The sequence below is a fragment of the Canis lupus genome, chromosome 23 (genome assembly GCF_011100685.1).
Source record: "Canis lupus familiaris isolate Mischka breed German Shepherd chromosome 23, alternate assembly UU_Cfam_GSD_1.0, whole genome shotgun sequence".
In the NCBI taxonomy this organism is placed as follows: Eukaryota; Metazoa; Chordata; class Mammalia; order Carnivora; family Canidae; genus Canis; species Canis lupus.
The window spans coordinates 7095592-7342898 of NC_049244.1; the positions used below are offsets into that span (position 1 = coordinate 7095592).

At 40.2% G+C, this 247307-nt stretch overlaps 3 protein-coding genes and 1 non-coding gene across 34 annotated transcripts; 2 read left to right on the forward strand and 2 right to left on the reverse strand.

Annotated features, from left to right (window-relative positions):
* Positions 1 to 23016: 23016 nt before the first annotated feature.
* On the reverse strand, positions 23017 to 31404 carry EPM2AIP1 (EPM2A interacting protein 1). The gene is made up of 2 exons (XM_038570402.1): positions 28146 to 31404; positions 23017 to 24844 (listed from the first exon to the last, which is right to left on the reverse strand). The coding sequence occupies exon 1, from the start codon at positions 30732 to 30734 to the stop codon at positions 28908 to 28910; it is 1827 nt and encodes a 608-aa protein (XP_038426330.1). The 5' UTR covers positions 30735 to 31404; the 3' UTR covers positions 23017 to 24844; positions 28146 to 28907.
* MLH1 (mutL homolog 1) lies at positions 31137 to 80174 on the forward strand. Of its 5 annotated transcripts, none has more exons than XM_038570370.1 (19): positions 31137 to 31309; positions 33217 to 33307; positions 35760 to 35858; positions 39173 to 39246; positions 40803 to 40875; positions 42211 to 42302; positions 43952 to 43994; positions 44132 to 44220; positions 46207 to 46319; positions 48526 to 48619; positions 49528 to 49681; positions 56177 to 56550; positions 58202 to 58350; positions 65455 to 65563; positions 67721 to 67784; positions 77980 to 78144; positions 78902 to 78994; positions 79300 to 79413; positions 79852 to 80174. In XM_038570370.1, exons 1-19 carry the CDS (start codon positions 31194 to 31196, stop codon positions 80017 to 80019), a joined length of 2274 nt encoding a protein of 757 aa, XP_038426298.1. In that variant the 5' UTR covers positions 31137 to 31193; the 3' UTR covers positions 80020 to 80174. The 5 variants fall into 5 exon arrangements, with proteins under 5 accessions (XP_038426298.1, XP_038426300.1, XP_038426302.1 ...); XM_038570372.1 differs by having other exon boundaries at positions 31161 to 31309; positions 33222 to 33307; positions 35760 to 35942; XM_038570374.1 differs by having other exon boundaries at positions 31161 to 31309; positions 33222 to 33307.
* Positions 80175 to 81782: 1608 nt separating this feature from the next.
* LRRFIP2 (LRR binding FLII interacting protein 2) lies at positions 81783 to 190107 on the reverse strand. Of its 27 annotated transcripts, none has more exons than XM_038570377.1 (29): positions 189943 to 190107; positions 165864 to 166007; positions 146953 to 147039; positions 145684 to 145734; positions 140037 to 140093; positions 139893 to 139937; positions 136969 to 137037; positions 135200 to 135241; positions 133705 to 133770; positions 132094 to 132168; positions 130614 to 130664; positions 130488 to 130532; positions 129626 to 129673; positions 129128 to 129184; positions 127897 to 127965; positions 125600 to 125689; positions 119630 to 119674; positions 118167 to 118283; positions 115369 to 115440; positions 109259 to 109429; positions 102275 to 102367; positions 99731 to 99823; positions 93267 to 93368; positions 92859 to 92991; positions 91272 to 91321; positions 86188 to 86308; positions 83591 to 83670; positions 82871 to 82975; positions 81783 to 82486 (listed from the first exon to the last, which is right to left on the reverse strand). In XM_038570377.1, exons 2-29 carry the CDS (start codon positions 165951 to 165953, stop codon positions 82376 to 82378), a joined length of 2235 nt encoding a protein of 744 aa, XP_038426305.1. In that variant the 5' UTR covers positions 165954 to 166007; positions 189943 to 190107; the 3' UTR covers positions 81783 to 82375. The 27 variants fall into 27 exon arrangements, with proteins under 27 accessions (XP_038426305.1, XP_038426306.1, XP_038426303.1 ...); XM_038570378.1 differs by lacking the exon at positions 189943 to 190107 and adding an exon at positions 189075 to 189143 and having other exon boundaries at positions 130614 to 130661; XM_038570375.1 differs by lacking the exon at positions 189943 to 190107 and adding an exon at positions 189075 to 189143.
* A 9444-nt stretch (positions 190108 to 199551) lies between these two features.
* On the forward strand, positions 199552 to 228654 carry LOC102151663. The gene is made up of 4 exons (XR_005376844.1): positions 199552 to 199821; positions 213315 to 213411; positions 225121 to 225228; positions 228390 to 228654. It is a non-coding gene; the product is annotated as an uncharacterized LOC102151663 (transcript).
* The last annotated feature ends 18653 nt before the right edge of the window (positions 228655 to 247307 follow it).

The following is a 247307-nucleotide window of genomic DNA, read 5'->3' on the forward strand; positions in this document are numbered from 1 at the left end:
AGGATAGAAATGCTGCTAAACATCCTACAATGAACAGGTCAATCCCCCACAGCTAAGAATTACCCAGCCCAAAATGTCAATAGTGACAATATTGGCCAAATATGCCTTTGAGGATGCAGTGAACAATTGTCCTGACCTTAACAATTTGCCAATAAATCACCTTAGGCTGTTTTCTCCATGGTAAACAGCCATGGTTTATATCATAAGACCCAAACCCTGGCCACAGCTACTTGGACCAGGATAGGCAGGCATCTACCGAAGGACAGACAGTGCAGGCTGGCCAGTTCTCACTGAGGCAAACTGATGAGAAAGCTGTTCTAAAAAGGACTACTGTGATTTTCTGAACCAGAATTTTCCAGATTCAGCAACTTAAACTGGAGATTAGAGTCAGGACAACTGGTAGCAGAAGAGAAAAATGAAAAATATTGAGAGAGAAGAGCGATATGGATCATAAAATCCAGAGTTGACCAAAGGCATCAGGAGAAAAAGAGATGTGCAAAGAGAAAGCCATTGGTTGGCAATGCAGCAGGAGTACTGGAAGCAGATGCACAACTTCCACAAACCTGTGTCTTCCCTCCCTTGTCATTTGCCTGTGACCCAATGATCAATCCTGTTGTGGGTTGAATTGTAACACTGCCTCCCCCAACAAATGTTCAAGTGTTCACTCCCAGAAGCTCAGGATGTGACCTTAGCTGGAAACAGGGTGGTTGCAGATGCAATCGGTTAAGCTGAGGCCACATGGGAGTCAGGTGGTCCCTAACCCAATAGGACCAGTGTCCTTATGAGAAGACAGCCATATGAAAACAGATGGGGAGAATGCCATGTGAAGGTGAAGGCAAAGATAAGCATGATGAGGGTCAAGCCAACGATTGTCAGTTGTCAGCAGAAGCTAGAGAGAAGCATGGGACAGATTTTCCCTCAGAGCCCTCAGAAGGAAGCAACTGACTATGTTGAGGCCAGCCACCTAATTTGTGGCACTTTGTTACAGCAGACGCAGCACATGAATATAGTCTTTGTTACCTAAGGTACCCCAAGTTCATCTCTGGCCTTAACACTTCACGCTGGCCGAGGGCTTTAGGACACTCCAGGATTCAGGCTCTCCTCTGACCATGCCCCTCCCTAGGGTCCTCAGAGGAGTCCACTGGCCCAGAGCGATGTGCCCTTCCCAGGGCCCACAATTTCCTTCTAGATGGTGATCTGGGCCATAATTCCTGGCCCAAATGGCTCCAAGCCTGCTTGCAGGGACTACCCAGGCCTGGCTCTTGAGTCTATCCTTCTGAGAGTGCACCAAGCTTCCAGTGGCCACCCAAAGGGTGGCCAAGGAATGGCTGTTTGCCAGGAGCACAGAGAGCAGCCACAGAACTTAGCTTGTGGGAAGGGATGTCCACACACTTGTGCACTTCATCCTGTGCGGCAGAGATGAAAATAGGAGGAGGAAGAGAGCAGGCTCTGGGCTATGGATCTCCATTTGTACCATTGCCCTGCCCCCCACAATAGTTGGGGTGGACCCATGGCTCTCACAACCTCAGGCCAGGCATAACGCCCAAAGAATGGGCACGTTTCTTCATCATTGTCTGTGTTTCTTACATAAGTCCTGGCCACAGGATTGGACTGCCACCTTATTCTTCCTTCTTTGCTCTGACTCACCCCTCTGCAGAGGGTGTGACCTCTGGGTGAGATCCTCTATATAAGTAATCTCAGTGGCTGAGTCATCTCCTGCTCCTCTCCCTCCCTCCTTTTCCTCACCACCCTGAGGAAGGGGATCTGCACCAGGCGTTTTAAGAACCTTGGCCCACACCTGTAGCCAGACAGGAGGTCAAAGCAGAGGTCCTAACTCTGGCTGCCTATAGGGACCGGGCAAGTATCACAAGTGAGGGTGTGTGGCCAGGTGTAAGTACCAAGGGGAGGTAAGGTTTGCAACAAACCAGGACAGCCAGGCTCCTTCTAAAGTGGCTTCAGCTGGTTATTGCCATAGAGAAGGTGGGCTTGATGTGAAAAATCTTTTGATCTTGGGGGGAAACCAGGAATAATGATTTTATTACTTGAAGGAGTTCCCACTAAAGAAAAAACTCAACCACAGATAAGCCAGATTGGACAACCAAGCCTATTGCCACTAATAAAATAATTGTTACTAGTACACCAATACCAGATCCAGTTGTCAGATGGAGGCTAGCTGGGAGTTACATCACTTGTGGTTTGCCCTGACCTCACTGAACTCTGGATGGTCTGAGGAACTAATGATGTTTTCACGTGTTGTTTTTTTGGCAGCCCGATCCAGCCTTTGCATCTACCCTCTTCCATCTGGTAAGCCCCCAAATTTCCTATATGACTCATCTTTGTCATCACCTCCCATGTAAATGTCTGGACTGACCCATCCACCCAGCTGGGCCTCTCCATTTTCAGCACTTCCTACTTCCTGCTCCTTACTCATGTCTCAGTTTCAGCCCATACCACATTGCTCTGTAACTGTTGACTCGTCATCTACCACTAGACCGTAAGCACCTCTACATCTACGGTTTTATCTTGCTTATTCTGTGTTCCCGGTGCCCTGGCACTCAGCTGTCAATGCTTGAAGAGTGAGTGAATAAACAATACATATCAGTAATGAGAGCAATGTCATGAAGCCGCTGTGTATATGGTCAACCCTTGAACAACACTATTTGAACTATGTAGGTCCATGTTTATGCAGATTATTATAAATAAAGTACAATGCTATAAATATATTTTCTCTTATGATTTTCTTTTTTAAAGATTTTATTTATTTATTCATGAGAGACACAGAGGGAGAGAGGCAGAGTCATAGGCAGACAGAGAAGCAGGCTCCCTGCCGGGAGCCCTTTGGGGAACTGGATCCCAGGACCCTGGGATCATGACCTGAGCCAAGGGCAGATGCTCAACCACTGAGCCACTCAGGCGTCCCTCTTTATGATTTTCTTAGCAGTATTTTCTTTCCTCTAGCTTACTTTGCTGCAGGAACAAAGTGCAACGAACAAACATATTTGTGGATTTGATGTTATCAGGAAGGCTTCTGGTCCGTAGTAAGCTATCAATAGTTTAAGTTTGTGGGAGTCAAAAGTTATAGGTGGATGTTTAACTGGGTAAAGTGACTTCCCCTAACCCCTGCATTGTTCAAGGGCCGACAGCAGTTCCAAACTGGTATTTGTGACAATGGGCTCATCACCGTCATCAGAGCTTAGGAGTGGGCAAAATAATGTTCAGCAGAATGACGGAGGACTGGGAAACTGATTTTCTTTGAATAGGAAGAGGAGGGGCAGCAATCAAAAAAAGAACAATTCTGGAATCAAACTAAAGATTCAAAGGGCAGAAAAGTCTAGTGGACTCATGGTGAGGATGTAGGAACAGAGTAAGGCAACGAGCCAAGTGAAGCAGTTGTCATGTCATGGTGGGGTCTGAAAAGGGAAATGTAGGGCGCAGGGGCAAATGAGGGGATGGGGGGTAAGACGGAGAAAGTGCTTCCAGCACCCTTCCGACAGCCCTTGAGCGGTGGCACCCTTCCCAAGGGATTGGTTCCCTCTGGGGACAGGCTCCTAGCTGATCCTTTGCCGCAGCTTCCTTCCTGGGGCTCCTTTCATTCCTGTGTGCCGCCCCCGTGCGGCAGGAGCGTGCAGCTACACCACCAGGCGGCGGGCTGCGGCGGCGCCTCCAGCAGGTGGAACCTGACTCCTCCAGCCCCGCACGTTTATAGATCCAATAATTTCAATGACATTTAAATATCATACAGATTTCTCTTTACCTCCGTCGAGGGCAAGTAAAAGGAAGGCCGCACATACTCATTTCACAATCAATCATACCCCTTTCTGATGCTTATTCCTTGTCTTGAGTTTGCCTCCCAACCAGTCAGTCCCAAAGGCTTATTCATCTTTGCCTCCCCACAGAGCCTTACACATTGCAGTGTTAAAAAAAAAAAAAAAAAAAAATTTAAGGATGCCTGGGTGACTCGGTGGTTGAGCGTCTGCCTTCCGCTCAGGGCGTGATCCCTGGGTCCTGGGATCGAGTCCTGCATCAGGCTCCCCACAGGGAGCCTGCTCTTCCCTCTGCCTATGTCTCTGCCTCTGTGACTCGCATGAATGAATAAATAAAAAATCATTTAAAAACTTAAAATTAAAAAAAGTTAAAAAAATCTCTGCTTAGTGAATTTATATGTAGATGATATCTGTAGTTGATGTAACATGTTTGTTTGAAGCTCCAAAAACAAGTGAACTAAGCAAGACACCAAAGGACAAATATTGTATGATTCAACTTATGGAGACACCGGGATCCCTGGGTGGCGCAGCGGTTTGGCGCCTGCCTTTGGCCCAGGGCGCGATCCTGGAGACTCGGGATCGAATCCCACATCGGGCTCCCGGTGCATGGAGCCTGCTTCTCCCTCTGCCTGTGTCTCTGCCTCTCTCTCTCTCTCTCTCTCTGTGACTATCATAAATAAATAAAAATTAAAAAAAAAAAAAAAAACTTATGGAGACACCTAGAAGACTCAAATTCATCAGGACAGAACGTACAATACTGACTAAAAGGGGCTGGGGGGGAGAGGGAGGGGTAGTTGTTCTTTAATAGGTCTAGAATTTCTGTTTGAAATGATGAAAAAGTTCTGGGATAAGATAGTGGTAATTGTGAATGTACTTTATGCCACTGAATTGTACATTTAAAAATGGCTAAAATGGAAAATGCTGTATATGCGTAATTTACCACAATAAAGAAATAAAATAAAGCTCATCCAGTTCTATTAATTCAAGCAAAACAGAGTTCAGATCAAAAAAGCATTAGAGAGGGCCACTTCATTTTGACAAAAGAATCAAGTCATTGGGACAAATTAACAATATCAAATGTGTATGTACCAAATAACAGCCTTCATATGTGTAAAATGAGAGCTCTCAGAACCACAAAGAGAAATTCATAGTGCCAGAGGGAGATTTTAACCATGCTACATCACTAGCTGGTTGATGTAGTCAAAAACAAGCAGTCAAAAATTCTCCTACATGTAAGCTCCAAAAGACATATATATAGGAATGTTTATAGCAGCATTATTCACAAGAGCCACAAACTGGAAACAACCTAACTATCCATTATTAGTAGAATTGTGTTGAATTCATCCAATGGAATACTACACAGCAACATAAATGAATGAACTATCACTACATGCAACAACCTGGATGAATTTAAAAATATATGTTCAGTATATGAGGTCAGGTATAAAATAATACATACTGTAGTATTCTGTTTAGGTAAAGCTCAAAAATAAGCAAAACTAGACTATGTGTTTAAGGATGTATACCTATGTAATAACATTATTTTTTAAAAGCAAGTATTCCATAAAAGTCAGAATTGTGGGTATCTCTAAGAGGAAAGGGCAGCACTGTAATTGAAGAAGGGCATAGGAGTTGAGGGTGGAGGTGTTGGTGTAGACCTTTAGGGTTTTGACAAATGACAATTTGTCATTTGTGGCCTGGATGGTGATTTATGAGTATTTACTTTATAATAATTCATTAAGATATATATTTGTGTCTATGCACCTTTCTGTATATGGGTTCTATTTCAAAAATTTTAAAGGTTTTAGTGAGTTAGTGAAACACACCTTCAAAGTACTATGGAAAAATAATTTTGTACCTAGAAATCTGTATCTAGCCACATTAACTATCAAGATTGAGAACTCGGGCCATCTAGGTGGCTTAGTCGATTAAGCATCTGACTCTAGGTTTCAGGTCAGGTCATGATCTCAGGGTCATGAGATTGAACCCACAGCAGATTTCATGCTCAGTGGGGAGTCGGCTTGAGATTCTGTCCCTCTCCTTCTGCCCCCCCCACCCCACTCGCTCATGCATGTGCTCTCTCTCTCAAATAAATAAATAAATCTTCTAAAAATGATTGAAAACTGAAGCCATTTTTATAACTCTAAAGATTCCGAGAGAAAATATTTTGTCACTATTTAGCCTTCGTGAAGGAGATAACTGGCCAAGAAAAGGTTGGCCAAGAAATCAAGTGTAAGCTGTATGTAGAAAACAAGAAACAATAAAACTAACCTTGCTAATCTAATGAAAAGAAATCCCAGGATGATACCTTGCAGCAAGTTTTGAAACAAATCTGTCCAAATTAAAACAGGAGGTCAATCATCTCCAAAGAGTTGTCCTTAAGAAGAATTCTATAATAGCCTTGCACTATTTAGAATGAAAAAAAAAAAAAAAAACTATCAGTGCTATGATGAAAAACTTTCTTTACCTCTCCCAGAGAGGGAGAAGGGCAACAGAAAAGTCCAAGAAGACAGGAAAGTTATGATCCATATTCTAAGCAAATTAAAATGTGATATGAGTTTGAGTAACCATAGCAATTTAAGAAAAGAGAATCCTGGGCAGCCCCAGTGGCTTAGCGGTTTAGTGCCGCCTTCAGCCCAGGGCATGATCCTGGAGGCCCCAGAATGGAGTCCCAAGTCAGGCTCCCTGCATGGAGCCTGTGTCTCTGCCTCTCTCTCTCTCTCTCTCTCTCTCTCTCTGTCTCTAATAAATAAATAAAATCTTTAATAAAAAAAAAAAAGAAAAGAGAATCTTTTGATGATTTGCTAGGAGCATTGTCCTTTGAGGGGCCCAGGGCTGTGACATTATAAGTATAGGAGAAAATGTAACTAATCATATGTCATAGCAATTGATTATTTACTAATTTAAAGCTTGTATCATCACCTAGGGACCAGGCATGGGAAATAGTTCTGATTTCTAAACAGAATGTAAAACGTTTCAACCTTGACCATGTAAATACAAAAGTGGGGTCCCCTAATTGTAACCCAGGTTGGGTGACCAGAAGCACTAGGAGGTAGAGGTAGGAGGAGGGATGGAGGCTCAGATGGGGCAGAGCCAAGAGAAGCTGGTGAAAATTGACAGAGGAAAAACAAATAGTTTTTTTTTTTAATTTTTTATTATTTATTTATTTATTTATTTATTTATTTATTTATTTATTTTTAGGGTTTTTTTTTTGTTTTTTTAATTAAATTAGCCAACATATAGTACACACTTAGTTTCACATGTAGTGTTCAATAATTTATCAGTTGTGTATAAAACCCAGTGCTCATCACATCACATGCCCTCCTTAATGCCCATCACCAAATTACCCCATCCCCTCACCTACCTCCCCTCTAGCACCCCTCAGTTTGTTTCCTATAGTTAAGAGTCTTTCATGGTTTTTTCTCCCTCTCTGTTGACTTCCCATTCAGTTTTCCCTCCCTTTACCCTATGATCCTCTGCACTGCTTCTTATATTCCACATATAAGTGAAACCGTATGATAATTGTCTTTCTCTGATTGATTTATTTTGCTCAGCATAATACCCTCCAGTTCCATCTATGTTGATGTAAATGATAAGTATTCATCCTTTCTGATGGCTGAGTAATATTCCTATATAAGTATATATATCCCACATCTTTTTTATCCATTCATCTGTTGATGGACATAGCTATTTCCACAGTTTGGCTATTGTGGACATTGCTGCTAACGTGGGAGCAGCCAATTATATAAATCAATTAATAACCAAATTAAAGAAATACATTGATAATAATACAATAGTAGTAGAGGACTTTAATACGCCACTCACAGCAATGGACAGATCATCTAAGAAGAAGATCAACAAGGAAACAAGAGCTTTGAATGACACACTGAACCAGATGAACTTCACAGATCTATCAGAGCTTTCCATCCTAAAGGAGCAGAATACATGTTCTTCTCGAATGCACATGGAACATTCTCCAGAATAGAGCACATACTGAGTCACAAATCATGTCTCAACTGATATCAAAAGACTGGGATTATTCCCTAGGTATTTTCAGACCACAATGCTTTGAAACTTGAACTCAGTCCTAAGAAAAAGTTGGAAGGATCACAACATTTGGAGGTTAAAGAGCATCGTGTTAAAGCATGAATGAGTCAACCAGGAAATTAAAGAATTTTAAAAATTCATGGAAATTAATGAAAATGAGAACACAACTGTTCAAAACTTTTGGGATATGGTCCCAAGAGGTGATCCTAAGAGGGAAGTACATTGCAACACGAGCAAAAAATTAGAAAAAATCTCAAATATACAAGCTAACCTCCTTTAAGGAGCTGGAGAAAAAAACAGCAAATAAAGCCTAAACCTAGCAGGAGAAGAGAAATAATAAAGATAAGAGTAGAAATCAATGAAATAGAAAGCAGAAGAATAGTAGAACAGATCAATGAAACTAGAAGTTGGTTCATCAAAAGAATTAATAAGATCAATAAACCCCTAGGCAGACTTATCAAAAAGAAAAGAGAAAGAACACAAATTAATAAAATCATGAATGAAAGAGGAGAGATTGTATCAACCAATTGATACAACCAATATCAATTGGTTTTACAATTGGAAATACAATTTTAAGAACATATTATAAGCAACTACAGGCCAACAAATTAGGCAATATGGAAAAAATGGATACACTCCTGGATACTTATAAACTACCAAAACTGAAACAGGAAGAAATAGAAAATCTGAACAGGCCAATAACCAGCAAGGAAATTGAAACAGTCATCAAAAACCTCCCAACAAACAGGAGCTCAGGGCCAGATGGCTTCCCAGAGGAATTCTACCAAACATTGAAAGAAGAAATAATACCTATTCTTCTGAAGCTGTTTAAAAAAATAGAAATGGAAGGAAAACTTCCAAACTTGTTCTATGAGGCCACATTACCTTGATCCCAACACAAAGACTCCACCAAAAAGGAGAATTACAGACTAATATCCCTAATGAACATGGATGCCAAAATTCTCACCAAGATACTAGCCAATGGGATCTAACAGTACATTAAGAGGATTACTCACCACAACCAAGTAGGATTTATTCCTGGGTTGCAAGTGTAGATCAACATCCACAAATCAATCAATGTGATACATCACAATAATAAAAGAAAGGACAAGAAACATATGATCCTCTCAATAAATGCAGAAAAAGCATTTGACAGTATGGCATCCTTTCTTGATAAAAACTCTCCCTAGTGTAGGGATAGAGGGAATATACCTCAAAAGCCGTCTATGAAAAGCCCACAGCGAATATCATCCTCAATGGGGAAAAACTCAGTTTCTCCCCTAAGGTCAAGACCATGACAGGGATGCCAACTCTCACCACTGCTATTCAACATAGTACTAGAAGTCCTAGCTTCAGCAATCAGACAACAAAAATAATAAAAGGCATTCAAATTGGCAAAGAAGAAGTCATACTCTCACCCTTCACAGATGACATGATATTTTATGTGGAAAACCCAAAAAGAAAACAAATAGTTTTAGAATAGTATCTGAATTTGCAAGAGTAACCACTGGAAGAAAAACCAATGATACAAGGGAAAATGTGACAGAAGAGGAAAGAAAGAAGAAATGGGATGGTATGGATTCTCTAAGTCCTTATTTATTGTAATAGGCAATAAAAAGACCATTTCAACAGTGGATCAGTTGTGTTCATGATATATAGAGATTCAATGAAATCAAACCACCTGGGCACCTGGGTGTGGCTCAGTGGTTGAGCATCTCCTTTGGCTCAGGTCATGATCCCTGAGTCCTGGAATCAAGCACCAAGTTGGGCTCCCTACAAGGAGCCTACTTATCCCTCTGCCTATGCCTCTGCCTCTCTCTGTGTGTCTCTCATGAATAAATGCATAAAATCTTTAAAAAAATACAAGAGAAAGCTATAACTGGTTATTACTAGAGCGTAGCAGTGAGGAGGGAAGATAAGTGGGTGGGGGCACCAAAGCTTTTTATCATGCTTTTTGACATTTTCTGATTTGTTCTTAATCATCACTAGAGCTGAGTATGCAGAGTAAAAGTGAATATTTGGTGAGGAGGCGTTCTCTCTCGTTGTAGCTTGCTACAGAGGTGTTCATGCCTGCTGCCCAGCACCACTCATTAGGTAGGCCCCTGTTGCCAGGGAAACCAGCTTTTCTCTGATACCAAAGATAATGCTGAAGCCTGCTATTCATCAAGCAATCTTCCTCTTGAGCCATGCCACCATCCTGGACTATCCCTTGCCCCAATGTGATGCTGTCCAGCTTTAGGAAGCTCACACCTGCTCTCTCTCACTTCCTTCTTTGTGGCCTTCAACCCTGACTCCCCCAGTTGGCATGCCCTACTGCCTTTATTTTGTTAGCTAATTTGCTCATTGGAAATGAGTAGAGATTGTTTTTTAAATGATATACATCAAATCACAGAGAATGGTGTAAAAGCCACATTGTTTTTTTTCAGCCTTGCTTCACTGACCCCAAGGGCAGTGGGGGAGAGCAGAGGGAGGACATTTTTCTAACACTAATTATGTCGAGGCATAAATAACATATAGTAACACACAGATCTTAAGTATATAGTTTTATTAGTTTGATAAATACATACAGTTGTAAAACCACGACCCCAGGGCAGCTGGCGTGGCTCAGCTGTTTAGCGCCGCCTTGGGCCCAAGGCCTGATCCTGGAGACCTGGGATGGAGTCCCATGTCAGCCTCCCTGCGTGGAGCCTGCTTCTCCCTCTGCCTGTGTCTCTGTCTCTGTCTCTCTCTCTCTCTCTCTCTCTGTCTCTCATTAATAAATAAATAAAATCTTTAAAAAACAATAAAAATAAATAAATACATACATACATACCACCCCAGTCAAGACGTAGGATACCTCCATCAGCCCAGTAAATTCTTTCTTGATCTTTTTAGTCAGTAACACACACACACACACACACACACACACACACACACACCCCTTACTTCCACCTCCTACCCTCTCTGTATCCCATCCCCCTACCAATGCTATGATTTCTGTCACCATAGTATCACCATCATTTGGATTCTTCTGTTCTTAAGCTTCATATAAACAGTTATGTTTCCAGGTGCCTGGGTGGCTCATTTGGTTAAGCATCTGTCTTCAGGTCAGGTCATGATCCCAGGGTCCTGGGATTGAGCCCTGCATTGGGCTCCCTGCTCAGCGGGGTCCCTGCATCTCCCTCTGCCCCTCCTCCTGCTTGTATTGGCTTTCTCTCAAATAAATCAATAAAATCTTTTTTAAAAAATGCTTCCCTTGGCATCTGGTTTCTTTTGCTCAGAATATTGTTTTAGACATTCATCCATGTTGTTATGTGTATGGATATTTGTTCAAGATTAGTATTTCATTGTATGAGTAGAAGACATTTTGTTTGTCCATTTCCTATTAATGAACATTTGGCTTATTGCCAAATTTTGGTTACTGTGACTCAAACTACAATGAATATTCCTTACAATGAACATCTTTGTCACATATGCTTTCATATCTCTCGAGTAAATACCTAGGAGTAAAATTGCTGAGTCATGGGATAAGTTTATGTTTAATTTTATAGAGTACTTAAACTGGATTCTTTTTTTAAATTGTGGTAAAATTTTAAAATAACACAAAAATTATCATCTTAACCATTTTTAAGGATGCAGTTCAGTGATATTAAGCATATTCACATTGTTGTTCAACCATCACCACTGTCCATCTCCAGAACTCCTTTCATGTTGCAAAACTGAAACTCGTACCCATTAAATATCCTCCCAGCCTCTGGCAACCATTTTTCTACTTCCTATCTCTATGAAATTTGACACTCTAGTGGAATCGAATTTGTTCTTTCCAATTGTATTCGTTCTTTCACGATTCACTTATTTCACTTACATAATGTCCTTAAGGTTCATTCATGTTAAAGTGTATGCCAGAATTTTCTTCCTTTTTAAAACTGAATAGTGGGATGCCTGGGTGGCTCAGTGGTTGTGCGGCTGCCCTAGGTTCAGGCTGTGATCCCAGAAGGTGGGATCGAGTCCCACATTGGGCTCCTGCGAAGAGCCTGCTTCTCCCTCTGCCTATGTCTCTGCCTCTCTCTCTCTCTCTGTGACCCTCATGAATAAATAAATAAAAATCTTTAAAAAAAAAAAAAGAGTAACATTCCACTGTATGTATGTGCCACATTTTGCTCATGAATTCATCTGTGGGCTGTTGTGAATAATGCTGTTATGAACTTGAGCACACATCTATCTCAAGTCCCAGTTTTTGCTTCTTTGGAGCATATACTCAGAAGTGGAATTGCTGGATCATATAATATTTCTATTTTTAATTTTCTGAAGGACTGCCATACTGTTTTTTATAGTGACCCCATCATTTTACATTCTCACCAAAACTGTACAAGAGTTCAAATTTCTCCACATCTTTGCCAACACTTATTTTCTGCTTCTTTTTATTAGCCATCCCAATGGCTAATAAATTTTTAAAAGATTAAAAATATTTTTATTATGGAATTTTCAAACACACACAAAAGATGAGAGATCTCCAGGTGCCCACCCACAAGCTTTAACAAGTATTGATATTTGCTAACAGGCACAGGAGAACATACATTCTCTAAAACAGCTATGAGAGCAGAGGCAAACAAAATCTATTTGGAACCGCTAACTAAGGACAGTGTTTTGCAGGCTGCCTGACTAATAAAGACAGGATAGCTAGTGTCTCATCTCTCTGCCTGTGTTCAAGAGATGGGGTAACAGTAAAGCATACTTGGTAAAGGAAGAAAAGAGAACGGTTATGGTCAAGGGGCCATAAAGAAGCCCTCACCATCATTCTTCTATTCCAACTAATGAATGATTTCCCTTTTATAGGAGGAGACCCAGGCTCTGATTTGTCTTGGTGACCATGTCATCCACCAGGGGAGACTAAACCAGACGCTGTAGATATCTGGTAATCTGACAGCCATTTGTGGGCTGATGGGCTTGCCTAGAAACTTGAGGAATCCAAGCCAAGCACAAAAGCCAGAACTGAATTCTCCATCAAGCCACTGGTTTGCCCTTGATTGACACATTCATGCTGAAGAAAGAGCCAGTATACTTTTGAATAGGAAACTCCTGAAATGAGTCCCTTGAATAAGAATAAGTCAGTATCCCCGAGCTGGGATTTGCCTTTTTCCTGCCAGAAAATTATGGGATCAGGAATGGCAGTTACTATCATATTAACTGTATTTTTTCATTTTCTGTTTTCCTGATGTCCTGGCATCTAGGTCCTTCTTGACTCAGGAGAGTGCCCCTCCCAGGGCTAGCTAATTTCCAGACATAGCAAACTACTTCCCTTTGAGCATGTCTGTCATGTGTAAATCAACTAATCCAGAGCCTATACTCTGGGCCACCATCTTGTGCTTACACTTCAAGAGGCAATATTTTTCTGTCCTAATCATCCCATAGTCAGGTACTGGACAACTAGAGAAAGCCCCTATGTCCCATAACCAGCTGAAATTACTCAAACTAGCCAATCCTAAGCATGCTTACCCTGCCTTGCTTTATCTTTCCCATGGAAACCATGGAAGTGTCCCCTCTTCTTGGGAACTCTGAGTAATAAATTATCTTTTCAGTGGCAGTCATCTCCTGATCTGTTGGTCTCATCATGTCTGAATAATAGCAAAACTTCCATTTTAAAATATCCCTTCTTCACTCCTAACTTCCCACCCAAAAGGCCAATGAACTGGACAAATAGTTCATTGCAATTTAACTCCTCCATAGGAAAAAAAAAAAAGTCTGTGAAAAGACCCATACCTAAATAAGTCATAAAACATGTTGTGAAGTATAGATTTTGAAATGTAGAGTTAAAAAAACTATACTTTTAGAAAAAGTCACTTGAGGATTTAGCCCAAATGAGAGAAAAACAAATGGAAGATTTTCCATTTTTAATATTTCAACAATAATTTATAGCTTCCAAAACGTAAATTTTGTACTACTTTTGCTATATTTATCCCTAAATATTTTGCTCTTTTTAATGCTATTATAAGAGGAATTGTTTTCTTAATTTCACTTTTGGTTTTCTCTATGTTACTATATAGAAATAAAATTAATTTCTATATAGTGATCTTGTATCCTGAAACAATTCTGCATTTGTCTATTAGTTGGAATTATATTTAGTGGATTTCTTAGGATTTTCTATATATGAAATTATATTATCTTAGAATTACAAATAATTTTATTTCTTCCTTTTTGACATTACTTGTATTTCTTTTTCTTGCCCAATTGCTCTGGATAGAACCACCAGTATATTTAATAGAAGTGATGAGAGTGAACAACCTTACCTAGCTCCTGATGTTAGGGGGAAAGCATCCAATAAGTTTCACCACTAAGTATGATGCTAGTTGTGGGTTCTTTCATAGATGCCCTTTATTATGCTGACAAAGTTTGCTGAATCTTTTTGTTATGAAAGGGTGTTGGATTTTGTCAAATGCTTTTTCTGCATTTTCTGCATGTGGTCTTTGTTTTTTACCTTATTAACATGGTATGTTAATTGGTTTTTAAATGGTAAACCAACCTTGCATTCCTGAGACAAACCTCATTTGTTCATAGTGGAAAATTTTTTTCATATGTTGCTGGATTCAGTTTGATAGTATTTAGTTGAGGATTTTTGCATCTATATTCATAAGAAATATTTGTCTATGATTTTTTTTGTGATGTCTCTGATTTTGGCATCAGGGTAATATTGACCTCACAAAATGACTTGGGAAGTATTTCCTTTTCTTCTACTTTCTGGAAGAGTTTCTGAAAAATTGGTATTAATTCTTCTTTAAATGCTTGGTAAAATTCAGTAGCGAAGCCATCTGGGCCTGAGCTTTTCTTTGAGGGTAATGTTTTGGTTATAATTTCAATCTCTTTGTTATTGGTCTAGTCAGATTGTCTATTTATTCTGAAGTCAACTTTGGTACTTTGTGTCTTTCTAGAAGTCTATCCATTTCATCTAAGTTATTTAGTTCATTGGCATACAGTTGTTATAGTGTTTCTTTACAATGCTTTTTATTTCTGTGAGTGATGTCCCCTTCTTTCATTCCTGATTTTAGTAACTTCAGTCTTCTCTTGTTTCATTAGTCAATCTAGTTAGAGGTTATAAAAAAAAAAATCAACTTTCCCATAAGAAAAAAACATGTGATCAGGAAAAAAATTATATACTGGGCAAATATCTGTAACTTATATCACAAAGGGCTAATATCCCTAATATATAAGTATCTCCTAAAATTTGTAAATGGCCCAATGGAAAAACAGGCAAAAGGGATGCCTGTGTGGCTCAGCGGTTAAGCATCTGCCTTTGGCTCAGGTCATGATCCTGGGGTCCAGCGATCGGGCCCCACATCGGGCTCCCTGAGAGAAGCCTGTTCCTCCCTAAGTCTGTGTCTCTGCCTCTCTCTCTGCATCTCTCATGAATAAATAAATACAATCTTAAAAAAAAAGGAAGGAAGGAAGGAAGGAAGGAAGGAAGGAAGGAAGGAAGGAAAAGGAAAACAGACAAAAGATTTGAACAGATGGTTTACACACAAAAAAATACAAATAATCTTTAAATATATTTTTTAAAATTGCATTCATTCATAAGAGAAACATAAAGTAAAGCTACAATGAAATACCATTTCTTAACCAACAGATTGGAAAATATCTAAAAGTTTCACAACTTTTGTTTTTGGTAAGACTGTGAGGAAACAGATACACATACATTGCTGGTGAAGATGCAAAATGAAGCAACCACAAAGGAGGAAAATATGGTAGCATCTAGGAAAATAATGAATGCATTTATACTTTAACTTCAAAATTCTAGTTCTGGAAATTTATCCCAAAGATTCACTGACAAAACTATGAAACGGCCTTTGCATAAAGTTAAGTCAGGAGCACATTATTTGTAAAAATGGAAGACTGGAAACGATCCATAGGAGTAGTTGAATAAACCAGGTACATTCATACAAAGGAATACTATGTAGCATTAAAAAGAATGAGGAAGATCTCTTTGTATCAATTTAAAGTAATCTCCAAGGTAATGGTGTTTGCATTGTTCATTTTAAAAGCGCCAAATAGGGACACCTGGATGGCTCAGTGGTTTAGCATCTGCCTTTGGCTCAGGTCGTGATCCTGGGGTCCTGGAATCAAGTCCCATATCAGGTTCCCCACAGAGAGCCTGCTTCTCTCTCTGCCTATGTCTCTGCCTCTCTCTGTGTCTCTCATGAGTAAATAAATAATATATATATATTTTAAAAAGTGCCAAAGAAAGTTTATATAACGCAAGAAAGTTTATGTCTGGTCCCTTTGGGGTTGCCATATTTTGTACAAGGAGTTAAGATGAAGTCTATGCCTTCACAGAGCATAGGTAAGGAATTGGCTTATCAGGGGAAAACTCACAAGACCAGAGTCAGCAAAATATATACAATCACCCAGTTCTCCATAATCCCAAGGGCAGACAGGTCTACCATGGCCAGGGCATCTGCTGGACACAGTGTGTGTTCAATTCCATCAAAGGAACTCCTCCCTACTGTGAGAGAAATGGTAAAGTGATCTTATCAGTGGGAGAGTAATCAGGCTGTTTTTTATGCCAGGCAATCTGGGACTGGAGGTGCCAGTTATTCACAGGGGTCATCGGGGAAAGTCACTTATCCTGTACCTAGGATAGACCTTGAAGCCTGTGGGATTTTACAAATCCTTTATGCAGGAGGGAAGCTACTGATACCACGAGAAGCTGAACTTAGGTGTGATGCAGTACTGTGTTAATTATATCTTAACTTAAAATTCTTTTACCTTACCCAAAAGGAGATCTAGTCTTTGCCCTTGGCCTCCGGGAAGTGATCTGTAAACACTTGGAATACTATGCCTAAGAGAAGTGTCTTTGTTTAGCTGCGGGCCTTTGGTCATCCCCAGTAGTCCAACAACGTGATTTAGGTCATGGGCTTTGAATCACACCCAGAGTGACTGGACACTGGAGTGAGATCAGCCACATGGACGGTCAGTCATGCATATGTAATGAAGCCCAGTAAAAACCCTGGACATTGAGGCTCAGGTGAGCTTCCTGGGCGACCATACTCTATGCCTTTAGTCACACATCAACACCAGGAAAGTAATGCATCCTGACTCATGGGATGAGGACAAAGGAAGCTCTATGTCTGATAGTTTGCTGGATTCTGCCCCATACGCTTCTTCCTTTGGCTGATTTGTATATGTATCCTCTCCCCATAATAAACTATAATTACGAGTACAACAGTTTCCAGTGAGTTCTGAGTCCTTCTAGTGTGCTATTATTGAACCCAAGAGCGAGTTTTGGAAGCTCCTCTGAACTTGCTTTTGTCTCAGAAGTAACAGCAGTCTTGTTTGGACGGTATCCCTCTAATTCTGTAGTTAGCCCTGACTCTTCACAGATAGTATCATCCCATCACAGAAAAGGATGAGAACCTAGCTAGTTCATTTTCTAGACAATCCATGGTGAGAACACAGGGCTAATTTCAAGCAGCCTTACCCCCTGTGTAACAAGGAAAAGGGTGGAAATGAGACATCATACAGTTTTAACCTCAGAAGCAATATTCCTTTTATATATAAAACATAAAACTAAATAAAAAATTAAAATTAACCTGAAACTTGTCCCAAACTGAAACAAATAAACTTGAATGAATATCAACTTGATGACATAACCATATACACAAAAAATAATGACTTAAATTAACTTTACAGCACAGTCTTTTGACTGTACATTCTTAATGGAATATATTTTAAAGACAAATGTAAAGACAACTAGAACTGTACAGAAATATCTACTTCATTTGGTAATCTTATTATTATTAATATTACTAAATTATTTAAAATGTCACTTTGAAAGTAATTTCTTATGTGTATGTAAGTAAAGCAAATAAGTTACCATGCCAATGTTTTAGAAACAAATATTTTCAGCATAAAAGAAATATTAGGACAAAATCAAAAAAGTTAGATAAAAACTCTGCAATGTTAAGTTTAAATTGGAAATACTAATATGGCCATAAACTATGTATTTCTTAGCTCTGTGCACTGGAAAGTCCTAGTAGCAATGACAGCTAATGAATGAGCAACATCAACACCCTAAAGCGTCCTCTACTTTGTGGAACTGGGGCTCCCACCCAACTATGGATAGGAATATAGAGAATAGCCTGGAACATCTGATGCAGAAAAGCATGGAAGCTACCAAAGACTAATGGGATTGTGGCAAAGGATATGCAAGCCAACTCAAGAAGCTGCCAGTGGTCAAAGATGAGGCAACAAGAGCATGAAAGAACAATAGTGACTGAAAACTGATAGAAACAGTTAAAAAATAAAAGTTTCACATTTATAAATCAAAGTTTTTATTGAAATGTAGAGAGTCCATAAGAAAAACAAACAAACACGGAGACACCAACTCTTAACTCTGAAAATTAGTAATTAAGGGGGAATAATTGCACATTGATTTTCCCTTCAACAATGGTGTAGTGGAGGCCTACTAGTGCCAGGCACTGGCCACGGGGTACTGAAGATTCCTCAGCAAAGCAAAATAAATATCTACCCTCGTGGATCTCCTCTGTGACGGCTTAGCACATACCTATATTTCAAGGTAACTAAATAGTTCTCGTTATTAAGGGAAAGTTCTACTTTACAGAAGAATTCAGCTCACAAGTGTAGAAGAATTGATAGAGTTAGAAAGACAACTGTATTGTAAATCCTAATGAAAGAATGGATCCAGGAGACAGTGACCAGTGGATCAAAGCCATCAGCTAAGAGACTGAGAGGGAAGCTAACGAGGCAGGATGGGACTGCAACCCCCAACCCCTGATCAATCCTAGCATTACTAGAAATTAGCAGACCAGAGTCTGTGATCCTGTTGTGAGGCAGCAGAAAACTCACAGTACCATATTTCCAGCATTCTAGCCACAACAGTCCATCCTGAATTAAATCAAGCCTTTTGCATGAACTTCAAGACTAAATAAAATATAGGGGATAGAAGAACAAATTAAATACAACAAGGGAGAAAACAGATCAATCTAGCATGTAAGACAGTCCGAACAACAGCAGACCTGGCTTCTTCAACAAAACATTGGCATGAGGAAATATGGAGCTGGCACAGGCTCCTCTGGATCAAAGGAGATTTAAAAGAAGCAACAACCAAATACAGTGTGGACTTTGCTTGGATCCTGAGTTGAAGAAACTATCTGTAAAAAGTCCATTTTGAGAACAATTGGGGGAAATTGAACGTGGACTAGATGTTAGTTTTTGTTAAAAAGAAGAAAATTCACTACAATGATAGCATCATAATTATATATGAAAATGTTCTTGGTTTTTAAGATTTTATTTATTTAGGGATGCCTGGGTGGCTCAGTGGCTTAGCGCCTGCCTTCAGCCCAGGGCATGATCCTGGTGTCCCGGGATTGAGTCCCACATCCGGCTCCCTGCATGGAGCCTGCTTCTCCCTCTGTGTCTCTGCCTCTCTCTGTGTTTCTCATGAATAAATAATTAAATATTTAACAAAAAAAGATGTTATTTATGTATTTATTTGAGAAAGAGAGCACGAGCATGAGCTGGGGGAATAGCAGAGGGAGAAGGAGACTCCCTGCTGAGCAGGGAGCCAGATGCGGGGCTGATCCCAGAGTCCTGGGGTCATGACCTGAGCTGAAGGCAGATGCTTAACCAACTGAACCACCTAGGTGCCCCATGTTGTTGGTTTTTAGAGATGAAATAAGAACCTCAGTGCTAACTGAGGCTATTTCAGTGGCATGGTACATCATCCACATCAGTCAAATAAGAATTTGAGTCAATAAAAGGCATAATAGAGGTCTTAAAATTTTATTTTGTATTGGTAATAGGTTTGATGTACAATTGGTAATAGGTTAGCTATTAAAGTGTGAAATATTCAACTCAAGGATATGGAAAAAATAATTGAAGGGGAAAAGAGTAAGAAAATAGGAAGAATGGATTAAAGAAAATAAAAGCAGAAATCAATGAATTAGAAAATAGAATTATTTTATAGAATACTTAATAGAATAGCACTCATATAACACAAGGGCAAATTCATTGAAAAGGACAAGAAAATAAAAATCTGTAATGAGGCTAATTAAGAAAAGGAGAAAGCCCAAATATTAGGAATGAGACAAGAAATATAGCCAGAAGTATAGAGGAGATAAAATCAAAATATTATGAACAACACAATAGATTTAAAACTCTTGTTAGTGAAAAAATTCCCAAGAAAATCCCCCCAAAAAGAAATTAATTCAATATGCAAGAGATGTAAGAAATAGAAAAATTATCAAAAAAAATCTACCTAAATGGCTATTTACGCAAAGGATATGAACATAATGATTCAAAGGGGTACCTGCACCCCAATGTTTATAGCAGCAATGTCCACATTAGTCAAACTATGGAAAGAGCCCAGAAGTCCACTGATAGATGAATGGATGAATGGATAAAGAAGGTGATTATATATATATATATATAAAAAATATCATATCATATCACAGAATATTACTCAGCCATCAAAAAGTATGAAATCTTGCCATTTGCAACTACGCGGATTGAACTAGAGGGTATTATGCTAAGCAAAATAAGTCAATAAGAGACAAATACCATTTGATTTCACGGATACAAGGAACTTAAGAAACAAAACAGATAAACATAGGTGAAGGGGAGGAAAAATAAAATGAAAATAGAGAGGAAGGCAAACCATAAGAGATACTGAACTCTAGGAAACAAACTGAGGGTTGCTGGAGGGGAGGTAGGTGGAGGGTTGGAGTTAACTGGGTGATGGGCACTAAGAAGGGCACTTGACGTAATGATCACTGGGTGTTATATGCAACTGATGAATCACTAAATTCTACCCCTGAAATTTGAATTCAAATAAAGATTAGAAAAAAAAAAAAAAAAAACTACCTAACTGGCACCAGTCTCATTCTTTTCAGATTTTTTCAAAACCTCTAGAAACAGGTATATGTACGCTACATAAACCGTTTGAGAATACACATCAAGGTATGAAAATGTTATTAATTTTATATTGTATAGTTAATGTAATCTCAAAGAATTATAGATTCTCAGAGGATTTCTGTGTAAGCACTAAGATGATACTCTGACTGTCTCAGCCATTGCTAGCCAATGCCAAAAAGCAAGACTGTGAGGACTCTGGGGTTCTCCACTTGGCAAACAGGTAATTCCTTGAAAGGAATGGAGGCAAGGAACCAATCTGGCAATGATAGAATGGCAGAGTGGGAAAAGCACTGAAACAGGAAATAGGTTTCACCTGCAGGACTCAGAATAACCTTAGCCACCTCTCTGGGACTCATTTTCTCCACCTGTAGAGGAGTTGGAGTAAATGATCTTCCTATGGACTCTTAAGTATTCAGTTCTATAAATTCTCATTCAGAAGGGTCAATGAGAACGCTGGTAACAGGAGGCAATAAACTCATTGGAATGACTTTAAATATCAGTGGTTCCTAACCACTGAGAGATGTGATGGGCAACTTTTGGTGCCTGCCCAGCCTAAATCCTCCTAGAGGCTCCCTCTTCCATCTACCTCAACTACAGGACTGGTCCAATTGCTGCATGTTATAGATCCCTTTAGAGAAAAACATCCCTCCAATCACAACAACCATATTCCATTAAAAAGATTTATACACACACACACACACACACACACACACATACATGTACATGCAGTGGAAGTAGATGTGCGAGGAGGGCACAGACAAGACCCATGAAGGTAGGAAATTTATTTGGCTTAGGAGTCTTGAGTCTCTTGTGCCCAGACCAGTGCCTGGCTTTCACTAAGTGATTGTCCAATGACCCTTGAATTCCCTGCTTGGTTTCCATGGAATACTCATGTATTTCTCTAATCATTCTTGTTTCCCATTAAGCTAGTACAAGTTGGTTTCTTACAACCAGAAAACCCCACCAAATATATTAGGGGCCCTTCCCTTCGTAGTCATTACTCACTTCACTTCAGGTATACACAAACATCTGGCCTCAGGAACACATCACCAGACTGCATTGTCACAAGTCCTGCCCAAGAATGTGGAATTGGTGTATTAGGAGGCTGGGTCAATGGTCAGTGGCGCTGGAGTGTGGTGGTGAGAGGCAGGGAGATGCACAAAGACTGGCTGGCAAAATTGATTAAAAAGTTCAGAGAAGGAAATCGACAATAGTGGCTTTGTGAGAACTTGATATTCTTTCAATAAAGTCCTTTTTCCCCACCTCCACTTAAATTGTAGTATATTTCCCTTCCCATTAGTCAAAACCAAACGGCAAACTTTGTGAGATGATGAAACATTCATTATTTTGATGGTGGTTTCATGCATATGTCTAAATCACGTTTTATACTTTGAACTGTGCAGCTTATTGTACTTCAATTATATATCAATAAAGTAAAAAATGTGGAAAGAGCTTATGTCTAAATCTTTGTTATTTTACAATACTCAACAACGTGTCAATAATGGTACAATGTTTAAGGAGGCCCTTTGTCATGAGGTGCTATTTTGGAACACGCTTAATATTAGCACTTCTTTATTTATTCCAATGCTTCTCACCCCTACCCCCAGCCCCCTCCTATCCCTCAAGGAAGTCAACATGTAATAAGAAATAGTAAGTTGTGAGAGTAGTCAAGTTGGTGAACTCTAATTCACGATCAGCAGAACTAAAATGCAAGACCTTACACATTTTTTTAATTTATCAGGGAGATCTTACATTTTAATCTTATTCTCTAAACCCCTCCCAGGGATTGCAATTTACTTTACACTTTTATAATTGTAAATTATTTTACCCTAATTAATCATAGGGCAAATTTGGCTTATTCCTTACAGAAGTAGTAACTGATTTAACACAAACCAGTGTCATGGCTTGTTAAAATTATCTATGTACATAACAAACACTTTAGGGACAGGGTCAATAATTTATCTTGATTTTCCAAATCACAGTGTCCAGTAAGAGTGACTAAGGATAGGGAAAGGGACTGAAGGCTACAACGGAAGACAGAGGAGAAAGAAAAAAGGGTTACTTTGGGGTGCAGATCATTCAGGATTTTGTAGACCACAATAAAGACATTGGATTTTATTCTAATTATAATACTAAGCCATTGGAAGATTTTGAGCAGAGGATTGGCGTGGTCTGATTTATATTTTACAACAGGGATCACTCTGGTTGCTGTATGAATAATTACAGGATAGTGTGGGAGTTGGGTATATACCAGAGTATAACAAGAGAAGTGTGTGCACATATTCACTGAAAGACAGATACGAAAATGTTTATAGCAACTTTATTCATAATAATCACAAACTGGAAACAATCAAAATTTTCATCAACAGTAGAATGGATTTATAAATTGCAGTACAGTCCTACAATGGAATACTGCACAGAAGTAAAAAATGCTGCTGCTACATGCAACATGGATGAGTCACATAGTATTGAACAAAAGACACAAGAGCACATATAATTATTACATTTACATGAAGCTTTGAAAAGACAAAAGCAAACTATGGTGATAAAGGTCAGAATAGAGTTTCTGTGTGCAAGAGGGACATGAGGGCATCTGCTGGGGTGCTAGAAATGTTTGGTGTCTTGATCTGGGTGATGGGTTCAAGGGTGTATATAAAAATCCACTGAAGCATACATTTAATATTTACACTTTAGTGAATATACCTCAATAAAAAAATATTTTTAAAGAAATTATATAAATGGAGAGATATAACCATGTGTTAATCTAGTGCTGTCTTCCAAATATTTCTGGTTTTCTTCTGAGGCACATGGAAGGATTACACTCTTCCTTGAACTTTGGTGTGACCATGGGATTTGTTTTGGTCAGTGAAAGTGCTTTAAGAGCCTATAAGGGATTTGCTGTATTGTTTTCATTTCCCAAAATGAGCAGCCACATCCTACATGCTATCTGCTTGGTTAACCTGAGTCCCAGAATGAGGACAACTTAGAGCAGGGATCGGTGAGCATTTTCTGTGGGGTCACATAGTAAATATTTTAGACTCTGTGAGGCATGCATTCTTTGTCACAGCTATTTCAATTCTGCCATCATAGAACAAAAGCAGCCATAGCCATAAATAAGTGGGAAAGGCTGTCTTCCAATAAAACTTTATTTACAGACACAGGCAACAGGATGGAAATTGTCTGTGGACTGCAGTTTGGTGACCCTTGACCTCGAGCAAAGTCCCTAGCCAAGTTGTAAGAGAAAAGTTATGGAGATTTTGTGGTTGTTATTCTACAACAACTTTGTCCATCTTGATACAGAAATTGGCACCACTTAAATAAAAAACTTAAACATACCACACATTGGCTTAGTTGGTAGGCATTCAGGAAACTGTTACCAGAGGATGGAAGAAATAACTTATGGGGCAAATCATGTTATGGAGTGTGAAACTGTCTCCTGGGAAAGCCTGGAAGGCACAGAATCTATCCTTTACTAACGGGGCGGGAAGGAAAACAAAATGTTTTATGGTTGCTATTGGCTGCATTTGACAAAATGTATAGAAAAGAGATGACCTCAGAATTCATCAATTTGCAAGCAGAAATGAAAGGGGGCAGAGTTCACAAATTTGAGTACTTACTAGATAGGATGAGGCCACTTCTCAATTATGAAAAGATTAAAGAGAAATTCTTTAATTCAAAGAATTAAAGAAACCCACTGAAATTCAGTTTTGCAGCAAAGATCACTGGATGACTATCACACCTACTGTTAAGATTTCTGGATGAGCTAATGTGCCTCAGACTCAAAGTCCAACTAAGTGTAACACTGGTTAATCCCTTAAATTGGACAAAATGGCTCAAGGAGAAAAAAGACTATGGGTATAGTTCTTCCACAACACCCCAAAAGCCCCAGTTACCCAGATATTAAGTTCAGAGGCACGTGAACAAGAAAGCAAAGAAATACAGCAAATCTAAGACATACACTTTGACTACATGTTACTTTTGGGTCATCATCCTTGGAGAATTGATGAGGACATTCTATAGGCAAGAAAGCAAGAGAACTGGGTATCTAGGGACACCAGGAAGACAGAGTCATTCCTCTAATACTTTATCAAATTTACTTACTTTTAAATCCCAGAAGAGCCAGAAATCATCTGTAAAGGAAAGTAGCAAGTAAATAGTATGCCATTTTCTTCTAGGATTGATACTTTACAAAAGGAAAATGAATATTTTAAACAGCATTATCTTTTTCTAATGCTGAGTGTAACTTTTTAATTACTGAAGTATTTATTGTTTTAGTTCACTAAATAGCTGTCCACCTTTTTCATCTACATTCCTTTGGAACTCTACCTTTGAAAATTAGAGAAAAAGAAAAAGAAACGAAACTAAGACTTCTTAACATTCCATAGAGTTATGTAAGTATACCTGGGTTTGAATCCTGGCTTTACTACTTACATTTACTAGGGCAAATTGCAATCTAAGATTGTTTCCTCAACAACACTCACATAATAAATAATTGAGCCACATGCCAAGCACTGAGCTAAATTCTGGGAATACAATTCTCTAGTCACAAAGAACTTAGTTTCATTTCCTAATTCGTAATACGTGAATAATAATGACCCAACAAACAAACTAAGGCAGGAAGACCTCAGTGAAGGTCAAATGAGACTGTGAAAGAGCTTCAAAGATCAGAAAACACTACACGCATATTTATTCATCCAAGCTTTTATTGGAATGCCAGACATTGTGCTAAGCACTACAGACAGAACAGCTAGCAAGGCACGGTCCCTGCCCTCGGAAAGCTTACAGTCTAACAGTGATCAATAAAGACGTAGCAACAAAATGTGCCAAGTGTGAGGCTGGGAAAAGAAAAGGGTATTTAGAGAGAGTGCGCAGTGGGAGCACCTGGTCTAGAGGGCATCAGTGAAGACTTCCTAGAGGAGGTGGTATTTAAACTGAGACCTCAAAGATGAACAGAAATTGTATCTTACCCTATGCAGTGGTGAAAGCAGTGGAGAGATATGACCAGGTAGGTCTTTTGGAACAATCTGGCTACAGCGTTAAAAAGGATCAAAACCAGAGAAAAAGAGACTAACATGGATGCTGTTGCTATAATTTAGGTAGCCTGATGGCCTGAATTGGCATGGTAGCACTGGAGAAGTGAGAAAAACCTTAGACAGTAGACTTAACACAAAGGTTTTTGTGAGCAGATGTGATGAAGAGTCATGGATAGATCAGTTTTTGGCTTGGGCTAGGGCAACTGGTAGCAGTAGTGCCATCCACTGAAAGAGGGAACAGAAGAGGAGCAGGTTGGGGGCAAGATCAATGGCATGCTGTGGTGTCCATGAGACAGCAGAGTGATTTGAGTTAGCAATTAGATAGATATGTGAATTAGGAAAGGCCTAGAAAGCAGATATGAATTTGGGGGTCATTTGCTTATAGATGGTAACTGACCACGGACAGAGATGAGAGCAGCTAAGATGATGTAGAAAGTAGCTCTGAAGCAAAATTTTAAAATCACAAGAACACAAACATGTAAGGGAAAGAAGTGCTTACGAAGCTGACTGAGAAAGCATACCTGCAGATAGTAGCTACCCCTGAAGCCAACATATACAAGTACTTCAAGGAAAAGTAGTCAGTGGTGTCAAAGAGGGTAAGAACGCTGACAAGGATCTAGCTGGGTAGAGTAGTTTGAGCGGCACTGACAGACTGGGAATACAGACAAAGCTTTTCAGAAAACTAGTAGGAGTGGGAGATATAGGGACAAAAGTTTTTTTTTTTTTTTTAAATAATACTTATTTTAACTATATTCACTGATACAACAGGACCAGTAACAACTATTTTGTAAAAACAAAACAAAATTTAAAAGACTGCCATGCAGTTACAGAATTACTTAATACAGAAAACAGTAATATACACACATTTTTTTTTTTTTTTTTTTACAAACAAGACTAGTTTATAGCAAATTCTCTATTATTTAGGGTCAATTTTAAATCCTTAGCTTGTATCTCCACCCCAACTCAGTGACTACATGATGCAAACTAGTTTTATTACCTTAAGCAAAATATATAGTGGAACTTCACAAAATGTACAAGACTTCAATATTTTAGGAACTAGAGTAGGAAAGCAGAAGCAGGTCCTCCAAACACTTTCAGTAAAGCAAATGCCATTAAAGAGAATGCTCCAAACTACTGGCAAATTACCGGTAGATTGGGGTGTGGGTGGGGGTGTGGGTAGAGGGGGTTGGTTGGTTTTTCACTGTTTTCCCAGATATTTAAGCTTACTGCCTGTTAACCAAAAATATCAACTTGACCATTCTCGATTACTAGCTTGTTAAATAATTGCTTTTCTGCTCTAATTACGTTTAACAGAATAGAGCGCTTTAGTCTGGTTCAATATAAAACTGACTTATAAATGCTACTCTGAGCTACCAGAATCTATCACAGCCTTTACCTCACCTTATCAGCCAAACCTGGAATGCTGGAATTAGTTTCCCCTACAAGTAGTGTCAGCTTGCCTGACCTGCCTTTCTCATCCTGCTTCTACTGGTAATTTGCCCTGTCCCTCAAATTAAAATAATCTACAACGGGGAATCTACTGGCACTTTGGGAAGCAGAATTCTCCATTGTGCCTGGCTGTCCTATGTACTGCAGGGGCGCTGGGTGGGGTAGGGTGGGGGGTCCTTCATGCTTAAATGCCAGCAAAATCCCCCCAGATCAGTCTGACAACAACAAAAAAAAACCCCTCCATTTTCCAACAACCTCCGGAAACAGGACTTACTGCTTCTGGTTGAGAACCACTGACACAATCTTGGTTCCTGAGCTCTATGACATCTATTTTGATTACTCAGGCAATTCCTTCTAAATTGTTGGTTGCATCCTGGTTCCATGAATTTGCTGGATCAGTGACCACAGAATAGCGTGTTACAATAGTGAAGACAGGACTTCAGCACAAGTTTGCAAATTGTACTTGAAAGGACCTCTAAGTTGGGTCCTGCTTTTAACTCATTTTACATATTTAGCTTACCGTAAGATTTCCTTTTTATGGTTAACAGAAGTTTGAAAATTACTGTTTTAGCATAAAGCAGATGTCTCACTAGAAATATGGATTTGCTACAACCTGTTAATAAAACTGCTTGAGAGTCAAATATTTCTACCTGTGCACTACCTTAAATACAAAATGTGTGGGGCAGTTTTAAGTTCTATAATAAATCCACTTCCAGCAGCTAACACAATCTGACGTCATATCACTTTAAAATAAAGAGTTTCCTTTAAACAGGATTTCTTTATAAAGCAGTAACACCCATGCATAAAGCTAAAATATCTCACACCTCCTGATCCTGGAGAGCAATAATCTTAATAATCTTATTGTCATCCTTTTTTGATAGGGCCAAACTTGTCTGGAGTAGAATAAAGAATTACTACTAATGGGCAACCATTAAGATTCTATACTTACCGTAGTCCTTTAATAGGCAAGCTGATAAAACAGCACCCAAGTGTGAAAAATTCAGGGGAGACCCCCAATAACTGGATAGTCTGATTTCCAAAATGCAGGAAGCCTCCTAAACCAGCAATTTAAAAATAATTCTTACTCCTCTAACTAAAATTTTGTATGATTATTTTCTTCTACTGGTAATATTATCGATAGGGCAGGAGGGGGCGGGGGTGAGAGGAATCTGTATTTACTTCAGACTCAGAAAAATGTTTAAAAAAAATAGTCTCAAACATTTTGATAATTAGACAAAATACCTCCACTGTATGTACGTTCTTCCTTTTCAGAAACTTCTGAACTTGCTATGTGAGTTTCTGCAAACTGGCTCAAACATATATTTAAGGAGTTGATTACTTCAGACCATATGCATCAGAATTTTAACACTTTGTTAAAATAAGAGCTAAAATTTCTTCAAAACATACTTCTAATTCAACTCACATCAATAATGAACTTCTTTAAAAACAATTATATCACAAAAGCAAAAGACAATGACTTTGTCATTAAATTAAATTTTTAAAAAAGGTGTTTGCATGTCTCAGTCCCATGCTGCCTCTTGAGATGAAAAAAAAAAAAAAAACATGTCAGAAGAATCTGAATCGTGATCAAGTTGGATGAATAAACTTGGTGCCTTGCCACAATCCAAATTAGTTAACTCGAATAATCAGACAAATGTTTGCTCTTAGAATAAGAATCTCTTTGAGTGTCTCAGTGTTGTACTACCAAGGCTTATGGATTGGATTCATTTCTTCCTCTCACAAGGTCATCCCAATGCGGCTCTATTTCAGTTGTGGCAATCCTAAACAGGGCGTGGAGATGCTCGTCTGTCAATGGCTGGCTCAAAGTGTGTTGGTTTCGAGTCAAATACGAAAAAGCCTTTTCGCAGATTTCATTACTATCAAACAAGGATGCCACCTTACAGGCAACCCCTTTGATAATAGGGTAAGATTCAGCAGACAATCCAGCATAGAACTGCCCCAAGTCTTTGACTCTGTATTCATTCCAAAGGTTAGTATTCGCCTGAAGTTTTGTTAGCTCCACCCTTACCGAAATAGGTGCATATTCAGGTTTAAAGTTAAAAGGATTTGCAAACAGTTCTAAGTCCTTTTTAATGAATCTGAGGTCCTTGAAATGTCTCTCAAATTCTTTCTGTAGACGACAGATCACCACTTGATACCTATCAGGATCAAATATTTTTTGATCTTCTTTAAGATGCTGTTTAAGCTCATCAACAACTTCTCTGAAGGCTGCAAAGTGTGTTAGATTTTTTTCCTCAATATGTCTCTGCAGTAAATTCAGCTTCACTTCAAAGGTACAGATATGGTCAAAGGCAGCAGCAGCAAAGACCTTACTGACTCTCAGTAGCTCACTGAGCTCTCGAAGGTGGTCCATAATATCCACCAAGAAGCCGAAGTCACAAAGCCACTGCTTGTCTGTGAAATGGACTGTCGTTGCCCCTATTGACACCAAGAATGCTTCTATCTCTTTCCGCAGGGAAAATATTAGTTTTAGAGTTTTCCCCCTTCTAAGCCAATTGTTCAGGCATCGTCCATTAACCCTTTCGCCATGCTCCGATTCAGATTCAGTCAGTAAAGCCTGAAATTCGGGGCGCCTAACACCTCTGGTCTTAATCAAAACTATCCATTCTGAGATAGTATTTATGATCTGATTTACGTCTACATCGTAGGAGCTCAGCAGTTCCAAGTGCAGGAATCCTGAATAATGGATAACATTCCAACAGTTGGGGCTTACAGCCTTCTCCCTCATGTACGACACCAGTCCCGAGTTCTCACCGATCATCCTCAGAGTGTGGGTCGTGGTCAGTCCAACCATTCGCTGCAAGCTAAGCCCTGCGGTCTGCAGGGCCTCAAGGATGGCCGCCATGAGGGCACCAACGCTGAAGTGGCGAGTCAGGTTGATGATGGTCAGAAGCTCCTCTTGCACCTCCAAGTCCTGGCCCACGCCGCGGACAAAGACCAGCAGGTAGTTCTCGTAGGCCACAAAGGCCTGGTCGTCCAAGGCAAGGGAATAGGCCTTGAAGTCCTTGGCTCTGTCGAAGAGCTGGCTGCGTAGGTTCTTGTTAATGTTCAGGACCCTCTGCCGCGTGACCTCCGGAGATAAGTCCACACCATCCAGGACGCCTACGTGATCGGGCAGGACATCCCTCAGCATCACTTCCATGCACTGGTACACGAAGTCCCCTTCGCCCCAGCCGCGACCCTTCAAGGCCAGGAGGCGGGCGAGCCCGAGGCCTGCGCGGGCAGCCCTCTCCTCGGGGGTGAGCGGGGCGACCACCGGCAAGTCGCCCTGCCGCAGACGCTCCACCAGCGCCGCGCGCTCGCCCTCCGCCACATACCGCTCGTAGTAGTCGTGCTCGGCCTCGTAGTGGCGCCGGACGTCGCGCTCGCGGGTGGCCACGACCAGGCGGCGGCAGACCAGGCACAGGGCCCCCTCCCCCTCCGGGGGCTCCACCACCAAGTAGCGCTGGGTCCACTCGGCTCGGAAAACGCGAGATTCGTCGACTTCCATCTTGCTCCTCTTGGGCGTCATCCACATTTTACTGCAGGCCACGAGAATAGGGCCGACCTCCGAGAGGCCGCAAGGAGAGGGGAGGAGCGGGCGCGGGCGCGGGCGCGGGAGCAGGCGCCTCCTCCGCTCTGCGCCAAATCACCCCAGCAGGGGGACACCAACCTCCGTCTGCGGCCCCCGCCTTCCTATTGGCTGCAGATTTCGTCTGCCTTAGCCCAGGAGCGAGCCAATGGGGAGAGCCGACAGAGCGCAGGCGCACACGCTTGTAGCCGGCGGCCCGAAGCCGTGCGCTAGGACTGGACACTTGACTGGCAGGCGGCTGCCCAATCAAGAGCTCCCGTGCTCCGCAGCGACTGCCGAGGGGAGGTGGGACAAGACCGCGTAAACAAAGTGGGTGGAAAGACGTGAGCACGAAACCCTGAGGTGATTGGTTGAAGTCACTTCCGGTGAGCGTCTCGACGGGACTTGGGCTCCTCTGGCGCCAAAATGTCGCTCGTAGCGGGGGTTATTCGGCGGTTGGACGAGACAGTGGTGAACCGCATCGCGGCAGGGGAAGTTATCCAGCGGCCGGCTAATGCCATCAAGGAGATGATTGAGAACTGGTACGGAGGGAGTGGAGCCGGGCTTCCTGGTCAGCTACGACTTAACAGGCCCCTCTTCAGGATGGAGTGCGGACACGCCTCCCTGCCCCGGGCGGAGGCGCCTACGGGCATGCGCACGGCGCCAGTTGCCGCGGGATCCTGCCTCCTGGCTTCCCGCGTAACGCGAGTTCCTGGGCGCTCTCGCGAGAGGGCTGTGGGCCCCGCCGGTGGGGGCTACCTAGTACTGTTGTAATGGCGCCGTCAGTTACCGGAGCTGCCTTTAAACTTGTATGTGCGGAAGGGGCGAAATTTTAAATGCATACACATTTTCGTTGGGGGGGGGGGTCTCTTCATGCTTCGGAGGGTACCGTGTTATGCATATTAACGTTCCTTGTTTATTCCAAAAATAATCCGTTCAATTCATTTTCTTTTTATTCCAAGTAAATTGTCGAGGATTTAGGACAGGCCAACGGACTAAGGATTTAATTTGTGATTTTCCCTATTGCCAAATTAGTGACCCAACTTAGTGTTTTCCTCCCTTTCCTTTCTTCGTGTTTTTTGGGGGTTGGGGGGGCACATCGAAGATTCCTGATTTTAGGGAGTTTCCCGTGGATTCTTAAGTTTAGCCGTGTCACTGGAAGGAAGAGGTTAAGAACCTGGAGAGAAAGGCGGGTGTCAACCATAAACTTCAAAAAAGACGTGCTCATGATGTACCTAAGCGTCACCTTCGTGCTGAAATCAATTGATGCTAATAAAATAAATAACGGTGAAAGAACAAAATGGCCCACGAAGACTGGTGGGTGCGTAGGGAGGTCTGTTGTGAAAACATAAACCAGCGCTCGGGGAACGGGACTGAAGGGACGGGGCAGCAAGGGCCTCTGAGGGAAGGGAAGGGGCGGGAGCGGCCGGCGCCTGTCCCTTCATCTCCCGTAGAGGCAGCGGGTTCCACCCACGCCGGGGCTCCCCGACGCGGCGATTCGCTGCCGCTCCACGCACAGCCAAACCAGCATAACAGCTGAGGGGCCTGTCACTGGTTCCGCGTGGAGTCCAGTTATGCTCTTTTTAATATGCAAATCAAGAGTTCAATTCATGGGCTTCTGAGGAAGGTCTTTAACATTTAAGTAACTTACTATCTTTTTTTTTTTTTTTAAAGATTTTGTGTATTTATGAGAGACAGAAGCGGAAGGAATAGCAGGCTCCCTGCGGGGAGCCCAATGGGGACTAGATCTCGGGCTCCCCGGGCCCCTCCCCCAGACCTGAGCCTAAGGCAGATGCTCAACCACTGAGCCACCCAGCTGCCCCTTACTGCCTTATTTTAGAAGAAAGACTTTTCTGCTTGAGGAGCAGATTACTTTTCTTTCTCTTGCAGCCACAGACTGAATTTGTTTTCCGTAGTCTGTGCTCTCTGTGATTGTTGGCTACTCTTTGAAAGTACAAAAGATTTATTGGCTTCTCAACTCTCTGCATTGCCATTTTTCTCTCTGTCCCCCACAAAATGAATTTTCTTAAAAGGGAATAAATAGAAAAATACAAATGGTTTTTTGAAATGGCATCTTATTAGGGTCACTTGGGAACCTGAGGCTGAATAAAATTGAAGTAATAAATGACAAAATTAATTGAGAAGAAGGTAAGAAGTAGGCACATGGTAAAATGATCCTACTTTTAACTTCACTTACTTTCCCAGAGGAACAGAAATGATGTTGAATGTCTTATTGGAAATGCCTCCTCATGCCTCTCTCTTCCCCCTCTCTCACACAGCATGTAAACTCATTACAGTGTAGTCACAGAGTCTGTGAAAAATGGAGGAAAAACACATTAATCAGTCTTCTATTTATTGGGAATTTGTTCTTACAGTTTGGCTCATATTAAGATACGTACGTTAGAATAGTTGGAGAATAATACTTTTTTTTCTCTGTTTGATTTGCCAGTTTAGATGCAAAATCCACCAGTATCCAAGTGGTTGTTAAAGAGGGAGGCCTCAAGTTGATTCAGATCCAAGACAATGGCACTGGGATTAGGGTAAGTAGAACCTCAGAGGAGCAGGCTGTTTGTGTGCTCTGTGGGATACATCTACAGGAAGTGACTGAGAGCCCTTCTCTGTTCTGTTTCTCTGTTCTGTTTCTGGGAAACTGGGCTTTTGTGGATGGGATTTTTTTTAAACTGAAATATTCAATACTAGTGATAAATATATATTGAGTACCAAGTCAAAGCTGGACACTTACTCAGGAAAGTAAGGCCAAGGATAGAGTCATGAGGCTGCTTAAAGGATGAATGTTCTGGGCAGAGAGAACATGCAAAGACCATGAAATGGAAGTACACTTGACTTGTTTAAGGACCAGCAAGGAGGCCAGAGTGAGGCTTCTAACAGGGTGAAGAAATGGAGAAATAGTAGGAGATGAGTAAGCTGGTCATAATGGACCCCATGGGCCCTTGTAAAATCTTTAACTTTTAGTCTAAATAAGGTGGGATACTGTGAGGGTTTTGAGCAAAGAGGTGACATGGCTTGGTGAGTTTTATAAGAACCCTTTGTTTAGAACGTAGAAGATAGTCTATAGCAGGCCAGGACAAAGGCAGTGAGAAAAGGACTCTTGGAGGATCCAAGAGAGGGGTGACTGTGCCTTGGACCAATTTGGTTGCAGTAGAGAGGCAAGAAGCATTGAGATCCTGCAATGATTATGAAGACAAAGCTCTCAGAATATGCTGATGCATGGTGTAGGAGAAAGAGGAGTCGAGAATGATTTCAAGGTTTTGGCCTGTGCAAATGGAAAAAAAGAGTTGCCATTTACTGATGAGAAAGCCTATGGAAGAAACACATTTGAGGCAGATCAGAAATTCATTTGGGTGCATGTTAAACTTGAGATGGCTCTTAGTTGAGTAACTGTGTGAATCTGGAGGGCAGAGTAGAGGTTTGGACTGTAGATAAAAATTTAGTGTGTTGCATTTTAATGGCATTAAAAACCATGAGACTCCAGTGGAAAGGTGCTGAACGTTACAAGTCGTTAGGGAAATACGAGTAAAAGTAGCTATGACATACTATTTGACACCTGTTAGCATGGCAATTATAAAAACAATATAATAACAAGTATTTTAAAGGATATAGAGAAATTAGAACTTTTGTGCATTTGTTAGTGGGAATGTAAAATAGTGTAGCCACTATGGAAAATAGCCTGCTGATCCCTGAAAAAAATTAAGAAAGATTTACCATGTGATTCAGTAGATCTGGTAAGTATATAGTCCAAAGAATTAAAAGCAAGGTCTTGAAGAGGTTTGTACACCCCACCCAGTTCATAGCAGCATATTCACAATAGCCGAAAGCTGGAAGCAACCCAGGTTTACATAGATGAGGGGATTTAAAAATGTGATATATATATATTGAAATATTATTCAGCCTTATAGAGAATTCAAACTCAGACACATGCTGCAACACGCATGAACCCTGAAGATATTATGTGAAGTGAAATAAGCCAGTCACGAAAGGACAAATACTATATGATTTGTCTTCTAGGAGGTTCCTAGAGTAGTCCCATTCATAGAAGGTAGAATGGTGGTTGCAAGGGGGCTTGGCAAGGGGAAGATGGAGAGTTATCGTTTAACAGGGACAGAGTTTCAGTTTGGGAGGATGAAAGGGTTCTGGAGGTGGATGATGGTGATGATTGGACTATAGTGCAAATACACTTAAGGCCACAGAACTGTACACTTAAAAGTGGTTAGGGCAGCCCGGGTGGCTCAGCGGTTTAGTGCCGCCTTCAGCCCAGGGCCTGATCCTGGAGACTTGGGATCAAGTCCCACGTCCAGCCTGCTTCTCCCTCTGCCTGTGTCTCTGTGTCTCTCATGAATAAATAAATAAAATCTTAAAAAATGGTTACAATGGTGAAGTTTTTTAATGTATATTTTACTGTAATTAAATGCCTTTGTAGATTTTTAATAAAAAGGTTTTCTAATAATAATGATTTCTATAAAATCCATGTGGCTGGGAAAACTCATCAAGAGAGTGAGTGTAGGGGATCCCTGGGTGGCGCAGCGGTTTGGCGCCTGCCTTTGGCCCAGGGTGTGATCCTGGAGTCCCAGGATCGAGTCCCACGTCAGGCTCCCTGCATGGGGCCTGCTTCTCCCTCTACCTGTGTCTCTGCCTCTCTCTCTCTGTGTCTTTCATGAATAAATAAATAAAATATTTAAAAAAAAAAAAAAAGAGAGTGAGTGTAGACAGCAAAGAGGTCCAAGGCTGGAGTCCTGGGTTACTCCAAAGTCGAAGATGAGATGGAACCAGCAAATGCAAATGAGAGATGTGACTAGTGAGAGAGAAGGGACATCGGGACAGTGTGTGGCATTCTGGATGCCAAGTGAGGAAGTTACTGCTGATAACTCTTTTTTTTAAGAGGGATTTCTTCTTGGATTCAGTCAAGAAAAGGGGAATTCAAGATTTGGAAAAATGAATACCATAATTATTTACTTGTTTTTTGGTATCTTCTAGAAAGAAGATCTGGATATTGTGTGTGAGAGATTCACTACAAGTAAACTGCAGTCCTTTGAGGATTTAGCTAGTATTTCTACCTATGGCTTTCGAGGTGAGGTAAGCTGAAGATTAAAGAAATGTGTAGAATATCCTCCTGTGATGACATTTCTGCCATTGGTCAACATATGTTTCTCAACAGAGGTAAATAAGATATGATGCTTTTTACATGTTAAATATATGCAAATTGAACAAACTTAATTACATTTTATTTCCCAAAACCAAGGATTGTTCATAAGTACTTTAACACACTGAAAACTATCTTATCTACAGATACAGCTCCCCCTTCCCTCCTTCCAAGATGTTAGGTGTATTTTAATAGAGAATGCAGCACCATCTACAAAGGTTTTTTGTTTGTTTGTTTGTTTGTTTGTTTTTTGTCAAATTATCAAATGTGAATCTGATTAGTACTTCCTGAATGCCAGTACTGGGAAAATATAGGAAGCAAGGGAGCATGGTAAATGATACAGAAGTTAGGAAACTACATGATAAAAGTCTTGTTTGTTTCCTTCAACAAATAAACTACAATGAAGAAAAGCGGAGGAGCAAGCAAAAACCTGTAGATTAAAAGAGGCTTGGAGCACCTGAGTGGCTCAGTTGGTTAAGCCTCAGACTCTTGATTTCAGCTCAGGTTATGATCTCAGGTTCATGAGGTCGAGCCTCACCTTGGGCTGTACACTGGGTGTAGAGTCTGCATTCGAGTCCCTCTCTTCTCCCTCTGCCCCATCCCACCCCTGTCTTGAGCCCTTTTGCTTACTCTGTAAAGGAAAAAAAAAAAAAAAGAGGCTTAAGAAGCATATGAACCAGCTCCAATGCATACATCTTACTTGGATCCTGATTTGAGCAAACTGTAAAAAGAAAAATTTTGAGACAGATATTTGAACATATTTGTTATTTGACAGTTTTAGGAAGAAGTTGTTGGGGCACCTGGGTGGCTCAGTAGGTTAAGTGGCTATCTTCAGCTCAGGTCATGATCTAGAGCCCCAAGTTGGGCTCTCTGCTCTTTGGGTGTCCTCCTCCCTCTCTACTGCTTGTGCTCTCTCATGCTCATGCTCTCTCTCTCTCAAATAAATAAATAGAATCTTTAAAAAAAAAAAAAAAGAGGAAGAAATTGTTGATTTTCTTAGAATAGAAAAATGATATTTTTTGGAGGAATTCTTATAAGATATATATGGGAATATTTGTGAATAAAATTATGTGATGCATCAGGAATATACAATATAAAGAGTAGATAAAAACATTTTAAGACTAAAATAGGATCTTATAATTTTATGACATACTCTTGGTATTTTTTCATTCAGCATATAGTTCTATGTAATTTTTAATAGTTATGTTTTAACCTATTTTATTATTGTACTATGGTTTATTTAAATTATTTCCTGTTGGGAACCCTGGGTGGCGCAGCGGTTTGGCGCCTGCCTTTGGCCCAGGGCGCGATCCTGGAGACCGGGGATCGAGTCCCACGTCCGGCTCCCGGTGCATGGAGCCTGCTTCTCCCTCTGCCTGTGTCTCTGTCTCTCTCTCTCTCTGTGTGACTATCATAAATAAATAAAAATTAAAAAAAAAATTATTTCCTGTTGAACATTTATGTTTTTGCCATTTTCTTGGTGAATTTTCATATATTCATATACAATGTTTTGTTCAATTACTAATTGGGGTAAATTTATAGAAATAACATCTGTAGGGCACTGGGTGGCTCAGCCTATTAAGCATCTGACTTGGTTAAACATGATCTCAGGGTTCTGGGATGGAGTATGTACTGTATATATTTATTTTATTTTATTATTTATTTTTTGTTTTTTTTATATACTGTATATATTTAATGTCCTTCTCACCCAGGTCTCAAAATCATTTACATTTTTAATGATGAAAATTAGCTCAGTCACATTAACTAGGGAAATCCAGCTAGGACCTGGTACTCTCTGAGCCTAAGCCATGCTCCTTATTAATGAACTGAATCTGCCACAGGCTGTGTTCACTGTCTTTTGAGTTGCTGTCACACATACCCCATCACAGTGCCTGGTTGCATTTTTATATTCTGTAATGTCCTTCTTGTGAAAGGAGGAACAGATTCCAGTGGGCTAGGAAACCAGTCTTGGTTACACGGGGGGGAAATGGTCATTTTTAAAAATTTGTTTTGTCTTAATTAGATAATTTTAAATTGGGGATCCCTGGGTGGCTCAGCGGTTTAGCGCCTGCCTACGGCCCAGGGCGTGATCCTGGAGTCCCAGGATCAAGTCCCGCGTTCGGCTCCCTGCATGGAGCCTGCTTCTCCCTCTGCCTGTGTCTCTGCCTCTCTCTCTCTGTCTCTTATGAATGAATGAATAAAATCTTTAGAAAATAAAAAAAAAAAATTTAAATTTACATTTCTAAACCTCTAAGTGCTTGCAGAAAACCGTTTTGTGTAATAGTGTGCAACATTATGTATTTGGAGTGCCCCCATTTCTGAAGGCAAGTTTCCAAACTCTTGGAAGGCAAATCATTCAAAATAATATTAAGCATGCCTATAATTCTGCTGCTTGAACACACTTGATGCTAACACATTTATAGTCTGGTGCATTTCTTTGCAATGACACGGATAGAGCTAGAGTGTATTATGCTAAGTGAAATAAGTCAAAGAAAGACACATACTATATGATTTCACTCATATGTGGAATTTAAGAGATAAACCAACAGCTGACTCTTAACCATAGAAAACAAACTGATAGTTACCAGAGGGGAGGGGTGGGGGTGATGGTGAAATAGGTGAGGAGGCTTAAGAGTACACTTCTTGTGATGAGCACTGAGTAACTTACAGAATTGAATCACTGAATTACACATCTGAAATTAATGTAATAGTGTATGTTAACTATACTGGATTTATTTTTTTTTCTTTTTTTAAGATTTATTTATTCATTTATCTTTGAGAGATAGAGCATGTGTACGCATGCACATGGGAACAGAGGGAGAAGGAGAGGGAAAGAATCCTTAAGCAGACTCTGCACAGAGCCCAATGTGGGGCTCGATCTCACAAGGTCAAGATCATGAGACCATGACCAGAACCAATATCAAGAGTTGGATACTTAACCAACTGAGCCACCCAGAAACCCCAATTATACTGGATTTAAAATAAATTTTTAAAATGCGCTGGTGTTTCTTTTTACACTTTTTCTAATATGTATTTTCCCCTTGTTCTGGTAATATGCTACAAATTCAATTTGATATCCTTTTTTTTTTTTTAAATATCATGAAAGTAAGTGAGCAAAATACCCATTATTGCCATTTGTTAATACAAAATGGAAGGGGTAATTTAGATCACCCTTCTCTTTAATGAGGTGACAGTGGGTGACCCAGCAGTGAGTTTTTCTTTAATTCCAATTTTCTTTTCCTCCTAGGCTTTGGCTAGCATCAGCCATGTGGCGCATGTTACTATTACAACCAAAACAGCTGAGGCAAAATGTGCATACAGGTATGGTGCAGTCTGCTTTCATTCATGTATTCATCCTGAAACATGCTTTATGCCTAAATTTCAAAACCTTTCTAACCTTTTCTAAACACCAGTGTCATCTATTTTGACCAAGATCTTGGATAAGTTTTCTTTCTCTATGGACCAGTTGATAATGCACAGGGGTGATTATTAGATAATAATCTTACTCATGGATTCTTAACAGATAAGATGTGACATATAAGTGTTTATAAGCTCTATTACCCAGATGTATTCTAAGTAGGTGGTAAATGCGGATGTGATTCTGCCCTTGTGTGCTGTAATAGTGTATCACTTTGTCTGATTACAGGATTGTTGGTGGGGTGATAGAGGCTCATGGTACCTTAGCTAGCCTGTGAGCCCCTGGCTCCCTGCCACACGTGTGTGCCTGTGCTGGCTTCCCCTCCCATGGGTGGCCACTGGCACAGCTTTCAAAGGCTGACAGCCTTGGAACAGAACAAAAACAGGATTTGAGGAATCATAGTTACACCTTGGTTTTTATAAGCACTGGCCATTTACTAGTGGAGGACAGGTAGGAGTACCTAATTTAGGAGTACCTTAAAATAATTTTTTAATCATACAGATTGTTCATAAATTAATATAGAAAATAGCTCCAAATACCTAATGGAAAAGGGAGCATTCTAGAGTATACAGCACTGTTGCTGGAGGAGTTTGACTCTATGAATTATACTTGCCCTAGGATCTGGATGTGCTGATATGATCAGAATTCCTTTTCACAAAACAGGGAGATACTTGAGGATTAATGTCTTCCTAAATAGCCTGGGACACAAATTCTGTTTCTTTACTACTGGGATTATATGATGCTCCTGCTTGGGAGCTCCAGGGGCTTCCCTTCCATGGTGATATGAAATCCAGAGTCAACCCTAAATAGCACACTCCCACTGTGCTCTGTCCACCTTTCTAGCCTCTGCTCTCCACAAATTCCCAGCTGCCAGGTGTTCCAAAGCTTCTGTGCTTCTATGTTTTCTTTTCCTAGATGGTCTCTGAAACTCTTCCTCCCTAAAGCCCAGATGAATTGTCATCTGTTCTGTGATGCTTTCACCCCTTTCACCGCCCCCAGGCTGAATAGTTGCTTCTCTAGATCACTTAGCACAGTGTTTTGCACTTTAGGGAAAAGTGATTAAGATTAAGAGTTCTCTAAGGCCTTTGTTTATTACCAGGGCCTCTGCCGGCCTGTCAAGTGGTAGCCCCACCAGAGGGTTACAGAATTATTGAAAAAATTTTACCATCACCTTAGGCAGTGTCAAAACTATTTCTTTGTAGCTCAAAACTCAGGAACTAAAAAAACAACATCTACTAGAAGTATAGGGGTTTTTTTTTTTTGTTTTTTTTTGGTTTTTTTTTTTTTGGTATCCAATTGGAATGATAATGGAAATAATAGAAAAAGAAGAAAACGGCAATTAAGACAGTAGATAGCATGGCTATACTTTAATCTATTGTTGTTATAATTCACTTTTTACTCTTTGGATAGATATTCCACTTCTATTGGATGCTAATAATCTCTTATATTTTCTGTTAAGAGCAACTTATTCGGATGGAAAGCTGAAAGCTCCTCCTAAACCGTGTGCAGGCAATCAGGGGACCCAGATCACGGTAAGAATGGTACAGGGGAGTATAAGTTTTTGGAAAGAGCTTTGTGTGAATATTGAAATGAAGAATAAAATTGTCTCTGAGTTTTCAAAGTAATAATAAAATGAATTTTTGTTAGTTAATAGAAACAGCAAGATACTGCTCTCCAAACAGGAGGACTGATAATTGGCTTTTGTGACATGGTAGCCTGTGTGCTCCCTCCATCTGTTTTGACAGACTGGGAGATTATTTTATTGGAATGGCAGAAATCAGTGGCAAAGTAGTTGGCATTGAAGGAACCTTAAACTTGGCTCCAGAAGACATGAGTTAGAGTCTCAGCCTTGCCACTCAGTGGTTGTGTGTCCAGAGGCAAGTTGTTTACTGGCCCTTAACCTCACTTTTCCCATCTCTCAAGTAGAATAAAGAATATTCGCCTCTCTGAGGGTGTTTGAGTAATATGATTGTATCATTAATCAGAGAGAGTCTAGTGTGGTGCCACATTCCGTCTTTTCTTGTTGTGTAATCCCCTAAAGTACCCCACTATCATCTTTTGTGTCCCACCACTCCACCTCCAACCCTAGCTCACAGACATTTCCCTGAAGGCTCTAAGCCCTAACCTTGGTAAGTAAGGCAGGCAGGAGGCAGAAATGAAAGTATGCTTCTAAATGCATGTTAAGACAGATCATGTATATAGGGTGATCACAGTGTGATTTCCAAAAAGCCCAAATGAGCTCAAATTTTCTAATTATTCTTAGTTTGAAAAATATGTTTAAGGGCATCTGGGTGGCTTTGTAGGTTAAGCATCTGCCTTCAACTTAGGGCATGATCCCAGGTCTTGGGATCGAGCTCCACGTCAGACTCCCTGCTTAGCTGGGAGCCTGCTTCTCTCTCCTCCTGCCTCCCACCTCCCCACTACTGCTGGTGCTCCTTTGGGCATGTGTGCTCTCTCTTTCTCATGCTCATTCTCTCAAATAAAATCTTTTAAAAAGTATGTTTGGATGCCATGTGATAGTGTAATTATTTGAAAATTTGCGTTTGCCCCATTGAATCATTCACTATCCTGGGTAAGGCTGTGCTTTATTTGTCTTTGTATTCTCAGCACAAAGAGCCTGACCCAGAGATAGCCCCCAGTACCTATTTGAGGAATCAATGAATGAATATGGAAGCAGAAAAAATATACTTTATTTCCTTTGTTTGTTAAAGCTGACTTATCTCTTGCCCCTTCCCCTAATCAGTGCTTAGAACTATACCATTGGTAAGTATAGTTGGATTCTCTGCTAGCCAGCTTTAGGTAGACAGCTTGAGTCTTTATTTCCATGCATTTCTGTGAATTTACAAGAAAAAAATCTATATTTTCAGGTGGAGGACCTTTTTTACAACATATCCACGAGGAGGAAAGCTTTAAAAAATCCAAGTGAAGAGTATGGGAAAATTTTGGAAGTTGTTGGCAGGTACAGTCCAAAATCTGGGAGTCATTTTTTGAGATCTCTCACTGAAGGAACGTGTGCCGGTGCTTATAAATTGAGAACAGTTGGGCAACCCAGGTGGCTTAGTGGTTTAGTGCTGCCTTCAGCCCAGGGCTTGATCCTGGAAACCTGGGATCGAGTCCCAAGTAGGGCTCCCTGCATGGAGCCTGCTTCTCCCTCTGCCTGTGTCTCTGCCTCTCTTTCTCTCTCTCTCTCTCTCTCTCTCTGTGTGTGTGTGTCTCTAATGAATGAATAAATAAAATCTTAAAAAAAAAATTGAGAACAGTTGGTGAGCTAGGTGGAAAATAGTACATTGTGTTCTAGCCTACAGATGGTTTCTGGTCAAGATTTAGTCACTGGTTCTGGGCTTTGATCTCTCCAGGAAGGAGCATGGTCTCTTCATTGAGGGTTCTTTGGTAGAAAGCAAAACAGATGGACTCTAGCCAACTTGAGTCCAAAAGAAATTTATTGGAAGGCTAAGAGTGACTCACCAAGTGGCAAGAAGTGTTAGTAGCTGGTTTCTGGGGAGGATGAAAACCAGGCTGGCTTCGGGGATTTGATAGTGGCCCTGGTACAGTTGTTTTCATTCTTTTCTGACTACTCAAGGGTCTGTTTCCTGGGAGAGTACATCAGATTGGCATGGCTTGGGTCCCCTCGTCAAGTGCCCCGTCTATGGGGAGATTCCTTGGTTGGCAGTCTAAGAGTACATCAGGTGGAATGGGGATGAGGTCGTTTCCCAAAGAAAGACTGGGGGCTGTTAAAAGAAGAAGGAGAAAGGGTTCAGGGCAGGTGAAAATAATGTCTACCGTAGACTGACTTCACCTGCTGGTGTTGGTGGATCTGACATGGGTTCTCTAAGCCTGCACATCCTTGAATTGTAGCAGAAATCTGTTAACCTTTTTTCGGTATTTCTGATAACTCCAAAATGAGTACAACAATGAGTCCAAATGAGTATTTGCTCCTAATAAAATGGAACAGACTTATACATCAAATTTCTTTGCTTTTCCCTGGAGTTGTATAAATCAGCATCAATGTTAATTATCTCCTGTAAATAAAGGAGTTCTAGTTGACTGTTTTGGATCTAGGTGTGGTCAAGTGAATTCTTTATTGTCAGCTGCATGAATGCATTTTGCAAGACACAGTCCTTCAGTTCATGGGGCTTATGGAGGGAGGAGTAATCAATAAATAATAGGCAACAGAAAAGACTGGAAGATGCTGGAACAGCCTGGGACTGAGGAAGAAGCGGGTGAGGGGAGGGGTTATCTTGAGGGGCTCTGGGAGAGAAGGAAAGAGTTCAGGAGTTGTAAAGGCAAGGTTCTCAAGATGCAACGTGGACCTGAAGGGTTTGTGAAAGTAAAACTGTGGGCAAGGAGGAGATTATATTGAAATATCCTTGAGTGTAGTCAGAACCCTATTAAAGGAAAAAAAAAACTGTTTTTTGTTTGATTCTGCCACATTTAGCATTGTTATCTCCATGAAGTCTGTGGGTAAAATATATATGGAGATATTCTTGAGTGTATGTATCTCCGTTTAAATCACTTAACCCTACGGATTTATTTAACCGGTAGGGAAATCTGCCTTATATTGTGCATTTGGCCACTCTGCTGACGATTTTCTTGTCTTTTCTTTGCCAGGTATTCAATACACAATTCAGGCATTAGTTTCTCAGTTAAAAAAGTAAGTGGTTGGTTTATAAGGGATGGTTATATATTAGAAAAAGGGATTTTTTTTTAATACTTCACCTGAAGAACTAAGTTGAGGATGTTTCCTTCACAACTGAGACAGTAAGTTGTATTTTCTGCTCTGTTCATCAGCAAGGCGAGACCGTAGCCGATGTTAGGACACTGCCCAATGCCACAACGGTGGACAATATTCGCTCCATCTTTGGAAATGCTGTCAGCCGGTATGTTGATAATTGATATTTTGAAAAATCTGCATTCCATGTCTTGGTTTATCATTTATCACATTATTTTGGAATCTGCCAAGGTAGCACCTGCCTTAAGAGTTTGCTTTAGTGAGATATACGGGCTTATTTCTGTGCTTCGGATTTGTTCATGGAGTCCTGTTTTCAGGGAACCCACACTTCCTGGATGCATGTTATCTCCCAAATGCTCTGGCTGTAAAACAGTGTGTTCTCTCTAGTCTCTGATTCAAAATATTGACAGTGTAGTAGGATTCTTTCATCTTCCAGTGCTTCCTCTTTTCCTGATATTTCCCTTATCAGCACATTGGGATTTCACTTGTTATTGTTTGGCATTTATTCACTGCCTCCCATACCTGGCTTTGTGCCAGAAGTTAAGGATGCAAAGACAAATAAACTATTCCTGCCCTTAAGGACTTCCCATCTGGTGGCAAGTTGTTACCAAATCTTCATCATCAAGGAAAACATTGGGGAACTTGCAGTATAGACTCCTGACAGCACTCCTCATGCAAGCAAAAGCCACAATTTCTACCACCGAACAGTGGCTCAATCTCAGGACTCCGCAGAGCCCAAAGTGCCCCTGTCATAATCTGAAGGGGAAAATACTAAGGGCTCTCCGTGTGCCAGGCATGGCATGATGGTGTGGATGTAGGGTACATGCAGATGGAGAAGGCAGCCCCTGGCTTCACTTTTCCCAAAAATCTTAGAAGCAGCAGTAGTCCTAGAGCCCAGTTTTGTACTTCAGAGGGTAATTTACTCATTTCTTTGAGCAGAACCAAATTCCTGACTAGGGAACAGTCTATTTGCTTTTAGTTACCCTTTTCTTTATTAATTGTTAATGAAGTTTTTCAAAATGTGTTCCCAGAGCAGGGAGAGCACACTATTGTACAAGGAAAACTGTACGAGCTTTCTTTATTCTTTAAAGACTCAGAACTAGTCGTTATGAAATTCCTAGGGACAATAAGAGATTAGAAATTGCCCAGAGCAGCAGTTCCCAAAGGATATTTCCAGAACACCAGCCTCTTGAGACAGTTTTGGGAAGAAAGGCTTTGCTGGTGTATTGTGTGTGAGAAACACCGCAAGCTGTATTTTCTTCTCAGAGACTCAGAGTACACATTATTACTTGACAGCTTTTACTGTACATTCAGCAAATGCTTCATGAATGACTACTGTTTATTAGGTGCTGTGCTGAGAAATATAGTAGGGCATAAAGCAGAAATGCTTCTTGCCCTCAGAGGACTCATATCCAGTTGGAAAGACACATGAAGTAATTATTATGCCATTCATTAGTGATTGTGCTAGGTGTCTCAAAGGAAAAATATAAGGCACAACGGGAGAATCTCTCAGGGTCAGGGAGAAGGGATAGTCAGAGAAAGTTCTTTGAAGGAGTAAGCCCAGACATAGGAGGGATAAGGAGGAATTAACTAGCTATCAGTAGGAGCTTTCCAGGCAGAGGGACAGCACTTGTGAAGATCCTCAGGCAGAGGTGAGTGTGGCTTATATGAGGACTACCTTTCATCCATTAACCTCACCTCCCCATAAGCACAGCCCTGAGGACACCACACTAGAGCCCCAGTGTGGTGCTGTTCATATAGTAAGGGATTCAGTAGAAATGAGCCCTTCTGGAATTTCATCTTTGGGGTTTACTAAGATCCATAAAGGTCTCAGCAAAATAAGGTCTCAGAGCTTGGACTTGTCATTATGTCCCAGTAGTCAGAGCAGTGCTTGGCACAGAACGGAAGTACTTGAGAACAGTGATGAGGTGAGTAGGTGGGTAGATGGAGGGACAGACAGATGGATGGATGGATAGGTGGGTGGGCCCAGAGGACTCAACAAAGCCAGTCTCGGGAGTCCTTATTTGGCACTATTAGTTTATGAAGGAACCCTGATTTTTCCAACTTTCATTCTTTATGCTGTTTGAATTTTCCATTATTTTCAAGACCTTCAAAATTTTTCTTTTTCAACCAGAGAACTGATAGAAGTTGGGTGTGAGGATAAAACCCTAGCCTTCAAAATGAATGGCTACATATCCAATGCAAATTACTCAGTGAAGAAGTGCATCTTCTTACTCTTCATCAACCGTAAGTGAAAAATAACCATATGTGGAAGTGTGTCCACAGGAAATTTTATGGGCCTGTGGAAAAATTCCGAATCCATAGGTTTGATTACATGCAGGAAACCCTCATGCTGAAGTGTAGCTTGGTTAGGAAGCATTTATAATTTCTAGCCTAAATCTACTCAGCCCTCTGATTTGTGCTCATTGCTGGCTGACTATTGCAGTGTGTGGTTGTTGCCTCTGGAAGAGAGCATCTCTGAGCCTGACCAGCTTCCTCCCCTGCTGGCATCAGAGCCTTACAGCAGGCCAGGCTTTGAACTGCACAGCAGGACACAGGGAGGGGGTACCTTGGGTTTAGGCACTGTCATCAGTAAAGAAACGGAATGTTAACCCCTTGGGAATTTTTCTTTTTAAAAAATGGGTTATTTATGGTATAATGAGTGGTACTGGAAATCAGGGAGGAAATTAACTAAATGGATTTGAATTTTTGTCAGATTCCTCTCCAGTCTTTATCTCTCTGTGGGCATATTGTTTACATGATTGCTACTTGTTGAGTAAATACTATTTTGCATTCTGTTTCTTTTTACTTAATTGCATATTATATGGTTTTGAGAGACTGTGACGGGGAGCCACAAATGGATCTGATTCAGTTTTTAATTTCCCAGCCAGAAATGCATCCTGTATCTTACCGTTTGTTCAGTGCTTACATTTTTATCATATATATCCTTTACCTTTATTGTTCAAAACAACTCATTGTATAGTTTTGTTTGCTTACTGTTGAAAATGGTGTATTCCCCTGTTCCATTTATAATAATAACCATCTAGAAGTGTCCCAGATTATACATGTTTTACAGCAGTTTTCAAAGCCATATAGAAACAGGGAAGAGGGAGTCAATATAGACACATTCTGTTAAACTGGTCTATATTAGTATGGTTTTTTCCTACTTCATTAAGAAAGACTTTAGCCTAATCTATAATAAAGCTTGCTTTAATCAAGGCTTAGAAATGTTTTTCATTTGTTTTTCTAACCATGAAGAACACTGCTTTGTGACACATCTGTTGGCTACAGAATAGACAAGCAGAAATCGGTGTAAGTGCCATGTGGGGGGCCCATGTCCATGCTGCTGGTGAGTCCTGCATCAGCGTTAGCTAGTCTGGTCACCATACGAAGTTCCCTATAGCAGAGAGGTCAGACTCTTAGAGCACATGCCATGTGCTCTCACTCAGGCAGTGGAAAAAGGAACATTGTTTCGGCATGTCTCCAGTCCAGAAATCACAGCAGAAGGGCTCTGGCCATCCCCTTGTCAGGTGCCCACATCTGCTCAAGGCCTGTGTGCTCAGGGCATGTGTTACCACATATAGCAACTTTGTTGAGGGGCTGTGGAGTCGGTGAGGACTCAGAAAATAATGGTCTCCTCATTGATAAGATCACAGCCTCTCTTCCTATTGGAAATAAAACCATGGGACATATCCTTGGCTACACCATCCCAGGAGAATAGATCACCAGCAGGTCATCTGTCTGGGGAGAAAGGAGGACTATGTTTTCAGAAAATACATTTTCCTCTGATTTTTTTTGTCTTACCTCTCCCAGCTTTTAGTGTTTTCCATCCCCTTCAACTCTGTGTCATTTCCTAAATCACCTTAAACATACATTCAGATATTTGTACTGCCTTTCAGTACTGCCTAGAAAACTGTTTCTTACATCATAACTCAGTTGGGATACCCCACTGTTGGACCCCACCCCACCTGCCCTGGGCAGAGTTGGTTGCCTCATCCCCCCATTACTTAGCACACATCTCTCGTGTGGTTTACCACTTGGAACTGGAGTTCATGTAGTCACCAATGTATTGTCTCCCAGCCCGTGGCATATGTGCTAGGCAGCCAGTACATATGTGCAGCAGGAAAAGTTTGAGAGCTGATGGATGCTGCCTGCTGTGCCCAACAAGGGCAAAGGTAGTCCTCCCAGGCAGATTGAGGGAAGGGCAGCCGGGAGGTAGAACTTAACTGTCTTCCCTTGTTTCTGTGACTTGACTGAGAGGAGACAGCTCGAAGACCGGGGTGAGATGCTGATGAGTAGCAACACATGGAAGGCCTCTTTTCCCTGGGGTCTGCTGCAGATGTCACTCTAGAAGTGTTTTTCCTGAGTGATTTCATGGCATGGTATGAATGTGTACCTCGTACCTCTCCTGTCAGGACAGTTTTGAGCTGGTTACTCACCTTTTATTTTCTAGATCGTCTGGTAGAGTCAACTTCCTTAAGAAAAGCCATTGAAACAGTATATGCAGCATATTTGCCCAAGAACACACACCCTTTCCTGTACCTCAGGTAATGCAGCGCCCGGCTCCTCACCCGAGACTCACAAGGAGTAAATTCTGTCCAGCTGCCCTCTTTGAAAGAGATGGGCTTGCTAATAGCTCCATCAGAGTGAATCCCATCCACCATTGGCAAAAGGATGTTCTGTACTTTCTCACAGGTGAAGGGAACAGTTTTCCTTCATTTACTGATGCAGGAGAGTCTGACTGAAGGCCTCCCATGTGCCAGCCACCGTGTTAGTGAAGCAAAGGTGAATAATGGATCTTGTCCCTGAACCAATCAGAAACTTCACCCTACCTGGCAGAGAAACTCCTTCCTCCTCCACAGGCCCTCTAGTGCCTTGTACTGACAGGGATTCACATTGTGGGCACAGAGCAAGCAATGAAAGATGGATATGGAGCTGAGGCAATAAGGTGATAGCTGGCACGGCCTCTAAACTGACTTTTTTTTATTACATTTTGATGATAGAGCATTCTCTCACATGCATTCTTGCTTTGATCCTCAATACTGACAAGTAAGTAATGGACAAGTTCATGGTTACAGATGAGAAAACCCATCCAGAGGTGTTAAGTGACTTGCCCCAGGTCACATAGTAAGAAATACCATGAGTTCTGGAATGATGGTAACAACTGATGTACAATGTACCAAGTATCTGCAGAGTGCTCTGTGTGAATTTCAGCCCCACCATTTGTTATGTCCCCTTTATAGACAAGGAGACTGGGGCAAAAAGGGGTGCTGTCACTGCCTCAAGGCTGCACAGCTTCAGAATCCAGGTCGCTCAGACTTGACCCTGAGGTTCGACCACTGTGTTGTCTCGCTTTCCCAAGCCTGCTGGTCACCGTGTATATCGTATGAGAGTTGTCTTCCCCATTCCCCACCACCGGATGTAAGACGTAATTGCTTACTTTTATCCCTGCCAGTTTAGAGATCAGCCCCCAGAACGTGGACGTCAATGTACATCCCACGAAGCACGAAGTTCACTTCCTGCACGAGGACAGCATCCTGGAGCGGGTGCAGCAGCACATCGAGAGCAAGCTCTTGGGCTCCAACTCCTCCAGGATGTACTTCACCCAGGTGAGGGCGCTCTTTGTCCAGCTCTTGTTCTGGTGCTTTCACCCACTGCCTGAAAATGAGGCCCATCTGACATGAGAGCCCAGATTTTGGCTTGTTGCTTTAGGACTGTCTTTCCAAGGATTACCAGGATAGTTTTTCTTTAGTAACATTTCCTTTTTTGAACCTGACTGTGAAAGTATTATGTTATCCCTGGGCCTGGTCATGATTCAGTCTCTGTCTAGAACCTTAGGCTGACTTCTCAGAAAAGCAAGCTGTCTGAAACAGCATAGGGCACCTCTCCCATGTACTCTTTTTCCCTGAGAGTATTCAGGAGGAGGCTGATCCCACACTTACAGGGCAGAGTGGAGGGGGCCAGGTCCATGAGAGGTAGGGGGACAGTGGGAGGAGCAGGACCTTTAGTTTCAGACAGGCCTGGGTTAGTGCCATGTGACTATTAACCTTCCCTGGTCTCCCTCAGTGAGGACCAAACTGGTCACCCTCACATCTGAATGTGGTTATAAGCAGTAGGTGAAGTGTCTAATGCAGGGCCTGGCACCATTTACCTTATTAGAATTCCCCAGGTTCTAAGTGCTTATGATTCTGAGCTACTACTCCCAGCTCTCTGGGGCCTCAGTTTTCCCATCTATAAAATAGATGTGTGGATAATATGATCTCCAGTGTCCCATCCCAGTTCTGACATGATGGGATTCTAGGCCGCACAGGGTGAGGGTGTGTTCAGAAGCACCACAAACCCCAGAACTACAGAAACGGAAACATTCCCACCTGCCCCCCTCCCAAAAAGAGGGAGAAGTAATGCGCCTGAGTGGCTTGGTCAGTTAAGCATCTGACTGGATTTCAGCTAAGGTCATGATCTCAGGGTTGTGGGATTGAGCCCCATGTCAGGCTCTACACTGGGTGGGGAGCCTGTTGAAGATTCTGTCTCTCTCTCTCTCTCTGTGCCCCTCCCCGCCTTTCTCTTCTACTCTTAAAAAAAAAGAAAAACAGAAACATTTCCCCATTAGTTGCACCAGGTCCTGCAAGCAGAGAGAATGGGCTTCTGTGAGCCTGCTTTGATTTACCAAGCCAGTGAATGCTTCCCTTAGGAAACTTCACAGAACACACCTACCTGGGAGGTGGCATGGGCAGTAAGCAGTGAGAGTAAATGCAGTTAGAGCAGCTCCACCACTGCTGGAGCCCAAGCAGAGGATTGGGCAATGAGTACACTCACGCTGCTACTGATGCCATCTGAAGGGCATATGTGGCAGGTGGGCAGAAGGAAGTTCTCCCTGGGCACAGGGTGGTGGGCCCCTGATGCCACATGAGCCCTATGTCTTGTATAGGTAATAGGTATGCACATCCTTTAGTGCTGTTGTTGAAATGAGGACACATGCGCTGTAGGGGAGCTGGACCTGACACGGTGGGTACAGCTCTCAGCAATGTGTGATACATAGAGAGTGCTCAGTCACTGGTAGTTGGTTTATACTTGTTGCTGCATCTCATCTTCTGTCTCCCTTGTAAACATGCACTGAGAGTCCTGTGTGGGCAAGCGGCTCTTGACTGCCTGGGAACCCACCACTGCTGGTTCCTGCCTTCATGGAGGCCCTCCTGGTCTCCTGGAGAATATATCCCATGAGAGAGAGGAAAAGAGGGACTCTGGGGACTCCTGGGTGGCTCAGTTGGTTGAGCATCTGCCTTTGGCTCAGTTCATGATCCCAGGGTCCTGGCATGGAGCCCCGCATCGGACTCCTCCACTCAGTGGGGAAACTGCTTCTCTCCCCTCCTTCTGCCTGCCACTCCCCCTGCATGTGCTCTTGCTTACTACCAAATAGATAAATAAAATCTTAAAAAGAAAAAGAAAAAGAAAAAGAAAAGAGGGACTTGGGAGGGTGTAAGAGTAATCAGGGAAGGGAGGGAAGGGACGCAGAGGCTGGGACCCCAGGGCTGGGTAGAAATGAGATGGACAAAGGGGACGAGGCATGGAAACAGGATTTGTGGCTGAGGTATTGGTGAGGAAAATGCCTGAGGGGTTGGGGGAGGTCAGAGGACGTGTGCATGAGGGTCTGAAAGTTCCACGTGGTGGATCCAATATCACCCTGGCTGCCATCAGAATTCCCTGGGAAATAGCACTCTTGCCTGGGCCTTCTCCAGACCAAGAAGTCAGTCTCAGGTGGGGCATAAGAGGGAGTACCAGTAGTTTTACAATTTTCCCAGGTGTTGTCATGTGCAGCCAGGGGGAGATCTGAGTGTGGGCCTGCTGGGGAGCTGGCCCTGGAGAGAGGAGGCTGTAGAGGTCCCTGGTGGTAGACGTTTTGGTCAGTATGTTAAAGAGTTTCTGCTTTGGCTCAATGGGAATTGACGAGATCCAGTGTGCATTTTCTGAAAAATCCTGTGGTTGCAAAGGGAGAGGATTGCAGAGGGGCACAGTGGAGGCCTGCAGTTATTTGGGAGAAGCAATGAGGGGCCTGGGCAGAGGAAGTAGCTCCACTCACAGACGGTGGAAGATCTGGAATTGCCAGGACCTGGAAAGGGTTTGGCTGGCAGGGAGCAGAAGACAGGCTCAAAGAATGAGATGAAAATGAAGAGCATGTTGTCTGGGCCCGAGTGGTTGTCCCTTGCTCTGTCCTAGCTGAGGTCAAAAGAAAGACATTTGCCAGAGGTCCTGGCTACACTGGGGAAAGAACATCTTGTCTTCCTCCTTGTCTTATTTTGCATGAGTCAGATTCATTTAGTTAGCTTGAATAAATAGTAGTCTTTTCCTATAGAATTCTGCATATTACTGACCAGTGTGTCTTCAGAAGGAAAGTGGATTTCTGGATCTGACAGCCTGCCTGTGTTGGTGAAGCAGCAAAAACCTTGGCACATTGTTGTGGGTAGTGGGGTCCACATTCCTCTGGGGGCATCAGAATACCTTCTCTCCCACTCTCCAGCTACACCTTGCACAGCATTGCCCAGGGTGTACAGCATAGCCCTGGTTTGTAGTGAAACTATTTGGTATGGAAATTAGGAAGCCTGGGAGCTCTTGGGTTTTGTTGCATCTCCATCATATTGGACAAAATGTTTCACTTTTTGCACTTTAAAATTACTGCAAGTAGTTATGTTAATTTCTGCTGGTTTGGCCATTGCATAGCCAAATGAAACAAAACAGTTGACTCTTTAACAGCATGGGGGTTGGAGCTCTGACCCCTGGGCAGTCAAAAATCTGACTCTTCAAAAAGTTTAATTCCTGTTAACCCACTGTTGACCAGAAGCTTTTTTGACAACATAAACAGTCGATTAATGCATATTTTGCATGTGTTATATAAAGTATTTTTACAATAAGTAAGGTAGAAAAATGTTATTAAGAAAATCATAAGGAAAAGAAAATACATTTACAGTCCTGTACTATAAAAAAATCAGCATGTAGGTGGACCCACAGTGTTCAGATCTGCTTTGTTCTAAGGTCAACTATATTCACTTCATTTGCCTATGTATGCTACAAGGGTGTTTATGTTGTCTATGAAGGAAGGTTTTTCCTTTTTGAGCAGAGTTGCTACCTTATTTAACTTGTTATTACTTAGCTCATTATTGAATATTCCTAAGTACACATAAGAGTAGATATTACACAAATAATCCATGTACCTGTCACTCAGCTTCAACAACCATCCTCGTTTTGCCATATTTGTTTTCTCTTTCCCTTTCTCATTTGGTGGTGGGGGAAAGAGTATTTTTTTAAAATATTTATTTATTTTAGAGAGAGTGAGAGAGCACACACAGAAGAAGCAGGGAGAGGGAGAGAGTCTTTAAGTGGACTCTGCACTGAGCATGGAACCTGATGTGGGGCTCAATCTCACAACCCTGAGATCATGACCTGAGCTGAAACCAAGAGTCAGATGCTTAACCAATTGTGCCACCCAGGTGCCCCAAGGGAAAAGAATATTTTAAAGCACATTTCAGGGATTTACTCTTTTCCCTAGTATTTTATTATGTGTTTTTAAATATTGTTTCCTGGGGCACCTGGGTGGCTCAGTGGTAGAGCATCTGCCTTTGGCTCAGGTCATGATCCTGGGGTCCTGGGATCAAGTCCCACATCGGACTCCCTGCAGGGAGCCTGCTTCTCCCTCTGCCTGGTCTGTCTCTCTCTCTCTCTGTATCTCTCACGAATAAGTACATAAGACTTTTTTAAAAATAAATTATTAAAATATTTTCCCTTATATAATCACAATGTCCTTTTTTATACATAATAAAACTCATAGTAATATTTAATTTCTAGTCCATATTCAAATGTCCCCATTGTCCAAAAATGATCCTTTTATAAAGTAATTTTATTCAAATCCATATCCAGTTAAGTTCCACTCTTATAATTTATTGTTGTCTTTTAAATCTCTCTTAAGTCTCTTTGAAACCAGAGAAGTCCCTGTACATTTTTGTTGTTGTTCCTATTGGCTTATTCTGAAGGCTTTCTGTAGAATAATGCACATCTCTGTTTGATTACTTATCATTAGTGTCATTGAACTTGTTCTAATCCTCCACATTTCCTGTAAACTAGGAATTCCTATAAACCGGCATGATTACATTCAGATTTAAAAAATAATTTCTGTATGAGAATTCTTGATAGATGATGTCTTGTATTTTCTGCCACACCCCAGCAGGAGGCGCATCCTGACTTGTTATGTCATTTTGGTGATAAGACTCCTCAGTGGGTTCAACTGGTGACCGCCTGTTTCTTCTTCCTCAAGTTCCCCAGGAATATTTAGTTTAATGATTTCACCATTCATTGATGACCATTACCTGAATCACTTATTTCACGAGGATTTCAAGATTATGATTTTCTGATTTTATTTTCTGTGTTTTAACTAACTGTAATTCTTCTGTATACAATAACTTTCCCTCATTTGTTAGAGCTTTTTAGTTATCCTGAAACACAGTTCATAGTAGAAAGTAAGAGTAAATGCTGAGTTCTGCCCCTTTAATTATCAGTTTGCAAAGGAATGAATTCATGTCCTGATGATCTCCAGTGATTTTTTTTTGAAGATTTTATTTATTTATTTATTTATTTATTTATTTATTTATTTATTCATTCATTCATTCATTCATTCATTCATTCATTCATTCATGAGAGACACAGAGAGAGAGGCGGAGGCATAGGCAGAGGGAGAAGCAGTCTCCCTGTGGGGAGCCCAATGTGGGACTCAGTCCCAGGACCCCAGGATCACAACCTGAGCCCAAGGCAGACGCTCAACCACTGAGCCACCCAGGTGCCCCTCCAATGATGTTTAATGACTTTGTCCTCTTTCTTTCTCTTTGCCTCTCCCTATTTTTTTCTTTTCCCTTGATATTTTAACATAGCTGTTAACAAAGCAATATCGTTTAATTTTATAGTCATTTTTCTTTTGGATCCTCAAATCACCCCATCTCAGACCAACAAAATCCCCTTCAAACTGGTGCTCTTGTCCTTTTGACCCAATTCTATTAGTCTTTGATGGTTTCTTTATTTCTGACAAGAAAAGATATTGTATGCTCACTCTGTACTTTCCCATTCCCAAGTCCTGGAATTGGCCATTTCTCCAAGGAACTCTGGTTTGTTTTAGTGGGGATGATGTTTAGAGACTATAGTTATGGATCAGAGGGTCCTTATTGCTGCTGGATGGTCATTGGCTTTCGGCCTTTCCAGTGGACAGAGCTAGGAAATATGTATCTTTAAAAAGAGACAAAAGAGTAGCCGCCAGGAGCTGGTAGGGAGGGAGAATGGTGAGTTACTGTTTCATGGGTACAAAGTTTCAGGCTGTGAGGGTGAAAACTAGAGTTAGATGGTGGTGATGGTCACACAATGATGTAATGTACTTAATGCCACAGAGTTGTACACTTAAAAATGGTTAAATAATAAATTGAATGTATATTTTACTATAATAAAAAAACGAAAATCTCTCCAGACAAAAATATGAGAACTTCACATTAATATTCCCTATTTCAAATGAATTTTAAAAATTATGAGCATTTTGCTGAATTTTTATATTTTTACTGGTGTATCTTTTAAAACTTCAAGTTTTGGTCTGAATTGCTTCTATAATAATATTTCTATAATGATTATACCTGCTTCTAGCTCTCTAGTTCTGCTTCACTTTGGGACCTGGACGTCTTTCTTCTCTCTTTTTTTTTTTTTTTTTTAAATTTTATTTTTTTTAACCCAACTCTACACGCAACTTGGGGCTCGAACTTAAAACCCCAGATCAAGAGTTGCATGCTCTACTGACTGAGCCAGCCAGGTAACCCTGGAACCTAGACATATTTACTTCATATTCTGAATCATGCCACTGTCTCCTTTTTTGTGTGTGTGGGTGTTTTGTTTTGTTTTGTTTTGTTTTTTTCAGATTGACTCTACTTCATTGAAATGTATAGGACAGAATGTAGAAAGGGTTCAATATCAAACATAAATGAGTCATATGTTACATAAATGCCATTGAGCTTGAAAAATCACAGCGGCTAGAAAACATTTACTTAAAAAAGTTTTTTAACCTACTACCTTCTTTTTTGACACAGACTTTACTACCAGGTCTTGCTGGCCCCTCTGGAGAGGTGGTTAAATCCACAACGGGTGCGACCCCCTCATCTACTGGAAGTGGCGACAAGGTCTATGCCCACCAGATGGTCCGCACAGATTCACGAGAACAGAAGCTCGATGCCTTTCTGCAGCCCATGAGCAAGGCTCTGTCCAGTCAGCTGCAGGCTGTTGTCCCAGAAGACAGGACCGATGTTTCCAGTGGCAGGACTGGGCAGCAAGATGAGGAAATGTTTGAACTCCCAGAGCCTGATCAAGTGGCTGCCACAAATCAGGGCATGGAGGAGGAGACAACAGAGGGGACTTCGGAAACATCAGAGAAGAAAGGGCCCCCTTCCAGCCCAGGCAACCCCAGGTATGGACTTCGGGAGGAGTGCAGCTTGTCTCTGCTATTTCTTCCTGAAACCACCTTCTGGCTTGACTGGGCATGAACCACCTGCAGCTTCTCTCTGCCTGACCCACTCTCTGCCTCCAATGAGATATTCTTTGCCTTTGATCATGGCTTGAGCAGCCCCCACTCAGTGGCTTTTGAGATATCTTAAATGTCCATGGCTCCAAGCATGAATTAAACACACACCAGAAAAAAGAATAAGATTTATCCTTTATTTTTAGTTCCTGGATTTTGATAAAGTCTCAATAGCAGAGGTGGCTAGAAAGAACCCTAAAATATCCAGAAGATTCTCCCTTATTCCACTCAAAACTGCTTCAACTCCTCTCAGGAAAAATGCATTTTCTCAGTTCAAATTATGAAGACCCCGAAGCCCACGGGCTGGTGGTAAGAGTGGGAAAAGGGCGGATGGCAATAGTGGCTGTCCTTCACCTGTGCTCCCAGGACGTGCTTCACATGCTCCTCAGACTCCTTGGGCACATCGCCGAGCCCAGGCCCCAGGCAGACGCTCCATCCCCAGCAGGCTCAGGATGAAGACGCCTGCTGTAGGCGAGCATCTGTGTAGCGGCCTGCCACTGAAACCCTGGTGCTGAGTGGCTGCTGGAATTCGGAGGAGTGGGACGAGTTACTTGACTCCAGTTTCCTCGTTGCCAAGCCAGTCTAGCAAGACGACTTGTTGGGATGTTTCCAGGGAGTAAGAAAGGGTGCTGCCACTTGTGGGTAACCCACGACGTGCTGGATACTTTACATACATTATCCCATTTCATGCTCTTAGCCACTCTGCAGGGCAGGGTTATGTGTCTCTCTGTCACCAGGGGAAGTAACACCACCAGCTCTTTACCACACAGCAGTCAAAAGAAATCTCTGCAACCAGAAATGAGAATGTATCACTCCTTAGCTGAAAACCAATGCTTCCCCTTGCGTTTATTAGGGTGCACCCACCCTTCCTCCCATTTGGTTCCTCTCCCGAGGCCCACTCTGGCCACACTGTTTTGTGGCTGACGCCAACTGCCTGAGCTTCCCTCCTTTGCTGTCCCTGTGCTCTGGGTCTAGGAAGACTCTGCCTTCTTGTTGCTCAGGCCTCCACTCAGTGTCGCCTCTTACCAGAGGCCCTCTCACTGCCCCATCATCCTGTTACTTTGTTTACTTTTCTTCTTAGCTTTTTCTTCCACTTCAAATGATCTTTTTCTGTGGCTGTCTGACTCCCCAGCTAGAAAGTGAGCATGGTGAGGACCATCACCTTGTCTGTCTGGTGCATGGCTGCCTGGAGCTGGTGCTGTCACAGTCTGAGGGGGGTACTGAACGGGTGAGACTCAGCAAGGTAGGCACATATGCCCAAGGCCCTGCAGCTCCACAGGCGAGTGACTCTGGTGTCCTGCTGTGCACAGTGGCTGGCTGCAGCCGGGGGGACTCAGGATCCTCTGCTATGCAGTGTGCCAGAGAACAGATTGATCTTGCTAGTCTACTGCCTGCACAAGGACCCCCGCCCCAAACGTGCAGAGTCAGCATGAGAAGCTCTTCCCTGTTCAAAATGCAACATACAAAATTTGGATGACTTAAAAAAAAAAACAATTTTAAAGGGTAGTCATGATCTGTGGGCTCCTTATCTTCATTGCAGAAAGAGGCCTCGGGAAAGCTCTGATGTAGAAATGGTGGAAGATGATTCCCGAAAGGACATGACAGCAGCATGTACCCCTCGACGGAGGATCATCAACCTCACCAGTGTTCTGAGCCTCCAGGAAGAAATTAACGAGCGGGGACATGAGAGTATGTAAATGCTGTGCTCTGTCAGGGCCCCAGAGGACTGGACTGCTAATATGGAGTTTTAGGATAATGCAGGAAATGTAGATGGTAGGGTGGCCACTGCAGCGTGCTGAGCACACCTCCCTCTTCTCACCTACAGCAGCAGCAACAGCAACCAAAAGGCGGTTTTCAACTAGGAAGGGAAAAAGTAGTCTCTGGTTTTAATTATAATTAATCAGTATTCTCACTAAATCCTAGTTAGCTGGAGTAAAGCATTCATTTAAATAATCTTCAGTTTGTTTTTTATCTTAAAGCAGTGTGATGTCCCACAAGATTCTGATTTGTGGCCTGAGTGGGGTGTGCTCTTTCGAGAGCACACAGGCTTTGGAGGGCCTCGAGTGGATTATCCTGGCACTACCATTTCCGCTGTGCGACCTTAAACTTGTAACAACATTGCTGTGCCTCGGTTTTTCCTCATCTGTAAAATGGGATTAGTTTTACCCTTGAAGATGATTATGCTGGTTAGAGGTAAAATATAAGTGAAACAGCTATTACAGCATAAGAAGTCAGTAGATATTTTTATATCCCAAAGTCAAAGTCATAAATCAGGATCACCTTCCTCAGAAATAGCTTTTTAGAATACTGAAGTAGAGCTGCGTTTTGGTCCCTGTTACTTCAAAACTCGCTAAGAACGTGGTTTTAGGAATTAAATGGGGCCAGTCGTGTCCCAGGCACAAACTGAGCAGGGATTGAGGAGTAGAACAGCAACTTGGCCCAAGAACCATCTGCCCCAAGTGAGTCCAGGAGTCATGCTCCAGGTGTAGACGGCACTACTCCAGGCTCCAGATAGCCGCTCTGCGTGTGTCTACACAGCTTAGTCATGGCCTTGCTGTGTTTCACCTGTAGCACATTTCCTTAGTAAAATAGTTGTGTTTTAATGCTGTGTCTTAAAATATGACGATCTGGATTAGCTTATAAAGTCTCGAGTGGCCAGGAGCAGGGTAGCACTTTTCACACTAATCCTCCACCCTCTGAAGCACTGCCGTGGCTCAGTGGCACCTTACATTTTTCTCTGTACCATCTCCCCTTGTTTGGATGAGTTCATTCAGCAAGGCCTCAGTTTGCCTTTCCTTGTTTGTTTTCTCTTCTCTCAGCACTCCGGACCTTTCTTTGTCTGCATGTGGGCAGAGCTGTAGGTGTCTGCATGTGGGCAGAATAAAAGCTTCCTGTGACCAGGGTCTTGCCAGTTGTTGAAGGAGCTGCCCAGTGGCCTCTGATTTTTGTTTCCATGAAGATTTGCTCCGGTTGCTCTTCTGTTTATTGGCTTTCAAGCTGGGAGCTTTTAAAACCATTTTAAATAATGCAAGAGAAGTGGGCTGGCTGTTCCTTGATTTATTTAGCAGGCTCACTCACAGTAGATTCAATTGATAGCTTCCCTCAGCTTTGGCATTTACTGAGTCCTCCTTAAGGGTTTGTATCCCTTATGTAAAGCAGGCTATTTAAAGTTAGCATTTTGAAAAATTTCTGACTAGTTGCACAGTTTTCAGTGCAGTGTAAAGCTAATCTGTGTCAAGTTTGATAAGGTTTGGAGCCCATTGCTGAGGCTCAGATAATCTAAATGTTCCCAAATTGTGTATTTGTACACATTGTTTCATGTAATTCTAGAATCATCTTGTGAGAGAGGCAGAGCAGCTGCTGTTACCTGTTTTGAAGGTGAGGACATGGAATGGAAAATGGAGAGGACAAAAGAGGACAGATGAGTTGGAATATCCAAACAATCAGAAACTGACCTGGGGACACACCTCATTGAGGGCGGGTGGTAACTGGCAAGGCCTGCACACGAGGTGGCAGGCCCAGGATTCAGATGCTAAGCAAACCAGCTGCCTGTGTGGGCGGGTGCACCTTGCGATTTGATCATGCCAACTGAAGCCAGTGTTTCAGATGTGCCAGTGTAGGGTCTCACAGAAGGAGCACTGTCTGTCACATGCAAATGGAGTGAGCTGGAAGGGCTCTGTGGGAGCTCCTGCCAGCTGCACCATTCCCTAGCCTGTCGGAAATTCATTCACCTTTTTGGGGCATTATTTTCCTGCCCTCCCACATGACAGCACTGCTATAGCCTCTACTGGGCCCTTGTGATAAGCACCTGAATTACCATGTGTGTGCTTCATAAGGTCAGACCTCCGTCCCAGGTTGGGGGACCTCTACCTTGGGTCCTGCCCGCTGGTGTGTGATTTACACCCAGGGCCCCTGGTCCTCGAGGGGAATGCAGTATAGGGATTTCCCTGGAGCTCAGATATGGTGAAGTAGGCCACTTGCCTTAACAGACCAACGATGCAGCTGCTCCCCCACAGGAGGTCAGGGACGCTCTCCTTGTGCCAGAATTCTTGGTTGTGCTTCTTTGTGTGATGATTTGATCATGTATTGTCTGTGCGGGGATCGTGTCTGTCACGCCCACCATTTCACCCCTGGCATCCACAGAGGGCCTGGCAGGTGCACGCAGAACGTATGTCCTGAGGCAGTGTGTAAATGGTTGAGAGGAGGAGCATGGGAGGTGAATCTTTGTTCTGAAGGATGTCAGAGTTGAACACTAAGACAGTCTCTGGAGTCTGCTGGATCTCCCCATCCCCAGTGGTCACTTTCAGTCAACCAGTGAGGTTAATTTTTGCCCAGTACCCCAGTTGTTCATGGAATTAGGCTCATCTCAAATTAGTAATGACTGAATCTACTTGCTAGTTCCATAGTTTTGATCTATTAATTAATGAGGACAAGGACTGTTGTAATGTGTTTTTGCTGTCATTTGAATGTGAATGTGTTTAATATTTCACCCAACAATTCTATTTCCTTGGTCTTTGGAGAACGGTCCTGGGTCTCAGTGTTCATACTTTTGTATGAACTTGTATGTTGTATGAACTTGTATGGCTTGTCCCCAGATGATCATTTCTTTTGGCACGTGAAATCAGCTTGGCAAACATTTGTCAAGTATGTTCTCTGAACAAAAGGCACGGTGCAAGCCCTGAGGCAGAAAGTGAGGTGAATGAGCCTTGACCCCTGCCGTATGGGATAGCACAGTGTTGTGGGGAGTGTTTAGTAAGTAACTGGCTGCCCACATAAGGTAAAATGAAAGATATTCTGTAACAGAGGTGGAAGGCCGCTTCAGCAGAGCCCAGGGTGAGACATGCCTGGGAGGGCTTCTGGATCCTGTGAGACAACAGCCAGAGGCTATGCACATGGGACTTCTGTAAGGCGGTCCACCAGGGTGCTGAGCTTCTGCTCTGCACATGGTATTAAGAACTCAGGGACTGGTTGTGCTTCCTTCGGGTTTGGCTTTACTTGCCAGTTCTTAGAAAAACAGGCTGAGACCCAGGGCCTCCACTGAGAACTCAAGATGTGTGGTTTGGCTTTCAAGCATGGAAGGATCTTGTTCCATTTTGCTGCTGGCACAATGGCAGGGAAATGCCCACAGACTTCTAATGCTGTGAAGATATTTAGAGGAGGAATGAAATAGAGGTCCTTGAGGTCCTGATAAGAGATCGTGAAGAGGCCCAAGTAGCCTCATGAAGCCGAGGGAAGAAAAGTCCTGCCTGAATGAAAGAGCAACTCTGGAAGCCTTACGCAGGGCCAGCAGATGCCTCATTCCTTCCCTGCCCAGGCTGGCAAAGCTGCACCTTGGTAGCTAGGATGCGTCAGAGGGTTCCATGAAAAATCTGTATGGAAAACTCTCTGACCCTTTTTTTAGTGGATTACACTGCTTTCTCTTTTCTCCAGTGCCTCATTATTCAAGATTATTTGATGTTCTCCAGCTTTTAAAATAATCATTTTCCGCCTACACAGTACATCCTGTAGAGACATTGAGTTTCCAGTGGGAACAGAGGGGAACACTTCATTCTAAAAATGAAGAAAATAAGCCTCTTTTTATTGGGGGTTGGGGGGACAGAGTGTTAGAGAACTAATGTAACAATATAAGAATTCATTTGTTGTGGCCAAGCTAAAAAAAGGTATAGTGAAAATGTGGTGCATACCACATTGCTTATGCTTATTGCTGTCCCCAGACTCTTCCCTGTGGTCTCCAAACCCTCTTCCCCTACCCCTCTTTATGGTGGTGGTATTTTTAATTACATACATATGTACACACAATGTATTGGTAAATAAAAAATCAAATTTATAGAATATATACATAGGATCCACATGAGAAAAAACATGAACACTTGTTTAAGAGATAGAGCATTGTAGGTTTCATCACCTTTGAAGCTCTTGGGTACTCTTCCCTAACCTGTACCCTTCCTTCTCCCTTAGAGGTAACCACTATCTTAAATTTGTCATTATTATTTCTTTTCTTTTTAATACATTTTAGCACCCATATTGTAGCCCTAGAAAATGTGTTTAGTTTGCAAGTTTTAAATTTTACATAAAGGAATCATACTGTATGGGCTTTTTTTGATATTATAGATATATATAGATATATAGATAAATAGATATCACACACATTATTATGTTCCTAGGATCCATCCATCTTATTGTATACAGCTCTGGTTTGCTTTTTCTGTGTAATCAATTCCGTTTGGTGACAGTGACTGCATGTTTGTTCATTCTGCTGTTGAAGGATGTTTGGGCTCATGCTGCCTCATCCCCACCCCCTCATGCCCTGGCCTGCTCCTGGCCCTGAGGGAGTGAGAGTCTGGTGTATATTGGGAAGCTTGGCTGTAGGCATATACTCCGGAGAGCTGCTACTGGGTTGGTCATACAATGATAAACTGGTTTTCAAAGGGGTCAGATAAATGTACACACATTGTTGGTCCCACCAACAGGATACAGAAGTTGCATTTGTTCTCCTTCCTCTCTAGGGTTTGATCTTGACAGATTCTTTTTTACCAGTTTAATGTTTGTGACATGGTAACTGATGGTGGTTTTATTTGCTTCTCCCTGGTTACTATAAATTTAAGGATATTTCTCCTTCTGTTAAGTGTCTCTTCTAGTTTTTTGCCAATTTTTCTGTTGGGTTTTTGGTCTTTTCAAACTGATTTGAGGAGTTCTTCATATATTCCAGATATGTTCCATATTAGTTACATGAAAACATCTTCCCCCAGTTTAGGACTTACCCATTTTCTTCTTTTTTTAAACAAATACTCATTTCATGAACAGAAATTCTTAGATTTAACATAGGCAGATTTTATGAATTGTTCTTTACAGATTGGCTTTTTAAATCTTATTTACGAGATGCTTTCTAATTCTGGGATAATTAAAGGCACATTCTTATATTGTCTCCTAAAATGCTTATATGTAAATCCCTAGTCTTCTTGGAATTCATCTTTGGTGTAGGGTGTTAGATTCATGTAATTTTCATGTGGGTATCAAATAGTTCCATAAAACATTGTTACTTTCAGTTTGTTTGGACGTAGCAAATATTATTAGCTCGTAATTCTTTCCTTTAGATCTTTCATGGTCTGCCTGAAGCACATCCTGTAGTGGGGCCTTGGGTGGCCAACTGACTTGTTTTGTCTAATTCATCTTCATTTTGAAAAGTGTTTTTTTGCTGGGTTTAAAATTCCAGATTGACAGTCACTTTTTCTTAACACATCGAAGTTGGTGTTCTATCATTTTTCGCTTCCACTGTTGCTGCTGAAAATCCAGCTGTCAGCTTTATATTTTATTCTTTGTGGGGAATCCCTCTTTTGTCTCAGAGTGCTTTTAAGATCTCTTTAGTGTCATGCAGTATTTCTGTGTGCCAGGTGTGGGTTTTGTTGGGCTTCCTGGAACTGAGGCTTGGTGTCTTTCATCACTTCTCAGATACTATCAGATATTTTTGTCTTCAACATCTCCCCCTGCCCTTTTTCTGTTCTGGAACTTGATTTATATATTTATTATCCTCCACATTGCATAAGCTGTTTCTGTAGTTTTCCTGTTTCTCTGTCCTGATTTCCTCTCTTTATCTTTTTTTTTTTTTTTTTAAGATTTTATTTATTCATTCATGAGAGAAACAGAGAGAGGCAGAGACACAGGCAGAGGGAGAAGCAGGCTCCAGGCAGGGATCCTGATGTGGTGGGACTCAATCCCAGGACTCCAGGACCATGCCCTGGGCCAAAGGCAGACACTAAACCGCTGAGCTATCCAGGGATCCGATCCCTCTTTATCTAGATTTTTAATTTCAACTGTTATATTTTTAATTTTTAGAAATTCAGCTTCTTTTGGAGATCTTCATCATTTGTTAGTCTTCTGCTACTTATTCATTGCTTAATCCCTCTTAAGCATACTAAACATGCTTATTTTTCTCTTCCTTGCTGGTATTTCCAGTCTCTGAACCTTTGCAGAGGTTGTGTGGTTTCTTCTGGATTCTAATTCTTCGTGCATTCTTTGTGTGTTTTGTAATTTTTTTACTGCTAGCTCCTGGTATTTTATCTGTGGGGGATAATTTGAAGCCTGGATTGACACTGAATTTCTCCACAGAGAATTTGCATTTCATTCTGTTACGGACCTGGAGGAACAGTCAGTCCTGAATCACATTAAACTAAAATCTCCCCACGAGGTTTTAGGCAACACACTTAGCGTGAATCCTGGCTGTGAGGCCTAGCTCATGGTTACAGATTCTCAGGGCTGTGATGTTTTTTATGCTTTACTCCCAGGATCCAGGCTTGAGGTGGGTGGGCAGTTTGGCTCACTGCCCTGGGGCCTGGGACATAGCAGTAGTTCTTCTTTTTTGCCTGAGGGTAACAGCCGCTAGCATTTCAGCTTCCTGTGCTGGGGAAATGGTCTCCTGTTAGACTTCTCATTTCAAACCATTTTTGTTTTTCTTTCTCCACACCTCAGAGCCTACAAAAAGTAGTGTTCATGATTCCTGAGGTCCCTCTGGTACCTTTGAGTAAAGCTGGCTGCGGAGCTTGCAGCACTTTTCTGGCTTCCTGCTTTGCCCTAGGTGGTGATCTTTAAGTAGTCCTTTATCTTTGGGCAGTTTTTTGTGGTATTTTGAAAGATCTGTTATAATTTATTCCTCATTTGTATTTGTTTTCAGCAAGAGGTACATTTCAGGCATGCACATTGTGGCCTGTTTGTTGTCTTGAGCTCTGGGGCTTGGTGTTTTGGGCTGCAGAGAGGTGTTGGTGGGATGCCATGACTTACCTGCTTTTCATTTTCCAGCACTCCGAGAGATGCTGCATAACCACTCCTTTGTGGGCTGCGTGAATCCTCAGTGGGCCCTGGCTCAGCATCAGACGAAGTTATACCTTCTCAACACCACCAAATTGAGGTAAATGAGTGAGTCATGACAGAAGCAGGCCTGCTAGAAGAATGGTTCTCAAAGCACAGGCACCAAAAGCTAGGAACAGCGTTATGAGGTGTTTGGAAAGGTCCCAGACTTGGGGGACAGAGGGTTTCAAATCCAGGCTCAGGCATTTACCATTTATGTCATTATGGACAATGTACTTTCTTGAACTATGTCTCAGATTTCCCATCTACAAGATTTAGAAATTACTACTTAGCTTGCAGGGTTTTGTGAGGGTAGAAAATGACAGGGAAGCCTAATGTTTGGTAGGTTCTTGGTCCTTACTAAACATTGACGACTGTGGTTGAACCAGGTGTTGACGGGCTTAGTGCCAGTAGAGAATTCTAGCATCTGCTATGTGCAGCACGGTACTGTGGGATGCAAGAGAAAGAGGACCTAAGGCCCCCTTTCTTCCTTAGGGAATGTAGCCAAGGCTTACTCTCACCTTGAGTAAGGCGAGAGTTACCACATGAGCCAGAAGGGCTGACAACCATGGGAGGGGTGATCTCAGTGGTGCTCTTTGCCCAGCCCATAGCCAGCAACCTTTCTATTGATTGTTTCCAGAGACCTTGGTGGATGAGCTCCTAGTGAGTCTAGAACCTGTATTAAATATGTTCTCAGGGATACCTGGGTGACTCATGGTTGAGCATCTGCCTTTGGCTCTCAGGTCATGATCCCAGAGTCCTGGGATCAAGTCCCACATCAGGATCCCTGCATGGAGCCTACTTGTCTGCCTATGTCTCTGCCTCTCTCTGTCTCTCATGAATAAATAAATAAAATCATAAATAAATAAATAAATAAATAAATAAATAAATAAATAAATAAATAAAATCTTAAAAAAAAATGTTCTCAAATAGGTGGCACAGATGGGACATGTATTAGACATCACCTGTCCTCTGTGGGACCCTTTCCCATCAGCCCTGTTGTTGCCTCAGTGCTTTCTTGAGCCAGTGAGCAAGGGAGCTGCCTTATGTTGCTTGGGGGTGGCACACAAGATAAAAACCAATTTGATGTCCCTCACCTAGAAACTGCCCTGGTCCAGAGCTGACTGTTGGCACACATGCATCTTTGCATCCCAGGACTCACCCTTTTTAGCCCTTTGGTGCAGCTCTGTTCAAGGTCTATCATCTTTGAGAATCCTTTGGCTTATGCACTGGGCTCTCTTATTAATATGTTGGCAATTCAGCTATCTTTGTTCTTTCTTTTCCAGCATATAAGTACATTTCTAGACTACAAATCCCATTGTGTTCAGATTATTTCATTTTACAAACAATGCCAGGCCAGTCCCAGAATTTCAGTTTTTAATAAATGTGAGTGATTTCCCAGTGAGAAAGTAAAAGAAACAGATGGAGAACCAAGATCAGAGTGCAGTACCTGGATTCAGCTCTTCCCTTTTCAACCTTATTAACTCTGACCTGGGACAAGTCAGGTACTCACTGGGTACCTCAGTTTCCCCACTATAGTGCCAGTGTAGCAGATGCCTTGTCTACTTTGATTGATAATGAGAACAAGTTTTTAAATAGACCACTGTGGTCCGTATTGCCTAAAAACTAGAAAGTACCATTTATTTCAGCACTATGTTGTATAAGGAGGTCAGTGTGTTGCATACTTCACAGCTGCTTCTGGAATGTTGCCAGCTAGTGCTTCATCGTACACTGTACACCGGGGTGGTCTAATTCTGCCTTGGGTGTCCTGGTGATTATTTAGTAAGTCTCCTGCCTTCCCTATACACACCGTACCATTTTTAATGGTAATTGTAAAGAAAAAGAAAAAAAGGTGATTTATAGGATTCTTTGTAAGTGGGGGGAAAAGATAAGCAAACAAAACTCTTAAATTTCACCTACGGGGTGCGTTCAACAGCTTTTAACCGCCAGTGGGTGGGACAGAGCATGGGTGACTTAGAGACTTAGATCTAGTGCTCTGAGCCCTGGCTGGAGGCCGCCAGCTGAAGCCCTGGCTGGAGCTTGCTGTGGGGCCCAGTTCCTGAGAGCCTACAGCCTGTCAGGAAGCCTCCACAGCAGGCAGAACCGTCCCTTTCTCCCATTCATGTTTCAGGGGTTATTTCTCCTATTTGCAATGACTGCTTGGATCTCAGGCATGGATTGAGCATTTCCTTAAAGTCACTTCATTTTTATTTTTCAGTGAAGAACTGTTCTATCAGATACTCATTTATGATTTTGCCAATTTTGGTGTTCTGAGGCTCTCGGTAAGTGTATTTCCCGCTTCTCACTGCTGAAACTTCCAACGCCTGGTCATTTCTGAAAATAATCGCTCTATCCTAATATCTGATTTGTAGTATATTAGATTTTCTTAAATATGTTTAGGATAGTTTCTGTATTGCACGATTTGCATTTGGAAGTATCTTTAGTTGTAACACAGGTTTATACAAAGCAGAATAGTCATTTGGTAGCCAGCTTTTTTTTTTTTTTTTTTTTAAGATTTGTTTATTCATGAGAGAGAGGCAGAGACATAGGCAGAGGGAGAAGCAGGCTCCTTGTGGCGAGCCCAATGCAGGACTCAGTCCCAGGACCCCAGGATCACGCCCTGAGCCAAAGGCAGTTGCTCAACCACTGAACTACCCAAGGGCCCCTGGTAGCCAGCTTAAACAAATGTGTATTATTATGTAGGTTAATATATATCTACTTAAGAAAACTTGTAAAGTGATAAAAGTAGAAATAAACATCCTCTAAACCCTGTAACCCAAAAACAGCCAACCCCAGTTGACAGTATTAGGGCATTTCTTCCAAGACCTTTTCATGTTTAATTTTAATTTAAAATTAAAATCAGACTGCTTATCTATATAGTTTCATACTATCTTTGTTACAGCTAACATACTCTACAAAAAAGACTTCTGGGATTTTTATTGGGATTGTCATGAATCTCCAGATCAATTTGGGGAGGAAATCTTTTGTTAGATTTATCCCTTAGTATCTCACTTTTTTTGTTGTTGTTGTTGCTATTATGCATGGCATTATTTATTTATTTATTTATTTATTTATTTATTTAGATTTTATTTATTCACGAGGAACACAGAGAGGCAGACATAGGTAGAGGGAGAAGCAGGGTCCCTGTGGGGAGCCCGATGTGGGACTTGATCCCCAGACCTGGGATCACGCCCTGAGCTGAAGGCAGACACTTATCCACTGAGCCACCCAGGCGTCCCTATACGTGTCATTTTAAAAATTGTCCAGTTGTTTGTTGTTAGTATATAGAAACACAAGTGTTTGTGTATATTAATCTTGTACCTTGCAGCTTTGCCAAACTCACTTAGTAATTCTCATAGCTTTCTTATAGATTCCATCAGTATCTACATAGATGATCATGGTCTCTGTGAATAAAGACAGTTTTATTTTCCCTGTCCAACCTGGATCGCTTTTTTTCTCTCTTGCCTGGTTACACTGGCTAGACCAATGTTGAATAGAAGTGGTAAGGGGGCACCTGGGTGGCTCAGTGGTTGAGCGTCTGCCTTCAGCTCAGGGTGTGATCCCGCAGTCCTGGGATCGAGTGCCACATTGGGCTCCCCACAGGGAGCCTGCTTCTCCCTCTGCTCTCTCTGTGTCTCTCATGAATAAATAAGTAAAATATTTTAAAAAGTGGTAAGGATGGAAATTGTTCTCTTGTTCCTGATCATAGGGGAAAACACATTCAGTCTTTCAAAATTAAGTATGCTTTCCGCCGTAGGTAGAGAGGAGATGGCCTTCATGAAGTTGCGGAAGTTCCCTGTTTCTTGTTTGCTTAGAGTTGTTTTTATTTGGGAATGGATATTGGGTTTTTTCAAATGCTTTTTTTGCATCTCTGTTAAGATAATTGCATGGTGTTCTTTTTCAATTTGTCAATATATTACATCTTCATGTTAAAAACCAATCTTGCATTCCTGGATGAACCCTGCTTGTATGTGATATATCACCCTTTGTATAAATTATTGAAATTGACTTGCTAGAATTTTGTATACACTTGCTACATTTATGTTTGTGAAGGATACTCCTTTTTTTTCCTTGTAGTCTTTGTCTGGTTTTGGTATTAGCGTAATGCTGGCTTCATAGAATGAGTTGGGAGGTATCCTCTACTCTTCCATCTTCTGAAAGAGTTTGTGTAGAACTAGTGTTTATTTCCTAAATGTCTGGTAGAATTCATCAGTGAATGAAGCCATCGGGGCCTGGAGATTTCCTATGAGAAGGTTTTTAATTACAAATTCAGTTTCTTTCACAAATAACTAATTCAGGTTATCTTTTTCCTCTCGATAGAGCTTTGGTTTGGTTTCTTTCAAGGAATTTGTCCATTAAAGTTTTCACATTTATTGGCATGAAATTGTTCATAATATTTTTCATAATTCTTTTAATGTTTAGATTCTCTCTCATTCCTAATATTGGCAATGTGTATCCTCTCATTTTAACCTAATCAGTCTGGCTAGACGTTTACCAGTTTTATTGATCTCAAAAGAACCGACTTTTGGTTTCATAGATTTCTCTCTATTCTTTTTCTGTTTTTTATCTCATTGATATTTACTCTGATCTTTATTACTTCTTTTCTATTTATTTTGGGTTTAATTTACTCTTTTGTTTCAAATTTCTTAAGGTGGAAGCTGAGATCACCTTTTGACATTTTTCTTCTTTTCTTTTTTTTTTAATAAATTTATTTTTTATTGGTGTTCAATTTGCCAACATACAGAATAACAGCCAGTGCTCATCCTGTCAAGTGCCCCCCTCAGTGCCTGCCACCCAGTCACCGCCACCCCCCGCCCTCCTCCCCTTCCACCACCCCTAGTTCATTTCCCAGAGTTAGGAGTCTTCATGTTCTGTCTCCTTTTCTGATATTTCCTATCCATTTCTTCTCCCTTCCCTTCTATTCCCTTTCACCATTATTTATATTCCCCAAATGAATGAGAACATATAATGTTTGTCCTTCTCCAATTGACTTACTTCACTCAGCATAATACCCTCCAGTTCCATCCACGTTGAAGCAAATGGTGGGGATTTGTCATTTCTAATGGCTGAGGAATATTCCATTGTATACATAGACCACATCTTTTTTATCCATTCATCTTCCGATGGACACCGTTTGGCTATTGTGGACATTGCTGCTAGAAACATTGGGGTGCAGGTGTCCCGGCATTTCATTGCATCTGTATCTTTGGGGTAAATCCCCAACAGTGCAATTGCTGGGTCGTAGGGCAGGTCTATTTTTAACTGTTTGAGGAACCTCCACACAGTTTTCCAGAGTGGCTGCACCAGTTCACATTCCCACCAACAGTGTATGAGGGTTCCCTTTTCTCCACATCCTCTCCAACATTTGTGGTTTCCTGCCTTGTTAATTTGCCCCATTCTCACTGGGGTGAGGTGGGATCTCATTGTGGTTTTGATTTGTATTTCCCTGATGGCAAGTGATGCAGAGCATTTTCTCATGTGCATGTTGGCCATGTCTATGTCTTCCTCTGTGAGATTTCTGTTCATGTCTTTTGCTCATTTCATGATTGGATTGTTTGTTTCTTTGGTGTTGAGTTTAAGAAGTTCTTTATAGATCTTGGAAACTAGCCCTTTATCTGATACGTCATTTGCAAATAGCTTCTCCCATTCTGTAGGTTGTCTTTTAGCTTTGTTGACTGTATCCTTTGCTGTGCAAAAGCTTCTTATCTTGATGAAGTCGCAATAGTTCAGTTTTGCTTTTGTTTCTTTTGCCTTCGTGGATGTATCTTGCAAGAAGTTACTGTGGCTGAGTTCAAAAAGGGTGTTGCCTGTGTTCTCCTCTAGGATTTTGATGGAATCTTGTCTCACATTTAGATCTTTCATCCATTTTGAGTTTATCTTTGTGTATGGTGAAAGAGAGTGGTCTAGTTTCATTCTTCTGCACGTGGATGTCCCTTTTCCCAGCACCATTTATTGAAGAGACTGTCTTTCTTCCAGTGGATAGTCTTTCCTCCTTTATCGAATATTAGTTGACCATAAAGTTGAGGGTCCACTTCTGGGTTCTCTGTTCTGTTCCATTAATCTATGTGTCTGTTTTTGTGCCAGTACCACACTGTCTTGATGACCACAGCTTTGTAGTACAACCTGAAATCTGGCATTGTGATGCCCCCAGATACGGTTTTTTTTTTTTTTTAAATTCCCCTGGCTATTCGGGGTCTTTTCTGATTGCACACAAATCTTAAAATAATTTGTTCTAACTCTCTGAAGAAAGTCCATGGTATTTTGATAGGGATTGCATTAAACGTGTAAATTGCCCTGGGTAACATTGACATTTTCACAGTATTAATTCTGCCAATCCATGAGCATGGAATATTTTTCCATCTCTTTGTGTCTTCCTCAATTTCTTTCAGAAGTGTTCTATAGTTTTTAGGGTATAGATCCTTTACCTCTTTGGTTAGGTTTATTCCTAGGTATCTTATGCTTTTGGGTGCAATTGCAAATGGGATTGACTCCTTAATTTTTCTTTCTTCAGTCTCATTGTTAGTGTATAGAAATGCCACTGACATCTGGTCATTGATTTTGTATCCTGCTACACTGCCAAATTACTGTATGAGTTCTAGCAATCTGGGGGTGGAGGCTTTTGGGTTTTCTATGTACAGTATCATGTCATCGGCGAAGAGGGAGAGTTTGACTTCTTCTTTGCCAATTTGAATGCCTTTAATGTCTTTTTGTTGTCTGATTGCTGAGGCTAGGACTTCCAGTACTATGTTGAATAGCAGTGGTGAGAGTGGACATCCCTGTCTTGTTCCTGATCTTAGGGGAAAGGCTCCCAGTGCTTCCCCATTGAGAATGATATTTGCTGTGGGCTTTTCATAGATGGCTTTTAAGATGTCGAGGAATGTTCCCTCTATCCCTACACTCTGAAGAGTTTTGATCAGGAATGGATGCTGTATTTTGTCAAATGCTTTCTCTGCATCCAATGGGAGGATCATATGGTTCTTGGTTTTTCTCTTGCTGATATGATGAATCACATTGATTGTTTTACGAGTGTTGAACCAGCCTTGCACCCCGGGGATAAATCCTACTTGGTCATGGTGAATAATTTTCTTAATGTATTGTTGGATCCTATTGGCTAGTATCTTGTTGAGAATTTTTGCATCCATGTTCATCAGGATATTGGTCTGTAATTCTCCTTTTTGGTGGGGTCTTTGTCTGGTTTTGGAATTAAGGTGATGCTGGCCTCATAGAACGAATTTGGAAGTACTCCATCTCTTTCTATCTTTCCAAACAGCTTTAGTAGAATAGGTATGGTTTCTTCTTTAAATGTTTGATAGAATTCCCCAGGGAAGCCATCTGGCCCTGGACTCTTGTGTCTTGGGAGGTTTTTGATGACTGCTTCAATTTCCTCCCTGGTTGTTGGCCTGTTTAGGTTTTTCTATTTATTCCTGTTCCAGTTTTGGTAGTTTGTGGCTTCCCAGGAATGCGTCCATTCCTTCTAGATTGCCTAATTTATTGGCGTATAGCTGTTCATAATATGTTTTAAAATCGTTTGTATTTCCTTGGTGTTGGTAGTGATCTCTCCTTTCTCATTCATGATTTTATTAATTTGAGTCTCCTCTCTCTTCTTTTTAATAAGGCTGGCTAATGGTTTATCTATCTCATTAATTCTTTCAAAGAACCAACTCCTGGTTCTGTTGATCTGTTCCACAGTTCTTCTGGTCTCGATTTCGTTGAGTTCTGCTCGAATCTTTATTAACTCTCTTCTTCTCCTGGGCGTAGGGTCCATCTGCTGTTTTTTCTCTAGCTCCTTTATGTGTAAGGTTAGCTTTTGTATTTGAGTTCTTTCCAGTTTTTGAATGGATGCTTGTATTGCGATGTATACATCGGACTCCGGACTGCTTTTGCTGCATCCCAAAGATTTTGAACGGTTGTATCTTCATTCTCATTAGTTTCCATGAATCCTTTTAATTCTTCCTTAATTTCCTGGTTGACCCTTTCATCTTTTAGCAGGATGGTCCTTAACCTCCACGTGTTTGAGGTCCTTCCAAACTTCTTGTTGTGATTTAGTTATAATTTCAAGGCATTATGGTCTGAGAATATGCAGGGGACCATCCCAATCTTTTGGTATCGGTTAAGACCTGATTTGTGACTCAGTATATGGTCTATTCTGGAGAAAGTTCCATGTGCACTTGAGAAGAATGTGTATTCAGTTGAGTTTGGATGTAAAGTTCTGTAGATATCTGTGAAATCCCATCTGGTCCAGGGTATCATTTAAAGCTCTCATTTCTTTGGAGATGTTGTGCTTAGAAGACCTATCGAGTGTAGAAAGCGCTAGATTGAAGTCACCAAGTATAAGTGTATTATTATTTAAGTATGTCTTAACTTTGGTTATTAATTGATTGATATATTTGGCAGCTCCCACATTCGGGGCATATATATTGAGGATTGTTAAGGCCTCTTGTTGGATAGATCCTTTAAGTATGAGATAGTGTCCCTCTTCATCTCTCACTACAGTCTTCAGGGTAAATTTTAGTTTATTTGATATAAGGATGGCTACCCCTGCTTTCTTTTGAGGACCATTTGAATGGTAAATGGTTCTCCAACCTTTTATTTTCAGGCTGTAGGTGTCCTTGTGTCTAAAACGAGTCTCTTGTAGACAGCAAATAGATGGGTCCTGCTTTTTTATCCAGTCTGAAACCCTGTGCCTTTGATGGGGTCATTAAGCTGTTCACGTTCAGAGTTACTATTGAAAGGTATGAGTTTAGTGTCATCATGAACTGAAGTTCCTGTTTTTGTGGATTGTTCCACTGAACTTCTTCTTAAAGGGGAATTTTGAGAGTCCCCCTTAAAATTTCTTGCAGAGCTGGTTTGGAGGTCACATATTCTTCCAGTTCCTGCCTGTGTTGGAAGCTCTTTATCTCTCCTTCCATTTTGAATGAGAGCCTTGCTGGATAAAGTATTCTTGGTTGCATGTTCTTCTCCTTTAGGACCCTGAATATATCCTGCCAGCCCTTTCTGGCCTGCCAGGTCTCTGTGGAGAGGTCTGCTGTTACCCTAATACTCCTCCCCATAAAAGTCAGGGATTTCTTGTCTCTTGCTGCTTTAAGGATCTTCTCTTTATTTTGGGATTTGCAAGCTTCACTATTAAATGTCGAGGTGTTGAAAGGTTTGTATTGATTTTAGGGTGGATCTCTCTATTTCCTGGATCTGAATGCCTGTTTCCCTTCCCAGATTAGGAAAGTTTTCAGCTATGATTTGTTCAAATACATATTCTGGCCCTCTGGCCCTTTCGGCACCCTCGGGAACCCCAATTAAACGTAGGTTTTTCTTCCTCAGGCTGTCATTTATTTCCCTTAATCTATCCTCATGGTCTTTTAATTGTCTCTTTTTTCCTCAGTTTCCCTCTTTGCCATCAACTTGTCTTCTATGTCACTCACTCGTTCTTCCACCTCGTTAACCCTCGTCATTAGGACTTCTAGTTTGGATTGCATCTCATTCAGTTGATTTTTAATTTCTGCCTGATTAGCTCTAAATTCTGCAATCATGAAGTCTCTTGAGTCCTTTATGCTTTTTTCTAGAGCCACCAGTAGCTTTATAATAGTGCTTCTGAATTGGCTTTCTGACATTGAATTGTAATCCAGATTTTGTAACTCTGTGGGAGAGAGGACTGTTTCTGATTCTTTCTTTTGAGGTGAGGTTTTCCTTCTAGTCATTTTGCTCAGTGCAGAGTGGCCAAAAACAAGTTGTATTGGGAAAAGGAGAAAAAGAGAGGAGAGAAAGAAGGAAAGAAAAGAGAAAAAAGGAAGAAAAAAAAAGAGAGAAGAAAAAGAAAGAGAGGGAAAAAAAGGTGGGGGAAGCAAACAGAAATCAAAAAGCAAAAAAAAGAAAAAAAACAGCACGGGGGAGTACCTTCTGATTCTGTATACTTTAAGTCCCTTGGCTTCCCCTGGAACTTGTCCGTCTAGCTGGTCTTCTGGGGGAGGGGCCCGTTGTGCTGATTTTCAGGTGTTAGCAGTTGGGGGAGCTGCTCAGCCCCTGCCTGGTGCTCAGTGGGGGTTGTTTACCCCTTAAGGCCCCAGGAGGAACAACCCCAGTGGCTGCCTCAGCTCTGGAAACCTGGATTCAGCCCCTGCAGTAACTCCAGAGCTCTCAGCCTGCAGGGCCTGGAGGCTCCAGGCAGCGCGCTGATCTGCTCAGCTCGGGGCAGGAGCGTCCTTGCTGTCCTGGGCCCTCCTGGCCTCTGCGTGTCCCAGGGGGAGGCCGGATCCTGGGCTGTGTCCCCGGCGCCCTGTGCTCTGGGGCCTGCGCTCCTGGCCAGGCAGCCCCTTCTCTGCGGAGCTGCCGCCCGAGCCCCTCGGAGCTGCTCCCGGGGGGCCGCGTAGCCCCCTCCGCGTGGAGCCTCTTCCTCTGCTGGAGCTACCTCCGTTCTGCTCCCAGGGCTGCGCAGCCCCCTCTCCGTGGAGCCACCACCCGAGCCTTTCCAAGCTGCTCCCGGGTCGAGTCCTTAGGGAGCTCGGCGCACTCTCCCCAGGGCGCAGGCGTCTGTTAGTGTCCCAGGGAGCCTAAGGGCATCCCCACCCTCCTGGGGTCCTGCTCCAACTCCCTGCGAGCCCCTTTCCGCCCGGGAAGGTCGGTGCAGCTCCTGCTTCTCCGGGACGGGGCTCTCCTGTCCTGGGGACACTCGCCCCGGCCTTAGCCCTGCTCCTCGCCGGGCCCCTCCCTCTTGGAGGCCTTTGTTTCTTTATTCCCCCCCCCCCCCCCCCCCCCCCCCCCGGTCTTCCTACCTTGATAGAAGCGTGAACTCTTTTCACTGTAGCGTTTCAGCTGTTCTCTCTTTAAATCTCAGGCCGAATTCGTAGATTTTCAGGATGATCTGAAGGCTGTCTAGGTAATTTGGTTGGGACAGGAGATTTGGGGACCCGACTCTTCCGCCATCTTGCCCCTCCCTCCTCTTTCTCCTTTTCTAATACAGGTGCTTAGTGCTAATAAATTTCTGCTGAGTCTTGTCTTAGCAGCTCCCCACAAATTTTGATAAGTTTTCGTTTTCATCCAGTTCAAAATATTTTATATCCTTCTTTATTTCTTCTTTGCTCTACAGGTTATTGAGAGGTATATTGTTTCCAGTTACTTGGGAGATCTTCTGGATATCTGCTATTGATTTCTAATTAAATTCCATTTTGATCAGAGAATATACTTAAATCCTTTAACGTTACTGAGATTGTCTTATGGCCTAGAGCATGGTTTGTGCTGGTAAAGAATCCATGCACACTTGAAATGAATTTGTGTTCTGGTCTGGTTAAGTGGAGTATTCTTTGAGTGGCAAGTACAGTAAGTTAACAGTGATGCTCTGATCTTCTGTACCTTGATTTTCTCCTTGGTCCAGTGTATTTTTTTGAAAGGATGGTATTGAAACCTCGGACTATAATTGTGAATTTGTCTTTTTCTCTTTGCCAGGTCCACTGGTTTGATCCTTCATAGATTTAAAAGCTCTAGTACGGAGTGCACAAACATTTAAATTGTCGGGTCTTTTCATGGACTCCTCTCTTATTATGAAAAAATAGTAACAGTGTTCTGTGTGTTTATAACATGTGTAAAAGTAAACTGTATGACCACAGCAACATCAGAAGGGGAGAAATGGAAGAAAATTTAGGCATCTTATTTTTAACTATATATTTCAGTCTTCTTCCTTATCAGATGGTTTACCTGAAATGACATTTATTCTCCCTTCCCCTTGCTTTAGTTATCAGTGAGGCAGTAGAAATATGAAAGTAAGTGGAGTCCTTAGAGCCGCACAGAGGGGAAATGCCTCCACACAGCCTCGTGCTTCCCACCCATTCAGCAGGCTGTCACATCCTCTCTATTGAAATGGTGACCAATGAGAGGAGGAAAAGGTTTTTTTTGTGGATTTTCAGGGTTTTTCTTTATGGGAGATGGGGATTGAGTGTTAGATTTGGGGTTTCTCACTTACTGTCATGATCATGGTTTTGTGGTTATTCACTTCATTGTACTTCACAGACATCGCATTTTTACAAATTCAAGGTGTGTGGTAACCCTACACCTAGGTAGGGTTGGCACCATTTTCCCAACAGCATTTGTTCAATTCATGTTTCTGTGTCATAATTTTGGTAATTCTGGCAATAGTTCAGTCCTTTTTATTATTGCATTTGTGTATAATACAAACTGTGATCAGTGATTATAATTCACTGGAAGCTCAAATGTTAGCATTTTTTTCACAATATTTTTTTTTTAGTTAAGGTTTTTTTCAGATTTAATGCTATTATACACTAACTAGACTTTAGTATGTATTTGTGTGTAAACCTAACTTTTATGTGCACTAGGAAACCAAAAAATTCATTTGACTCCCTATATTGTGATGCCCCCTTTACTATGGTCGTCTAGAACCAGACCCACAGTACCTTCGAGGTGTACCTGTGGTGGTTTTATGGGCAGGAATTCAGGCATCACTTGGATGCACTGTTATCACTTCCTGTGTTCTAGGAGCCTGCACCGCTGTTTGAGCTGGCCATGCTCGCCCTGGACAGTCCCGAGAGCGGCTGGACGGAGGAGGATGGTCCCAAAGAAGGACTTGCTGAGTACATTGTTGAGTTTCTGAAGAAGAAGGCTGAGATGCTCGCAGATTATTTCTCTCTGGAAATTGATGAGGTGTGTGACAGCCATTCTTAGGCCTTTGTTTTATTCTTCAGATAGGAGTCAAGTTCTAAGATAATCCAAGATCAGGGCAAGAAGGCTGTTGTTCGCTCCAGTTAGAAGCAGCACGTGACATCCATTCACGTCTTCACTCCCTATTTGCATTTCTCGGTTACACAAATATTTTCATATCCATTCATGCCCATTCCTGTGCCTGGGGTGAAGGACTCGGGAGAGTGGAGTCCATAGTGCCTACAGGCCACAGCAAATGAGATGATGCCAAGCCACTTGATTTCCTTGTTTCTTCCTTTTATCCCTTAATCTTTGGGGCTTTTCATCTCGATGTATTCTTTAGTTGGTGAACATAGCGAAAGAACAAGTTGTTTTGCCTCATGTCAATACAAAAAGCTTTTTTTTTTTTTTTTTTTTTTTTATTAAGATTTTATTTGAGAGAGAGAGAACATGAGCAGGGAAGATGGGGAGAAGTAAACTCCCACTGAGCAGGGAGCCCGACATGAGGCTTGATCCCAGGACCCTGGGATCACAACCTGAGCTGACGGCAGGTGTTTAACCAACTGAGCCACCCAAGTGCCCCAAAAAAGCTCTTTAAGTGCCCTGCTCTCCTGCCCCCAGTGCACTGCTCAGGTACCAACTCACCCAGAGTGCCCGGTATGAGGACAAGACCTGGAGGAAGCCCTGGGGAAAGGGAACTGGATTCAACTCTAACATTGTATTTCTGATTTCCCTGTCCTGGCCTTTTCTCCACAAACAGGAAGGGAACCTGATTGGATTACCCCTGCTGATTGACAACTATGTGCCCCCTTTAGAGGGTCTGCCTATCTTCATTCTTCGACTAGCCACGGAGGCAAGTGGTCAAGCCATCCCTAAGTGTGTGGGTGCATGTGTGTGGGCTGGAGGGCAAGGGCACAGGGCTGTACCTTCACGTCGAATGAGGAAGATGAAAAGGATGAAAGAGCAGAAGGCCCCACCCCCACCCCACCTCTCCCAGCAGTATTCAGCAGTTCCAGGTTACAAATTGAATGCCTAAACAGTTAACATTTAAAAAGTTAACTGAGCTGGCCATGTTGGAATGGCCACTCCACTTGGAATGAAATGTGTTTATTAAAGCAAGTACCTATGTTGAGGTATTAAATTCTCTCCTTGGACCAGGTGAACTGGGATGAAGAGAAGGAATGTTTTGAAAGCCTCAGTAAAGAATGTGCTATGTTTTACTCCATTCGGAAGCAGTATATATCTGAGGAGTCGACCCTCTCGGGCCAGCAGGTACTGCGGTGATGCACATTAACACCCGGAACTGGAATGAACCCTCACACAACCTTTAGGAAGTTAAATTCGCTGTCTCTGAATTCCTGTGATTAGCTAGCTGTACACAAAAAGGGCCTGAGTGAATGCACTTCCTACTACTGCCAGTGAACATCATAGTCAGGATCAGACACTGTTAGATCCTGCTACAGTCAACACTTCCTCCCGAATGGAAACCAAGTTTCCACGGGAGAAAGTCAGCCTTCTTTTCCCCTTATCTCCTCTCCCACAGTCAGGCCTGTAGGATCCCTAAGAGGATGTTTCAACCGCAGTAGGTAAAACAACCCATTGTAACCAGCAGGACTTCAGGCCTAGTACACGTCAGTCAGGAAACCATGAACACTGGGGTGTGAGAGGGGTAAACGGGGAGGCTTGTGACATCTCACATGTCTTTTCCAGAGTGAAGTATGCGGCTCCTCTGCAAACCCCTGGAAGTGGACTGTGGAACACATTGTCTATAAAGCCTTCCGCTCACACCTTCTGCCTCCCAAACATTTCACAGAAGATGGAAATATCCTACAGCTTGCTAACCTGCCCGATCTGTACAAAGTCTTCGAGAGGTGTTAAACACAGTCACTTGTGGACTCTGGGATATGCAGTTCCTGCACTGTGTCCTGACAAGGATAGGTCTTACGGTTGAAAACTCCCGTTTGCCTTCTCACTAGAAGCACTCTTTCACAGTTGATGGACTAATCAGAAATAAATTGTCCAAGGCGTCCTGACATGATTCCTTATTTAATTTCATCACACTTGAAAGGTGTTCTAGATCCATTTTCCGCTACAGTATACCTCATTATGGTGAAGAATCCAGTAGTTTGAAAGCCCTTTGGGCATCTGATAAGAATTCTAAAAAGGACTTGAGATTCTATAGATCTTGCTTTGGTTTGATTCTTTGTGTATTCTGGTACATTTCTAATATCAGGTGATACAAATTATGCTGATTCACATGCCTTTGAAAAGAGATCCTGGACATACAAGAGGCTCTGGTGACAAAGAGTATGGAGAAAGCTGAATTGATAATCTGTTACTACCTTAAGTAACCAAAGCTAATTAATTTATTTGTAATGAAAAACTTGGAAGAAGACAAAATCCTATCAAGTCTGTAACTAGTGTGCACTTTAACTCAGCCCCCTTTTTAATGGCTGTGAATACTACCAGCTTAAGATAAAGTTGTAGTTATTCTTGTCTGAAGAATGACCATGACATAAAAACACAAACGTAAGCTGTAGGTGCCATTACAATGAGCTGCCTTAACGCTAGCATGCGTTAACAGAAATGTGCAGTGAGCACGAGGAGGAACGCCTACAGTTACTGAGGTAAAATCCAGATTGTGAAGAAGGTTCCATAGAAAAGAATGGGGAACTCTACCTAATGAACACATGGAGCCATTCTGTTTGGAGACTGGAACAGAAGAGACAAATTTGTTGTACCACAAAAGGGGCAAGTCAGGTTCTAGTCAGGTTCTACCACAGAGAACTTCCAAAAGAACTTCCAAGAGGCTCCGTGAGCCCAGCGGGGCATAGGCTGAGCGGCCGGGCCAGGAGGGGGTCTCCATGGTGTGCTGGCTCACAGGACCACATCCTCAGCCTCTCCCACAGCTCCTGCTTGGCTGACTGCTGCTACGACTAGAGAGAATTTATAGGAAATCTCTTCCATTCAGGACAGTGGTTTTCATATTTTTTAAAAGGCTAAATGTTCCGAAGAAGGGGGTATTTTGTAGAGCTCTTCTTCATATTCAGATTAGCTTTAGCATCTGGTTTCAAGTCTAATGTATCTATCTAAGGAGACATTAATTCACTAGACTTTCCCCAGCATTTGTTCTGAAGCCACAACCACCATCTCCATAAAACCACCTTGATTCTGAGGGCAAAAGAGAATAACACATCCTGCAAAGTGGCCATGCTGGATGATGAAAGCCTCTTGAATTGGGTGCCTTTAAAGATGAAACCAAAGTTCTTAAAACGCTGTATATTGCAGATCCTTCTCCTTGCAGGGGAGAGAAAATAAGAGGGGTGGGTGTGGCTGCCTTGATTTGTCTTGAAGCCTTCTCTAACAAAAATGAATGTGTCAGTAGCCAGCTGTGGTCAGCAACAGGGTGCATTTAATAGAGTCTTCAGGCCGACCTCCCCCCACTTCCTGCCCGCCCCCCTCCCCACCGGGCTCGTCTGAGGTTTCATTCCACAGATCAGCAGCAGATGAGATACTTTACATGAGACACAGCACGGCTGATGTTGAAGACGAAGGGGCCCTACTCTTACTTTAAGAGTGTAAGGCTTTGGACTTCCCCGGCCACATGCAATAAAGCAAGTTTTATATACACTCCCCATAAATCTTTTTCTAACATTTTCTTATATAAATTTAAATATTTTACAAAAAAAGGCTTTTCCTCCAAACATAGAAATTTGAGTGAAACATATATTCCCTACCTGTGAACTTGTTTCTTCACTAAAATATAAAGGCTATCTGATATTAAGGGTAAGTGTCTTTTGACTGCTGGAGATGACTGAAGTCTGAATTGCACCGTGGAGAAGGCACTTATGTTTTCCGAGGTCTCCAGTCACGTTATCGCATTGGGCACTCACAGAGTTGCTGTCCTCCAGAACCTGTACCAAGGCCTCCGAGTGCCCAGTCACTGAGGCAGCTGGGGAAAAATGGTGAGTAAACTTGATTCTAAAATTATGGCATAAAAAATAAAAACAGCACGGACCAGTTCTCAGTCTAGAATCAAACTACAAACGAAATCCAGAGTGTTCATTCATGAAGATTCAAACCTGTTTCATTCTCTCATAAATTATAAAATACAAAGGTGGCTATTTTAATGACAAATCTCAAACAGTACTGAAGGGGGTCGGTGTCATTGGACAAAGAGTCAGTCTGTCCGGATGGGACCTGAGGGGCAGCACCCGAGCTGAAGGGCAGCCTCCTACTGCTGTGCCAGAAGTGCAGTCCTGTTGGCCTTCATCTTCTCCAGCCGCTTGGCCAGGTGGCTGTTGGTCATCTCCATCTCCTCAATCTTGTCCAGTGCTGTTCGTAACTGCAGATAGGGAGAGCCTAGTCACCTCACATGGTCACACCCAAAACCCAGTGTCACTTCAGCCGCCCCCACCCCCAAGAAAAGGAAACAGAAGCGCTGGGCCACCCCATGGCCTTGTTTCTCTTCCAGTGAGACTCAACAGGGACACTGAGCAAACACAGGTCAGACTGCAGATGGAAAAACAGACCGGCTCTAAAACACAAGGGAGATTATCCTTTTTCTTAGTCTCATAAAAGTAAATGGCAAGTCATTGCACAGGTGAGAAACTGACACAGAAGAGTAAGAGACTCCACTGCAGCTCCCCTAAGATGGGACCCAAGATTCAATTTCCCAGGCCACAAAGAATCTTTTCTTTCAGGAATGTGAGGCTGCAAAAGCAGGTACCTCCCGCTGGAGCTTCCTCTTTTCAGCCTTCAGTTCGTCCTCCACTTTCTCGGCATTCTCGGCAGCCGTCTTATACCTCAGCACCTGGCCCTCGAGCCGGCTGATCTGTCAACAAGAGAACGTGGGCCTCTGCTAATGGGCACTGGAGCCCCTTTCTCGCAGCCACGATGGAAACACCGCGTCATTACAGATCCCGAGTCATCCCCTCACAGTGAGTCATAGGGCCTCTCAGAACCCGACAGCTATTTATAGATCCAGAAATGTCCCCAGAGAGGATTACAGCTGGAGAGTCATTATGGGGCCAATTTCCCATGTTAAGTTTATGATGAACATATTAAGTGCCAAAGTAACACTGCAGGATGAGACTAAATGGAAAAGCTTTTAGACCTTCTGAAATGTACAATAAGGAATTTTCAAACTACTGTCTTCCTGAAATCTCTTGAATTATCTGGAAAAAACAGAATTACAGCCACAGCCTTCTACGTTTTGACAGCCAACAGAAGGCTAAAGTGCCCTGCTAGGTTTTTCCTGCTGCCTTCTCCACTTTAATACAGAGCTTTTCTAGAGACCCCAGCCCCACCCCCCCACCCCCCCACCCCCGCCCCGCGGAGGCAGCCCAGAGAAACCTAGGTACTCCTGGAGTTAGCCACTCAGATGCAGGAAACAGACATGTTTCAAAGGGGGCATAAATCACTTGGTAGTGCACTGAGAAGTACTTACATTCTGTTCCAATGTGGTTATATCCTGTTCTGCTTTTGAAAGCTTAAATTTGTATTCACTAATTTGTCTATTGGCATCTCCTGGAAGAGAAGAGAACCTGTGTCAGTGCAGGGGTGCCCTAAGGCAGTGACCACCTCTGCTGCCCAGGAGGGGGCTGTGCAGCGGAAGCAGACAAAATCCAAAGGCCTTGGCACTTCCCACAGCGTGGGCCCTACAGCGGCTCTCCTGCAAGAAGCTCTAGTACCCGATATAAGCATCCTTTGGACCAGGGGGTTTGGAAGAAATTTTACTCTCCAGTCCAGCGGCCCCCACCCAGCTCTCGTGCTGCACGCCGCACCCCCCCCCCCCCCCCCCCCCCCCGCGCCTCTGGTTGTCCTCGCCATCCTACTTCCCGGGCTCCCTTCGGCAGCTACACACCAAAGGCCCTACTCTCCCTGCCTCCGTCAGGGCTCTCCTCAGTCTGGTGAACTCCTCCTTCCATGTTGCAGTTTACTTACACTGTCTTTTCTAACACTGATCGTGCTTTCTAAACACTGTACATGTGTGGGGGACGAGCCAGCTCTGCCTTCTTCAGCTACCTTGATCTTGCCAAGGGCTTTTTGCATGTGCTTGATAAACGTTAGCCGAAAGATGCTTTTCAGTAATGTGATTCTGTGATGGGTGGACTTCTAAATCATTAGTTGTACTTCTAACCTAAGAAGTCAGTCATTTAAAATGAGAAGTCGAGGGGTGCCTGGGTGGTTTAGTTGGTTAAGTGTCTGCCTTCGACTCAGGTCATGATCTCAGGGTCCCGGGATCAAGCCCCACATAGGGCTCTCTACTCAGTGGGGAGTCTGCTGCTCCCTCTCCCTCTCCTGTGTGCATTCTCTCTGTCTCTCTCAAAATCTTTAAAAAAAATAAAATGAGAAATTTAAAAGTTCCCTCCAGCAAATCATATTTAACAAAAATCACTCTGAAATCATTATAGGGTAGAATCATAAGGCCTATAGGAGATAAACCAAATCTAACCTATCTAACTTAACCTTTCTGCTTTTCCACATCACTGAGATTACAACTACTTATATAATCTTCAGCGAGAGGATCTTCTCAAGAGTAGTTATGGTCACCTGAAAAGTAATGGGGCTATAAAACTCCTGCTCCCAAGGCCTTTCTGGCAGTGATAGATAAGAGTTCCTACTGCTGAGCTCTAAAACAGAAGGTTCAGGATCTGGGTTTTTTGTTTTGTTTTGTTTTGTTTTTTAATTCTCCATCCCAACCATTTACCAATTATGACAATGTGCTGCTTCCTTCTCATGGCAAACCATCCTTTCCTTCCTGTTTTCAAGAGTGTAAGTCCTTCATCTCTGCCATTTGGTGCTTGCCATGAAATTCCATTCTACAACACGATGCTTACGTCCCCAGGGTTCATTTGCCAGCCAGGCCCAGTCTACCAGGTCCTGCTGGGCCCACCTCATTCTACAGCTGACTCTGGGTCCTTTCCAGATACCAGCTCTGTAACGCTCACCTGCCATAGGAGCATTCACACAGATGGCATGCCCGACCCCCTCAGTGTGGCTCCTTTTGAATTTGCTGCTTTAAACCAGTCTCTTTCAAATCTACCCCTGCCCTCTCTCTAAGACTGCTCACAGCCACTGTGCTGGTCCAGCTGATCATAGCCTCCCAACTGGTCAGCCTGTCTTCATCACACCCGTCTTCATCTATCCTCCATGCCAAAATATTTCTAAAACAAAATACTCAACAGGAAGTATCATGAGGGTCTCAACTGATACCTAATAAAGGACATGACACTAACCTCAAAAGCCAGTATTAAGAGTATTAATAAGCCTTAAACCAAGAAGCCTTTTCTGTTTAGCCTAATGCAAATTATTTAGATGAAAAGGCCATGGAATAACCAATATTTAAAAATAAGTTATCAGAAAAGCCACAATTTAAATTGAAAAAAAAGTCTCCCCTTTCCATGAATGACACATTATCTAATTATATATGAATGGCTGCTGACCTTCCCCTCCCCCCCCCACCATGGAGATTACTGTGAACGCAGCAGGCATTTTAAAACAACATGGGGTCAAAAGAAAGGGAGAAGGACTGTATGAGGTAAACTGAATAGGCTTACTTTGTGGCCTGGTTTTAAATTACATCTATAAAGATTAATGGTTAATAAGAAAAACTTCTGGCAAACTTCTGAAACAATTCAACATTCGTGTGAGTTCCAAACATACCCCTCCACTATCCAAGAGAGTTTTTGCAAGAAAAATGTCACTAGGAAGGGGACCGTATGGGAGCTCAAAGGTGACCCAGCTGTGGAAGAGGACAGTGCCAGGAGGACGCGGATTCCAAAACATCTCTAGAAATCATGGCAAGGAGGGGGAAGAGGACTAATCCAGGTTCTTAATCCAGCCCCTGAAGCACAGAGGCTCCTAGAAGCCTCAGCCTGGCCGCACCACCTATCAGGAATCCATTCTGGGCCGCTGAGGACTAAGCAGTCTTCGTAACTGCTCCCCTCGAGAAACAGGCATCCCGACCCTGGCAACCCCCAAGCCGTTGCGTCCCTGGAACAAAGCCTCCCTCCCGGGCGGCACTGCCCACCGGGCACCTACTCTGCATCTCGATGAACTGCAGGTCCGAGCCGTTGTGCAGCCCCGCCAGGTCCGCAGCTGCGTTCTCGCTCCGGGAGCACTTCTGCCGCTCTTCCTCGAGCTGCAGCTTCAGCCTCCGGATCTGAAACAGAAAGAGAGGTCTGTCACGAAATCCACAGGGCTGGTCCTCGGCCACCCAAAACTGGAGCGCCCACCATGGGGCCAAGGCCAGGTGCGCTAGCCACAAACTGAGTGACGTCAGAAGAAGCGAGCTCCAGGACCACGTGTCCCCATCAAAGCCGCCCTGTTTTATGTAGGCTGGTGGAACAGCAGGTCTGTTCAGCGTTTTTCACTGCTCTTATTAAATTCACTTTTTAATAAAATTCCATGTGCAGTTAGATGGTTTTCTCTTAGAATTAGGGTAAATATTCTAGGTTAAATATTTAGGAAATGAATACCAAAACTTGAAGTCAATTAAAATATTAAATGTTAAATTAGTATTAAATATTAACACATATATTAGGTGAAATATTTAGAAAACCCTGTGTATGCAGAAATAATGTATCAAACACAGTTGATCTACCTTACTTTATCCAAAATAAAGGATGTTCATAGTAGCTTATTCATAATAGCTCCAAACTGGAAATAATCCAAATGTCTGTCAACAGGAGCATAAACTGTGGCACATCTGTACAGTAGAATTACTACCCACCAAAAAAGGGAAAAGCATACTACTGATATGTGCAATGATAAGTATGCCACACGGAAGATGCCAAACAAAAGAGGAGGACATACTGTGTAATTCCAATTATTTAAAACTACAAAATAATATAAAAAAAAAAAAATAAAAAAAAATAAAACTACAAAATACAAACACTAATCCACAGTGACAGAAGAAAGCCAGTCAGCAGCTGCCTGGAGAGGGGGAGAGGAGGCTCAGGAAGGAAGGCTTACTAAGGGACACCAAAACTGGAGAGTTATGAATACTTTCACCATTTTGACTATGGTCATGGTTTCATTAGTATTGTTATGGCTTGAGTTGTATCCTTACGTAATTCATATGTTGAAGTTCTAACTCCCAGTACCTCAGGATGTGAACTTACTTGGAAATAGAGCTACTGAAAATGCATTTAGTTGAGATGGAACAGGATGGGCCCCAATCCAACATGACTGGTGTCCTTATAAAAAGAGCCATATCAAGAGAGACAAACACGTACAGAGGAAAGATGATGTGAAGACATGCAGAATGCTATCTACAGGTCAAGGAATGCCAAAGACTACCAGCAAACCACCAGGAGCAAGAGAAGTATGGAACAGATTTCCCTTCACAAGCCTCAGAATGAACACTGCTGGGCTACCCGGTGGCTCAGGGGTTTAGCGCAGCCTTCAGCCCAGGGTGTGGTCCTGGAGACCCGGGATCGAGTCCCGCATCGGGCTCCTTGCATGGAGCCTGCTTCTCCCTCTGCCTGTGTCTCTGCCTCATTCTCTCTCTCTCTCTCTGTATCTCTCACAAATAAGTAAATTTTAAAAATCTTAAAAAAAAAGAATGAACACTGCTGCCACCTGACTGCAGGCATTTGCTAATCTCCAAAACTGTCCAGACAGAAAATTTCTGTTGCTCTAAGCCACCCAGTTTGTGGCAATTTGCTATGGCAGCCCTCAGACAGTAATACAGTAGGTACATTTGTTTGTACACTTTACGTATGAGTGGCTTATTCTACACCAGTTATACCTTAGTGAAGCTGTGGGGTTTATTTATTTTGCAAACTGAAGAAACTAAAACTGAATCAAATGAAAAGGAACTCTGGGTTGAAAAAAGACAAGGCCCAGTGGACACAAGAGCCCCCCCCCACACAGAGAACAAGGAGATTGGTGAACAGACATATACTGCATGCTGAGGCCCCCAGTCTGGCCTCAGTTCCCAGAATGCTCCCAGCAAGACTGCTCCCTGCACTGAGCACAGGGGGGATGGCTCCGTGCAGACCATCCATCTAGTCTAAAGTAAAGACCAACATTCTCATGTCAAAATTTCCCAACAAAACACCCAGCCACATCAGCCTTACAAAGATAGGGACATCTGCTCAGAGGTGCCCATCAGCATTTTAATTCTGCCCCACCCCACAAAACTTAGGGCCAAGTAAATATACATCAGAGAGCATCAGTTAGGAAATAAACTATGCCAATGGAAGGAAACAGCAAAGAACAGTGACAAACTATCAATATCCTCCGAGATAAGTGAAAATATCTGCATCCTGGAAATGACTGCAGAAACACAAGCCCAATGGAAGTATTCAAAGCTAAAGCTGAAACAATCTTTCAAAAGTAAAGCAAAAGAGATAAAGGGATGGACAAATAGAAGAGAAACAAAAAAGTCAAAGCATTGGTCCCAGAGGTCTACTGCCCCCTCCTTCAGAAATCAGAGCTGTGTTTTCCTAAATGCCTACAGGTCTTCCCAGCATAGATTTGGGGAGCACTACAGCTCAGAACTCCAAGGGGGACAGAGCCTCCCCAGGCCTCCTTTGCCTTTCATCATCAAGGGTCATCAAGGGTCAGTGTGATACTCAGGGTTAAAGGGGCTTCCCTAGCTGGGACCCTGTCACCACTGGTCAAGGGGAAGCCTGGACATTAAGACCAAGTGTGCCACACCCCCAGTGGGGGAAAGGGCAAGCCCTGTGCTAGGAGGAAACCCATGCTCCCCAGATACCCCTAGCCTTTCAACATCTGCCCTGCATGAACCAGGACTAGTTTTTCATTAACCCCATCATAATTATGTCCATCTCAAAGCACTCATCCTCCTGCACTCTCCTCGCAGGGCTCTCTCTACACAGCCACCTTCCACCTCTGCATCTCTCCTAACCCTGCCCAATGCCTGAAACTCAGCCTCTGAATGGTCCCCTCACCTAGTGCATTAGCAGAAACCCACTCTCCCCTGAGAAGCCTGTTCCCTCTGCAGCCTGCTGACCTTCTGGCAAGTTCTCCCACAGCCCTCCTACCACTGAGCCTGAGAATGGAACACATGACCTGCTTTCTGTGCTGTTGCCCAACTTATTCTCCCTCGGTACTCCCTAAAATTCCTGCTTCCAGACCTCCTCCCCTCCAATTCCACATACCAACCACCCCTCATCACGGCTATCACCCTACTCCTCTTCACCATTCAGTTCCTGACCCACACTCCCTCTCAAGTAAAGCCTGGGTACTTTCAAGATTCGTCTAGGTAGAGGCTTTCCCTATGACTGATGGCAGTATCTGGAACACGTCCTCTCCAAGGATCTGATCTTGCCATCTATCTCCTTTTGCCCTCACTACTCTCCCCAGGCACACACTAGAGCTCCCACTAGGCAAGTGCAATCCCTGCATGAGTCAGTCCCATTATCCTCTCTCTAACCTTTATATTCCTGGTCTTTCCAGCTCCCCTCAGGACCCCAAATCCCCAAATCCTTCAATCCCACTGATATTTCCCATCTTCTTTCCCCTGGGTCTTGACATCTTCCTGGATTACCCATTTGCCTCCTAACTCACGTAATCTCTGGGGCCATCATTATCAATATTCTTGTGCACACGTCCTCACCTCCTCTGCCCAGTTACACTCCTGGGTGTACACACCTGCACCTATGTCCACTAAATGTGGCTAGAGAAATGCATAGACTAAGTGTGTTCACACAAACCTCTAGCATACCATCTAACTTACATATTCATTACATCTATTGTTTATTGTCTGGTCTCCTCCCACTAAAATGTAAGGTCTATTACTGCAGGGATTATTTAACTGATTTGTTCACAGAAATATGCCAAATGCCTGGAATAGAGCCTGCTAAGTGGTGGAATCTCATTCAACATTCAAACAACTGAAAAGGAGTTTCAAAAAGAGATAACAGAATATGAGAGGAGAAAACCAGTCAAGAAATTTTCCCAGGATTGAAGATAGGAATTCCTAGAATTGACAACTCCAAATCACATCACTGTGAAACTTCCAAACACTAAGGAGAAAGTATGATAATAAGCTGCTACAGAGAGGAAGGAATCACATACAAAAGATGAAAAATCTGAATGCCCTTGAAATCCTCAACATACTGGCTTCCGTGGAAGCCAGAAGACAATGAAGCAATTTCTTTAAAAAAAAAAAAAAGATGAAGGAAAATGATTCCAATGAAGAAAAATTCTATACACAAACTGTTAATCAAGTAATAGGGTAAAATGAAGACATTTTCAGGCCTCCAAAGTTAAGAAAAATGTATAGCCAATGTACCCTTTTCTCAGGAAGTTACTGGGGGATGTATCAAGGAACGAATAAAAAAGGAGGAAGTAATAGGGCATTACAAAAAGGGAATCCAACCTGCACCACAGGCAGAGGAAATCCCAGGTGGCAAGGACAGGCAGGCCATTATGTTCCCACGGGGCCAGGTCTGACGCTCCAAGAATCAACAAGCAGAACTGAGATAATATTTGGCACATGTGAAAACATTAAGACAAGATTTAACTACTGCTGCAGACATGGCAGCTAAACTGGTAATAAATACACAGGAAACCAAGCAGAGGCAAAAAAAAAAAAAAAAAAAAAGCCACAGTATTAACTCTGGGGGAGTTGGAGCTGTAAAGAGAGAAGGTTGCAGGGCTCCATGGCAAGTGGCGCTTACAAGTCCTGATAACATGCACAGACCGGATGCACACTATGCCTTCACTAGGAGGACGGGATGACAGAGGCTAGATGGTCATCTTCCAGAGGGGTGTCAACAGACCGTGCCCCAAAAAGAACCATCAAGAAACAACGTCAACCTATGAGATAGAAATACACCAGAATGGTACACATGGAAATTTGCTAAACCAATAGGAATGGTCGGGGTGAAGGTGAGGAGGCAGGGCACAGAATTCTCCTCTTCACAACAAGCTTCAAAGAACTATTTAACTCCTTAAACTCCAAATACAATCAATTTTTTTAAAAGAACAGGAAACAACAAATATGAGTTATCTTTTTGTCCTTCAAATCTTGAGTACTGATGTTTGAAAGAAGCACATTTCTTTCTTGTGTACATCTTCATTCGCTAACATTTTGCCATTATTTAGTCCGTTAAATCAACAAGACCTTCCAGTGAGAAGAATGCCTTTACCTGTGATAGTAGCTCTTCCTTTTCTCCAGCAAGTTTTCGTAGCCTGACATCTAAAACAAATGGAAAATAAACTAAATTTGTGATGATACAGTGCCGAAACAATTATTCTTGAAATTAAAAAACTGCAAACATTATCTGATAAACAACTTATAGCTCTCAATATCAAGAGAAATGAAGGCTTAAGTTAATGGTGCAAAGGAAATGTAGTTAGTTATTTAGTGGTTGTGTATTTGTACACAACTGTTAGCTATCAAGGCACTAAATACAACATTTGCTCCCAAGGGCAGTGATTTTCCATTTAAGACAAACCAAAGTACAAAGATCACTTCCTTGTTTAAAAAATGTGCAAGCTTTCACCAGCAGACAGACAACTCAAATACCGGGGTGCTCTCACAGGCTTAATTAAGCCTCACAGGAGCAAACAAAATCTGGGAGAAAAGACAGGCAGGGTAAGAAGGGGCCCAGGTGGAGAGGCTGGAAGAGAGAAAATAGGAACACAATGCTGAAGGAGCACAGACCCACACAGGCTAGTGGGGGAAGTGGAGACCAACTGTGAGCCACAGGCAGGCAGTCAGTAGAGGACTGATCTGGGGTGTGGCTGCAGGATTGCTAGGGCTCACTCCCAAGCAGGCCTTAAAACAAGCTCCTTACACTGAGGGGGACCATAGATGAGTAAAAGCAGCAGCTGACACTGAGCCAGCGCCTCCCACAACCAACTAAGGTTACGACCAAACATAAGAGCTGGTTCCCCCAGTACCTTCCAAATAAGCAGAGGAAGCCCTGGACTGCCCCCAGCCACACACTCAGTGCCTTTTCCCCCTGCCTCGCCTGCATCCTCTGCTGTATCAAAGTGTTCCACTATGTGTTTACTAACTCTGAAAAAGTCCCACTCCTCTAGGAAACCCATACAGAATGAAAACAAAAGAAAAAATATCTTTTTTAAATTAAAAAAAAAAAGTGAGCTGGTGGTTGAGTATCCATGCAATTTTCCTTCCTCTAGAGCAGAATTCTTAGTGGAGCCAATGAGTAGGCATCTGTGTGGCTTCCTGGGAGAGGTGTTATTAAAGTCTCAAAAGCTTAAATTTAAGAGGCTTAGATTTTAAGAGGTTCAGAAACTCTGCTCTAGAAACACTCCTCTAAGATCTGACTTCTTGGTCATCTGTTTCTTGCCTTAAGAAGTGCGGTGGCCAAGAGCTACAGAACCCTGGGATAAGTAGCAGAGCATAAAACCAGATTCTCCAGGAAAAAGAAACTTAAAACATACTTGGGAAGTCCCCTACCAGCCTGCTGGTTCCCTGGGACACATGTGCTGGATCATGTCTTCTGGGAAGGTTTGTATCTAAGTACAAAAGCAATGTGTATACACCAACAGTGCTTCTATCCAGGACCCTTACAATGACCCAGATGCTGGTTTCCCAAGATCAAGGATGGCTAAAGACAAGGTGCCCAGATTTCTTCCTGCTAAGAATTTAGATAAACCTCAGATGGCCCTTGTGTTATTTTTGTTATCCAAGATGGGATATGAGTAAGCCAGAAGTCTAATAGGACAGTGAATCCAAGTCAACATAGCAGCAGGCAGCATCTTACCTAGTGGACCTTCTCCTGCGGACTCCAAGACCTGAGCAGCCTCCTGAGACACCACAGTGATGGCTCCGACCACTGGTTCATGATTGACATCACCATTGGGAGTGCCATCAGGGATTATAACTAAGCCATGTTTCTGTGGAGAAGGAAAAAACCCACCGTCACAAAACATGGCCCACGTGGAAGCAGTATGCTCTGTCGGGCAACTCTGTGACCATAGTTTTGCCACAGGTAACATCCGGTTAGAACTAGTGACATAGAATATAGCTCCGTAGAAGAAATGACCGAAACCTACCAAATCTGCATTGAGGAATGAACGCTGGTTTGTCTTCGGGCTGGGAAAGATAACAGGATGAAAGGAAGAAAGAATAAAGCAGTGAGGGATTGAACTCCAGGCTAAAGCTAACATACCTCTCCTGTCTTCACTGTCTCCTTCAGGTCAGCCAGCTCCTCTCTGAGCGTATCTCGCTCATTCCTAAGGCAGGCAATGTATTCTTTCTGTTTCTCTAGGGCCTGGTTTTAGACAGGGTAGCAAAGGAAAGAATGGCACAGAAAAAGAGCAAGTGAAAGAGGTAGCAGAGAGAACCTAATTCAAATAAACAAAGATAAGGGCATAAAAGACAAGGGAGTAATAAAAGCTTAGAAACTGGCAGTTAGATATGGGAGGAAATACAAGGTCATATGGACACACATCTCCACAGGAGACTTTTAACAGAAACTGGTTAATCGTGCATCAATTCGCCAAAACATGCTCATCACATCAGGCAGGAGAACTGATCTTTCTTTTCCAGTTGATGAAAAAAAACAGGAAAAGGAAGATGAAGACAGCAGTAATATTAAAGTTTTCCTTACTATATTTTCATATGGTGACCAAAACAAACAAACAAATACACTTCATGTTTAACTAAAATTGTTCATTCAAGAAGACAGTGAAAATTCTTAATTACAAAATTAATTTTAAAATGTTTTAATTTAAAAAAAAGTGTTTTAATTTAAAAAAATTTTAATGGCCCTGGAAGAAAAAAATAACCAGTATGCACAAGCTATCTTACTTAAATATTGGCTGTAGTGATTGTTCTTCAAGCAGTATGGCAAAATATTCCTCAAAAACCACTTACTTCAAAATAGCTATCTCCAAAGTGATTCCCAAGGACCTGTTTGTTGCTGTTGTTAATTTAATTAAATACAATTAAAAACCATCTGGTTTCTGGTATACCCTTCTAAATGGGAAAAACAAAATTAAAACACTGACAAAATAAATGCAGCCCACCTATGGAGTGCAGGAGAGTATGGGTTTGGGGATCAGGCTTTTGAGTCCTGGCACGTACTAACTTAACCTATGCCTCAGATTTCTCATCGGAAAAACATAAGGAACAACAGTAGTACTGCCCACGTACATAGTGCGAGCACTGCTGCAGTGGGAGAGTCCCAGGGAAGGCTCAGGGAAAGCCCACCACTTTTTTCTTTCTTTCTTTTTTTTTTGGGGGGGGAGGGAATATTTATTTTATTTTGTTATTATTTTTTAAATTTTCCATAACTATTATCTTTTTTCTTATAAATTTATTTTTTATTGGTGTTCAATTTGCCAACCTATATAATAACACCCACTGCTCATCCCATCAAGTGCCCCCCTCAGTACCCATCACCCAGTCACCCCCACCCCCCCGCCCACCACCCCTAGTTCATTTCCCAGAGTTAGGAGTCTCTCATGTTCTGTCTCCCTCTCTGACATTTCCTACTCATTTTTTTCTCCTTTCCCCTTTATTCCCTTTCACTATTTTTTATATTCCCCACCACTTTTTTTTTACTTGGATCTCCCTTGCCACTGCCTGAATCACAACTGTCAGAGCTGAGACCAACAGTGCAGAAGTAGGCACATGCTTTGGTCATCACTGAAAAATCAGATCTGTTCTATGTAATGAAATAACCCAGAATTCAAAACATACCCCAGGCAAGCAGTCTATGCAGACACCTGACAGCCAGACTATTTTGAAAAAGCCTTTCTCTACACAAGTGTTCATATATTTAATATTTTCTGCCAACAGCCCCGTTAGGCCAAGAAGTTAAACTACAACAGGTAACTTTCCTCTCAGTTTACAGGGTTAGAAACCAAGCCAACTGCTTCATTACTGATTAAATCATTACAGTCTTACTGTGCACCCAAACTGGCAATAAGTAAATAAGGGATGCTAGCAACCACCATCCATGTAGCTCCAACTATATCGTATGCAGTGCTACAAAGACACGTAATTTTGCCCTAATAAATTTACAATTTCTCCCTTATACATCCTGCACTTGTTTTATCTCCATTTCACAGATCAGAAAACTGAAGCTCAAAGAGGTGTTTATATGAATATAATTTTTCCCTCTCAAAGTTGCAGTAAGTGGCAAAGCCAGAAAGTGAATCCATTTCTTTTTGGTTCCAGTTCAGTTTGGTTCCAAAACCTTTGCATACTTTTCTATGTCACAGTCCCAAGAAGGCCACGATTATGTTTCCTTACTGTCATCCCAGATGTTTCTGGAAAAGTAGTCTGTAAGGGCAAGCCCAACCCATACTCACCCAAACTGCAACACCACTATCTGATTTCCTTTCAGCAATTTACATTCACACCATATGGCATGTCTTGCCTTTATATTAATAATTTGAGTTTCTGGCATCATGAGGCATTTACCCTAACACTGCAAGCTAATATTACCACTCTATTACATTAATAACAAATGTTAATATCAGGACAAAAAAGCACAAAGCAATACTTTCCCATCTGTTGACAGACACTTTAACTTCTGTGGGTTAGATATTTGTGGGTTATTGGTAGCTGCGTGCATAGTTATGCCATGCATCACCACATATAACCGGTCAGTGATCATTGCCACAACATGCTCTACATAAACAACACCACTAAATAAATAACAAGATCTCTTAGGAACAGACCAATTTGAAACTAGAAATTCTAGCAAATGCCAGAACGTGCCATTTGCCCCCCTTCCTACATCTTATAGCAATGGATTTTATCTCTACTTTCGAACTTTTTGATTTCATCTTCCCAGAATTATGGACGGGAAAATAAACTACATCCCATAAGTTCTCCCCTTTCACCACAAAGTTTGGAGGCTACCAAAATATCTTATAATTGGAGCAAATGTATTCACATTGGCTCTGAAGTCCTCTGTAGGACCTGACCATAAAACCACTACCCTGTGCTTGCATTTAATAATAGCTCTTACAGTAGATTCCACCAACACCCCCCCCCCTCCCCGCTAGGATAAAAACTACATGCTTGTGGGATCTAAGTAATTCTTTACCCTTGACCTAACCTCAAATTCTAGTGTCAAGAAGCCTGAAAGTTATGTATAACAGGCTGAACTTAGGGGGCAACAGGTTATTTTTCCATGTAATTGCACGGGGCCAGAAATATCTTTAGTCAGAATGGGAGTGAGTCTCATACTGGGCTATCCAGTCCTTTCTATGTACTTATTCAACACATCACCACTTGGAACTTGGAACTGCCTTAGGGCTACAAGCATGACTACAAGGATTGATGAAGGAGAACCAAAGAAAACCAAACTCTAACATGAGAATAATGGCCATGTTCCTTTACCAACTTACTAACTTTAAATCTTGAAAATGAAGCTAGAGACAAGTGATATATTAGGTAGTTAAAGTCACTGACTATACTGAAAATGTGTCTTATGTAAGTCATGGGAAGACCACATCAGGATGGCTACCAGAAAAAAACAGAAAACAGAAAAAAAAAAAAAAAATGGAACCCTTATGCAGCGTTGATGAGAATGTAATATGGTATAGTTGTTGTGGAATACAGTCTGACTATTCCTCAAAAAACTTAAACATATCATTGTCATATTATGCAGCAATTCCACTCCGTGTTATGTATAAACCCAAAGAAATGAAAGCAGGGTCACAAAGAGGTATTTGCAAACTCATATTCACAGCAGCATTATCCACAATAGCCATAAGGTGGAAGCAAACCAAGTGTCTGTCCACCAACAGATGAATGGATAAACATGGTACGTACGGACAATGAAATATTATTTGTCCTTAAAAAGGAAAGACATTCTGACACGTGTCCCAAGGCAGATAAACCTTGCGGACATTATGCTAAGTGAAGTAAGCCAGTCACAAAAAGACAAAGACTCTAGGATTCCACTTAAATGAGGTACCTAGAATAGTAAATCCATAGAGACAGAAAGTAGAATGATGGCTGCCAGGGGCTACTGGGAGAAGGAAATGGGGAGCTGTTTAATGGGCACTGTTTTGTTCTGAAAGATGAAAGAGCTCTGGAGGTGGATGGTGGTGATGGTAGCACAAGAGAGTGAATGTACTTAATACCACCAAACTCTACACTGAAAAATGGTTAAAGTGGTAAACTTTACATTATTATTATTATTATTATATTATTTATATTTGTATTTTACCACAATTTAGAAAGTTTCCTAAAAAGTCAAAGGAAGAACCAACTATCGATACATGCAACTTGGATAAATCTCAAGGGATTTATGCTGAGTGAAAAACATAACCCCAAAGGGTTAAATACTGTATGATTCTATTTATATAATAGTCTTATAATGGCAAAATTACAGAAATGAGAAAGATTAGTGGTTGCCAGGATTTGGGGAGGAGTAGGGGAGGTAGTAGATAAGGCTATAAAAGGGCAACGGAAGAGATCCTTTGCGGTGAAAATGTTCTGTATTTTGCCTATAGCAAGGTCAATATCCTGGCTGTGATACTGTATTACAGTTTTTTTTTTTTTAAGATTTTATTTATTCATGAGAGATACACACACAGAGAGAGAGAGAGAGAGACAGCCAGAGACATAGGCAGAGAGAGAAGCAGGCTCCATGCAGGGAGCCCGATGTGGGACTCGATCCCGGGTCTCCAGGATCATGCCCTGGACCGAAGGCAGATGCTTAACCACTGAGCCACCCAGGCATCCCTGTATTACAGTTTTTGCAAACTGTTACATCTCGGGAAAACTGGGTTAAGAGCATACAGGACCTCTCTGTATTACTTCTTACAATTGCATGTGAATCTACAATTACCTCAAAAAAATTTTTTTTAAGTTAAACTTTTAAAAATAGCCAAAGGATCACATTATTATATATCATACAGAAAGAAGATAGCCACTTATTCATTCAATAATGCCACAGATACTTAAAAATCAAATAATTTCTCTTAACTATGAGCACATCTTTTTGGTAGGAAAAAAACATCTTTTTTGTTTTATTTTGAACAGCTATTTTATTAGAATGAGTGTTTTGGGGTTTTCCTATGGCTGATCCAAAATAATCAGTTTAAATACTAAGATAATTATACAAAATAGAAATCATGGACATACAGATCCATGCTAAAGAAAATTATGTTAAGGTCCTAAACGAAAACCATTCTAGATAGTGACCAGACACTAATGAACCCTTACAAATTACCTGCTTTGTGCCATACATTTTTTTCACATCTCACTTTAAATTCCCCAAATAAAAATGTAAATAAAATCAGCAGTTCATAGTCAAAATCTCACAACTCTTAACAGTCATTATTTTTTATTCCAGAAGGCTCTTCTGGCTTTGGGTGGATTTTTAGACACTCTGTATTTAAATAGTGGAAACTCTTAAAAAGTAAAAAACAACAACAATAAAAAACGCTCTTAAGATGTAATTTTGTTTTCCATATACTTATTAATAATAAGAGGATAGGGAGGCACCTGTGTGGTTCAGTTGGTTAAGTGTCTGCCTTGGGTTCAGATCATGATCTTGGGGATCCTGGGATTGATCAACTGATTGGCCCCCTCTGGGAATCCTTGCTCAGCAGGGAATCTGCCTCGCCCTCTCCCTCTGCCCCTCCCCCCTGCTCCTGTGCTCACACTCGGGCTCTCTCAAGTAAGTAAATAAAATCTTTAAAGAATAATAATAGTAAGAGGATAGGTCCTTGGAGATATGAAAAGAACTGGATACAAGAACCCTCCCCACAATGAAGGGTATGACCCAGAGACATCCAGGCATGTCTATCACAGGTGTTCTGGGGGATCTTTGCCAACTTTTCCCTATGCCACCTAACCTCAAGCAGAACAAATCTTTCTATGTTCTCAGGACAAGGGTTTCCTCTCTCTGCTTCCTCCACCATAGCCCCTCTCTGACAAGGTAAGCCTCTGGCAGCTATGGCTGTGTGGTACCAGTGCAGAACAGAGAGCTTATTAAGCCATGAGATGGGGTACGCGTCAAAGGGTGACACAGGATGAACTGGTGGGAATTTTTCCAGCCTCCTGTGCACTTGGAATCTACCTAAAGTGCTTAGCAAAAGAAGCACTGAAGACTTTCCTTATCTGGGCCCCTGCTCTGGGGAATCATGGGGTTATAATTAGAGATGACGTCATGGTTTGGCAAATCCAACAAATCTTACATTCCTATTCACTTCCGTAACTAAATTGATGTTAATCTCTTCCCATTTTATTCACCAAGGATTTATGGGATGGTAATTACTTGTCCTCCACCCCCCACTCACTGTTCTCTTGCTTCTCATCCAAACTTCTTGCAATGTAAGGATATCAAGTTACCCACAGAGTTTGAATTAAACGCCTGTGGCTGCTTCTGGATAAGAATCCTGGGGAAATAAACTTCCCTAGAAATTTCCTAGTTTGTAGGTTTCACAAACCCAGAGTCTACTAGAAAGAAGAGTTCTTTCCAGGCATAATATTGAGTTTGCCCTGGGAGGTTTTTTTTCTGTCTCCTGCTTATTCACATTTCAGTGTATAAAATGCTCAAAAATAACAGAAAGGACAGATTCTTATGAATCTCTAAGTTAAATTATATTGGTCTATTCCTTATCAATGGGCTTCAGACCAAAGCCCAATTTCATTTCATACCCTAATGTTTTTATCTTTCCAAAGAAGTGTCTCCTGAAGGTCAAACACCTCTTTTGTCATGGTGTCTATTTTCTGCTGCATTCGTTGATTCTCCTGCAGAGGAAAGGGGGAGAGAATAAAAGAGCAGAAAGAAAAAACGGTCGGGGTCCGAGGGAGGAAAACAGTATAAAAAATAAAGCTGATAAAGAAATTTAACAAAGGGAGAAAGTAAGTCTGTGTGATGAACAAGAGAGGCAAGAGTTGCTCACTAAAGGGAAAGATGACATCCAGTGTCTTGGCCACAGGCCTCCCGCTGGCTTGCCCCAGGGGAAGTGAGAAGAGCTGCTGCAAACACAGCTCTGAGGCAGCAAGCCAGCTAGGGTTTCTGTGTACATGCAGCTCCATGTGTGTACTCTTCCTCTGATTACTGCCTTTTCTCCAAACATGGAACAACTTCTAGAGAAGGAAATTCAGATTTGCTTAGGAACACATGATCCTTATCACAGAGAACAAGCAGTAGTTTTAAACTTTTTTTTAAGCAGAACTAAAAATACAAGACATATCTCAGTTTAATCATTTTGAATTTGTTAGCAGAACCTACAACAGCAAGAATATCATGAATTCGAATGAACAGTCATATTTTTAGTTTAGTTTTTTAGAAAAACTAGAATTTAGCATGTAGCAATTCTTAAAATAACAGTTCTCCTTAGGCAACAAGCCTCAATTTATACCCTTTACTGTTTAACAGGTTTTCTTTTAAGAATTATTAGTAAATGATCATCTCCCATTTTCCCTACTTACACATTTCTTATATACTTTAAAATGAAAGACCAAAAGGCATTATTTTGTCATATCCAAGGTTTTCGGTTATACATAGACATAGGTATTAACATCTAAGAAATGTTAATTCTAAACATAAAAACTCCTAAAACTAAGGTCTTTAAAGTTTGTATATCCAGCACCCTTGGCTTTTAAAGAAACCAGTGACAAGTTATGGGAATCAAGCATTATACAATTCCTCTTTTTTTTTTTTTTTAATTTTTATTTATTTATGATAGAGAGAGAGAGAGAGAGAGAGAGAGAGGCAGAGACATAGGCAGAGGGAGAGGCAGGCTCCATGCACCGGGAGCCCGATGTGGGATTCGATCCTGGGTCTCCAGGATCGCGCCCTGGGCCAAAGGCAGGCGCCAAACCGCTGCGCCACCCAGGGATCCCTATACAATTCCTCTTAAGCATAATCATCAAATTAACTTACCCAATTCTGACTTAAGCTACTGAATTTGAGAAGCAGCTGCCAAAGTAGTTTTATTATTCGTTTGAAATCAAAAGTGGGGGAAAGTATATATCTTAATTAGAAAAAGAAATAATAAGTGGCTGGCATATTGACACACAAAAAAGAACACAAAAAGCCAAAAGAGAGGAATACACATTATTTTTAAATACCAGCAGGATACAAAATTTAAATAATATGCTTCATGCCAAAAATGGAAAAACTAGGAGAACTAACTTCAGATGTAATCTGATTTCAAAGGGTTATGTGTCTGCCTTTAGAATTCACAAACTCTACCTGCTTTCAGCCAGCTACATTCAATCATTCTCAAGAATGAAGAAAAGTAACACAAATCCACATACAGAAAAGTAGTCATTTGTTTTCCTCTATTAAGGTTTTTGCAAGTCATTTACAGGGTGAGAGATTAGTGGGGCAGGTCCATTGAAGGAAGAAAGAAAGAGGGAGCAGAACAATGTGGGGGCAGGGCAAGTCCTGAGCAGCAGGAATATGGATGAGTAGGAGTGTGGTGCAGGAGGCATTTCCCAGGGATCATTAGGAGCTGGCCTTCCTGAAATCACTCTCATGTCATCAACATTAAGTTAACATAAGACACCTTTGATAACCACACCAAGCCAGTGGGCAGGATCCTGTCCCAGCATACTTATAAAACATGAGGAAAAACCACATTTAAAAAAAAAAAAAAAAACAGATGCTCACAAGGTAGCAGGAACAAAAGGATAATAAAGGCTTTTCAAAGATTTCTTGGTGGACCCTACTGGTTTGCATTCCTGGGATGCTGCCAACACCATGGCACTTGGGGTTCCTCCAGCAGCACAACCTGCCAACCTTCACCTTTTTGTATGTAAGGTGTCTATCTTGAGTAGTCCTTTCCTTTAGCCGCCTCAGAAATAGATCTACCTCAGTCAAGATCAAATGTCTCACTCCCCAAGAATCCTGTCCCAGCAGACAGCATTCACTACATTCCAAAGATTAATGGTACTTGTAATTTTGCCTTTTGCCCATTTTCTAAGATAGCTTTAGGAAAGAATATGCTTAGGAATAAAAGATAATTACAAAAGCTTTTGCTATTGCAAGGGGGAATGTTTATAAGGTTGGTAGCATTAATTTTTTAAGCCTGACTCTATGTTTCATGTGTGTGAAAATTTAGGGTACAGCCAAGATGAAGAGACAAGGAAACTGTGGCATTTTAACTCCCTTCCCTCCCAACATACACTCCCTTGTCACATTCAGTGTATTTTGTTCAAAATTAAGTATTTCACAGTTCATGCACATACCTCAATAAGCTCATCTCTCTGTCGAAGGCCTTCTTTAAGTTCATCCATCTTATGCTGCAGCACACTACACATATGTTTCTGCCTTTCTAACTCCTGTTAAGAAACAAATGATACAACTGACACAGATAATGGCACATGACAAACTGGAACATCTACAATATAGTAATACAGAGGTTAAGTATGACCTCCAGAAACACACTTGGACTTCCCATGCCTGATAACTTAGAAAAATTCTGAAAAAAAGAAAAGAAAAGAAAAGAAAAATTCTGTATTCTATGGAAAGATTCAGAAAATTAACATTTTTCATCTCCTAGGACCATACATCTAGAAAATCCAGACTAATGGGTGGCAAAATTACTAAGAACAATGAGATGACTTAATAAAGTAACAGGTTATAAAATTAATATGTAAAAGTCAATAATCTGGGCACCGGAGTGGCTCAGATGGTTAAGCGTCTGCCTTTGGCTCAGGTTGTGATCTTGGGGTGCTGGGATTGAGCCCCAAGTCAGGCTCCCAGCTCAGTGGGGAGTCTGCTTCTCCTACTCTCTCCCCCCTCTCTCTGCGTCCCTCTGTCTCAAATAATAAATAAAATCTTTAAAAATAAATAAATCAAACTCAATAACCTTTATAAGTATAAAAATCTAGAGAGAAAACATAATAAATGCAATATCAAAGAATAAAATTTTTTAAATGCATGTGTAAACTTATAAGAAATACTCAAAATCAGTACGAGGAAAATCATATAAAATATTCCTGAGGGACAGAGAAGAACCAAACAAATAGAAAAGCACACCATCTTCTTGGATTAAAAAAACCTCAGTATCATAAAAATGCCAGTTCTCCCTCAAATTAATCTACACATTTAATGAAGTCCAAATAAAAATACCATTAGGCTTTTTTTCTCATCAGAGATTGATAAATTGATTATAAAGTTTATTTGGAAGAAAAATATAAGAAAAAACAGCCAGAAAAAAATACTAATAATGAAGAAAGCTAGCCTTACTAGATATAAGGCCTATATAATTAAAACATTGTTTGTAAGGCCTTATGAATACAGACAAAAGTAGAATAGAAAATCCAGAAATACACCCAGTTACATGTGCAAATATATTAAGCAACAACAAAACAAAATGGGCATCCCAAATCAATAAGAAAAGATAAGAGTTCTATGTTAGTGAGGCTGATATCCAAATGGAAAAAGAAAATTAGAACCACACATTGCACTACAAACCCGGACAAATTTCAAATGGGTTGGAAGTTTATGAAAGGAAGAGACAGAAGGAAAGGATATAGTTACTTGAGAAAAAAAATGAGTGAATTCCTATAACTCTAGTAGAATAATGTCATTAAAAAAGTGACCTAAAAATCCACAAGCAAGAAAGGGAAATGGATAATAAGTTAGACTACATAAAAACTTTTGAATGGCAAAAGAAACTCTAAGCAAAGTAAAAACACAAATGATAAACTATGGAAAAAAATTACACCTTATATCAGAAACAAAAGGTACTGTCTCTCTGTAAACCCACTTTGATGACTCCCCAGCCATCCCTGCAAAAATGCAAGATTTATGTAGTACATCATTTTTGCAGGACTAGTTTTAACAGCAAAAGACTGCAAATAACTCAAATGTCCATTAATAGGGAACTGATAGAATAAACTATACTGCAGTGCACACCATGGAATAACTATGTAGTAATACCAAAGAATGAGGAATACCCACAATCATAAGATAATAAAGAACAAGGTGGGAGTAGTATTTATAGTATGCTACCATTTTTTTAAGAAACGGAGGATAAAAACATACATATTTGTATATATTTTTTCAAATAGCAAAATATATTTACCCTTTTAAGCTAAAAAATGGAAGGATGAAGCATTTATGATTTTAAAAATCCCCTCAAGAAATAGGGATGAACAGAAATAGACAAGTGGCTTCTTTGAATATATTTTCTTTGCTGATTTGACTTCAGATATAAATATCTTATGTAACTGTAAAACGAAATTAAAGTGAAAGAGCAATTCCTGATGAAAGCCACCCAAGTGTCCACAGACAGATGAATGGATAAACAAAATGTGGTACATACATACAATGGAATATTAGGAAGGAAATTCTGACACATGCCACAACACAACGTGCATAAACCTTGAAGGCATTATATGAAGGATAATAAGCCAGTCATAAAAAGTCAAATACTGTATGATTTCACTTTTATGAGGTACCTAGAGTAGCTAAACTCAGAGAGAGAGAGAAAGAAGAACAGTGGTTGCCAGGAGCTGATTGGGGGTGGGGAGTGGGGGGGGGGGGGGGAGGAGGGTAGATAGTTATTGTTTAATGGATTCTGAGTTTCAGTTCTACAAGATGAAAAAGTTCCCATTGCACCACAATGTGAATATACTTGATATTACTGAACTGTCTGAACTCTAACACTTTAAAAAGGTTAAGATGGTCAATTTGTTATATTTTTTTTACCGCAATTAAAAGCAAAAATAATTTAAAGATAAAAATTTTAAAGCAATTTCTAAGTATAGAAAATAAAATGCAGTGAGCCTAATTATATAACCAGTTAGCAGCATAAGTACAGAGAAAGAAACTATTTCAAGTAACTTTTCAAAACAATGGCTGGACTATAAGTAGTATAGCAGCAAAATAACAACCAACCAAAACAAAACAAAAAAACTTTTAACTATTTTCAGTAATTATGTCATTTGTGGCAACATTGGTATTGCTATTCTGAGCACTGTGGGATAGAGCAAAGAGAAGAGATTATAATGTAATTACTATCACCCTCAGTGACTTTGAGAACTGGCAGTGGGAAAACAGAGATATACATATGTAAAACAGAGGGTAAGGAAAAATGCTGGAATCCTAAACACGAACTAGAACTACCAGCATAAATTTATAATATATTTTGACTTTAAAACAAAAAAGTACCCCACATAAATATTTCCCCGATACATCCACTAAAGAGCCTTTATAAACAGTGATCATCTTAGTGGCAAGAGCTCTCTAGCACCCATACTGCTCCACTAAAGGAACGAAGGCTCCTTGGACAAACAGCTAATTCCAGATCTGGAGCAAGAAGTGTACCAGATGAGCCTGGAACACTTTCTTGTGCTAGATACCAAACAATTTATCAAAAAAAAAAAAAAAAATTAGATTCATGTCGAAATCATTCAGAAATCAACCTGAAAACATTCATATTAAAGTTTGAACAATTTGAAAATCAAGAATAATAAAAGCTACAATGAATTCAAAATCATCAAATACTTGAATTCTTGACTTCATAATGATTTTTAAAAATTTTTTTTTTGGGGATCCCTGGGTGGCGCAGCGGTTTGGCGCCTGCCTTTGGCCCGGGGCGCGATCCTGGAGACCCGGGATCGAATCCCACATCGGGCTCCCAGCGTGGAGCCTGCTTCTCCCTCTGCCTGTGTCTCTGCCTCTCTGTCTCTCTCTGTGTGACTATCATGAATAAATAAATAAAATCTTTAAAAAAAAAAAAAAAAAAAATTTTTTTTTTGTTTAAAGATTTTATTTATTTATGAGAGACACACACAGAGAGAAGCAGAGACACAGGCAGGGGGAAAAGCAGGTTTCATGCAGGGGCCCAATGTGAGACTTGATCCTGGGACTCCAGGGTCACCCCGGGCCAAAGGCAGACGCTCAACCACTGAGCCACCCAAGGCGTTCCCATAATGATATTTTAAAATATTTTTAAGTTGTATCTGATAAGTAACTTTTATCTAGAATATATAAACTCTTTACAACTCAATAATAAAAAGACAATCCAATTTAAAAAGAGGGGCACCTGAGTAGTTAGGTAGGTTAAGTGTCTGCCTTCCACTCAGGTCATGATCTCAGGGTCCTGGGATCCAGCCCCACATCAGGCTCCCTACTCACTCAGTGAGAAATCTGCTTCTCCCTTTCCCTCTGCCCCTCCCTCGCTTGTGCTCTCTCTCTCTCTCTCTCTCTAATAAATAAATAAAATCTTAAAAAAAAAAAATAGGCAAATAAAAAAATAGGAAAAAGATCTGAATAGCTATTTCTCCAAGGAATATATGAAGCATATGAAAATCTACTGAAAATCATTAGTCATCAGGAAAATACAAATCAAAACCACAGCTGCTAGGAAGGCTGTAAAAAAAAAAAAAAAAAAAAAAAGTCAGACAATGACAAGTGTTGGTGAGGCTATGGTGAAATCAGAACTCACATACACTGCTGGTAGGAATGTGAAACGATGTAACCACTGTGGAAGATGGTCTGGCATTCCTCAAATGGTTCAACATAGAGTTGCCATATGACCCAGGAACCCCCTCCCAGGTACACACTTAACAGAAAAGACAACATACACAGACTTGTACACAAATGTTTACAGCAGCAGCATTCATCATAGCATGTGTATCATGTGTATCAACACACAAATGAACAAAATGTGGTATACCCATACAAAGGGATAGTACTAGACCATAAAAGATAGTGAAGTATCAACCCATACTACAATACGGATGAATGTCAAAAGTATTTAAGCTAGGGGTGCCTGGGTGGCTCAGTGGTTGAGCATCTGCATTTGGCTCAGGTCGTGATCTCAGGGTCCTGGGATCAAGTCCCACATCAGGCTCTCCACAGGGAGCCTGCTTCTCTCTCTGCCTACGTTTCTGCCTCAATCTCTCTGTGTCTCTCATGAATAAATAAAATATTAAAAAAAAACTAAGCTAAAATAAAAGAAGCAGGTCATCATATTGGTCATGATCTTGGGGTCCTGAGATCAATCAAGCCCCGAGTTGGGCTCCACACTCAGCATGGAGTCTGCTTATACCTCCCCCACTCTCTGCCCCTGCTCTTGCTCAGCCTCCTGCACTCCTGCATGTTCTCTCTCTCCCATAAATAAATAAACAAACAAACAAATGAATACATGAATAAATGAAATCTTTAAGAAAAAGAAAAAAGAAGAAGAGCTCAAAGAGAAGGTATACTAGAGAGACACTATTACAAGGTCTTCACCATTACGGTACCTGAAGTAGATTTACAAAGCATTTAAAAAGCTTATGATTCTTTAAGAAAAGCATAATTTTTTTTTAAGCATAATTTTTTTACATAAAAATTAAAAACCAGGGGCCCCTGGGTGGCTCAGTTGGTTAAGTTGAACCAGGTTGTGGGCTCAAGCCCTGCATTAGGCTTCCTGCTTAGCAGGGGGTCTTCTTCTTTCTCTTCCTTCCCCCAATCATGCGCACACGCGCGCTCTCTCTCTCTCTCTCTCTGCTCTCAAATAAATAAAATCTTTAAAAAAAAAGTAAAAACCATAGCTCTATGTATACTAAGATATCTCTAGATATCAAAAGATGATAGAAGGAAAAAATAAAGTTGCCTAGTAAGTTAATCATAGAGATCTGCTTTTTTTTATTCTAAAAATGCTCAAGGGCATTTGAGAAGATAGAAAGATAACTCATTTTAGTACTGAACATTAAATACTTACCATGAGATTTTCTTCTAATCTACAAGAAACAAAGAGCCAGAAGTAGATATGAAAAATGCATGGAAAGGCAAAAAAGGAGTCCAAGGACTCTACATAAAGTATGACAGTTCAGAACTCAGAAACTGACCCTTGAGAAACAAGAAAAATCAGAGGAAACCACCTATGCCAACAAATCATAGCTTCAATGAGCCCTGTCATACAGTATGAAAATATCCAGAGGTCTCTTTTTCATTTATATAGACACAAGTCTTCTTATCCTAACATTTTTTTTAACAGACTTTATTTTTTAGAGCACTTTTAGGTTCATGCAGTTGAGTGGAAGTACAGAGTTCCTATAGACCCCTGCCCCCACATAGATAGAGCCTCTCCTACCTACTATCAACATCCTGCATCAGAGGGGTACATTTGTTACAAATGCTGAGCCTGCACTGACATATCACAATCACCCAAAGTCAATAGCTTACATTAGGGTTCCCTCTTGGTGTTGTATATTCTATGGGTTTTGACAAATGTATAATGTAACCACCAATATAGTATCATACAGAACAGTATCACTACCCTAAAAATTCTCTATATCTGCCTATTCATCATCCTTCTTTCCCCCCAAACTCATCAAACATTTCCAAGCACTTTTTAAACAAGACCAAAACAGACTGGAATGAGTATTTTCAGTCCTCAAGGGAAAAAAATTCCCATTAAAGTCTATAGTATTAATGCCAGTCCCTTTGAGATTAGATTAACAGCTTCTCTCCCTTCATGTTACTGATGTTTCTAACAACTTACCAATGCACATTTCCTAAGTTATTTTCTGGGCTTTTTACTTTTGCAATGTAGTCACAACTCATTTTTTTGACAGTATCCTTTTGTCCTCTGCTTAGACTGACATCAACACTTTAAAAGTCCAAATCCAATAAGAGAACCCAATTTGTTCTCTGAAGTTGTCAAAGGGCAAATCTGACCTTGGACAGTGGCTTTTATTTTCCATCTGCTCATTTTAACAATATAGCTTACAAACCTCTAAAGAAAACATCTGTTGACGTCTAATGCATGTCTCCATCCTGCTATTTTTAAATAACTGGTTAAAAACTTCTCTTCAATCTTTTAGAAAACAGATTATTTTGAAAAATGATAGAAAAGAAAACAATGAACTGTCTCACTCAAAGTCTTTGGAGCTTTGTAGCATTCCAACCCATTAAAACAGGAAGAAATTAGTAATTCACTATAATTGTTCCAATTAAGAGATAGAAAATAAAGATAAAACTTGAGTTGCATTCTAGCTTCAAAAAATGAAAGAGGTCATAAGATTTTCTTTAGGAAAATTAGATTTTATAAAAATGTAAAGAGGAAAATATTTTAAGACCTGACATCTCATATTGTGTCAACTTCTTTGGACCAGTTTCGACTGAAGCTTCAGTCCCAGGTATGCTGCACTCTTCCATCAAGCACTTCTGAAAGATCAGGTTCTAATTTTCTGAACCAGGGAAAGGGATGATACAAGATGCACAATTACCTTTGATTTTTCTTCATTTTCTCTATAAAATTCTGCCATCTGTTCTTCCTGTTCTTCAATAACATCCTTGAGGGTGTCTACCTGGTAGATCAAATTATTCTTCTCATTGTCTAACTGTGCGTTGGAAACCATGGCTTTCTTGTATTTTTCTTCCACTTCGGACAAAGACTCCTAAATGAAAGTCACAGCCATCAGCCTAATATCTAAAATATGTTCACTGCTTATATGCAATATAACAGGAAATGTAGCACTGGCACAAACACATGAAGATGCACTTTTGCAAAATACAAGCAGTTGGGGAAACTCCTTGTTTAGTAACATGCACATGAAACAGAAGGATGGTAATAAGCCAATTATGCCACGATAAGAATTTTATATGCTCTCTGCTATCCAAGAAAACAAAATTAAGCACCAGTGTAGCCTCTAAAAGATGTGGTGGTATATAGACCACATCTATTAGTCATAAAATGAAGCATCATCAGTGTTTTCAGAAATGTTACTCTTGTTTTCAATAAACTGGTATTCAGAATGAATTGATACAACATAATATAGCCTCTCTTTACATAAGAAAACTCAATATTCATTTGAATTTTGCTACTTTCCAGACATCTGTTTTCAGTATTTTCCTGTTGTGCATAATAATGCTAATGTAAATGCATAAACATTTTTATAACAATTATTCAAATTATGGTCATTCTTAAATACATAAACAATACAAAAATTATTATAAAAAAAAGCAAAAAAAAAGCAAAATACCTAAAATTTTATAGAATTCAAAGTTTTCTGCTTAAAACAGCTTACAAGTCTATTTTTTAATATCAAATTTGGTAGATTATTACTATCTAGTAACAATTTTTAAGGTTAAAAAGAATATTTTACATAGAAAAAGTCATCACTTCTAGAAATAAATTTTAAAAATACTAATGTAAATGTTCAACAAACCAAGATCGAAGACACAAAACTGACAGTCCAGAACCCTTACATTTGTGATTAACTGACTTTTGATAAAGGTACTCTGACAACTCAATGGGAAAAGAATACTTTTTTCAACAAATGGCGCTGGGATAACAGGATATCCACATGCAAAAGAATAAAGTTGAACTCCTACATCACACCATACACGAAAATTAACTCAAAATGAATCAGAGACCTAAGTGTAAGAGCTAAAATTATAAAATTCTTCAAAGAAAACAGCACTAAATCTTCATTACCTTGGAGTAGACAGGAGTAGGTTTCCTAGATACAATACCAAAAGCACTATCAATGAAAGAAAAGACTTCATCAAAATGAAAAACTTCTGTGCTGGGCAGCCCGGGTGGCTCAGCGGTTTAGCGCCATCTTCAGCCCAGGGCGTAATCTGGAGACCGGGGATCCAGTCCCATGTCAGGCTGCATGGAGCCTGCTTCTCCCTCTGCCTTTGTCTCTGCCTCTCTCTCTCTCTCTCTCTCTTTCTGTGTGTGTATGTCTCATGAATAAATAAATATCTTTAAAAAAAAAAAAGACTTCTATGCTACAAACAATACCATCAAGAAAGTACCAAAAAAAAGATAGCCCATACAATGGGAGAGAATATTGGTAAATCTTATATCTGATTAGGTACCTGTATCCAAAACATATAAAGAACTCTTATAAGACCATAATAAAAAGACACATAATTCAATTTAAAAATGGGTAAGGATTTGATTAGATATTTCTCCAAATAGGATATGAAAATGGACAAGAAGCACAGGAAAATAGGCTTAACATCACTAGTAATTAGGGAAATGCACATCAAAACCACAATGAGGGGCACATGGGTGGTACAAACTGTTAAACTTCTGCCTTCGGTTCAGGTCCTGGGATCCAGCAAACTCCATGTTGGGCTCCCTGCTCAGCGGGGAGTCTGCTTCTCCCTCTCCCTCCCTCCTTCTCCCTCTCTCCCTGCTTGTGCTCTCTTTCTCAAATAAATAAAATATTAAAAACACCACCACAATGAGATACCACTTCAGACCTACTATAATGGCTATAATTTAAAAAAGAAAACCAGAAACCAGATTAACAAGTGTTGGTGAGGATGTGGAAAAACTAGAAGCCTCATACATTGCTGGGGAGAATGTAAAATAATGCATCTGCTTTGGAAAACAGTTTGATAATTCCTCAAAGTGTTTAAACATACTGTTACCATATGACCCAACAATTCTATTCCTTGGGAGCTATCTACGAGAAATAAAAAGGTATGTCCATACAAAAACTTGTACACAAATGTTCAGAGGAGTATTATTCATAACAGCCAAAAACTGGAAACAGTCCAAATGTCCATCAACTGACACATAAACAAAATGTGGGAAATCCATACACTGCAATATCACCAGTCGTGATAGATAGATAGATAGACAGATGATAGTTAAGGATGTTACAATATAGATAAATCTTGAAAACATTATACTAAATGAAAAGTCAATCACAAAAGCCTACATATTATATGATTCCATTTGTATGAAATGTCCAGAAAAGGCAAATCCACAGAGGCAGAGGCAGATTAGTGGTTACACAGGGCTGGGTGTGGAAGAGGAAGAGGAAGGGTGAGGAATGACTGCTAATTAGTACAGGGTTTCTTTCTGGGGTAATGAAAGCATTCTAAAATTGGGTTGTGGTGTTGGTTGTGCAACTCTGTGACTATGCTAAAAACCACTTGAATTGTGTACACTTTAAATGGGTAAATTTTTACAGTATGTGAGGTATACCTCAATAAGGATACATACACCGACACACGATAGCAATGCTTCACAAACGAGGGCTGTATAATATTTATACCAGGTTTGGGAACAAATATAACCCAAATAAAAAATATAAGCAAAATCAATTGTATAATGGTTTAAATATAGTAGGATCCTAATATAATACAGAGTTTAGAATGATTCTTAGAGGCTAATAGCATTAAAAAAAAAGTCTTCCTCACAGCTCAGTCCCACTGAAAATGGGGCATAACTAACTGCATGAACATCAGAATCCAAGATAGTTTAGCAATAGATGCAAAAATTCCATATTTAACAATAAATTTGACATAATAAAAAAAATTGACATAACATTTATGGCATGTACTCTTCCTTTAAACAACAGACCATGGAAGACAGTTTTAAATTTGCGTTAAGGTAGTTTTAATTATTTCAATCTAGCTATTAGGAAATAGTTTTACTTAAATGTGTCTAAGGCAGTGATTTTGCAAGTGTAGATTCTATACTACTAGCAACAGCTTTAGCTGGAAACTGGATAAACATGCAAATTTTCAACCCCATCCCAGACCCACTGAATGAGTAAATCTGGAAGTAGAGTCTAGCAATCTGTAACTTAACAAAACTCAAGTGGTTCTGCATGGAGGCTACAATGAGAAAAAGCACCTCCAAAGGCCAATGTCTCAGTATTCTTTTTTTTTTTTTTTTTTAAGATTTTATTTATTTGAGAGAGAACCACAAGCAAGGGGAGTGGCAGAGGAAGAGGACAAACAGTGTAGAAAGCTCGCCACAGGGCTCCATCTCAGGACCCCAGGATCATGACCTGAGCCAAAGGCAGACATTTAACCAGCTGAGCCACACAGGAGTCCCCTAGTAACCTTTTTTAATAGGATACGGATACATTCACACAACCATGATTGATCCCCAGACTATTTTCTTAAATTATTTTTCTCTCACTTAAAAAAGTCACTCCAAGGATATATATAAATATAACTCAATTATATGCTTATATATAAATATAAGCTCAATTATATGCTGACCATGAATTAAGAAAAGAAAGGTGGAGGGATGCCTAGGTGGCTCAGCAGGAAAGCGTCTGCCTTAGTCTGCCTTCGGCTCAGGGCATAATCCAGGTACAGGGATAGAGTCCCGCATCCGGCTCCCTGCAAGGAGCCTGCTTCTCCCTCTGTGTCTCTGCCTCTCTCTCTCTCTCTGTGTCGTTCATGAATAAATAAATAAGAGAGAGAGAGAGAGAGAAAGGGGAAGGAAGGAAGGAAGGAAGGAAGGAAGGAAGGAAGGAAGGAAGGAAGGAAGGACGGACGAGAGAGAGAGAGAGAGAGAGAGAGAGAGAAAGAAAGAAAGAAAGAAAGAAAGAAAGAAAGAAAGAAAGAAAGAAAGAAAGAAAGAAAGAAAAAGAAAGAGAAAAAGAAAGGGAAAGGGAAAGGGAAAGGAAAGGAAAAAGGTGTGTAAGGGGTGGGAGAGAAGGATGGATGAAATAGATAAGGAGATCAAGAGTACACATATCATGATGAGCACTGAGTAATGTATAGAATTGTTGTATTATTATGTTGTGCGCCGAAAACTGATAGAGTATTGTATTTATACTTCAATAAAATAAATAAAATAGGTCTCTTCTAAATGAAAAAAATAAACTGGGTACACTACGGTATATCACAAAGTGATTTTTCTATTACTCTGGATATGCTTAAAACTGTTGTACTGAACATGGAGGGGCGCCTGGGTAGCTCAGTCAGTTAAGTGGTTGCTTTGGCTCCAGTTGTGATCTCAGGGTCCTGGGATGGAGCTGGCATGGGGCTCCTCCTCACCAAGGAGCCTGCTTCTCCCTCTGCCTCTGCTTCTCCCCTTGCTCGTGCTCTCTTTCTCTCTCTCAAATTAATAAATAAAATCTTAAAAAAAAAGAAAAAACTGTTGTACTTAACATGGATATATTTAATGTATTTCTTACAGGTTTTCTTAGCATGGTATCATTTATGCAAGGAACATTAAGTTTTGCTTTTTTCTCTTAAAAGGGATCTTGTAGTTGTTCAGTCTCAAATTTAATCTGTTCTCCTACATACTTCAAAGACTATAATAAATGGTAGATCTAAGATGTAAGAAAAAAAATTTTTTTAACATTTTAAATAAAATAAAAGGCAAGGAAGAATGCCTCTGAATCACTTGCTTTCCTGATAGATTATATTATATATGAGACTTCAATGAGTGTATTTATTTAATACATTGGATTTTTTTCCCTTGATCCAAGATATTTCCAAAAGTCTTATCTCTAAAATCTTAAAAGGGAATTAAATCCTGAAGATTAGAGCCATTAAGATTAACTGAGCACATCTGCATACTACCTTTGTAATTCTCCTATTGTTTACTGATAGCCACACACTGTCATCTCAGTGGCCTCACTTTGCAGGACTTCCTACACCCTTTTTGGTCCTGAGTCAGTAAGGGACAATAATCATCCACATGAAGTTTTTGACTGGTAACTGAGCTACCTACCTCACATCACACCAGGGAAGATGATGAAAGCCCTGCCCCATCAGGCCTATGGGCATATCCTGAGTCACTTTTCTGAATGGCTTATGATTTTAGAGGCCTGATGTGTATTTTCTATTTGAAATAGGGACATGTACGTGTTCAGAGAAACTTTAAGTTTCCTCATATTAGATTTGAACTTCATAATAAAACACGGGGAAGAGCAAGCACCAATGACAACCAAAAAGTCTGCCTCACATGGACACTTATATTGAAAACTGGTAGCAATCCTCACTTGGAAAAGATTTAGGCCCATCTAAATTTACCTCCCAAATTCTTTAAAGCACTGAATCTGTGTAATCCTTTTTGAGCTATAGTTTAAAAAAGAAAAGAAGAAGAAACAAAACAAAAACATAGGCGTCCTACCTCAGGGTCCTTCCTCTAAAAGGAATATTTATAATAATGCATTCTTAGATATCTTTCTCTTGCCTTTAATATTGACTGAATTTGGTAACAGAAATAGGCAATATTCTCTCATTTAGCATGGAAGAATGTTAAGGTCAAATTTTCAATTTAAAAAAATATATATTTATTTGCAGAGTACTTTTTAAGAGTTTGCCCAATTTGATTTTGTATGGCTAAGACACAAGGGACATGCAAGTATTTTACAAAGTTTAAAAACTCTCAGGTGTAATATCTTTTACTGAATATTCCAAAAACTCTACCAAACATTTAGACATAAGCAGATACTGGAAGTTCACCTTTCCTACACATTGCAGGTTAAGCACATGCTTGAAAGACAAACACTGTTAGTAAAGCTATGTGCACTGGGGTTAACAGAACTTGTGAAACCACTGTTACCCAACCCTTCTGCGTACAGACAGCATGCTTGGGCTGCAGAATGGGCCCTGATACCTTTAGTTCTTTAAGCCCTTGCATGTATCTCCCTTCTACATCCTGTATCTGGTCCTTAAGGTCATAGATATCCTGCAGGACATAGGAATGAACCATTGCATAAAACCATGCACAAACATATCTTAAGTCTCAAAGAATTCAGATGAAAATGTGAATTATTTTTGTATATTCCAGACTAAAAGCAGAAAAATCAAAGTACACAGCATAACTGCCACTCTAAACCACAGAACAGGGCAAACAGGTCAGGTGATAGTGGGGCTGGAGAAGGTCTAGAGTAATCAATCTAAAAGTGTTAAATATTTCCTTAGTATTAAGGAGTTTTGAAACAGCATTAGCAAAGGGGGGTGTGGGACTGTATATGGAAAAAACTATATAAATTATAACAGTCTTAACATATAATTTTTAAAATTTTATAAACATTTAAATAATTTTTAACATAATGCTTCACCTAGAACTAGTAAAATATGTAGCAAATTAATTATAAGCAGCATATTATACTGACTCATGCAGTTTTAAAAACTATAATAAATGGATATGAACAAAGTTGTCTTTCAATGACTTGCTTACCAACCACAATTAATTTGGGAGAAAGAAAATACAGGGAAGGAAGTTAAACACCTACATTTTAAACATTATGTCAAATGAGAAAGTCTATGCTGAGGATGCCATTTAAATGATGAGAAAAGAGCATCTGCTCCAAATGTTACCATAATCCTTAAAAGTAAAGCAGGTCAAATTTTAAATGGAAAATACAGTTTCCCTTATACCTGACCCTGTTATATACAATCTGTTCAGAATGCCTGATTTAGGGGGAAATGACTGCCACGGTTATTTTCCCTAAGTACAATTCTGCAATACAGGCAGGATCAATTCTCAAAGGCCAGTCACACACACACTTGCTGTATTATACTTCCCCTGCCCTCTTCATCCCTCCTTAGTAGGTCTGTCTGCTGGTTGATTCATTCAACAGGCACACACTGAAGGGCTACTAGGAGAAGGTGTGGATACAAAACTCTCATTTCCTTCAAGGAAGTCATTCTCTTAAAGAAGCAATACAAGGAAATGGCAAGCACAAGCTAAGTTGTGAGGCTGGAGAGCTTTGTCCTCCTGTGTCCTGTCCCCCTGAAGACGAGTTGATCTCATTCAATGCTGCACCCCCAGCACCTATGCCTGGTACATAGTAAGAGCTTGATAAATACTGATACTCTCAAAGTCATACCATGTCAGCCTGGCTCAGCTCTCCTTCTCGACTGCCACTGTCACTGCTGCAAATCTCTCCGCCCTCTACCCCCCAGCCCACTTATACAGGCTGCCCATTTCTAAGCTAGACTCCTGCACCTACCCACCTACAATCTGACTCAGGACCCCAGTCCCCACCTCCTCCTCACTGTGTCAGCAGCCCAGGACCTCCACATTTGGCGCCCCCCCCTCCAGCCGCACCCTGGCACCCACACAAGGCACCTGCTCCTCAGTCACCCTCTCCTTCCTCTGCCTTCCTGTTCCCTCTCTACTGGTTCAAGTCAAGGAATGAAAATAATAATCAAGCCAGCCTAAGAAAGAAAACAAAAGCCTTCTCTAAACCTCCTATCTCTATTGACCAATCAACTCCAGTATTCTCTTCAGAGCAAGTTTCTTGCATCTTTTTCCATCACAGTTTTGACTTCACACTATTCAACCACAGGGGACTGTTCCTTTCATCTCCAGTGCTTCCTCCAATCTGGAGTCACTCTTTAAGAGCACAAATCAGATACTCTTTTTAATATCCCACAGTTACCAGGAGAAAATAAAATGCCTTCTAGGCTACCATAAATGATGCTTTGTGGTCTGGCCCATGACTACTTCCCAGATCTGCCCCCTCACCTCCCTCTCCTCCTTACTTCTCATCCTACCCTCAGGCAATTGTGCTATACAAACAACCTTCTGGTTCTCTGAAGTTCTGAGAAAGCCTTTGCCTGATTCATTTGTTTTCGTCCTTCATACGTTAGCTCAGAGTACAACTCCTTTGGAAAGCCTTTTGTTACCTCTTCTTCTAGTCCAACACAGCTGACACTTCTCTGAATTCCCTTAATAACCCTGTTCTGGCTACTACATAGTATCACACAATGTGGTTGTACTGGTTTCTATCAGTTTGTCTTCCCTATGAAACAGTGAACTCCTGAAGTTCACGATGTGGTACATTGCCTAAATCTCTGGGGTCAAGGGCTCAATAAATGTTGAATCAATTAATGAATGCAATTTTTATTATTACCCTTCCCCCACTGCTCACAACAGACATTCAAATACATTTTCAAAGTCCTCATCTTTTAATAAAAAGGTTAATAAGAAGAATGAGGACTCAACCCTGGTACTTCTGTTATCCCCGGTATTACTACATCTATAATGAAAAATTGAGAGATAACCATATTCAAGTAGCCAGATAATACCATAATGGCTCAAAAGACTGACAATTCCTAGAGTCTGGTTCCTTGTATATCCACATTTTTTCCATTTAAAATATGGCCAATTATATCTGAATTACTTTTACATACATTAACAAGTTTTTTTTGGCATCTGTAAATTAGCAGAACTCATTCCAATATCATCAAATATTCAGGAAAGAGAACAGAAAAAAAGAATTAACTAATCTCCTTCTTTAAGATGAGTCACATTCCTGAACTGTCTTTAACAATTTTTTTTTTAAAGAACTCATACTCCTTTTCTTTCTACTAAGTCACATTAAATGTTAATAGTCCCAGTATTCCGTATACAAAGAAGCCAAAAAAAGGTTTTTAAAAAGCAAACCAAAGACTGCGGTTTACCCGCAATTCACTTAATGAGGTGTCTGGATCTACTAAGCTGCTGGTGTCTCCGCTCCCTCGTCTGGATGAATTTCCACTCAGAGGGGTTGTTGCTGAGGCAGAATTCCGAGATGAAGGCTAGAGAAAGAGGAAGAAGACACATCTAAGTCTTGTTTCTTTCCAAATACATTCACTGTGGAAATTAAAACTGGGCTTGGGGTGGGGGTGTGAGGGAGACCTGTGTATGAGAAGGTGTGGACAGAGCAGACTGCTATGGGAAGGGGGGTATGCAGAGAAGGGCCCAGACATACTAAGCATAACTCTCTTTACTCCAATACTTTATTGGAATCTAGAATCCATAATAACAAAGGAAATAGTTTGTGTGCAAGTTGTTTCCTAAGTTTATCTTTGCTGTATCTTAAACAACACTGGGGTGAGCACATCAGATTAATCCAAAACAGTTCAGAACTTATAACTGGTATGCTAATTAGCAGTCCTTCTACTGAGTTCCCGAAGCTGCTTTAGAATCTTTTCTTTTCCTACTACTTTGATAGAGTTGGAAACAAAATCTGCAGCTCAAGCAAATTGTATCACTATGAATTTAGACTGCTATTCCCAGAGTTACTTTAAATGTTAGATTATGCTACTGGATTAACAAATGACACAGATCTATGCTGTTCGATATAGTAGCCATTAGCTACATGGGGCTACTGAGCATTTGACATATGGCTAGTCCAAACTGAGATTTTTTTTTTAATTGTAAAATACAAACCAGATTTCAAAGGTTTACTATGGAAAAAAGAATGTAAAATATCTCATTAATAATTTTTCGCATTGATTACATTGAAATACTCTGGATATGAGTTAAATGAAATATATTATTTAAGTAAACTTTACCTGTTTCTTTTTACTGTTTTAATGAGGTTACTAGAAAATTTAAACTTACATATGCGGGGTACATTTGTGGCTTATACTGTATCTCTACTGGACAGAACTGATATATCTTTTTTGGGTACCTCATGAAATTAATTCTGATAATTTCCCAAAGATGACTTTCTAAAAATATGTATAGAAGTTAGAGACTTTAACACAAAATAACTCCTAGAAAGGAGTTATTTTTAAAAAAAAATTTTTTTTAAGGGGGGAAAAAACCCTCAGAGTTTGTCTCCACCATTCCTAAAGACACTTAATTTTCAGTGTTTAATGGCTTCTTCTCAGGATCAAATTCTAGGGAATGAAAATCAAAAGAGCAGCCAAAAGTTTAAGAAGTGACATTCAAGGAAATAAAAATGCAGTGTCTTTTCTCTTCCCAATGCTTCACATGATTCAAGCTCAGAGGAATTTGGGGGGTCAAGAACAGGAAATAGATGAAGAAAGGAAGAGTAGCTCCACCAGTTCAAATGTAGTAAAATAATGAAATAGCAGTAGAAATTCAGTTTAATTGACCTTGAGAAACTAATTCCCTTAGGAATTTATATACTCACCCTTGTGTAATTTTCAGCATACTGTTTGTCAGATTTTTCATCCAACTAGAAAAGAACAGAGATAAAAATCAGGAAAAGATGCTTAGCATGCTGGGGTTTTTTTCAGAGGAAAAAAGAAGTGACCTCATTTTGAGTTCTCCAAGTTCAACCGATGTTTGGAACCTAAAAGTAAACATACTGAAAATGAAATACAAGTTGAGACACATAAGACAAAATGTCAAGAACTTTAATTCTTATCCTAAGGATGACATGCAGTAAGTAAGCTGTCCTTATGCAGAAGTTTAGAACTTAAAGATTTTCTTTTCATGGTATTTGAAACATGTTAAAGAAAATTTTATGTAAACTCGAGTTTTGGCATTGCAAAAGTTAACACACAAAAAAAATTTGTACGCATCAAAAGGAGAAGACTGATAAAACCAAAGGCCAAAACTTTATTATCTAAACATTATTAGGACAGGGACACATAGATAAGACCGGTACACTTAGCCAAAAAACTTCAGATTGGATTAAAGCATGTTAAATATATCATCAAGAAAGATTTCTACCACAGCTCTTAAGGATCCAGTTCTTTGGGTTTTTTGGTTTTTGCTTTTTTAAGCAATACACGCACACATGTCAAAAAGAAAAGAAAACAAACAAACAGCACAAAAGGGTACAACGAGGTAATAAGCCTCTCTTCCTACTATTTGACAACCAAACCTTCCAATTCTCAATCCAAGGGCAACCAGCCCCCGAGTCTTTAACAAATTCTAAACTAATGTCCCAAATATATTCTATATCCTCTTTTTCTCCTTACCAAGATTCAGGAATTAAAGAAATGACCTCATTTTTCTTCATGGCATTTATGACTCTCTGACTTCATGTTAATTTATTTATTGTCTGATTTCTTTCTCCGTAAGGTAAACTCTAGGTCTATATGTTCATTTCTGTATCCCTAACATCAAAAAGAACACCTGGCATGTAGAAGGACTTGAACTTGGTTGGACAAATGAGTCAATGAGTCATGCTCTACCATTTGTACTTATAAACTTTCTTCATTCACTTTAAGGGTAGCATCATGTCCTGTCATCTGGACACGCCATAACTGAGTTACCCTATCTTCTGCAGATAGGATTAGTGTTCCTTTCATAAAGAGTACCTTATAGGTCTAATCCCAAATTCTGACTTTATGGCTGAGGAAAGAGAAATTCAGAGGTGAAAGATTTTCCTGAAAGTAGAACAACTACTAAATGTCAGGGTTGGGTCCATCATCTCTCAGTTTTGTGAATCTTAAACCCTGTATTCATATAACTTATATACTGTGTTCATATAATGTATATACTGGTCCAGTTACCATTAGAGGGAAAAAGTCACAGAGAGATTTAACTAAAGGAAAATATACCCAGACTCCAACTCCTAGACCAGCCCTCCTAGCCCAATCTAGGGGAAAAAATTTTGAAAACTTTCCTCGGTTAATTATTAAAACACAAAATGCCATTATTTCTGGCTCTATTCAGATCACTTCACTCTAACTTCCTCATATTTGAAAATTTTTCTGTTCTTTCATTGCCCACATTTATCATGTTCATTCTTCCCTCACAGTATTTATCCAATAAACAGTTTACAATTAAAGGTGTTTACTTTATCAGAAGTACTATATCAGTAATATAAATACTATCTTAGACTTTGATCTCTTTTTGCTACCTTTTACTGTAATAGTCATAAAAAGGAATTGATTTTAGTTAACTTCGATTTTTTTAATCACATATAAAATGTGTGAAAACAAACAAGCAATTGCAATAGTTTTTAATATTGGAAATTATTGTCGCAAAAAGGGATAAACTTCCACCACAGTTATACTAGTAAAACACATTGCCTGATATTTAAAGTGTTATTCTTCAGAATCAAAGAAATACCATATCTGAATAAAAATGCTGTATTTTCCCCCAGCTCTCTTTTTATTAGTTAAAGAGAAAAACAAGAAACCTTCAGAAACACTCTTCTAGGTCAATCTGAATATCTGAAATCCTGGCTTATATTCCCCTCTCAAAAAATGATCCCCCCCAAACCCACCCCTTTTTTTTAACAGTCACCTTGGAATGATCTTACATTTCGGAGGCTGCATCACTGAACTAGTCCATCGCAATGTTGATTCTATCTATTGGTTTCACTGTCTTCTGACAGATCCCAACTGTCGCAACCCAAACTGATCAAGTGCCAAACCTCAGGGATTGTTAAGGCAGCAGAAAATGCCAAGAGCAGCCATGCCGCAGTCCAGTCATTTGGGCTGCAGTGACTTGGCCAGAGACTCCAGGTCTGGCTTCTCAGATTGTGCTATATTATGTGCTGTCTTCCATTTAGACAAAAAGCTACTTGAAAACTGGTGTTCTAAAATAAAAGCCCCAATGCTTTCTCTAGCATCCCAGGAGGTCTACTATACAACTGCTCTGTAATGACAAGTTAATGTTCATAATGATGACCCAGAGACTGCTGGATACTAAAAGGCTTTTAAATGGAATAAAATTTAATCATGTTTAATATATTAAGGCACAAAATACAGAAAGATTGGCAAAAAGATGTATGCTTTCAACTGTAAGATGAATAAAGATGATCTAATGCAAAACATGGTAACCACAGCTAATTAAAAAAACCTGTGTATAAAAAACAATGGAAAAAATGAATATGTACTAATATATAAAACATTTATAAGATTAGTGAGTGAGAAATCAGAAAACAAAGGCTGTATAAACTATATTGTAACAATTCTATAAAACATGCAAATTAAACTGACAGAAAAATACCAGAGGTAAATCAAATTATTAAAAAAGAAAGTTGCTAATAAAAAAGTAGATTAAAAAAAAAAACCCAAAACAAAAAAACATTAAGCAAAGCTTTTTTTTCTTCCCCCCCCCAAATATAGTCCTTGGGAGTTGGTCATTAATGTTAACTATAGCCTACTAGTCCCAAAAATTTCAAGTAAATATTATGTCATTGTATCCTTAAATAATTAAACAGGTAATTTTCCAATCAGGAAAAGGGTTTCTTTGATAGGTGGAACTTGGAAGTCAGCTAACAAGCTTGCAATATTTCATATTAGTATTAATGTGAAAAGGAGAGCATGGGCACCTGGGTGGCTCAGTGGGTTAAGCATTAGATTCTTACTTTTGGCTCAGGTCATGATCTCAGGGTTCTGAGATGGAGCCCCACTTCTGGCTCCCTGGCTCAGTGGGGAGTCTGCTGCAGATTCTCTCTCCCTCTCCCTCTCCCCACCCCACCAACCCCTGCTCAAGCATGCACTCTCTCTCAAATATATAAATCTTAAAAAAAAAAAAAAAAGGGAAAAAAGAAAAGCATGGTGGTAGACTTCATATTCCAGTTTGAATGCTTAACAATTCAAAAGTAGCATTTACTTAAAGAATTTCAAATTATCAACCAGTAAACAAAATCTTAAATATAATCTTTCCCACATTTCAGTGATAAATGCCTTTGCCTTATTTATGTCTAGGTCTGAAAATACTTTGCTTTTGACATTAGAGACTATGGATTCTCTTTAAATCTAAACTCCTTGAGTATTTGTTGAAATGAGCACATGTGAGAAATATTTCTTAGAATACATATCTTGTCAAATGCTTTAAGCTCCTTATTTCTTTGTAAAAGAAAGATGTTTATTCTCGGATTAAAAGACCCTTTGGAAAAAAAAAAAAAAGACCCTTTGAACCTCATTTCAGTATATGGCTACTTAGTTTGACAGATGATTTTACCTTACTAAAATGGTAAAATACAACTGAACCTTTTTGAATAGAAATAGAGCATTTTAGTTGTGAATACATTCTGATACTGTCATCTAAAAGTTGTTTAGAGAGGCACCTCTATGGCTCAGTCAGTTAAGCATTTGACTCTTGATTTCGGCTCAGGTCACGATCTCAGAATCATGAGATCAAGCCTCAGGTCAGGCCCTGTGCTAAATGAGAAGTCTGCTTAGAATCCTCTGTCTCGGGATCTCTGGGTGGCGCAGTGGCTTGGCGCCTGCCTTTGGCCCAGGGCGCGATCCTGGATATCTGGGATCGAATCCCACGTCGGGCTCCCGGTGCATGGAGCCTGCTTCTCCCTCTGCCTCTCTCTCTCTCTCTCTCTCTCTGTGACTATCCTAAATAAATAAAAATTTAAAAAAAATTTAAAAAAAGAATCCTCTCTCTCTCTCTCCCTCTATTCCCTCCCCTTGCACATGCATACAAACTCTCTCTCAAAAGAAAAAATAAAGATTTTTTTTAAAGTTTGTTTAGAAATAAAAACTTGTATCTTGTTCTATTTTTTTTTCTTAAACAATGCAGAAAGGGGCACCTGGGTGGCTTAGTGGTTGAGCATCTGCCTTTGGCTTGGGTCGTGATCCCGGGGTCTGGAATCGAGTCCAGCATCAGGCTCCCCACAGAGAGCCTGCTTCTCCCTCTGCTTATGTCTCTGCCTCTCTCTGTGTCTCTCATGAATAAATAAATCAAATCTTTTTTAAAAATATAAATAAATTTTAAAAAATTAAAAAACAATGCAGAAAAAAAGACCAGAGGCTAGAGCAATCATAAATAGTATTGCCAAATAAGGGCCTGATACACTTTTTCAGCACTCCTAGCTCAGAAGTTATAAATGGAGCAGACTGTACACATATATTTGATCCACAATGGGGAAGCCTGAAAGTTTCTTTTAAAATTGTGAATTCATTGTCAGCATTTTAAAATCAGGATCTTTCACATAAAAATGCAGATTTCCTAGATTATCATTTCAAAAGGTAGGAGGGATCTTATCAATATCAAGTCTACTTTTCATTGGTCTACAATGAGCTATATAGTTATCCTCTAAAAGAAATAGTATTAGGGATCCCTGAGTGGCTCAGTGGTTTGACGCCCGCCTTCGACCCAGGGCGTGATCCTGGAGTCCCAGGATCGAGTCCCACATCAGGCTCCCTGCATGGAGCCTGCTTCTCCCTCTGCCTGTGTCTCTGCCTCTCTCTCTCTCTCTCTCCCTCTCATGAATAGATAAATAAAATCTTAAAAATAAAAAAAAAAAAGAGGTGTCAAAGAGAAAACCAGGGGATTAGATCAGGCAGGGAAGTATCTGCTGGTTAGAGCTCTTTCATTAAGACAAATGCCTCGAGATGTCTCTACTGGACAATATTTCCTAAATTTAGTTCCCAATGATTGTAAAAGCAATGGACAAGCATTTCTTCAAAATAATGCCATAGTCTAAATGTTTAAAATTTATTCAGATTCTTCCCAGTTACCGAAAATCAGTGATACTTTACTAAATAATATCTTTTATTGTTCAACTTTCAAAGTCTGTCCAGGACTTTACAGATCCACCAAAATAAAAAGGAAAGAAAAAATTTAAGACTGATCAGGAATATCTAAATATGAGCTAGGCATCAGATGGTTTTAAGGAATTATTTTTAATTTTATTAGATATGATAATAGTGGGGTGAATATGAAAAAGAAATTCTCAATTAGAGATGCATACTGAACTAGTAGGAAATGACAATTTGATTTAAAATAATTCAGAAGAAAATAAATAAATAAATAAATAATTCAGAAGACTGGGTGACAGGCATTGAAGAGGGCACTTGACTGGATGAGCACTGGGTGTTATGCTATATGTTGGCAAATTGAACTCCAATAAAAAAAATATCAAAAAAATAAAAAATAAAATAATTCAGAAAAACAAAAGAGGGAGAGGGGAAGACATAAAGCAAAATTGGCAAAATACTGGCAACTGTTGAAGCTGCTAATGGGTTCTACAGGGGAAAATTTTCACAGAAAAGTTTTTTAAAAATCAGAGCAGATCAATATATACATTCCAAAATAAAACAAGTAACTGTATTTTATGTTACAGCAGTACAAGAAAAATTAAGGCAGTAAATTATGTTCCTACTTTTCAAATAGCTAATGTATTAGCCGTTAGTCACAAGCCTGAGGCACCACAACCACCCCCATGCAATTCACTCACGCTGGTCAAATCGGGGATACTGATGTCATCCACCTCAGAGACTACGCTCCCCCTACGATTGGAGCGACTAAAATAATCGGCGGTAGAAACCTTTCAACCAGAAAAAATGAAATGCTTTAAAGGTTAAGAAAAGACAGATGAAAGGAGTAAGAACATTGGCACATGAGAGAAAAAAAAATTTTTTTGGTGCCTGATAAAGTGTCATGCAATGAAGAAACAGCTGCAATTAACCTACTCAAAAAAGTAGAAATGTAAAGGGGTTCCGAAAGGAAATCATAGCTCTGCAAAACAAATTTTTACGCACTTTAACTTGAGTTGTATATCATTTACTGCTGAGGGCCAGCAAAGGGCTCCTGTGTTTAGCACATGTATCATCTTCACTAGGATAGTATTTACCTAAAGCCTCTACCATATTTCAAAAATTTATAGTTCATTATAGTTATCAGCTCTGTTAAGCACATATGTGCTCAATGCATTATTCTTTGCAGGGTTTTTACTACACCTTTTACCCAATTTCTACACTTCCCTCTTTCTCATATTCCTCAAGACCAGGAACTGTGGAACAAAATAAGGGAAGAACTACACTGGCTCCTTTCTGGTTCCCCAAACTCCATCTTTTCCCACCTGAGACTTTGTCACTGGCCAAGAGAGCTCTTCTCTCATTCTTCAGGCAGGTGGCTCCTCCCATTTCAAGTCGCAGCTCAAAAGTCACTTCCATTGGGGAAGCCTTCTCTGACCATCCCATCCAAAGGGATGGATACACACACACATGCATCTCTCAATATTCCTGTCCCATCACTTATTTTTCCCTTCACAAGCCGTGGGGTTACTTTTCGTCCTTTCTTGTTTATTTTCTATTTCTTTCACTAGGATATAAGCTCCATGAAGTCAAATCTGGTCTGTCTAGCTGACCACATTATTCTCAGTACTTAATACACTGCCTCCCATATAATAAGTACTCCATAAACTTTTGTTGAATAATAAATGAGTACTTTTTACCTCACTCATCAGCCTTACCTCAGCTCTGATTACCTTGCTTAAGAACTTTTCCCTTAAAAAAAAGAACTCTTCCCTTCCAGGAAGGGAATTTTGAAATCCATCCACAGAGACAAAGAAGGCTTACAAGTGTGAAGTTTTGCTAAGGGCTAATGCAGTGGAGCAACAGTTTTTTTATTCACAGTTATAGTATACAACTTAGATTTACATATACCTAATATTTTACTGGTTCCTACTGTCTCAGAATTTTGGTATTCTCCATATAGTAAGTAATTCATTTAATGCACATATTAAGCAGACCTACAAAGATAGTTATTAACATCCCCATTATAAATAAATTGCCATTAATACAACTAACAGGTTGTAGCTCAAACCCAGGCATTATTACTTTAAAGTTCCTGCCTGCTCCTTCTACTCCATCACGTTCCAAGCCACTTTCAGGGGTCCTGGCTTGTTTTTTGTCCTTCAGCTGTATGAACATTAACTGGCTTGCCAATGGACCACAATTGCCTTAATTAGATCATTGCATTTTTGGCAACAAATCTCACAAATATTCGGTGTTCTCCTTTTCTATGAAAGCTTCAGATTTATAATCTTTCACAAAACATGGCTCTCTTTTCTAGCTCTAAGCTGACATATCACCCTTACCAATGTAATTTTCAAATCAATTCTTAAATATAGCAAAAATGTCATCAGCTCCCTGAAAAACTTCCAGCATCACCAAAAGAATAATCTGAAATCACATAATTTGTATTTTAACCTAGCTATTTGTTGCCTCTACAATTATTATGCTAGTTGAATTTTTAACCGAAAATTTTAAATTTTGCCATCAACGACTCTTAACAAAGTTCACAGGTCTTAAAAGATGTATAAACAAACTATAAACAATACACCTTAAATACACAGCAAAGAAAGCAACTGATGGCAACATGATATGTAATCCATAGTTACAAATTTTACACAAAGCATTGATTTTGCTGGAGAAGCTTTTTTGTTTCTGGTGAATGTTGTGCATAAATGCACATGCATAAAACAACGAAAAATAAAAAGTAAAAATCAAATACACAAAGACTAGCAACTAAGAGGTGTAAAGAGGCAAATTAATGATGACAGCTTCCACAGCCCACAGAGAATACATATTCACAGGAAGACATTTTTAAAGGCAAATTACTCATATAAGCTAAATTTGAGCAAAATGTTCATTTTCATCAAATGCAAATTTCACTTTCCAGTAGATTTCATAGGATCACACATTGGTGCAATTTTAAAATTTATTGTGTTTGCATGCAAGCCACGCTCACCACACTGTCCCTTCGCCCATGACTGGCATGACCAGAAGACGCAATGCTTGCAGTGTCATCATCAGCAAACTACAGGTATTAAAAGCAGATAATGAAAAAGATGTGATTTCACTACAGGTCTTACAGGACTGTAAGCACATTAGGTAAAATTTGGGGAAGCATGCAAATACTCTACATGAGCATATAATTGGCATCATTTATTGTGTACCATCAAACAGAAAAGTGGCTTTAAAGTATAAGAAACAATCACTGAACACTAAAAGATATTTCAAAAAAAGCACACAGAATAAAATACTACTCTATCTTTTATTTAAGTTACAGGAAAAAGGACAGGATTGGAGGGCTAGGGCATAAACAGACCAACCAAAACCAGCTAGGGATTTCATGCTTTTTAAACCACTAGGCCTTTTGGGATCCCAACAAGGGGTCAAAAACTATACTTAATGCTTTAGTTTGGGAGAGAAAATATAAGAACATCTTCAAGTGAAATAAGTCAAAGACAGAATTTCCTACCAGCCAGGACACTGAAATGATGATTCTTATTTTCCTTTATTCATTTCTATGCAATGGGTGGGAGATAGTTCTAAATCACCCTACAGTTTTCTTCCTATTTCACGAGCAGTAGAACGTTTATCTTCCATGTGTATAGGTTACCTCCATTCTGACATCACTGAGGAGTCATTCTGGCATCACTAAGATAATAATTCTGAATACAACTTGCAAATGAAATAACATGTAGCCAGCACACAAGGACAAGGTTCTACACTTGACTGAAAATATATTACCACAATTTTGTTTGCAAGGGGTCATCATATTGGTACATTAAAAATGCCACCAGGCCCAAGAATTGCCAAGTGGAATTTTATTATGGAGAAAGGTGAAATGTAAACTTACTACTTGTTTCAAAAAGCCTTTATCTCCTTTTAAGGAGATAAATGTTTACATTCCTGTGTAGATTTTTGTTAGGTATAGGAGTGGAATTCTTGAGAGTTTTAAAACTTCTAATGGCACTGGTTCCAGACTCATTTCAAAAATGATGTGCTAAGTCACAGTCACACGCAAACCACGGATTAGGACAAATTAGTATACCTGAGTTTGTGTACTGAAGAAGAATGATAATCCATGCACAAAGAGTGAAAAACACACATCCTCAATATTCTGGACTGTGAGTACAGATTAAGGAAACAACCCAAAGTATCTAGAAAGCATGCAAAGAGACGAGACGGCTCACCACAGGACTGCTTCGGGCTGAACTTATTCTTGATGAGTAATAACTGTATTCAGACGGCTATAAAGTTTCCAAGAAGAAAGGTTTTACAATACTGGTCAGCTTCTTTCTCTGCTGGGGGCTACATTAATGACCCTAGACCTAAGCGGTCACAGGCTCCCAGGTCTGGATCCTGACCTCCCTCCGAACCTTCCAGACACAGTAGCCCTTAGCTGGAGGGTGAGGAGGGGAAGGGGTGCCCTGAAGAGTACTGCTTCCATCCTCTTCCTCAGAGACTAATAACGAGGAAGAGAGGCTTCTCCACCTATACATCCCCTTCATACTGTAAGCCCAATTTCCAGCAAGCAGTTCCTCACAGCTTGAGGGAGAGTAACAACTGGCTAGCTCATGGGTCACAGCTTAGAGAGCAACTGCAGGTCAGATTAAATGACTTTTTCTTTGTAAGTCAACTGTGCCCACCTCCACAACACCCTCCTCACTGCCTCCCTCCAGCTGACTTACAGTTCGAGACCCATACGGGTTATATAATCCACCGTCACACAATGACACCTAAAGGACAGAGGAAACACCACTCTGTTTATTCAGGTAGCAAAGCTGTTTTTAAAATGTCACAATTTCTTCGCAATACTCAGTTCCAAAAAGTGTTGTAGAAGGGCGTGTCAGGTGAGAACACTCGCTGATGTGTAAAGTCCTACATCAGTCCCAAAACTTCAAACTCACACTTCATTTAAAAAGCATCATTACAGTATTTCCTTTCATCATCATGTCATGAAACTAGGAGAAGGAACATTTATGAATTTATTCTCTCAAAGGAGGGAACAAGACAGAAAAGGAAGACAAGGGACGCAAAGCATTTTGCCCACTGGCACAATAAAATGAAACTACAAAGCCTCAAGTTGCCAGTCTACTAGAACAGGCCACAGCACAACAAAGCAACAGCCTGAAAGCAACCAGCTCACAACTTGCACGTTAAACAGAGCTTAGCTTTTGCTTTCTAGTCAGCTTGCTTTATTAGAGCCTAGTATTAACGTGGCCAAGGCCACAGTTATCCCAAAGAAACTGTGTATGGGCAATCATCTCACAAAAATATACAAATTTAGTGGGCCCATGGAAGTTTGTCTTCTCTACAGGAAACCAATTCTAAGCAAGGGCCTACCAATAGCCAGTAATATCTGGAAAATAAGGGCTTTTTTCTTACTACCCTAAAGTTTTGCATTTTAAGCACTGGCAGCACATTCTGCAGTACACATAGCATTAAAGCCATGTGTCCTTGACTATTTTGGAGGAAAGCTGTCAAGCCAGAGTCAGCACCATGAGAGCAGCTTCACCAGGAGTACACACATTGGAAGAGAAAAATACAAACCAGACTGGTACTTTTCAGCAGACAAGAGTTTGCAGTAAAGGAGGCCTATGAAAAAAGTACATGATTTAACCCAAAGAAAAGCAACTGGTAGCTCTGAAGGCAACACACTTCTCAGAAAGTACTAACCCTGGTACTCTTTGATGTCGCCAGAGGGTCACTACACAGGGAAGAAGACTGCTAAGAAACAAAAACAGAATAAGATAATTAAGCAAAACCAAAGGAGAACTGGTTTCTCCATCATGAGAACAGAAGCTGTGTTTATTCTACACTCCAAAATTCATTAGCAATTCCTGAGTGCTTAAAGTAGTTAGGTAACGCATAAAGTGAGAAAAACTTAGCTTAGAATAGTTTTCTATAAATGTGTGTAAGTCCTATTGGGCTTTCAATAATAATGTTAGAAGGTAGGGTGGTAACCTAAGAAAACACTCAAGAAAAGAGGGCCATGGCACAGGCAGTGTGGAGGACAATGGCCACACCTAGGTCACCAGCAACTGCTGGGAAATTTTCTGAGATCTCACAGGAGACTCCTGATGGACCTGATTGCTGAGGAACCAGGTAAATGAGCTCTGAGTTATCATTACAACTACTCTCTTCTAAATAGATTAGAAAGCCTGTATTTTCAAAACAAGCCATGGACAAAGTGTCTTAGTTGAGGCACATAAAATGTACTGGTCACAATGAATCCAAGGCACTAACAAGGCAGAGCACATTTAAAAATGAAACTAAACCTGGCGCACCTGGGTGGCTCAGTGGTTGTGTGTCTGCCTTTGGCTCAGGGTGTGATCCCAGGGTCCTGGGATAGAGTGGTGCATCAGGTTCCCCATAGGGAGCCTGCTTCTCCCTCTGCCTATGTCTCTGCCTCTCTCTGTGTCTCTCATGAATAATAAAAACTTTAATAAAAAAAAAAAAGGAACTAAGTCTTTCTTTTTCTGATGTCATCTGACAATATAATTTTCAATTCTTTTTGCTAAGCCCATCAAATAGAGCAAATAATATCTAAGTTGTGTGTGCAGGCTATGACAACTGAATTATTTTATATGTACTATGTGCCATATATTTGTGTTTCCAATATACAATGTGCCACATATCTTGAAAAAATAAGGATTCTCACATTAAATAATTATATTCTTCTCATCCCATTTACAGTTTAAATTTTTACATGTAAGCTTTTATTACAAGGCCATCCAATATGATGCATACTGATGCCTACAGCTTATTCTGAACTATAACCCCCCCACAAAAAAAGATGGATCATTGGATTGATAGATGGGCAGACAGACAATAATATGATAAAGGAAATATAGTAAAATATTAATTGTAGAATCTAAGAAGTAGGCATGTGGGTGGTTACTATATAATTCTTTAAACATTTCTGTGTTAAACATTTTTTATTTTAAAAAACTGGAAAAAAGTAGACTCATTTACAGTTATGGTGGTTCAATAGTTCACATGTAAAGATACAGAAATTCTATGAATTCAGTTACCACAAACTAGTGTACATACAGCCACTCACAGATTAGTTCTAACTAGTCAAAATGCAAAACCGGGAGTTAGAAAGTTGTTAAAGTTGGATAAGACACACAAAGCCAAAAAGCTTGAGACAAACCCGACTGTAGTAGGCAGAGGTAGGTTTGCTATGTCTAAGACTGCTATAGTTTCTCTGGTCAAAGTAGAGGCCACTCTGCAAAAAGTAAAATTAAACACATTTTTCTTAGGTTAAACATTGTTGACAACACACAAAGGCAAACTCTGATATTACCAATCCCTTCTCCTCCAAAACAATGACTTTAAAACACTGAATCGCATTAAGTAAAACTCAAAATAATAGTTATCTCAAATCTCAAAAGAAAGACTAATATTAAAGGTTAACTGTTTTCAAACCAAGTTATGACATTTTTTTACTTTAAAAACATGAGCACAAACCCTCAGTCAAAATGGAATGGAAATAATAAGTGATTTATTCTCATGTCATACTTAGTAACATCCTTGAAAAATCCAGGACAACTGAGTAATTACCACTTTTATAATCCATTTGGCAATGCCACAGAAAATCGTAAAGTCTTTTTCTTCAAACTTTTCTTAGTCCCATTATTTGTCAAAATACTCTGATGGATTTAAGTTACCAAAGACATAGTGCAATTGTGTACTAAATAGGTTTGGCCTAAAACATCTATGGAAGTTCATACACAGCACAAAACAAGTGATTATACAGATTGTGGTTACCTGACAAAAAGAAAGTCATGTGTAACATTCCCTTTCTAACTTGTCCAGCCATCTTTTTCCCTCAAAGTTAAGGAAATGTACGTAATCCCTTGACTGCAAGACTCTGCCTGCACTGCTGGCACTGCCAATTGGGGGCACCCCTACTCCCACTGACCCCCCGCCACTCCTGGCCTTGCCTCCCCACACCACACCCTCAAAAAGGTACCAGGGCTCATCTCGCCCCAGAGCTCACAATGCTTCACCCTCCAGTCTCTCACTAATGTCCTCTCCATTATATTCCCTCTTACTTGCCAACCCCTACCAAGCCTGTCCCACACCCCACCAAAGGTCAGAGCCCTTCCACAGCAACCAGTTAACAGGGAACTCGGGACAGATTCTCCTGCCAGTACTGCGGCAGCCTAATTCGAACAGCTGTTCCTAATGCCCCAAATGGGCATTCTAGATACATTTTCCCCCCGACAGAAATGTTTAGCAAGGTGGCTGGAGTGGAGCACTATTAGTTCTGCAGTCTAATGGCATTCTAGGTTAAAGAGTTTTCTGCAAGACAACATGGGAACTCTGCTAAAACATACCTCATTGTTACTACCAGAAAATTCATTCCACATTCCCAAAATTTAACCTATGAACTCTCAGAATGAAACCTATTTGTGAGTTTGGTACTGCCTATAATATCATAATTAAATCAACTCAAATTTCTAAAATAAGGATAAAAAAATCTCACTAAAACTATTCTTGAAGTATATTTCAGAGGACAGTTCATAAATGAAAATAGACAATTAAGAATTCCTTGTATTAACTTGATATTAAATCCTGTAAGTGAAAACAAAATTACTTTTAATTAACATTCTGATAAATCATGTTTTAGCATGTTATCAAATTTCAATAATGCCTAAGGCATACACCAAAGCAGTCATAATTCTTAAGTTCCCTAAAAGTAATTAGTGAATTTTACAGCAGCATAAGACAGTGGGACATGAGACAGAACACAACTAACCAGTGGGTCTTTATGAGAACCAGAAGATCTCTTCTTCATTCCATAAGAGTGACTATAAGAATGATCCTGGAAGTAAACATTTGAAGTTAACCTTCATGATCACATAGTGAAGTTTAAAAATTAACTTAATAAAATGTCTTAAAATTATACACAGAAAGATGTATATGTGATACAGAGTAGTCTCCATTAAATCTATTTCTCTGTTGTCAGTAAAAGATATATGGCACTTAACTGACTAGCTAAGGTATATAGCACCTTAACACATCTGCATTCCCCCTCATTTTCTCCTGTGACATCCATCTCCATGTAGAGCCAGCTAAAAAGACGTAATTAGGACACAGAGCCAGGCAGGGCATTTGTGAGTTTACCCCACACTTTGAGTCCTTCTATCTTCTTTATAAAGGTGTGAGTGACAAGAGGGTCCACCTCCTTCTAGGTCTTCCTTAGCTAAAGGCCAAAAAGCAATCCTTTGGGATCAACAAAAACAAAATGGAGAGAGAAACAACATGACATTGCTTTGTCCAAGAAAATACTCTGGACCCAAGTTAGTGGTCCCCCAGCACATGCTGCTCAGGAAGAAAACAGCCAAGATGGTATGGATTGCCCCTTGTAGCAACAGCATTATCAGACAATGACTTTACACGAAGATCCTCTGAAGACAGCACTGTCTCAATACGTTAACTTCTCCCAGGAGCACCAAGCCAAGTGTATATGAGGGAATAAAGGACAGAAATACTACTATGCAGGTCATTAAGTAGACAAGAAACCCAATCTAGGTATGTACTGCTCACCTAAAATGAGGAAGTGCAGGTAGAAGTGTCTTACCTATCAATAGTCTGCTCTAGGCAAATTATCTGACATAGGCACAGCTAGATGCAGAATTCATCCTCTCATTTTTCTTTTTTGAATATATGTATCATATGACTATATAGCCTAGAAACTCAGGCAATCTGACATAGTATTAACCCAACGAATACATGCTATAACTAAACTTCTGTGGCTAAACTTACATAAAAAAAAAAAAAAAAACAAATCAAACAAAAATCAGCAGACATAACTGATGTTTCAAGTATGACCTGTCACTGCTGGCTACTTCCTGTTTAGCAGCTTCACACCTGCTGGCTTGTGATACATAACAAGAAACACAGCAGGGTCTGTAGGTCAGTGGATATCAAACACTGGCAAAGACATGTCTTCAGGCAATGCATATGTCAGCTGGGTAGCTCATCACTAGAAAAGATATTTCTATACCAATTTTAGTCCTGAATAAGGAAGTAAATCATTTTTATCTGATCCTGAAATTCTAAAAGAAAAAATTATTTAAATGTTCAATTATACCACAATTGCAGAACAATGATTTTTGCATTGGTGGCCACATGCTTTCCCCAAAACAAAATAACAAACCTGTGAAAGTTAGTCATAATCTCATAATGATTAGCATGATCAGGCACTTATAAAGTAAAACTACATTAAACACAAGTCATGCACTACATACTAATGATGAAAGTCTTGACGATCGATCCTTGAGAGGGTCATACTGGATTTCAGAAAAAGTTGAAAGTTGGTTGTATTTCCAAAATCAGAAATATAAAGAGGAAAAAAAGCATTTGCAAAGTTATTAAAAATCCAAACTAACTGGAATTTAAGTTAAAAATTTTTAATCCAGCACTACTTTAAAAGTGCAAAATTAATATTCTTACCCACACCCACACTTTCCTAGAATAAATTATTGCACATAAATAATATAATCGGGCTTACAAAAAAAGCGATTGCAGCATCAAAATCTGGAAGTTCCCTTGGATCTGCCTGTGGATACAGAGCTGAAAAACTTCCTTTCTCAAGAACTTTCCCTATTCAAAACACTGTACAAGGGGGCACCTGGATGGCTCAGCAGTTGAGTGACTACCTTTGGCTCAGGTTGTGATCCTGGGGCCCTGGGATCCAGTCCCACATCAGACTCCTCGTGGGGAGTCTGCTTCTCCCTCCACCTATGTCTCTGCCCCTCTCTCTGCGTCTCTCATGAATAAATAAATAAAATCTTTAAAAAAAAAGTACAACACTGGAAACAGTCCACGCAAAGTATGGAATATGCAGAGTATACATACAAGCGTGACATTAAGTATCAGTCAAAGAAAAATACATAAAATTTATGGTAAGACCAGAAAAAACATTTCAGGTAGTGTCCTTAAGGAAATAATAGGCATAACACCACATTTCAGAGCCAAGAAATTGAATTAAATAGTAACAACTTAGATTTATGATTTCCTAATTTTGTTCTTTAAGCATTCTAGCTTATACATTTTAAGCAATCTTATCCAGAAATGGCAAGCAATAAAAAGTGTTATTACATGTGTAAATAAATCTTGTTTATCTAAAATTTTCTAAAATGCCTAAAGGTGTGCATTTGGTAAATTATGTGCAAAGGTAAAATGTCATTTATGGTGAGTGACATTTCCCTGAAAGGAAAGTTCCTTCTTTATAAAAATTTCACTTAGGCCTTTTCTCCATTAACAAAATATCTTTTTTGTTAGGGGATCCCTGGGTGGCGCAGCAGTTTGGCGCCTGCCTTTGGCCCAGGGCGCGATCCTGGAGACCTGGGATTGAATCCCACATCGGGCTCCTGGTGCATGGAGCCTGCTTCTCCCTCTGCCTATGTCTCTGCCAATCTCTCTCTCTCTCTCTCTCTCTGTGACTATCATAAATAAATAAAAATTAAAAAAATATATATATACATCTTCTTTGTTAAAAAAAAAAAATCACTAAAACATGTATTACTCAAGCCACACATTCTTGCATATAAACTATTCCACCCTCCCAACCAGATAAGTTCACCGAAGAAAACAGTCATGTCTTATGTTCTCTGATCCTCTTTGTAGCACCAATGGCATTTTACAAAGGCACAGAATTTAACAAGTGAATTGAAATTGCCCTATTTCAATTTTCCCTTTCTAAAATATAATGCAAAGTTCAGCTGATTTTTTAAAAATTGCTGAATCTACCTGGTAAGAAATCCATACCTTGGACACTCCAACTGCTACTAGAACAACTGGGTAAATGAAAAGAATCCCCCTAATACATGACAACTGGAATTTATGCTACTTAAAAACAAATAGTTCATCAAAGGAAATAGAGCAAACAAGTTGTGGAAACTACATTCAGCAAATGTCTATTACCATTAGAATATATCTATTACTCAAGCCCGCAGAACTCTGAGAACAACAGTGAATGCATTATTAACACTGAACATTTTTCTAAACTACACACCATGATGTCTTTCCTTTTAGGTGTACTGGCTCTGCTCCAGTGTGTCCCAATTATGTCCTTCGATGGGTTCTTCCATGGAATTAAACAGCGTAGTAGTAAATGGCAAAACAAAAATTGTAAGCATATTAAAATTAAATTCATTAAAATTTAATTTAAGGATGTTGATAATTAAAGAGGGACTAATACATACAAGAGTAAAAATCTGTACCAATAAGAAACTGCAATGTATCCCAACCACTCTGGTTCAAGATCATCTCAATTTTCTAACTTTGGATCTCTACCTTACAGTCTTCTTGTATTTCAATATAAAAAGCAATGACCAAGCATTTGTAAGATGCTTTTTAAAGGCAGATTGTTTTTTAAATAACCAAACTGCTTAAATTCTAAGTTCAGGGCTTTGATTTCATCCTCTTTTCCCCAAACCTACCATTCACAGTTCTAAACTATCTTTGCTCTTTTTATTTTTTTACAGAATGTCTATAGCATGGACACCATTTTCAACCCAACTACCATCTGGCAAGAAAGTATTAACTGAAATTAAGTGGACAAAATGAAAGATCAAAGTCCTAAGAACATGGCAGAAAACCTTAACTACATCTGCCTCACATCCAGGTACTGCTAGTGTTCAGATGTCAAAATGTCAGACCTTCTTAGTATACAGCTCGTGAGTTCTAAAGAAATATCCAAACTCCTAATTTATATATCAAATCCCAATAAAGTTTAGGTCAGTGTTTTAGGCCATCACATTTGTTTTTAGAAGAGAACAAAAGCTGTCTACATATTCAGCTTAATGTATGTGGTAAAGTTATATTTTAAAACACTAAATAATCTGGGGGCACCTAACTGGCTCAGTCAGTAGAGCATGCAACTCTTGTGAGCTGAAGCCCCACACTGGGTATAGAGATTATTTAAAAATAAAATCTTGGGATCCCTGGGTGGCGCAGCGGTTTGGCGCCTGCCTTTGGCCCAGGGCGCGATCCTGGAGACCCGGGATCGAATCCCACTTCGGGCTCCCAGTGCATGGAGCCTGCTTCTCCCTCTGCCTGTGTCTCTGCGCCTCTCTCTCTCTCTCCGTGACTATCATAAATAAATAAAAATTAAAAAAAAAATTAAAAAAAAATAAAATCTTAAAAAAAATGTAAATAATCTGATGAAAACTTATAACTCCCAATATTACCTCATTAAAAGAAAAAAAATTATCTCAATTGTATTTCTTTTAAGCAATGTTATTAGTGAGCTTTCAGACTTATCTTCAGGAAATTTAACTATTTAAAATGTGTTACATACACAATAACATACTACAATCCCCCTAGGGTATAAAAATTTTATTAATCTTCATGCTCAGATTTAAAATACTGGGAGCTTTACTCTTTATCATAGTAGAAATTTTCATAGCTACACAGGGAAATAAAATACTATGCCAGTTTTAGTTTTATCTTAAATTTATTTAATTATATAATTTCCATAAAAAGAAAATCATCATCATTACTTTACAGACACTCACGGTAACCAATTCATTCATGGTAAACCAAATGCAGGTTTAATTTCTCTTGTGCTTATTTGTAGATTTGTTTTAAAGGTTCCTAAATTAAGTCAAACTTGGATGGTTTTATTGAGCAGTTAAACTAATACAACTAATATATAATCAAGTTTCCCCGAAGCTACTTAGAAATTTATAAATAACCAGTTTGATGATAACTGTGTGAAATTTCACACTATGAACATTTTAATGGAAAGCAAAGGAAAAAAAACCATACATTATATTTTTTAATGGGGAACCCTCAACACTCAACTTTTAAGTTTTTGTTGACTAACTCCCTGTATGAGTGTTCTTAAAGTGTTTAAAGAGGAAAAATAAAAATCTCCAGGGAGAAACAGGATGAATTTATCATCTTAAAAAATGTTTCTCCTATAAAATCATTCTTAAATTGCTGATTAGATTGCTGTGAAGGCTTGCTGATATTCTTATAGATCTAAACTTTTGCAATTAACTAAAATATTTATGATTCAAAACCAAGTATATTCATTTACTGCAAAAAGACAGATTACATTCACCAGTAAGAAATATGACCAGTGTAAAGGACTAAGTTAATAATACAAACACATCAGTAACTAGGTATACCAGAACACAATTGGTTTATCAACAGAGTACTTTTATATTTTACACAAGACAGGAAGAAAACTAGACTCCGGGAAAGTTAATCAATATAGACTTCAACATGAAAGATCATTTTACTGATAAAAAAATCTAGATATATATATATCAATATTATCAATGCATAAATAAAAGTGTTACTTTCAAGTTTAAAGCACAATTCTTTACAAAGAGATCAGTGTCTTGGCACAATATACAAGTCTTTAATGGATGAACTCTCATTTACTTTATAGCAATGTATGCTAAAAAGCTAAGGCATACTACAAAATGTTCATCAAAATGTTGAAATATGGTAAGTACTATAAACATGATAGCAGGGAATTTTTCAAATCAGTAGCTTAATTTTTCAATGTAATAAAACCATAGTCAACCAAGCCCCAAAGCTATTACCCATTTAATAGTTATTTTAAAATATGTAAAGTAGGAAAATATGAAAGTTGAACCACAGAGAGGTCATTCTATAAAAATCAATCCTATTATTTTGTGAAAATTTTAGAAAATCAAAGGTCCTTTTATAGAAAAATAGTAAATACATGTTAATAGATTAAAACATCCATGATTTTAGAGTTGATTTATATTAATTATAACAATAATTTAAGAGAAAGATTACTTCCCAATGAAAGGACTTTGCCAATATTTTCTTTTTTACTTTTTTTTTTTTTAAAGGCAAAAGAATATGAACACTGTCAGATTGTTCAGGCAATAATGCTGCAGAAAGTTCATACATAAAAGCTTTGCTATCATGGTGCAAACAACTTAAAATACCAACCCTGTGACTGCCAAGACTTCGAATGGACAATGCATCCTCAACTCCCTGATAAGAACAAAAACAAACATAGCACAAGTTTGTGGGTGACTGCATTAAGTTAATGAGGGGCAAGTATTAGGGGTAAGTTTATTGGTTATTACAAACCAGATAAGGTCGACGATGACTAGATCGGTGGGAATACCTGGCCCTTTCTGAATCTTCCTGGGAAAGGAGAAAGTACATGGAGAGTTAATCACTAAACAGAGGGTTGTCTATCAGAACTGCTCAAACAACAATCAGTTAGGAGCACAGCAGCATCTTCCTTATAGCAAACAGGTGTGGACAACTCAGCTTCAAAAGCTGGGCTAGGGGAAGCCACATGCTTGAGGTGGAAAGAAAATAGTAATAATAATAATCTTGTGTATGTACGTCTGGCCACTTGTAGAATGTAATCTATATATGACCAACAAAGCTCAAAACACCAAGATAAAAATAAGCAAGTATACTTAACAAAGAGAAATTGAGTCAACATTAAAAGTAGACTATGATCTTTTCATTATGAATGTTCATTTATGCAAGGCAGGAAGAAATGTTTATTACAGAGATAGTTTAAGGGCTTAAAAAAACTGGGGTAATAATTTTGTGCTCACTGCAAAAGAACTTTTTTGTTTTCTTGCACCACTCTACCTGGAAAAGAAAAAATAAAATAGCCCCATGTGTTGTTAATAGGAAAAACTACTTATAATTAGAAGAAACTACATAAATATTTTAGAGTTGGTAAAGTTATTTCAAGAGTTATACCTCATAAAGATGGTAAAAAAAAAAAAAAAAAAAACATTACCACAACCTAACAGTTGACTAAAATTAAATGCAATTCTAAACTTTTCCATAGTCAGCTATTAGCATTGGAGCATTAAGTCCTGTCTGCGAGATCAAATGACTAGTTCCTAGAGTCTAATCAACTGCAACAGTAAGAAACTTATGGTCTTTCAGAATTTCAAAGTCCAAAGTGGTAAAGTAATTTGCATTGACTAAGAATCTACACACAACTGTCCGGTTGGGTTCATAGCTAATCAATGCTATCTTTTCCAAAATGGATCAATACCTCAAGCAAGATCATTACACGGGTGGAAATAGATGTGGCTATGTCTGATCATTCATTTCAAATATAAAAACATTCATTCAACAGAAACACCACAACTTAATGCCTTATTTTTTTCATAATCTTTCAGTGTCCTTCAAAAAAACTCCTGGTTGTCGTCTGCTGTGCACACTGATGCATGTGACCAAATCCGTTCAGAAGTCTATTTATAAGCGCCAATATGATTCAATGATACAATATCCAACAGAGTGTTAACTTTAGGAGTTCATCATTGATTCACATTTTTGTTATACAATAGACACATGTAATCTGCAAGAAGTCAAGCAAATTTCTTCCTTTTCTGTGACTATCAGGTTATATACCACAAAAGTTTTGGGAGTATGTGTATAAAGCCAGCTGGGTAAGATAGTTTATTAAGTGGTAACCAGTTCTAGGCTAGTTAGCTTAACAAACCTTGCGCTATTCAGACAAGTGATTCTTTATGCCCCTTCCCAGTCTTATTTGGGGTACTAGGGCAACATACATAGTTTAATGTTCAATCTTTACCTTTTTTTTTTTATTCCACCTACCGCACAAGAGCACTTTTTTAAAACCGACCTCTAAAAACCACAGTCCATTAAAGATGCAGGAGACAGATTAATTCATATTTATTTTCAATTATGCTACTATAAAAATAATTCTTAATAAAAAATACCTTAAATGGTTTTTTTTAGCCCCATTTGAAAAAAATAGCCAAAAAAGACCTTAGAAGATTACAGAATAAAACGTAAACCCCATACAGCCCAGTTAACGTGAACTGTGAGAATACAGTTCTCAAACCAACACTGTCCACCAGAACCTTCTGTGAAAAAGTGGAAATGTTCTCTTTGTACTAATACGATAGCCACTAGCCACATGTGGCTAGGGACTATCCGAAATGCTAGAAATACAACTGAGGACCTAGATTTTTTATTTTAATCTATTTAAATCTAAATATAATTACCCACATATGGCTAGTGGTTACTGTAAAAACAAGTAAGGCAAACTCAAAGCAAATTTTCATTATACCAAAAAAAAAACACAAAGCACCTATTTCATTAAAAGGCTGCTATGTAGCCCTCTCATATAAAAAGGCAGGCACTGAGGTACTTGTGAGTTACTGCCCCTACCTTGAATGCTTCTGCACAGGACAAATATGAGGGAAAGAGAAGGAAACTCTTATATAAAAGAAAAGCAGGACGCTTGGGTGGCTCAGTGGTTGAGCATCTGCCTTCGGCTCAGGGTGTGATCCGGGAGTTCTGGGATCACACCCCACATCAGGCTCCCTGTGAGGAGCCTGCTTCTCCCTCTGCCTATGTCTCTGCCTTCTCTTTGTGTCTCTCATGAATAAATAAAATCTTTTTTAAAAATTTAAATTTAAATTTTAAAAATTAAAAAAAAAAGAGAAAAGATCCTAGCACCAACCTAAGAATTTTTTTAAGAGCTAGAAAGATCCTTAGAGATCATACAGTCTGATCCCTTCGTTCTAAGTCAAGAAAATCGCACCACAAAAAGATTAAGTAGGAATCCACAAAGACATAAAGCTGGGACCAGCATTCAAGTCTTTAACTGATGAGACCACCAAACCATAAAGAGAACATCCTATACTGGCTAAATCTACACTGACTACATAACAAGAGCATGAAGAAAATGGCCAGATAGCCTGGGTTTTACTCAAAGATTTCTCCTTCTCTAGCAGAACAACCAACTTCATTTTCCAGGTATTGTAGAATAGTATTTTAAACTGCCAGTTGGCTTTTCCTGAATTAATAGCACCAGGGGCCAAGAGAAAAAATTTCGGCAACTGTGTTGGTAGGTCAACTACAAGGCTGACTATCCTTCTCTTCCACAGTCTAGGAAACAATCTATTTTCATTGTCCTGGAAGTCGATAGTAGTATATAGGATCCAAGGCAGAAAAAAAAATAGGACAATGACTTAAAAAGATGGATGTATATTTGTTTAAGGCTTTCTGGAAAATTGTTTCGATACATTTAAGTTAATGGAAACAAACTGCAGTCTGCTTTTAAACATGAAGTGATTTTATTCAAAGAAAGAGGACCACAGCCCACTGAAGACACCTAGCCCGGTTCTTTGTCAACAAGTAATATTTAAGTCAAGTCTAGAGCCATTCCCTCAGTTTCAAATTAGGAAACCTCAGAAATTGCACATTCTCTTCCAGGTCACCGACATGCTGCTCCTAGAGACACTCAGTTTAAAACAGGAACGCTTGTGGTACTATCTGGAGGCCTACAAAGACTGAGGCCCTTTCACCTTGGTCCTTTCACTTTCCAACCCACTAGCAGGCGTGGTGCCCTCTCCGACCTTTGAATTCTGGCTCTGCCAATGACTGAGCAAGTTGTTGACTTCACCAGTCCTTCATCACCTTATCTGTAAGAGATGGTGGCAACTATTTTATCGTGTAAAAGATACACGATGGATTATCTTTGGAGACACATGTAAAAAAGCACTAGCACAGTGCTGGCATACAGAGCGTGCTCATTGTTAGCTTCATTCCTGAGCCTCATGCCCTGGCTTTTCCTGTTCACATTACAGCAACCCACCCTTACACCCAGAAAGAGTGAAAATTAGGAGAAATTTTTAACACAGGGAGATTTCTCCTTCTAATAACTAACAATCCTATTATTTGTATATCCGTTGTTTCTTTTATTATAAATTTATTATTCTTTATATTTTATTGTGACTATCATATGACAACTTCTACTATGGGCTCATAGACAGAATGCAGCCAGAGAGACAATATGCTGAGAAGTGAAAGGAAAAATTAGTTTGAATAGAATAAAAAGCAAGCTCCAAAGGGGTTAAGTGATAATTATTCCCATTTGAAACTAAACCCAGGACACCTGGGTGGCTCAGCGGTTGAGCTTCTGCCTTTGGCTCAGGGCATGATCCCAGAGTCCCAAGATCGAGATCGAGGCCCACCATCAGGCTCCCAGCATGGAGCCTGCTTCTCCCTCTGCCCTTGTCTCTCCCTCTCTTCTCTGTACCTATCATAAATAAATAAATAAAATCTTAAAAAAATAAAAATAAAAGAAACTAAACCCCATTCATGTTCTCTGTGAGTCCAAGCTATTGCTCAGGACTGCATTCTAAGCCTCTAAACCCAAAATGTTCTCCCTTCCATGAAAATCTAGCACTCTCATTGCCTGAACTGCACACATTTCACAGAGGTAAAAAATATATTTTTCTTCATGGCCTCTGAATACAAGAATCAAATATAAGACTTTTAATACAGGCTTTTCTTCTTATTGAACGTTTTGGTCTGCCTTCAAATAATAAAATCTCAGGCAATTTAATTTTAGAACTACAATACATCATTTTAAACTAATATTTCCGGGGCACCTGTGTGGCTCAAGGGTTGACCATCTGTCTTCAGCTCAGGTTGTGATCCCAGGGTCCTGGGATCAAGTCCCATATCGGGCTCCCTGCAGGAAGGAAGCCTGCTTCTCCCTCTGCCTATGTCTCTGCCCCTCTCTGTGTGTCTCTCTCATGAATAAACAAACATATCTTTGAAAAACAATAAACTAATATTTCAATGGAAAATTTGCAAGCAAAAGTGATTTTATTCACACAAAATGTTCTTAATGCATCAACAGTAAGATAACCCAGTTTCATGCAGAAGACACTTTAAATAAAACCAATTAGGATAGCTTTAGTAATAAGAAAGGGCAGATTCTACTCCGAAGTAACAAACACATTAGTGAGGAATCACTTCATTATAAGTAACCAAACATCATCTTTCTCTCCTTTCTAAAATATCACAATGAGAAGTATGATAAAATTTTAAATCTGTAGGTTGAAACAGCCATAAGTAATTTTTTTACAATCATGAATATTTTAATTCTGGTTGTACTTCAAAATGCTGCTACAGAAGGCATTTGCTTATAAAAATTTGTTTAACAGCAATTAGTGGCTTCTAAACCCTTAGGGATCAAAGACTCTCTTAATAATCTGGTGTTCATAACACCTGTGGGGCCTTTCACTTAAAAATATTCAAAAGTCTGCATGAGATTTTAGGGCTTCCTGCTCCATCTCCCAAGCCTATTCACATGGGTAAAGAACCTCTGCAATAAGAGACAGCTAGGGAAATTACCAACATTGAAAAAAGTTCAAATTTAGGAATGATATACAATAACTAATATTTTACTGGTTCACAATCTGCTCTTGTAGCTAAAAATCTGGGAGTGGTGGTAGAAGACTCAAAAAGGAATTGAGAGAACTGAAAACATAAGAATAATTTTCATAGAAAATTAAAGAATGGCTTGGGTCATCTCTCACTGAGGACACTTCTGTCTAGTATTTTTTAAAAAGAGAGAAAGGAAAAGAGGGAGATGGAAGGACAGAAGAGAGGAGGGAGTGAAGGAGAGAGGGAAAAGAGAGAGGGACAAATATGAAGGAGACAAGAACAAACTCAGAGAAAAAAACATCCATCTACTCAATCTTTCTTGGTCAAAAGTATTCATGACACAAATGTAAAGCTATAGACTACAATAGAAAATAGATGGACTCCAAGTACACATTTAGTCCACTACATGCACAAGAGACACTCTCTGACCTTTAGGTTCAAACATGCCAAACACGCCTACTTGACAAACTATTAGTCAATGTTTTACTTCAAGATTGCATATTTCAGCAATTGATCACAACATGCAGGGCAGGCAATCCTGGCCTACCAGCCACTTATGAATCTGTCCCCATTTCCGATCAAAGGAATAGTGAGAGTGCTACAAATGCAAAAGTTTCATCAACTGAAGTTTCCAACATACTGCACAATCTGAAAAGTCTTAAATTAATCCTATACATTTGCCCTGAAGAGCAGTGATTGTCAGCTTAACGTAAGTTACACATTAAAAATACAGAAAATTACTGCGCTAAATACATTCAATAATGAAGAAATACATGACTCTCTGCAGTATAGAAGAAATGGAACTTATAGTTAGTAACAATCTACTTATAATTTACTATAATTTTAGGAGTATAAAAGACAAATGCATTGCAACATTTTCATTTTAAGCCAAGACTTGCATTCAATATTTGAAAATACATATGAGGCCAAAAAAAGCAACATATGTATCAACTGTTTTTTAGTTTAGATTTGAGCTGTGAATAAAACCTATATACTTCTCTTTCACCCAAAGTACCCACCAACATCAAAATAAAGTGTTTAACACTATCCTGTAGATTTTTTTCCCCTTCACATCAATATGGAATCAGAAATATTTTTATGTGAATTTTCAGGGTCAGATCAATGTCAGAAGGAAGGTATTCATTTCATTTTAAAGCAGCTTAATTTCTATATGCCTATGTTTATTTTTTGCTATTCTTTCTGATGATAAAAGTATATTGAAATTTATGAACTATAGGATAGCATTAAGAAGAAAACAAAACCAGCCAAATACACCACTGACACACTAAAGTATTTATAGTAATGACTTCTAAGTAGTTTTCGACCCTATATATGATAGGTTGATATATATGAGCCAATCCCGTCTTACAATTGGTTTGTGTTTGTTTTTTTTTTTAATTTACTTGCATGAATATTTTCCTCCGTTATTAAATATGCTTAAAAACTGTAAGGTTGAATGACTTCATAGTGTTTTATTATGTAGATATCATAATATAATTAACCTAAATTCTAATAAGACAGGACTATAGTAAATAACTTTGTCATCTCTAAGCTGACTTTAGCTAATAAAAGTACTTATCACACCATAACAACTTGCTACAATGTACATTATAAAGGCTGTATATGTGTTTGCTATTATTATTTAAAGCATATATTGCATTTAATTTGCTGACACAGAATGGCTTGTTAAAATATATACATCAGGTTATACTATTTCCAGTGTTTCAACAGGAATCAGACTTATTTCAGAAGGAAACTAGCCAAGTATTATCTTAATAGAGACTAGCACAAAATTAGGACCATTCCCCTAAATTACCTCTTTTTGTTGTCGCTCCAGTTCTCTCATGCGTATATCTCTTGCTTCCGCCCGGGCAGCCCGTTTTGCTGCCAGCCTTGCCTCTGCCTGAAAAGTAATATAAAGATTCAGCTTTATTTATGAACAACAACAACAACAACAACAACCTGACCTGCACACCAGCTGTGAAGATAAGGAGCAGATGGGACATAACTATCCATAGCAGGTGGGCAGACAAGCTGCCCTCTCTCTCAGCTGTGTGTGTGTCTGACTGCCTCAGTCAGCTACCATACACTCATGTCTTTGTTCTAGCCCAGAGTCTCTCCTGAAATCTGGGCCTTTATTTTTAACTGCTTGCCTTGATTCCATGTTCAAAACACTTCACACAATTCATTATATGTCTCTATAAACTTGTCTTTTCCAAAATGTCTTTCCCTGTCAATTCAATCATACACATCAGAAACTTCAGAACCTGCCTCTATTTCATTTTGGACATTGCCAACATCCAGTCTCCAAGTACTGCCAATTCTCTACTGCTGAGTTTCTCTCACCCCCAGTCAGTAGTTATGCTTTTTCTGACTGTTTCGGGAACTCTTCAAATCTTTCTCCTTTTAAACTGGTATGCAATTCACATTAGCACCACATTCACCCCTTACAACTATACAGTTCAGTGGTTTTCAGTACTATAGTCACAAGATTGCACAACTACCACAACCATCTAATTCCAGGATGTGTTCCTCACCCTAAAAAGAAAGCCCATGCCCATTAGTAGGCACCCTTCATTACCCTGCCCCCTAGCTCCTGGAAACCATTAATCCTACCTTCTGTCTGTATAAATTTGCCTATTCTGAAAATTTGATATCAGTGAAATTATACAAGAGGAACTCTTCATCTCTTGCTTGAACACTGCAAATGCAACTGCCTTCAAATCCACCTACCTCCAGAATGTGCCCTATAATTCGCTTCTACAATGTTACAGGATCACCAATCTGCCTTTCAAAACATGTTCTGATCATGTCATTACGCTGTGAAAAACCCTCCACTGGCTCCCCATCACTTATGGTTAAAGCAAAACTTCACAGACTAGCACAAAGACAAGAGAAAAGAAAAGCAGACTTGTTCCACATACACCAGCTACAGGCCACCTACCTCCATCTGGGACTTTACTGTGTTCCATTAAGCCTGTCTTCAGCTCAGGTCATGATCTCAGGGTCGTGAGATCAAGCCCTGCATTAGGCTCCATGCTCTCACAGAGAGAATCTGCTTAAGATTCTCTCTCTCCCTATCCCCCTGGCCCTCCCTGCCCCCACTCACACACATGCACTCTCTCTCTAAAAAAATATTAAGATATACAAAACAAAATTACATGCTTCTGTCACCCCTACAATTTCCATGTCTTGATTGATGTCTGCTAAATAAACAAAAGAATTTCAGGTCATGGACCAAAGCATAGAGGAAGTGAGACAAGGAAACAGCTTGATGTACCACATGAAACTAAAAATCTCCTCAGTGATTTCTGTCTTGCAGTGGTTTCCTCTGTTCTCGGCCACATCCTAACTCTGATTCAGATCACCTTCTGATAACTACAGTAGCTGCTTCTCCTGTGGTGTTACATTTGTGCCCAAGTCTCACATTAAGAGACTCAGCCAATGTTTAAGAGTCTACTGTCCGGAAGCAATTATGTTTGGTATGCTGAAAATACAGGGTAAGATGTGACATCTTTGCCCCAAAGAAGTCCTCAACCCAGGTAAAGCACATGGAAACACACCCCTAAGTGAAGAAGCATGCAGGAAAGAGCATTTAGTTTCCCTGGTAAGGTCCGTGTAGGCTTCCAAGAAGAGGAGGCAGCCTAAGAGTTAACACTCAACTACCCCAATTTTGGCACTTTCCCTGTCTGCTTAACTGGCCTTTTAGTAGCAAAAACCCTCAACTGTAATCTGCCAACCTAAAGCTCTAAACAACAATATGACCAGAGCAATTATCTTCTCACATGAGGAGTACCTGGGTGGCTCAGCTGGTTAAGTGTCTGCCTTCCGCTCGGGCCATGATCTCCAGGGTCCTGGGATGGAACCTGGCATCAGGCTCTCAGCCTGCTTCTCCCTTTCCCTCTGCTGTTCCCACTTCTTATATGCTTGTGCACTCTCTCTCTAATAATTAAATAAAATCTTAAAAAACAAAACAAAACAAAAATCTTCTCACAGGAATTTTTCACTGGTCTCTTATTCCTACCTTCTTTACCCCTCTGACTACACGTAGACACCACTTTCTTTCTACAGTTTGTATTTTATAGAAAAATACTTCAAGGCTAAGTTCAGTGATAGCAAATACATTTTTAAATTACAAAGTATCTTTTTTCTGGGAAAAGTTTTCAAACCCTCATTTTGTTTTTGTTTTTGTTTTTTTTTTTTTCAATTTCAACAAAGCCATAGCAATGTGTAGGGATTGTCACTTCCATGTTAGTAGCTTTATACTTGTAAGCCTTCTTTAGAAATTTATCGAGAATGCCCATTTCATCTTTCCAAGATCAAGATGGCCAATTCTGTACATTCTATACTAAAATGGTTCACCAGTTTTCTCTCACCAAACCAACTGAAATCTCTCTGATAAGATTTCATTCACAACAAAAGGAAAGGGCACCTGGCGGCTGTGTAACAAAAGGAACCCGGGCTCCAGAGCCACAAAAACACCCTTCCCTTTGTTGCCTAGCTGACTTTTATCCAACTCAGATATGCCTCCCTTGGGGAACTGAAAAGTAGAAACAACCCAATGTCCATCAGTGGATGAATAAATAAAAATAAAAAAATAAGCTGAAAAAAGGTAAACAGGATTTAAAAGTATTTATCTCAGTATTTTCCTACACATTACTACCAGATGCCTGAAACAGTACTGATAGTAGGAGCAGCAAGAAAGAAGCAAAAGATGATTCCAATCCAGTAGGTAAAACACGCACTCTATATTCGTATCAATATGTTTTTAAATAGATAAATTACAGGTACACAAAGCATACTTCTAGGTAGTAACACTGGCATTTTCCCCTCAGAATACAACTGCATGATTTGTACACATTCGTTTTAACACATACTCATAGATATAAATAAATGGGATATAAGAATAAAGGATCACAAAAAATTAATTTGTGGCACCTGCGTGGCTCAGTTGGTTGAGTGTCTGCCTTTGGCTGAGGGCATGATCCCAGGGTCCTGGGATTGAATCCCACATCAGGCTCCCTGCAGGGAGCTTGCTTCTCCCTCTGCCTATGTCTCTGCTGTCTCTCATGAATAAATATTTAAAATCTTTACACAAAAATTAAGCTTAAAGTAAGGTTGGTAAGAAAAAAAAAGTTAAACACAGAATCACCATTTGATCTGATAATTCCATTTCTGGGTATATACCTGAAAGAACTGAAAGCAAAGACTCAAAACATATCTATCTGTATGCCAATGTTCAAAGCAGCCTTATCCATAATAGCCAAAAAGTAGAAACAACCCAATGTCCATCAGTGGATGAATAAATAAAATGTGTTATATCCACATAGTGGAATATGATTCCAGGAAGGAAATTCTGGCGCATGCTAAAACACAGATGAATCTTGAAAACATGTTAAGGGAAAAAAGCCAGATGCAAAAGTACAAATATTTTATGATTCTATGTATTTGAGGTACCTAGAATAATCAAATGGCATGGGCACAGAAAGTTGAACAGTGGTTCCAAGGGGCTGGAGGGAAGAGAGAAATGCAAAATTTTTATTTAATGGGTACGCAGTTTCAGTATAGGATAGTGGCAAAGTTCTGAAGATGGATAATAGTGCTGGCTGTGCAACAATATAAATGTACTCAATGCCACTAATTGTATACTTAAAGATGATGAAAATGGTAAATTATGTATTTTACCACACACACAAAAAAAAGTTGCATAAGACATGAAATCAGAATTACTCAGGAGCCTAAATCATGTAAATACTTACAGAGTCGTTAAGTTGATATGACTCAAACTTTTAAAATAAAGTTAACAGAAAAATTTAGGGACTGGAAATTCAGGTTCAGAAGTTACCTGTGAAATCAGATAGGTCAGTGGACTCAATTTCTAAAAATTTTTCTCAACATTATGCTTTCAAATATTAGGCACATCAAGACTGATTAAAGGAAATACACAATCACTTATAGAAACGTATTCATCCTAGAACAGTGAAAATGATAGCACAAAAAGTAAAAATATATTTGAATAGAATTAAATTCATTTCCCACTAAATGCTTGGGATAAATGGAAAAATAAAATGCAAGAATCATGGGACTTGATCAGCCCTGGAACAAACTGCTTTAGTTTGTATCAATTCAGAAACCTTCTAAATTTGTAGGCTATTCACTTTAACACTCAATTAATAATTAGGAATCCTACAATGATCACTAAGAAAGAACTTCAAAGGGCACCTGGGTGGCTCAATCAGTTGGGTGTCAATCTCTTGGTTTCAGCTCAGGTTATGATCTCAGGGTCCTGGGATCAAGCTACCCCGCCCCCCAATCAGGCTCTCCACTCAGAGTGGAGTCTGCTTGAAGAGTCTGTCCCTCTGACCCTTCCTCCAGTTGTGCGCAGGAGTGTGCGCACACACTCACTCTCTTCTTCTCTTTCTCAAATAATCTTTTTTTAAAAAGGGAAGGAAGAAAGAAAGGAAAGGAGGGAGAGAGGAAGGAAGGGAATGAGGGAGGGAAGGGAAAGAAGGAAGGGTGGGAGGGAAGGGAGGGAGGGAGAGAGAGGAGAGAGAGAGAAATGAAAGAACAAACTTCTAAGGGGGGCACCTGGATGGCAGTTGGTTAAGCATCCACTCTTGATTTCAACTAAGATCATGATCTCAGGGTCATGAGACCAAGCACCACAACTAGCTCCACACTGAGCATGGATGGAGCCTATCTTACTCTCCTCCCCTCTCTCTGCCCCTTGAAAGCACAGGCATAAGCTCTCTCTCAAATAAAAAAATAATTTTAAAAATTCTCTAGAAAGAACTTCTTTCTGTAGTTTGAGTACTTCTCCATTAAGGACTTTTCCTTTACCATCAGGATTTTGGATTATGCTCTTCTGGAATTTAAAACAAAGTGGGTTTGCAAACTAAGATAGTAGCATATGGACTCTATGTGACTCTTGCCTCATCCCTAGAACACAACTGGATAACTACCAAATCATTCTGAAACCCATAAAATGAACCTGATGACTGACAGAACAAACTGCATTAACTAGATGGAGAGAAGCTGGAATTTAAATTAATTTTTTTTAAAGATTTTTATTTATTTATTCATGAGACGGGGAGTGGTGGTGGGGGGGCGCGGGAACAGAGACCCAGGCAGAGGGAGAAGCAGGCTCCATGCAGGGAGCCCGACATGGGACTCAATTCCGGGTCTCCAGGATCAGGCCCTGGGCCAAAGGCGGCGCTAAACCGCTGCGCCACCCAGGCTGCCCGGGAATGTAAATTAAACATGGGGAAAAAAGGAAAAGAAAGTAGTAAGATGCAATAAAAAAAATATATATATATATATATATATATATCTTCATTTTAAAATAGGAAAAGGATTTGAATAGGTTTTTTTTTTTAAGATTTTTTATTTATTTATTCATGAGAGACACAGAGAGAGAGGTAGAGACACAGGCAGAGGGAGAAGCAGGCTCCATGCAAGGAGCCTAATGTGGAACTCGATCCCGGGACTCCAGGATCACACCCTGGGCCGAAGGCAGGCGCTAAACTGCTGAGCCACCCAGGGATCCCCTGAATAGATATTTCTGTAATGAAGATGTACAAATGGCCAATAAGCACAAAGATACTCAACATCATTAGCCATTAGGGAAAGACAAATCAAAACGATACTGACATACTTCACACCGATTACGATTACGATAGCTCTAATAAAAAAAATTTTTTTTTACACAGAAAATAACTAGTGTTGACCCTTATACACTATTCCAAACAGATCTGCAGTTCTTTAAAACATCAAACAAAGACCGTAGAGGCCCCATCTTCCAGGGAACAGGCTCTGCTTCCCTATTTTCCAATCTCCAGAAATGGAAACCTTGTCACACTTGCTTGAGACCCAAGGTCTCCGGGCCTTGTACTTCCTAACCAAGTCTTCCTTTACAATATCCCTTGATTCTCCATTTCCAACCACCTTTGATCTCCATTCCAATAGACTCCCCCTCTTAAGCAAGCTCTCACCACTTTCCGCTGCAATACTTCATTTCCTAATTCTAACTTCACTTTCTCCATTCCCACTCTCCTCCTACCCTTGCCATTCCATACTATACACTGTTGAATTACTCTGCCTGAAACACCAAGGAACAAGTGAGATAAAACATCCCAAAATAAATATGATTAGTTATCATGTATTTTGTGGTGTCCAATGCCCAAAAGCATCTTTACACAAATTTGAATTGTTACTCCTTTGGTAAAATAAACACAGAACAGGCTAAAATAAACTCACTGTGGCTCCCACTAGCATTCCAAAGAAGAAACTCAACTGAAACCAATCCTATTATAAATCTTCCATCTGTCGAGTAGGTCTACAAGGAAGGCAGGATCCATACAATCCATTACACAGTGCTCACTGTTTCCTTGGAATATAATTCACAAGTCAAATTTCACTCAGGGGGCAGCCCGGGTGGCTCAGTGGTTTAGCGCTGCCTTCGGCCCAGGGCCTGATCCTGGGGACCCAGGATCAAGTCCCGCATCGGGCTTCCTGCATGGAGCTTGCTTCTCCCTCTGCCTGTGTCTCTGCCTCTCTCTCTCTCTCTCTCTCTCTCTTTCTGTGTGTCTCTCATGAATAAATTAATAAAATCTTTTTTTTTTTTAATTAATAAAATCTTAAAAAAAAAATTTCACTTAGGACTATTGGTTGAAGGTGGGGGGAAGGTTAGGGGTGCCTGGGTGACTCAGTCAGTTAAGCATCCAAGTCTTGATCTCAATTCAGGTCTTGATCTCAGGGTTGTTGAGTTCAAACCACATGCTGGCTTAAAAAAGAAAAAAAGTTTGAATCCATCATCCTAAGATCCAAAGGCAAGAGGTTAATTATAAGCCACATAACTTAATATAAATATAAAACTATATATGTTTATATATAATATATCCCTCCTGAGACACACATGCACACTCCATACTATGATGTGAAATCTACCTTCCCCAGGGATCTTGTCTCAACTATGTGATCTTTTTTTTTTTTTTTAAGATTTTTTTAAATTTATTTATTCATAGAGACACAGCTAGAGAGAGAGAGGCAGAGACACAACAGAGGCAAAGGGAGAAGCAGGCTCCATGCAGGGAGCCTGACGTGGGACTGGATCCCAGGTCTCCAAGATCACGCCCCAGGCTGCAGGCGGCGCTAAACCGCTGCGCCACCGGGGCTGCCCTCAACTATATGATCTTGATCTCTCTTCTCTATCTTCACTCTCTTCCCTATTGGCTTTTCTTCTCATTAAATAGGTTCAAACTCCCTCTCATCTTTCAAAAATGAATAAAAACAAACAATCCTATCTTGATTCAATTCTGCCTTGCCTTCTCTTCACAGCCAACTTTCCTCACACCTCCTTCCTTGCTTCCCACTCTCTCCACATGACTGCATTCTGGTTTCTGCCCAAATGATTTTACTGAAATTACTCCTGAAAGTCACTAATGACCTCTAACTACCAAACCCAATAGGATTTTTCTGTTCTTATCTCACTTGTCCTTTCAGGACTTCCAACATCCCTGACCACTCACTTTTCTGCTTAAAATGTTCATCTCTTGGCTTTCTGCAATACTAATCTCCCAGTTTTACCCCTGACTCTGACCTCTCTTCCTCAGAATTTATCATGTGCTCATTTTTCTCTGCTAGCCCCTTAAATTTTAAGGAGCTTCCAGGCTTGATCTCTATGCTCCATCCCCACACCCCACCTCCACCATGATACTGATTATCTGCAAATCTTTATGTCCAGCTCAGACTTTTCTCCCACAGTCCTGATCCAACTGGCTATTAACCACTGAGGCTGTCCCACTGGAACCTCAGACTCAGTGTATCACAAACTGAATTTATATTCTTTCAACTTCCTCTTCCTCTTTATATTCCTTGGTAGCTGCCCAGTTATCCAAAAACTAAGATGAAGAATCATCATAAGCCTCCTCCTTCTTTTTTACCCTCTTCCACCACCACCTTCAGTCACCAAACCTCAACTACATAGCTCCCAACAACATTCTATATCTCTTTACTATTCCTTCCATCGAACTTTCCTCTCCATTCCCACTATTACTGTCTTAATTCAGGCTCTTGGCATCTCTTGCCAAGATGACTACAGCAGCTTCCCAGCTAGTTTTCTGCCTTATATTAGTCATTCTTCATATGGTGGCTAAAGCAATTATGTTACAAATCAAATCTGAAAAAATCTTTTACTCTTCAATGGCTCCTCTACAGCTTCCAAAATCAAATTTAAACTCCTCAGCACACAAATCTCTTCATGATTGGCCCTACTGTCTCTCCAGCATCATTTCCTCCCATTCCCCAACCTCTCTCCAGCTATATGAGCTATTATGCTGGCAGCTTCCCACATGGTTCTACTTGTTTCTCACCCCCATGCCTATTGAGCACTTAGAAGACAATACCCAAAAACCCATAAAACAATACTGTTTATGGAGAAATGTATTTGAACTTTTAGAACTTTCAGGAAGGAAATCTTATGATTTTATTACAGTAGTTCCCTGTTGGGTGAAGTGGGGGTAGGAAGAGAGGCCTAAGAAATGAAACAAATGGCCCTAAACTTCATTTATAAGGTCTTCTTTCTCCCTTCCTTATTTTTTTAATCTGAAGTAATCATCACAAAACAGTGATATCAGTTAATGTTTGGTGGTAGACTCATAGGTATTTATACTATTATCAAAACCTTCCTGCATTTAATATTTTCAAAGAGAAGTACATGAAAACACACACCCAAATGTCTTTAAAATAAAGGAAACCTCTAGCTTTTTTTCAAGGAAGGCAAATAAATATTTCATAATTTGAGGGGTGCCTGGGTGGTTCGTTGTCACTGACTCTTGATTTAGTCTCAGGTCATGATCTCAGGGTCCTGGAATCAAGCCCCACATCAGCTCCTCGCTCAGTGGAGAGTCTACTTGAGGATTTCTCTCCCTCCCCCTCAGTCCCTCCCCCCTCCGCATGCACTCTTCCTCTAGCTAAAATAAATAAATAAATATTAAAAAATATATTTTTAAAAATTTCATTATTTGACAGAAATGCACTTAACCAAGCCAAGTGCAGGGCTGCCAGCTTGCATATATACCCATAAGATAAAACCCATGCAACTGGCAAGAGTAAGGAATAAAAAAAATAATCTGTATCTTTACAGACCATGCTTTAATTTCAAGAAACGTGAAGTACAAAATGTTTCAAAAAGTGAAACATTCAAGGAAAATGACTAATTCAGGTAGCTAAGACTCAGAGTTTACTGTGTTTAATTTAGTTTATTTTTCCATGACACTCATGCCAAAAGAACACTGAAAGACAAATTAAGAGACATAATATTTATTGTGTTGCTATGGTTTCCAGACTAACAAATAAAAGTCATTACTCAATTTCTTACCAATCTCCCTTTAGTAGAAAAATCTCAGGTACCATTTTTCTTAACTAGATCTTACAATGTAATCATGGCTAACTACTTTTTTAAAAACTTTGGCTAGTTGAAAACCAACTACATTAAGTTTTTCTGAGTATAAACATCTATATGTATTAGATAAAAACCTAGGGATTTTAAGCCATTTTCTTCTGATGTCACACAACTATATGTTCCTTTTACTCTAAGACCTTTTGATAGCAAAATATTCATTTGGAATGAGAGAGGAAATTTAAGATTATAGACTCTATTACTCAGGTCTAAATACAACCTAATAAATAGACAGCTCAGAAAAATTGAAATTTTGGATTTACAGTGACATATCTAACCAAAGGGGAAAATGTGAGAATCATAGTTCTAGTAGAAATACTTTGAGGGGGAAGAAAAAGGCTGTTGCCAATAATGTCTTCACATTTAGGTTACTGATATTGTGCTCTTTGAAATTTTTTCTCCAAATTCCTCTAAGTCACAGGAATAGTGAAGATTATGACAATGAATGCTATACCAAATATTCTTCAATCACACAGACACAAAACTCAGTCTTGTTAATTCTGGTTAGAGGAACAAATCAAAAGCGAGATTATGCAGAGTGACACTGGCCATCACAGAGCCAGAGCTCTGACTTAGTTCTAGAGGTGAATGGGAAAAAAAAAATGGGAGAGATCTGCACTCAGTGGGAATTGGCTGAATTCATGCATTAATGCCACTGGAAGGAATTCTAGATGACTGAAAACAACTTATATTTGCTCTTTCAAAGGATTTGTCTAATAAAGACAGCACAAAGAAGGAGCATTTTTTTTTAAACCAGAGAGAAATAAAAAAGTCACTCTTCATAACTCTAAAAGATTAATTCACATTTCATAATCTTATCAAAAATATAAATCTTTGTGTACCACCACTGAGAACACTCAAAAGCATTTTAAATTTTTTTTTTTTAATTTATTTATGATAGGCACACAGTGAGAGAGAGAGAGGCAGAGACACAGGCAGAGGGAGAAGCAGGCTCCATGCACCGGGAGCCCGATGCGGGATTCGATCCCGGGTCTCCAGGATCGCGCCCTGGGCCAAAGGCAGGCGCCAAACCGCTGCGCCACCCAGGGATCCCCTCAAAAGCATTTTAAATAAGAGTAATTATGCCTCCTGTGGAGTCAGCTTTCCAGACAAATCCGATTTGCACAGAATCTGAACCAAGCACAAAAGGATGATCAAAGAAGTGTCAGAATTAAGAAAGTCTCAAAACTTGATCTTGAAATCCTGGAGTGCTTAGGACTCAGCCTAAGTCTACACTTCTTCCCTGGACAAATTTCATCCATATCACGATTTCAATCACCTACATGCTCACAGGTCTTGACTACAGCCCAGACCTCTCCTTGTAGTTCTAGATCCATTTCCACAAACTGCCCCTTCACAGTCCCCACTTATATACCTCACCGACACTTTAAATACAACATAAGTCCGTAGTCCACCCTCTCCAAGACTCCTCTCCATGTGAATGTTCCCTACCACCACCCAGGGGCACAATCCAAACGTTCCCCTAACAGCCACTCACTACTGAGCATGGACTACTTACTTCTCTGACCTCTGTCCCAACCATCTCTCACCATCCCCACTGTCATCCTCTGAGCCAGGCCCCCATTGCCTCTGCAAGTCTCACAATGCATCTGCCCGCATCCACTAGTGTCCTTTCTGATATAATCTCCAACCTGCACTAATGTCATCCTTTTAAGGCACAGATCCGATTATGTCATATCCTTATACAAAATCCTTCAATGTTTTCCATCGTTCTTAGGACACAGACTCAAATCCTAAATACAGTCTATAAGAACCTGTAATAGGGTTCTCAATGTCCCTATTGACTTTTGGGACAGATAATTCTTTGTTGTAGGTGGCTGTCCTGTGCACTGTAGGATGTGTATGAGCATCCCTGGTCCCTATCCACAAACACCAGTGGTACATCCCTCCTCCAGTTATGACAGACAAAAATATCCACACACTGCCAAATGTCCCTTGAGAGACAAAATCACCCTCGGTTGAGAACCACTGGCTTATATGATCTGGCTCCTGCCTACCTCTCTGGATACTCTCCTCCTTGCTGTGCATATTAGTGTAAACAGTGATCTCATAGGGGACACAACCTTAGGAGCCTAAGTGCAGATTTCAGCCTTACTTTTCTAGCTGTATGACCCTGGGCAAGTTACTTCACTTCTCCAAGCCCTGCATTCATAACCGATAAAATAAAGAACTTGGGACAGTGACTGTACGTAATACAAGCTCAGTAATCAGTACATGTTAGCTGTTATTATTAATCCTTGAATTCTCCATACTCTTAAAGGCTTAAAAGCTTGTCACACATTCTTTGCTTTGACTGGAAAGCTCTTTCCCACATATGACAACTCTTTTTCCCCTCAATAATTCCACACATCCTTCAAAACTCAGTTGAAAGGGCACTTCCTCAGGAAAGCCTTCCCAAAGTCCCCAAACATGTCAAGTTCCTCATCACACACTTTTTAATAAAACCATTGACTGTCCACTCAAAGCACTTAACACAGCTGTAAATAAATAGATTACTGTATTTCCTCAATTCTAAGAATGCCACTGTGACATACACTGACAATCATGGCTTTCAAGATAGAAATTACCATGTTAAATGTAGACATTTCGAAGAAAAAAGGAAACTGAAAATTGAACTAGTCCATCCCGCAATTCTTTGTTTAATGTCTGTTTTCCCCCATAGAATCTAAGCTCCCTGAGGGCAATGACTATGTTAGACCTGTCCACTCCATAACCCTCATACATGACACAGCACCAGCAGAGAACAGATGCTCAAAAACCATTTACTCAATGAATTACATTCAAAATGTGTGCAGTTTTATGGGATGCCTGGGTGGCTCAGCAGTTGAGCGTCTACTTTTGACTTAGGGCGTGATCCTGGAGTGGAGTCCCAGGATCGAGTTCTGCATCAGGCTCCCCCTGCATGGAACCTGCTTCTCCCTCTGCCTGTGTCTCTGCCCCTGTCTCTGTCTCTCATGAATAAATAAATTAATTAAATTTGTGCAGTTTTTGAAAACTCTCTTCTTTTTTTTTCTTTTTTTTTTGTGGGGGATGGGGGGGGGGAGCGGGGCTCCATCATGATCCTGAGATCAAGACCTGAGCTGAGATCACCAGTTGAATGCTAAACCAACTGAGCAACCCAGGTGCCTCTTTAAACTCTACTCTTAAATGAAAGATGGTATTAACACCCATAAATAATGTGATTATGGTAATTCTTTGCATTTTCAAAAGCTGCTATCCTTGGCAAGTTTTTAATCCTTAATTGCCATGCCCTAAAAATAAATAAATTACTCAAGTAAAATAGTGAGAAACTATGAGATCATTAGTTCTACCAAGCAATCATGGTTATCATTCCATAAAACAATAACCCTGGGCAGTATCTTAAGCACAATTCTTGTCTTTGTATCCTTCTGTTCAGGCCGCTAATATATAAACAAAACCTGCAGATTTCTGGTTCTCACTACTAGATGCCTGAGATGCCTGTGACTTCCATAGCCAGCAAAATGAAATTCAACCAAGCATCCATCAATAGATAAATGGATAGACAAAATGTATTATATAAATATAGTGGAAAATTACTCAGCCTTAAAAAAGGAATGGAAGTTATTTGAAGGTGGGGAGAGGGAAGGAATGAAGTTCTTATTCATGCTACAACATGGATGAATCTTGAAGTCATTACAATAAGAGAAAAAAGCGAGATACAAAAGGAAAAAAACTGTAAATTCCACTTAATGAAATATTCAGAATTAGATAAATTAATACAGACATAAAGTAGATTAAAGGTTACCAGGTTCCAGAGGAGGGGGAAATGGGGAGGTATTACTTAATGGTTACAGACTTTCTGTCTGGGATGATGAAAAGGTTTTAGAAAGGGAAAGTGGTGATGGTTTATACAACACTGTAAATGCAATGAATGCCACTGAATTATAGTCTGAAAATAGTTAAAATGGAAAATTTTATTATGCACATTATAATCACAACTTCTAAAAAATTAATATGGTAAAATACCAAAAACCACTGAATTGTACATTTCAAATAGATGAATTATATCTCAATAAAACTATTTTGAAAAATGAAATCTGGAAGCACCTGGGTGGTTCAGTTAAGTGTACAACTCTTGATTTTGGCTCAGGTCATGGTATCAGGCTCCATGATATCCACCTGCTTGAGGATTCTCTCACTCTCCCTCTCCTCTGCCCCTCCCCCTGCTCATGTGCTCACTCTCTCAATAAACTTTTTTTTTTAATCTTTTTTCTAAAAAATGAAATCTAAAAGCCCTAGCAGCCACAAATGTCAAAAAGTCAGAAAATTTTCCCTTCTTCCTTATTATAAGTAGGTGTATGCACCCAATATGTCTACATGTACATTCTGCTCAACAACAAAAGTCTCTGAAAACTCCATTTGCTAAATTCCCCAACTCCTTTAAAATTTTATCAATTTCTATGTTTGTCATTGATCTTTTAGATTTAAGAGAACTATACATTATGAGCATGAATCTCTGTGGGTTCTGGATCTCAAGAGAACTCACAGAATTTTAGAGCTAGAGGGACTCTCAGATCATAAAGTCCAAAAATAAGCAACATTCTGATTAACTTTCATTTGGAGAAATATGCATAGAACATGTTTTCTTCATATCTGCAGCTCTAAAACGAGGAGCTCAGTAATATTCTAGGCTTCTGTGATGCCTTAAAAAGACTGTTTGCTATCCCTTCAAAAGGCTTAATTTCTTTTCCTGGGAACACTCACCGTAACATTTGCCAAACTAACCACAGTAAGGCAGCATACATGGCTTCCATGCTACCCTCATTCTCCTTTGGAGAGTGAGCTGTCCAAGGGTTCCCAATTTGATACACTCTGTGCTTTCAGGTAATTTTCACTTAAAGTCAACCCTCCAGATGCATTTCCCCCAAACCTGTGGAACAATCAAAGCCAAGCGAGCAAGAAAAAAAGTATGCGGACTGGCCCTCTGACACCATAGAGAACTTGCTGGTGACCCCTTCTGACACTGCTCTCCTGAGCTCTTCCAAAGCTGTGGCAGCCCATGTTTCCCTCACAGAACAGCAACATACCTACTACAGACAGGATGGGACTTCTAAATCCATCCACATTCCTGACTTCACAGAGCAGTCTTCAAACATCTAAACATCTTTTTACAGTGTACACAGGTCTTACATTTTGATTACAAATCAAAATGAAGATTTCTCTAGATGGGTGGATAATGGTTCCACAACAATGTAAATGTACGTAAGGCCACAAAACCCTACACTTTAAAAATGGCTAATATGGTAAGTTTTATGTTATGTGTGTTTTACCACAATGTACTCAGTTCCATATTTTAACATGCAAATTATCCAGTTTACAGAATATTTATGCCTTTTGTTTCTGTTTTTAAAGATTTATTTTTTTTTTTTTTAGATTTTATTTATTTATTCATGAGAGATACAGAGAGAGGCAGAGACGTAGGCAGAGGGAGAAGCAGGCTCCATGCAGGGAGCCTCATATGGGACTCGATCTGGGGACTCCAGGATCATGCCCTGGGCCTAAGGCAGATGCTAAACCACTGAGCCACCCAGGCATCCCTGCCTTCTGTTTCTTTTCCTCCTCATTTCCTCCAGTTCCCTGACTTGGGGCCAACTGAGGAGCAAAAAAACCTGAGCAAATAGTAAGCAGGAGGACAAAGAGGTTATTTTTCTTTATTTACGGCATCCCTGATCTACCTCAAAAAACAATTTGAAGTGAGAAAACACAAATTAACAAATTGAGATTTAACAATTTAAAGGAGGATTAAGCTATTTGTCCTTTTTAATCATTATGGGAGTTCTGTTCATTATTGCTGTTTGTTCCTAACTTCAGGCATGAGTTTTTTTTGTTTTTATTTTTGTTTTTTGGCTTTATGAAAGGGATGATCATATGGGAGAAAATAAGGATTAGGGATCAGCTGCAAAAGTCAACCATGTAATATATGAATGCACAATTAAGAATTGGCTATGAAAACTTTAAAGGAAAGAAAAAGAATTACAAGAAATGTATGAAGGAATTATTAAAACTGCTAAATCTATTTCCTCTTAGCTTTTCGAACTACTACATCACATACTAGGCACTCATGCAAATAAAAATCTTGAAACTTAATAAAAACTGGCCTTTTCATATGGACGGTTAAGCTGAGCCTTTTGACCAGGTTAGTAAGAACTGGCATACTCATATTCAGAATGCTGAAAATAGAATAGAAAATATTCTATTAGAAATTAGAAAATAGAAAAACTAAAAATACTGGCCTTCTAAATCCTTTTAGAATAATGCTTATTATTATACTATAACTTGTAATTTAATAACTGGATTAAGCTAAATTATGTATAGCAAAATAATAATGTACAGGGAGGAAAACCACTTGCAGGTATAAAAAACTGACTATCCAGGATAGGATCTTCTGTATATTTTAGTTTATGGTTCCCAAATCCGACTGGCCAGCAAGATCCCAGGAACAGGGGATCCCTGGGTGGCTCAGCAGTTTAGCACCTGCCTTTGGTCTGGAGTGTGATCCTGGAGTCTCAGGATCAAGTCCCATGTCAGGCTTCCTGCATGGAGCCTGCTTCTCCCTCTGCCTGTGTCTCTGCCTCTCTTTATCTCTGTGTCTCTGCCTCTATCTCTGTGTCTCTCATGAATAAATAAATAAAATCTTAAAAAAAAAAAAAAAAAAGATCCCAGGAACAAAAGTGTGTATGTGTCTGTACCTGTGTGTGCATGCATGCATGCATACACACACACACTTAAATACAGGTTTCTGAGCTCAACCCCCACAGATTCAGATTTAGCAAGTACAAGTAAGGCCCGGGGCTCTGTCCATTGAAACAGTTCCCTCGGGGACGCCTGGGTGGCTCAGAGGTTGAGCATCTGCCTTCAGCTCGGGGTGTGATCCAGGAGTCCCTGAATCGAGTCCCACAAGGGGCTTCCTACATGGAGCCTGCTTCTCTCTCTGCCTGTGTCTCTGCCTCTGTGTGTGTATGTGTCTCTCATAAATAAATAAATAAAATCTTAAGAAAAAAAAAGAAAAGAAAAAGAAACAGTTCCCTGAGAGTGTCTGGTGATCAACCATGTTTTAGAACCCCTATCTTAATGAATTTATTTTTCAAAAAAGACCATTTTACCTCTAGTATCACTTTCAATTCTGACTTACTAAATAGCAACAAAATAGTCCACTGCAAGCCTAACAGTATGCTAAAGGTTTACATGCTTTATTTCCTTTAATCATCACAACAGCCCTGTAATACAAGACAATATTATTCCCATTTTACAGATGAGGAAACTGAAGTCTTACTATAGTAGTTACTTAACAAAATTACTCAACAAGCAACTAGTAGAGCCAGGATTCAGGGCCACACTTAGAACTCTCCAAAGCCTTCCTCTCTGGAAGCAGTGTGGTATAGTAGAATAAACAATGGCTTTAAGTAGCTGAATTTGAGCCCCAGCACTGAAACCTTTTAGACATTTATCTCTCAGCTTTGTCTGTTTCCTTATCTATGAATAAGGCTAATAATAACCCCTATCCTTCCTAACTCATAAGCTTATTGTGAGAATCAAGATGTGTAAGTACTTTCAAAATCAGGGAAAGTTAGCAAAACACAAACTATTAATGGGAGAGTTGGAGAATATTCAGAAACAGTATAGCACAAAGAGTAGTTAAATGCTCAGACTTTGGAGCCAGACTTCATGTGTTTGAACCCAAGCCCTGCCATTTTCTGGCTGTGTGACCTTAGAAAAGATACTTAACATTTCTGTGCAATGGCTTCTTTAGAAAAGATACTTAACATTTCTGTGCAATGGTTTCTTTGTCTGTTAAAATGGAGATAATAATAAAACTAATCTCAGAATTCTGTGAAGATTAAAATAATGCAGTTTAAATGCTTAGAAATGTTTGTAACATAGAAAACACTCAAGTGTTAAATGTTTAGAATGCACCCACTTTTGCAAACAAAGCATCATAGATTCAAAAAAAAAGAGCTCAAATATTTAGTGACAGTAGAAAAAAGCCTAGAAGGTGCCAACATTTTTCTCTCCTTATAGAAATCTGGGTAAATCCCTCTAATTTGGGAAATAAACATTTTGAGTAGTTTCAGTTTTCAAATAAAACTATGTGGCTCCCAAAATGCTTCATCTGTGCAAATACTTAAGATCCTTGTATCTCATTTTCACTTCATTTTAAAGTATCTTTTATCGTTTTATCCAAAAATATCTCACTTGATTTTTTTTAAGTAATTTTGTTAAAGTAATATCACAATTTTGTCAACAGTTTTCAGGCAACTTTTCTTTGCTTCAAATATCCCTCTACACAATCTGACATCCAAGTCAAAAGCTAACTAAGTAGCTTACCAAGGAAAAATGTAACAATGAGCTGGATCAAAAAGAGACTGCATAATATGTCAAAGGAAATAGCAACAGTCCTAAATGAGCTATTTACCAAGAATAACAAAGAGGAAGTGGTGAAGGACTAATCCTCACAAAAAGAATATAATTTAATAATGTTCTAACCAATTCCTGCACCAGATTAATTTATGGTCAGGTCTGCAGCTGCAGATAGAGTCAGTGTCTGAAACAAAGTTGGCACCTCACTAAGAAATCACAGCTGGGAGTTATCTTAAATTTCCAATATGCAACAGGAAATGTTGCCAGTGATTCAATAGGTGACAACCCTTTCCATTTTTTTCTTTCTTCTGAGTTGTCAACAAACCGAAACAAAAATGCTCCAGAAGCTCTGGTACTAGCTGAAAGTTAAACATAAAAATTCCACTGCAGTATTTCAAAAAACAGCTAAAACAACTGAATCTGGGCAGACACCAAATAAGGACTGTTTCTGTCAACATTTATACAGTGCCTCCTGAAATATGTTAACTGTGTAGACCACGAGCATTTCTATAATATAGTTACCATATTTTCCACAATTTAATGACCTTAAGTTTCAATAGTGAAGAATAATTATAAATTTCAAAACATTATAGATACCTCAAAGTAATCCACAAAAAATAAAATGAAAAATTAATTTTGGATTAAAAACAGATATTCAAATAAAAAGATGGTAACTGTAACTATATTTTATTCTAATATACTATTTAGAGGCCAGATATAACATCTTCTTTACAGTCAGCATTCTGAAACTAGCTCAGTAAATGAAAGTCTATATATATATCCTGCTGCCACCCCCACCCCCAACCCAGCATTTTTACAACATTCTCAACTAGGCAACTCAATGTTGAGAGGGGGTTTTCCAGACACACCTCTCTGGCAATGTTACTCAAAGCTTCATCTTCTGCAGAAAATCGGTCTTTTACAGGTGTCCTTTTCCTTCCAGAACCAGGAGTCCCCATATTGTCTTCTTAAGTTTTTTTTAACTGTGAAATGTGATCTCACTGTTTTCAACCCTGAAATAAAAAGAAACAGAATTAACTTAGGATGTTACTCTTTGTACCATTTTAAAGCTTCTTCATACATTCACTTTTAGAAAAGAGAACTTATATTTATGTATTTACATATAAATTAGTCACCAAATACTTTTTCCTCACTATCAAATTATTCCAACAAATTTTAGAATACTTAAATTTATACTAATTATTAAATCTCCCAATTCTTTTTACCATGCTACCCATAGACAGCAACCTATAAAAATGTGTTATAGGGGCGCCTGGGTGCTCAGTCAGTTGAGTAGCCAAATCTTGATTTTGGCTCAGGTCAAGATCTCAGGGTTGTGAGATTAATCCCCACCTAAGGCTTGGTGAGGAGTCTGCTGGAGATTCCTTCCCACTGCTCGCACCCCTCCACCTCCCCACACACGCACGCACTCTTTCTCTCAAGTAAATAAATAAATCTAAAAAAAAGAACACTTTGAAACATTAGCCTCAGAAAACTGCAGTCAGCAGTAATTCTTCTTTAAAATTACTACAGCTGTTTCTAAAACTTATTTCTATCCCAAAGCAAAAAACATTTCAGAAGGTCATTCATTCTAAAGCTTTGAAAGAACATATTCAAGAAATTTTAAGATAGAACCTTAAACTTACAAAAGTAAGCTGGCTTTTTTTTTTTTTTTTAACATTTTATTTATTTATTCATGGGAGACACAGAGAGAGAGAGAGACAGAGGCAGAGACACAGGCAGAGGGAGAAGCAGGCTCCATGTGGGACTCGATCCCAGGTCTCCAGGATCAGGCCCTGTGCTGAATGAAGGCGGCGCTAAACCGCTGAGCCACCCGGGCTGCCCCGGTAAGCTGGCTTTTTAGTGTATTTAAGAAACAATTCCAATTAAACAATTACCACATAAAAGAACAAATGAAGATTTATTATTCTGCAATTAACAATAACCAACACTGTCCAAGCAATATCTGAGTGCTTGTAACTGCCAGATACTGTGGAAAGTGCCAAAGATACAGTGACAAACAAAACTGACATAGGCCAACGATTAAGAATATATCTATGGATCTAATATTGTTGCTGTTATCATGAAATAGACCCATTTTTACAAAGAGAGAAGAAAAGCTCATCTACCAGGATTAAATAATAAGGATAATAAAGATCATCTGACCTTTGAAACACATGGCATTTGAAATTAAAGAGTCCCATAAGAAAATGCATCCCAATTTGCATGACTTCCTTCTTTCCTATACATATTCCTGAGAAGTATAGCTCATTTAGCAAAATACCCATTTACTTAATTTTTTCCCCTAGCTTTAACAAAATAAGCTGGTGAAATTTCATTACACTGTGAGTCACAAAGGAATTCTCAAGTAAGTCTGTCCCAGTAGAATAAACTATATTAAAACTCCAAATGACTTTCATGTGTTGGAATTCACTTGGTTCAGGCAAAATAAAACAGAACCACTTCATCAATTCAGTGTTTATTAAAAAAAAAAAAGTTCTCTCTAATGAAAATTCAGGGCATTCCCCTCTTATCTGACACCATTTCTTATTCCCACATAGCTAACATGCTATGTTTGTCAATCAGAATGAAGACTGATGATAGTTCATTACTCTGCCATAGAAAATTTATCTGGATATGATAAGAAAGGACTCCTTCAAATGGAAATGAAGAGAAGGAATGTGTGTCTGAAAGCAGCAGCTGAGAAGTCCCAGCCACAAATGTGGAAAATTTCTGAAAAGCTCAGTGTTGTTGTTTTTTTCAGAAGTCTCCCATCACCCTTACCTTCAGCATCATTTTAAAGATCAGACACTTAATAGTAATGATGTACAAGTACTAGTCACCTACTGAGAAAAAAAGCAGGATGTAGTACTTTTCAAAGACCTGGCACAACAATTTAACTGATACCACCGTGATATCACCCAATATATTCGTCCTTCAGCCGGCCTTCCGAGGACACATTCAAAGACATTCCAAAAAAACAGGAAACAAAAAGAGGCATTTTCTAATTCCAGGAACAAAAAAATAATTACAGAATAAGAAATGAAGATTTTATCAAGAGTGTAACAGTGGTTTCATTAGGAGGAAAGAATTATGGCTGCACTTTTTTTTTTCTTCTTCTTGATTCTCTAGCATTTCAATAACACTGGGGAAAGAGAGATGCACTTAAAAATAAATAAACAACTAGATAGATAAATCCAGATTCAAGACTCAAAGAATAAAGCGGCCCCAAAGTGGATCACACCCAAATTAGATACCATATAGTATACAGCTGAGACACACTATCTGATGAAGACACTGCTGGTGGCACTCTTTTGAATGGATATTTGCCTCCTTTCTTTTCCATAATCCATTTCCTTCTTTCTCTAACAAACATTGCCTTAAACCTCAGACCTGCCAGGATACTTCTAGCACACAGATTTACATAAAAGATTATCTTTTCCTAAAAATTATCTTTTCCTCAAAACAAAACTGTTTCAACAGGCTCTAAGCTAGCCAGCCCTGAGAGAAAGATGACAAGAGACAAAGGCATAGGATAAGCAGCAAATGGGAACAATGTTCTGTTTTCTCATCCTTCTGGTCCTATCTACAGAGTATCTAGGTATTTACCTGATTCATTGGCCAGGTCCTGTCACCTTTTTCAGGTGCACAGGAGGTAGATCAACGATTAACTATGTCAAAAACAATCTAATATTTTTTAAAGAATTACATGATTTGTACTCTCTAGGCAGACATCCTTACTAATATTAGAAAAAGGTTTTCAGGTCCTATGCAATCTATCTTCAAAATGACAAAAACAGGGGATCCCTGGGTGGCGCAGCGGTTTAGCGCCTGCCTTTGGCCCAGGGCGCGATCCTGGAGACCCGGGATCGAATCCCACGTCGGGCTCCCTGCATGGAGCCTGCTTCTCCCTCTGCCTGTGTCTCTGCCTCTCTCTCTATGTCTATCATAAATAAATAAATCTTAAAAAAAAAAATGACAAAAATAAGGATATAGACTCAAAAGGTGATCTCAAACAGATTATTTCCAGTTGCTGATCCTAAAGGACTTTCAGTAAGTTGCTATCGCAAGGTTTCCTCAAGAATACTTTTCTTCAGGAGCCATATTAATCTCTTCTAGCTTTTCCTTGATGGTATTAACCAAATGAAGATTTAAACCTTTACATCCACTGACAAAAACAAAACTGCCCACATTTTTGTCAGGTCCATTACCCAGACAATGTCAACCTGATTTTCTCCAGATGGTTTTGTCATTAAGGATCTATGGGAAAGAAGGGGAAGTCCTTCAAGGATGTTGTGAAATAGAAAACTTCCAAGATAGATATATCAATAAAACTTTCTTTTCTCCAATGAGCTTCTCACATAATACATTTCTGAAATAGGCATTTTGCCACATTAAGTGGCATCTCAATCATGATATTGTTCACTCTTGTGAAAACAAAATAGGTATGTGATATCAGTATGTCACATTCTAAATATAACACACTTAGAGTTCCATTTGGATCCCAATAGTTGCAGCTTCCTTATATCTGAGTATTTCATTATGGGGAACTCAAAATATTGGCATAAGCCTTTGCATCAAAGTCGTCACTACAGTTAACACTAGTCTATGCAATAAAACATTCGGTCTCTATTCATCAGCAAATCCAATATCTGGAATGGCACTGGAACTAAAGACTGAGTGGAACTTCAGCTGTTGCCACTAGACGAAATATAAAGTGAGAGGATCTGCATTTAACTGCTGCAATGCCCTTTCCCCTACCTGAGGCTTGGTTTCTTCACTTACAGAGCAGATACAACTGTCCACCTATCCAACATGATTAATGTGAGCTCAAGTGAATTCAGGTACATAGAAGCACATAATAAACCTATAAAGCACTCCATAAATGTTTCAAATGTTTCAAGTGTCTTGAATTAACTACCTCTTTTACATACTTAGCTTATGAAGTATACAAAAGAACAATCCTTGCCTTTCTTTATATTCTTGTACTTTTAAGTAAACAAAAACATCCTCAAGTTATTTCCTCCATAGTGTATTATATAAAATCATGGCAATGCTAAGAATATTTGCTGAAGCATGGAACAATCTAGAAAAAATAAAAATACCTTTAATTATAATTATTATATTTATTATTATTTACATAAAAAATTAAAAAGAAGAAATGTTTAAGGTACTTTGTGACATTCAAAGTCTATTTTTGAAAATCCAAATGAATACACAAGTTTCTAAAGCATGGCCTTATAATGGAAGTTGTCTTATGAGAACACAAATGACTTAGAAGACAGAGGTCATTAAATGATACACTTAGGATCCATGCAAATCTTTCGATGTAAATTCTAACTCAAAAAAAAAAAATTCCTCTAAACACTTTCCTCTAGTTAACCTAATATTAGACATATTTTACACATGGTAAAATATTTAGGGTTGAAGCACACCTGGGTGGCTCAGTTGCTGAGCATCTGCCTTCGGCTCAGGTCATGATCCCAGGGTCCTGGGATTGAGTCCCACTTTGGGCTCCCTGCATGGAGCCTGCTTCTCCCTCTGCCTATGTCTCTGCGTCTCTGTGTGTGTCTCTCATGAATAAATAAATTTAAATAAATAATAATTTAAAAAAATATTTAGGATTGAAGTTTACTGATATCGGCTGCTTATTTTGAAATGTACCACCAAGAAAACAAAAACAAACAAAAAAGATATAATAATAATGAATAGAGGAATGGACAAAGGGATAGTGGATAATAAAGTACAGTAAAATATTAACAATGGAATCCAAGTAGTAAGTACATGAGTGTTAATAGTAGAACCCTTTTCAACTATTGTTAGTTTCAAAATGTGTATAATAAAGTGTTGTAAAAAAATAACTGGTTGAGAAAGGCAGATGACTTAAGTGAACAAAAGGCATGGGAAATGGTCATTTTAATTAAAAAAAAAATCTTGATTTGAAACCCAAAAGGAAAGCAGAGGTAGTCACAGTATGGAAGAATACCAATAGTAATAGTATACATTTGGAAGATTATAGGCAAAGGAGGGAATGCCTCCATTACTGGCTAGAAGAGAAAAAAACGAAGCGGGAAGGGCAGGGGCAGGAGCAAAGTGGGAGGGGGGCAGACAGGAGAAAAGAATTAACTCTTAAAAGACATCAATCCTACAAATATCTAGATGAGGACATTACACAAAATGGATAAATCATTAACAGAACCTACAGAAAGGATAAAAGGTACATCTAGAAATTGAGGCAAAGTACAAAATGAAAATATGTATATGTGAGGCAACACTGGAAGACCTGGCGGGCTATGAAAGATAGATGCTAAACACAAACTAAATCTCAAACTAAATCTCATCTCTAAAAATGTTCCTTAAAATCTATTTTGTTTTTGTTTTTGTTTTTTTTAATCTATTTTGAATACGTAATATTCTCCTACATCCAAAACAATTGATCATCTTTCCATTTCCTCCTTTCATAAGATGACATGCCAATGGTTGTACTTCTTTCCTTGTTAACCATTTTTAAATAAATGAACTCTCACGAGCTGTATGTTCGACATGATTTACAATACTATTTTCATCAACTGTGCAGAAACCAAATTATGAAGGTGTACTTTTAACCAACAACTGCGTTCTTATTATGCCTGAGAAGGCATTTTTTAAACATTTTTTTTAATTTTTATTTATTTATGATAGTCACACAGAGAGAGGCAGAGACATAGGCAGAAGGAGAAGCAGGCTCCATGCACCGGGAGCCCGATGTGGGATTCGATCCCGGGTCTCCAGGATTGCGCCCTGGGCCAAAGGCAGGCGCTAAACCACTGTGCCACCCAGGGATCCCAAAGTAAGGCATTTTTAATTTTAATTTTAATCCCCTTCCCTATGCCTTTTAAAAAGTATCTCGGTGTCAACTATACTCAAAAAAATAAAAAAATAAAAAAAATAAAAGTACCTCAGAAATGTGTGTATGAACATACATTCAGAGGATAAAAGGGAGGGAGATAGAAAATTACATATTGCTGAGGACAGGTCAGACTTAAAAGTGTGCAATAAAGTAGAAAACAGGGGATCCCTGGGCGGCGCAGCGGTTTGGCGCCTGCCTTTGGCCCAGGGCGTGATCCTGGAGACCCGGGATCAAATCCCACGTCGGGCTCCCTGCATGGAGCCTGCTTCTCCCTCTGCCTGTGTCTCTGCCTCTCTCTCTCTTTGTGTGACTATCATGAATAAATAAATAAAATCTTTAAAAAAATAAAAAATAAAAAAAAATAAAGTAGAAAACAGGAAAAGAAGTACTAGGGAGAACAACAAAAGCTTAGGCAGCAAAGAACAAAGATAAAACCAAAGACAAGAGAGAAATAGGAAAACATGCAATAAAGATATAATTTTTTTAAATTTTAGGTTCTAAAATTAGAAAATTGCTATAAAATAAAATATATGGGGCGCATGAGTGGTTCAGTCTGTTAAGAAACATTTTTGCTACTCCTAGGACTACCAAATGTGGAAGTGGAAGATGGGATTATGCAGGTTCTCACTGACCCTTTGTAGGCATTATGTTTTGTAAAATATGAGTTTAACCGTTATAGGTTCTAATACTTTCTTGAGATTTAGTGTTTAGCATCTATCTATCTTTCATAGCCCGCCAGGTCTTCCAGTGTTGCCTCACATATACATATTTTCATTTTGTACTTTGCCTCAATTTCTAGATGTACCTTTTATCCTTTCTGTAGGTTCTGTTAATGATTTATCCATTTTGTGTAATGTCCTCATCTAGATATTTGTAGGATTGATGTCTTTTAAGAGTTAATTCTTTTCTCCTGTCTGCCCCCCTCCCACTTTGCTCCTGCCCCTGCCCTTCCCGCTTCGTTTTTTTCTCTTCTAGCCAGTAATGGAGGCATTCCCTCCTTTGCCTATAATCTTCCAAATGTATACTATTACTATTGGTATTCTTCCATACTGTGACTACCTCTGCTTTCCTTTTGGGTTTCAAATCAAGATTTTTTTTTTAATTAAAATGACCATTTCCCATGCCTTTTGTTCACTTAAGTCATCTGCCTTTCTCAGTTATTCTTTTTTACATTTTTTTTAAGATTTATTTATTTATTTATTCATTCAGAGAGAGCGAGAGAGAGGCAGAGACACAGGCAGAGGGAGAAGCAGGCTCCATGCAGGGAGCCCGATGTAGGACTTGATCCCAGGTCTCCAGGATCGCGCCCTGGGCTGCAGGCGGCGCTAAACCGCTGCGCCACCAGGGCTGCCCCTACAACACTTTTTTTTTTTAATTTTTATTTATTTATGATAGTCACAGAGAGAGAGAGAAAGAGGCAGAGACACAGGCAGAGGGAGAAGCAGGCTCCGTGCACCGGGAGCCCGACGTGGGACTCGATCCTGGGTCTCCAGGATCGCGCCCTGGGCCAAAGGCAGGCGCCAAACCGCTGCGCCACCCAGGGATCCCCTACAACATTTATTATACACATTTTGAAACTAACAGAATAGTTGAAAAGGGTTCTACTATTAACACTCATATACTTACTACTTGGATTCCGCTGTTAATATGTTACTGTACTTTATCACCCACTATCCCTTTGTCCATTCCTCTATTATTTTTCTTTAAGATTTTATTTACTCACGAGAGACACAGAGAGAAAGGGAGAGACACAGGCAGAGGGAGAAGCAGGCTCCATGCAGAGAGCCCGATGTGGGACTCCATCCCGGAACTCCAGGATCACGCCCTACGCCAAAGGCAGACGCTCAACTGCTGAGCCACCCAGGCATCCCTCTTCTATTCATTATTTTATCTTTTTTGTTTGTTTTTGTTTTCTTGGGGATGCATTCCAAAATGAGCCCCGTGTCAGGCTCCCTGCTCAACAAGGAGTCTGCTTCTCTCTCTCCCTTCTCCCTTTGCCCCTCCGCCTGATCATGCTCACTCTCTCAAATAAAATCTTTAAATAAAATACAGGGGATCCCTGGGTGGCTCAGCGGTTTAGCGCCTGCCTTTGGCCCAGGGCGCGATCCTGGGGTCCCGGGATCGAGTCCCGCGTTGGGCTCCTGGCATGGCGCCTGCTTCTCCCTCCTCCTGTGTCTCTGCCTCTCTCTCTCTCTCTCTCGCATAAATAAATAAATAAATAAATAAATAAATAAATAAATAAATAAATAAATAAATAAATTTTTTTAAAATAAATCTTTAAAAAAAAATACATACCCTCTCTTCCCAACAAATATGTACTGCAAATATGCAAAGCACTATGTAGATAATAATTACTGTCTTACAAGTGGATAAAGAAGTGGGAAAATTAAAATGGCAAAGAAAAAGTCAGAGAAAAAGTACTTCTATTTCTGCATACCATTTTTAAATGGTATTCTCTGAAGCACAAAAACTTTTGAGGAAGTCGATTTACCTATTTTTTCTTTTGTTGTTTAATTTGATGTCATTTCTTCTTTTTTTTTTTTTTTAAGATTTATTTTTTAGAGAAAGAGAGAGAGAAGCAGGAGTGGCACAGGGAGAGGGAGAGAGAAACCCAAGCAGATTCCACGCTAAGCACAGAGCCCAGCAGAAGGCTCAATCCCATAACCCTGAGATCAGGTCTGAGCAGAAACCAAGAGTCCGATGCTCAACTGACTGTACTACCCAGGCACTCCTATTTGATGTCATTTCTAGGAAAGCACTGCTTATCCCCAAATCTCAATGATTTATTCCTATGTTTTCTTCTTAGAGTTTTACAACTTTAGCTCTTACTTTTAAACCCATGGTCCGTTTTGAGCTAATTTTTATATATGGTGCTGAGGCAGGGTACCAGTATTATTCTATTGCCTATGGATATCCATTTGTTTCAGGATCATTTGTTGCAAAGACTATTCTTTCCACAACTAAATGACCTTGGCAGCCTTGTCAAAAACCAATCAACCAAAAAGGAAGGGTTTATGCGTGGACCCTCAAAGCTATTCCAATGATCTATCTATATAAATCTATATACATAGATAGATATATCCTTCTGTCTGTATCACATTGCCTTGATTACTGTAGATTTGCAGAAGTTTTAAAATTGAGAAGAGTGCATCTTTCAACTTTGTTCTTCTTAAGATTTTACTGGCTATTCTAAGTCCCTTATATTTCCATGTAAATTTTAGGATCGGCATGTCAATTTTTTTTTTAAAAGGCAGCTGAGATTTTGATAAAGATTACATAGAATCTATAGACCAATTTGGGAAATATTGCCATCTTCAAATTATTAAGATTCCAATCCATTAACATGGGATGTCTTTCCATTTAGTCAGGTCTTTAATTTCATTCCACTATGTTTTGTGGCTTCCAATGAATTCCTGTACTTCTTTTATTAAATTTATTCCTAGGTCAAATGGATATAAAAGTTTCTATAAAATGTAAAATGCTATGGAAATATATCACCAACACCAAAAAACAAAACATCTAAAATCACAATAAGCAAAAGAGAAGGTAGTGAAGTAAAATTCAGAAATAAATCCTAAGGCTAAGGTTAATTTTAGTTGAGCCATGGTTGGGTGGAGGAATTACATATTTTCAAACACAAATATAACCTAACATTACACCTATATACTTAGTGGGAAGGCAGTTTTCACTATTTCCAATTTACTAGATATGCAAAAACAATAAAAAGAACTGGAAGTTCTTTTACTGAATTGTACAAGTGTGCATTTCTTTATGGAGTATATAAAATTATTACTGAAATACTTCTTCAATCAAAAAAATGAAAATCAAAACTAACATGATAGAAGCAAGTAACTAACCTCTGTTACTAATAATAAAATAGAAGGAACCAGAAGTCCCAAAGGAAAGAACTTAAATTAGCCTTAGACCTTAGGCTCTCCTTCTGATTAAGATGACCTCTATTGGGCAGGCTGGGTGGCTCAGCGGTTTAGCACCACCGTCAGCCCAGGGTGTGATCCTGGAGACCCAGGATCGAGTCCCATGTCAGGCTCCCTGCATGGAGCCTGCTTCTCCCTCTACCGCTCATGCTCGCTCTCTTTCTGTGTCTCTCATAAATTAATTAATTAATTAATTAATTAATAATAAATACATACATTTTAATTTTGTGTTAGTCTTTAGTAAAACCAAAGATAAAACTGAAAATGACCCAAGCTGACAACAACAGCTTTAAGTCAAGGCCAGTCATCATGATGTAATAAATTATGGCAGGAGAAAACTCATAGGAAGGAAGCAAAGACAAGGACACATTTGATATTATGCCTATCAGGTGCAAAAAGATAACAAAATGCCATGTAAAGTATGACTGCAAATATGTAAAACTTCATACACAGGAACAATGAACAATAAAGGCAATGTGTAAAAAAAGAATTATCCTTTTGTCCTAAGTTTTATATACTATTGATAATCACTTTAGTAAAAAAATGATTTAAGCTGAAAGCCACAATTATGGGCCACCTCACAGTATGATAATACAAGCCTATAACATCAACCAACTTTAAAACAATATTAATGAACTGATAAAGGGGAAAGATTCATTAAGTGTGTCAGAACAGGAGCACCTTCAGCCCAGGGCATGATCCTGGAGTCCTGGGATCGAGTCCCATGTCAGGCTCCCTGCAGGGAGCCTGCTTCTACCCCTGCCTATGTCTCTGCCTCTCTCTGTGTGTCTCATGAATAAATAAATAAATAAAATCTTAAAAAAAAAAAAAGTCAGAACAATTGCAAAACAGAACTATAAAAATTTATGTTGGTCATCTCTGGTACAACTGTAATCTCCTAATAGATATTACAGTGACCATCACTTCTTTAGGCATAATGACATTTTAAGTAAGTGAAAAACACATTGCTAATTTTAAATAAAATGAGCACCACTGGATTAACCTTTAAAATTAAAAATCTAACTTGGATCAAAAGGTCAAAATTAGAACAAAGAAGCAAGCATTAATGTCCTCTGAAGTCCTGGGAAAAAAACAATTTTTAATTCCGTAACTTTTTATTATCAAAGCAAAATCCTCTCAAATTATCAGCTTTCCTTGAGGATCTCTACCCACATAGCTCACTGACTGGAAAAGAAAATAGTAGTGCTATGAGATACTTTTATTGCTTAAAGGGAGAGGCCAACATTTCCCCTCTCTGGAACCATGTTGGTCAGGTTTGTGTAGCTTAAACCTGTCTTAGAAAGGGCAAAGTAATACTTTGAAATGGTAGGCAAGACACCAATCAAGCCCATAAAAGGAAGTCAACAAGATATAATGCAATATAAGTACAATGTTCACAAGGGAAGAATTAGAGAAGAGATCCAAGCTGACGGCACAGCTACAAGAATAGCTAATCCAAATGCCATGCAATCTAAAGCCACATGCAATGAGCTTCCACTTTAGATACATGACTTCTGCTCATAAAAGACCTAACATCAACACTTGGGTGGCTCCTTTTTATACAAATAAGGACAAACTGACCCACCCTCCTCCCATACCTGCCCATCCACCGCAGCCTACCACATACACATACGGAAAAATAGATTAAGATATCATTAATAATTTCCCAGATGTTAAAGACATAAGTTTCCAGGTTCAAAGGGCCCATAAAATGCTCAACACAAGTCCTGAGTCCATACCAAAGTATTTCATAGTAAATTACCACAGTGAATTTCAAACACTGAAGACAATTTTACAAGCTTCTATGGGTAAGAAAATCAGGTTACATAGAAAGAATAAACAATTAGGATGGCTTTAAACTTTTGAAAGTAATTCTGGAAATGAGGAACCTGGGTGGCTCAGTCAACTGAGTGACCAACTCTTGATTTCAGCTCAAGGTCATGATCTCAAGGTAGTGTAGTGGGATCAAGTCCCACACAGGGTTCCTTGCTCAGTACAGAGTCTGCTTGAGATGCTCTCTCTCCCTCCCCCTGTGCCCCTCCTCCTGCTCATGTTCCCTCCCTCTCAGATAGATAGATAGATAAAAACCTTTCTTAAAAAGTAATTCTGGGGATGTCTGGGTGGCTCAGTGGTTGAGCATCTGCCTTTGGCCCAGGGTGTGATCCTGGAATTCCAGGATCGAGTCCCGCATCGGGCTCCCTGCATGGAGCCTACTTCTCTCTCTACCTTTCTCTGCCTCTCTCTCTCTCTCTCTCTCTCATTAATTAATATATAAAATCTTTAAAAAAAAAAAAAGTAATTCTGGAAAGAGGACAATAGAGTGATTAATTCAAACTTCTGAAAGAAATCTACAGACAACATATAAGCAGTCTATTGCTCAGTCAAACCATTCCCCTTCTCATACTTGATGATTAAAGACATTTTTAGACATGCAAGGTCTCAAAATTTTCCCTCTTGTATGCCCTGTCAATAAGCTACTAGAGGATATACTTCATCAAATAAAAGAGAAAATCAAAAGAGTAATTCGTTCCAAAGAGGCATCCAGGGACTCAGGCTCCTTTCATGTGGTGACTACTCCTCTACCATTGCTTCCCAACTCACAACCAACAGAGATGTGAGTGAGACATATACTTGAATCGTGTTAAACCACTAAAACTTGGGGGTTGTTAAAGTAGGTTAGTCTATCCTGACTAACAGACACAAAAAAAGTGGTTGAGCTATTCCACTTTTCAAAAAATTGGACCACATATTAAGTAGAAATACATGTATGGAGGGAGGGTGAGATGGAACTGCAGAGTTGGGAAGGAAATGGTGCTCAGAGAGTGACTGACATGTAAAATGGTATTGTGATTGCGTGGAGAGGAAGAGGTACATTAGAGAATATGTATAAGAACTTCTAGGATAACTGTAATGTTCATTTCTTGACCTAGGTAGTGAGACACAGATGCTCATTTTATTGTTTTCTTCAAACCGTATTTTGTTTTATACTTCTCCATATTTCACAAATAAACTAATTATTTTATTCAAAATAAATTAGATGGCTGGATGTGATGAGGCACTTGAAAAAAACTGTTGGAGCATCTGGGAAAAATAAGGTGAACAGAAAACTAAGCAAAGAAAGGAAACTCCCCAGAAGCCTCCCTGGAAAAACTGAAAGTTAAACAAGAAAAAAAAAAAACATGGTACAATATTTGGCTGAGCAGTAAATAATATTTATTTAGTTATAATGAAAACACCAACTATTGATTTAAATTGCAAAACTGGAATGCTGCACAGAGGAGAGGGAGAAATAATGAAGAAATACAAAATAACAATAAAAACCATGAGTAATATTTCTTTAACTGCACATACATGTTTTTCAAACAAAAGTAGGTTTATAAAGTGTGTACTGTTTTTTAAGATACTTCTTTTAACTGCACATATATGCTTTTAAACAAAAATGGGTTTATAAAGTAGATGCTATTTTATAATCAGCTATGCCAGATGGACTCTAAGGTGACTCTCCACTATTATCCCCCCTTCTTCTGTTCCTACCTTAGTGTAAACACCTCCCAAAGAATGTAGCCAGGACTTGTGACTTGCTTCTAATCAACAGAATATGACAAAGGTTATGAGATGTCATTCCCATGATTATGTTACATTATATAATATTAGTCAGTTAGCAGACTTGCTCTAGACTCTCCTTGATGATCTGACCAAGTGGTCATATCAGGAAATACCACAGGGCCAAGAAATTCAAGTTGCTTCTAAGAGCTGAGAGCAGCCTTTAGGAGCTTAAAGACAGCTTCTACATAATCTTTAGTTATTCTAAAGCAACCTTTAGTGAGCAAGAAGCTTCAGTCCTAAAAATCACAAATTCTGCCAAAAACCTCAGTAAGCTTGGAGATGAATTTTTATCTTGTAAGTCCCCAGGAGAGAATTCCGCCCAGCCACACACAACACCTTGATTACAGTCTCATGAGACCCTATGCAGAGGAGCCAGCTCACCCATGCTAACTCCTGCCCCCACAGAAACTATAGGATAACAAATGTGTGTTGTTTTAAGCTCTAAATTTGTTTTTTGGTCTTTTTTTAAAAAGATTTTATTTATTTATTCATGAGAGACACACAAAGCGAGAGGCAGAGACATAGGCATAGAGAGAATCAGGCTCCATGCAGAAAGCCCGACGTGGGACTCGATCCCGAGACTCTAAGATCACACCCAGAGCTGAAGGCAGACGCTTAACCGCTAGGCGTCCCTTAAGCTCTAAGTTTGTGTAACTTGTTACACAACACAGAAAACAAATGCACAGCTTTTAAAACTTAGGGTGAGGGCAGCCTCGGTGGCGTTGCGGTTTAGCGCCACCTTCAGCCCAGGATGTGATCCTGGAGACCGGGGATCGAGTCCCAGGTCCGGCTCCTTGCATGGAGCCCGCTTCTCCCTCTGCCTGTGTGTGTGTGTCTCTCTCTCTCTCTCTCTCTCTGTGTGTGTGTGTGTGTCTCTCGTGAATAAATGAAATAAAATCTTTTTTAAATAAATAAATAAATAAATAAATAAATAAATAAATAAATAAATAAATAAATCTATCTATCTATCTATCTATCTTAGGGTGAAAAGAAAAAAACCTCTGGATGAGTGAATTCAGCAAAGTACAGAGATTAAAAAAATCAACACACACACACACGCACACACAATCAACACACACACACACGCATACCCCAGCTGCATTTCTATACACTAGCTATGAACAATCCAAAAAGGAAATTAAGAAAACCATTCCATGTACAAAGCATCAAAAAGAATAAAATACTTAGGAAAAAACTTAACCAAGGAGGCCTGTACACTGAAAACTACCAAACAGTGCTGAAAGAAATAAAAAGACACATGAATAAATGGAGAGCTTCCCTGTGTTCGATTGAAGACTTAAATTGTTAAAATGTCAATACTACTCAAAGCCATCTACAGATTCAATGCACTATCAAATCTCAATGATTTTTTGTAGAAATAGAAAAACCCATCCTTAAATTAAAATTCATATGAAATCTTAAGGGACCCTGAATAGCCAAAACAATCTTGAAAAAGAACAAGTTGGAGTTATCATACTTCCTGATTTCAAAACTTAACTAGAAAGCTACAGTAACCAAAACAGTGTGTTACTGGCATATAACACAAACAAAAATACCTCATAGTAGATCGAAGAATTAAGTGCAAGCTAAAACTACAAAACTTTTAGAAGAAAACATACACAAAAACTTCATGACGTTGCATTTGGTGATGATTTCTTGGATATAACGCCAAAAGCCCAGGCAACAAAAAAAGGAGATAAATTGACCTTCATCAAAATAAAAACTTTGTGCATCAAAGGACATTAACAACAACAACAAAAAAAGTGACCCACAGGATGGGAGAAAATATCTGCAAATTGTACATCTAACAAGGGATTAATATATCCAGAATAAATAGATAACTCCCAAAATTCAACAACAACAATAATGAACAGCCCAATTCAAATATAGAGAAAGGACTTGAATAGATATTTCTCCAAAGATAGATAAATGGGGGGATCCCTGGGTGGCTCAGCGGTTTAGCACCTGCCTTCGGCCCAGGGTATGATCCTGGAGTCCTGGGATGGAGTCCCACATCGAGCTCCCTGCAGGGAGCCTGCTTCTCCCTCCGCCTGTGTCTCTGCCTCTCTCTTTTTCTGTGTCTCTCATAAATAGGTAAATAAAAGCTTAAAAGGAAAAAAAAAGAATAAGGGATCCCTGGGTGGCACAGCGGTTTAGCACCTGCCTTTGGCCCAGGGCGCGATCCTGGAGACCTGGGATCGAATCCCATGTCAGGCTCCCGGTGCATGGAGCCTGCTTTTCCCTCTGCCTATGTCTGTGCCCCTCTCTCTCTCTCTCTATCATAAATAAATAAATAAATTTTAAAAAAGAAAAAAAAAAGAAGAAGATAGATAAATGGCCAAGAAGCACATGAAAAGATGCTCCACATCACTAATTATTAGGGAAATACACATCAAAACCAAAATGAGACACCACCTCACCCATTAGAATGGCTATTATTAAAAAAATAAAAATAAAAACAAGTGTGTCAAAGATGCAGAGAAACTGGAACCCCTGTACACTGTGGGTAGGACTGTAAAATGATCAGCCACTATGGAAAATGGGTATGGCAATTCCTCAAAAAATTAAACACCCAGTTATTACATGATCCAACAATTGTACTTATGGGTATAAACTCAAAAGAAATGAAAGCAGAGACTCAAATAGGTATTTACACACTCGTATTCATAGATAGCAGCATTATTCGCAACAGCATTATTCACAATGTGGTAAAAGCTAATCAAGTGTACATCTACGGACAAAGGGATAAACAGAATGTGGTATATACATACAATGGAATGTTATTCAGTCTTAAAAAGGAGCTAAAATCTCATGCATGCTATAACTTGGATGAACCTTGACGATATTGTGCTAAGTGAAACAAGCCAGTCACAGAACAGAAATACATGATTCTACTTACATCAAGTGCTTAAAGTAATCAAATTAATAGAAAGAATAGGGGTTGTCAGGTGCTGTGGGGAACAAGGAGTTATTTTTTAACGGGAGCTGAGTTTCAGTTTGGGATAAGAAAGTTCTGGAGACGGGTGGTGATGAAGGCTGTGCAACAGTGTGAATGTATTTAACACCACTGAATTGTATACTTAAAGATGATTAAAACTGTAAATTTTATATTATGCATATTTTAACATAGTTTTTTTAAAAACCCATTTGGATGGATAATAAACCATGCATTGGGGTAAGACAGGCAGACAATGACTGTCTCATTTCTTTGACTATCCACTTAGATATGGCAATATCCATGACAAGGAAAAAGACATCTAATCTAAAACTGATTTTTTTTTTCTATCTTTAATCCGAAAATCCTTGGGTCAATTTACTGAAATCCTTCTTTTTTCCCCTTTTTTAAATAGCAACAACATGTATGCTTACTAATTGTACTTTTTTATTGTCATAAATTACTTAAACCATTTAACAGGGAAATAAATATTTTAACATCCTAATCGTCTGCATATAGTATATTCTATCTTACTTGGAAAACAGAGCCAAAAGAGTGCTCCTGGTTGTTAAAATGTTTCAACTTAGGAAAGTGGGGGATACAGAAAGAATAACAAAGTGATCAGAAAAAGTAACTCTAAAATTAGTTTCCTAAAACAGTAAAGCTATGTTATATCAAAACTAGTTAAGATTTCGGTGTTTGTAATGAAAAAAACAACTAGGATATACAAGGTTCAAAGTGAAAACAATGAAAAAGTTGAACTATGATTTTTTTTTTTTTTTTAAGAAGAGTTTTAGGGGATCCCTGAGTGTCTCAGTTGTTTGGCGCCTGCCTTCGACCTGGGGCATGAGCCTGAAGTCCCGGGATCGAGTCCCACATCGGGCTCCCTGCATGGAGCCTGCCTCTCTCTCTTTCTCTGTGTCTCTCATGACTAAATAAATAAAATCTTAAAAAAAAAAAGAAAAAAAGAGTTTTAATATTTCACTTCTGAGGACACACTTGTACTCCAAAGCTTTTCCCAACCTCTTTTCCACTTTCTGTTCTGCACGATCCTCTTTTTTGTTTTGTTTTGTTTTGTTTTGTTTTTTCAGTAGGGGAAGGCTGAGACCTGAGACAGGGAAGGGATAATAGGAATAAATCAGATAACAGGAACAGAAAAAAAGAAAAAAAAGGAAAAATTCTCAAGTTTACTTTTTCTCCTTACACCGAATACATTATTAAATACATTGTCATTACCAAATGCAAATAATCCAAATTTCTGAGGGCAAGGAAAAACCAAATTTCTTGGAGTTACAACCTAATCTAAAGCAAAAGAAAGGAAAGCATCTCCAGGCTTTGAGTCTGTAAATTAAGTTTGCACTGCATGCAGAATTCTTCAAACAACCTTGACTGTAATACAAGGCTGCAGTTTAATATGCTGACAGAAACCTTGAATAAATGGGTAGAGCACTAAGCCCTTTAAACAGCTTTCTAGCCTAAGAAGTAAAATCAGTTAAAGAACTTTAAACTCAAGTGCCTCACTCACTAAGTATAGAAAATACCAAGGTCTTCATGAGAAAGCACATGATACACAGAGGCAGCTGTGCTGGGAGATAGAATCTGGTAACAGCCTCGAGTTATTTTTAAAGAGATAACTTCATGATAATGTACATGAGACTGTAGCAGTTCTATGGGAAGAAGAGAATATGAACCCAAAATAATCCTGTAAAATAGTCTTTTGTTCCTGGTGTCCTTTTGATCCAAAGATATATATATGTGTAAGTCTCTGAACTAAACTAGTTCAACTAGGGCTATGGCCTCCCTATGCCAGTATCAGTAATGGTTTGCCTGTTGTAAAACATTTGACTGATCACCCTTAACCCAAAACATATCAATACTGGTACAATACTGTGCTCCTCCTTCTGCACATTCTTCTAAAATACCTTCCTCATTAGTTTTCCTTAATCATGCTTAAAAATCATTCTTTAAAAAGGAAGACAAAAAGGGGGAAAAAATGATCCTGGAATATGCACACTAAGCAGATTTTCACCCCAAAACTTAGCCTTAATCGTCTGAAGGCAAATGTCCTCTATAAGCTCACTCTTCTGTGGTTGCCACTTTTCCTAAACCGCAGGCCTTCCTGACTTGCAGCAGGGCCAGGACAGATTACAGTTATGTGGTAGGTTCTGTCAGACAAGCTTTGACAAGGCCTCAAAATAGACCCTGGGCATCAGCCAGAGAAACTGCCACTCATAAGTTCCAACTTCATCATCAGACATTAGCCCCTCAGTATTTTTTTTTTCTCTAGCCTCTCTGATTTTAAAAGGGCAAAAGTTCCTGAAGCCCCCTCCTCCTGGTCATGAGTGAGCTGTATAATACAGAAATTGAACTTTTAGGGATCCCTGGGTGGCGCAGCGGTTTGGCGCCTGCCTTTGGCCCAGGGCGTGATCCTGGAAACCCCGGATCGAATCCCACGTCAGGCTCCCGGTGCATGGAGCCTGCTTCTCCCTCTGCCTATGTCTCTGCCTCTCTCTCTCTCTATGTGACTATCATAAATAAATAAAATTAAAAAAAAAATTTAAAAAAAAAAAAAAAAAGAAATTGAACTTTTAAATGCTTAATTTGCTCACATACAATTTACAGAATAAAAACTGAATCTGTACCTATCCCCTGCCTTGGGAAATTAATCCATCAGTAACACTCTGGTTTGCAAAAGGATTTTTGAATCTCAAACTCTACAGAGGTTTATTTTATTATGAATAGACTAAGGATGTGAAAGGTAAAGGAAGACAGAAGGTGGACTGATTTCTTTGCATAATAATATAGTAGCAGATTTCAGCAGGGCAAGAAGTTAAACCATATACAATATTTTTAATTGATATGGTCATAAAATCCCAAAACAACCAACTGACTACAAAATGTATTCATTTAACTATTACCAAATATAAATGGTTTGCCTATAACACCAGTCTTCAAGCTACAGTATTTTTTACCTTTACCAGTACAAACAAAATTAACCACCTGTCACTCTGAAATGTTTAAGACTGCTTTATAAAATACAAGTTACTATTTTTTAAAATGGAGAGGATAAAGAGCTCCTTTCTCCACAAGGTTGAGAAAGAAGATAACTTCTATTATAAAGTCCAATATAAGATTGAAACAAATTTATGAATCTCCTCAACTTAAGCCCCAACTTTGCAATCACTCTTTCAGAAGTATATTCCATATACATACTTGCGGACTAGTGCAAAGACATATACTAGTTGTTCACTATAGCAACATTTGTAGAAAGCTAGAAACAACCTAAATGTCTGCTAATACGGAATGGTATAATAAATCATGGACAATAAATTATGGTTTGTCTACACTATGCAGGACATCCGGTCTTTTTTAAAACCCACAGGGACACATGTGCTAATACAAAAAAATCCCTAAGATGTGTCAAAGGTAAGAATGAAAGAAGAAAGTTCTCCTAAAGATAGGTGATTACATATGTAATAGAAAATTTGGATTAGAACATAGAGGAAACCATTCACAGTGGTTGCTTGGATTGGAGGACACAGGAATGAGAAAAGGCTAGAAGTTTGTTTTGTAAAGGAGGCTTCCTTTGCACCATATAACATTCTCTTTATAAATGTTTTATCTATTTTTAAAAGTCCCACAAATCAGGGACACCTGGGTGGCTCAGCGGTTGGGCGCCTGCCTTAGGTTCAGGTCTGATCCTAGGATATGGGATCGAGTCCCACATCGGGCTCCCTGCGAGGAGCCTGCTTCTCCCTCTGCCTGTGTCTCTGCCTCTCTCTCAGTCTGTCTCTCTCATGAATAAATAAATAAACCTTTAAAAAAAAAAAAAAAGTCCCACAAATCTACTGTACCCATGAAGTGGACATTCTCTTCCTATGTATGCATGCCATGTTTTCCCTTTCCTCAATCATTTTTACTCTTATCTACTGTTCTCCCTACTATTAGACCAAAACAAAAGCATACATATTTAGCAAATCTCAGACTTCCCCCAAGAAACAGAATAAAGAAATAATAAAAAAATAAAACTTATAGTAAACCCAGTTTTTAGTCCATTGTTTGATTCCTTTTAAGTGTGGCCTAATTTCTTGTAGGGCAAAAAGTTTTAAAAGTGCAACGTGCAACACAAAAAAAAAAAAAAAAAAATCAGTCCAAAGGTGTCTATGTAGGATCTTAAAAGGAAAAATGAAGGAAAAAGTGAGTTATTTTACTCACAGGGCAAATTCTGCTCAATCCCTGCCTTCTGATTTTAAAAGTAGAGTTTTGAATAATGGTTATAAAGTCTATTGTTTGCAAATCGGATAAGGCAGTACATTTTCCTGGTTAAAGGTCCATCTCTCCATTTAGAGTCAGTCTCCAGAAAGGAAGTAACTACCTAAAAGGAAAAGGCTATGAAATGGCCTCTGTTTTGTAGGTGCAATGGATAGTGTCCCAATGGTAAAGACAGAGGAATTGTATTTCCTCTTAAATCATCCTCATCAACATTCCTAGCACACTGCTGGGAGAATTTTTTTTTCCTACACATCATCGATTCTGTTCCTCTTTACACCAAGAGCAGAGTGAAACAATTCACAAAGAGCTTAGCAAGACACAACTCTCATTTCTAGTAAAAATATGTTTTTGGTTTTGTTTTGAGAGAAAAAGAATCTACTTGCCAAATACACCCTCCTATCACTTTGTTCCTTCATTATGGAGATGCTTAAATCATGACGTAAGAAGGCTTCTTTTGCATGTCTACCTATCAAAACTGTTAGTTATGGTGGTTTCCACAAGGGATTTTCCAAAAGGGAATCTCGGTTTACTGGGAACTGAATTAAGTCACTGTTAGCTGGACAAAAATCAAAAGCAACATTAGGGAACGCTGTATATAAGAATGGATATCCAAGAAAATAAGATGCCAAAATTCAGTCAAGTAATTAAAGGAATCTGGTAAGTAAGACCAACTTACCATTACTTTATAGCCGATAACTAAAGTTTCCTACAAATGAAAATCAAGGTAATATAAGCTGAATTCCCAAAAGAAGAAAAAGAAAGCTAAAAATATCAAGTGCTCTATGATTCAAGGTTATTTTGCTTAACAACATTTTTAAAGCCAAAAATTATCAAATTACATTTCAGCAATAAAAAGTTCATTCCAATAATAAATCACAGCTTCAATACACTTTCTTCTATAACAGAAGTTACATAAGAACTCAGGTAGTCTCATTCCACATTTTTAAGGATTCACAAAATAGGTGAATCAAAAGACTCAAAAGATTATTTTACATGCTGTAGATTATTTCAGTAAACTTTTTTTTTTTTGATTAGTAAACTTTTTTAATATCTTTTCACTGACATTTATTTTGTTTCTAGATCCCTTCATTTATCTTCCCTCATCCGGCAAAAAAATGTGGGGGGCGGGGCAGGGGATATAATTACAACAATCTACTTAGCAACTATTCTAAAGCCAAATATTCTTCAAAAGTTCGGTTTTTATTTCCTTACCATACTTCATGACAATAAATATCCCAGGAATAAACTTAACAAGGCAAAACACACTTCATGAAATGACTGAAGGGATCTAGTTAAACAGGCAGGAACAAACTTCTAGCTTTCCTCTATTCCAATTTTAAGATCCGTATCAATGAGTCACAGAGTGAGTGACCTAACTTTCTAAATGAATCACACTTTCTGAAATTCTTACTCTAATATAATACTAAGTCACCATCTCTATATTTGTTAAACAGAGCATGATGTTGGTTAAACAGGGTTAATTCTGCACGACTTCCAAACCACAGCGAACCTCAAGTGTCTGCCAACCATCTCTTATCTGCAACACTGCATTCTCCTACAATTGCTCCTTCATATATAAATTCATCCCCAAATGTGATCTCGGGGAAAATGTTATTTTCAATATGAAGTCGCCCACCTGTACCTGCTCACCATCCCTCTGATTCCATTTACTGCATCCACGTTCTCTTCCCATTGCAATAACATAAAAAATTAATGGCTACTCAAGGCATTCTTACCTGTTACCTTTTAGTCAATTAACCTACTCTGCAGATGTTCTGATTTCTGCAGAAATGCTGAGTCATTAAATGGAAACTCAGAGAAAATGCGCTGCCAACAGTTAAAATTTCGGAGGCAGCGTTTCCTTAGCTGTGTCTCAGCAGCCCGGTATCTGCATCTCGCACGGTCGCAAAGTAGAGCAAACACTTGAACTTTTTTCCCTCTAAGGAAAAGAGGTGCGTCGCGTTAGGTCCGCCTGCTTCCTGCTGTGTGTCCGCAGGCAGGAGAAGCAGGCCCGACTGGAGCGTGGAAGTTAACAATCTGGGTGTGAATAACGCCCCGCGTTAGTCAAGCATTAACCCCAACGCCCGCTCCGACCCAGCGCCGGTTGCGCCCGCGCCTTGGTTCGGGTCGAGGAGGAAGGGAAGAAATCCCATAAAAATATCCCGCCCTCCACCGGCCTGGCTCCGTGGGCCGGGGAGGCGCCGGGCGAGCGCCGAGCACCCGAGGCACAGGGACAGCGGCCGATGCAACCTCCCACAAAGGGAGCAGCCCCTTCCCCTCGCCCAGACCGCGGGCGCGTCAGGAACTAGGCGTGCGGCCGGCGAACGCCCCGGAGCCCGTGGGGAAGCCCGGCCCCCAACCGGGTCAGCGGCGCGCGGCTCGCACGGCGGCGGAGGCCCGGCCGGGGGTCTCGGCGGCGGGGCGGCGGGGCGGCGGCCCTTACCTGCCCCTGGGCGCGGGCTGCGGCTGCCGCTGCCGCTGCCGCTGCCGCTGCGGCGCCGCCCGGGAAGGGGCCGGGCGCGGGGCGGCCGCCGGGAGCCGGCGGGGCGGAGAGCGACGGGCGGACGGCGGACTGGGTCCCAGGCTCCCGGGCTGGACGCGGCGGCTCCCGGCGCCCGCGTCCGGTCGGTCGGTCACGCCGGCGGCCCCGCGGCGCGGCGGCTGAGACGGAGACAGCGGGAACCTGCCCCCGGGAGGAGCCGCAGCCGGAGCGGCCGGCGGAGGAGGGGCGGGGCCACAGGGTCGGTGACCCGCTCACCCGGAAGCAGTCGGCGGCCGCGGCGGCGCGCGCTGCGGGGTCGGCCGGGCCCGGGCCTGGCTCGGGACTCCCGGCTCCCCGGCTCCCCGGCTACGCGCCGCCCCGGGAGCCGCCACCGCCGGAGGGAGGGCCGAGGCCCGAGCAGCCTCGAGGTGGCTCCCCGGAGCCCGCGGAGGACCACGAGCCGGGAAGGTGAATTGAGGCGGGCGCCGGCTCGAGGCTGCACCTGCCCGGGTCTCCCCTACACTGTCCGGCCCAGAAGGCCTGGGTGAGCGGGCCGGGCGGCGGTTCCGACTGCGCGGAACGGGTGAGCGGGAGCGAGGGGGGTCGCGGCAACGCTGGAAGCCTTATCTCCAGAATGAAAACGCCTGATTTCGAAATGGTTTCCGGAAAGGACTGCGGCGGGGTGAGGGGCTGGGGGAGGGAGAAGAATGGCGGGACGTAGAGGCCGTTAAACAGCTGCGAGACACGCACGATCCCGAAGTGCCCCTCGAGACGCAGTTCCAGGCGCTGGGGAAAGGCCAGGGCCCACCCGGCTCCTGGGGACGCTTACCTTCTAGGAGGGTGGAGGGGTTTACGCAGACGGACAAGGTAAGGACAGACTGGTGAGGCTGTGCAGGAAATACAGAAGAAGGATGAGGGTGGTGTGGGCGAGACCCCTTTTTCTGGATAGGACGGCTGGAGGACCAACCTCTAGAGGGAAGTGATCGCCGAGCAGCTTCCTGGGGAAAAGGCACCAAATGCATTTAGACACAGCCTTACAGACAGGGACTGTAGGTTCCAGAACCTGCTGAATAACCCGCCTCTACAGCCTTCCCAGGGCTCTCTGTGCCGTCCCCTCTTACGCTTTCCAAGGCTTGCTCACCTCTTGGAGTTGGTGGGGCCTGGGAATATGGCACTCTTCGGGAAGGTTCCAGGCCTGAGTTAGGGAACGTTGGTCTCCAGACAGACATAAACAGGTGCTTCATCACAGGGAGAATTACACCATCAGCCTTGAAAGACAAATTCTTTAACTTTTTACCATTTCTTTTTTCCGTCACTTTTTCTCAGACTCATGAGTAAACATTAAAACTATGATTTTTTTTTTTTTTTTTTTAAACCTGGGATCAAGAAAAGTATGGAGCGCCTGGGTGGTGCAGAAGGTTAAGCATCTGCCTCTGTTCAAGTCATGGTCCCCCCGGGATCCAGCCTGGCTTCAGACTCCCTGCTCAGCGGGAGTCTCCACCCGACTTGTGCTGTCTCTAGCACACTCTCTCTCTCAAATAAATAGATAAAATCTTAAAGAAAAAAAAAAGGAGGAGCTTAATCTTTCCAAAAGATTGTACTGTTATGATCTGAATAAAAGAATTAGTGGCCTATTTTGCTAAATCAGTTAAAGTCAAAATAAAAAGCCGACTTGCAAAAGAGAGGACATATTCAGGTATTAATGCATTATCTGAATAATACTAATAAATCCAATAATGTTTATTAAATATTAGTTTATATAACTGCATAATTATTTAACAATAGAACAATTGTTTGGATAATAGTAGGATTAGATTCTCTTGCCCTTTTTATTTAACCCTTAGCCATTTGTTTTGACACATAGCAAACTATTAGAGAAAGAAACATTTTGTTGTGTCTTCTGGGAAAGCTGGGAAGGAACTCACCTTTATTGCTACCTATTCTTTGCACAGCATTGTGCTAGGCACCTAAATAATTATCCCTTTCAGTACTAAGACCAACCTTGAGATTTGTGGATTATTATTTTTTTAAGATTTTATTTATTTGAGAGAGAGAGGAGCACGAGATGGGGGAAGAGTCAGAGAAGCAGACTCCCCACTGAGTAGGGAACCAGAAGCAGGCTCAATCCCAGCCCTCCCAGATCATGACCTGAGCTGAAGGCAGACACTTAATCGCCTAAGCTACTCAGGTGCCCAGAGATATGGGGATCATTATACCCATTTTAGTAACAAAGACCTTGAGATTAGGAGATTATGACTAGCCTACGATAAAACTAGTAGCTGGAAGAGTTAGAATTTGAACTCAGGTCTTTCTAGCCCTAATTCCCTTTTTACTTTGCACCATATTGCTAAAACTCTAATTTTTTTAAAAAGATTTATTTATTAGAGTCACAGAGAGAGAGAGAGAGAGAGAGAGGCAGAGACACAGGCAGAGGGAGAAGCAGGCTCCATGCAGGGAGCCTGATGGGGAGTCGATCCTGGGTCTCCAGGATCAAGCCCTGGGCGGAAGGCGGCTCTAAACCACCAAGGCACCGGGGCTGCCCGCTAAACTCTAATTTAAGAAGGAAATATAAGTGAAGTGTCCAGTGTCTATGTTGCTTTAATAAGCTTTAAGGTATAATGATATGAGACAGTTTTGGAGCTTCTCTGTTTTTGCTTCTCCCTCTATAGGATATTTGCCATCTATTTGGCACCAAAAAAAACTGCTCCACTTGTTTTAAGAGTTGATAATACCTTTTGTCTTTTGAATGCTCCCAAGAATATGATAAAATCGTGACACTAACAGTTTGTCATGGCAAAGGGGTCCTGCCTTAATGTGTCACTCTGAATTATTTCACAAGCAGTCTTTCTTTGCACATTGATATGTGTTCCCAGATTTTTATGGAATATTGTGACATGTGAATGCCCCCAGGACTGTGTAGGCTGGCTACTCTAGGGACATGTAATAGATGAAGGAAAATCTTGCAAATGTTTATACAGTTTTGAGGAATGAGGTGATAGGATTTGTACATTTTTGTTCCTTTCATATCAGATCTTTCACATTTTTCTTTGATGATGTCAAGAGAAAAGTTTTCCTTTCTCAAGAGCAAACACTCATTTTTGTGGGTTTTCACAAAATTAAGTTGTTTTTTTGCAAACACTACTATTTTTCACTCTATACATCTCTAGAAAATACCATTAGTTCAAACATTAAAAATAGGTTAACACTTTTCAGAGTCTAATATTTTTATTAGTGAACTATGTGTCTGTCTTGGAAGCATTTTTAAAATTTTGGTTAACTCCTCACAACCCTATGGAAATCTGGCAAAGAAAAAAAAAAAAGAAATCTGGCAAAGAAAGTCTTCAACTATGTATAATTAAATTCTCTTTCTAAAAATTCCTTCTTGGGATCCCTGGGTGGCACAGCGATTTGGCACCTGCCTTTGGCCCAGGGCGCGATCCTGGAGATCCGGGATCGAGTCCCGCATCGGGCTCCCGGTGCATGGAGCCTGCTTCTCCCTCTGCCTGTGTCTCTGCCCCTCTCTCTCTCTCTCTCTGTGACTATCATAAATAAATAAAAATTTTTTAAAAAAATTCCTTCTTCATTTACTATCTTTCCTGTTGTCCTTATTTTTTAAATTTATTTATTTTTTATTTGGAAATAATTACACAAGAAGTTGCAAAAAAAAATAATAGATTCTTGTACCTTTCACCCAGGTTCTCCCACTGGTAACAGCTTGCATACCCATAATACATTATTAAAACTAGAAAATTAGGGATTCCTGGGTGGCGCAGCGGTTTAGCGCCTGCCTTTGGCCCAGGGCACGATCCTGGAGAGCCGGGATCGAATCCCACGTCGGGCTCCCGGTGCATGGAGCCTGCCTGCTTCTCCCTCTGCCTGTGTCTCTGCCTCTCTGTCTCTCTCTGTGTGACTATCATAAATAAATAAATAAATTAATTAAAAAAAAAAACTAGAAAATTAACATCCTGCTATCTTCTTTAAGTTTTTAGTTTCTTTTTATGTTTCATTATATCCAAAAATTACCGTTTTCTAACAATTCATTTTTAATTGTGCTTGATTTGGCTCTTCTCCCTTTCCTAAATTAATAAATGACAAAATCAATAAGCTTGCCACAGTGCCAATCTGGAATTAAAAGTTTACTAAAAACTTATATGTTTCAGCATATTAAAAAGGAAGTCATTTGTAACATTTTTGGTTTTTTCTGCTTACACTATTCCATGTCATTCAGCCCTAATAAACCTGTAAATGAAAACAACTTATGTATGTGTTTTAATATATCCTCTGACCCCTGAAATATTTTCAAAGAGATTGCTATTAAAATTAAGAGAAAAATAGGGACACCTGGGTGGCTCAGTCAGTTGGGAATCTGACTCTTGATTTCAGGTCTGGTTATGATTACAGGGTGATGGCATAGAGCCTCACATCAGGCTCAGCACAGAGTCTGCTTGGAGGTCTAAATAAATAAAATATTTAAAAAAAAAACAGAAAGGAAAGAAAAATAGTGCAAAGCTTTTCATTTGGGAAAAAAAGGTTTCTAAACATCTAACTATTCTAATGAGGATGCCATGATCTATTGGTTCAGAAGCCAAATCTCACTTATGGTTAATTCTGGCTCTACATGGATTTTCCTAGCCAGACAGCTCACCCTTTACTCCACTAGAGAGGAAACAAAGGAAAGAAAAGGAGTGAAAGTTACTTTCTTCAGTCTTAATGGTTAGGAAAAGTTGATGAGAGAATTTGGAATTTTGTGTAGATATCAATTTATGTATGAATGCCTTAATCACATCAAATGATGACTCTTCTGCATTTTATATTTATTGTAAATGAGTAAACATCTTTCATACTATGGTTCATTTAGCAAATGTACATCTACCGTGTAACCGTGTACCGGGTATCCAGTTAGACGCTAATAACGGGGACACGAGATTTTTTTTTAAAGGAGTATTAAGCTCTTACTACTATATGCCAGATAGAGATGCTAGGGATCCAATGGGAAGTAAAAAAAAAAAAGCTGTATTTTCTTATGAAACTTACTGTCTGGTAAGAGAGACAAATCATCACACAAAAGTATAATCTGAGTAGGTATTTCTAAGGATAAGGAGGTGGTACATGAGGGCATTGAAATGGAACTCCACCTAATCTGGGATATCGGAAATGGCTTCTAGCAGGAGATGGTTTGAGCCAAGATTTAAAACAGCCTGTGAGGAATCCCTGGGTGGTGCAGCGGTTTGGCGCCTGCCTTTGGCCCAGGGCGCGATCCTGGAGACGCGGGATCAAATCCCACGTCGGGCTCCCTGCCCTCTGCCTGTGTCGCTGCCTCTCTCTCTCTCATTATCATGAATGAATAAATAAATAAATAAATAAAATCTTTTTAAAAATGTGAGGGGCAGCCTCAGCAGTTTAGCGCCACCTTCAGTCCAGGGCCTGATCCTGGAGACCCAGGATCGAGTCCCACGGGAGCCTGCCTGTGTCTCTGCCTCCCTCTCTCTCTCTCTCATGAATAAATAAAAATCTTTAAAAAAAAAAAAAAAAAAAAAAAAAAGAAGAAAAAAAACTGCCTCAAGGTGGGGGCACCTGGGTGGCCTGGTTAGTTGAACATCTGACTTGATTTCAACTCCTGTCATGACCTCTGGGTCTTAGGATCAAGCCCAACATCAGGCTCTGTGCTCAGTGTGGAGTCAGCTTGGGATTCTCCCCCACTCACATTGCACTCTCTATCTCTCTAAAATAAATAAGATCTTTAAAAAAGAAAAATTGGCTAAAGTTAATACAGAGGTGAGGGAAGAGCATAAAGACTTCATAATGAAACCAGCAGAGTCCCAGGGCCTGAAAAGAAATAAGGGAGATAATGTGAAATGAGTCTAGAGAATTAAGCAAGGACCCAACATGCGGGGTCTTATAAGTCTAGTAAGAATTCTCATCTTTGTTTTGAAAGTGATACAAACCAATTTAAGCATTTTTGTGGGGAGAAAAAATAGTTTTTGTGGAAGTGACCTCAGATTTGTGTTTCCAAAAGATCACTTTCACTTTAATGTAAAGAATTCATTCTTTAAATTATCTTCTGAGTGCCCACCATAAGCCAAGTTCCATCTGCATACTGAGTACAAGCATTGAACAAACCAGAAAGACCCCCCATCTTTCAGGATCTTCTGGAAAATACACAACAGTACATAAGATGATGAGAAGCTCTATAAAGAATATTGGAACCCGAGAATAAAAGGATAGGGCAGTAATGCTATTTTATTAGCCTAAACCATATGAAATTCCTGATCTTTTCTACATTCCTTTTAAACTCAGAACAATATTAGGTTCATATGGTTCAACATGGTTGGATAACATTAAATTGTTCAACCGAATACTTATTTGGAAGAGTCAGAGAAGACCTCTGAAGTGATCCAAAGAAAGAGGCAAGCCATTCAAATACCTAGAAGAGCTTGCCAAGCAAAGGGACACAGAGTGCAAAGACCATAAAGCAAGAATGTACTAGCCATATGTGAGTAGCAATGAGGAGACCAGTGTGACTGAAGAGAAATAGACGACAGGGAAGAATGGTAACAGGGACCAGATCATACTGAGTCTTGAAGACTATGGTAAGAAATTGCCTTTTCTTTTTTGAATTAGGTAAGCTATCAGTTTTGGACAGAGGAGTTACACAATCTGTCATCTTAAGGAGGACTGTTCTAGGGGCAGTCTGGGTGGCTCAGCGGCTTAAGCACCTGTCTTTGGCCCAGGGCGTGATCCTGGAGACCGAGGATCGAGTCCCACATCAGGCTCCCTGCATGGAGCCTGCTTCTCCCTCTGTCTGTGTCTCTGTCTCTCTCTGTGTGTGTCTATCATGAGTAAATAAATAAAATCTTTTTTAAAAAAAAAGGACTGTTCTATTAATAGTAGGATCTATGTAGTGTGTGTACAGATGGAAAAATGTAAAATTTTTTCACCTTTGCTGTATGTTTGAAAATTTACCTAATAAGATTAGACTGTTTAACCTGCTGTATTGTGAATAGACTTTAGAGAGGCAATGATAAGATCAAGAATACTGGTTAGGCTATTGCAATAATTCAGGCAGCAGTGGAGATATTAAGAAGTGGTTAGATTCTAAATACATTTTGAAGATAGGGACAGTAAGATTTGCTGATGGAATAGATTCAAGATGCAAGAAAAAGAGAAAAGTAGGGGGCCTTTGGTGACTCAGTCTATTAAGCATCCAACTTCAGCTCAGGTCATGATCTCAGGGTACTGGGATCAAGCCCCACATTGCCTGGCTCCTTGCTCAGCAAGGAGTCCACTGCTCCTTCTACCTCTGCCCCTCCCCTGGTTCATTATCTCTCTTCTTCTCTCTCTCTCTCAAATAAATAAAAAAAAATTTTAATAGAAAAGTAAAAGACAACCCATAAGGTTTTAGACCTGAACAACTGGAAAATGGGGTTGGTATCTACTGAAATTTGGAAAACAGTTTAGGTCAAGCAAGATTGAAGGAAAAAACTATTTTTGAACAAGGTAAGTTTGAGATGCCTATTGGACATCTAAGTAGAGATATCAAATAAGCAATTATTTTTTTAAAGATTTTGCTTATTTATTCATGAGAGACACATGCCTCTCTCTCTCTCTGGGTGTAGAGAGGCAGAGACACAGGAAAAAGGAGAAGCAGGCTCCCCGCAAGGAACCCCATGTGGGACTCGATCCCGGACCCGGGATCCTGTCCTGAGCCAAAGGCAGATGCTCAACCGCTGAGCCACCGAGCCATCCCCAAATAAGCAATTATTTAGAAGAAACATCCAGATAGGAAATACAAATGTATGATTCTACATAAAGATTAGAGATAGGAGAATTAATGCCTTGAGAATTAAATGGAAATATCCAGAGTTTAGCCTAAACTTTTTACCCATCCTTTTGTTGTAGGCTGGTTTTGTTTCTAGATAGTTATCCTATATTGCCATGCAAAATATTGATATGCATACCGTTTGCAATTCATTTGTGTTCTAAAAGGTTTCTTTTTTAATGTTCATGCCTTTCCAAGAAGATTACACATCTCTTGAGAAAATATCTATTTTCCTTTATATACTCCAAAATGCCATATCCCTAGAACATTTTATGATGCTTATATAATAAGCTATTCCAATATAGAGTTTTTCTTGCTTTTGTTGTCATAAAACATCCATTTTTTAAATTAACAATTTAGACACTTCTAACTGTCCTGTGAAAATAAGGGTAGAGTTAGAACTTTCATTCTATTGCCACTCATGCCCATTTCAGATCAGATCAAAGACAGCCTTCTGAAAAACAAAAAGCAACAATAAAAAATCTCAGCTCTCCTCCATATACCTTTATACTCAGGCTTCGTGTGGGAGCAAGACAGCTCCCAATCATTTCAAGTCTTCATCCATCCTGGTCCAAGTCCACCAAGAAAGAGATCCTTTGCAAAAGTCTCTGAATTCACTAATTAAACCACCACAGAGGGGATCCCTGGGTGGCGCAGTGGTTTAGCGCCTGCCTTTGGCCCAGGGCGTGATCCTGGAGACCCGGGATCCAATCCCACGTCGGGCTCCCGGTGCATGGAGCCTGCTTCTCCCTCTGCCTGTGTCTCTGCCTCTGTGTGTGTGTGTGTGTGTGTGTGTGTGTGTGACTATCATAAATAAATTTTAAAAATTTTTAAAAATTAAAAAATAAACCACCACAGATTATCTGCCCATCCCTTAATAAATTACCGTAGCCTGGAAAACTCTATCCTGTGATTAGCCAAATGTGAGTCACATGTTTCACCTCTGTTTCATCCAAAGAACATGTACTATAGGAGAAGAGTGGCTCTCCAGGAGAAAAAATGGGGTGCTGTCACCAAAATAAGGAAATACTGATGGTAGAAAATAATACATACTATACCAAATAACAAAGGCCTAAAGCATTCTTGCTTAAGCTTTTAAAAGAAGTGATACCACGGAGGTGCCTAGTTGTCTCAGCGGGAAGAGCACATGACTTGATCTCAGTGTCCTGAGTTCAAGGCCCACTTTTGGTATAGAGATTACAAAAAACAAAAAAGTAAAGAAAGAATACCATGGCACTTGTTTTTACATCTCTCCCAATTCCATACACAATACTGCATTTCCCCTGTATCATTAGGCTGTCATATATTCACTTGTCATTGATGAATAAATGTCACAGAAATTAAATAATTGCATGAATATAAAAGTTAACCAGCTGGAAGGGTCAGTTTTTCAGCACATCACTTTCCAGGATACTCCCACCTGAATACTGCAGGTAGTTTCTTGTCCTACAATTCTTTCCTATTGTCAGTCTGCCTGAAAAATATTTATTAGACCTCAGTACCCTGGGGGCAGGGTGGCTGCTAGCTAAGATGCCTGAGAAACCACTGCAGAAGCAAGTGACAATGAATCAGCTTAAGTTTATCTTCTTGAAGGACATTTACATGGTGTAGAATCTTAAAAGCAAAATGTATCAACAGATTTGTTTTCAGCTTCTTTTTGGTTTCACCATTTCCATTCTTTTCTATACTAATAGGTTACTTTCCTCCACAAGAAGTTTAACCTAACCTCTATGGCATTTTTACCCTTTTAGTTCAGATTTTGCTGCAGAAAATGGATAACATGGGTATAAAGAGAATGTTGGCTCTCTATTATTCTGGAATTTGGGATGGCCTCTCTAGTTTGCTGCTTCCCTGGACACCAAACATAACATTCTCTGTTCTAGGACCTGCTTCAAGTTGGTCATAAGACTGGCAGAAAATCAAACCAAACTAAATGAATAGTTGTTGAGGTTAATCTCACATCCTGGAGCTGTATGTGCCATGAAATAGCCTGCTGTTATTAACAAGCACAATTCTGATTAGAATCACTGCTCTGTGGTCCTATTTATCAGAATCTCGTGTTTGGAAATTGGATTGGGGTCTGGTTACTTTAAAAATAGATATGATAGTGGAATATAGCCATTAAAATTTCCATTGTAGGAGAAAGTAACATAGGATAGTATTAACCATGTATTTAAATGTAGAGCCTGGGTGGCTCAGATGGCTAAGCATCTGCCTTTGGCTCAGATCATGATCTCCGGGTCCTCAGATGGAGCCCTGCAATCAGGCTTCTGGGCTTCTGGGTCAGCGAGGAGTCTGCTTCTCTCTCTGCCTCTCCCCCTGCTCATTCTCTCTCTCTCTCTCTATCTCTCTATCTCCTGTCTCAAATGAATAAATAAAATCCTTACAAAAATAAATAAATGTAGGAGTACAAAGCAATATGTTCAAGATGATTCCTATATTGTTTAATATTATACAAAGACACCCAAATGTTAACCTTAAGGAACGAACTACCAGTGATTTTATTTTGTTTGCTGTTCAAGATACTCCCAGATGAAATGTACTACATCTATACTCAAAGTAATTTTTAAAGAAATATATTTATCATACCCATACCCCAGAGTCAAAATATGCCAAAGGTACGACTAAAAACTAGATCTAATTATGATGCTCAGTACTCAAAATCATTGTATATTTTTCTCTTGCCTTGTATACATCTTTTTTTTCTTCCATCTTAGGAAATCATCCACTGGATGCTAGGAGTAAACGAACTTCTCCTTCTCAGAACTAATTGTCTGGTGGAGATGTAACAAGTCAACAGACGATCCAGCCTGTCACAGTTGATAACAGAGTTTCATGCATACTCTTAAAACATCTAATCCTCCTTCTACACATCAAATTCTGGCGTTGGTATGTCATCTGACAAGAGGTTGAACTCACACACTGGCACTCACTTCCATTTGAGTTGCATCCCATTGTTCACACACTCATGTTCAATTACCAGAGTACTGGAAAATTATTTGGATATTAATTTGCTCTTATTTTGTAAAAATGCAATTGCAAATACTAGCTATAGGAAATGCAGGTCTTATAAATGCAATTTGAATGATATAAAGATGGAAATCATTAGGTGTGCCAGTAACTGAATCTCTAGCCTCAATCAGATATTCAGACATTCATGAAATGAAGTTCAGTAAACTGGCTGAAAGTAAAGAAGAAAATCTGAGAACAAGTATAGGATCCTGGAAATAGTCGTTGTTAAATGTGGTGGCTAGGGATCCCTGGGTGGCGCAGCGATTTTGCGCCTGCCTTTGGCCCAGGGCTCGATCCTCGAGACCCGGGATTGAATCCCACGTCGGGCTCCCGGTGCATGGAGCCTGCTTCTCCCTCTGCCTGTGTCTCTGCCTCTCTCTCTGTGACTATCATAAATTAAAAAAAAAAAAAAAATGTGGTGGCTAAAAGTTTAGGTATGTTTAGAAGATTTGATCTTCATTTTCCGAATTCCTCCTAAAACAGTAAGTTTATTGTTTGATTTGTAGATACATGGCCAGGTATGCTTTATGTTTGAAAGTTGGGACCTGCCTTTGGTGGCTTACCATTGCCTACAGAATATATTTTAAATCATTTATCACATCAATGATGTTAAAATGCACAAGTTTATAATGACATTAAGAAAAGAAAATGTAGGGGGTATCCCTGGGTGGCGCAGCGGTTTGGCACCTGCCTTTGGCCCAGGGTGCGATCCTGGAGACCCGGGATCGAATCCCATGTCCGGCTCCCGGTGCATGGAGCCTGCTTCTCCCTCTGCCTATGTCTCTGCCTCCCTCTCTCTCTCTCTCTCTCTCTATCATAAATAAATTAAAAAACTTTTTTTTAATTCTATAAAAAGAAAAGAAAATGTAGGGACATCCGGGTGGCTCAGTGGTTGAATGTCATGATCCCAGAATCCTGGGATCAATTCCCACATCAGGATCCCCACAGGGAGCCTGCTTTTCCCTCTGCCTGTGTCTCTGATGAGTAAATAAAATATTAAAAGAAAGGAAAAAGGAAAGAAAATGTACAAGTCACCTAGAAGTTGCTATAATAAGTTACTAAGTTATACAGTAATGGAAGTCGGTAAATAAAGAAAAAAAATCAAGCACTATGCTTCTCCTGTACAAATTGCATTTTAGGGTGACCAAAGTTGTTATGAAAAAGTTTCTTTGTATAAAATATTTCCAACTGAGGGACACCTGAGTGGCTCAATTAGTTAAGTACCTGACTCGATCTCAGCTCATGTCATGATCTTAGGGTCATAGGATCAAACCTGGTGTCAGGCTCCACACTCAGCATGGAGTCTGCTTAAGATTCTCTCTCTCACTCTCCCTCTGCTCTCCTCCACACACATGCTCTCTTTCTCAAAATAAATAGTAAATCTTTAAAAAAAATTTTTCCATCTGATAAATGTAAAAGAAATGACAAGAGATCATTGTGTAATCTCCTAATAAAATAGACTTAAATACCAATCATCAATGGCTGCTAAAACAGTAAATTAAAGATTGATAGAGCCACTGACAATTTTAACATCACTAAGATGTTTACTACTTCCCAAAATATTTTGAATTTAAATCCAATCAAGCATCTAAATGTACCAGTTTATGAGGACAAGGGAGAATGAGCAATATAGGAAAGTGTCAAAACAATACCAGAGAAGATGCAATCAACTAAACCCAGAATATGGAAAGTTCTATAGGACAAATTACAGGATTTCTTCAACAAATAAATTATCTTAATAAATTAAAAAAGATTTAAGAGACCTAATACCCAAATACAGTATGTGGATCCTGTTGTTTTTTTTTTTTTTTTTTAGATTTTATTTATTTATTCATGAGAGACAGAGAGAGGCAGAGACACAGTCAGGGGGAGAAGCAGACTCCCTGCAGGGATCCCGGAACTCCAGGATCACGCCCTGAGCCAAAGGCAGATACCCAACCGCTGAGCCACCCAGGCATCCCTGGATCCCATTTTGACAAGCAAGTTATAAACACATATATTTTTTAAGATTTTATTTCTTTATTCATGAGAGACACACAGAGAGAGAGGCAGAGACATAGGCAGAGGGAGAAGGCTCCTTGTGGGGACCCTGATGTGGGACTCAATCCCAGGACCCTGGGATCACACCCTGAATCAAAAGCAGACGTTCAACCACTGAGCCACCAGGTGCCCCTAAACAGATATTTTTGAGACAATTGGGAAATGTAAAGACTAGATATTAGATGATATTAAGGAATTACTGATAAAGGGTTTGTAATTTTGTCCTTGTAACAATTATACTGTGGTTGTGTTTTTGAAAACCGTCTACTACTACTGCTTAAGTATGGAATTCTATGATCTCCAGGATTTCCTTCAAAATATTCCATAGGGAAGGGGGGAAGTGGCTAGAGAGATGAAAACAAGATTAAGCAAGGATTGATAAGTATTAAACCAGAGTGATGGGTATGTGAGAGACAAATGGAGTTTAATACCACATTCTCTGTTTTTTGTGTGTGTTTTAAATTTTCCATAACCGGAAGTTAAATTTCAATCAATCAATCCATACCCTACATATGTAACATACAAACATACATAAAGGCTTTAGGGCAGTTTATTTCCATGCCTGACTTTTGCCCTGGGGAAGTGACTGAGTAAATGAATCCAAAGAACTGTAGTATTAGGATCCCTGAGCCAGTTCGTGTGGGTGCACTATCTAAAAGTATAATCCTGAGGAAAGGAGCGTCTCTCTTTTTTGTGGGACCATGGAGGGGAAGTGTCCCAGTAACAGCCACAGTGAGGACAGGAAGCAAAATCCAATTCCCTTCCTTCTGATGGGCTGTGCATTCATAGGCAATCAAAGTAGTGGTAGCTGAAGATCTTCGTTGCCCTTAGCTGGGGTCTGAGTTTGGGGTGTAAGTATCTCAGACTGATGCTTCATTAGGTATAAAGATGCTATGCTCAAATCCTGTGGGCAACCAGTGGAAGTTGACAAGAGCATTGCTTTCCAAGGGCATAGCTCGGGAATCAGCCATAGCACTAGATTCCCAGCTGCTACAGCAGCTAGGATAACACCTTCCAGAGCAGTCAGCCACCATTGTGATTGCTGTGATTCTTAGATTTACAAGAGAAAGAGGTGGAGCAAGGAGGAGAGAGGAGGAGGTCTGGATTTCCCACTGATCTAGACATGTGAGGCTTCCATTGACAAACCAAAGGCATCCCTATGTTGAATCACTGCGTGTTTGTCAGCTGGTGAAGCAGGATTTGCTCATTACCCAGCTCCTGAATTGCATGATTGTATCATTATATTTGATGGAAATTAGTCTGACTATGACTCAGAGGTATGACTAGAAAATTCCTCCTACTCCCTTGTCCCTTGTGTAATCTTGGACAGGTTGCTCTTCTTGAAATTAGGATAATAATACCTTGCCTCTCTACCTCCAGGGTTGTTTTGAGGATTGAAAAGATAATATGTGGAACTATAATTTTTATGAACTATCAAATGGTGTACAAATAGAAGGCATCATTATTACTGTAAGTGACTAGCTGATCCATATCTTAAAGCCCCTTATTTTCTTTGATTCTGTGTTAACAATGAATGTTTAATTAGTACATTATAAAATTAGATACTCAAGAAACAACTCCAGAGAAGTTTAGCATATAGTATGATCTTTCCGCTTTCTCTAATGTTACATAGGAATTCCTGGAAATAGGAAGATCTTATCTAGTTATATCCTTTATAGATATGTATCTCCTTTCTAGTTATGTCCTTGAATACATGCTCATCAATTTAGGAGACAGACAAGTTGCTCTATATTCCATAAATAATGTATATTACTTTATAATCTCAATTTCATAAGTCAATGTTTCTCCTGTCCAATAATGTATCACAATTGGGAGACTAGAGCAGAAGTTCACCAACTATATGTAGCCCATGCAACAGATCTGGCTACCACTATTTTTATATGACCTGCAAACTAAGAATTGTTTTGATATTTTGAATTTTTTTAATCAAAGGAAGAATATTTTATGACACATCAAATTCAAATTTCAGTGTCCATTCAGTGTCCAGAGGCACACTCATTCATTTATGTACCATCCATGATTGCAACAGCAGTTGAGTAGTTGTAAGACAGACCATATGGTTCACAAAGCCTAAAATATTTACTATCTAGCCCTTTACATAAATATCTTCTTATCCCTGGAATAGAGGATTCAAAACAACAAAAATTAAAAATAAAATTTCTAACTTGCTAGCTTTCCCTGGGATAAATAAACCTAGAATACATGGATTTAAATTATGTATATGCAATAAGAGAAATTCAAAGTTATGGTTTTAATATGCAATGACTGTTTAGAGTCAATTAGGAAGAAGTTAAAAAATATAATAAATACAATATAAATAGAACACAATTAAATCCTTAAAAGTATGTTCCCATTTTGCTCAATGTTGGTGGCAGAGTAAAGAGAATAGGGGGTATATCCATTCTGATTAATATATAGTAGAAACTGACTGTGGCTAAGGGAAATAAGTAGTTCATTGGAAAGAAGATTCATGAACAGTTTCAGAATTGGGGAGAGAGCTAGAGATCATAACACTTGAAAGGACAGGAATCAAAAAAAAAAAAAAAAAAAAAAAAAGAAAGGACAGGAATCTGGAGAGCTCTAGGTCCTCAACAGCAAGAGACCCCATGTTTGCTCTCAGGGCATTTCCACAAGACTTCAGAAGCTTTCCATTTGAATTTTGGGGAGAACTGATGGGCCTAGTATAAGGCCCTGGAGCTAAAGGGATAGAGTAACACGATCGGAGTATTTCTGGAATCACATGGTTGGAGTGGAGAAATAAAGAGGCAGTAAGATAGGGGCAAGAATTCCAGGCAGACAAAACCAACAGATGTGCTCACAGGAAGCTTGCCAGGAAATGTGGGCTTTAACCACAAATTCAGCACCTTATGGGTTAATGCGAGAATAAGACATCTTATTGGGCTTTAGTTAGTTAGTTTAGTTTAGTTAGGGGTATTTCCATTATATGTTAGTACTAAAGGAGGGGTACAATTAAAGCCACCTGCCATAAAACTACTCATTGGCCACCATACACACAATATTTTTTTTGAAAAAATTTTTTAAAGATTTTATTTATTTATTAGAGATACAGAGAGAGAGAGAGGCAGAGACACAGGCAGAGGGAGAAGCAGGCTCCATGCTGGGAGCCCGATGTGGGACTCAATCCTAGGTCTCCAGGATCAGGCCCTGGGCTGAAGGCGGCGCTAAACTGCTGGGCCACCCAGGCTTCCCACACAATATTTTTTTAAAGATTTATTTATTGGGATGCCTGGGTGGCTCGGCAGTTGGACGTCTGCCTTTGGCCCAGGGTGTGATCCCGGGATCCAGGATCGAGTCCCACATCGGGCTCCTTATAGAGAGCCTGCTATCCCTTAGTCTGTGTCTCTGCCTCTGTGTGTGTGTGTGTGTGTGTGTGTATGTGTGTGTCTCATTAATAAATAAACAAAAATCTTTTTAAAAAAATTTATTTATTTATTTATTTGAGAGAAAGAGAGAGAGCACAAGTATGAGAGGCAGGGGGAGAACAAGAGAGAATCTCAAGTAGACTCTGGACAGGGTGTAGCTGACAAGGGGCTCAATTTGATAAGCCTGAGGTCATGACCTAAGTTTAAACCAAGAGTCATTTAACTGACTGCGCCACCCAGGAACCCCAGAAGATTGTTCTTTAACTTTAAAAAAATATTATTCCGAAGTGTGCCTGGGTGGTATAGTCACTTAAGTATCTGATTCTTGGTTTCAACTCAGTTCATGATCTCAGGCTCATGAGATCCAGAATCTGCTTAAGATTCTTTCTTTCTCCCTCTGCCCCACCCCCACACTCATGCACTTGCTTTCTCTCTCTCTCTCTCTCTCTTAAATAAATAAATAAATACATAAATAAATAAATCATTTTTATTTTTTTTTTTATAAATTTTTATTTATTTATTTATGATAGTCACAGAGAGAGAGAGAGAGAGAGAGAGGCAGAGACACAGGCAGAGGGAGAAGCAGGCTCCATGCACCGGGAGCCCGACGTGGGATTCGATCCCAGGTCTCCAGGATCGCGCCCTGGGCCAAAGGCAGGCGCCAAACTGCTGCACCACCCAGGGATCCCAAAACATTTTTAAAATAAACAAACAATATCTTCCATAGGATAAAATTAAAAGATAATTGTGTGACCCTGTCCCCACTTTTATTCAACATTGCACTAGAGTTTTCAGCCTGTGCACTAAGACAAGAAAGTGAAAAAATAAACATACAGATGGCAAAGAGAAAAAATGATCCTTTTTTGCAGAAAGTGATTGTATGCATATAATATCTAAAAGACTCTATAAATTATTATAATTAATAGGTGAATTCAGTTATGCCACTGGATGAGGGTCAGCCTCCAAAATTTCATTTTATTTCTATATCAGAATGTAATAACACCAAAAATAAAAATAAAATTTTAAAAATGGGACTATTGGAGCACCTGGTTGCTCAGTTGGTTAAGCGTCCACCTTTGGCATGGGTCATGATCCCCAGATCCTGTTTGGGCCCCTGCTCACCAGGGAGTCTGCTTCTCCCTCTTCTTCTGCCTCTGCCTCTCTCCCTGCTCTTGCTCTCTCTCTCAAAATAAATAATTAAAATCTTTTAAAAAATAATATGGGACTATTTACAATAGCATCAAAAAACATTAAATATGTGGGAATAAATGTAATGAAAGATATGCAACCAATTTCCTCAAATTATTTATAGGCTAATGCAGTCCCAAGGAAAATCCCCAAAGACTTTCTTTCTTCCTTTCTTTCTTTCTTTTGTAGAAATTGTCAACCTGATTCTAAAAATTTTAAAGAAATGCAACGGGTGAAGAATAGCTGAGGCAATTTTGGAGAAAAACAAGGAGAATCTACATCACCAGATATCACAACTTAGGAAGATAGCCAAGTATCCTAGTTTGCCAGAGTCTGGGGGGTTTTCTGAGATGCAATACTTTCAGTTTTAAAACCCAGACATTTTTTTTTAAGATTTTATTTATTTATTCATGAGAGACACACACAGAGAGAGGCAAAGACACAGGTAGAGGGAGAAGCAGGTTCCATGCAGGGAGCCCGATGTGGGACTTGATCCTGGGACTCCAGAATCATGCCCTGGGCTGAAGGCAGATGCTTAACACCTGAGCCACCCAGGCGTACCAAAACCCAGAAACTTTCATATATCAAATCATTATCTTGTATAACTTAAACAAATATAAAATTGTATGCAAATTATATCTCAATGGAAATATATCTCAATATCTCTGCAAAGGTGTGTGCAGATTGTACTAGGAAAACCAGGACAGTCACCCTGAGACAGTATAGCGCAATATTACTAAGATAGTTTGACACTGGCACAAGTATAAACAAGTAAACCAATGAAAGAAAACAGACCAGAAATAGACTCATACATGTTTTATCATTTGATTCTGACAAAGATGGCACAACAGTAGTCTATTTGGGATAGGATGGTCTTTTCCATAAATTGTGCTAAGTAATTAGCTATCAATATGGGGCAGTGGGAACTCAACTCCTAACTCATAACACAACAAATAAATTCTAGATGAATTGTATTTCTAAATGTGAAAAGTAGAGTAGTAATGCTTTTAGGAAAAAAAAATAGGAGATTATCAATATGACCATGATATTGGCCAAGATTTCCTAAATAGGAAACATAAAATGCTAAATATTAAGGGGAAAAATTGATAAATTGGACTAAATTAAATTCAAATGCTTTTCTTTTTTTTTAAGATTTTATTTTTAAGTAATCTCTACATCCAATATGAGGCTTGAACTCAACAACCCTGAGATCAAGAGTTGCATGCTCCACCAACTGAGCCAGCCAGAGACCCCAAATTCTTGTTTTCATTATAAAAATTATTTAAGAGGGGTGCCTGAGTGGCTCAGTTGGTGGAACATGCGGCTCTGGATCTTGGGGTTGTGAGTTTGAGCCCCATATTGGGTGTAGAGCTTACTTAAAATCTTTATTTTTAAAAAAGATTTCTTTATTTTAGAGAAAGAGAGCAGGAGCTATTGAAAGTGGGAAGAGGAATAGAGGGAGGGGAAAGAGAGAATCCTTAGGCAGACTCCCTACTGAGCCTAGAGCCCTGCCCAGGGTTCAATCCCAGAACCCCAAGATCTATGACCTAAGCTGAAACCAAGAGTCATATACTTAACTGACAGAGCCACTCTGGTGACCCAAAAATAAAATCTTTTTTTTTTAAGATTTTATTTATTTATTCATGAGAGACAGAGAGAGAGAGAGAGGCAGAGGGAGAAGCAGACTCCAGGTAGGAAGCCTGATGTGGGACTCGATCCCAGGTCTCCAGGATCATGCCCTGGGCCGAAGGCAGACGCCCAATCACTGAGCCACCCAGGTGTCTCCAAAAATAAAATCTTAGGAAAAATTATTTAAGAAAATGTTTAAAAAGCAAGCCAGTCACAGAGTGATTTACATATATATATAGCATATTATACATGTAAATATATATTATAAATAGATATATTTGTATTAAACATTTATTTTCATATATATTTTGAAGAAATATTTAAATATAAATATGTTACTATTCAGTTAATAAATTTTTAAATACCATAATAAATTAATAAATGAGTATAATAATAAATTAATTAATATTAACATATTTATATTTAAATATAAAGTTATATAATAAATATATTTACATATAAATTATATATATCTTCTCCCATTCTATATGTATCTGTGCATATATGCATCTATAGCTATACATATCAATATATATTTTTAGATATATATCTGACAAAGGGCTTATATACAGAATATGTAGAGCATTCCCGTAAATCAGTAAAAAGTGGCATATAAAATGATGCTTAACTTTATCAGTCATCAGAGAGATACAGATTAAAATCACTATGAGATAAGACAAACATCACCAAGTGCTGGTAAGGATGTGGGGCAATTAGAACTTTCATGCACTATCAAAAGTAGTATCAAATGATACAACCATTGTGGGAAACTCTTTGGCAATGTCTACTAAAGCTCAACACATTTATACTCTATGACTTACAGATTCTACTTTTAGGTAAATAGGCACCTAACATAAACCCTCCTTAATGGGTTTAGGCTTGGGACCATACATTCAAATGCATACAGAGAGAGGACAGGCAGTAATATCAACTGTGATAGACAACATAGAGTGTCAAGGACTGTGGTAGACTGTCTCCACTCCCTATTGTCTATGACAATTGACACAACTTGGCCAGCCTATCTCTGCTTACATTAGAACTTGTGGCAGCAAGGCTAAAGCCATGAAGGAAGATTATGTTGGGTACCTGGGAAGCAAGTATTCTTACTGAAGAAGAGACACAGCTGGCCACAGCTCTGCACACTGTCCAGAAGGATATTTTCAGTGGAAGTGACACAAGTAGATATATGCTGGACACCATTTGGCATAGCTGCCCTTCATTCTTCTGTTCACTTACCTCTGGAAACAGCCCTTGCTGCCATGTCTAGATCTCAGGTTTTGGCCTTTCTTTTTCTCAATGGCTGGTTGTTCTTGGGTGCACACCTTACCCAAGCCAGGTGCCATGGATGGATACAGTTGGTGCTCTGCCTAGATCCTAGATCGTCTTGCAAGGGCAATGGACCAGCCCCCAACTGCTCTGAGTGTTGGCTGCTAGCTGCTCACAGCTACCCCCTTCTTTTGAATAGCCTTGCCCAAAAATGCTTGAGAAACTATGCCTGCAGCTAATAACTGATGGACATGGGGGTACAAAAGGCATACTCCATTGCTTCAAAATGGGGTAACACTGCAGATTCCACTGTAGGATCAGACTGAAAATAGATTAACTTCTGTTCTACCCTGCTTCCCTCACTGCCTTGCAGATTTCTGCTGAAAGCACTCCCCAGAAAAATCACTTGCACCAGGATCCCTCTGCTGGCAGGGAACCCAAGCTAACTCACAGGACCTATAAGATCTTCTTTCCCCAAAGAGCGAGAAAGCCCAGGCAGGCTGAAACAATTGTACCAACACAACCATGGAGCTCCGCTCCTTCCCTTGCCAAGCTGTGGTTATTCAACTTTCCTTTGATTTCATAAGAGCCCCCAGGAACTTTCCAATAATCCGCCTTTTTGTTTAAGTCAGCCAAAGTCCATTTCTCTGCCCTAAAACCAGTATAACCTTAACTAATACGATGGGTAATCCAGACCTGACCTGACATGGACCCAATGCTTCATGGGATAACATCAGTTGGAATCCTGAGGGAAAAAAAATAATTGATTACCCTTTCTATTCCCTTAGCATCAGTAACTAAACATGCTGCTGGGCACACTCCCCATCTTGTAATCCTCCAGGAATTTGCCTTGCTAAGGAGCTAATTTGTTACCCAAGACTATGCTTCCCTGAGAACTTCTGGATTCCCTGGAGGCAGGAAAAGATAAATTCCTTCCACTGGACATCATCCTCTAGTATCTCTCGTTTCCAATCCTACCAGGAGGCTCTAGCATCTCTCTGAGACTTCTTTTTTTTTTTTTTAATTTGTTTTTTTTATTTATTTATGATAGTCACAGAGAGAGAGAGAGAGAGGCAGAGACACAGGCAGAGGGAGAAGCAGGCTCCATGCACCGGGAGCCTGATGTGGGATTCGATCCCGGGTCTCCAGGATCGCGCCCTGGGCCAAAGGCAGGCGCCAAACCGCTGCGCCACCCAGGGATCCCTCTCTCTGAGACTTCTTATCCCTCAAACCTACTTTTCTACATCCTCATTCTCTGTGTGTGTCCCCGTGTGCCATGCATATGCAATGTGTTTGCACACATGTTGGGAAAGCAGGAGGAGGTGGTGGGGAAGTCACAGGTGGATAGCCAGAGTTCAGATCATTAAACTAGGGGTTATAAAGAAAGGGTGACACATTATGAGCCTGATTAGTTCCACTCAGAATTGTTCACTGATTCATCAGAAAATTGATCCTCTGACCCAGACTCTCCCCTCTAAAAGGCAGCTTTTGTTAGAGCCAGTAATTGTGCCTCTGCAGCAATTTTATGCAGTTTAGCCCATGACAAGTTGCCACCTGAGCCAATGTGGATCTAGCAGGGTATTTTAAGATATTAACATACGTTCTATTTTCCAGTGAGCATGTCTTCCTCTCCCCACACCATTCAGGCAGACAGTCCTGTGGTCTCAGGGGAGGCTTGCTGTAGAGTGACAAGTGAAAAGTGGACAAGTCTTTCTAGCTTGCTCCCAGTGACTGGTAGATGTCATAAACTGATGGTCCACTGGTCTTAGGGTGTCTACAGAGAAGGTTCTTTTGGTCCACACAGTACTTTTTCTTTCTTTCTTTTTAAAATTATTTATTTATTTATTTATTTATTTATTTATTTATTTATTTGACAGAGAGAGAGAGAGAGAGAGAGAGCGCGCACAAACAGGGGAAGTGGCAGGCAGCAGGGAGCCCAACAGGGGGCTTGATCCCATGGCCCTGGGATCATGACCTGAACTGAAGGCAGATGCTTAGCCAACTGAGCCATCCCCTCATAGTGCTTTTTCAGAGTATGGTTTTGGCCACAGAGGGCTGAGATCCAGTTTGCCACAGTCCCTAGCACTCCTTATTGTCTATCACATTACCTGCCTGGTTTATTTCTGTGTGCACACAAATCTGTGACTGTAGGCCTAAGACCTTTAAGGAAGATCATATTCTCTGCTTAAGAAGCAAACATTCTCCTCTCTGAGGAAGGAACACAAAGATTAAGAGAGGGAACATTTCCATCAGAAGAGGGAAAAGCTCCGTGTTATAGGCAATAATGAGCCAGAGCCTCTTCTTAGCACCATGGAGAGTGAGAAGAAGCAGAGCCCACAGTTTAATGCTGGGTCCTCTGGCCTGGACCCGCTTGGGTCCAAATGTCTGAGGAGGTGGGGAAGTTACAGAAAGGGCTGCTTTGAAGGAGCAGTATTCCCAAAGCAGGAAAGAGGGAAAGAAGTATATGCAATGGCCTAAGGTCACAGTAAGGAAGTTTTCCCTCCCAACCACCCTTTTTGTTTTTCCCATGTGACTCATCCACTGAAGAGATATTTATTAAACATGCATTATGTGTCAAGCATTGTTGTAGGGACTGGGGACATGGCATTGAATAAACTTTTGTGGAGCTTTTATTAAGTGGTGTCTCTCTGTCTCTGCTTCTATCTTTCTCCAGCCTTTCATCCAGATTCAAAAACATCACCACCATGTTTTACCTCTTGGGGTAATTTGGATACCCCTTTGCCTTGAACAAGATATAGAAAATTGTCTTCCCTTCCTATGAATCTAGAATGAAAGTTCTGAAAAAGCCATGAGATCTGAGGAAGGCCTCCCACCTCCAGGAAATGGACACTCACATGTGTGGATATAAGCTCTAGCAGTGTAGCAACTTGGTCTCTTTGGTCACTGTTGCATCCCCACCAGTGCCTTGAACAGTGTCTGGCACATAGTAGGTTCTGAATGCCTTGTTGAATGAGTGAATGAATGAATGAATGAATGAACAATAAGTTGAAGATTGAGCTGGCCCCAGATGCACATGCCTGAATCCCTGTCCAGTCTCTTTCCCAAACTGCAGGTTAGCAAAGGGAAAGTCAGTGGTTCTTAGTAAGGGTTTTAAACAAAAGACTAAGTGAGAGAGAGAGAGAGAGAGAGAGAGAGAGAAAGAAGATTCAATGACCGGGACAGTTTCAGAAGTACATCTAACCATGGCAGATGTCTAGAGGAGCCTGATCTAGTGGAAGCTGCCTTGAACTGCACACGATCTATAGAAATCCCCCCCAGAGCTTCTTGAACTAGTTGCTCTTACCAGGAAATAGGTGCATTTTGGGGGTAAAGGGCTCCCCTAGGGAAAGCTTCCTATTTACCTAGAGCCCCTCACCTCCTTGGCGTTCTGTTCTTCCACTCAACATATAGCAGATCACCCAGCTGTTACCTGACCAATAGTGGGGCTCTGAGCAAACAATGGAATTGGTAGCCTCAGCTCTTGGCTCCAAGGGGTTTAGAGACTTTCTGAAACAAGAACAATGATGGCCCTGGGGTGATTTTGCTGCACAAAGCTTTAATGACAACTGTAGGCAAGATAGGCAGGTGAGAGGCCACCCCAAAAGAAGACAGCAATGCGGTCTTAGACCCTAAGGCTTGAGAGAAGGAAGAAAAGGCTGTGGACCACATGTCTGATCTGCTTGGTCTCCCTTTCCCCTTCTTCTGGTTGTAGCACTTTGGTTATCCCCTCAAAACTGCCCCAACCTATTGCACAGTCTTGATGGGATTTTCAATTAAAGTGTGGTGGCCACGGGATATGTGTGACCAAGTGACCCACCAGGCAATTCATGCTCTTTCTTCCAGGAATTTGAATCTTGAGCACAGGAACATAAGATGGAAAATCTATCCTGAAGCTTTCTAAAAGGACCACCCATTAACTCCTGCTGCCTGGATTCCTCAGGTACCTGAATTCCTCTTCTTTCAGGGACCTGCCAGGTCAGATCCTATATATTCTGTGAGCTTTCTTATATCATTCCAATAAGATTTTTTAAGGATCAGTGTCTGTTTCTGGCACCCTGAGAACCCTGACTTGTACAGAAAGATTCCCGGAAAATGTGGGATGTGAGCTGACATATACAACTGGAAGGGATGGGACATATTCCATGTGTGGAGGACATTATCGGCAAAGCCTCTCAAGAACTCTGCTTGGCCTGGTTCAAGGGCAGACTCCAGGAGAGGAAGTATGAGAAATCAGGTGGGAGGTGGAATGGAACTTGCATGGGGTGGGACTAGCCATCTTTCTCCTATAGCAGAGGTTCCCATGGTGCTGTTGGACTCACTGCGGGGCCATAATCAGTGAGAGCTGGAGATGGAGGGAGAGCGAGCCAGCAGGATCGGGCTGCATATTTTAAAAACGGGATGAGCCAGGGAAGTGGGTTGTGCTGGGCAATGTCACCTGTCCAGTGAGTTGGGGCAGCAAACAGTTGGGAACCCATATGAAGAGAAACAAGAGCCATGGAGGAGGGGAGAATATGAGGAGGAGGTGCTTGTCAAAGAATAGAATGGGTTCCTGAGTCAGTCAGCCTGAATCTAGATCCTGGCTCTATCCCTGACTGTATGGGAGTGAATTTCTTATCCTTAAACAGTCTCTACTTCAATTTAATGTAACAGCTGGCCAATAACAGGCACTCAGTAAATGATGGCTATTATTGTTGTTGTTGTCAATAAAATGTGATTATATGAATCCAAATAGTTAATTATCAATTTTCATTATCACAAATTGAACTTTAGATTCGAAGCCCCAGACCAACCCTACATGCACAGCCACCCACACCCAAAACATAATTATGCTTCAGAAATGCCCCTGGGGCCCAGCCTGACAGACTAATAAACCTGAGACAAAGCCAGTAAGATATCATAAAGAAAAGATCCAACAGGCAGAGACTTCTACCATTGTGTTAAAAGGTAAATAGTGGTCAGAGACAGAGAATTATGGTATAGACAGGGACCCAGATAACTGGCAGAGTTGGAACAAAAACCTAAAACACTTCCTGTTCTAATAAGATCCTTGGAAACTAGATATAGATATAGCCCATACTGCTTCAACGGGAGAATGAGCCTCCTGGAAGTACCCAGTGAGTACAAAGAACTGGACTTGAAAATGTAATTGTATTGTTAAAATAATTTCATGTATCACTGTTCAAAAAGACGGAATGCTGGAGAAAGTGCTGACCTGAGAGAAGTCCTAGATTCCACAGAGAGTCTGTTAGGATTTGTCCTATCTGAGAGGATTTATCCTCTCAAAGCCTGGCTTTCCCATATCAGTAGCCCCTGACCATCACATGCATTTCCCTCCTCCATCTTTGCGGACTTGCAACCGTGGCCAACTCTATCTGGAGCCTAATCTCACTCCTAGAGTGGAGAATGGGTATCAGGATGGGAGGAAGAACTGAAATTTTAAACAAAGTGGTTGAGAAGATGTCTCTGAAAAGGTGACATTTGAGAGAAGACTTGAAGAAGATCATGGACTGAACTGTGAGGGGCACCTGGGTGGCTCAGTGGTTGAGCGTCTGCCTTTGGCTCAGGTTGTGATCCCAGGGTCCTGGGATCAAGTCCTGCTTCTCCCTCTGCCTACATCTCTGCCTCTTTCTGTGTGTCTCATGAATAAATAAATAAATAAATAAAATCTTTAAAAAAAAAAAGGGGGGGGACTGAACTGTGGGATATCTGGGCAAAGAGGTTTCCAGGTAGACAGAAGAACCAGGGTCTGAGGCAGAAGCATTTCTAGTTTGTGCAAGGACAGACAGGGTGGCTGTAGCAGAGTAAGCAAGAGGTTAGAGAGATAAGCAAGGCAGATCATTTGGGCCTCATGTAAGGAGCTTTGACTTCACTTTGAATGAAATAGTAAGCCATTGGAGGGTCCTAAGAATAGGACTCTCCAAAGAATAACAAGATCTGATTCATATTTTAATTAATTTATTTATTTAAAGATTTTAGTTATTTATTCATGAGAGACACACACAGAGAGAGAGGCAGAGACACAGGCAGAGGGAGAAGCAGGCATGGGACTTGATTCCAGGTCTTCAGGATCACGCCCTGGGCTGAAGGCGGCGCTAAACCGCTGAGCCACCCGGGCTGCCCTGATTCAAGTTTTAAAAGAATAACTGGCTGCAATGTTGGGAGTAGATTGTAGGGAGCAAGGGCAAAAGCCTGTGGGTTCACCAACAGGTCAAGGACAAGACAAGAAATCAGCAAAAGAGTTAACAGAGAAGTAGGAAAGAAACCATAGAGTCTGTTTTTCTGGAAGCCAAGAGAAGACTTTCAAAGGGGAAAGTGAGTTGTATTTAGACTCTTTCCAAGACTCTAATAGCAGCGAACATTCCAAAAAGCAAACCAAGTCATGTCATTAGGCTTAAAACCCCTAAGTAAGTGAGTTCCCACTGCCTTCAGGAAGAGTCCAAGGCAATTATCAGGCTTATTAAGCCTTTCATGGCTGATCTCTACTTGCCTCATGCCAGACCTATCCCTATCTGAGGCATCTGCTGCTCCCTAAACATGGAATGCAAGTTTATTGAAGGTACAGATGTTTCTCCTTCACTAGAACCTGAAAAAACTGTAGGAAATATTTTTGAATAAAATAAACAAAATTTTTAATAAATGAATGAAAAAATAAGACTCAAGTTTGGGACATATTAAATTGAGGTATTTATGGGACACAGAAAGTGAAGCATCTGGTTGAACAGTGATGTGTTTATCAACTGGATTTTGATAAAGCCCTGATTAGTAGCATTTGTTGAATGCCATGGTGTAAATACTCCCACTGTGGCCAATTTCAAGCTACCCCTGTGACAATGCTAAACAGTCAGGAAGAGATGTGTACAATTGGTTCTCAGGAATCACTGTGGGCTCCAGCACATCACTGCCTGCACACAGGTGGATATGAGAGAGTCGTGTTCTGGAGTGGGATGTAGGCTGGAGAGATGGATTTGGTAGTCATCTGCAGAGTGATAGTCAGGGGAACAAGAGGATGGCCCACAGAGTTGACTCAGGGTCAAACAAAGAGAACAAAGGTAGACTCTGAGGCAACATTAACAGTCGTATGGCATGTGGAAAAGGAGCCTCTTTGGAGGAGAAGGAGGCAGGAAGACCTGAAAGAGAAAATCTGTAGTACGAGGTTGGTAGAGCATCATGGAAGCCAGGGAGTAGGAATTCTCTAGGAGATTTCCCATTGTCAAATAAAGCAGATATTTAGTAATGTAAATGTTAGAAAATGTCTATTGCATTTCATAGTTAGCAAGTTGTTGTTACTTACCTAGAATGGTGAGGGCAGCAGCCAGAGGAAAATGTTTGAAAAGGGAATGTATATAGTGAGGGAAGCTGGCATTTAGGGTGTTGTATTAGTTATCTATTGTTGCATAATAAATTACTGTCAAACTTAGTGGCTTAAAACAACAATGAACATTATCTCAAAGCTTCTGTGGGTCAGGAACACAGGAACAGCATAGCTGGGTAGTTCAGACCTAGATTCTCTCCTGAGGATGCAGTTAAGATATTGGCCAGAGGGATCCCTGGGTGGTGCAGCGGTTTGGCGCCTGCCTTTGGCCCAGGGCGCGATCCTGGAGGCCCGGGATCAAATCCCACATTGGGCTCCCGGTGCATGGAGCCTGCTTCTCCCTCTGTCTCTGCCTCTCTCTCTCTCTCCCTCTCTCTCTCTGTGACTATCATAAATAAATTTAAAAAAAAAAGAAACTTAAAAAAAAAAAAAAAGATATTGGCCAGAGCTGTGGTCACCTGACAGCTCATCTAGGTCTAGAGGTCCTGTTTCCAAGATAACTCACTCATATGGATGGCAAGCCAGTGCTGGCTGTTGGCAAGAGGCCTCAGTACTCTCCCACAAGAAACTCTCCATAGGGTTAACTAAATGTCTCAACAATATGGCATCTGGTTTCCTCCAGAGTGAGTGATACAAAAAGAGTATGGTGGAAATGCAACATTTTTCACCATCTAGCCTCAGAAGACATCCATCATCACTTCTCCAGTATCTTATTCATCACAAGGACCAGCCATGATTTAGTGTGGGTGGGAACGATACAAGTGCATGGATACCAAAAGGAAAGAATGACTAGGGGGCCATCTTGGAGGCCAGGTACTGGACATAGATGGAGACCAGACATGGAGGGTTGTGGGTCCTGGTAAGATTAATTGGGCTCAGGGTTGGAAACAGAACTTTGATGTAAAGTTGCTTCATAGAATCACAGGTATTGGGTTCCCCAAGAGAGTTGTGTCAGGCCCTCAGTACCAGTACATCTTTCTGTAGACTTTGAGGTGAATGCAGGAAGAGGCCCAACAATATGGAGAATTTTTTCTGGAGGACCACGGGCTAGGAAAGGCTGAGGCCAGCCATGTAGCCTCATTGTTGAGCCTATTTCAAACACAGATTCCTCCCCTGGAAGGTACACAATGACTGGACCTAGAAATCAGTGTGCAGGATGGAAGTAGCATCATTATCAGAATGTAATGATTCAGTGTGACCTTAATGATTAGGGTTTGACCTCTTAGATTTTATTTTTTTCCAATAGTAAAATACGCAATTTGGTGAAAATGCTTTTCCTTTGTAATTTTGTGTGTCATAAATCTATAAGGGCTTAAAATGGTATATACAACACCTCCTATAATGTCTGAAGATCTGAATTAAATTTGTGGACCAACTAGAATTTTCTGGTTAATCATCTTTTGAGGAATTCTCTGTTGCTGCCATCTTGTGGCCACCTAGAATAATAACAACTAGAGTGTTGCCTTTGGTCTTACCAACCACCTACCAGACAATGCCCAGAGTCTCCTCATCCAACAGTCCTCTGGATTCTGAATGAATATTTCCTTTGCAGGTTGCCAATTTGCAAGGCAGTCTATATCTACATTGTAAATATTTTAGTATTAGAAAGTTCTTTCTGATACTGAGCCAAATTCTGCCTTAGTCTCATTTCCATCCAATCTGTCCTTTTTCTATTGTCTATTTTTTTCATTTCCATACTTTTTATTCTTAGACTATGTTGCGTCCTTTATCCCTCCTTACATGATACAATTTCTAGGGCCCTCATCATCCTATACTTCTCTCTCAGGTCAGGTTCCCTAGACAGGGAGTCTTGTGCAAGTGATTTGCTGGAGGCAAGCCCTCAGGGTATACCTGTAGGGATATGAGGGATGCTGGATGGGGCAGGAGACAGAGATGAGCAAGTATGTGTTCTCAGCTGGAGCCGAGGCTAAGGGTGATCCCCAGGGCAGCTCCGGAGCATGAATAGCATCATAGAGATCTCACCATGAGATGTTTGGTTCAGCCTTTTATATTCTATGCCACTCAGGCATTGGCTCTGGAAGTATGAGGAGTTAGGAGCAACATTCCAGAGTAAAGTGGTTCCTGTTCCCCTTGTAAGGGGTTCCAGGAGCGGGTACAGGTGGGCGCTGTTAGCAGACAGCAGTCATGACTTGTGAGGAATGGATGCCTAGGACAAGGGATTTGTCTACCTTCTGTTAAGATCCTGTCTCAGTTGTAACACCCAGACCAAGACCCACATATTCCAGATGCAGCTGACCTGTAGAATTTGAGTGGGCCATTAAATCCCATTCTTTTCAGCCCAGGATCCATAGTCTAGGCTCACACTGGGGCTGTGCTAATCTAACCCCTAAAATGTTTTCACATAACATCGTTCCCAAGCCAAATGTCTTCCATCGGTGCATATAGTATGGTGATACCAAAAGGAAAAGCACTTTTGTTACCTTAAAATTTTATGTTGATGTTTTAAGTTCACATTCTAGGGGCTCCTGGGTGGCTCAGTGGTTAAGCGTCTGCCTTTGGCTCAGGTCGTGATCCTGGGGTCCTGGGATGGAGTCCCGCATTGGGCTCCCCACAGGGAGCCTGCTTTTTCCTCTGGCTATGTCTCTGCCTCTCTCTCTTTGTCTCTCTCATAAACAAACAAAATCTTTTAAAAAATAATTTTGTTTTGGATATATTAAATTTTGAAATGATTTTCAGGCATCCAATGAAGAATTTTTTTTTTAAAGATTTTATTTATTCATTCATGAGAGACACACAGAGAGAGGCAGAGACACAGGTGGAGGGAGAAACAGGCTCCATGCAGGAAACCCGTTGTGGGGCTCGATCCCGGGACTCCAGGGTCACGCCCTGGGCAGAAGGCGGGCACTAAAGCACTGAGCCACCCAGGGATCCCTCCAATGAAGAATTTAAGCAGGCACTTGGCAAAAAGAATCAAATTATTCCCATGGAGCTGATCACTGTGTAGTTGCTCCAGCAACAAGTCCCTCCTGTGACATGATGTCGGCCACTGCCAAGGCTTTCTCCCTGGTGATTGATGTCGCTTAACTGGAGACAGCATTATATCAGACTCCATTTTGTGGTACTGAGAACATAAACAGCTAGGCTTTACTGTTGGTGGCAGCTGCTCTCCAGATGCCAGAATCACCTCCTGAGACCTTTTACTGCGTTAAAAAAAAATAGTCCCAGATGCTGCTTTCCACAAACCTCATACTTCTGTCTTCTCAGATGTTTTTTAAATATGTTAGCTCATAAAGTGGAAGCCATTATCAGACTCATTTATTTTTCATGGAGTGTTGTAACAGGAATCATGGATTCAGCAAGTGAAGCTGAAAGTCATATTAATAATGCATATTAAGTACACCCGATCGGCGCTCTTGTCATCCTAACATCACTGAGAGTGTTAGACCAAAGAGGCGTACATGGGGCAACATGGTCACACTCTGCATCCCTTCTGCAGGGAGACCGATAGTGAAGCAACCAGGTGAATCTGAGCTTTCAGCTTGCCTTAGTGGTTCTTCAGCATTCACGAGCAGAAAAACAGTCCGAGGGTGACTCTAACTCAGTAAGCCTCTTTTTCACCTTACCTTCCTTCCTATCAGACAATGATCGAGCCCTAGAACCTGCATTTTATCAAGCCCTCTAATTGATTTTCTTTTCTTTTCTTTTTTTTAAGATTTTATTTATTTATTCATGAGAGACACACAGAGAGAGACAGAGAGACAGAGAGACAGAGAGGCAGAGACACAGGCAGAGGGAGAAGCAGGCTCCATGCAGGGAGCCCGATGTGGGACTCGATCCCGGGTCTCCAGGATCACGTCCCAGGCTGAAGGCGGCGCTAAACCGCTGAGCCACCCGGGCTGCCCTCTGATTTTCATTTGGGGGTTCACAGAACATGGTACAAGAAGCTGGCCTCAAGAAACCCATAACTGATACTGTGGTTGTCTCACTAACATTCATTTCATCCCGCTCTGAGCCCACACACGCTGAAGCTCGGTCGTATTTGGTACCCACGCTGCTCTGCTCAGCTACATACTCTGCGCGGGTGGGGCTGATTGGTCCATGGCAATAGTGGTTTTCCTATTCCCCTTCCCAGGGATTGGTTTAGACAGGCTTCTGGGAAAGATTTTCTCATTCCTAATAAAAGACATACTGGAAAAGATGATCTTTTTTCCTGGGCATGGCTATGTCCAAATGTGGAGGCTGGCACTGGGATCGCCACCTTGTGACAATGAGAGGGAGGCTAGTACAGAGGTGAAGCCTGCCCACCAGGGTGACAGAGCAGCGAGATGTCTTTGAGTCATGGAATTATCCTAGAGCTGTCCCAGCCTTGGACTTCCAGGTGTTTCCTTGCTGTTTAGCCAGATGAGTTTGAGATTCTTTTGTTTTCTGCTAAAAACATTCTGACTGGTACTGAACTTATATGTGCACTTTACCAAAAAAAAAAAAAAAAAAGATTTTATTTATTCATGAGAGACATAGAGAGAGATGCAGAGACACAAGCAGAGGAAGAAGCAGGCTCCCCATAGGGAGGCCGATGTGGGACTTGATCCCAGGACCCCAGGATCATGACTTGAGCCAAAGGCAGACACTCAACCGCTGGGCCACCCAGGTGCCCCTGCACCTTTCTGATTCAAGGTTTAAGCTCTCTGTATTCTACTACTGAATGCTATAATGTAACGTCTCCATGGGCTCCCCAGAAGCAGATTCTGACATAGGAGTTGGAGGGTAGATGATTTATTGAGGTTGTGATCTCAGGACAAGCCAGTAAAGGAGGAGGGAGATAGGATAGGAAAAGGGAGTAGTCTCAGGCAAAGTCTATCCTCAGTCTGATCCATAGGAGGCTCTGGATCTGTGTAGTCTTATATGGTAACCACCACCTACATGTACCTATTTACATTTAAAGGAATTAAAAGGAATTAAAGTTTAAAATTCAGTTCCTTGGTCTCCTTGCCCTATTCAACCAGTGGCTCCCACGTTGAACAGGGCAGACAGAAGCATTTCTGTCACCACAGAAAATTCTACTGGACAATTATGTGTAAATTATAACACACAGTTGCCCCACCTTGATGCCTCTGCACTGCAGTTTTGGTCAATCATTGCTGTCCGGTAGGGAGTGGTGACATAACCCCTCCACAAAGATCCCAGGAGGTGGCTCCTATCAGCCAAGGGCAATTCCCCAGGGCAGAGCACAGAAGGTCACAGCACCTGTAGCAGCAGCACCCCCAGCAGCTCCAGATTGGCCTTTGGGTAAAGGAACCTAAGGGAAGTACCAACAATGACTACTACCATGGTGTCAAGCAGGCATGAGCTGAGACGCAATACTTTTGACAGAGTGATTAGGGAACCCCCTTCCCTGCTATTCTAGAATCAGGGAATTCACAATCTCCTGGAATTACTACTAGGGAGCACCTTTGTTCCATATCAACCCCGGGTTCAGATGTGTACCAACTCCAGAGATACTCAGATTTCAAGGGGAACACTGGAGGCTCAGAGAGCAGCTTCTAAGAGAGAAAGACACATGGCCCAGTGAGTAAGACCTAGAAAAAGTGCCCGATGTCAAAGAGGGGTGGTGACTCTGTGCAGAATGTGGAGCTGCTACCAGAACTGCTTCAACTAGCCTCTGTGCCCCACTAGAAAGAAAGCGGGGGTATAAATTATTATTAAGTGCCCATTATGCTTCTATAATACATCTTCCTATGTTTTACATCTGTCTATTCTGTTTACCTCTTTATATGACACCAACTTTGTAATGCCTTCTTGTATAAAAAGAATAGAAAATAATTAAGTCTTTCATCTTGCATGGTTTATCAAAATGTCTTATTATTGCAGCTTTAGAAATGCTTCTTTGGGGCACCTGGGTGGCCCAGTGGTTGAGCATCTGCCTTTGGCTCAGGTCATGGTTCTGGGGTCCTGGGATGAGTCCCACATCAGCCTCGCAGGGAGCCTGCTTCTCCCTCTGTCTATGTGTCTGCCTCTCTCTCTTTGCCTCTCATGAATTTTTTTTTTTTTAAAGAAACACTTCTTTTAGCTCTACAGTTTGTTAGGGAAAGTGACGCATCCTTACCTTCCTCCTCATTTCCTTGGTCGGAGTTAATTCTTCCCTAGGGGAAGTCCTCAGATAACACAAGCATGGAATTTCACTCTCCTTGACCTCCCAATAGCTGCTGTCGGAGTGGCTGGTCTAGCTTAGGTCAGATCTTCACTGCCCTGAGGACCTATTCCATCTGATAGTTTGGCCCCGATGGCAGGATGGTGGTGGTAGGTGGTAGTGCGGGAGGAGGTGGCCTAAGCCAGTCATAGTAACCCCTGAGCAGAAAGCAGAGGAGCTTTTCTTTCAGATATTTTTCCTTGGGTCAAAGATAGAATCCAGAGACTAAACGATGGTAGTGATGTTCTACTCATATTCCCTCAGTGAGCATCAGCCCAACTTCCAACTGTGGGCACCTGCAACTTTGTCTGAGGGCTGTTCTCTGGCCACTGATGCCCATTTTGTTCATGTGTGTGGTGGGCTGCGGGTGTCCAGGAATTGCTGTCCTTCCTCTCACCAACCCTCACTCCTCACTAGTTTTCAACCAATGATTAATGGAAGTCAGTATATAATACCAAAGCTCCTCATCCCTTGGATAGGATACTTAAGCATGAGTCTACACTGGCTCCGAGTGCCCCATGATGACAGTCATCCTCATGGTAATTGGCTTGATAATGTCTGAGCTCCCTTTATTTGACTGCCTTTCCCATGCTGTCTCACTTCCCCTCTTACTGGTTTTGTTTTGTTTTGTTTTGTTTGCTCCTAAAATGAACTGTTTGCATTTGAGTCATTGTATCAGTATGTGCTTCTGGGGGAACCCAATGACGATCCTAGGAAAAGTCCACCTGGCCAGTTATCACTGGGAACTACTGCCCATCCTGAGCCCTAGAACCATCATCAGGTTACAAGAGCTAGAGTAGAATGCCTTGTTTCTACTTCTGCTGAACAGTTAGTTTTATTCTGGAGTGAAGATTATTAGCAAATGTATAAGACATTCAACATGCTGCTTGCTCCCTATCATTTTTTTCCCTATCACTCTTTCAGTTTTAAAGCTGATACTAAAAAAATAAAAAATAAAAAAAAAATAAAGCTGATACTTTGTTCTCCAACTCCTGTTGTTTAGCTCTCAGTTGGCTCAGAACTTGAAAGGAGAGTACGAGGTTATTAATTGAGTCTCCTGAAACTGTTGCAATAAGCATAGTAGGAAGGTAGCAATTCAGGATGAGCAAAATCCAGGTAGACAGGTCAGAGGGTGGCTAGGTGCTGGCCACCAGCCTGAGGGGAGGAGCAAATCTACAGTCCAGAGGGGAGGAGGCATACCAAAATAAGAATTCAGGAAAAGAGACAAGGCAAAAGCCCAATAATCAGAGCACTTGGGGATGCTGGGGATGTGATCCTGTTGATGAGACCAGAGCTCATTTATCAGAACTGGATCACTGCAACCAGAGTGGGGTAATATCATCCCTGCTGATGCATAGCTTATGGGGCCTGAGCTAGTCAGATGCTTCCTTTATCAGGCTACGATGAAGCCTGGGGGCAGGAGGCTGAGCTGAAGCTGTGAGCAGAAGAGAACCAGCAAGGAAGGAAACAGGCCAGTACTGAGCCATTCTGCAACTGGATATTGAAAAGACTAGCTCGATTCTATCCCTCTTGTTTGTAATGGGGCAATACTGTGCTTTGTTAAGCCACGGAGAGGAAAATGCCGTTCTTTTGTCTCTTTTCTCAGATTTTGCAGACATTGACCTTTGAAAGCTCTCTTGCTTATCTTGTATCTTTCATCTTCTCTGTCAAGGCTCATGAATCATGAGAGGACCTCGGCTGCTCTAAATGACTTCAAAGCTGTCTGGTTCCAGATAAGTTAGAGAGCAGGTATACAGGTCAGGGCTCTGAGTTACAAGGGGTAGGACCTAGGGCGTCTTGGACTGGAACTATGGACTTGCTGCCAACAGGACACTCTCTCTCCATCCAGTTCTCAACACCCTTTGTCCCGCTTTTCTTCACATGTTCATCTTACTCCCTCTGCGGGTAGGCCTTTCTGATACCTTTAATCCACCATCCCCCAGCACCTTTCATCCCCAAGTTTACTGAAGTCAGCAGAAAGAGGTCTATGCATCACTTCCTGGGAAGGACACTCACAGGTTCTGCCTAGATCTTATGCCCATTTCATGGCCCAGCATATAACAGGCAATCAGTAAGTATTCTTGAATGAATGAATGAATGAATGAATGAAGTTATCATGGCACATGTGGCAGAGATATAGCTCCATTGTTATAAATTAATACATTTTAGTTGATGTCTCCAATCTCCAGATACTGGTTTATGGGCACGCACTTGCTTCTGAGAGCTGCCTGCGCTCAGTGTGTTGAGGAAACAGTTTCTGAGCCTGCAAGATTGAGAGTTTTGCTAAATTCAGCAAGGTAAGTAAATGCCACCCTGGGGGGTCTCCTGGACAAAAGCCTGTTCTACTTTCTCATATATCAGCCTGCTCTATGCTGTTGATAGAATTTATGCCTGTCGCTGTTTGAATCTCTACCCTGAGAACTACACTAGGAACGTAGTTTTCAAATTTATGTTCAGGGGCACCTGGGTGGCTCAGGTCATGATCCTGGAGTCCCAGGATCAAGCCCTGCATCAAGCCTGACAGTGGGCTCCCTGCTGAGTGGGGAGTCTACTTCTCCCTCTGCCCCTCACTCCTCTTGTGCTCTCTCTCTCACTCTCTTAAATAAATAAAAATCTTAAAAAAAAACAACACTTATCTTCACGATATCATTGCAAAGTGACTGTCAGATGAGGTCTTATTGTCTCTGCTCAATAACTAGGAAAATCCAAGCATATATTGGGTAGGTTGGTGTTTTCCAGGATTTCTTTCCCAGAATGTGAGCCCCCTGAGTATCCACGGAAAGGGGATTCATAGTCAATAATGATTAGGAAACCTCTGATTGACTTACAGTGCATGTTAGTATATTAAAGGCTCTGAAAGAAAGTACAGTTATGAAACTTATATGAACTGAAATCTTTCTCACATTGAACAAAAATGATTTTACAGAACGATTGGATGCTAAGCCTCCTACTTCTACATCTACCTTCTCTTGTTCCCTGTTTTCCTAGATGATCTCTTTCCACCTAAAACCAGTCCCTTCATCTATGCCCAGCATCTTATCCCCTCCCCCATCCTCAGGACTCTCCTTTGTTTTTTTTGCTACAAGAAAGCCCTTATTGTTTCCATTTGGTCCAGGGTTTGGGAGAGGGCTACAGGGTGGTTCAAGAGCTTCTTTGTAGCTGCAGTGAAGCTCATGCAGAAGCCCTGACACAGGGGGACACCAATGAGGTCCCTTAAGGGCTGCTGAGCCCCCAAAGAACCTAGTTGTGCCTGCAGGTGAGTCTTATAGAAGAGATACTCACCCAGCCCAGTGTGGGGGCCAGCCAGCCCTTGGAGATTTGTCAAGCGGTTGACCATCTTCTTGATGAGTTTCACCTCCTCATCTAGGAAGTGGTTCTCTGGGAAGTTACAGAGCTGAGGGTCTGCGTGGGAGAATGCACGGCATGCAGATTCAAAAGGGCATGTTTCAGGTTTCATTCCTGGATCACAGTAGCTCCGTTGGTGTCCAGGGTTTTACCCCACTTATCCTGGGGCGGCTTCTGCATGTCCTGGAAGAGGGCATGGCCCCCACCTTCGTGGTTCTCCTTGGCCAACTCCAGGAATAAGTGGTCCATGTCCTTCAGAACCACATCATTGGGTTGAAATAGAAGCCCAGAGAGAGAGAGATAGGGATGGGAGACCCACAGATGGATGTTGACAAGTGGTTGACAGTGGCCTCCACCTTGATGGAATAATTCTGACAAATCTGGGAGTTCCTCGTTGGTTGCCGATAAAAGGCTATGCACGCGCGCGCGCGCACACACACACACACACACACACACACACACAAACACAAGGTGTTCACTGATCCCAGAGGCAGAGAATGACTGAGACAACGGGACAGCTGGAAGAGAGGTTGGAGGGTGGTTGGAGGCTGAAAGAAGTCATGTCCCTGGGTCCCATCCAAACACTTGAAGCAAGAGACAGATCCAGGGGACCATCCGGATGCACCACCTCTTGTATCCCTTTATCTGTTTCTGGATCAATACCTTCTCACTCCTGGATCTTTCCAATAAGCATTTACACAAACTCAAGGGCCTAAATCCTTGCTTTCAATGTGGTCAATGAACCAGCATTCTCAACATCATCCAGTTGATGGTAAGGTAGACATTGGGCAGTCATTGGTCTCACCTTTGTGACAGCACCTGACTCCCTTGCCCTGTGAACTTTGTGCTATGTGATCAGTGTGTAGAGTCCACTTGAGAATTTTGAGCTCTGATTTGTTGCAGAAATGACATTCTCAGAGGATACCAGTCATTTTCCAGTTTGCTGTCAGGTCTGCTCTCTTCTCTTGATACTACAAGGGGCTGACCCTATACTTACATTTCCAGGCTCTCTTGCCAACTGGGTGCTGTCAGTAGGAAGCATTGGTGGAAGATTGAGAGTGGGAGGGAGGGAGTGTCTCCAGCACCACTTTTGTGATTCTGGTCTTGCTCCTGTACTCTGTTAACACCATCTCTTGTCCTTGGTCCTCCAGCCCCAGGGATGGTGAAAGCTCCCTGCTCTTGCTAATCTTTCTGTGGCTTCACCATCCCTTGTTTGGCTTTTTGATTTTCCTAATACTTATATAACAGGTTCCCCATACCAGATATGGGTTGTGCTTTCCTGAGTGCACCCTGACTGATACATGGAAGAAGCAGAAAATGGGGGTTGGGGGAGGGAGAACATTTGACAAATAGGCAAATTCTCTTTTTAAAAGATGTTATTTATTTATTTGAGAGGGAGTACAGAGAGAGAGGGAGAGAGAGAATCCCTAGCAGACTCTGGCAGAACACAGAGCCAGATACGGGGCTTGATCCCATGACCCTGAAATCATGACCTGAGCCGAAATCAAGAGTCAGATGCTCAATTGACTGAGCCACCCAGGTGCCCCTAGGGAAATAGGCAAATTCTACTTGACTCAGTAGGCAACCTTGAAGTCCGGGCACATGGTAATGGGGACCAGGAGGCAATGACAGCATATTTGTATCATAAGTTCTGACCTACCCTCACTCCTATAACACTTTCCCTTGAAAGCTAATGCCCTCCAATCTGGTGGTTGTGGGAAAGTCTTATGAATAGAGAAAAGAGAAGGTTACAGAGGATAATCCATCACCCTGCACATGAGTGACTCTGGTTGTAAGTCACAAATAAATCAGTGTTGTTGTGTAGCTGCCTGGGGTGGGAGTCAGAGGAGTTGTCTCACAACAGAAACCTCTTCATCTGGAAACAGGTTGGGGACTATTTCTTTTGGCTGCATGCATAGCTGGTCTGGTTGGGCCAGTTGCTGAATTGTCATAGCGGTTGGGGCCTATTGTCAAATGTCAATATTTTCACAGTCATCCCACATTGCCAAGCTACAGCTCACCCTGGCATCTGTCCCTTGGCTCTGGGAGGACAGACAATTCTTTCATACATAATGGGAAAAGATACAAGAGAAACTGTCTTTTTCTCTCAAAGGCTGTTCAAGTAGAAAGCCAGTGTACTCTGAATAATGCCTTTTCAAATGGAGGAAGAATTGAATTCTAGAATCGCATACTCCTGGAACAGTTGGAGATGGCAGTTTGCTGAGTATGATTTTTGCAAGAAGATTCTGTAATGAAATGTTGGCCTCAGGACACCTGGGTGGCTCAATGGTTGAGCATCTGCCTTCGGCTCAGGGTGTGATCCCAGGATCAGGGATCGAGTCCCGCATGGGGCTCCCTGCAGGAAGCCTGCTTCTCCCTCTGCCTCTCTCTCTGTGTGTGTCTCTCATGAATAAATAAATAAATCCTTTTTTTTAAAGAAAAGTTGGCCTCAAAGTCAGAAATAGTGTATTTAATCAGAATATTGCATGTTTGTATATGTGTATATATGTACTATGTATAATATAGATATATTTGTATAGGTATGTTTTCATCTTTCCAGTGTCCCTTGAACTACATGACAATTATACCATGTACCATGCCTGGAAATATAGACAGAGCTAAGGCTGAGTGCAAGGTAGGTAGGAATTGCACGCATAAGGACACTCATCAACCAAGATGTTTCCCATTCCTTTTCCTCCAGAGGTTAAACCACTCCCCGTGGAGAGCTGTGGAACAGGTGTGTGGGGTGTGGTCTAAGATGAGAGCACTTTCTGGGAAGGAATGCGTCTTTACCTTTCACACACTGAAGACACAGCTTGAGCTGGAGGTGGGGCAGGTACAGCTTTCAGCAGAGACTAGAGGTCCCAACTATCTGCCCAGTGTGAGGAGAGGTAACCCAACACTCTCCTGGCTGCCATGGGAACCATGGAGGGCAATTAGTGGGTGATTACTCCTGGTAGAAGGTGGGCACATGTGATTTCCCCTCTAAAAGTCTTAAAGGCGCAGACCTGAGCATCCCAGCCCCTCATAAATGTGGGACATGTGTCCTTTTGTCTCTGAGTTGAAACCTCAGGCCTGACTCTTTTAATAATGCCTTATTGACTTTGATTTTATTCATCTCTTCCTATAGGAGCCTCATTCCTGCAAACCCTGGTTAAGGTAGAGATCCTTAGCTTTTGTGTTGAAAACAAATTTCCAGGGGTGCCTGAGTAGCTCAGTCAGTTAAGTGCCTGCCTTTGGCTCAGGTTATGATGCCAGGGTCCTGGGACAGAGCTCCGCGTGGGGCTCCCTACTCAGCAGGGAGCCTGTTTCTCCCTTTCCTCCCTGCTTGTGCTCTTCTATCTTGGTCTCTCTCTCTCTCTCTCAAATAAACAAATAAAATCTTAAAAAAGAAAGAAAACAAATTTCCATGGTTAGAAAAATGTCAGTTAAAAAGTCTGTATTTTTTAGCCTTTTTTTTTTTTTTTAGATTTAATTAGCTTTATTAAGCAATTCATGCACTGGGCAGCATCCCATCTAGCCAATAGAGAGTTGCTCCCTAGCTCTGATCTTCTTAAACTGCAAGTGTGATCCTTTAAAAATTGATGGCAATCGCTTCTCGGCCTTTTGGCTAAGATCAAGTGTAAAAATTGATGGCAGAAAAAGGCTTTATTGTTTACAATTCCCTTCCTTCTTCCTAAGGAGGCAGTCTCTAGTAACCAGAGGATTTTCTGTTTGCTAAGGGCAAAATCAACTTCCCTGTAACAATTGCCTCTCTAGCCCATGAGGACAGAGTTAAGTGATAGATGTGGGAATGCAAGATTAGAAAGGTTGAGCAAAGGAGGCTCTACTTCAGGAATGAGACAGACATGGCTGGAGGCCCAGTGGAGGAAGCTGAGCCAAATAGGGCTGACAGATGAGGGAGGAGATCTAGACATCCACTCAGAGGGCAGCAGGCAGGGTGGTTTGGGGAGAAAAGATATGCTTAATAAGATGATTTAGAGTAAAATATGGTGCACTGGAATATGTAAACCACAACCTGTGTTCTCTTTAGAAAATCTAGATTCTGGAAATTCTAGATTCTGAAGTGAAAAACCAATTTTTACTATTGCATAATGGAGTCTGTTTTCTTTTGGAGAGTCAATTGAAGTAGTATCTTGTTCGGAGATGAGGCTCAGCCACAGGTTATATAAAAATCTTGAAAATACAGTTTAAATATTCAAAAGATACAGAAACACACAAATTAAAAAGTGAAAATTGCACTCCCCCTATTTTGATTCAGGGTTAACCCATCCACAACTAATTGGTGTGTATCCCTCAATATTTTTCCTAAGTATTGTGGGCACACACATAATTGATTAATTAATTATTTGGTTCAAAAAGAATTTGAGGTTGAAAACCATTTCCAAAAAGAAAAAAAAAAAGAAAAGAAAAGAAAACCATTTCCCTTTAAAATTGTGAAGATAGTATTCCATGGCCTGCTTTTTCTTGAACATATTAAAAATTAATTTTTGAATAGTTAACACATGCTTCAGATATGAATTCAAAATATAGAAAAGGATATGAAGGTAAATGTTCTCACCATTGATACCTCCTGCTGTCTAGTTTCCTTCACTGGTAATAACAATCATCATTGGATTTTTTACGTGTCTTTTGAGATGTATTTTGTGATATCTATACATTTATAAAGATATATACACATATGTTGAACCATATGAAATTATAATTTTTGAAATTAAAAACCCAGCAATTTCATGGTTCAACATAACATATATGTATATATGAATATAATAAAGATTTCATTTATTTATTCATGAGAGACACAGAAAGAAAGAGGCAGAGACATAGGCAGAGGGAGAAGCAGGCTCCCTGTGGGGATCCCGATGTGGGACTCAATCCCAGGGCCCTGGGATCGTGCCCTGAACCAAAGGCAGACACTCAACCACTGAGCCACCCAGGTGCCCCATGAATACAATTTTTTAAAGAAAATTTTATCTATTGAGAGAGAGAGCTTGAGAGAGAGCATGAGCAGGGGAAGGGCAGAGGGAGAGAGAGAAGCAGATTCCCTGCTGAGCACAGAGCCTGACTTGGGGCTCAACCCCAGGACCCAAGACCATTATCTAGCTGAAGGCAGATGCTTAACAGACTGAGCTACCCAGATGCCCCACAAATATAATTTTTAATTGTACTAAAGGTAGCATGCTGTATACATTGTAGCATACTTTGATATCTCTCTTGAGATCTTCCCTTATTCATATGCAGAGAGCTGCCTCATTCTTTTTAAACTTTTGTGCTATTATTTTCACAGTAAACCATTATTATTTTAAAACTTAAATTCAGTAAAATTGAATTTTACTTTTGGTATGAAGTTCCCTGAGTTTTAACATATGTGTAAATAGATCTGTATGCTCACCACCACAACCAGGAAACAAGTATTTCAAGCATATCCATGTACTAACAGCAAAGACAGAGCACTACCCTCAGGTACCCTAGGATCTTTCCTCAATTTCCCCTCCTTGTTGCATTGCCTTTTCTATACCCCAAGACAATATTTTCCTTGATTTCCAATGCCATAGATTAGTTTTGCCTGCATGAAATAACATAGTATACATTCTTTTATTTACCTTCTTTTGCTCAACATTATATAAAATTCATTCATGTTGCCATGTGATTACTACAGAGCAATGCATTGCACAAGATTCATCACATTAGGCATTTTCTGACAAGCAGAATTATGAAAAAACATTTATATAGATTGATAAATTCAACTTTGTTAATTGTAATGGTTTCTGGTTTTGTGTTATACTTAGAAAGACATTTACCACTCCAAGATTATAGAATAACAGTCCTGTATTTTTTTCTAGTGCTTTAATAATCTAATTTTGTAGGTGTGAGGCACGAATCCAACTTTTTTTTCCTCAAGATACTGACTTATTGGGGGCGCCTGGGTAGCTCAATCAGTTAAGCATCTGCCTTGAGCTCAGGTCATGATCCCAGGGTCCAGAGATCGAACCCCACATTGGGCTCTCTGCTCAGTGGAGAGCCTGTTTCTTCCTCTTCTTCTGCCTGCTGCTCCCTCTGTACTGTCTCACTCTCTGTCAAATAAACAGATAAAATCTTAAAAAAAAAAGATACCGACTTTTAAAATTATTTTTATTATTATCCAACTACATTTTTAACCCTCATAGGAAATTTATGGTGGATATAATTATACATCTTCATTTTGCATATGAAAAAACTGAGACACGGTGCCTGGGCCACTCAGTTGATTAAGTGTCTGTCTTGAGCTCAGGTCATATTCTCAGGGTCCTGGGATTGAGCCTCATGTAGGACTCCCTGCTCAGTGGGGAGTCTGCTTCTCTCTTACCTTCTGCCCCTCCTGCCACTCATGCTCTCTCAAATAAATAAAATAAATTTTTTTTAAAAAGGAAAAAAAAAAAAAAACCTAACCTGAAACAGAGAAGCAAAGCAACTTTTCCCCATCACAGAGTAATAGACGGTGAAGCTAGGATTTGAACCCAGCCAGTTGAGTTCAATGTCTGTGTGCTTGCTTATTCCTCATCTTACCAACCTTTCCATATGGGAAGAATCTACCAACCATTACCTTGAATTTGAGGCAAGGGTTCTTTTTGTTTTTACTGAAACACAAACACAGTATCCAAATGTTTGCAACAGTGAATTTGTGTACCTAAGAATCTGATTGTCAAGTAGTTACTTAGTAAGGAGCAAGGAATTTGCCACTTCTCACCTTTATTCCCTCCACTGTTACTAAGAGACCTCATTCTTGAAATGATTTTCCACCCCCCAGCTCAGTGTTGGGGCTTTCTCTTTGAAAGGGTCTTCTCATTAAATTGTTGCCATCAGCTGTGTAAACTGTCCTAGGACATGTCATGCAAACAACTATAAAAGTGCTAAAGATGACATTGAACTTTTAGAAATCTAGCAGGGTGTGTCTCAGAGAAGAGAGGGAAGCGTTAAACTTCTGACAGTTGGGAGGCCAGGAGAAAGAGCAAGAAGGCCTGAGGTCATTTTCCACTTCTGTCGCTGAGATCATATGACTTTAGGAGAGTAATTTTTTTGCTCTTTTTTGTGCCTATTGTCAAACAGGGCACTAACAATGACAATGTAATGCTTCACATCCCCCCTAGTGTACTTACTTTTTGCCTACAAGAGGACTTAAATTAAAAACAAAGGTACCCTCCCCCAAAATTATTTAAGGAAAAGACTGTAGGCAAAAAAGTAGGCTAGATTCCTGAGAGAGTCACAGTCTAAGTTTAGACAAAGATATGGAGACCTTTCTTTCATGGAAGTCTTTCCTACTCTTCTAGAACTGTAATATACCTAGACATACCATGTTCTTTTGCAAAAGTAAACATTAAAAACATACTATGTTTCAAAGTGTTCTCATCAAGAGCATTAAAACAATGTAATGAGGTATTTCAATATATACAAAAGTAAAATATTTCTTTTCTGACAACCAAGAAAGAATTTATTTTAGTGAGCACACATCAGTATCAATCAGTAAATCATTTTGAGGCAGAGTTGGAGAGCACAGAGCAATCAAAGTCAATGAAAATCTGTGCCTCCACAATAATGAATCCAGACGTAGTTTGCATGGTGATGTGCCATGAGCTTTAGAGCTTTAGAGCTTTAGAGCTCTGGGTTCAAATGCTGCTCTACCATCCAGACTGTGTTACTTTGGATGAGATTCTCTCTCTCTCTCTCTCTCTTTTAATTTTATTTATTTATGAGACACATAGAGAGAGACAGGCAGAGAGACAGGCAGAGGGAGAAGCAGGCTCCATGCAGGGAGCCCGACATGGGACTCGACCCCGGGTCTCCAGGATCACACCCCTGGGCTGAAGGTGGCGCTAAACCGCTGAGCCACCTGGGCTGCCCCTCTTCTTTTTTTTTTTTTTTTAAAGATTTTATTTATTTATTTATGAGAGACACAGAGAGAGGCAGAGACATAGACTGAGGGAGAAGCAGGCTCCCTGTAGGGAGCTCGAAGTGGGGCTCCATCCTAGGGCCCTGGGATCATGCCCCAAGCCAAAGGCTGATGTTCAACCACTGAGATTCTAAACCTCTCTGAGCTTTAGTTTTTAAAATTTTATTCTAAAATTTTTATACAGTGAAATTCAGTGTGTGTAGTGCATAGGCTTTTTGCGGGGGGGGGGGGGCGTTGAGAAGTGCACAGAGTTGTATATCTACCATCAGAGCTATGATATGAAGTCTTTCATCATCCCAAAGATTCCCTCATTATGCCCTTTTAATACCTCCCCCACCCCATCCTCATCCTTCACCCTACTTACGTCCTAGAAAACACTGAATTGCTCTCTTTCCCTATCATTTTGTCTTTCCAGAATGTCATATAAATGAATCATGTATGTGTATGACTTCTTTTAAGTCTGACTTTTTTCACTTTACTTGAGATCCTTTCAGGTTGTTGTGGCTATCAATAGTTGATTCTTTATATTTTAGAGTAGTATTCTGTGGTATGGATGTACCACAATTTGTTTACTTAGTCACTGGCTGAGAAACATCAAAGGTTTGATAATTTGTGTCTTTTGAAGGATATGTCCATTTTTCTATATTGTTGAAATTATTTGCCTAAACCCTTTTGTGATACTCCCTAGTACTATCTGTAGAATCTATGGTGATAGCCTGTCTTTAATTCCTGATATTGATAGTGTTTTTCTTTCTCTCAATGAGTCTTACTAGGGGCTTATCAATTTTATTAATCTTTTCTAAAAACCAAAGTTTCGCTTTATTGGTATTTCTCTATTGTTTCTATTTTATTGATTTTTGCACTTATCTGTATTGTTTAATGCCTTCTACTTACTTTGGTTTTAATTTTCTCTTCTTTTTTAAGTTCTTAAGTTGGAGTCTTAGATTACTGGTTTTTAAACTCTTCCTTTTCTAATATAAACATGCAATACTATAAATTTCCTTCTAAGCATTGCTTTAGCTGCACCTCACAAGTTTTGACATGTTTATTTTCATTTTCATTCATTTAAAACATTTTCTGATTTCTCTTGAACTTTGTTCTTTGACCCATTGCTTATTTGGATGTTAGCTGCCTAATTTCAAAATATTTAGGGATTTTTTAGATATAATTTTGTTATTGATTTCTAATTTAATTCCTTTGTGATCAGAGAATATGCTGTATGATATTAAATCCTTTGAAATTTATTGAGATTTATGAAATAGCATATGGTCTATCTTGAGTATCATGTGTACTAAAAAAGAATGTGCATTCTGCAGTTGTTGGTTGTTGTTTTCCAAAAATATCAATTAGGCAAAGTTAGCTGACTCAGATCCTCTATATCTTTACATACTTTTTTGTCTACTTATTTTATCAAGGAGACTAAGAGAGGGAGAGGAGGTGGCAAGATGGTGGAAGAGTAGGGGTCCTCAACTCATCTGGTCCCACACAATTACCTATAGAACTTTCAAAACATCCTGAACACCTATGAATTCAACCTGAGATTTAAAGAGAGAACAGCTGGAATGCTACAGAGAGAAAAGTTTTCGCTTCCAACAAAAATCATCTGGGGATTTTACATAGGTCATGGTTGATATTTTTGACTCAGCCCACTCATACAGCCACTCTGCACTGGACAAAATGACTAGAAGGAAGAATTCACCACAAAAGAAAACCGGAAACAATACTCTTTGCCACAGAGTTACAGAATTTGGATTTCAATATGATGTCAGAAATTCAATTCAGAAGTACAATTATAAAGTTACTGGTGGCTCTGGAAAAAAGTGTAAAGGACTCTAGAGACTTCATTACCACAGAATTGAGATCTGATCAGGCTGAAATTAAAAATAGATTAAATGAGATGCAATCTAAACTGGATGTGCAACCTGCTAGAGTTAATGAGGTGGAAGACAGAGTGAGTGACATAGAAGACAAGTTGATGGTAAGGAAGAAAGCTGAGGAGAAAAGAGAAAAACAATTAAGAGCCCACGAGGAAAGGCTTAGGGAAATAAATGATAGCTTGAGAAGGAAGAATATACATCTAATTGGGATTCCAGAAGTGCTGAGGGAGAGAGTAGACCACAAATTTGAACAAATCATAGCTGAGAACATCCCAAATCTGGGGAAAGAAATAGGCATTCAGATCCAAGAAATAGAGAGAACCTCCCAAAATCAATAAAAACTGTTCAACATCTTGACATTTAATAGTGAAACTTGCAAATTTCAAAGATAAAGAGAAAATCCTTAAAGCAGCTCGAGACAAGAGATTCTTAACTTATATGGGGAGAAATAATATTAACAGCAGACCTCTCCACAGAGACCTGGCAGGCCAGACAGGGCTGGCAGGATATATACAGGGTACTAAATGAGAAGAAGATGCATCCAAGAATACTTTATCCAGCAAGGCTCTCATTCAGAATAGAAGGAGAGATAAAGACCTTCCAGGATAGGCAGAAACTGAAAGAATATGTGACCAGCTCTGCAAGAAATATTAAGAGGGACCCTGTAAAAGAAAGAAGGAGCCCAAATAAACAATCCACAAAACAGGGACTGAATAGGTATTATGATGACACTAAATTCATATCTTTCAATAGTTACTCTAACCATGAATGGGCTAAATGATCCCATCAAAAGATGCAGGATATTGTGCTGGATAAAAAAAGCAAGACCCATCTATTTGCTGTCTATAAGAGACCCATTTCAGACCTGAGGACACCTCCAGCCTGAAAATGAAGGGGTGGAGAACTATTTACCATTCAAATGGTCCTCAAAAGAAAGCTGGGGTAGCAATCCTCATAATAGATAAATTAGAGTGTATACCAAAGACTATAGTAAGAGATGAAGAGGGACACTGTATCACACTTAAAGGGTCTATCCAACAAGAAGACTTAACAATCATGAATATTTATGCTCCTAATGTGGAAGCTGCCAGTTAATTATCAATCAATTAATAACCAAAGTAAAGAGATACTTAGATAATACACTAATAGTAGGAGACTTCAACACGGCACTTTCAGCAAATGACAGATATTCTAAGCAGAACAGCACCAAAGAAACAAGGGCTTTAAATGATACACCAGACCAAATAGATTTCACAGATATATACAGAACTTACAATCCGAATGCAACTGAATACACATTCTTCTCAAGTGCACATGGAACTTTCTCCAGAATAGACCACATACTGGGTCACAAATCATGTCTCAGCTAATAGCAAAAGATTGGGATGGTCCTCTGCATATTTTCAGACCACAATACTTTGAAACTAGAAGTCAATCACAAGAAGAAATTTGGAAGAAACTCAAACACATGGAGGTTAAAGAGATCCTACTAAAAGATGAATGGGTCAACTAGGAAATTAAAGAAGAATTTAAAAGATTCATGGAAAGTAATGAAAATGAAGATACAACTGTTCAAAATCTTTGGGATATAGCAAAAGTGATCCTAAGGGGAAATACATCACAATACAAGCCTCCCTCAAAAAAATTGGAAAAAACTCAAATACAAAAGCTAACCTTGCACCAAAAGGAACTAGAGAAAGAACAACAAATAAAACCTACACCAAGCAGAAGAAGAGATAATAAAGATTCGAGCAGAACTCAATGAAATAGAGACCAGAAGAACTGTAGAACAAATCAACAAAACCAGGAGTTGGTTCTTTGAAAGAATTAGTAAGATAGATAAACCATTAGCCAGCCTTATTAAAAAGAAAAGAAAAGACTCAAATTAATAAAGTCATGAATGAAAGAGGAGAAATCACAACCAATATCAAGGAAATACAATTCTAAAAACGTATTATGAGCAGCTATATGCCAAAAAATTACGCAATCTAGAAGAAATGAATGCATTTCTGGAAAACCACAAATTACCAAAACTGGAACAGGAAGAAATAGAAAACCTGAACAGGCCAATAATGAGTGAGGAAATTGCAGTCATCAAAAACCTCCCAAGACACAAAAGTTCAGGGCCAGATGGCTTCCCAGGTAATTCTATCAAATGTTTATAGAAGAAACAATACCTATTCTACTAAAGCTGTTCCAAAAGATAGAAAGGGATGGAATACTTCCAAACTCGTTCTATGAGGCCACCATCACCTTGATTCCAAAGCCAGACAAAGACCCCACCAAAAAGGAGAATTATACACTAATCTCCCTGATGAACACAGAGGCAAAAATTCTCACCAAGATACTAGCCAATAGGATCCAACAGTACATTCAGAGGATTATTCACCATGACCAAGTGGGATTTATCCCCAGGATGCAAGGGTGGTTCAACACTCGTAAAACAATCAATGTGATTCATCATATCAACAAGAGAAAAAACAAGAACCATATGATCCTCTCAATAGATGCAGAGAAAGCATTTGACAAAATATAGCATCCATTCCTGATCAAAACTCTTCAAAGTGTAGGGATAGAGGGAACATTCCTCAATATCTTTTTTTAAAGATTTTATTTATTTATTCATGAAAGACACACACAGACACAGGCAGAGGGAGGAGCAGGCTCCATGCAGGGAGCCAGACGTGGGACTCGATCCTGGGTCTCCAGGATCACACCCTGGGCCGAAGGTGGCACTAAACCTCTGAGCCACCCAGCTGCCCCCATTCCTCAATATCTTAAAAGCCATCTATGAAAAAAAAGCCTACAGCAAATATCATTCTCAATGGGGAAAAACTGAAAGCCTTTCCCCTAGGATCAGGAACGCGACAGGGATGTCCACTCTCACCACTGCTATTCAACATAGTACTAGAAGTAATTAGACAACAGTAAAATTAGACAACAGTAATTTTTGGACAGTAATTAGACAACAAAAAGAAATAAAAGGCATTCAAATTGGCAAAGAAGAACTCAAACTCTCCCTCTTCGCAGATGACATGATACTGTACATAGAAAACCCAGAAGACTCCACCCCAAGATTGCTAGAACTCATACAATGTGGCAGGATACAAAATCAATGCACAGAAATCAGTTGCATTTCTATAAACTAACAATGAGACTGAAGAAAGAGAAATTAAGGAGTCAATCCCATTTACAATTGCACCATATACAAAAGCATAAGAGACCTAGGAATAAACCGAACGAAAGAGGTAAAGGACCTATACCCTAAAAACTACAGAACACTTCTGAAAGAAACTGAAGAAGACACAAAGAGATGGAAAAACATTCCATGTTCACAGATTGAAAGAATAAACGTTGCGAAAATGTCTATGCTACCCACGGCAATTTACACATTTAATGCAATCCCTATCAAAAAACCATGGACTTTCTTCACAGAATTGGAAAAAATAATCTTAAGATTTGTATGGAATCAAAGACCTCAAATAAGCCAGAGAATTACTGAAAAAGAAAACCAATGCCAGGGGCATCACAATGCTAGATTTCAAGCTGTATTACAAAACTGTGATCATCAAGCAGTGCGGTACTGGCACAAAAAAACAGACACATAGATCAATGGAACAGAACAGAAAACCCCGAAATGGGCCCTCAATTCTATGGTCAACTAATATTCAACAAAGCAGGAAAGACTATACACTGGAAAAAGGACAGTCTCTTCAATAAATGGTGCTGGGAAAATTGGACAGCCCCGTGCAGAAGAATGAAACTAGACCACTCTCTTACACCATACACAAAGATAAACTCAAAATGGATGAAAGATCTAAATGTGAGACAAGAATCCATCACAGTCCTAGAGGAGAACACCGGCAACAACCTTTTTTACCTTGGCCACAGTAACTTCCTGCAAGATATATCTATGAGGGCAAGGGAAACAAAAGCAAAAATGAACTGTTGGAACTTAATCAAGATAATATCTTCTGCACAGCAAAAGAAACAGTCAACAAAACTAAAAGACAACCTACAGAATGGGAGAAGATATTTGCAAATGACATATCAGGTAAAGGGCTAGTATCCAAGATCTATAAAGAACTTATCAAACTCAACACCCAAGAAACATAAAATCCAACCATGAAGGCAGAAGGCAGAAGACATGAACAGAAATTTCACCAAAGAAGACATAGACATGGCCAACAAGCACATGAGAAAATGCTCTGCATCATTTGCCATCAGGGAAATACAAATTAAAACCACAATGAGGGATCCCTGGGTGGCGCAGTGGTTTGGCTCCTGCCTTTGGCCCAGGGCGCGATCCTGGAGATCCCGGATCGAATCCCACGTCGGTCTCCCGGTGCATGGAGCCTGCTTCTCCCTCTGCCTGTGTCTCTGCCTCTCTCTCTCTCACTGTGTGCCTATCATAAATAAATAAAAAAATTAAAAAAAACAAACCAAAACAAAACAAAAAACAAAACCACAATGAGATATGTCACATCAGTGAGAATGGCGAAAATTAACAACCACAAATGTTGGAGAGGATGTGGAGAAAAGGGAACCCTCTTACACTGTTGGTGGGAATGTGAACTGGTGCAGCCACTCTGGAAAACTGTGTGGAGGCTCCTCAAAGAGTTAAAAATAGACCTGCCCTATGACCAAGCAATTGCACTGCTGGGGATTTACCCCAAAGATACAGATGTAGTGAAAAGCCAGGACACCTGTACCCCAATATCTATAACAGCAATGTACACAATAGCCAAACTGTGGAAGGAGCCATGATGTCCTTCGACAGATAAATGGATAAAAAAGATGTGGTATACATGTAGTGTAAATGTGGAATAAATAAATAAATAAATAAATAAATAAATAAATAAATAAATAAATTTATACACACACAATGGAATATTACTTAGCCATCAGAAGAGACGAATACCCACTATGCTTTGACATGGATGGAACTGGAGGGTATTATGCTGAGCAAAATAAGTCAATCAGAGAAGGACAATCATCATATGGTTTCACTGACACATCGAATGTAAGAACTAGTGAAAGGGATTATAAAGGAAAGGAGGGGAAAAACTAGAGAGGGAGACCAACCATGCGAGACTTCTAACTCTGGGAAACAAACAAAGGGTTGTAAAGGGGAGGTGTGTGGGAGGATAGGGTAACTTGGTGACCGGCACCGAGGAGGGTACTTGATGGGATGAGCACTGGGTGTTATACTATATGTTGGCAGATCGAACTTAAATAAAAAACAAATGTATAGGGATCCCTGGGTGGCGCAGCAGTTTGGCGCCTGCCTTTGACCCAGGACGCGATCCTGGAGACCCGGGATCGAATCCCACGTCGGGCTCCCGGTGCATGGAGCCTGCTTCTCCCTCTGCCTGTGTCTCTGCCCCTCTCTCTCTCTGTGTGACTATCATAAATAAAAATTAAGAAAAAAAAAACAAAAAAAACAAATGTAGGGATCCCTGGGTGGCGCAGCGGTTTAGCGCCTGCCTTTGGCCCAGGGCGCGATCCTGGAGACCCGGGATCAAATCCCACGTCGGGCTCCCGGTGTATGGAGCCTGCTTCTCCCTCTGCCTATGTCTCTGCCTCTCTTTCTCTCTGTGTGACTATCATAAATAATTAAAAAAAAAATAAAAAAACACAAATGTATAAAAAAAGAAAAGGAGACTAAGAGAGGTATCTTAAAATCTCCAACTGTAATTGGAGATTTAAAAATTTGTCCTTTCATTTCAGTTTTTGCTTCATAGCTTCATGAAGCTATGTTATTATATAGATACACATTTAGGATTATGTTTTCTTGATGAGTTGACCTTTTCTTTATTTTGAAATGTTCTTTAGGGGCACCTGGGTGGCTTAGTAGGTTAAGCCTCCGACTCTTGGTTTTGGCTCAGGTCAAGATCTCAAAGTTGTGAGACAGAGCCCTGCATTTGGCTCCACACAGAGAATGGATTCTGCTTTAGATTCTTTCTCCCTCTGGCCCTCCCCTTCTCAAATAATCTTAAAAAAGAAATAAATGTTCTTTATTTTTGTAATACTTCTTGTCTTGAAGTCTACTTTATTTGATATTAATACAGTTATATCAGCTTTCCTATGATTCAGGTTTGCATAGTATACTGGATTCTCTGGTGCATTGTTCAGATGTGCTTTCAGAACTGAGGCATTCATTTTGCAAGCAGCTAGTAGTGTGGCTACATATGACTCACACCTGTCTGTATTGTCCCAACCCCTCTGGCCTTTCCCCTCTAACAAGTTCTAACACATTTCTTGTAAGTAAATCTCAGAGTCTGTTACCAGGGGAACTTGATCTGTGATATATAGTATATTCTTTTCCATGCTTTTATTTATTTTTATTTTTTAAAATGATTTCGTTTATTTATTAGTGAGGGACACAGAGAGAGAGAGAGGCAGAGACAGAGGCAGAGGGAGAAGCAGGCTCCCTGCAGGGAGCCCGATGTGGGACTCAATCCTGGAACCCTGGGATCACACCCTGAGCCAAAGGCAGAAGCTCAACCGCTGAGCCACACAGGTGTCCCTTTTCCATGTTTTTATGATTAACTTATCTGTGTCTTTATATTGAAATTGCATGCCTTAAAAACAATATATAGTTGGATCTTGCTTTTCTATTCATTATGACCATCTCTGCTTTTTCATCCAAGTATTTAATTAATTTATATTGAGTGTAATTTTTATATGATTAGCTTTAAGCCTACCATCTTCTTCCTTGTTTTTTATTTGTCACATTAGTTCTTTGTTCCCTTTTCATTGCTGTCTTCTTTTTTATTATGTTTTAGGATTGTATCTTACATCTTCTATGGGACTTAAATCTTTTGTTTTAGTGTTTCTTTTTTTAGTGATTGTTCTAGGCATTACAATATGCATCCTTAACTTACCACAGTCTAGCCTGAATTAATGTTGTACTACACATATAATGTAAGAACCTTATAGCAGTATACATACTTCCATTTACTAACTTTTTGTCCCTTGTGTTATTATTTTTTTTTCTTTGTGTTATTATTATCATAGATTTTACCTCATTGTATGTTAAGCCCTCCCCCCCACCAATGTATGGTCATGATTTTTGTTTTAAGTGGTTAATTTGATTTAAAAAAAGATTTTATTTATTTACTTCAGAGAGAGAGGGAGAGAGACAATATGCAAGCAGGGAGAGAAGCAGAGGAAGAAGGAGAAGAGAGTCCCAAGCCGACTCTGTGCTGAGTGTAGAGTCCAACTCCAGGCTTGATCCCATGACTCTGAGATCATGACCTGAGCTGAAATCAAAAGTCAGACACTCAACTGATTGAGCCACTGACCCAGGTGCCCCAACAGTCAATTTTTTTTTATTTTATTTATTTTAAGATTTTATTTATTTATTCACGAGACACACACACACACACACACAGAGAGAGAGAGAGAGAGAGAGAGAGAGAGGCAGAGACACAGGCAGAGGGAGAAGCAGGCTCCATGCAGGGAACCCGATGCAGGACTTGATCTCCGGTCTCCAGGATCAGGCCCTGGGCCGAAGGTGGCGCTAAACCCCTGAGCCCCCCGGGCTGATTTTAAAGAAATTAAGAGAAAAAATAGTCTTTCATATTTATCTGCATATTTATCATTTTAGGATTACTTCCTTCTCTCTTGTATATCCATCTGGAGTCATTTCTTGAGCACTTCTTATAGTTCAAGTTTGCTGGTAAAGAGTTTTCTCAGCTGTTCTTTTTCAGAAAATGTCTTTATTTTGCTTTCATTATAAATGAATGCTTTCTTTGCGTTTTTTAAATTTGTTTCAGCATTTTAAAGATGTTGTTCCATGAAGTCATTATTTTTTTTTTCTCTGTGTATAACATGTCTTTTTTCTCTGGCTGCTTTTTAAGGTCTTCCATACTGTTGGGAAGAATAAAATGACATACTTTCAATTCTCAAGGGAGACTTTGAAGAGGACGGGGTGGAGTACCACAGTCTACTATGGAATCTACTGCCTGGAAGCTCAGTCCCCTTCCCATGTGGTGTTATTCTAGCCTGAATAGCTCAGAGTGGGATAAGTGTAAAATTAAAGAATACTGAGTCTCCAAAATTGCCTAGATGGCGAAGGAGCATGGGCCAACTTCTGTGGGTAAAGGTAAGAGTTTTCCTAAAGGTTGGTAGATTTGCCCTGTAGAATCTAGTAGAGAATGTTCCTGCAGAGGGGTCCTTATGGACAGAGACCAGGGAATAAGATTAAGGTCTAGGGATGGATAATTTCAAGTAATATCCTACAAAGGATATCACTTTTTTTTCGTTACTTTAAGGAATCTCTACATCCAATGTGAGGCTCAAACTCACAACCTCGAGATCAAGAGTCACATGTTCTTCTGACTGAGCCAGACAGGTAACCCAAGGTTATAGGTTTTGAAGTTTTTTTTTCCTTAAACTATGGGAAAAGTTGTATTTAGCATATAGTTTTTTTGTTTTTATTTAAATATAGTTGACATACAGTGTTACACTAGTTTCAGGTGTATAATTTGGTGATTTGACAAATTTATATGTTATGTATGTTTAGCACAAGTGTAGTTACCATCTGTTCCATTACATCACTATACAGTATCGTTGACTGGATCCCTTATGCTGTGCCTTTTATTTCCATGACTTATTCATTCCATAACTGGAAGTCTGATCTCTCACTCCCCTTCACCTATTTTGCTCAATCCCCATCCCCTATTTAGCATATAGTTTAGATTTCTTCCTTTAATATGCCATAATTCCTTTAGTGTTTTACAATCTGCTAATAAACTTGGTAAGTCTGCCTGTCTTGAGTAGGGCTGTAATGGAAGGAAATGAGAGTTGGGTCCATAAAGATATTTAGTATTTCCCCCAAATGCAACTCGTTTTTCTCCTCCCTCCTGATTCTCATCCTACAAAGTCCCTTAGAGGTATAGCATCAAGGTACCCAGGGAGACTGCAGTCATGATTTCCGGACTGAGACTAATAGCAAATGAAGAGGTTTCCCACAGTAGAATGGGATTTAGTAGAGACTTAAAGAAGAATCGTAGAAGACCAAGGAACACTCTATTTCCCCAAATTTACTTAGAGGGAGTTGTCCCTTAGGGAAAATGAAAAGCTAATATCTAGGTTACATGAATTTTATAATATAATCTGAAAGATCTATGATAACATACACACTTGTAACTAGATTTTAACTTTGCTTATATTTAATTGGAAATCAAAACAAAATGCCATGTCATCTTTTTGTCAAAACATTTTTAAAAATATTTTATTTATTTATTCATGAGATACACAGAGAGAGGCAGAGACACAGGCAGAGGCAGAATGTAGGACTCGATCCCAGGACCCAGGATCCTGCCCTTAGCGGAAGGCAGACACTCAATCGCTGAGCCATCCAGGAGTCCCAAAACATTTTTTAAAATATGGAAATGGGAGGAGTGCCTGAGTGGCTCAGTTGCTTCAGCATCTGCCTTTGGCTCAGGTCATGATCTCAGGGTCCTGGGATCTAGCTGTGCGTTGGAAAGAGTACAAACTAAATTATTAATAGGGGCTGTCTGGGGGCATAAGATTATACAGTTGGCCCTTGAACAATGCAGGGGTTAGGGATGCCAACCTCCTGCATAGCTGAAAAATCTGTAACTTTTGTCTTCCCCAAAACGTAACTAATGACTGGCCTACTGTTGACCAAAAGCCTTGTTGATAACACGAACAGTTGACTAACACATATCTTGTATGTTATGTGTATTATAGATTGTATTCTTACAATTAAGCAAGCTAGAGAAAAGAAAGTATTAAGAAAATTGTAAGGAAAATACATTTACAGTTTTGTACTGTATTTACTGAAAAAAAAAATCCATGTATAATTTTACCTGTGCAGTTCAAATCTGTGTTGTTCGAGGGTCAACTGCACTTTTGTTTTTGTTACAGTGAGTATATTACTTTTGTAATAATAGGTAAAAATACAGTGTGATACATACGTTAACAGCTTATAAGACTGAAGTTGTTTAGAGGGGAGCATGATTAACTCCCTTGATGTGTGTGTGGGTTTAGGGGTGGTGTTGGGAAAGGCTTGAAGCGGGAGATGACGTGGGTAGCATTATCAAGATAGACAAGAAAGGTGGAAAAAGAAGAAATATACAAAGTCATGGAGGAAAATAAGTACGCTGGATTCATTAAGGTTTTCAAAACTACTACCAATAACCTGGGGACTAAAAAAAGAAAGGCAAGGAGGTAGACAAAAGCTGGATGTTCAAGGGAACCACAAGTTAATTTGAAATTTCTGGAGGTTTTAAGTGTGGAGTGTGGAGAGGGTGCATTACAAGAGACAGCAGGAGCCAAGCTGCCAAGGGTTTCTTATACAGCCTGGAAATTTGAATAGTGTCCTGTAGGACAAGGAGTTCACTGATGAGGTTTCAGCAGGAGAGTAACATTAGCTTGGAGAGAAGCCAATTTCGAAACTGGGGGATCATCTTAGTGGTGAGATGTCATGAAGCTTGAAACTAATGGCAGGGTAAATAGGAAAGAGAATGGATTTAAGAAATATTTCAGAGTAAAAGACACAGGGCTTGGTGAGTCTCTGGATACGGGTGAAGAATGAGAGGAATGTTTTGACTAACTTCAAGTTTTCACTTGGGTAACTGGGCAGATGGAGATGACACCAGCCAAGGCAGAAAATACAGATGGCAAGGCAAGCTTGCAAAGAGGAAGATGCAAGAGGGCGAGAGGAAACACAGAAGAGGCAAATCAGGATGGTGATGGTAGGGAGTGTAGTAGCAGATGATTTCGGTTTCAGACATGTTGAATTGAGATGCCTATATACTATTAAGAGAAATTGTTCAGTAGGCAGCTGGATGTATTAAGACTAAATAATTCTGTAGAAATTTAGTGTCAGGCCCTGTACTGGAGATCAGGCACAAAAACAGCCAGTTTTTGCCCTCCTGACAGCCTAATGAAGACGCCATAGTCTGGAGCTCAGGGGACAGGTCTAGGCTGGACCTCTCAACACAGAGAAGGACAATGTTAGAAGCAAGGAGAGAATGAAACTCTCAGAATTTTAAAGTATCATTTACTATGAGCTATATACTCTATGCACATCAAACTTCACAACATTCCCATGAAATATTAAAATGAGGAAAATGAGGGCAGAGAATTAAGACTCAGAAGTCTTAATCTGGCCATCTGGCCTTTGGGCTGAATTTTATTGTAAGAGCTGTTTTGCTGCAGTGATTTAAAAATATCTCTGGAAGAGTTTGCA

Bases quoted from the DNA above. Each gene is read 5' to 3' on its own strand.
- EPM2AIP1 (XM_038570402.1), bottom strand. From the start codon at position 30,734: ATGTGGATGACGCCCAAGAGGAGCAAGATGGAAGTCGACGAATCTCGC.
- MLH1 (XM_038570370.1), top strand. From the start codon at position 31,194: ATGTCGCTCGTAGCGGGGGTTATTCGGCGGTTGGACGAGACAGTGGTG. The intron at 44,221-46,206 runs GTATGTTGATAA...TTTTTCAACCAG, and splicing joins TTTGGAAATGCTGTCAGCCG to AGAACTGATAGAAGTTGGGT. The intron at 67,785-77,979 runs GTAAGTGTATTT...CCTGTGTTCTAG, and splicing joins TTGGTGTTCTGAGGCTCTCG to GAGCCTGCACCGCTGTTTGA.
- LRRFIP2 (XM_038570377.1), bottom strand. From the start codon at position 165,953: ATGGGGACTCCTGGTTCTGGAAGGAAAAGGACACCTGTAAAAGACCGA. The intron at 125,690-127,896 runs GTGAGCGTGGCT...TCTGGTTGAAAG, and splicing joins ATGGGCGAAGGGACAGTGTG to GTTTCTACCGCCGATTATTT. The intron at 102,368-109,258 runs GTAATTGTGCAT...GTTTCTTAACAG, and splicing joins AAAATGAAGAAAAATCAAAG to GAGTTAGAAAGGCAGAAACA.